Source organism: Lygodium microphyllum, chromosome 10 (assembly GCF_053477565.2).
Source record: "Lygodium microphyllum isolate KBCC chromosome 10, Lygodium_microphyllum_v1.1.10, whole genome shotgun sequence".
In the NCBI taxonomy this organism is placed as follows: domain Eukaryota; kingdom Viridiplantae; phylum Streptophyta; class Polypodiopsida; order Schizaeales; family Lygodiaceae; genus Lygodium; species Lygodium microphyllum.
The window spans coordinates 3,869,104-4,123,432 of NC_141144.1; the positions used below are offsets into that span (position 1 = coordinate 3,869,104).

General features: G+C 40.6%; 2 protein-coding genes and 2 pseudogenes across 2 annotated transcripts; 1 reads left to right on the top strand and 3 right to left on the bottom strand.

Annotated features, from left to right (window-relative positions):
- Positions 1 to 109,241: 109,241 nt before the first annotated feature.
- On the top strand, positions 109,242 to 207,233 carry LOC148029653 (uncharacterized). Its single transcript, XM_087685898.1, has 6 exons — positions 109,242 to 109,630; positions 142,174 to 142,259; positions 186,709 to 186,855; positions 186,933 to 187,056; positions 187,445 to 187,722; positions 206,514 to 207,233. Exons 1-6 carry the CDS (start codon positions 109,402 to 109,404, stop codon positions 206,604 to 206,606), a joined length of 957 nt encoding a protein of 318 aa, XP_087542024.1. The 5' UTR covers positions 109,242 to 109,401; the 3' UTR covers positions 206,607 to 207,233.
- On the bottom strand, positions 188,179 to 188,956 carry LOC148029654 (uncharacterized; annotated as a pseudogene).
- LOC148029655 (uncharacterized) lies at positions 195,741 to 196,891 on the bottom strand (annotated as a pseudogene).
- Positions 207,234 to 229,176: 21,943 nt separating the features above from the next.
- LOC148029656 (uncharacterized) lies at positions 229,177 to 230,603 on the bottom strand. Its single transcript, XM_087687115.1, has 2 exons — positions 230,446 to 230,603; positions 229,177 to 230,198 (listed from the first exon to the last, which is right to left on the bottom strand). Exons 1-2 carry the CDS (start codon positions 230,584 to 230,586, stop codon positions 229,197 to 229,199), a joined length of 1,143 nt encoding a protein of 380 aa, XP_087543241.1. The 5' UTR covers positions 230,587 to 230,603; the 3' UTR covers positions 229,177 to 229,196.
- Between the last annotated feature and the right edge of the window lie 23,726 nt (positions 230,604 to 254,329).

Consider the following 254,329-nt stretch of genomic DNA (forward strand, 5'->3'; position numbering starts at 1 on the left):
ACACCATGAACAAGAAATCTTCATGTAGCTTCATACAAACAACTCTCCCACAGCTTTAACTTGAACCAATTTGATTATGCTCTTCATATTATTCATAGAATTCATCAAGAAACCACAAAGACACAAGAGATTACACCACTTTGAATGGAAAATCATCACATAATATTCTTCTTCAAAGGTTCTATAGCTTCCTCTCACAATCTCTCACTCATCGATACATTATTTTGCATAAATTTGACTATCTCTCACTCACTCACACACACTCTCTCTCATACATGCTCTCTCTCAATTGTACAATGAGATCATCAAGAATAATAATTCATAACCCTTCTTAGGTCGTGGATACCCCTCCCAAGAGGTATGCGTGATATGAAAGGTCACCAGAGCCACTCCAGTATTTCTTCGTAGCTCCACAATGTCACTGTCACTTCAATCTTTACTTCAATTCTTCAGCAACTACTTTTTCCACTTCTTCGAGCTAATTTCAACTTATATTTATCTCTTCCCAATGGAAAACTTCCCCAAGCTACACATTCATCCTTCGACAAAAATCGAGGGGTGGGGATAGGGGGAAATGTGGTGTAAATGGGGTGTGTTTGTTTAAGTTTATTATGGTTTCTTTTTTTTTGTTGGGAAAATAGAAGATGAAGTGCATGTGTGTTTTTTTTTTTGGTTGTGGGTTGTGATTTTTTTTTTAAATTATTGCTTTAGTGCTTGTTCTTCGAAAAAGATGGAGAATGAATGTTTGTATTATTTTTGTATTTTTATTGGTTTTCTTGTGAAATTAAAAAGAGGGAGATGGTACTTTCATGGGCGGGCGGGTAGGGTGGTTCTGGGAAGGAGGGGGTGCTTTTGGGGGGAGAGCACGGGGTGGTAGGAGAGGGAGGAGGGGGAGGAAGACCACCAAAAGGGCGGGGGAAGTGGTAATGGCCATAGGCTCTAGTTGGCGGGGCGACGTCCTCAAGAGGAGCGGGCATCGTTGCGGGAGGTAGTGGGTGACCAAGTGGGCAGGGCGACAGCTTCGAGGCCTTAGGCAGGGTGGTGTCCTCACGAGGAGTGGCGACGGTGGTGGCGCGGAGGTCATGCCAAACGCAGCTGGCAGTGGTGCAGCCCGAGGAGGTGAACGAGGGAGGGGAGAGGAAGGAGAGGGGAGGAGTGAGAGAAGGAGGTGGAGAGAAAGGGACGGTCTGGGGGAGGGTGGGAAGGAGGGGGTCACAAAAGGGGGGAAGGCCAATGGTGGGAGGGGGCCCCATTAGGGGGGGGGGGGGGGGGGGGCATTAAGGGGGAAAGGCCATTTGTGGGGGGTTTGGCTGTGTTGTAGTTTTTTAATAAAAATAAATGAACCCCCCTAGCAGGTGCCCCTGGTTGAATGTGAGTGGGGGGCTAAAAAAAATTTGCGACGGCAGATGTATCACTGCAATCGAAGTGGTTGTGTGGAAAAATGACATTAGCAATGGATGCAGCCATGCATGAAAAATCACAAAACGCGGGCGTTCACACGAAAACATGAAAGACAACAAAACACAAATTACAAAAAAACTAATATCAATTAAAATGAGCACCAAATAGACGAATGGAAAATATGCCGAGGGATAGAGGAAGAGGGCAGAGAAATGGAACGGGATGTCGAGGGACAAATAAGGACGTGTGCATGGGAAAAATGTGAAAATCAAGACGGAAAACTCATACGGGAATTAAGGTCGGTAAATCCATGAGCCAAAACAAAGGACATGCAAAAGCAAAATATTCAGGATGATGTGGCAGAATAGTGTAGAACTTCAAAACACGGTTCTGACAGGGATAAGACCCGTTTGCAAGGGAAAAATGGACAAAACACACCCAAAAATAGGAATAAAAATTAATACAGAAAATTTTGGTAGTCGAAACCAAGAAGAATTTAAAAAAAATATGTCCGCAGGAAAGTGATAGACATGAGGGGTAAGGTAGAATGTAGTTTGGGGGGTGGTAAGGTGCATTTGCATGGAAAAAACAATAAAAATACCAATGAAAAGCAGAGTTAAAAATTAACACGAGAAAATTCGTGTATCAAAACGGAGTGCAACAAAAAGAAAAAATGTCAGGGAAAACTTTTGGGATATGTTTGTTAGGTTGAAATGCATTTTTCAGTAACATTAAGGGGCATTCACATGGAAAAAATAGAAAAAATGAGCACAAAAACACACATAAAAATTAATAAAATGAAATCAATGGGCCAGAACAGGATGGAGGAAAAAGAAAAATTGTGCAGGGAGTAAGCTGGATAGAGCTATCAAATCAGAATTGAATTTGAAGGTGATTAGGATAGGGTTACATGGAAAAAAAGTGAAAAACACACAAAGATACTTGAAAATATGGAAGAAATAATAATGGATAACTCATACATTGGCATGATGGATAGTGAAAAGATAAACCATCAAGGGATATTATAGATCAGGGCTATATCATGAGATCACTGTTCCGAAGCGGAAAAGATGCGTTCGCATGGAAACATATCAAATGGGCAGAAAAGTCGTTTAAAATTAATAACTCAAGATCCATGGCTCAAAATTGGGGGCTGTAAAAAGCAAAAGTGGCCAATTCAAAGGGAAGAATAGGGTTGTAAAGTCATATTGTAATTTTGGTGAACAAGGATGTGTTCACATGATAAAGCAATAAAACAAAGGAGAAAGGCAAACGGTCGCAGAACAACCCCAAGATGGGTTGAAAAGAGGATGGATGGTGGGGAAGGGACCCCATCAGGGCAAGATTAGGAGTTGGTATGCTTAAATTTTCCAATGGGGATGTGTTCATGAGGGTATGCATAGCGAACGTGCAAGGATGTGTCCCCACACTTAAAACCTTAATAGATCGGATTGACTTGATCAACAAGGACTTGACACTTGATCAAAACTCATACACGTATGTCCCCACACTTAAAGCATGACTGAATCTGGTAAAAAAAAGGGATAGGGTTAGAAAAACTTGGCCCAATTTGCTAATGGTCGAGGTGAACCATCATTGTCACATCAAGGACCATAATTGTTGGCATAAGGTACTACAACTCACCACATCACACTCGTCCAGTAGGGTAGGGACCACACAGCAACACCCAGGGAGGTAGCTTTGTTGATGAAGCATTGGGTAGATTGTTGATGGCAAGGTATCCATCACACGGTCTCAACATTTACTCATGTTGAAATGATAGATTAGTCGCTCACCCCATGACTCACACCACTAAAAAAAATAATGATTGAAACCCATAACTCTCATTTGGTTGAGAGATTGACAAGAGGGATGATTCAAAGGAGGGAGTATGCCAATGTGCGCATTTTAGTGCTTTTTGAAATAGTAGAAGAAGACCTTAATCATCTTAGAATTTTTATGCAAGCTGTAGAAGAAATAGGAATGGTTTATTCTCCTACCAAATCCATTCTCTTTATAATAAATGCAAATTTTCTAGGCCTTGAAAGCCACCATGGAATGATAGACCATGTACTTAAGAAAATCCTAAGATTTCTACACACCTTAACCATTATAAATCTCTCCAACAACTTTTAGGATGTCTCAACCATATAAACTCCACTCCTAATTTAGCCTTATATACAAAAGATATCTATCCCTTGCTCCAAAAAGATAAATTTGTTTGAAAGCCTTTACACATAGATGCTCTTTGGCAAATTAAGCTCTTGGTACAATAGCTACCCCTGCTACATTTTCCCATTGGATGTCTTCTCATCATCTACACTAATGCCGTAGACATTGGATAGGGTGCTATGCTCTGTGAAGAAGTACCATCTGCAAATGTGCTCAAAAAATTACAAATATGTAGATATGCATCCGGAATCTTTTCGACCATGCAAAAGAACTATCCATCCTATCAAAGGAAAAAATTGAGCACAATTAAATCTATCAAGGCTTTTATACTTTTGGTGGAGTTTGTATCTTTCACTGTGTGAACTGATCTCCAACATGTGAAAGAGTATCTTACAAAAAGTACACCTACAAAGATTGGAAACAAAAGAGTTATTCGATGGACATTATTTTTTATCAGTTAGATATTACTTTTGAACACATTCTTGGAAAGGACAATGTAGTAGCAAACCTACTTTCACGAAAGCTTGACTCATCACCCAGTTAACAAAGGACTAATATATTATTTATATCTTTATTCATACTCCACTATCATAGTGCACAATGACTCATACCGCACTTTTGTAACATATCTAATCCTTTGTAAACCTATAAAAGGAGACTTCCTCTCTCATTGTAAAGATATACAATACAAGCATGCACTCCTCTAATAAGCTCTCTTGAGATCAAGCAATAATATATACAAGTTGTCACTCATACTCTACATCTCTCAAGAATCATCAAGCACTCTTCTATGTACATTTTAATGTGTTTTCGCTATTTCATTATGCCCCCCCATGCTCCTTTGTGTTTGGTATCAAGATCATGTATCCAAATCACGCACCATGGTAGGGTTTTATGTGCAGTACACATGGATGCCTCGGCAACCCCTCAATAGCACTATTCGAGCCTTTCAATGTGAATGTAGTGCTAAACAATTAGTTCAACAACAACCTTCTACCAATTGCATGCATTGGTCTAAATTTAATCGTCAGCTCAATGTTAGACATCCATGACTACGATCTAGCTGACAACATTAGATAATTTTAGACATTTACGCAATTGAGTAGGACACCATGTTTTGACACAAATAATACAATAAGATAAATGCATTAAGCTATAACTTATTTTTACAATGAGTGGATTCTAAGCAGGGCACCAGCTTATAACTATAAGAAGTACAAGGCAATAAGTTTTGTAATACATTAGTTGCTCCGAAGAGGCAACTTTTTGATGGCTTCAATCACTTATTTGCAGTGTTAGTTAGCTATAGGTAATCGTCCCTCCACCACACCAACCACCATCTCCACTTTTGGAGCCTCAAACACGTTCCCCAATGTGACCTGACCATCCTCCCATGTAAACGTATGGCAAACAAGTTTCTCACCAGCTCTTACTCCATAAGGATAATGTTATTTGCATTTGCAGTGATGCTAGAGACATAGATTACCTTCGAAACCGCTTTGAGGATGGTAAGCTGGGCATGATCAAAAGGGGTGAAGTTAGCATGCACCACAACAATATGACGAGGGGGGATGCACCCTACTAAGCTAGGGTGGTATCTCTTCCAAAAGCCTCATAGACCCCCTTTCTAGTAGCAAAGTCATCGATATTCGACAAAGTCTGAAATCATAAGAAAATTCATTAGACAAATACACTAAACTAAATAAAGACATGCATGAGCTATTAAATTTACCTCCTAGGCTTCATCAACCTCAACCTCGGTCTCCTTCATTAGATCCAAGCTAGACTTTACCTCATTGATTGTTGTCGTCAGGGGGTTAACACCTTGGGTGCAAGTGTTAGGTGTCTCATGGGCATCCACCCTAGCACAGGTGTCCTCGATTTCTTCAATGCTAATAGCATCTTACTTGTCGATGTCAAATGCAGTCACAAGGGCAACAATTGTACCCTCAATCTCTTCAAGCTTAGGAGGTGAGATAGGAGTTGGCAAGTATAGCATGGTGTCCAGAGGGAAGTGACATGTGATCACAAGCATGGAGAGTGCCTCATCCTCTCACAAACCAAACACCTTCTCTGCATTGTGGAGAAAGACCAACTCCATGAGGCCAACAAAAATCTCAATTATGTGAGACACCTTTGCATCCACATCCTTGCTCTCATCCACCTCCTTATGGACTTTGGAGCAACTTGGGGTACTCTTACAAGGGCAGATCCTTGAGAGGCTCCCTGTCCATCACCATCACTACCAATGGCCTTTGCAAATGAGGCCTCAAGGAGGGGGGCAATAACAACGGTAAGCTCTTCAGCTGGCATGAACTTCCTATGCTATGGTGAGCGGCTTGGGCTTAGGATCCTTGGCATTTCTCGACAACCCACCAATTTTACCCACATTGATTGGCATAGCAAGGGGATTGTCTTTCTCATTTATTAGAAGGACAAATGTGGCAATACAAAAGAGGAATTGCCCACCAAATGGCACAATCCCAAGCACCTTGGCATCTTGGCCAGTAATCTTTTTGTAAAAGGTAGGGGTTAGGTTCTTCACAAACCTAGCAAGATGCTTTTCAAAATATTAATGTGAACCTAGCAAGATGCTTTGATACACTTCAAAATATTAATGTGAACCCAATTCTCTTGGAATCCCTCTAATGATACTATGAACTCGTGAAAGTGGGCATTCATGTATTCGATGGGCTCTTTGAGATTGGACCCATTCCAAAGTATTGTGTCATCCTAGTAAGAGATGGGAGGGTTGTCAATTTGAAAAAGATCTTCACGACCTCTAAATTCTATCTTCTCCAAAAGGGCCATGAAATTTCTTAGTTAGGAGTCCATACTTGCGCACAATGGATGGGAAGGGATTCAGGCTATGCATGCCTAGGTGAGAGGGAGGCAAAAAGCAAGCTATGAAAAGTAAGAATGAGAGTCCAATGAACTCATGTGTGTGTGTGTGTGTGTGTGTGTGTGTGTGTGTGTGTGTGTGTGTGTGTGTGTGTGTGTGTGTGTGTGTGTGTGTGTGTGTGTGTGTGTGTGTGTGTGTGTGTGTGTGTGTGTGTGTGTGTGTGTGTGTGTGTGTGTGTGTGTGTGTGTGTGTGTGTGTGTGTGTGTGTGTGTGTGTGTGTGTGTGTGTGTGTGTGTGTGTGTGTGTGTGTGTGTGTGTGTGTGTGTGTGTGTGTGTGTGTGTGTGTGTGTGTGTGTGTGTGTGTGTGTGTGTGTGTGTGTGTGTGTGTGTGTGTGTGTGTGTGTGTGTGTGTGTGTGTGTGTGTGTGTGTGTGGTCAAAGATAAGACCACTAAAATTAAAATAATAATAAAATTTTAAAACACAAGCATTAAAAAACCAAAATCTAGGGAAGAGCAAGATTTACAACCAAAGGAAAACCAATGTAACGAACAAGTATAATATGTTATTCTTCATTTTCATTTCCATCATTAAATTGTACATGGATCTCAACTCCATTCAAAGCTGTAGATAAAATAAAAGATTTTTCTATTCTCTTTCCCACTTACAAAAAATTTAAAACTCTTATGCATGCATCAAGACATAGAAGATTATAGATAAACTCAAACAAAAAACCTTCTTATTTCCAACTCGAAAGCTAAAACGATCAGTATCCACACTCCTAACTATTAGAGTTAAATGTTTACAAACATTAAATAAGCTCCTATACTTGTTCACTGAGGCTTTCTCCACCAACCTATTTGGCATATGAATTTCAATGTGAAAGGTTGGTCCGCAATCTTCATTGGACTCTAAAGGGTTCTAGTTGCCTGTTTTTCACCTACCATTAATAATGGAAGCACATATACAAGGATGAATGTGCAATCAAATATTGAAATGTAATTATATTGCTAGGCATCCAACATGAGTATACATAACCTCAATGCTTACCATCCACCTGATCCCAACCTTCTTTGAAAATAGATGCATGGAATGTCTCACCTATACCTTTGCAAATGCATATAAAAAGACAATGATGCGGATTAGCAGCCTTGAAAATATGTGCAAAAACATGAGTTGCACAAACCAGAACAATCCCACGGATCTTGAAGCTTGAGAGAACTTCATGGAGCTCTGAATATCATTTAAAATTTTTGTTGCTAGTAGTTGGATGGAACTCCAATTAGGGATCAGCCACTCGATTGAGTCAAATGGTGAGCAAGAAATAAGTTTAAGAGTACCATATGGATTCAGAGATATAGGCACCAAATATTTATACTCATAGACATCAACATGCAAAGCTTCATAGGTTTCCATTAGGCTCCTCAAAGATTATATACAAGTTGTACTATTACAACTAAATCTCCCTCTCAAACCTCCTTAAACCTAAGCAATCTACCTTTTTAGTGATTCTTTAATAAATCACTATGTCTTACTCGATGAGGGCATATTGCTCTTGGTTGCATGATATTAATGAGTCTTTCTTGAACATTGCTCCTATCCATTGTCCAGGCTCATCCTTTGTATTATGAACATAGACAGCCTTGATGGAATCTTGAGGGCACCATTGACAAGAAAGAACTTGTAGTTCTTATGAGAAAGGTAAGGAGTTGACTACAACAAAGGGAGAAATGGTGGCTCTTAAGTATCAACTAACAATGTTTCCCTTGTGGCTATGTCTATGGCTGTGGAAGGGAGAAAATAGTGGAAATATTTGATGGATAGATTAGTGGAATAGAGAGAAAGAATGCCAAAAGTGTTAAGATAAAGTTGTGGATAAGGATAAAATTTTGGATAAGATAAGGACAAGTCAGTATGTGGACAAAAGGATCTCATAGATATCCACTTTGTAAATATCTCAGATATTTAGAGATAAAGATCACCTCCTCATTTAATGTACCTTGTATATATACAACCACTAGCAATGAAATGCTTAACTGCAGTTCACTACCTTTTCTATATTGTCTCTATCTCTATCTCTCATTGTGCACATTATCCTCTTATCTTCAAGTTCCCGGTTTTCACTACATGGTATCAGAGCACCAGGTCCTATCTTTCTAGCTTGTCATACTCTCCTCAAATTCACAAACTACTCGTCCTCCTTTACTCTCATTCTTCCAATGGCTCTCGTTAATGCCACCACCTCCTACAACCGACACCTCAAGATTGACAAACTCAATGGCAGCAACTATCAAGTGTGGAAGCTAAGGATGGAACTTTACTTATCTCAAGAAAATCTATGGAATATTATCAATGGCAAGGAAGATTGCCATGAACAAGAAGGAGTAGACAAGGAAGATTGGATGCAAAGAGATGTAGATGCGAGAATGGAAATACTTGTCCATTGTGGAGATCGCCAAGTACAACTAGTAAGAACAATATCCATTGCAAAAGGTATTTGGGAATTCTCCAACAATACATATGAGCACATAGATATTGTTTATCAAATGACCATGTTTAGAAAACTATCTACTGCCACTATGCATGAAGAACAATCTACCACTAAGTTCTTAGAACACTGGCAATCTTTGCTAGATGAAACCGTAATATCTGGTTTAGTCATCTCATAAGAATTACAAGCCATGTTGCTACTCTCTTCTCTACCTCTATCTTGGAGAGCTTTTATTATTACTCAAACTTCCACTGATAACCTCAAGCTTCAGCCACCACTGATTAATAGAATCAAGCAAGAGCAAGTCATGAGAGATACCCTTTCTACTTCTTCAAATCAAGAATCCAAGGCTCTAGCTATAACTGCTTACAACCCAAAATATCTTCACAAAAGAACTCAACAATGTCATCACAAGCCCAAGTTTCCTTCTCGATCTAACTTCAAAGGGATTCTCGGTATTCCTCAACATAAGCCCAACACATACCAGTCTTTTCAATCCCTATCCTCAACAAGAAACCCTCATTATCATCTCATATGTAATTCTTGCAAAAGGCAAGTCATATTGAAAAGGATTGTCATCAAAAAATTAGATTCAACAAATATCAATCAAAAGGTTAGGCTCACTTTGTTAGCATCAACAATTATGACATTGAAGAGCAACCAGAAACAATCATCAACCTCGTCACAAGTGTTTGGGCACCTTCGTCAAACTCCAAAGAAGAATATACATGGTTTCTAGATTCTGGAGCTACTCATCATATGACTTTTCACAAGGAACGGCTAGTCGACTTCAAAGAGATCTCTACTCCACTTCATGTTGCCATGGGGGACAACAGCATTCAACAAGCTCAGGGGTATGGCACAATTCAAGTGGAGCTTCCCTCCAATCACATAATCAAGGTACACAGAGTCTAGTATGTTCCCAATCTCAAGAAAAATCAATTAAGTATCGGTGAGCCCACTCAATCCTCTCTCACTACTCACTTCTATAAAGGCCACTTCATCTTGCGGCTATTCTCACCTTCTCTCAAACTTACCTACCCCAAAGAAGGTGGCTTTATACACTTGGGTATTCACTACTACAACCTTCTTCAAATGCTTCAGCTAACTCCACTTCACTCACAAGTCTACCACAGAACGCACTCCTATGGCACTCTAGGCTTGGTCATGCCTCTCAGAATGTTCTCCAACAACTTATTCACAAGAAGCTTGTTTGTGGCATTCCACCTTCTCTCTCTTAACTTCCATTTTGTCAAGCTTGTGCTCTCAGTAAGGCCACAAATATTCATTATCCCAAATCTTACTCCATTACGACTCAACCACTTTAATTAATACACTCTTACATTTGTGGTCCGTATATTTTCTCAAGAGGAAGTCACAAGTCTTCTCCAAGTTCCAAGAATATAAGGAAGTAGTTGAAAATAAGCACGAGTTACGACTCAAAGCTCTTCGTACCAACAATGGAGGAGAATATACTTCAAATGAATTCGAAGATTATTGCAAGGCCTTTGGCATTCAACATGAGCTTACCATACCACATCATCCACAGCAAAATAGAGTTGCCGAAAGAAAGAATCGTACACTACTCAATGCTGCAAGAGCTATGCTATCACTAGCTCGTCTCGGAAAAGACTACTGGGAGGAAGCAATTGCTGCTGCAACATATCTTCAAAATAGGTTGTATTCCAACTCCCTACAAAATAATACTCCTTACGGATTGTGGTTTAGTCACCCTCTTGACTTATCACATCTTAAAGTCTTTGGATACACTGCATTTCTTATCAATCAAGATCACAAATCCAAGTTTTCTCCTAGAGCCACACAACTAATTTTTACAGGATATGGAGAGCCACATGGTCACAAGGCCTATCGCTTCTATGATCCAACTGACAAGGTCTTTATTTATGGCCAAAGTGTGATCTTTCATGAAGTTAATCTTCTTCCGTCCAACACCACAAAATGTCCATCTCTCACACTTTTTCCCGTCAACGAATCTCCAACATTAGACATGCCTCATACAAATCAAAACATATCTTCGATAGAATCCTCTCCGTCTAGTTCTAGCCACTCCAACTCTTCACCTTTTTCATCATCCTTAGCTTCTTATGGAAGTTCGAAGTCCCTTAAATCATGTGAACAACCCTCATCTCAAAAGGCTTCAAACCATAATGAATATCAAGCCTTATTAAAATTTTCAGAAGCTATTAAAGCTCTAGCCCGTCGACCAATGAAAATTATGCCTATTGTCCATCAAAATGGCGCGATAATTACGAGTGCTGCCCCTTCAAATGGCGCTGACACCGCCGTCAGGCAGCAACCTGCTCATTGAACGCCATGCACCAGCTCCACATCTCACAACACATGGACTCTTCACTCAGTCCAAAATTGCCAGCTGCTCCAATCCATGAAAATCAGCAACAACAGGCATCACATCAGCAACAACTGGTGCACCAAAGCTTGATTGTTGTTGTCTATCCTAAATACTAGCCTGTCACAAATTGTACTCAACAATTTAACACTCAGACAGATACTTCCCTATCTTCACAATTTCGAAGTTCCCAACATACTACATAAAATCTATATAAAGATCAAGTTTCCTATCTTTCAATTCCACAAGCTTCATTTCCTCATGAAGACTCAGCTCCTCTCCACACCATGCCTCTATTCCCAACTTAGCTCCATCCACTGATGAACAAAAACCTTGAAGGTCTGCTCGTATAGTCGCAATGTCTTCAACATACGCAATACTTCTCCTACGGCTCTCATTGTTATGACTCTACGGCCTCCATCTCAAGCTTCTCCATCAATGCCGATTACTCTATTCAGTACATCCGACTCCGACATTGAAGAGGTACAATCACAATCAACTCCATGCTTCAAAAACTTACATGATCTTCATCTTCAAGCCAACATTGCTCTTGGCCAAGCTCGAGATTCACCTCCAATCACTATTCCCGAAGCTCCAATTTTCCCTACTGTTACTCAAGCACTTCAAAGTACTGAAGCCTCTCAATGGCAAGCTACAATGCTTGATGAATACAAAGCTCTACTTCACAATAACACTTGGAAATTGGTACCCCTTCCTCTTGGAGAATCTGCAATAAGTTGCAAATAGGCACTTTGCAAAAAGCTCAAACCAGATGGCTCCATCAACAAGTACAAAGCTCGACTTGTGGCTTGTGGTTTCAAAGAAATTGAAGGCCTCCATTACGGAAGTACATTCTCTCCTGTACTTTCTTTGTCCTCTTTAAGGTTATTACTCTCCATGGCAGCTCATTTTAAATTAATTCTTCACCACATTGATGTCAAGACTGCTTTCTTGCATGGTCACTTAGAAGAAAAAATCTATATGTCTCAACCACCAAACTTTGTTGATCCCAAATTTCCTACACATGTTTGCCTACTGCATAAAGCTCTTTATGGCCTAAAATAGGCACCAAGGAAACGGTACACTCGTATTCATTCTCACTTACTACACCATGACTTCCAGTGGCACATCATGCATTTCGTGCTCACATACACATCTTCACAATAACTCATTCTATTCTAGTCTGTAGAGCTAGCCTGTCATGAAGGAAAATACAACATTAATATTTGCACCTTGGATTAATTCCAGCCTTTGTAAATTCAGCCCCAGCCTATGTGTACATGTGTGAACAACCCTTAAGTTTGGAAAGAGGGTTAGAACAAAAGGGACTAGAGGCCAAAGGTAAGACATCTTTTGATCATTCAATAATCTTGGCTTTACCATCTTCTTGGAGTTAGCTTCTTCTTAGCCTATGAAGCACTCAGCCATGGCCGTCATGTATTCTTGAATCCCCAACCATTAATACATGATGAGGATGTCTTGGTGCAATAGACTTGTTAATTCTTTGTTGTTGCTTAGTTAATTTTCAATTTCAGTTAGATTTCATTCCATGGTTGATTGCTTTCTTACATTGGTATCAGAGCAGTAGCTTAGATCCTTGCAAAAGTCATTTTCAAGTACTAGATTCAGTTTCCTAGGCTAGGGAGAGCAAACCATAGTTAGGAATTTGAGTGACAGGACTTGACAGGACATGAAGGCTTCAAACCGGAGTTACATGTGAAGGTCTGCTACAAACAGGGATGAAGATGGTGATTCTTGGCATTACTAATGGAAGAAATGGCGGGCTCCATCCAAAATAGCAGGTCGTGACCAAGATTTGAGCCAAAAATTGGGGTAATTGGACAAACTAATGGTTACAGGACTTAGAGGAGGGAAAAGTTAGAGTTACTTTTCATGAAACAAGGGTTTCTTCTCTTTTCCTTCAAGCTGTCCACAAGAATCCATGGCCAAGACAAGATCAGATCTTCTCTCTCTCACTCCTATCATGAGAATGGATTACATGACCTTCTTCCCTGCTTCAGGAGCTTCATTTGGAGTAGCTAATATAGCTACTTAGCATTGTCTTGGATTTTTCATACATGAGTATGTCCTCATGCTGTTTGCGCTGCCTGCACACACTCCCCTACTGCATGGAAAATTCAGAAAATATGATGGCCTTTGAGCATTGCTAATGATCCTTCTAACCCTGGGCAAGAGGTCTCTCACAAGCTTCTTCAAGATTCTTACCATTTTGGAGTTTTTCCTCTTCTTCAAAACCCTAGCTATGGCAGTTTGGGACAGCATCAAAGATTCCTGAAATTTTTGAAGCAAATCATGGGGCTTTTGTGGGCAAAGCATCTCTGAAGCTTCCTCAACCATTTCCCCTCAAGAATCCATCAACATTGGACCGACATTGAAGGAGATTGAAGCCAATGGAGGTCTAGGTATTCAATGGACAGCATGAAGCTTTTATGCCATTAAAGTTTGGCATTCCCTCTCAAATTTCGGGATCTCTTGGACACATTGAAGCCCTCTCTATTACCTATTACAACCTACTTCAAGTAGAAAAGGTAATCGGTCTTCATCAACCCTCATTTGGAGCAAATTGGAGCATTCATGGAGTCATGGAGCTTTCATGGGATTAATGAAGCTGAAGCTTATCAAGGAAGGGATTATTCTTGAAGATTGAAGATCTCTTGGACTGATTTTAGAAGGATTATCGAGCTCAACTCACCTATGTCAAGCATTATGGATTGAAGGTCATTCCATCAACAATGCTCTTCTCCAATCAATCAAATGAGGTACTCTAATCACTCTTAATTTCTCTTTACATCCAATTGTTGATCTCATCTCCAATTGTTGAAGAGAAATAAGAGAATTAATGAAGCTTTCATTCATAGCCTAATGCATTACATGAAGCCTATAGGTTATGTCAGTCATTGTCTTTACTAAACCTCTTCAATTTACTGAAATGGTCATCTCTAAATGTCTCAAACTCTTCCATAATGAATGAGCATTACCCATCTACTTTCATTCACTGAAATCAGTAATTTCTTGAGCTTCATTACTCAATCTTTATTGCCTAACCCTGACATGAAATTGATTGCCTATTTTGCCTCTTGATCATAAGAAAATCATTATCCAATTGGTAAGTGAGAAAAGCTTTGTAAGCAGTGAGTCACTGCTGAGGTAAATACCTCTCCATTTCTCATTTACATTTCAGCCTTTTCAATTCCAATCTTGCATATCATGAAAGGGCAAATGAAAGGCAATTGTATTTCCTTCCTATTCCATGCATATCATACTGATTTTTAAAGCTAGAATTCACTTGCCATGTACATGCCCACGAGGAAAAGTGGATGCCGGGCGAGTTGGTAGGACAAAAGAGAGGTGACCCTCCCCTACCGACAAGGACCCTGAAGGGGAGCGCAACCCGGCTCGAGAGGGAACTTTGCAAACCCCTCGGTCTCGGATCCCACGCATTTTCAAGTTTAGGTGCAGGTACAAATCTCAAAGGCACTTGAAATCAGCCTACAACATGAGTTTATGGGCAGTGAGTTCTTGAGATATTGGCAAATGTATGGTACTCATGGATGTATTGGAAAATGTATGGTACTCATGGAAAGTATCAATGTATGAAGGCAAATGCATTCAAGGAAGGTAAATGTATGGCAGTTTTGGAAGGCAAATGTATGACAGTTTTGGAAGGCAAATGCATGACAGTTTTGGAAGGCAAATGTATGTTGAAAGAATGCATGGGAGAATGTATGGCAAATGTATGAAGACATATGGCTGCAGTAAAATATATGCATCCTATGGTAAAGACACTATGGTTCAGCATTAAAGTTTGGGACAGAGTATGTATGCATACCCTCATTAAAGATTGCAGTCTACATTGAGTTAGACAGCCATTTTACTGATTACAGAGGTCATTTTCAGTATGGGCAGATGTATGAGACTCTCCTACAGGTTTATGAAGTTGGTACATGCTTGGTATTGATGGTACAAGTCATTAATTGACTAGAACAGGGTATTCACTGCCTGTAGGAATTTTTAGACAGCAACAGAAAATCCCTTACAGAAATTTATGTACTCATCCATTTTCTGCACTTGATAGCTCGTTGGATAGAGGACTCTTCAAGCTTCGAACAGAGCCAAAGACCTTGTAATTTGGAGCTCTAGAAGTGAAGATAATTAAGTTTTTCTACTGCAGGAAATTCAGGACAGAAATCAACCCATGGCTAGGAATAAGAAGAGAGACCCTGTTCTGGATACTATCAATGAAGAATTGAGGGAATATCAACAGGAAAGGGGTGAACATGACACTTCTCAAGATGCCATTTACCGAATGCACTATGAGAACGAAGAGGTCGATGCAAGTTCCACCCACTCCCCTACTAATCAACCCATAGAGATGTCTCATATCTCAATGAATTCAAACAGTTTTCAACAATTGTCAAATGACATAAAGGATATGAAATCAGGCTTCGAGGGTATGAGGTTGGGTATTGACAAGCTTGTAGCACTTCTTGGTGAGAAAATGTTTCCTACAGTTGGTCTTAATGTCCCACATCCTCATATGGCTGAAGAACCACCTAAACAACCTACTCCTAAGGTGGTAGGTCAATTTGAAGTTGGAGAGTCATCTAAAGCTAAGGATTTTGTTCAGCCCACTTCATTCAGCCACAATTCCATCAACAAAAGGGTCACTTTCAGCCACATGGGCAAGATCCTCAAGAGAGAGTGCAAACAAACTCAAAGCATGATGAAGACATCCATGGGTGCAACTCTTTCTACAAGCAATTTTACCCTCAAGCAAATGTTGGTGGCTATGAGCAAGGGCATGTTAATTCAGCCCCAAACTCTTATGGGCAGCCACATGGACATGTGAATTCAGCCCCAAATGCTTATGGACAGCCACAACATAATTTCTCTACTCAAGTGCAGCCCAATAGGCCAAGTCCCATGTCAAATCATGGTCGGAATCAGCAAAATAATGGGCAGCAACCACCTTTCAACTCATCTATCCATGGACAACCTCCCAATGTGAGCAACACATACTTTCAGCCTCAAGGATATTATTTCCAGCCACAAAGTCATGGTATGCATTATGGACAGCAAACTCCTTATGCACAAGTGCATGGAAATAATGAATATCCTAGGCAAGGATCTTTTGGCAGTTCTTTTGGGCCACAACACCATAGTGGGCAGCAGCACCATAATGGACAACCTCCTCAATACGAGAGAGAGTACAAGGAGAAAATAGTTATCTCAAACTTCAAGGGAGAGAACCCTTCACCCATGGAGTTGGAGGAGTGGTTTGACAAGTTAGAGATGTATTTTTCCCTTTACCCAAGGCCAAAGAATGCCAAAGTAAAATTTGCAGCCCTTCATCTAGAAGGCTATGCTCACACTTGGTGGAGATATATGGCGAGGATGGGACATGACTTCTTGTCTTGGGATGCATTGAAAAATGCTATGATTGAAGTCTTTGTTTCCCCTATTGAAAAAGAGCGGTTAGAGAAGAAGTGGTATGCACTTGAGCAACGTGGTCTCTCGGTTAGAGAGTACTCATATCGGTTTTTGAACCTTTCGATGTATGTTCATGGGGTCTCCGATAGTGCCAAGTTGAATAAATACATATTTGGTTTGGAACCTACTCTTTCTTCCGAAGTTGGAGCCATGAATCCTACATCCCTACAAGCTGGCATTCAATTGGCTGAACATTATGGGCAGAAATACAAGGGTTTTCAGCCAAAAACAGGGCATTCTTTTCATCCTACGCAATTCCCAAGGACATCAGGCCATTATGGGCATGCTAAAACTGATTTTCAGCATATTGGGAAGCCATCAAATACTTTCAGCAATACCTACAGCAAGATACCCACTTTTCCTATTGTTTTTGGGTCAAAACAAAGCAGTAATTTCAGACCTAATGCTGAAAATAGATTTGATGGAAAGAGAACTGATATAAGTGCCAAAACTTCAGCCCCTACTCAAGGCAAACATGTATCGAATGACAAGCTCAAAGATATGTATGCTAAAGGACTATGCTTCAAATGTGGAGAAAAATGGTCACTCGATCATAAGTCCAAATGCAAGGCCAAAAATATGAAGATTAGCATGATCATCGAGGATGATTCCGATGCTGAATCTATTGAAGGAAGCTTGGCTCAGCTTGATGTCACAACAACTCAAGAAGAGGCGCATGAAAATGAAGAGAATGTCCATGATGAGTTCTATGATCCGATGGATGGGTTTCCTTTCGACCCGGGCGGTCATTATTTGAATGATTCATGGACTGATTTACATCCATCGCTATGTGCCATATCAAGTGATGCATGGAGTGGTTCAAGAGGGGATAATACCCTACGTCTTAAAGGTCAAATCAAGGGAAGGACCGCTCATATACTCATTGATATAGGAAGTACACACAGCTTCATTAATGCTAAGTCACTCAATGGGCTGAAATTGAATACGCATGAAATGCCTACATCACTCAAAATCCAAGTGGCAAATGGAAATTTTGAGAAGAGCAATCAATGCTGTCCAAATGTACCTATCACCCTTTCCCCATTGTGCACTACATCGGTGAGCCTAATTGCATTAGAAATGGGTCCCATTGATATAATACTTGGCTGCAATTGGCTGAAATCTTTGGGCAGATTTACCATGGATCTCAACAACATGGAAATAGAGTTTAAATGGTGTGGACAACAAGTAACACTACATGGAGTTGAAAAGAAAAGAATGGAGATGATCAGCTCCAAGAAGGTTAAGAAAGAGATAAATGCAAAGGCATGTATGTTCACCATTCTTCTTTCCAAGATTGAAGAGGATCAGCCCTCTTCTCCTACCAACAATATGGACCCATGTCTTTGTAAATTGCTGAAAGAATATGATGATATTTTTCAGCCACCTACCTCTCTTCCTCCCAAAAGAGAAGTGGATCATCCCATTGACTTACTGCCCAATACAAAGCCCATCAACAAACCACCATATCGCCTCTCCAAAGTGGAAAGAGAAGAGGTAGAACGCCAAGTCAAAGAGCTTTTGGAAATGGGTCTCATTAAGGCAAGCCAATCACCTTTTGCTTCTCCAGTCCTTCTTGTGAAGAAGAAAGATGGCTCCTTTCGTATGTGCATTGATTACCGCGATCTCAACAAGGTCACTATCAAGAATAGGTATCCAATACCTAGAATAGATGATATCTTAGATGAATTGAAGGATGCCAAGGTGTTCTCCAAAATTGACTTGAGATCGGGATATCATCAAATACGCATGAAGGAAGGGGATGAATTTAAAACAGCCTTCAGGACGGAGAGGGGTCTTTACCAGTTTATGGTTATGCCTTTTGGGTTATCAAATGCTCCAGCCACATTCCAGTCTCTCATGAATAAGATACTTCAGCCATTGCTCTTTAAAACAATTTTGGTATTCTTTGATGACATTTTGATCTATAGCAAGAATAAAGAAGACCATTTGCAGCATGTAAAAGAGGTCTTTGACATATTGAGGATACACAAACTGTTCGCCAAGGCCACTAAATGCTCTTTTATGACAAAGGAAGTTGAGTACTTGGGTCATATAGTGGGAGAAGATGGAATCAAAGTGGATCCTAAGAAGGTTCAGTGCGTCAAAGAATGGCCTACGCCAACCAATGCCACTTCATTAAGAGGTTTCCTTGGTTTGTCATCCTTTTACCGACGGTTTATGAAGAACTATGCTCATGTTGCAGCTCCTCTTACCGATCGGCTGAAAAAGGAGGCCTTCTTCTGGGATGAGATCGCTGACAAGAGCTTTAATGAGCTGAAGCAATTGCTCGTTTCAGCACCCATACTAGTTTGCCCTGACTTCTCCAAGAGTTTTACCATTTATGCAGATGCCAGTGGTAGAGGTTTGGGGGCAGTTTTGGTACAGGAGCATGGTATCATTGCATTTGAGAGCAGAAAATTTGATGACAAAGAGAGAGAGATGCATGTTTATGAGCAGGAGATGCTTGCTATCTTACATGCAATCAAGAAATGGCACCACTACCTCTATGGGACACACTTCAAAGTCAAAAGCGATCATAGGGTCTTGAGATATTTTCTCTCGCAGCCCAATCTTTCTCCCAAGAAAAAGAGATGGTTGGCCACTTTGCAATCATATGATTTTGAAATATCATACATGGCTGGCAAGGATAATGTGGTGGTTGATGCGTTATCAAGAATGTGGGCATGCAGTCTATCTACTGTGTCTACTATCTATAAGGATTGGATTGAAGACATTCAAGAGGAATATGTGCTTGATGAGCATGCTGCCCATATTTTACAGAAATTACAGCAAGGGTGTGATGTTGAATTTCCTAATTTTAAAGTGCATAATGGCCTCTTATGGTTTAAGGGTAAAGTGTACTTGATTCCCAGCAGTAAATTCAAGCTGAAGGTGCTACCCGAGGCGAGATTGGTGTGCTCATGTTAGAGAGCTCATCAATCTCATCATCAATAATGGATTTCACATTCTTTGGGTGGGCTTGGGCTTGTCACACCCACTCCTTGACCTTATCAACCACTTCTAATTAGTGCCTCAGATTAGGATATTTTCCAATCTTGCCACTTTCCTTTTCTGTTGTCTTAGGAGCAAATGTCTCTACTTCAGCGTCTGTGACTTCCTTTCCCTTTGCTAATAGCGTGGTGGCACTATATGTCTTAAGTGTAATCTTTATCTTAGTCCTCTTTCTCCCTCTTCTACGGTTTTTCTTCCCTATTGAAGCTACGTCGAGGTTGCTAGGTCCAGTAATGAAATATCGGCTTGCCTTGCCTATGCTCGAGCCATAACATTCAACAACATTGGCATGGATTGATCATCAAGTATCTCAACTCTGAACAACCCCAATGGTACAAATGGCACAATAGTTGAACTAGTGGAAGGTTTTCTCCTAGGGCACTCGGCATACAAGTGTGTGATCCCACACTCAGGGCATCTCAAGTCCACCTTGTCTCGATTGGCTTGCTCGCTTTCAGGACATCGAGATGAGATGTGTCCCCTCGGTGACCGCAAGTCCAGGATGCAATGGGTTCTTGGTTATGTCCTCCTAGACCTCTACCTCTTCCCCTGCCCAATGCCATCATCGGCGCTAGTCTCAAATCCATCAAGATGGGATTACCCTCTTTGTCATATGAGATATAAGGGTTCACGTATGCTCGTCCTCATTCGGCTCCTCTATGTAATGTATCAGAGCGTCGCTTTGGTGCATGGTTCATGATGGGTCTAGGTAGTCTAGGTATCCCTCTGGGGTTGATATCCATCCTAGGGATAGCTGGCTTTGAATCATTGGGAGCTGGGAGAGCTAGTGGAGCTCCGCTTCTGAAATGTAGTGGTATATTCCCTAGGTAGTAAGGCTAATTATAAGGCTATGAGTATGGCAATCTCCTCGGTAATAAAAAATGCATTGGATCATGGCTAAACCTATCCCAAGTGGCACAGGGTCTGGATCTAGGATCCATGCACTCAATCGTAAGGTAGTTTCCTCCACAATGCATGCATTGCACATGAGGTCGTGCAAGCCTTCTTATCATCTCTTGAATCTTAGCCAACTCTAGCTTCCCATCTACCAATGCCTAACTCTGGTCGCTAGCTCTGGTCGACACTCTTTCCCTTGTCTTGGGTGCTCTAGCTAGATCTCTCACTAATGGTCATAGCTCTTTCTAAGGTTCTAGAGGCAATGCTATCTCGGTTTGGGGGTCTTGAGATTCTCTCCTTGAGCAGGTCATCCAGTCGTATGGCTTCTTTAAAGAACCCTAGTTAGCATGTCCCTTTGCAAGTTTGAGTTGCTCACCAAGGCCTTGTAAAGCTCTTCACTTCGAATTTTGCTTATGAACACAATGGAGACTACTTGTTTGCTAGGTCGCTCTATGGATAGGATTCCCTTGAAGAGACGATGCACATGGGTGATGCTGTCTTGGATATCCTCCTTGTCCTTTTGACTGAAATTTATCAACTTGATGATGAGGTTGTCAAAATATCCTACCTCAGAGAATCTCTTCACATGAAGAGACTCTTGAGGTTATTGAAGTTATTGCATTCCATATTGTCTAGACTAGTGTACCATGTCCGCCGCCCTTTGTCTCCTAGGTAAAGTCCAAATGCTTGTGTGAGTTGACCAGGGTTCATGAGACCGTTTGCCTCACATATTTGCTCAAACTGCTCCACAAAGCTATAGGGGTCATTATCGGTCTGATCCTTGTTGAGTTGCTTGGAAATCATAGGTACCTTGATTTGACTCTTAGAATTTAGGGTGATTCCTAGTCTTGCTGGCAATGAAGTTGCCAGGGCTACTCCGCTCTACTCTATAGCCGTGTTGTCTAAGAGTCACTTCATGAGAAGCTCTCTCGGTGTAAGATCGGCCTCTAGTGCTCTCTCCCTCTCAGTGTTTGGTCCTATCCTAGCACTAAGACGTAACTTCATGCATTTCTATGTCTTGCCTCAGCTTTTGAGCTCGCTGCTCTTGGTTGTAGGTAGTTATGCCCTACACCACTTTCCTTGCCAACTTACACTCTTCCTCCAGATAGGCTATGATGTCCTTGGCTAGTCTACCATGATGCTCTAATTTGGTTTGTAGGTCATATCAGGTTATCATTTACTGGATTTTGATGCCTAGAAATTCTCCTAAGTCAAGTTCATCATTTTCAAGATTGGTGGGCTCCTAACATGTTGCCGATTTCTTGAGCAACTAGGGTGTTAATCAGATTGATCAAGTGGAATAGAGTTGCATCCCTAATCGTGCTTCTCATTGTTGCTCCCCAACCGGCTCGACAATTCAAGTCTCTCAGTATTCTATGATTGGTGTCCTTGGCCACTATTTGATATCTAGGGGTCTCCTCCTACTGGTGGGTTCATTTGGCTTATCTTATCTTGCATGAATCCCATGCTATTTAAAGCAATCCTCAATGTTACGAGTATTCAAATGCTAGTGGGATGCTCCTCAATGTATATTCATGCAAAATCAGGCTTTCGGATTTTTTAGTGCATATCAAATGTTTAATTGATGCAGTGTGTGAATTCAATGAAAACAATGCAGTGCAACATACACTTTTCTTGATCCTTTTGTGCGGGTGACAGCCACTCTAGTTGGTTCATTCTGGTCTCTATGGCATTCTAGATGTGTGGTCTGAGGGGTAGTAGGTTCATCAATTAGTTCAAGTCCCTATTGCGACACATGGTTGAGGGTCAATAAAACTACAGTCCTCTTCTGGACCATTGGGTCGCGATTCGTAAGTTTGGTGGCCCTTTGAGCCATTATACATGTTTGGAGGCCTATGGGGGTGTCATCTAGCTTGAGCTTAGGCTTTGCCTGCCTTGGGAGGGTGGGTGGATTCTGCAAATTTTGTCCGAGTCACAGTGTCAGAGTGCGAGTGTTTGAGTGTCTGACTTGGACCATCCGAGTCCGAGTGGTCCGAATGAATGGGCATTCAGCCATCCGAGGTTGAATGTTTGCGCATCTGAGTGGACTATTTTTGGATTCCAAATCTAGCCATCTGACTCAGGCTAGCCACCCGAGGCTGAGTGTTACTGTACTAGTCCGAGTCTAGGACTCGGGTTGGTATGCTTCATCCAAGTGGACTGAGGACTCAGATTGTGTGAGCATTAGTGAGACTCAGACGACTGTGACTCCATCTGAGTGTTGTGCTGAAAGTTTTAGAATGGTAAAAAATTGTGCCAAATCTCACATGCGCCGCCTTGGTCAATCTCTTAACTACAATCTTGGAAGCAGTTATCCAACATAAAGGCACACTTAGAGCTTATTTGTGGGGCTCAAAGGAGCAATGGTGAAGATTGTTAAGTAGGAAATTGTTTCCAGCTCTGTAGCTCTCTCTCTTTGTCTCAAGCTCTCTCCCTCAACTCAAAAATGACAAATGAGCTCTCCCCATGTCCTCTTGGCCTCTTAAACCCCTCTTTTCTTAGTATTTTACCTCTCCCTTCTCTCTCTTTTCCATATTAATTCCTTGAAGCTCTCTTTTCCCTCTTTTTTCCCTATTTTGGACCTGCTATTACAATACAAACCCTACTATGTGTTTCTCTATTTTCCTTGTTTTTTCCTTACCTAAATTCATCCAAATAATAAGCAACCATTATATTAATCCAAACTACTTACCTAAATCCAAAAAACCAAAAAACTTACTTGCAAAGGAGATTGAATAGCTATTTGACTCCCTTGCTTCCTACCTATCTCGAGCACTGGTTTGAGGCAAACCCTACTTCAATGCTCAATTCGGAGTGTGTAAGCACTCAAAGCTTGAATCCATTGGTCTCGGCAAACGAAACCAAAATGTGGAAGCTAACACTCGACCACCAAGTCCCACAGACCACTTGTTGTTTCAAGCATTCCAAGCTGAGTACAATGGTTGCCTCTCACGTAGCTATACACATTCTCACATCTACAAGTGTAGTTGAGCTTACCTTCATTCTCGATCGAGTGGCCTCTTTCCTTAAGCACTTTGGTAGCTCAACGATCCAAGGTGCAAGATCAAGCAAGCTCGATCCTCAAGCTCCAAGCTCCATGCTCCATTGCCACATGCAAGACAAGAGAGGAGAGAAGAAGAAGAAGAAGAGAGGAGAAGATGGAGATATTCTCCACCACCATCCCTGACCCTCACACACTTAGTCCCTCACACTCCCTCTTTTATGCACAAACACAAGCAAGCAAAAATAAGAAGAAGAAGAAGAGAGCTAGTTTTGGCCACATATAAGAATGAGCTTCTTCATTCACTTTTTGCCTTTTATACAAGCCCTAATCCACTTTGGGCACCCATCCCTTTTTTACATGACTTGCCATTTTAGCCTAGGTCCTCTTTTCCTATTCCCTTCCTATTTATATTGTGCATTCACCCATACCCACCTACATTTATAAATTGCACAAGAGGGAGCCTTACACTCTCTTACAAAAATAAACCTTTCCTCTTTTGCACTTGCCTTGAACTTTTAAGATTGCATTTGTGCTTTTGGCCTTTTTTTCCCCTATTTCTTTAGTCGAGCTTGCTTTTTTCACTTTGCCCTACGTCTTTTTAATTTTCTTTGCAGTGGGGTTAACACAAGCTTTCAAACTACCAAGTGGAAAGGTAAGTTGGTGAGTTCACTACACCTTGAAGCTAGTCTTGTATTCTTACTTTATTGGATTGGAGATAAGGATGCATTGTTAGTTAGAGTGGAGTGTTGAGAAGACAAGGTGAGATATTGTCACCAAAGTTGCAATTTCTGAAAAAATAGAAGTCCCTCCAATGTCCCGATCACTATGCATTTAGCCTCACATCTCAAATTTCCTAACCGACTAGATTGGGAAAGAAAAAAATAGCATTATCAAAAAAATATTAAGATTTTAGATGCTACCATGTGTGAAAGGATTGAATGAGCCAAAGAATCCATGAAAAGCTTCATTTTCTCAAGACTAACTTCAACAAAACCTATGATAGATTGGAGTGGTGATTCATCCTCCAGAGCTTGTATGGAGTGTGCCCATTTCTTATTCACTAGATTCAAATCCTTTTGTCCAATAATAATAGAAGGGGTGCATAAACTGAAAATTGTAAAAGATCTTGGCTAGATGAATTACTCATCAATTACAAAAGGTTGCCCTCTAGCCCTACTTCTTTTTTCCATAATAGTTGAGGGGCTAGGGTTGTCTATTGAAGTTGCCATGCATGAAGGCTTGATAGGGATCTCCTTCCTAGTAAATTTCACATGTGCTTTCAATAGTTTGTTGATTATGCAATGGGCTTGTCAAGGATATAGATAGTTCAGTAGAATGTTTTTGGAAATTGTTTCTTTAAAATTAAGCTGCAAAGGTGGGTTGGGTGAAAGAAAATTCCGGGTTTTAAAGCTCCTTTCCTTGTTTTTTACTTTTTTAAGCTTATTAGAGACCACCAACAAAGTGCCAATTTAAAGTGCGACATTAATGATTAATTGAATGCCTTATGGAGGCATTTTTTGTGGAGACCAACAAAGTGCCATATCAATTGAATGGAGGCATTTTTGTGGACTCTTGACATTGAATCAAGGGGGCACTGCTAAGTTCTCATGAGAAATATGACTAGGTTTGTTCTCATGAGAAGTGTGTCTAAGGTTGTCCAAAGAACATGTGGGCCTCATTGAATCAAGGGGCACTTATTACACGCTCTCACCAGAAATGTGTTTGGTCAAAAGAATGAGGGGGCCTTAACATCCCCAACCTAGAAGAAGTGTAGGAGGAGTTGAGAGCCAAATGGATCCTTCAAAGTCTTCTTCACCCAAAAGAGAACTTGGATCATCATTCTTAGTCCCATCCATGTGGTCCAACTAGCATTCAACTCGCATGAAATATAAGGCTAGCATAGAATATGGAACTCAAATTGAGAGGGATTTGAACTTAAAATCCCATTGATGCTAGGTTGGACTTGATCTAGTTCTAGTCTTCGATTTTTCAAAAAATATCCCTCAAAAGAAAGGCTAATGTTGCGTGAAGAAGCTGTTTAGACCACTGAAGAAGCGTCTAGAATAGGTAACTCTTGATGTAGATGGTCACCATAGAGAAGTGTATCCGAACAATGAAAAAGCTTCTAGAATATGCAACTCTTATTGTATACATCACCATAGAGAAGTGGTACCTACAATTGCTAGATTAGAGGGCCTTTGCACATGTCAACATTTGCAAATTGCCAATGTAGCATCAAATTCAAAATCGTAACTTTGTCTTGCTATAATGATGCTAAAAGGGGAGTAGTTTGCAAAGAATGGCATAGTTTAATGTGTGAAGGTGCGAAAAGTAATGCATTAATGGAGGGCACAATTTGTAGGCAAACCTCTAAGGTCCGCTTGAAATTTTACTTGGACTAGTAGATAGTCAGTATGAGTTGTGGCTCTATGATCGCCATTCTGGGGATTATGGTTACTTCTATACATAATGTACTTAAATTGGTGGCTTTTGCTTTTGCAAATTGACGCCCAAGTGTCATGATGAGGGCCCAAGGAGTGTGTTGGTTGGGACCTAGATAATAATGGATGAGCTGGTAATATTGGTGTGCTTATTAACCTGGAAAACCCTTCGTAGTTAGGGGAGTGTCATCCAAAATCCAAGGGGTGGGTGATTAATAGGAACTAATCCTTGGTGGGTGATTAATGTGGAAAGCAAGGAACCAATTGAGGCGCAAGGATAGCAATAAGTATTGTAGATTGGCTGCGATGCGGCAGCAGAACGTATGGCAGCGCTCTCATGCGGCAGCAGAACGCATGACAGCAGCTGGGAGAGCAAGTTTTGGCGCTTCATCACCAAAAGAGGTGCAGGGTAGCAACAGCTTTTAGCTAAGCTCGCTCAGCCTCGCTGGCTCAATAAGTGCAACTCGGTGCGTACTCACACAGCAAGCTGGCGGGCTGCTTGCTTTTCGCCATGGTAGATACTGCAGTACCTACCATCCCCTTGAAATTCATTTACTAGATATGAGTGTACTGCACGTGAGTTTTTACGTGAGGTGGGGTGTGACATCATGGGTAGCAGTACATATGATTTAAGTGTTCGCGTACTCCTCTGGAGTCTGGACCTGTGCTCCCACCCAGGTTTCGCAACCGTGATGGGATCTGGATGTTCACAGATTGCATGTTCCCATGGCTTCCCCCCATTAGGGTTACGAACTACCTTGCTGCTCGGAGATTTGAACTTTTATAAATAGTCACACATTCTTCGTGCTCGCAGAATTTACTCCTCATGATTGATAATATCCAGACGTTTAAAATGTTACTATATACGCAAGCCTAGCCCAACCGTGTGACAAAGTCTTCTTGGATAACCCACCTACCTGGACTAGTTGTGATCTCTTGAACCTAGTGGAGACACGTTTTGCACTGCTTTGTTTTAAACTTACTAGAACCCTCACATGAACTATGGCTATGAGGCGGACAATCTTAATGTTGTAATTTTGAACCAATGCAAACAACACAAGTGACTATGTATGTGGTTCTGTAATGTTTCCATTACTTAGTTTATTTTAATATGCATATACATTTCAAAGAAAATTGATTTATGTTACACATTAATTTTAAAAAAAAACTAGCTTTAATTATGAAATTGACTCTCAGTATGAAGATAATTACTATTATTAATAAGATATTATATGCCAGTTCATGGAAGAAAGACTTAGGAGACCCCCCTAAGACTAGCTTATTAAAACTATGTTTATAGTATAGAACAACAAAAAGAACTAGCCTAATGGATAGTCACTTGGCAGTTAAGTGCACTTGGGTGACGACACTACTGGGATGGGTCAAGGCCAAGATGCCAAGGTCTATTGCCTCTCTTTTACACCCTCCCCTACAAAACTATAAATTGAGGGCTTGGGGATGACCAGGAAGGGGACAAGAGCAATCTTGACGAGGACGAGATGCTGATCGAGGAGGAGGAGACTCTATTCCACAAGACGAAGAGACATCATTCCATTCAACCCAAGAAAGGGGATACGCAGAAGGTCTCTCATCCTCTTCTACTCTAATACGAGAAGAGAAGACACTGAAAAATTTTATCATATTCTATCAATCCGGTTAGAAGTCATACCTCTACTCTCATCCCTATTCCGTCTACTAGAGAGAGAGAAGTATTGCTCTCCACGAGGCACGAAGAACCATCCGCAAGGCCTATATCATTGAATCCCGCAATAGCCATCATTATCATCGAGAGTCTTACACCCTTGCTAACCGGTATTACTGTTGTATTCTTCTTCTTCTACAAATTGTATTTCCATCATGGCCCCAAAGAAAAAGAATTCAAAAGCAGAAATCACGAATGACCCTACTAATGTGGAAGCAACAATTGGAGTTGCGACCATGGGAGTCACTAACAGAGTCACGGGCGTGGATAACAACCCTTTACCAATCGCGATACCACAGGTTTTTTTTAAAAAAAATCTATCCGAATTCAATAGAAATAAGATAAGTCTCTTAAGAAATATTGTGATCTTAGAGTATTTATTCACTTGGTAAATCATTAGAACATCTTATAGGCTAGAAACTGTTAGGAAAACTACGAAATTCTAGAACTCAAGAGAAATCATGAGAATTTTTTCAAGACGGATTTATTAAGAATGAACCCCGAAGAAATTACTCAAGGATATAGTTTAATCTAGAAGCTTTGATAGAAGATTTTAACATCGGAAATATCTCTAAGTTAAAGAAACTGGCTTAAGGCCAAGAAACTTGGTTACAATAATAAACCTTAAACTGGGAAGTTAGAGACCCCAAAATCTAGATACCCTTAGTTAAATTCCAAGGGGAAGAGTTGATTAAAATTCAAGTATCGATTGCTACTAGATTAATCATCACTTGAAAGTTGTATGATTGATTGAAGTCATAATGCTTGAAGACATCAATCTTGTTTGTGATTTTCTACATTTAAAGATCCTGATTGAATTAAGTATTGGAACATATAAAAATTGAGAAGTCCTATACCTCTCCCAAGATAGGTACTGAATCCCCATACCAAGAGGGGATGTTTTTACCGCCGCGAAAGCATGGACCGCTCCGATGGCGAGAGGCCTCCCAACAGGGATCACATTGCGTAGGAGGTGGTTAGGGTGCCAGGGAGGCTCTGGCTAGTAAATCCTTTACGCACCTAGGAACTACTTGGTTCCCTATATGACCCAAGTTCTACTTGGGACACCTAAAAACGCTAGCTATTGGTGGATTTGATCTTGGTGACGTGCAAATGCGCCGGATGAGGCAGCACGTGAAATTGTAATTTTTCTCATGTATGGGCAGGAGAACACACATTATGGAACATAATCAATGAATTTCTTTTATTCTGATTGTATATTCATGAGTAAATTACGCAAATGAACAACTATGCATAAAAGGATTCTTTTTAATTAATGAAGTTGTTTTTATATGTTTCACGTAATGTGGTAGGTAATTAGATAACTAATAACTTCCATAGAGGGAAGCGGGTGGATGGATTCTAGATGAATCCAATCCTATGGCAGGGTGGTCTTGATTAGCCAAGAGGTTTTCCCAAAAACAAACGCCAAGAAGAAACTCTAGGAAGGACCGATTCGCTGACTTACCTAGGATTTGGTCTCAGAACCCGAACTATAAATTATCTTAAGGGAAAGTATGGTGGCTATGCTAGAGCACTATCAGGGATTTCATAAATCTTTAGTCTACTACTGGAAAAAAGCGTTGTACTCCATGAATCGAGGGTGATGGGAGTCGCTCCTTCCGAAAAAGAAGCCTCTCGAAGGACACCTCTGGATGTGAGCTAGTTGTTGATAGGTGACTATTAGGTCAATTAGGAACCTTCAGGTCGGTCCTCTGTGGGTAATGGCAGGACGCTTTCCCTACAGGAGACCTAGGGTTATAGAGTCTGACAAAATCCGATCATTCTGGTTAGAGTACTGATGGAGTGACGGCTGGAAGATAAACTTTGGGTGACTACTAAAACGTTACTCGTCACATAATAAAGGTGGGTACGTTACAAGTTCGAATATTTTGCATCATCTATGGGCTTGTATTTGTAAACGTTCATGGAGGTAGCTTGTAGGTTCAAGTACTTATGCCTACATAGATGATTTGAAGTTACTTCTACTATTGAAGTGGAGCATTATTCTCCAATCTTGAACCTTCACATTATGTTTAAAGCTAAACCAACCTCTCCATGTGTACATAAAGTTTGGATTGATGGAATGGTGCAAAATTATGGGCTTTAAAGCATCACAAGCTAGCCCTACAAAAACATACTAAAGGGCTTGCTCCAATGAGGCACTAATGGGACTCATTAGCACTTGAATAAATAATAAGTGAATGGAAATTTTGGTCTTTAGATAGAGTTACACTATGATCTCCATCAAGGAAATAATTTAGATGACAAGAATTGGCCACAAGTCAAAGCTCAACATTCAATGAGGAAAAATAGTGCCAAAGATCCACCCACAAGTGATAGAGAATGATAATAAGAAGCATAACAGTGGTGTTGATTGGTAGCAATGTCGGCGCTCACATACCCTATCTCCTCACTTCTTGTGGTTATAACAACTAACTATGAAAAAGTCATCTCTCTTTTGGGACCTTTAGACACCTCTCAATCCGCAAATTAAGAAAAAGTGGAGAGAAGAATCATAAACTACTCCTCTCCCTACTTTTAGAATCTTTTTTTGCCTCTTTACAATATTTACCATGAATTTTCTCGTTATTTAAGAGCCAAGTTCTAACAACATTTTATATTCATGTAGTGATTAAACAGGAGTGTGATGCTGCTTTATCACATCAACATTTGTATTCTAGTTGCAATAAATATTTTAAGCTAAATTATGAAAGTAACATTTCATGAGTTCTTTCTCAATTTGATGGGGACATTTTATATATTGCACCTTGGTCGAGAAGTACACTTTTTGCCAAAATCTCAAGTTTTTAGCCATGTTTTAAAAGGTTCATTGAATTTCTTTGAATTGAAAAATTAGCTTTGACTTTCTCTATTAGCCTTATTTCCACTTCCCTCTGAGATCTCTTGCACCCTCCTCTCAACCTATTCTCTCAAGCTCCATTGAGCTCTATCATTCAACCCATTTTCTCTACCTCCCTTGGGCTCTTTTTGATTTGTGATCATCATAAACATTTGAGCTTTGTCTTGCTAGAGGAAAATGAGTTTAGGAAGGACTCTCACATTCAAAAAGATGATGAATGTGCTCCCTTATTCAAGTAGTTCACATAGCTTATCCAAGCCTCTCCTTAGTTCTTACAAAGCTATAAGGATAGGGGTTTGAAGCACAATAAGCCATGGGTGGATGGAGCTATATACCAATTGATCCTCTTACTAATACCCCTCCCACTTTCTCTAGTTTTATAAGATTTCTCAACTATGTATATGATGATACAAGTGGCTTCATTACATTGATTAGGAGATGCATGTTTCTTCCTCTAGCTACCAAAGCACAATCCAAAGTTAGCATGATTGCATCAATGGACATTATGCATGATTCAAGAACAATCAAGTCATGTTGTGTATGTCAATCGACTAGTGAATGAAAGAATCAATGAGATGAACACAAGGGAGAATACTACCCATGATCTCAACATCCAAAATGAGAAGGCAAGGACATAGTTGACAGGGAGTTGAAAGAGCTTCAAAAGATCGTTAATGAGAAATTGACATAAGAGTGAAAGTAAATGAGAAAACCAATCACAAAGTTAAGTGAAAATAGTAAACAATATAAGCGGCACATTAAGACTTGCAAGAATAGCCATGAAGATACTTTAAGCGGAGTGTAGATTGGGACATCCATTTGTAGGTTGATGAAGGGAACATTATTGGAATTAGCTTTCAATAAACTTAAGTTCAAGGCTATAAAAGAGAAGACCATGGAGTCCACAAATGTTTCAAATGAGTTATTTGCCATGAGTGCATATAGTATATCTAACAAGGATGGCATCGGCACACTAACTTACTCCAAATTGTTCAAACTTGTAAAAGATATATTTGGTTGTATACTAAGCAAGAATAGAATTATTCCTCTTTTGATACCATCAAAATAATAGAGGCATGAAAGATTCTCACAACTAAAGTTTTTTATCAACTGATAGGAAATCTCGTGCATGTTACATTTGTGGAAACCTCCAGGGACAAAGGATTATGAGGTCAAATGAGACTACGAACTATGCTATGGGTTTACACAAGGGTATAAGCTAAATCCTAGTAGTAGAAGAATGTGGTCATAAATTGCAAATTTTCATCAAATTTGAGGTGGTAACAAGTTGAGGGTCTCCACTTTTGATGCTTATTAGAGACTTTGGGGTATGTTCTAGGTCAAGTCTAGCACCAAGCCCAAACCTAAGTTTGGGTGCAAGCCTGAAGCAAATGAGAGGGATTCCATCTTCAATGGGTATAGCTCATACATAGATGTCCAAAAGCACCCAAATATTTTTCTATAGATAGAGGATACATGAGACTGTCATTTAAATGAGTTTTACATGACTTATTAATTATTTCTCACATGTCATTGTTTAAATATACTTTTAATTCATTCCTTTTTATAATAGGAGATACCTTTTGGCAAATTTATATCTCAAAATACCAAAAATGAAAGCTAAGAACTTTGGCACATGTTACCAATGGTACAAATGCAAGTTTCCCATATGTATGTTTCTTTATTGAGAGGGTGAAAAGAGTAAGTGAAGAAAAAATAGGAATAGTCATGAAAAGATTAGCACCTTCAGTTTACATCATCATGGAAAATAGTGGAAAGTATTTGCACCTTATAGCCATAGAGTGCTTCAAAAGGCAACATGCCACTGCTCACATGATGAGTATTATTATAACAAAATTCAGCCAAATGTAACCAATTGCCCCAAGAACCTTGAGTATCATGGCAAAATAGTGAAGATAGGCTTCTAGCCACTTATTAATGCACTTTGTTTGTCCATCTGTTTGAGGGTGATAGGCCATGCTAAGAGTCAACTTAGTGCCCATAGAAGAGAATTGACTCAGTCAAAAGTTTTCCATAATTTTAGTATCACGATCGGATATATATTTAATGCTATTCCATGAAGCTTCACACACTCCATAAATTGATCACCACTTGTTTGGCTACAAATTGGGCATAAAATGGGTAGATTTTGGCAACCAATCAATAACCACATAAATGCTATTCTAACCATGCTTCATTCTTGGCAATCCCATGATGAAATCCATGCTTATATCAATCCATTTTCCTTGAGAAACAGGTCATGATTAAAGCAATCCATCAGGTAGAAGCATACAATCTTATTCTGTTAACATAAACAACATTGCATGACATAATCTTTAACATCCCTCCAAATATCATTCCAATAAAAACTTTTTTGGATAGATTCAAATGTCTTAAACAGCCCATGGTAACCCACCAAAGGTGAAGAATGCATTTCTTGCAAGATGTGATTTTTGAAGTATGTTTGAGGTGTCAAATAAACCAGACCTTTGTACTACAATAATCCATTATACTATGTAAAATTGGGATGATTTTATCTCTTCCTTGCTGAAATGCTTTCATCATAGTGGTTGTGTTTTCATCAAGCAAATACTCTTCTTACATATTATGGATCCAATCTTTGTATAAGGTAGAGATAGAACAAATCGATCATGTCCATATTCTTGACAAAGCATCTGCCACAATAGAAATGTCAAAATCACAACCTTGAAGTATAGACAATCATTTCATTGCTTAGGAGATAAAGTGCAATGAGAAAGGAAGTATTTACAGTACAAGATGATCGCTCTTGACCTTAAAATGGCTACCATAGATGTAACGATGCTCTTTTTGATTGCATGAAAAATAGCTAGCATTTCTTGTTCATAAACATGGAGTCCTTATCTTCTAATTTTTTGCTCTCCTAAGAAATTACTTCATGATCCTGATATAAAATTTCCCCCATGCCTCTTCCACTAGCATCTGCATATATAGTGAATTCCTTGGAAAAATCTAGACATACTAGAATGGCTACTAAAACTAATAAAGATTTTAGCTTATTGAAGCGTGTTGTCAGATATATTTATATGCTTTTGGTTATGTATTGAGCTTTGCGCAATGGGTTATGGATTTGGTAGCTCTCCTATGTTTACCCTAAAATCTCCTATGTGCATCATATGATATATATGCCTATTGCATATATGCTTAGTGATACATTGTAGTTATGATAGCCTTCAGTGCCGATTGTTCCTGGTCTTTCTTTCTTAGTTGCTCACACTTGATTGTTGACATATTACTGCAATTTATTATATCAGCCTGTCACTTCAATTTTATGCATTCTATCTAAGGGAAATCACTTGGATTTGATAGCTACTTGATTATAGTTAGTGAATAGCTCATCCTTCTAGTAGTTTCTCTTGCTTATCCCTTGATTTTGTTGTGATTTTGGGCTATTTTTTTGTCATTTATAAAATCCTATTTGACTTAGATTGTGATTTTATCTCTTGGATTATGGTTATTGGGTTGAATGATAGTGCTAACTTAAACATTGAGAAGTTGGATAGCACAAATTATAGCTATTAGAAAGCATAAATCTGGCAAGTTCTAGTACAAAAATTATAAATTAAGCCATTGAGACATGAGGATGTAAAGCCCAAATACTATGATGTGGAGGATTGGGCTAAATTGGATAAGTTATGTAAATCTGCATCATTTTGTCACTCTCTAAGCAAGTATACTATAATGTTGTCTCTAATGGGCAAACCGATGTAACGTGCCTGCTTGTCCGCTTGCGGGACATGTCTTAGCAACCCATCGGGAGGAGGGCCTAGAAGGCTCCGCCTGGCACTCGCAGGGAATGATACAGGGTTTGCGATCTAGGTCTTCCCGAGTCTGCCCCGAGCAAAAGTGTCCAGCCGTTCCCACTTGGGATCGACCTGAGGTCACGGTTCCTTTCCTATCAGCAATGTCTCTAGGAAGGAGTTAGCGTTGAGCTCTAGTTGTACCACCTTTTGTAGGGACAACAGAGACGAAGCGGTTTCAAGCTGCACTTGGTTCATGGAGAATGGGAAACGAGAGGGATGCGAAGCTCAACCTCTCTGCCGTACAGCGTAGCCCCATTCCTTTCCCCTAAAACAGAATAAATCGAAAATTCTACATCTACTGACACTAGGTTTTCATTGTCTTATTATCTCATCATTTGAGAAAAGTTCCCAGCTAACTTTGACCACCCTTCCATAGGACGGACCTAAATCACATCCACCGCAGTTCCCTCAGTTTGCTTTAGTTATCTAATTACCTAACACATTACGTTTTGACATGCAAAATCAGCTTCCTTAATTAAACAAATTAATCACGGATTCCTTCACGTAACTTAGGCACTGACAAAAAAACAATGCCAAGCAAGTTCTTTTTTCTCCAATAACTGCTCTTATTTATCAAAATCCTGGAATACATCCAATGTCACGCCCAAAGGCTAACCCAGTGATCTACAGGATTGTTGCTCCAAGTTTCGCCTGTTGACTAGTACACGGGCCTCGAGATCCCATCTCGAGTCACGTCGGTCCCTTGTGCGGGATCCGGAGGCAAGGGATTTACAGCCAGAGCCTCCCCTAGCACCCAAGCATCCTCCCACTCCAAGTAGCACCCACGGAGAGACCTCTCGCGGTGGGTTAGGTCCATATACCCTGTGCGGTTAACAACCCCCTTGGATAGGGCTAGGCAGATAGTCGAAGGTAACTATTCCTGCCTCTCCCTCTAGGCTTTCAACCTGAAGCATTAAGTGTTTTCCTTGAATTAGTTCCTTGGGCAAAGAGATTAAATAATGTACCTAAGTACAAGCACAAACATTTCAGAGATCATTTGCATGACCGACTGCTAAGGTGTGACTCCCTTTTTTTTTGGGATACTCCCAGCATTCGATCTTGGGTCTTTTCACGTCTTGGCGAGATCCCAATAACTCTAAAACAAGATTTCGTAAGAAAATGGTCTTGGTAAGATAACTTAATTTTGACTTGCCCTTTTTCCTTAGGGTATCTGAATCTCTAACTCAAGCATTAGCCGATCAGTCAAGGTAACGAACATGCCTTATTCGCAATGCAACCAAGGGTCTTTTAATCTCTAATTCCAACCAAGCTCAATTAACACACACGGCAACACATGATTCTTCATTTAGACTTTCAAGATGCAGCCTAGATTCATGTGATCCTTTCAATTCTCTTAGTGCGGTTCTATGCAGGATTTCCCAATCAACCTTAACCATCATGCACATTGTGCGTCTAGTATAGTTATACCTCCTCAACGACTTTTATCTCTCTTTATTATTGGCAACGAGTACTTAGTTCTAATGCACCGGATCACAAGTGATTTGCGTATATGAAAGTTTAGGGTTTTTTCTAACGATGCAAGTATATCTCATGGATAGAAAATAACATTTCATGTGTTTTTTTCAACCATGATTGCGAAACGTGAATTCTAAATGGCTATTCATGCACTGAACTGGTTAAAAAGCTATCATTTTATGTGAGATAAGGTGATAACCTTATCCTTTTATGCATAAAATCTTATGCGAATTCCAACCTCTACGGTTTCGCGCATGCAGCTTAGTTCTTAGAGTAAACAAAACCCTATGCACGACATCAATCCTTTCATCCCTTCCACGAGAAATAATTCCTAAATTAATTTTTAACGCTTAGAACCTGGGCTTGATTTCTCTCCCTCCTTCTTTCTCTTCTCTCACCCTCTCCTTCCTATCCTCCCCTTCTCCTTTTCTCCCCATGGCCCGAAGCAATCGAGGGGGGGGGGGGGGGGTGACTAGGGTCAAAGTCCCCAGATGGCCCCATGTAGTGCTGACGAGGGAGGTGACGTGTGGAAGGCTGGGTGGCAGGGCAGCTGACAGACCAGAGGCTGCCGACTGCAGTAGGTCGCAGGGGGGTGACGTCGATCGAATGACCAGCAGTCGAAAGGTCAAGGGAGGAGTATGCAGCGCCCAGCGAGGGGAGGGGAAAACCTTCAGACCTCCGAGGCCCACGGTGTTGCAGCGGGGCTAACAAGGGAGAAGGGTGGCAACATAACCTCTCTCCCTGGGGTGGAGAGGAGGTAGGTGGCATGGCCACCCCTCCACCTGGAGGTTGCATGCCCCCCCCATCATCCACCACTCCCACTCTCTCTCCCCCTCCCTCGACTGCTATCAACGGCGAGGAGAGAGGGGGAGTAAAAAAATTTGAACTAGTGATAAAAAATTTTCCTTTTCTTTTAAAATTTTAGGGGAGGGTTCCTATGGCCCATTACAACCACCTGGTAATTATGGGATAAGATTTGTAATATCTATGATAAGTAGAACCTTGCCTCTCAAATGTATTGGCTAAAGCAACTCATGGATCTTCGTATGAAGGTAATGACTTCCATGTATGCCCACTTAAATGAGTTTAATTCTATTTTTAACCACTTGTCTTTACACAATATTGAATTTAGGGATAATCTTCCTCTCTTGTTCTTGCTAGTTACATTACTTGAGTCATGGGACACATTTCTGCTACTATGTGTGTAAATATGCCTACTAATGGCTGAAATTATAGGATATAGAGAGTGCGCTCTCTTGAATGAAGAGGTTAAAAGAAAGAATGTAGATATTTCCCTCACCTCTCATACTTTGACAATTAGAGGTAATGATAGTAGGAGTGGTAATGACCGTTGTGGGAGAGATGTTAAGATGGCAAGCTTAACATGTGTGGACATTGATGATGGACCGCCTAGCTAGATGGGTCTGCACATCTACACTTAGCATGTCAGTGATCCTTATGATCCTCACATGGCCATTGGCTTATCACTTATCATATTTAGTTTGTTGCACCTATCTACAACTAGCATAGTTATAGTGCTAACAGTTTATTAGTATAGTCAGTTATGCACTATCTAACTTAGTAGGCCACTTTCCTTTATGTTGTATCTTATTCATACTTTGTGTACATTTGTATTGTGTATGGAGGAAGAAGAAGAAACCAACAAGAAAATGTTTTGGCCTCCATCTCTCTTCCTGTGTTCTTGAGTGAGCTTCCTCTTGTGTGTTTGGTGCAACAGCTCATGCAAGTCCCCCCACCATGCGATTCTTAACATGGTATCAAAGTGGCACCATTAAGAGAGGCTAATTTTGAAGGCTAAAGTAAAAGAGAAGAAGCAAGAATTCGAGCGAGTAAGAAATGGGTAAGAAGCACTCCCATTCTTCCACTCTCTCTCTTGGATAGTACCTATGGAGGTATTGGAAGCAAGGCAAAGTGAAAATCTCAAATTACTGTGAGATTTGGTGTGGAAGGAGAGCACTGTATATTCTACGAGGTTGTGAATAGCAATTTCAAGGTATACTATGATTTTGGTTATATCAACCGAAAGTGGGTGCACAAGTTGCAGATTTTGAATCTGTAATTTTTGAGGTGTTTGCCAGGAAGCAAACATAAATTTTATCTGCAAACAGGTTGCAGATCACATGTATTGTTAAGAAATCAGAAGAAAAGGTTGCTTTGTGTATTGTTGTGCACTTGTTGTGAAAGGTTGTAGAAGACGTGCTTACTTTTTTGTATCATTTTTGTGACAATGGTAGATAACAGTGGAAATCCTATCACTGAGAAGCTAGACAAGAACAATTACCCTTCATGGAAGTTCTGTGTGATAAACTTCCTTATTGGAAAGGGCCTTTATGAGTTCATTTCAGGTGAAGAAAATGAGCTAGAGCTGAGTATCCCTACAACTCCAGATGAATTAAAGGCTTGGAAAGAATGAAATGCAAAAGACAAAAAGGTGATGTATTAGCTATGTGTAGTCATTGATAATACTATGCTAGTTGGGACATATCAGGAATGCAAAACATTCACATGCATCTTTGATAATTTTTTAGAACATGTTTTTAGTAAATACAAAGGCACAAAAGATTCAACTAAAGTAAGAGTTGAATACCTTGAAGAAAGGGAAAATTTCTGTCAATGAGTATGTTTTGAATGTGAGGAGCATTGCAGATGCTGTAGCAATGATTGATGCAATACCTGATGATGATGATTTGGTTTCATCTACTTTGGGTGGCTTTAATAATGAGAAGGCTTGGAAATCATTTGTCACTTTTGTATATATATGGAAGCCATTTTTAGATTTTGATGAGTTGGTCTCTCTCATGATTACCAAAGAGATCAATATGCACGGTGACTCATCTGAAAGAAATGGTGAACAGGTCCAAGCATTTTACTCAAGTTGAGGAAGGGGACATGGCAGATCCTCTTTGAGATGCCGTGGTATGGGACATGCTAGTGATAACTAGCAAAATAGATTAAATCAACAATTTAGTGAAATGCAGGTTTCAGGAGGTCGTGGAAACTTTAGAGACAGGGGGAGCTCTAGAGGAAGAGGTGGATGGCAAAACAGAGGTTTTGGAAATTCTGCTATTGTTTGCCGTTATTGTGGAAAAATAGGTCATATTGTAGCCCATTGTTATCCTAAGAAGGATTATATCCGTAGTGGTAAATTATAGCAAGGAAATTATGTTTGAGATTCAGAGGGAGAGAGAGACAAAGACATGGAGCCATAACGGAGAGTCATGAATTCCCATTGTTCTCTTCTTCTCATTATTCCATAATGCTTACTAAATTCTAATCACACATAACTGGAAACGCACTAGGTCACTAACTGACTGTACCACTAACTGCGGTTGAGTCTAACTGACTCAATTATTGCAACACACATGTAGAGTGACACCTAAGACGATAGCTATCTAGATAAGGCTGGTCATGTCGATGATATTGATCACGATCTTGATTCTCAACACTCCTTCTCAAGCTCAAGCTAACTCCTATACTCTAGGTAGCTCCCTGAAATGCACAAACTTCTCTTTATCGAGTGATTTGATAAAGATATCTGATACCTAGTCTTCTGTCCTTACATGGAGTAGATCAATCTTTCCAGCAAGTATCATCTCCTTGACACAATGATAATGAACTTCTATGTGTTTAGATCTAGCATGATAGAGGGGTTGCTAGCCAGCATCATACTACTAAGATTGTCACAATGTAATGTTACTTTGCTATCCAATTGTATACCCAAGTCATGCAGCAGTTTCACAAGCCCAACTACTTCACATGCCACTGTTGAGAGTGGAAAAAGACTGAATTTTTTATTGATTTTTGTTATTTTTGAGGACTGAATAATTGATTTTTGATGGATTTAGAGTGATGTATAATTTGTAATTGAAGTATTTGAGAGCGTTTTGGATGATATTGATTATGTTTTAGAAGTTCATGATGATTCTCAGTGGAGATATGAGGTTCTGTGATGCTTTGATAGGTTCTAATTGGTTCTGTATAGCTTCTGTTTTGTTCTGATTGTCTTCTGTATGAAGCATGGATTGATGATTGATGAAGATTAAGATCTTTTGAAAGCTTATTGAATAGTTTTTGAGAATATCAAATGGTTTGAGTATGAGTTATGAGGTTATGATAACCTTCTGTAAGTGTTCTGTAGAATGTATGTGTGACTTTGGGAAAGTTTTCTAACCTTTGGAAAGGATGAATCTAAGTTCAAAAGAGCTAAAAAAAGTGGAAGAAACAGCTGTGCTGAAGACTTAAGAGAAGATTAAGTGACAGTGACAGTAGTGAGCTATGAAAAGACACTTTAGTGGCTCTGGTGACTCTTCATATCAGACATATCTCTTGGGAGGTGCATCCACGACCTAAGAATGATTATTTAGGGTTATTATGACAGCATTTTAGTGAGGATATGATGTACTATTGATGGAGAGAGAGAGAGAGAGAGAGTCAGAGATAGTCAATTCTATCAAAACAGTGTAATTGTATATGAGAGATTGAGAGAGAGAACTATGAAGACATTGAAGATGAATAACATGTGATTGATTTCCATTCAAAGATGGTGTATTATTTTGTGTTCTTTGTTCCATTGAAGAATTCTATGAAGATGTTGAAGAATATGGTTGATTTTATCAAATCCGTGGGAGATATCTACTATGATGCTGCGTGAAGAATTGTTGTTTTCTTTGTTTTGATGATCAAAAGAATGAAATAAAAGCTTGTTGATGTTACAAGATAGATTTTCTTGCAAGAGAATTTCCTTTTCCTTGGTTTTCCTCTTGGGGCTCCATGTTTTTGGTGCACAGCCGGGGAAACTTGCCATCAACAAGTACCATAAGAGGCTGAAAATGAAGGAAATAGCATTGCCAAGAAGAGAAGAATTCAATGGATGTTTGCAAAGTTCCTTCTTCCATTGAAGAGTTGGAATTTCTCATAATCAAAGCCACTTTCCACAAGAAGTTCATCCCACAATGGCAGAAACATATCACCATCATGATGCATGCTCTATGTGGTGGACTGTTTCCTCTTCCTGTTGAAGTAGCAGAAACTTGCATCTTGGTAGCAAACTGTTTGGGAACAAACTGAAGAGCAGAAATAGAGAGAATGACCATCCATGGAAGATTTGGCATTCATTGAGAAGTTTCCAGACATCATCAAGTGGGAGATTTTGAAGAAGCTTCAGGAGTCTTAGTCTGTGGAGGTTCACAAAGACAAGAAGGAAAAGAGTTGGAATTTGTTCGTGGATGCTCAACAGCAAGATACATGGGATGCTTGGTGCACTGATAATCTTCTATTTGTTCAATTAGCAACCCACTGGAAGTTGGTTCACAGAGTGTTTTTCACAATATACACTGTTGAAACCCTCAGAAGCTGGCATTATTATAATGACGCAATAATGATCCTAAGAAGAATGAGTTTTGATACTTTCAGAACAAAATATCTTCCCCTCTGTAGTGGTTTGAAAGCTGAATTCAGAGATGTTGAGAAGAAGGAAGTAGAGGAGATGTTGGCCAGAGAATCTATCAGAGACTAAAGCCCCCTCTGACACTATCCTGTTGAGTCCAGATCAACTGGTTGAAGCCAACCCCCTGATGAATGACGCAATAAAGAGACAAGCGTTGGAACGAGTCCAGAGGTACGTGAGAAGAGAGAAGGCAAAAATCAAAGTTGAGAACGAGCTCGCAGCAGAAGCCTCCTTTGACGCCCTAAAAGCACTCTTTACAGAAGTCCCCATGGCGACTCAAGGTCCCCTTCCTAGTTAGATTCGTCCTGGAAATATTGATGACAGGCTAGCAAATGTAGTCCCATTGCCAGTTTTTAAGGGAGAATACAATGAAGACCCTGATCTTCATGTAGCAGAATTCATGGTAGCATGTGTAGGCTAACAATGCCAGAACTCCTGAGTATTGGTTAGCAATATTCCCCACTACTTTCAAGGGCGCGGCGTTTCAGTGGTATGAGAGACAAGCAGCAGGAACTTTTGGCACATGGGACACGACCTAAAGTTGGCCTTCCTCACTAAATTCAGGCGTGAAGGTTTTGAAAAGCAGATGCGAGAGGAATTCATGAATTTAAGTCAGTCCTCTGGAGAAAGAGTAGAAGCTTATGTCTCGCAAATGGAATCCATCCTGAAGAGATGGACCAACCATCATTTGGATGAAGGAATCCAGAAAGGAGTGTTTCTCAGGGGCCTACAACCAGAAGTTCGCAAGTTCGTGGAATTGAGAAGACCAGTCAATCTGCAAGCTGCAGTGGAAGGTGCAAGATTGTATGACGAAGTTGAAGCAAGGCTGTCAATGGCTCCAGGAAGGAGAGTCTTACCTCCTCCTATGCCTGGAATGGTATACCCACCAAATGCAGTCCCAGGGACAGTTCCCTACCCTTATCCCTAGATGCAAACAGTACCGCAGTATAGTGCACCTAATCCAGTGTAGTCACTGCAGACGACTGTGCCTCAGATGATGGTTCAACCACAACGACAGTGGCCTCAAACAGTTCCTCCAATGGCGAATCAACAACAGTGGAATCCTACCAATTGGAATCAACAACCCCAAGTCTCAACAGGAGCTCTGAATCAGAGCCAGAGCAGAGGACCTTCTGGATCAACCCAACCAGTGTATGTAGTAATTACAGAAGCTACCCAAAACCCTATCACAAGCACTTCAGGAGGTGAAAATCTGAAGGATTACTTATCCAACTCAGTTGCAAGTATCAAGAAAGAGCTTCTGGATGTGATTACAGAGCAGTTACAGACGCTGAAGGTGAATACCGCCAATATATCCACTCCTGCGGGAGCTGGAAGAGATGTGATGCGCTCTAATATATGGTCTGGGAAGTGTCATCAAGCAGGACATTTAGCCACTGAATGTACCCGAAAACCAACCATTCCTGGAGCCTTCTGTTCTTACTATTTGTGGACGAACCATACAGAGGATATTTGCTCTTTGAAAGAGATGCATGAACGAAGACAGATGAAAATGCAAGATTCAACTTAATAGAATCCAAAATGACAACACAGGATATTGGACCAAAGCCTAGGGAATTCGGTCCTAATTTCGGTCCAACGAGGTTTCCCTCTCAAAGTTACAAAGGACGACAGTCTGGTGGTGGTCAGAGATCAGAGGTGGAATGTTATAGGTGTGGAGAAAAGGGACATATCTCCCCAAATTGTCCAAACCCTAGACGATTTGTGGATTACAAGCCCTTATGCAGCCGATGCAAAGGAGAAGGCCACACTGCAAAGGACTGTCCCAGTCCAGCCCCTGTAAAGACCAATGCCACTGATAGCCAACAGAAGGTACAAGAACTTGCTTCAATTTGATCGAGTTGGAAGTTGTCGTTGTTACGCGCACCAAGAAGAAGGAACCAGTGGTTCAAAATGAAAATGATTCTCCTGCCAAGTCTGTGAAGTTCAACCTACCTACAAAGGGACAGAGCAGTACAGAATAGAACAGTACAGTACAGAGCACTACAGTGCCACAGAGGGATATAGAGACAGTCCCAAAGACAGGACCAAAGGCCCAAGAGATAGATGATACAGAAGTACTTCCAGAAATAGAAGAAGTGTCGATGCAGCAGTTGTTAGAAGAAAAAGAAAAGATGAAAATGGGTGTAGCCCCATTTCCCAACCGGCTGGAGAAGCCTGTGGATCCTATTAAAGATTATGACTTGGTCAAGGACCTAGACACTTTTAAACCAAATTTAACATTTCGGCAGGTGCTGATGCTGTCTCCCAGCTGTCGAAAGAGATTCAAAAGCATCTTGACAAGAAGACGTGGACTAAGGATCGCTCCTTCAACAGCGACTAAGACCAATAAGGCCCCAGAGCCTGTAAAGGAAGTAGATGTGGCTAATGCCTTCCTAGATCTTGGAACCCCAGAGATTAGTGTATGGATAGAAGGATGCTTCATTTCAGATGCATTGATTGATGGAGGCTCATCAGTAAACATAATGACGAATGTCACAATGAAGGACTTAGGGTTACAATGAATTCAACCTACATAGTGGCTTATTAGATTGGCAGACCAAAGTAGAGTCAAACCGTTGGGCATCCTCCCATACGTAAAAATAACCCTTGTAGGAAGAGACTATTGGCTGACATATCTAGTGGTCAAACCAAATTCTTATGGGACCTCATACCCTCTGTTGTTGGGAAGACCTTGGCTTTTTGAAGCAAGAGCCAGAACGGACTGGTTCAAAGGAACCCTAACCCTAGGCAGAGGACCCAATAAAGCAGTGTTAAAGCTGTATGGATTGCAAAAAGGCAATGGATCCACATCCATTGAAGTCATAACTGACTCCTCTAACGAGGTAACAAATGGTACATCAGGAGATGAAGAAGCAGTTAAGCAAATCTTTCCTAAGAAAACAGAGGCATAGTCCCTAACAGTGGGCACTGTAAGCCAACTTCCAAAGGAAGTAAAATCCTTGTCCATGTTAATATCTCCTATCTCAATTAGAATTAACTTCTGAAACCACCTCTGACAGTGAAATAGAAGAATGGATGTATTGTTCTCCCTGTTACATGACAGTTGCAGAGATAGAGCAGAGTCGGTACAGAGACAGTACAATTACAGAGCAGAAACAATACAGAGACAGAGCAGATACAGAGCGGCTACAGAACAGAGACAGAGCGGATACAGAGACAGTAACAAATACAGAGCCAGAGCTAGAGCCAGAGCCAGAAGCAGAGTCAAAACTGGTGACAGAAGCAAAAGCAGATGCAGAGGCAGAAGATCTATTCTTCTCCTACAGAGCCTCTACAGAAGCACAGTCAGAGCCTCCAGAGGATGAGGATGAAACTGATGAGAAAGAAAATGAAGTAAGCTATGAAAGTGCAAAAGAAGAATTTCCTCTGATGGAGGATGATCTGGTTGGTGTCCCTACAGAGACCTCAGAGGCCGAATATCTCAGGGTACTGGATGGAATGACCATGGTTCCGTTTGGGTTGGTCAGTGGACCACAAAGTATGCAAAATTTGTATAAGCAATGGATTAAAAGCATAAAAATTAAGTTCACCAGTGGCTCCTATCGCCCTGACTATTCAGTCCAAAGAAAAGATGATGATGATGCCCCCTGCCAATAGAAGCCCAAGCCCTCAAAGCCACGGCCTCTAGCAGGTCCGTGCTATGTGACATTTGTGAACGCATCCTCTAAAGATGAAGCCTTGAGTCCTGAAGAGGTCACCACTCAAACAAAAGCAAACAAAGCTCTGATACCCTTCCAGCAACTTAAACAGACAAATGAGTCATCTATTCAAAAGGAGGACACTGGTTCTAGTGGGACATCGGACGAGGATACAACTCTCTTGAAAGAGTCAAAACCTCTACCTAGAAGCAATCCATGGAACATTTATCCGCGAAGTGAAAGGTGAAAGACAAGTAACGTTCCTGGATGCTGAAGGAACCGAACGTCACCTGAAAGTGGGTCTCAATCTTCCAAAAGAAGAACTAGTGGTCCTGCGAGACCTACTCAAGGAGAACTTAGATGTGTTTGCTTGGTCATATAAAGACCTAAAGGGGATTGACCCCACAGTATGTCAACATCACATTGACCTAGAGCCCGATGCTAGACCTGTAAGGCAAAGACAAAGACGGATGAATCCTAATTATTCCACTCTGGTGAAGGCAGAATTATTGAAACTGCTTGAAGATGAGTTCATTTATCCCGTGGCTAACAGTGAATGGGTTTCGCCCATTGTGGTAGTACCCAAGAAGAACGGGAAACTTTGAATATGTGTCGACTTTCAAAAGCTCAATTCGAAGACGAAGAATGATCATTTTCCTATCCCTTTTACAGACCAATTGTTAGACACAGTGGCAGGCCATGAGCTGCATTCCCTCTTGGATGGATTCAGCAGATATAACCAGGTCCAAATAGCAGAAGAGGACCAATCTAAAACAACCTTCACCACAGAATGGAGGACCTATGCCTACAGAGTGATGCCATTCAGACTATGTAATGCTCCTGCCACCTTCCAACGAGTAATCACAGCTGCCTTCCAGAATCATCTGCATGATTTCATTGAGGTGTATCTTGATGACTTCTGCGTCTATAGTTTGATCCGTGAGCACTGGGGACACCTAGAGCAATGTTTTGACAGATGCCAAGAGTATGGGATTTCTCTCAACCCCGACAAATGTGTCTTTGGCGTCTCCTCAGGAGTTCTTTTAGGTCATATTGTCTCTGCACAAGGAATTGCAACAGACCCGGCAAAGATTGAAAAGATTGCCGCCTTAACAGTACCAACAAATCTCAAGCAATTGAGAGGATTTCTTGGCCATGTGGGCTATTAAAGAAGATTTATTGCACATTTTGCAACTAAGGCAGCCCCTCTTCACAAGCTCCTAAGGAAAGAACATGATTTCCTTTGGACTAATGACTGTGAAGAGGCCTTTAATACCCTAAAACAGAGCCTAATCCAAGCACCTATTTTACAGCCTCCTAACTAGACAAAGGAGTTTCATCTGCACATAGATGCATCAGTTGAAGGGCTAGGCGATGTCCTATGTCAAAAGGGCCCTTCTAAATTAGATCAACCGATATATTATGCAAGCCGAAAGGTCACTGATAGGGAACGGAACTATACAGTGATGACAGAGCTTGAGTGCTTAGCATTGGTGTTCGCACTGGAGAAGTTTCGCCACTATCTATTGTCCACACATTTCAAGTTCTATGTGGATCATGAAGCCCTGTCTTTCTTGATGAACAAAGCAGATGTTAAAGGACGACTGGTGAGATGGTTGCTCCTATTCCAAGAGTTTGATTTTGAAGTAGTCACTAAGCTTGGCCGTTCCCATGTCCTAGCTGATCATCTATCACGGATCCCTCAAACGGAAGAAGAGGAACAGGATGATCCAGACCTTCCTGATGCTTCCTTATTTCTAGTTGAAACAGTTACTCCCTGGTATGCAAACATAGCCAACCTCTTGGCAACTCAACAATATCCTCCTAGCATTTCAAGCCATGAGAGGAAGAAGCTTTTGTTAGAATCAGCCCCCTACACTTTGTTAGGCAGTGCACTGTACCAGAAAGGCAAAGATGAAGTGCTGCGAAGATGTGTTGCAGGGGATGAAATTGGCATAGTATTGAAAGCATTCCATGACAAACCATGTGGTGGACATTTTGCAGGAGAAGTGACAGCCAGGAAGGCTCTATTAGCAGGATACTAGTGGCCGACCCTCCACAAGGATGCATATGATTACTGTAAAAGATGTGATGCTTGTCAGCGAATGGGGAAACCCACCAAAACAAGTGCCATGCCACTTCAACCCATTCTCCCCCTAAAGCCGTTTGAGAAGTGGGGGATTGATTTTGTGGGTCCCATTGATCCACCTACCAGACAAAAGGAGAACAAATACATCCTAGTATGTACGGATTATGTCACAAAGTGGTGTGAAGCTAAAGCCCTAAAGCGGGACAATGGTAATAGTGTAGCCCTATTCATGTACGAGAATATTATCACCCATTTTGGCAGTCCCCTCGAGCTAGTAAGTGACAGAGGTACTCATTTCCTTAACAAAATCATGGAGGAGCTGACTGAACTGTATAAGATCCGCCATCATAAGTCCACTCCCTATTACCCTAGAGCCAATGGCCAAGTTGAAGTCACCAATCACATCCTTTGCTCGATTCTGACAAGAACGATTGCCGCACATCATCACGACTGGGATGATCGACTTACAGAAGCCCTCTGGGCGTACAAAACCTCCCATAAGGCAGCTACAGGACAGACCCCTTTCCAGCTAGTGTATGGTACAGAAGCTGTCTTTCCTGTTGAGCTAGAATTGCCCTCCTTGCGAGTGGCAGTTAAAGAATGCTTGGGAGATAGTGAGTCACTGCAACATCGTCTCCTGCACTTGGAATGCTTGGATGAGATCTGGCGGATGGCCCCACAGTGCGTGGAAACCACTCAAGCGCGACGCAAGGCCTATCATGACAGTTTCATCAAGCACAAGGAGTTCAAAGAAGGTAATCTTGTTCTCGCCTATGATTCGAGATTTGGCAAGTTTCCTAGCAAGCTTCAACAACGGTGGATGGGCCGGTACAAGGTACTGGTCGTCAATCCTAACGGCTCTGTTCAGGTGCAGACCGTTGATACCTTTGATGATCCTTTCCTCATCAATGGATATCGCCTGAAGAAGTACTTCCCTCCCTGGGGATCTTGACAATCACACTCAACCTACCCTCTGCCTTTTGGGCGTTGTATTGTCCTTCTGGTAGTGCTTCTGATAGCCCTTATGATTCTCCTCATGAGGCGGTCTCATTTTGCTACCCCCTCGCAAAAACATTCCAATCTGACATTGTTCTCTTCATGTCTGATCCAACAACGATGGCGAGGTTGGTCCTGACATATGGTATTTCTACCATTCTCTTTCTTAATGAAAAAAAAAGGAAAAAAAAAGAAAAAAAAGAAAAAAACAAACAAGACAAACAAAATAAACAAACTGTTATGGGAGAAAAGGAAGAAATTCCCTGTCATAACAGGCCTCATTCCAAGAAAAGGTGGAAACACCCTTGGACGAGAAGCTAACTGTGGAAAAGGTGGTAACACCCTGCAGTTCAAGATAGCTGACTCACCAGCAGAACCTCTTCAACAAGTAATGTGAAGCCACCTCCCTTGGTGCGCTGTCTCTACAATATCAATCCGTCTGCCCTTCTTAACAGAAAACTCTTCCTACCAATCATTGAAGTACGAGATTTGTAGGCTACCTCCCTGGGTATGCCTCCTCCTCAAGTTCCTGATGACACCAACAATCGACATGATCTTCATCACCAACCCCTTGAGTGATGTGAGCTTTCATCCTAACAGGATGGGGATGTGAGTATGGGCTGCCCTCTGTATCTATCAGAGCGCGAGACAGAGGGTGGGGGGAGTGACCAGTCTTTCCTTTCAAATCAAATGAGAGGTGAGAAGTGTGAACAGAATGTTGCACGTACGGGAAGGGCCTCTCAATGCACAAAGCATGATCTATTTCTGTGCACTACACTATAAGGCTCCCTGGCCTTCCTTCTTGCATTGTATGCCGGCACTGCGCGGGATGCACAGTTGCACCATCAAATGCACACAAGGCATGCAACCTTTGCACAAGTGACCATGAGGATTACATCAATGGGTTTCAGGACATGGCTGCCCTCTGTATCTTTCAACGGAGCGTGAGACAGAGGGTGGGCAGAGTGTGACTGGAGTTTCTTCAATCAATTATCGAGAGGTGAGGATTGAGGGACGTTACGACCTTTGGAGTCAGCTATCTCCCTGGGTGATGCCGCGTTATCCCTGCCACAAAGTACAAAGGACGTGTGCTGTGAAGACACTTTGTTACCTCCTGCAGTCGACAACGCCTCCAGACGCAACCTCGATAGTCGACATTCCTCCTCGGCAATATGGACCAAGTTTTTCTAACCCTACTCTTTCTATTTCTTAGTACTGGTTATGTGTTAAGTGTAGGGACGTCGTGGTTGGTTTGATGTGATGTGTAATGAAAGCAATCAACCATGGAATGAAATCTAACTGAAATTGAAAATTAACTAAGCTACAATAAAGAATTAACAAATCTATTGCACCAAGACATTCTCATCATGTATTAATGGTTGGAGATTCAAAAATACATGACGGCCATGGCTGAGTGCTTCATAGACTAGAAAGAAGCTAACTCCAAGAAAATGGTAAAGCCAAGATTATTGAATGAAAAAAAGATATCTTGCCTTTGGCCTCTAGTCCCCTTTTATTCTAACCCTCTTTCCAAACTTAAGGGCTATTCACACATGTACACATAGGCTAGGGCTGAATTTACAAAGGCTGGAATTAATCCAAGGTGCAAATATTAATGTTGTATTTTCCTTCATGACAAACCATCCCGTCCTGAAGATGGTTTTGTCCTCAAAACCAAGAAGTAATGGACTAAATCCAAGTCAAGGATGATAGTAATCATGCCCATTCAACTTTCAAGTGATAAGAAAGCACTGTCCATGAAAAGAAGACCTTTTTGCATGCCAAACTGTGAGAAAACTGGCTGCTGTCCAAACAGGGCTGATTCACTAAAACTGCCATAACTTTTGATATATTGGTCCAAATGAGGCGTATGAGGTGTATAAACGAAGTATACACTCCCAAGCATCACCCCATAACATCAGAATCAAATTTTGATGAAGTCAGGACAGTTTTATTGTCTGCAGAGATTTCATACAGCAAGCTGTCTCTGCACAGTCCTGCATACTACATCATATATCATCCTGTAATAACCAAGGAAAGTTACTGACATAAGTGGATGGTTGCCAAGAAGACTCTTCAATGGGCAAATTCTTCCACTTAATGAGATACTCAATGAGAGTACGATTTTTGAGAACTTTCTCTCTCTTTCCAATAATGCTTTCAGGTTCATATATGATCAGTCCTGCCTCATCCAATGGTGGTAACTCTTCCAATACTTGTACATCGGGCCCAACATACTTCTTCAGCTAATACTCAATAGTAGTACTAATCTATACAGGAGATCAAAATCAGCCTGTAGCCTCCCGGATCAAAAGGAAAAGTTGTATCTTTGCCATGCATTGGTTCAACTTTCATAAGATCGAAATCAAATACTGCTGGAAATATGATCATCATGATGGTACTCACTAACAAAGTCTCCATTGCATGATGGTCCTCCAAATCCACATGTTGTCCATAATTTGCCTTCTTGAACTGAACTTCTTGTTGTTGAACTTCTTGTTGTGGACTCATACCAAAATGGTCTTCAACAAGATGTTCTCCATCATTTACATCATAATATTCAAATAGCAAGATTATTTTGGCCGACTTTGCCCTACATGTGGCTTGGTGATTACAAGATAGTGGCTTAGCACAACGATAGCATAAGCCCGCAACATGCAGTTCCCGTATTGTATCACTAGTAAGGTGTCTAACACGTTTAGCCTTAGATAGCAATTTGCACACCTGTTTATCACCATTGGTCAGCTCTATGACAGCTTTGACATGCTGCTCATAGTCATCTTGCTGCTCATGCATAACAGATGGCTGTCCATGCTCATCATGTACAACAGATGGCTGTCCATACTCATAACCATATTGCTCATGCTGTCCATACTGCATATGGTGATAATAGCCCTGCTGCACATCAGAGGGACAGTTAGGTTGAGCATATGCAGTTGCTTCCACTGATGTTTGCTGCTCACATTCATAAGCATGCTGCCTTTGATCATTAGTCCCACAGCATTGGTCATAATCACTTGCTTGCTGTTGATCAAAACTAGAAGTGTACTGATAAGCATAACCATTTCTGTTACATCCATAAGAACTATTTTGCTGAATAGATGGATGCTCATAAGCATAAGCATGCTGACCATAATAACCATTCTGCTGCCAAGGTTCAATGGAATAATACTCTGCACTATGATATGGTACATCATATTTATAAGCCTTAACATGCTGTCCAGGTGTACTAGCATACTGCTCATATTCATTTGCATATTGTTGTTGTTCATATTCATAAGATGCATGTAAATCATAATGTGTACCACCAGCATATACATGTTGTCCATAAGCACAAGCATTTGATTCAAGTGTACCATCAGCATATAGATGCAGGCCATGAGCATAAACATTTGATCCAAGTCTTGCTATTCTTTCCATAAATGCCTTTGTAAAAGCAATACTCTGTTCAATCGAAACTACAAGTTTGTCAATATTAGCTTTTGTTTAAAGCCAACGTTGTTCACTAGAGATGGAGCTATTGTTCTCAGCTACCATTGTAGTCAAGTTGCTTTCAAAATCTTCTTGTTTGATGAGCATCAACAAGGCTGCATTACTTGTCTATTTCTATTCTTGTCTTCCACAAGGTGAATTGCGTCAATAAACTATATCAACTGCTAAGATCAGCATTGATGCCTCTAGTAGCAGCTGGTTCGTCTCTTCCTTGGAATCACTTCCAGGAGACAGCTGTCTCAAGTAACTTGGCATTCAGGTTTACATCCTTCATCACTGAAGTCATTGCCAGGCTCATCGATGTTTGGATAGGTATGGCCAGAGCTTCTGCAGAGACTGAGCTGCCAACTTGTCTGCTCCCTTTCATACATCTTGGACCCTTCTAAATATGGACTTACTTTTGAGGTTCAAAGAAGTTGAGACCTTGCAAGGTCAATGAGGTCAAGGTGGATTCTGTCTCACGGGAGCTCCACTATGGCACAAGATACTTATGGGGATCTGTTTCCAAAGGCTCCTTCCTGTCAAAACTCTTCCACAATGATGACTTACCAAGATTTTGATTATGAATTGGCCAAACATAACATGGCTGTGTCAATTGTGGAGGTGCTTGGAAACTCTTTCACCAAGCTAGTTCATGGAAATGCACTGTACAAGCTTGGGAAGTATGCCAAGGCTTCCAAGAAATATGAGAAGGCAGTGAAGTATATTGAATATGGTAGTTTTTTTCTCAGATGAACAAAAGAAGCAGGCCAAAACTGTTAAAGTGAGCTGCTATCTTAACAATGCTACCTGTAAGTTAAAGTTGAAAGACTACAAGGAAGCTGCAAAAGCATGCAGTGAAGTGCTTGAGATGGACTAACAGAATGTTAAAGCTTTATAGAGAAGAGCACAAGCATACATTGAAACTGCTGATCTGGATCTTGCAGAACTGGACATTTAAAAAAAACATTAGAGATAGACCCTCAGAACAGAGATGTGAAGCTGGTGGATTAAGTTTTTCATTTCATTTGAAGCCCAAAGAACAAGTTCTGATGCATATGCTGCTTGATCTCCAAAAACCGACTGGAAATCCTTCATAGTCTGAGACACTGCAGAGAATACAAGTTGTGAAAGGTCCACAGTGTATGCACCACCATATGATGTGCCGGAGATGAACGTGGTCCTTGACTTCCCTTATGTCACCTCTGTATGAAAGCACTTGATGTTGCTGATCACGCTGATCCCATCATTCTAATTAACTTTGACTGTAAATTCTCCATTCTTTCCTCAATTGCTACTTCAGTTTGTGGATCCCAATCGTTGGAGAGATGCCAGTGCAGCTTACCTTGTGATGATACGATGGCAAGCTCAGCAGTTCCCCTTCGATTATCACTCTAGGGAGAAAGACCTTCTGACAACATCTCTTCTCATCGTACATCGTTGCACAACCATCTTCGCAGCTTCATGTCTGTACATCTTAAGCCAAGTGTGCTGCTTGAACACCCTACTCTCTGAAACAACTTGCGATTCCCTCCTTCTCAGGGAGTTGTAGCACATTTGGGATGAAGTTAAAGAAAAGGGGCTGAGAAGCCTACTACTGTTGTTGCTGATGCAGATGATGATGAAGACAATTAGGAGGATGAAGGAATGAGTGATAAGCTTGTTTATGCTAGATGATTGATATTGCCACACATTTTCATAGCCCCATTTTGTACAGGTGACATTTGCAATCGATGTTCAACAGAAAGCTCATAAGGACTAAAACATGATCTACTGGATGCCACATGTTGGTAACCATAGATGTTAACTTTGATGGAAGCTTGGCCAGAACACTATAATCATCATAAGTGACCAACAATCTGCAGTGCTGGCTTGAGTTGAAAAGAAGCTTCTTGTTCCCTACAGTCTCACTTGCATCATGGAAAGATCATCATTCTGTTGTCCCAACCGTGTCTTCTTTGCCACTAATTCCTCCTGCTATCATATCTGAAGGACAATCTTTTTTTTTACAGTCTTTAGCTCAGATTCGTGGTAGCATGCATTGCGACTAAGAAAACCCAAAAAGTAGCAGGGTCCATGATGAAATTATATTGTTGAGTCAAGCTTTGCGAAGGCCAAGGAAGATGTTGTAATCTGTCGATCTCTGCCTGGGCTGGATCTGCAAGCTGGCAGACAACTGCATAAGGCCTCAGTGACATGATTCATTCTCATGAGAGAGGGTCATCGGTCACATTTGAAAGATTTAATGCTACTGTTTCTGCTCATTCCTCTGCATTAGAGGAGCTTCTTTCAACAGTTGTATCAGAGGGAGAGATAGTACTTAGAGACCCTCAAACAACTCTTCACAACCAAGAGAGGGAAATCTTAGGCTTCACACAGCAACTGCAAAAGGGAGCTTTACAAAGCATTGAAGCCGTAAGGGCCATATCTAATGTGACTGTGGAGTTCTTCATAAATCTCCCTGAATTCCATCAAGAGCAACACGATCATTATCAAATGATCTTGTCAAAAGGTAGATCTATAAAGTTGCTAAAACAGTCCTGCGGAAGACCTCTGACATCAGGGACTGTAGCAAAGACTGAAATAAAGGAGCACTAGCACGTTGAATACCCGGGGCAGCCATATCCGTCATCCAGGGGAAGAACGGCCCTTTGAATCCACTAAATTGCGATTGATGGCATAATACAGTTCCAGGGCAGGCAGTGTGCTTTTCAGGTTGCAGCTTTCATCATAGCTAAATCCAAAGCCTAAGTCAATCGAGCCACGAAGCTCTTCCATGTCTTCATCTGTCAAGCTTCTGGTCCAAGTTCTAGGGAGGTGCTTTGCATGAGGGCGCTGCCACGCCTTCTTCCTGAACCCAGGCACCCGCTTGCTTGCTTCTCCGAGGTCACTAGCGGCATCATCATTGACGTATCCTGAAAGGTCCTCCGAATCTGCTTCATAAGCACCGTCGTCCCCATCATCATCCTCTCCAACATCAATCTCATCATCCTCAGGTAAATACAGCTCTCTCTTGCGTTCCCAGGCTTCCTCACGGTCGAGATCCGTAGAGAAAGACCTTGCTTTAAGCTGCTGAAGGCTCCGGTGATGCAACTTTGACTCGATGAGGGCTGCCTTGCCGTCGTTACAATGAATCAAAGCAGAGAATCCTGCTTCAAGTTGGGACAAGGCAAGCAACTTCGGCCGAAACCCGCCAAGAAGCCCAAAGCCCCGAAGGTCTCAAAGCCGGAGCCTGCTCATCCTTCATACTTGCAGATGAGCTCTGAAGCCATTGTGGCACTGAAGGAGCATAGGGGGTCGAGCCAGTACGCCATAGCCAAGTACATTGAAGACAAGTACAAGGGGTTTCTTCCGGGCAACTTCAAAAAGATCCTGTCAGTGCAACTCAGGAACCTGGTGAAGCAGAACAAACTTCTGAAGGTGAAGGCCTCGTACAGGCTGTCTGAGGAGCTGAAGAAGACGGTGACCAAGTGGCCATGAACCCGATAAACACCGTTTTCGATGAGAAACGGCTTATTGGCAGGAGATTCTGTGAGCTAAAGAAGACGGTGACCAAGTGGCCATGAACCGACCAAGCCCCCAAAGGTGCCAAGCACAGATTGTAGCGGAAGGAGCTACAACCATCACATCCCCTATTCTCAAGTTTCTTTTCTTTCACAAAGCCATCTGATCAGAGCTTAGCCATCTTCACAAGGATGTTGGTGCTTCCTTATGACTTCAATGGCCTGTCGTTTCCTTCTCTCTCTCTACACACGGAGAGGATTTCCTTTGCTTAAAGAGAGGAAACAGTAATAATGCAGGTTACAAAGTCATCAAGTTCGAAAGCTCCATGGCTGCTCCCTTCAGCAAGATGAAGATCAGTTAGCAAGGAAGATAAAGCTATGAATACTGCTATATGTGGTGCTTGATCTGAAGCTTAGCAAGCAAGGAACTGTCCCATGCTATCCATTATAGCAGAGAGATGAAGCTCGTGACAAGAAATGAAGTAGAGATCTTGGTTGCACCATGAAAGCTTGAAGAGAAGCTTGAAAGTTGAAGAAGAAGAGGACTCACTTTTGGAGAGTAACCCCATTTAAACCTCTGTCAAGTTTTTAGTGACCTCCTTCACCTAAAACCCCTAAAATTTTACCTCAAAGTTGAAAAACGAGCTGCCATTTTGTCTCCATGCCTTCAAATTTGATCAAACCTCCTGGCATAGCTTGTGTGGAGTCCAAGAAAGCTGTCATGTCTAGTACTTCTTGACTGTTGTGGTTCTTCAATACTGTACCTGTGCACAGTAAGGTTTCCTAAAACTGACAAGAAACTAAATGTAAAGAAGGAGAGAGAAAGGAAGGATCTGAAAACTAAGCTCTGATACCAATGTAATGAAAGCAATCAACCATGGAATGAAATCTAACTGAAATTGAAAATTAACTAAGCTACAACAAAGAATTAACAAATCTATTGCACCAAGACATCCTCATCATGTATTAATGGTTGGAGATTCAAAAATACATGACGGGCATGGCTGAGTGCTTCATAGACTAGAAAGAAGCTAACTCCAAGAAAATGGTAAAGCCAAGATTATTGAATGAAAAAAAGATATCTTGCCTTTGGCCTCTAGTCCCCTTTTATTCTAACCCTCTTTCCAAACTTAAGGGCTATTCACACATGTACACATAGGCTAGGGCTGAATTTACAAAGGCTGGAATTAATCCAAGGTGCAAATATTAATGTTGTATTTTCCTTCATGACATGATGTACCATGTCCTTGAAGTTTGGTTTATCCTTCCTATTACGGTCTTAAGTGTGGGAACGCGTGTTGCATACCCCCATGCATACATCCTGTTCTAATCATGCATCTATGCCGTGATTTCATTTTACCCTGATGGAGCCCCTTCCCCACCCTTATGTTTTATTTCACCCTGTCCTAGGGGTTGTTCCGTGACCGTTTGCCCTTATTTGCGCTTATTTCCTGTGAACGGACCTTACGCTTATCGGAAACTCCATCCAATTGTACAACCCTGTTCGTCCCTTCGAACTGCCTATTTTTCCTTTTCACCAAACCCTGTTCCGCCAAACGGTTTTCAAGTTATTACTTTTTGAAGCAATTCCCGTAAATTGGACAATGTTCCATGTGAACGTGTTTTGATTGCTTTGGAACCCTGATTTGATGAGTCAACCCTATTCTACTCCTTTCCCTTGACATTTTTCCTTTTTCTTCCATGTCATTTCGATGCACGGTTCATCTGTTATTAATTTTTGCGGGTTTTCGGACCTTTTTCATGCCTATTTTTCACATTTTTCCATGTGAACCTGCCCGATTTTCACCAGAATTCCAATTTGATTTGACAATCGTGTCCTGCCAGCCTTTCCCCCACTTTTTCCTTTTTCCTCCCCCTCTTCCAACTGCCGGATTTTTCGTTATTAATTTTTTCGAGTGTTTTCAAATGCATTTTTTATGTTTTTTCCATATGAGCCCTTTCTCATATCCCCCAAACTGAGTTTTGATGTGCCAATCCTCTGAATTTCCTTTTTTCAGACATTTTTTCTTTTTACCGCCTGCTATTCCGAGGCACAGTTCTTCTCGTATTAATTTTCGAGTCCATTTTTCGGCTCATTTTTGGGGTTTTTTTCCATGTGAACGCATCCTATCTCGATCAAAACTATGTTTTGACATGATAGGGTCGTTGGACACTTTGTTATGCACACTTTTCCTTCTTTCCACACTTCATTCCAATGTGCATATTTTTCGATATTAATACCCGTATGCGTTTTCAGGTTTATTTTTGTGTTTTTCCCATGTGAACACCCTGATTTTGCCCCGAAACCGGTGTTGCATGTTTCCAAAATTTTTCCCTCATCTCCCGGCCCATTTTTCCTTTTTACTGATTTTTGATCCGACACACGGTTTGGATTTTATTAATCTTTCTTTATTTTTCCCGTTAACCGCGTTTCTCGCTTCGCGCATGAACGCGCCTGTTTTTGGTTTTACGTGCCCCGTGGCGCTCGTGGCTCGCACGTCCCCGTCCTTGTCCGTTTGAATCCATCATTGCAAATTTTTTTACCCCTGCCCGCGCATGCGCACAGGCCGGGGATGTGTTCTTTTATTATCTTTCATTATGTAATATCACCAGAAAAAGAAATTTAACAAAAAACAAAACAAAACACTATCCACACCATTTCCAACAAAAACAAATACAATAAAAACTCCAAATTAGAAAAATAATAAGAATTTAATCCAAAAAATAAATAAATAAACATTTAAAAAATCTAACTTTAATTTCAACAAGAAAAAAAAACAAACAAACAAAAAGGGAAAACAAAGACAGAGAAAAGAAAAAAAAATGAGAAAAAAAAGGAAAAAAAAGAGGAGAAAAAACACAACAACCACCCAAACACCAAACAAAACAAAAAACAAAAAACAAAATTTAATTTAATTAGAATACCCAAATATTGAAAACACAAACACAAACATATTTAAAAAAATGAAATTAATTTTTTTTAAAAAAATTAACGTACCTGTTGCTGACCGTTCATGCCTCCTGCTCCTCCTTCTCCTTCTTCTTCTTCTTCTTCTTCTTCCTCTTCTTCTCCCTCCACCTCTCTTTCCCTCTCCCTCTTCTCTCTCTCCTGCTTCCACCCCTCCTTCTTCCTCAACCTCCTCCTTACTTCTGCCCTCCTCTCCCCCGGCGGCTCTCCCCTTCTCCTCGGCTCGTCGCCTCGCGCCTCCCCCGACGGCTTTCCCCTCCATGCTCGACCTCCGTCTCCCTCATTCCCCTCCCTCCCCTCAACGCCGTCTCCTCCCGGCCTTCCTCCTCTTCACGCCCCTCGACTTTCTCTTCACGGCCTCGCCTCCAACGGGCATCTCCCCCTCTGCCACCGCGCCTCAAGCGACGGCCTCGCCTCCATCGGCCTTCTCTGCCTCCAGCGCGCCGCCTGCAGCAGCGCTGCCAGTCGCTCCTCCCCGCGCCGCCCGCGCTTCCTCCTCCTCCCTTCCTCCTCCTCCTCCTCCTCCTCCTCCTCCTAACTGTTACCACCTAGTTAGTTACACTAACCTTGCCTGAGTTAACCTTAACCTAGGTTACACTAACCTTCACTAAGTTAGTTAACCTTAACCTAAGTTAGCTAACCTTAATTAGGTTAAACTAACCTTCCTTAGTTAATCTAACTTTCATTAGGTTAATCTAACCTTAATTAGGTTAGTTAACCTTAAGTTAGCTAACCCTACATTAGTTAACCTAACCCTAGTTTAGTTAACTAACCCTAGACTAGTTAACCTAACCTTAGATTAGTTAGTTCATTCTAGTCTAGTTACCTAACCTTTGTTTAGTCAATTAACCCTAGTCCCCTTAACCTAACCTTAATCTAACTAACCCACCTTAGGTTAGTCCCCACCCTACTAACTAACCCTAGGTTAGTTAGCCTAATCTAGGTTAGTGAGACTTGACTTAGCCTACCTAACTAACCCAGACTAACCTAACCTGACTTGACTTAGTCTGACTTACCTGATTTACCCAGACCAACAGGACTTAGCTGACTTGATTTGACCCTACTTACCAAACTAGCCTGATTTCCCTGATTTCATTGATTTAGTTAATTTATAAATTCATTTAAACTTAGAAAAATTTCAAAATTTTTTAAAAAATTTCCCTTAGATTTTTGCAAATTTTTGGAAATTTGTCAGGTGGAAATTTCCACCACTAAAATTACAAAAAATTAAATATTTGACAATTTATTCACACTTACCTTAAAAAATGCAAAAAATTCATTTAAAGTTAGTAAAAAATGCAGAAAAAAATCAAAAAAATTCTAGAAAATTCCACCCACCCCCCCTCAACCTTTTTCCATTCATTTTTCACTTTAAAATATTTTCATACAAGGCACCCATATTTTAAAAAAAAAACAAAACAAAAACAAAACAAATACACAAAACCGATTAAACGTACAAATCCACATATTATTTTCATAACATAAATTGTGGATATTTTCTAAATGGCTGAAATTTTATTTTTCCTTCATCACATAACCATATTTAATTATTATTTCTTTTGAAAAAAAACCAACCACATACAATTTATTAACAAACACAAATCGAAAAACACACATAAACCAAACAAACACACATCATACAATAAATTAACCAAACCACATTATAAAACCCAAACAACCACACCTCAAATATAACCCCCCACAATCCAAACTAACCTTTAAAAAAATTTTAAAAAATTCTTAAAATTTTTAAAAATAAAAATAAAAATACATTCCAAATTCTCAAATCCACTAAGGTGTTGTATTTGTTGTTAAGTCAGTGGTCATTGATTTTGTTTGACTAGATTTATTGCTTTTGGGGGACTCTTCCGTGCACCTTCTAGCCATTGCATACACACCCCTACCAGGTATTTATTTTGTGAGCTTTATTTATTTTCATCCCCCCTTAATCACAATTAATTGCTAAAATGAACTATTTATTCACCCACATTTTCCACGCACATTCGCGCTAAACACACCATTTCATAATAATAAAAATCAACCAGTCGTTCACTTTGCACGCACTACGTGCACTTAAGAGGCACCTTAATTTGTAATAAAAATGAACCAGCCGTCACAAGAGCACGCGGCGCTGGCAAAAAAGCGCTGCACATCACTCTTAATTTTTAATTAAGGAATTTGCATTTAGAGACCCAGTCTGGGCATCGTAGTCCGGGTTGCATTAACGCACCGTTTCAACTTAATAATTTGTAATTAAAATTTTAAGAAGGAACCGTCATTTTCTTATTAAGGTTTATAACCTAATAAAATGTCACCCCTTGTTAATAATTTATTAAAATGCACCCTTCATTAAAGTAATTCTCCCTCACTGCACTTTTTTTTCCCTTTTTAATAAACTCGCTTCGTGAGATGGGTGCGTAAAAGTCTATTAGTTGACACTGATGGTCAAGTTATGGTCCAGTTTTGATGTACATTTTTATGGTAGTCTGATTTGTCTATGTGTTCCGATTACGGGTACGGTGTGTAGTTTTTTCTGTCTTGCTTGATACGGGGATTTGAGTGCTTGCATGTTGCATCGCATGAAGCTTTTGGTCGCATATGTGTAGAGGTCATGCCGAAATTTTTCTAGGCTGTGTATTGTCTGGGGTGGTACTTGGGTTAGTTCCGTCTATGTTTGTATGAGTGTCCTTATTTTTGGATTGATTCCTTTTTTATAGCCCTTTGGTTGTTTTGCAGGCATTCTTTGTGACTGTCTGTGTTGTGGTGTGTGTGTTTACCATCTGAATGGCACCTCACGCTCCTCCCCCTATCCAATATGTCCCACTAGTCAGTAGGGATTACTCTTCCCTACTCACTTTTGAGCCTCTCACAAAGGCGGGACTCGCGACTTTCGTGGCCCTTCCCCTTGTTTCCAGAAGATCCATCCATGTGTGATGAGTTCCTGGCTTCACACAGCAAGAAGTCGAGATTGGTCCATTGTACTTCCATGACTTTGACACCTAGAGGGTTAGGGAAGGCTCTATCTCTTCCCTACAAAGGTGAACCCTTTGACTTGTCTGCTTTCTTGACCTATTCAGGTTTACAAACGAGTGTGCCTCCACCTCCTCCATCTGATCCAGTACCTCCCCCTCCACCTTCAGATGAGTCCGAACCAATTGATATAGAGGATCTGGATTCTCCTCCTCCTTTGGTCATACAGCGCAAACGCTTGAAGCGGGTAGCAGATAAGGCTCCTTCAGTTCTTCCTTCCGTTACAATTCCTGCTACATCTGGCAGTGATCTTCCTACTTGTCTCACATGTAACAACCTGTTCAAAGCACATAGAGAGGGTTCCTTGGACATATCAGTCCCTTCACTGAGAACAGTCTAGTGTCGGGAGATGCCATTCCCTTCCTATGTAAAGGCATCCATAGTTCAATTGAACTGTCAGTGAGACAGCCTGTGTTCAATAGCTGTATGCTTCCTTTTATGAAGAACTGATGTAGTCTAAAGACCAGTTGCATAAGGCAACATCTGAATTAGCCTCTGCTAAGGACACCCTGGCAGATCTATTTAAGCAGATGGAGCAATAAACCCAACTAATTGAAACCCAAAGAGATGAGATATCTTCTTTGAAGATTCAGTTAACAGAGGCTCAATCAGAGGTCACTAGAATCTCAGAGGAGGAGAGGATGTCCAAAGAAGCGCAAGAGTTTCAAACTCTCTTAGATGTAAAACTTTCAGCCTTACAGACTGCTAATAACACAGTGGAATCACAAGCTTCCCAAATCAAGCAGTTGCAAGACCAACTGGCACAGTCACGGTCTGTTCCTGCAAGCCCTAATGTTCCCCTGATTCCTTCTCTCTCATAGCAGGACTTGACAGTTCTCCAGAGACAGGCTACCTTGTGTCCTCTCTTCCAAGATAAAGTGAAAAGATTGCAGTCCAGGATGGATCTACTATGGTCTACCTTTGAACATTTCCAGGAATATGTTCCTCCGGACCATTCCTTCTTTGTCCACTATCAATTACAGAAGTTGGCCTTTTACATGAAGCTTTCAACGATGGATCTTCCTCTTCCAGAGGATGGTTGGAGTGGGGCTTGGTCTCCTGAGTTGCTGACAGAAGTGGTCCGTATGGTGTTTGAAGATTCTGTCACGACGGATACCATGTTGCTGTCATATGTGTATCTACGGGGAAATTTGTTGATTCCAGATGAAGTGTATATAGCCTGGTATGTGGGAGATGTGGTTTTACAAGATGTTTTGTATGTCAACTATTTGGAGTTGCGAATAGATGACATGTTCTAGAGTTACTTCTCAAAAGTGGCTACTTGCCCTGATATTTCCTGGCACTCCATGATTAATTTTGTGGTCCTGAATCAACGACAGAACACAACTTCTACCTATGTACAGAGCACTAACCAACTGAGGGTGGATCTCTTAGCTCATCTTTCCAAAAATAATCCATTTGATTCCACTTTTTTTAATGCCTATTAGAGACGATCTATCTTAGGTCCCTCTGTTCCTAGCCTACTGTATTACCAAAAAATGGCTCACCGCTATGATACATATCTATCCCTCTATCAAACCAATTCCACAGTCATCTTACCCCTTCTTTTCCAGTCTATTTGATTAAGCTTAACAAGCTAGATCAGAATCAGGAGTCTAGTGAAGAACCTTCATGGCTAAAGGAGTATGCAGACATATTTCCTGAAGAGCTGACAGAACTTCCGCCTCAAAGGGAATTTGATCATGAAATCAAGCTAGTGCCAAGAGCTGCACCAGTTGCAAAGAGGCCATATAGGATGTCCATTCTGGAAGCGATTGAGCTAAAGAAGCAACTCAAGCAGTTGTTAGATCAGGGCTATATCTGTCCTAGCAGTTCACCATGGGGAGCTCTAGTGTTGTTCCAGAAGAAGAAAGATGGAACACTTCGGCTATGTATTGATTACAGAGGGTTGAATCAATCAACCATTAAGAACAAGTACCCTATTCCAAGAGTAGATGAACTTCTTGACCGTCTTCAAGGTGCAAAGATCTTCTCCAAGATTGATCTCAGGTCTGGATACTAGCAAATACTATCAGACCTAAGATCAATCTTCTCCAAGATTGATCTCAGGTCTGGATACTATCAGATAAGGATTAAGGAAGAAGATATCCCAAAGACGGCATTCAGCACAAGATATGGACATTTTGAGTTTCTGGTCATGTCATTCGGGCTGACGAATGCACCTGCCACCTTCAATAGGTTAATGCAGGATATCTTTAGACCATATCTTGATGACTTCGTACTCGTCTTCTTCGACGATACCTTAGTCTACTCCAAACAGGAGGAAGATCATGAACCCCAGCTTCGCATTGTTCTTGAGACAATGAGGGCACACAAACTTTATGCCAAGAAGAAGAAGTGTGCATTTTTCAAACGACAAATTGAATATCTGGGATTCATCGTATCAGCGGCAGGAATCACAGTGGATCCAGCTAAGGTCAAAGACGTTCTGGAGTGGCCAATACCAACAACTATCAAAGAAATACACAATTTTCTTGGATTGACAGGATGATACAGGATCTTTATCAAAAAACTAGCTTTGATAGACTAAAGCAAAGTTTGGTATCAGCACCTATCCTGAAACTTCCAGATTTGGCAAGGAGTTCGAAGTAGTAACTGATGCTAACACACTTGCCTTAGGATGTGTGCTTATGCAAGAGGGTCATCCTATAGCATACTCTTCAAGGAAGCTGAAGAGCCATGAGAAGAATTATGCTACCCATGATCTGCAGTTGTTAGCTGTCATCCATGCTTTCAAGCTATGGAGACACTACTTGTTGGGTAACAAGTTTACCCTAGTGACGGATCATAAAAGTCTCAAGTGGATCTTTACCCAAAATGACCTCAACATGAGGCAACGTCGATGGATTGAAGTGCTGGAGGAATATGATTTTGAAATCAAATACTGGCCTGGAAATGAGAATGTAGTTGCCGATGCACTTAGTCGCAAGGCATTTCTAAATTCTCTAATCTTGCAAGATCCATCAACAGCTAGATCTCTAGCCACAAAGGTATCCATGCCAAACAACCCAATACTTGAGCTAGCTAGAGAAGAGGCATGCCATGATCCAACCTACCAGAAGATGCTAAGGGAGATCCCTATCAAGGATCGAGGCTGGAAGCTACAGGCTAAGTATCAAGAATTCTCTATCGATAATGGACTTGTCTACTATAGAATGAGATTATGTATGCCAGCAAGCCAGTCACTCAAGCAAAAGATACTTTGGGAAGCTCATGATTCTCCTTTTTCAGGACATCCTGGCTATGCCAAGACCCTCAATGCAATTAGAAAGAGCTACTATTGGGAGAGTCTTAAAGGTGACGTTCTCAAATATGTCACTGAGTGTTTGTCTTGTCAATGCATTAAGGCCGAACATGTCAAAATGCCAGGAAAGTTGCAACCACTTGACATTCCCCAAATGAAATGGGAATTCATTAGTATGGATTTTGTTGTTGGCCTACCCCAAGTTCAAGGAGGATACAACTCCATTATGGTTGTGGTGGATATTCTCACCAAGGTTGTACACCTTATCCCTGTTAAGACAAACTATAAAGCCTCAGACATTGCAAGGTTATTTATCAAGGAGATATTCAAACTGCATGGGTTACCTAGAAGAATCATTAGTGATCGTGATTCTCTCTTCACATCACACTTCTGGAAAGCTATCTTCGAAGCCATTGAGACTCAACTCTATTTTAGTACAAGTTACCATCCCCAAACTGATGGTCAAACAGAACGAGTCAACCAAGTCATCGAGGATATGCTAAGGGCACACTGCATCCGTGAACCAAAAAAGTGGATTCAATACTTGCCAGTGGTTGAGTTTTCCTACAATGCTTCTTATCAACAAAGCATTCAAATGACCCCTTTTCAAGCATTGTATGGGCACGACTTTCGTAGTCCTTTAAACTTCTCATATCCAACCCTAAGAGTTGAAGCTTCAAAGAAAATGCTGCAGGATATGGATGACCAAATGAAGTCAATAAGACAGGACATCCAAGCCGCCAAGGATAGACAGAAGGCATACGCGGATTTGAAACGTTAAGATAGAACCTTCGCTAGATATGGTCTTCATTCGCGTACACCCAAAGAAGAGTTCCTTATCCTTAGGTGAATGCAAGAAGCTAAGTCCAAGGTATTGTGGACCCTACAAGATCCTCAAGTTCTTAGGACCTAATGCTTACAGACTGCAACTCCCTGAGAACCTAAGGGTTCATAATGTATTCCACATCAGTCTACTATACCTAATCCTAGTCACGTACTTGATGATCAACAAGTTGTAATGCCTAGCCAAGGAGCCCTTGAGCTACGGCCTGACAGGATCTTAGATGTTAGGGAGAGACAATTGAGATCCAGAACCTTGAGAGAATTTCTCGTCCAGTGGAAAGATTATCCCAAGGAGGATGATACTTGGATGGATGAAAGTACTCTCAACCAACAATACCCCCATTTCTTCTCGAGATGAGGACATCTCGATTCTTCTAAGGGGGAGAGAATGTAATATTTCCGCTCAAAATATTAAAGAGCTTTGATCATCGTACGCCCGCATAAAAACCTGTGCAAAGTTATCTCCCACATCGTAAATATTGGTAGCTAAATCCTTACCCCGCACGCGCAATAATGAGCCCATCTGCATTATGCAATTGAGGCTGGGGTTTAAGATCGCAAAGCCGCGTGAGAACATCCTTTTTGAAGGGGCAATTGGATAATTGGTGAAAATTAGGCAAATTTTTTATTAATTACCCCTCCCCTCAGCCGATGCATGGCAGGGGGAGAGGGAGTGTGTGGGGAGTGTGAGAAGGAGTGAGTGTGGTGTAAGGAATGCATGAGGGAGGGAAGGCACGAAATCCTTCACTTGGTGAATCTTCCCCCCTCCCTTACACTATATAACCTCCCCCTTAGCCTTGGGGGGAGGCACAAAAAAAAATGATCAGAGGAGAGAACGATTGCTATCGTGCTGAGAAGAAGGACTGCCACCTGCCATGAGAGCACCGTCGAAATCGCCGTCAGGCTGCCGTTGCAGTCGCACTGCTACCGCCATGATCATCCTCATCGTCATCATAATTTCTCCCCCCTCTTTTCGTCGTCATCTACTCTCCACCAATCATTGCCCCTTCCCTCCATGCTTTCTGTAAAAGGCAGAAGCTTCTAAGGTTGGGCTCCCATAAGCCCCATTTCCATGAGTTTTCTCGGGGTCTTAAAACCCACACCGTGTAAAGGGGTATTCCTGCGTAAGGGAGAAGTAAACAGATTTTAAGGCCGTTTGCCAAAGCTCGAAGGGAATTTGGCAATTGCGTAAAGGGCAAGGACAAACCCTGGAGTCCAAATCCTCTACGTCTACGATGGCTCCAAAGCCAAAGTCGCAAGGCGCACACGCAGAGGTCTCTTCCCCGAGCATACGCGTGGACATTCCCACGAGCCCACAAGCCCAGGTTCTATGAGTTTAATTCCACATAAAAGAAATGCTTTAAGCACGCTTAACTCCATAGGAAGAATGCATTTACGCTTGTCATTAATTTATGTAGTAAAGATAAAAGTACATTTGAGAAATTATCTCCTTGAATGATGGACAAGGGTTGGTGCATGTCATGCAAATTGGGTTGCTTGCATTTCCATAGTTGTGAACGTAAATTACTTATCCATCTTACGAGCTTAGTTCCACGTTGCCTTTTTCGTGCATCTCTAAAGTGACAAGCCTAAACACATATTGCTTAGGGTTAAAAGGTGAAATTGTTAAGTGCATCTTTGATTGGCCGTGGAAAGAATAAGCGTATATTTCATTTAGGCAATAACTTCCTTGTTATGATTCGCATGAAAAAAAAAATTGTTAACATTCGTTGCACTGTATGAAAATGAATCCATGGACATTGCATGTTGCATGCGAAGACGCTTGTAGAATGGATTAAGGTTGCATGTTACATATTTGTCATGCGTAAATTTCATTCATCGAAGTTGCATTTAGAAAAGGTTGCATGTCATATCGAAGCTTGAAATTCGATTGCATTAAACGAAAGGTTGTAGGCAAAACTCTTGATGTAAATCTATGTAGGTTTTGTGCAAGTTATTTCCCGAATTGACAGTTATCATGATTTTTGCAAGGAAAAGAAATAGTTATTACAAACTTTGTAGTTGCATCGAAGTAATGAATCACATATTTACACGTAATGTGATATTTTGCAACTAGTTACACCTTTAGAACAAGCTTAGCATCTCTAAGAAAGGATCGTTCCTTGTCGCAAGACAAGTAGACCAATTTAGCTAGACCACTTGTAATGTTATAACCCTCTAGGGATTCGTAAAAGCATGACTAGATGGTACGATGAACACCTCACTGTGCTAGCTAGGGTTTAGCACATTAGAAATTCTACCTAGTATCGCACTTGGTCGCCAAGTCGAGACCCTCAAACCTAAAGGATCCTACCCACACTCACGGAATGGTTGGGTTAAGTGAACGCCCATGTAATAACGATCTAGGGTTTTGCCCTAAGGATCGAATGACATCCAATTGAGTTTTGAAACCCTAGGCCCAAACATTATTGGCCTAGCAAGGTTAGCGTTGGGTTGGGTAAGAAGACACCCTAAACCCTACATCTTGACTAAACATATTTCCTGACCAAGAAATGCCATTGATGGGGGAAATGATTCCATGAGTTAGATGCGACACTTGCGCAACAAGTTGCAACGTTGCATGGCCTTGTGGTTTTATCAAAGGATAGATTTGCCACTCCTTGGAATAAGGTTGGCAGGTTCTAGCGCAAGTCCAACTTGCAAGAGCATGGGTAGACATCCTGCTACATCACCCTTCTTGGGCTGATTTGCCAAGTTAAGGAAAGTTATGTGTTGCTTAGTAAGCAAAGGATCAATCAAGTTAGAGCGACATGGTCACCAGGATTTACTGTCTTAACTTAAGAAACCTAAGGTGTTGGTTAAATTGAGTTGACATGGTATGACCCTAACCCAAGGACAAAAAGGGTAAACAAACAAACCCTTGAGGATCTTGCCAAGTCGCAATTTGATCCCGGATTGAATGTTGGATGCATTCGAAGAAAAGGATTCACTCCTTAGCAGTTGGCCAAATAAACGACCACTGGAATGATTATGTTTGTACAGTTTAGGAGCACTGTTTGTATTGTTTACTCAATGAACTAAGGATGCAAAGACAATTAGTGCTTCAGGTTGAAGGCCTGGAGGGAGAGGCAGCATCAGTTACCCCCGACTGTTTGCCTGACCCTAACCAAGGGGGTTGTTAGCCGCGCCAGGAACGTGGACCGAACCCGCCGCAAGAGGTCTCTCTGTTGGGCGCTACTTGGAGCAGGAGGATGCTTGGGTGCCAGGGGGCTCTGGCTGTAAATCCCTTGCCTTTCGGGCCCTGCACAAGAGGTCGACGTGACTCGGGATTGGATCTCGAGGCCCGCATACTAGTCTACGGATGAAATCTTGGATTAGTAATCCCTGTGGATTGCTGGATTGCCTTCGGGCGGATTATGGATTGCCTTCGGGAGGTTTATGGATTAGCCTATGGGCTGGATTATATGATGTATTCCAAAGATAAATAAGATCAAATGTTGTAAAAGAACTTGTTTGACATTGTTTTTCTATATCAGTGCTAAGATTACGTGAAGGAACCAGTGACTAAAAGGCTAATTAAGGAAGCTGTTTTATCCTTGTCCAACTAAATGTGGTAGGTAATTAGACAACTAAAGCAACCCTGAGGAAAGTGCGGTGGATGTGGCCATGGGTCCGTCCTATGGATGGGTGGTCCAGGTTGGCTGGGAACTTTTCTCAAATGAAATCGACAGCAGGAAACTTTTCTCGAATGAAATGAATAGCAAGGAACGATGGCCTAGAATCTAGGTTACTAGAATCCGGATTTATGTTGTTTAAGGGGAACGAAATGTGGCTATGCCTTATGGGCAGAGAGGTCGAGCTTTGCATCCCTCTCATTTCCCATTCTCCTTGAACCAAGTGCAGCATGAATCCGCTTCGACCCTGACATTTTTGCGTAAAGTAGTCTGCATGGGGTTCAACGCTAGTTACTCTCTAGGAACTTGACCATTAGGGAAACCCTGATTCAAGTCGGTCCTAAGTGAGAATGGCCAGAATGCTTCCGCTTCATGGCAGACTCGGGAGGACCTAGATCGCAAATCCTGTGACATTCCGTGGGAGTGCCGGGCGGTGCTTTCTAGACTCTCTTCCTGATGGGATGCTAAGACGTGTCCTGTGCGAGCGAACAGGTGGACATGTTACAGTTGACCTCCTGTCATAGACATAACTAGCCCAATCAACATCCATATAACCTGTCAAGTTAAATGATTTTCCATGCTCATAAAACAACCGATAATCAGTAGTACCCTCCACTTACAACATAATCCTCCTAACTGCATCTAAGTGTGGCTTACAAGGTTTCTACATAAACTGGCTAATCAGCCCCACTACATAACTCAAGTCAGGATAGGTAATAATAAGGTAAATCTCAGGCTACCCACCATCTGTGTGTAGATAGTGACATTCTCAATCTCAGTCGCAACATCAATTACAAGTTTGACTTTTTGATCCAATGGTGTTTCCATGGCTTTACACTCCATCATGCCATATTTCAGCAACATATCATGAGCATACTGGTTTTGCAACAGCCATATACCTTGAGGTGTAGACACAACCTCAATCCCGAGAAAGTACTTCAGCTCACCAAGATCCTTGACTTTGAATTCAACCTGTAACATTGCTTTAATTTCAACAACCCCATGTTCATCATCTCCAGTGATATCAAATCATTGATATAAACCACCAGAAAAACATAACCATGCTCTGTCTTCTTTATAAATAGGCAATGATTTGCATGACCTATCTAAAAACCAGGCTACTACAAATAAGTGCTTATGTGAGCATTCCATGCTCTCGGTGTCTGTTTTAGCCCATACAATGCCTTTTTCAACTTACACACATATGTTGGATAGTCATGGTGTACATAACCCTCAGGCTGCTCCATATACACCTCTTCAAGCAAGTCACCATTCAAGAATGCATTTTTGGCATCTATCTACCATAATTTCTAGCCCTTAGAAGCCGCTAATGCAATGACTATTCTCACCATTTCCATCTTGGCAACTGGGCTGAAAGTCTCCTCATAGTCTAGGCCATACTGCTATGCATATCCATTTGCAACCAGTCGGGCTTTATACCTTTCCAATGAACCATCTGACTTGCATTTCACTTTATAAACCCATTTGCAACCAATGGGTACTTTGCCTTCAGGCAGACAGACCAATTCCCATATCTCATTTTCAACCAATGTTGTGTGTTCCTCATCCATGGCAACACACCAATTCTCATCTGTAACTGCCTCACTGAACTTCATAGGCTCTAGGTAGCCTGACACTTTAGTCATATATGCATAATTTTTGGCTGAATGCCCACTATACGTCAACTTATCAACTGGTTTTCTGATCCTTTCAGACCTCCTCAACTGTAGCGCACTCTGGGCTTGCCTCTCATGAGGCGGCACATACCTGCTTTGCCTTGCACCTTGCCATGCACCAGGCGTCATAACTGATGGTATGTCCAATTCACTATCAAGATTTTCACTGCCAAGTGACTCATATCCAATTGTAAGTGGGCTAGTCACATCTCAAACATCTTTTCTTTGCCTTTTACCTAATTTCCCCCTCACACTGACATATCTATGTCAGTGGATGCAATAGCATGACTACGGGGTCGTCCTGTCTAAGGACTAACAGTAGATGAACCATCACCTATCGGTCCACTCATAGACGTACTAGTTGAATAATAATTTTCAACATAAGTAGGGCTCGCTAGTCCATCAGTGACTACTACATTTGGATTACAATACTGTGAGGCCAACTCATCAAAAATTGCATCCCTGCTGATCAGGGTTTCCCAAGTGGACGAATCATAGCATTTGTAAGCCTTTCTCTCCTGTGCATAGCCAAGAAAAACACTTTTGGTAGCTTTCGAGTCTAACTTCTTCCTCTTTTCACTAAGCACATGTATGTAGGCAATGCAGCCGAATACTTTTAAGTGACTAATGTTGGGCTTGTGCCCATACAATTTCTCATACAGAGTCAAATCATGAATCCCAGCTGTAGATATTTGGTTCAGCGCATAAACTACAGTAACCACTGCTTCAACCCAATAAGCATTTGGCAAACTCTTTTCATTAAGCATTACCCTGGCATCTTCCATAAGCACCCAATTTTTTCTCTCTACCACGCCATTCTGTTGAGGTGTGTAACTGCATGTGAGTTGCCTTTTGATGCCATATTTAGCAAGGTAGCTGTCAAACTCTCTGGATACATATTCTCCACCTCCATCAGATCATCTCAGCCATGAGATATAATAGCCAAGTTCACTTTCAACATGCTTCTTAAAGTCCTTAAAGACATCAAGCACCTCATCCTTGTGCTTACAGCCATGTGTATTGACTGAAAACATCAATGAAGGATACATAATACCTGGCACCACCAAAAGACACATTATGGGCAGGTCCCCATACATCCAAATGTATCAACTACAAGGGCCGAGAACTATTTCTAACATGTCTCGTGAATGGGAATCTCATTTGTTTCCCAAACTAACAAGCAGAGCATACATGTCCAAGATCAGTGTACTTGAACTTCGGCAAGTCAAGTACAACCTCTTTTTGCTGCATATTTTTCAGCTTCTGTACATTAATAGATTGATACATTTGTGCCAGATTTCTACATCCCGAATTGCTTCATTTTCATGGGCAAACATGGCTACCTTTAATTCCAGGATAGATGCATCTACTATCTCTCTTGCCTTTGGCAATCAATTTACAGCCATTACATATTCTTCAATAAAACAACCATCCCTATTGAATGTAACTTGCACATTCTGTTTTGTTGCCATCTGTCCAACCGATAGTAAATTCTTGGTAATAGAAGGTGCATGCAGTACATCATGTAGGCTCTTATTTTTGCCATTAGGCATGAGCAACAGAACCACACCTGTATGCTGAATATCATGTTGTGTATCATCACCAGTACATACAAATCCATGAGACCCTGCTACTAACTCATCAAACCATTTGCCATGAGTCATATGATTGGATGCTCGTGAGTCTATGTACCATTTTTCATCTTTGCCTTGCCTAGGCGTATTCTTTGATACATGTTGCATAGCAAACAATCTATCTCCCTGGTCATCTTGAGTACCACTGGAAGATGCATAATGTCCATGTCGCTTGCTTTTTGCCTTCATACCAGCTTGTTTTTTATGTAAATCCTTTGCAATATGCCCATATCTTCTGAAATAATGATAGTATTTATCCCTATTAGACTCCTCATGTGACTACCAGGTGCCACCTCTTCCTCTAGATGATCTCCCCCTACCTCTAAGGCCCCAAATCCTCATTGTCCTTGTGTATTTGAGCTATGCCAAGCATTTTGCTGCTACTTCCATGTGTGTTTCGAGTGTCTCCTCAACCCCAAAAGGGTCCACGAGCTCTACCACCTCTAGCTCACTAACTAGAGTAAAAGACAATGTCTCTGCCCCCTGAGATGTGCTTGAACCTATATTCAAGCCAAGCTTTACTTCTTCATGTAGCAGTAGTGCAAGTAGCTCATCCCAATCAAGGGGTTCTGCTCTCATAGAAATGGACGTATCAAATGCCTTATACTCCTTGCCTAACCCATTCAATGTCACTGCAATCATATCATTCTCTAAAACACTAGATCCAATAGTAGCTAGCTGGTTAGCTATGGTCTTTATTTCAATCGTGTATGCTTGAATGCTCCTGCCATTCCTAGACATGTTGTTGAATTATTGCTTTAGTTGTATCTTCCCTGTATGTGTGACATTACCATAATTCTTCACATGAGTGCATCCCAAGCATCCTTCGAGGAATGGCAATTGGTAATCTGCATGACCATCGCATTAGAAATGCACAAAGAAAACCAATGCAGTACTTTACTAGCTCTTTTCGACCATTGTCGATGAGCTCTCCACTATTCTTGTGTCGGATTCCATTCAGGCAATTTTGATTCAACTTCAGCCCCCATACATAAATCCCAGTAGCCTGTGCCAATAAAGAAATTTTGCATCCTAAACTTCCATAGAGCAAAGTTTTTGTTGTCGAGCTTCTCACCGAAAATTTGAGTGATGTTATCAGTGCCTTGAGCATTTTCCATATTTGCAACTTAGGTATTCAATGCTATATGCAATCTGTAAGTGCTTGACTCCTTGCAGTTCAAGAATCGACTTTCTGCAATTCACGAATAGTCTTCCTGCAGTTCAAAAATAATTTCCTGCAATTTAGGAATAGTCTTCCTGCAGTTTAGGAATAGTTTCCTGCAATTCTTCAGATACAGTTTCTTGACAACTTGCTTGCTGTAAACTGTATTCTAGCAATGAAAAAACACAGTCAACTGAACATAAACCAAGCTCAAATTGGTTCAAAACATTCTATGGTAGTGGCAAAACATCTAGATGCAATGGTGTTCCAAATAGACAGTATGTGTCTCCATAGTAGACATGAACAATAGTTTGTGTATAACCAGAAATGTTTTCTCTACTAAAACAAGAGTATTCATATCTCAAAGTAGCCCCAAAACATCTCATACAGTTGCCACTCTATGCACAAGTTGATACATGTCCAACCGGTCAAAATAGATTGCATGTATGTCAAGTGAAGATTATAGGTATCCTTCCTGCAGACAATAACTAGTCAATACCCTAGCCACAACAAATCAATCCAAACTTTGGGCTTTCAGCACCCATAGTATGCCAAAAAGCATCTACCACTCAAGTGGTATGATCCAAGCATTTGTCATCAGTAGCAAATAAGCATCACAAATACTTCAACCCTGTAGGTATACTATTTCCAAATTTAGGACAACAACCAATTCACTATTTCTAGATTGCAAATAAGCTCTAAAATTGAGAATTTAACACTCTAATATCATGCCCATGTATACATAAGTGTTGCTATAACACTTGCCAAGAATCCAGGATGATTGTCTCCATCATTCTCAAGCCTTTCTTGATCAAACAATGCCCTATTTTAGTGCTTGAAATTCTAGATCACTAACTAACCGTACCAATAACTGTGGTTGAGTCTGATCGAGTCAGTTATTAAAACACACATGTAGAGTGACAGCTAAGACGACAACTGTCTAGATAAGGTCGGTCATGTCAGTGATACTGATCACGAGCTTGATTCTCAACAAACTATGCATCTTCTTCACGACGTAATGAAGACAAAAATGAGTGCTTGTTTGCTATGCAATATATGATGAATGCTATTACAGGGAAATGGGCACACGATTATGTATGGTATGTTGATGCAGGTGCATCTAATCATATGATCAATCATGTTCAATGGTTTAGAGAGATATAAGACTTGCAAAATCCAAGGTCTGTGCAAACGAGTGATGATTTAGGCCACCCAATTTCACACATTGGAGAGGTTCCCTTGTCCTTGCATGATGGCCAGGCAAAGATTCTGTCAAATGTATTACATGTCCATCATTCACAAAGAATCTAGTGTATGTTGGCCAAATGGTAGGGTAAGGGTTACAAGTTTAATTTAATGCAAAAGTTTGTTTTGTAGAAGACTTTAATGATAAGTGTAAGTTGGTCGCATAAGGAAGTAGAGTTTGTCGTATGTTCTCTTTGGATGCTAGAATTCTTGAAATGAATGGTGCTATGTATGCTAAAGGAAAATGAGTGGTTGCAAACATTAAGATGTAGCATAAATGTATTGGACATGCAAATGTGCAAAGACTAAAATTCATGCAATCCAAAGGATTGGTTATAGGGTTGCCTACTTTTAGAGTTAAAGAATTTCATAAAGTATGTGAAGTATACCAGTTTGGTAAACTGTCAAAACAACTCTTTTCGCATGACAGAGATGTGAGTAGAAATATACTTAATGTTGTGCATACAGATGTTTGGGGGCCCACATAGAATCTATCTATTGGTGGTAGCAAATACTTTGTCATGTTTAAATAAATGATTATTCAAGGAAGCTATGGGTATAAGGAAAAGAACAATGTATTTGAGCACTTCAAATCTTTCAAGGTAGCTATTGAAACATAAACAAGCTTGAAAGTTAAGTGCTTGAAATCAGATGGAGGGGGAGAGTACCTCTCTAATGATTTTAGTGGCTTCTTGAGGTCTCATGGGATAAAGAGACAATTTATTTGCAAGTATACCCCATAGCAAAATGGGGTTGCAGAAAGAAAAAATAGGCATATTGCAGAAGTTGCACGAGCATTAATGTGGCTGAAAAGAATATGCCAAAACATTTTCGGTCTAAAATTGTTCATGCTACTGTCTATATTATGAACAGATTTCCCATAGCTAGAGTTCATGGGATGATCCCCAAAGAATACTTTACAGGCAAGAAGCCCGATGTTTCACAATTAAAGGTGTTTGATTTATTGCATATGTTCATGTGCCAGATGAGCTATGAAAGAAGCTTAATCTAAAGGCAAAAAAATGTATTTTTATTGGATACTCTTTAGAGAACTAAGGGTATCATTGTTATAACCCTATCACAGATGAGTTCAAAGTGAGCAAGGACGTTACTTTTTATGAGATGAGTAGTTGCTATGCATCTACTATTGATGTGTTAGATGATGATAATGATCATGATAGCTATGTATAGAAAGCAAAGGAAGAATCACGGAGCATCTGGTATACTACACCTAGAGTTAACCTTAGATTGGGAGACTAAGGAGTAGCAACACATCTTCAAGCGGATCTACAAGTATTGTAGGTAAAGACAAAGGAAAGAACAAAGTGTTGTATGGTAATGATGCATCTACTAGTCATTTGGAATTTGATGGAGATTCTAGTGGTTCAAAGAGTTTGGATGATGAGCTTGGTACTCCTTTAGTCATGACACTAGGTGTACAGAGAGCACATAGTAATGTAAAGGCTCCACTGAGTGATCCAGTGGTACGCAACTCTAGCACGGTCAGAAACCTATTAAAATATTTGGTTTTGAAGGTTATGCAACTCACCATTATGCTTATATGGTGAAGGTATTTGAGGATGTTGAGCCCACTTGTTTTGAGGATGTTGTTGGCCATACTCATTGGAATGCAACACAAATGGATGAGGAGATGGTTGTATTAGAAGCCAATAAGATTTGGGATCTGGTACCCTTGTCTAAGGGTAAGAAATCTATTGAAAGTAAGTGGGTTTACAAAGTCAAGCATAATGCAGATGGTTCAATTAGCAAGTATAAGGCTAGGCTGGTTGCAAAAGGCTATGCTCAAACATATGGCATAGATTGTGAAGAGACATTCAGTCCAGTTGCTAGGATGGCAACTGTTAGATGTGTGATTGCCTTGGCAATACCCAAAGGTTGGATTTTGCAACAAATGAATGTTAAGAATACCTTCTTGCATGGCGAATTGCAAGAAGAGGTGTATATGGAGCAGCCGGTGGGTTATAAGGATTTAGAGTATCCCACATATATGTGCAGGTTAAAGAATGCACTCTATGGGTTGAAGCAAGCACCTAGAGCATGGTCTGACAAGATCGTAGAGTATCTTGTTAATATTGGCTTTTATATTTCTAATGTTGATCGCTCACTTTATGTGAGAAGGAGAGATGCAAGTTTGGTCATCATAGTCATCTATGTGGATGACTTGATTATTACATGTGATAGTGACAATGAGATTGCTGAAGTCAGGGACTTCTTGAAGAAGAAGTTTAAGATGAAGGATTTGGAAGAGATGAGATACTTTCTTGGTACTAAGGTGATCAAATGTGATGATGGTATATGGCTATCCCAAAGGCAGTATGGCTTGGATATGTTATCCAAGTATATGGTATAACAGTGTGTAAGCCTCTTTCAATACCATTAGAGCAAAATGTGAAGTTGAGTGCTAACATTGGGGATGAGATAGAAGACCCTACTATGTTCAGGAGAATAATAGGGAGTTCGATTTACATGGCTATCTCACAAGGCCAGACTTGAGCTATGATATTGGCCTTGTAAGTCAATTTATGCAGATGCCTAAAAAGCCTCATTTGGATACAGTTAAATGCATATTGAGGTATGTGAAGTCCACTTTATATTATGGAATTTTTTATGAGGTAGGTAAGAATGTATAGGTTTTTGGATACATAGATGCAGATTGGGCTAGTAGCATGTCAGATAAAAGATCTACTAGCAGATTCATGTTTTCCCTTGGTAGTACAGCAGTTACATGGAGCAGCAAAAAGTAACCTACATTTTCTTTATCAAGTAGAGAGGAGGCTGAGTATAGAGGTATTGCTATGGCAGCATGTGAAGTGGTATGGCTATAAAAGTTATTGGGTGATTTGGATGTGCAAGAAGATGGTCCAGTTGTCATTCACTATGACAACATGAGTAGCATATAGCTAGCTAGGAACCTTGTGTTCCATGCTAGGACAAAACACATTGAGGTGCACTACCACTTTGTGAGAGAGAAGATACTTGTGGGAGAGATTAACTTGGTATATGTCAGCACACAGGATCAGATAGCTTATATTTTCACAAAGGCATTGGGTGCAGTGAAGCTTCGAAAGTTTCCAAGCTTACTTGGAGTTGTAGAGATAGAGTTGAGCTTGAGGGGGAATGTTGAGATGGCAAGCTCAACACGTGCAAACATTAATGATCAACTGCCTCGCTAGATGGGTCTGCACATCTACACTTAGCACATTGGTGGTCATTATGATCCTCACATGGCCACTGACTTATCACTTATTATAATTAGTTTGTTGCACCTACCTACAGCTGTGGCATAGTTATAGTGCCAGCCGTAGTATAGTTAGTTATGCACTGTCTAACTTACTAGGCCACTTTCTTTTATGTTGTATCTTATCTATACTTTGTATACATTGTATTGTGTATGGTAGAAGAAAAAGAAACCAATAAGAAAACGTTTTGTCCTCCATCTCTCTTCTTATATTCTTGAGTGAGCTTCCTCTTGTGTATACAATATGTGTTTGGCGCAACAGCTCAAGCAAGTCCCCCCACCACACGTGATTCTTAATAAGAGACTCTCAAAAGTCTTGTTCTTAATCATATGGACAATCTCCTAGTAATTCATGTGGCCATTGATGATCAATTGCCTAGCTAGATGGGTCCGCACATCTACACTTAGCACATTGGTGGTCATTATGATCCTCACATGGCCACTGACTTATCACTTATTATAATTAGTTTGTTGCACCTACCTACAGCTGTGGCATAGTTATAGTTCCAGTCATAGTATAGTCAGTTATGTATTGTCTAACTTACTAGGCCACTTTCCTTTACGTTGTATCTTATCTATACTTTGTGTACATTGTATTGTGTGTGGTAGAAGAAGAAGAAACCAACAAGAAAACATTTTAGCCTCCATCTCTCTTCTTATATTCTTGAGTGAGCTTCCTCTTGTGTGTACAATGTGTGTTTGGCACAACAGCTCAAGCAAGTCCCCCCACCACACGTGATTCTTGATAAGAGACTCTCAAAATTCTTGTTATTAATCACATGGACAATCTCGCAGTAAGTCCTGTGGCCATAAGTTTGCATTAACTTGTCACTGTTGTGGGAAATAGGGTCATAGTTGGCCAAAATGCCATAAAATGCATAATGACAAGCACAAGGAAAAGAAAAATGATAAAGTACAGGAAAAGAATGATAATCATAGCATTGTCCCTTGCAATTCTAGTATCAAGATTGAAGAGATTAATATCGTACTACAAACTGATTCTGATGATAGCTATATACTTGTAGCTTCTTCTCTTGATGTTTCACAATTGATTGATACCTTGTCTACCTACGTTCAATGTTGGCTGCTTGACTCAAGGGCTTCATTTCAAGTCACTGCTCATGGAGAGTGGTTCCACTTCCATCACAACATGATAGGATTTTTTAGATTCATCAATAACGACATGGCATTGGATATTGTTGGTATTACTAATACCTAGGTGTAGTTTCCTTCAAGTGGTATGTTTACTTTGCATGATATATGCCATGTCTCGACTTTGACTAAAATCCTACTTTCAATTGGATAGTTGGATGATGCAAGTTATGATGCCATCTTTTAGTGATTCCTCATGGAAGCTTACCCATGAGAATCTTATCCTTACATGAGGTGCCAAGTTTGGCACTCTTTATCCCCTACTTGTATCTGGGTCTATTGACCATGTTTTGGTAGTGGCTACAGTACCATATATATCGTTATGGCATCGTCGCCTTGGACACATGTCCTTAAAGAGAATGAAAATGCTTATCAGTATGCAATATCTTTCACCCCTTGACTATTAGTGTTTTGATTCTTGTGATTATTGTCTTTATGGTAGGCAGATCCATAGTTCATATAAGGAGTCTAACATTACACACATGGATGAGCCTCTAGCTCTCGTTCATTCGGATGTTTGTGGACCTATGCCCTTCAAGTATTTAGGTAGTGTAAGCTATTTCATTACTTTCATTGATGATTACTCACATAAGATATGGGCATACCCCATAAAATAAAAATCAAATGTATTGGCTATATTTTAGTGTTGGCTTGCTTTTATTGAGAACTACTCTGGGTATAGGCTAAAATGCCTATGATCTAATAATGGGGGAGAGTACGTATCTAATGTCTTTGAGAAATTTTGTGATGAGAGAGGCATTAAGCGTCAATTGACTACCCTGTACATCCCACCCCAAAATGGTATAATAACTGAACAGATGAATATGATGATTCAAGAGCAAGTCCATAGTATGCTTAGCCAAGCACGCTTACCACAACACTTTTGGACAGAGGTAGTTAGTATTGTGATACATTTGATTAATCAATCTCCATGCACTACTCTTGACTATCAAGTTGTAGAGGAGCTATGGTCTAGAAAGCCTCCATTATATGCTCATTTTCATGTCTTTGGTTGTGAGGCTTTTTGCCATGTTCCCAAGGACAAGCACAATAAGCTAGATCCTAAGTTTGTGAAATGCATCTTTCTTGGTTATGGGGATGAAAGTGCAATGGGCTATTACCTATGGGATCCATAGGCTCAAAAGGTCATCCATAGCCATGATGTTGTTTTCCATGAATAGAAAATGCATAGGCAACCTGAGCAGGTCGTTAAGGTACAGAGGATAATATTTCAAAAGGAGTCTCTTATTACTGTATAGCCCACTAGACAACCTGCAACAATTGATACTCTAATGGCCAAGACCGTGATGTTAGATAGGAGGTACATGCTCCACAACCTATTTTGCAATAGTCTAACAGAGATAGACATCAGCCTAGTTAGTTTGTGCCCTCTATGGATTATGTTATGGTGATAGATCCTAGTGAGAGTCTCTCACCTATTATGAGGCCATGCTTAAGAGGTGATAGTTACTCTTAGGAGAGGGCCTTAAGTCAGAGTATGTCTCATTGCAAAAAAAACATATGGAATTTGATTTCTTTGCCTAGTGAAAAATGTGATTTGCCATGCAAGTAGGTGTATAAGTTGAAGAGTACCCCTAGATGCCCCAAGCCAACCTATAAGGCTAGATTGGTTGCTAAGGATTTTAAGTAGGACCATGGTGTTGACCTCGATGAAGTCTTCTCTCTTGTCATCAAGATCTGTCAAGAATCGCGTGGTGGGGGGACTTGCTCAAGATGATGCGCCGAACACACACAGAATGCACAAGGAGAAGCTCATTCAAGAGACAAGAAGAGAGATGGAGGCCAAAAAGTTTTCTTGCTCGTTTCTTCTTCTTCTTCCACACACTTTACAATGTACACAAAGTATAGATAAGATACAATATAAAGGAAAGTGGTCTACTAAGTCAAACAACGCATAACCGACTACACTAGTCAGTCGACTGGCGCTATAACTATCTCAGCGGTAAATAGGTGTAACAACCTGAATATAATAAGTAATGAGTCAGTGGCCATGTGAGAGTCATAATGACCACCGACATGCTAAGTGTAGATGTGTGGACCCATCTAACCAGGTGGTCCATCATCAATGTCCGCATGTGTTGAGCTTGTCATCTCAACACTCCCCCTCAAGCTCAACTGTATCTCTACAACTCCAAGTAAGCTTCGAAACTTTTGAAGCTTCTCTGTATCCAATGCCTTCATAAAGATGTCAGCTATCTGATCCTGTGTGCTGACATACACTAAGTCAATCTCACTTGCTAGTACCTTCTCTCTCACAAAGTGGTAGTGTACCTCAATATGTTTTGTCCTGGCATGGAACACAGGGTTTCTAGCCAACTGTATACTACTCATGTTGTCACAATAAATGATAACTGAACCTTCCACCTGCACATCTAAATTAGCCAATAACTTTTGTAGCCATACTACCTCACATACTACAACAACAGCACCTCTATACTCAGCCTCTGTACTTGACAAAGCAACTGTAGATTGCTTTTTGCTGCTCCAAGCAACTGCTGCACTACCAAGAGAGAACATGTATCCACTGGTAGATCTTCTATCAGACATACTACCAGCCCAATCTACATCTGTGTATCCAAACACCTGTACATCTGTACCTGCCTCATAGAAAAGTCCATAATGTAATGTGGACTTCACATATCTCAATATGTGTCTGACTACATCCAAATGTGGCTTTCTAGGTACTTGCATAAACTGACTCACAAGACCAACAGTGTAGCTCAAGTCTGGCCTTGTAATGGTCATGTAGATCAAACTCCCCACTATCCTCTTGAACATAGTAGGGTCTTCTATCTCATCCCCGACATCAGCACTCAACTTTACATTCTGCTCCAACGGGACTGAAAGTGGTTTGCATGCTGTCATACCATACTTGAATAACATATCCAAGGCATACTGTCTTTGGGACAGCCATATACCATCATCACATCTGATCACCTCAATGCCAAGGAAGTACCTTAGCTCACCTAAATCCTTCATCTCAAACTTCTTCTTTAAAAAGTCCTTGACTTCAGCAATCCCACTATCACTATCACCTGTAATAATCAAGTCATCCACATAGATGACTATGATGACCAAATCTGCATCTCTCTTTCTCACATAAAGTGAGTGATCAGCATCAGAAACATAAAAGTCAATATTGACAAGATACTCTCTGATCTTGTCAGACCATGCTCTAGGTACTTGCTTGAGCCCATAGAGTGCCTTCTTCAACCTGCACACATACGTGGGATGCTCTAAATCTTCATAACCTACTGGCTGATCCATATACACTTCTTCCTACAAATCACCATGCAAGAAGGCATTCTTCACATCCATTTTCTGCAACCTCCAACCTTTGGCTGCTGCCAAAGCAATCACACATCTGACAGTTGCCATCCTAGCAACTGGATTGAAGGTTTCATCATAATCTATGCCATATGTCTGGGCATAGCCTTTTGCAACCAACCTAGCTTTGTACCTACTAATAGAACCAACTGCATTGTGCTTAATCTTATAAACCCACTCACATCCAATAGCTTTCTTGCCCTTCAGCAATGATACTAGATCCCAAGTCTTATTGGCCTCTAATGCAGCCATCTCCTCATCCATTGCTACATCCCAATGCGTATGACCAACAACATCCTCAAAACAAGTGGGCTCAACATCCTCAACTAGTTTCACCATATAAGCATAAGTTGCATAACCTTCAAAACCAAATCTTTTAACAGGGTATCTGACCCTGCTAGATCTGCATACCATCGGATCACTCAATGGAGCCTTTACATTATTACAAGCTCTATGTACACCTGGTGTCCTGACAGAAGGAATACCAAGCTCATCATCTAAGCTTTCTGAGCCACTGGAGTCTCCATCAAGAACTGCATCAATGCCATCTGACACTTTATTCTTTCCTTTGTCTTTACTTGTAGTGCTACTAGATGCACCTGAAGATGTAGAGCTACTCCTTAGTCTCCCAAACCATGGACTACCAGATGATACCTCCGATCCACTAAGAGTCTGTGATTCTTGCTTTATTGGGTGGCATGAATCATCACCCGTCTGCACATAACCTGCATTTTGCAAATCCTACATCTCTCCAAACCATTCTGCATGTCTGGTCATATGATTGGATGCACCTAAATCAATATACCAAACATCATCATGTGTTCCCTTTCCTGTAATAGCATTCAGCATATGCTGCATAACAAACAGACGTTCATTTTTGTCTTCATTCTATCGTGAAGACGATGCATAGTTTCCTTGCTGCAACTTACCACTATGAATATCATCTTTCTTAGCATAACATTGGGCTGCAATATGACCTGTTTTGCCATAGTAGTGACACACAATACCAGAGTTGTTAGAACCTCTGTTCTGCCATCCACCTCTTCCTCTAAAGCTCCCCCTGCCTCTAAAGTTACCACGACCTCTTGAAACCTACATATTGCCAAATTGCTGATTCAATCTGTTTTGCTGGTTGTCACTACCACGGCCTCTTGAAGAGAACCTGCCATGTCCCCTTCCTGAACTGGAGTAGAAAGCTTGGACTTGTTCACCACTTCTTTTAGATGTCTCACTCTGCATGTTGATCTCTTCAGTGATCATAAGGGAGACCAACTCATCGAAATCTAGAAATGGCTTTCTGACATATACGGAAGCTACAAAAGACTTCCAAGCCTTTTCATTGTTAAGTCCACCCAAGGTAGACGACAAAAAATCATCATTATCAGGCATTGCATCAATTGCTACCAAGGCATCTGCAATGCTCCTTACCTTCAATGCATACTCATTGATAGACATCTTTCCTTTCTTCAATGTATTCAACTCTTGCTTCAGTTGAATCTTTCGTGCCTTTGTATTTATGGAAAACATACTTTCAAGTATGGTCCAAGCTGCATATGAATTCTCTGCATTTCTAATATGTCCCAGCATATTATTGTCAATTATTGTAGACAGCCAATACATGACCTTTTTGTCTTTTGCATTCCATTCCTTCCGTGCCTTTGTCTCTTCTGCAGTTGGAGAATCACTCACCTCCGGCTCCTTTTCTTCACCTGACACAAACTCATAGAGGCATTTTCCAATAAGAAAGTTTGTGACACAAAACTTCCATGAAGGGTAGTTGTTCTTGTCAAGCTTCTCAATGATGGGGTTTCCACTATTCTCTGCCATTATTACAAAACTAATACCAAACAGCAAGCAAATCTTCTGCAACCCTCGACCTGTAGTGCACAGCAATACACCAGACAACCTTTTTCACTGTCTGCTCAACAATACATGCAATTTGCAACCAGTTTGCAGATAAACCTTGTGTTTATTCTCTAGTAAACACCTTTGAACTTATAGATCTGAAATCTGTAACCTGTGTACCTGTATACGGTAGACACAACTGAAATTGCAGGGTATCTCGAACTGATGTCGGCAACCTTGCGGCTCTACAACGGGGCCTGAAACGGCCTCGGATGCCCAAAATAACTGCAGGAAAGCCCTAAAGGGCCAATCTGCAGAATACACAATGCTCTTCGTGCATACCAAATCTCACTGCAATCTGAGATTTTTGCTCTGCCCTGCTTCTGGTGTCTCCACAGGCACTATCCAAGAGAAAGAGTGGAAGGATGGGAGAGCTTCTTACCCGTGGTATGCTTGCTCGAACTTTGCTTCTTCTCCTTCACTTTAGCCTTTGAAATCAGCCTCTCTCAGTGGTGCGGCTCTGATACCATGTCAAGAATCGCGTGGTGGGGGGACTTGCTCAAGATGCTGCGCCGAACACACATAGAATGCACACGTACGAGAACATCATCACCCATTTTGGCAATCCCCTAGAGATCGTCAATGACCAAGGTACCCACTTCCTTAACAAGATTATGGAAGAGTTGACAGAACTACACAAGATTTGTCATCGTAAGTCCACACCCTATTAACCTAGAGCCAATGGCCAAGTCGAAGTTACCAATCACATCCTTTGCTCGATTTTGACAAGAACGATAGCCACACATCGTCGTGATTGGGATGATCGACTTATAGAGGCCCTTTGGGCATACACAACCTCCCATAAGGCGGCTACAAGTCACACTCCTTTCCAATTGGTGTATGGAACAAAAGCCATCTTTCCTACTGAACTCGAGCTACCCTCTCTGCATGTGCCTATCAAGGAAGGTTTGGGAGATGACAAGTCCCTGTAATGCCGTCTCTTGCACTTGGATTGTCTCGATGAGATCCACAGGATGGCCCTACATGCATGGAAGCCACGCAAGCTCGTAGAAACGCCTATCATGATAGATTCATCAAACAGAAGGAGTTCAAGAAAGGCAACTTAGTCCTCGCTTATGATTCCAGATTTGGCAAGCTTCAACAATGCTGGATGGGCCCTTATAAAGTACTTGTTGTCAATCTGAATGGCTCAATCCAAGTCCAGACAGTCAATGCTTCAGATGATCCCTTCCTTATTGTTGGTTATCACTCAAGAAGTATTACCCCCCTAGGGATCCTAACAATCACCGTCAGTAGCTTCCTCATTCCTTGCACAATGGTCGAGATGGCTTTACCTAATACTCTTAATAACCCTCTAGTTGATCCTAATGATATGGTTTCGTCCTGATAGCCCCTCGCAGTCACCTTTCCCTCCCCCTTGGCTTCCTTTCCATCTAATGCAACAGAGGTGGCGCAGATGGTTTCGATACATGGCATTCCTTCCATTCTACTCTTCAACAACAATCTAAAAGGGAAAAAAACAAAACAAAACAAAATAAAAATATATCGATCATTGGAGAAAAGGACTTCGGTCCCTATCATGCTGACCTATTCTCCGGAAACACCCTCAAGAGTAGGGTAAAAGAAAATAAAAAAAGAAAAGAAAGACAAAAAAAAATAATATAATATAAAACTGTTATGGGAGAAAATGAACCAATTCCCTGTCATAACAGGTCTCATTCCAAGAAAAGGTGGTATACACCCTTGGACAGAAAGCTGACTGTGGAAGAGGTGGTAACACCCCACAGTCCAGGATTACCAAATCTCTAGTCGAACTCTTACAGAAGCAGTTTTTGAGCCACCTCCCTTGGTGCACTACAACCCGTAGCCTCATCTGTTATAAAATCTGAGATGCACGCTCGACTTTCTTATATACTTAAAATATATATGGTGAATATTATGTTGCCACAGAGGGAGAATAGATGAGAGAAAAGAAAAATGTAGAGAGAGAGGTAGAGAAATTGGCAACACACTAGGGACTGGAAGATGGGCCAATCCCCCCCCTTGTGGAGTTATATTATTGACAAGGAGCAAGCTCCTCCATTACACATAAGCCAGTTATTACTTGTAGATCTTGGAAACAAGATCACGGTTTCTTGCACGGTATACAACCGGCTAACACTTGCACAACTTGGAAGTTGGCACCTTTTCATCCTTCTTAAGTCTCCTTCTCTCCTACACAATATGTGTAGGGCTCTCCTCTTGGCGCTTGATTTCAGCAGAGCTTCCGCAGCACTTGCACCTTCTCTTCTCCTCTTGGAACTTGCTTTTAGTAGAGCTTTCACAGCATTTGCACCTTTTCTTCTCCTCTTGGAGCTTGATTTCAGCAGGGCTTCCACAGCACTTGATTTCAGCAGGGCTTCCGCAGCACTTGTACCTTCTCTTCTCCTCTTGGAACTTGCAAAGTGATGCTTCCTTCACCCCTCCCTTACACCCAAAGAGAGCTTCCTCTTTTATAGGCTTTCAAGAGATTCTCTTCTTGGAGAGAGAGTTGAGTTGTTCTTCATGCAAGATGTGGTTGTTCCATTCTGCAGCACTAATTTTGAGATATCTCTTTGTGCGTTGTTTAGATGAAAAAATGTCCAACACGAAAGTTGTAGATCTCGCTGTTTTCGATAATCCTCGCAACCCGTTTTTAGAGATCGTTTTCCTATTGCGAGATATTTTAAAAATGGATTTTCCAAAAAACAGCTTTTTAAACTATACTCTTAACTTGTGGTCCATGCAACCACTTTGAGTCATAGATAAGGAGAGTGCTTTAGGCCTCAACCTTAAGATTGAATTCCACACAAAAGCTTGTGTCATTTTAGACCTTAGAAAAAGAAAATCACTTCTCTCCTCACTTCTAGAGGATCACATCTCTCGTCGTTCTTAGTGAGAGAATTCCCTCTCGTCTTTCTTAATGAAAAAAAAGACCTTAAACCTTGACTTGTAGGGGAGAGGATGACCCCAAATGAATGCAATGCTCATTACACACAAGTAAAACATTCCCAAGCGTCCCTGGATGCACACATAAATACATAACACAATACTAATGCACCTCTTCTTAGAACTCAATCCATCTTCATTTATATGTAACTCCTTGGTTCTTGTGTACACTCTTACACTTAGCAGATACTTCTTTCCCCCTTCATAACTTGTATTGCCTATACCGGATATCCCCGTCACAGTGCTTTGATCACCCCATTAAGTGATACACTAGGAATACTGGTCTCTAAATGGTCTCATGGCTATGCTAGATCATCATCAACACTTAAAGAAAAGTGAGTCATTAATTTATCGACATGAATTTATTAAATAGAGAATGCGTAATAAGCAATCAATTTAGTGACATCATCAACACTTCTGGTTCCTACAATAGACTAAGTTTCCAGCATGCAATCCCAGCACTGAACTTGTAGGCTACCTTCCTGGGTAGGCCTCTTCATCAACCAATCCACATTGACACCATCAATGAGATGAAGTTGATCCTTCATGACAAACCTAGAGCATTGTGAGCTTTCATCCTAATTGGATGGGAATGTGTGCATGGGCTACCCTCTGTATTTATCAATAGAGTGTGAGACAGAGGGTGGGGTGAGTGACTAGTCCTTGCCCTTGATATTCAACAGAGAGGTGAGATGTGTGAATGGAGAGTTGCATGCACGGGATGGGCCTCTCAATGCACAAAGCACAAAATTGTTCATGTACACAGCACTATAAGGCTCCCTAGCCTTTCTTCTTGCACCTATGCCGGCACATGGCAGGATGCACAGTGCACCATCAATTGCGCACAAGGCATACACCCTTGGCCTTTCTTCTTGCACCTATGCCGACACATGGTAGGATGCACAGTGCACCATCAATTGCGCACAAGGCATATACCCTCGGCACAAGTGAAAGTGAGGATAACTTCAATGGGTTTCTGGAACGGACTGCCCTTCTGTATCTATCAACAGAGCGTGAGATAGAGGGGGGGCTGAGTGTGACTGGTGTTTCCTCAATCAATTGTAGAGAGGTGAGAATTGAGGGATGTTATGACACTTGAAGTCAAGTACATTCTCATTTTCCTATGCACACACGGGATGGGTTTCTTCCATCACCACAAGACACATCACCCTGCTCTATACACTACACAACAAGGCTCCCTGGCCTTTTTGCTTGCACCTATGCCAAACGGGGTTGGATACACTAATGCACCATCAATTGTGCACACTGACATACTCCCTTTGAACCATCTTCCTTTTGATTTCTAAACTAGGTATGAGACTAGGTTTCCATCTTATTCAAATCATGTGATGTTCATAATGGGGCCAGTGATTGTTCTTTCATTTCATTTGAGTGACCTGCGTTGAGTGCAATATCCTTTGCTATCGATGATTTTTCGTGATTCCCTTAACCGATTTGCCTTTTTGGGTGGTTTTGTGTGGTCCCTACCACAATGGACGTATGCTATGAAGACAACTTGGTACCTCCTTCAGCGCCGACAACAACACAAGACGCGATATTGACAATTGACTTCACTTTTTGACAATATGAGCTAAGTTTTTCTAACCCTGCACTTCTTGTTTATTAATGACAATCATGTTTTAAGTGTGGGAAAATTTGCAATTGGTCTAATGTGGGGTCCTAGGTCCTTGTTGCTCGGTTCACCCTCCCCATTAAGGTCTTAAGTGTAGGGACATGTCCTTGCATGTCTACGATGCATATCCCGATTTTAATCATGTATCTATGCCATGACCTGATTTTACCCTGATAGGGTCCCTTCCCCACCCACCAATCCTCTCTCACCCCACTCCCGAGTATGTTCCTTCTCCGTTTCTCCTTCTCCCTTGATTTGATGTTTTTCCAAGTGAATGCACCCTACGTTCACCAGAACCCACATCCAACTTATAGCCCTAATCATCCCTTCAAATGGTACACTTTTTCTTTTTACAGTCCCCTATTCCAATCAACGGTTCAAAAGTTATTAATTTTTGAAGAATGTTACGCTACCTTGACGTTTTTCCATGTGAACGCACCTTTTCTGCTTTGCAACCACCAATGGATGTACAACCCTGCCCTATATCTTCCACTTGCCATTTTTCATTTTTATCTCTAGTCATTCCAAAGTACGGTTTTGTCTGTTATTAATTTTTGTGGATTTTCATGTCTTTTTCGTGCATCTTTTTGTCATTTTTTCATGCGAACTTGCCCTATTCTCCTTAAGACTTTATTCTAATTTGATATCCTTATCCGAACCCCCTTCCTGCCCATTATTCCTTTTTACTCCGCCCTGTTCTGACCTTCTAATTTTTCGTTATTAAATTTTATATGTGTTTTTTGGCTTTATTTTTTTTTCCATGTGAATTTCTCCTCATGTCCTCGGAAATACATTATGACCTAATTGCCTTGTCACCCACATTTGTCCTGACATTTTTTCTTTTTATTGCCTTCTATTCTGATGTCCGGATCTTCCACAATTAAATTTTGTGTCCAATAGCGAGTGCATTTGTATTGTTTTTCCCATACGAATGCGCTTTCCCTCCCCCAGGATTGTGTTTTCCCCTACCCATCCAGTCCGACAACTCACTGTGGCCCCTTTTCTTTTGCATCTCGCCAGGTTTTGATCTACATATCCCTTCGTATTAAATTTATGTCCTGTTTTGGGTACATTTTTGTGGGTATTTCCATGTCAACGGGTCCTATCCCTGTTGGAACCATGCTTTGATATGATAGGCCGGTCCAACATGTTGTTATGCACACTTTTTCTTTTTCTTGCACTTCGTTTTGATGGATGGACTTTCTGCAATTAATTTTTTTCTATTTTTGCATCCCGAAGTTGTGCAGGTTTGCGCACAAATGCCCTCGTTTCCGTCTTTCAATGTGCATGTCGTGTTCATCTTGTTATCTGCCATCCCTTGGCATGCTCGCATCTGCTCCATGTTCCCGACACCGCAATTTTTTTTTAACCCCACACTCGCGCACAGGACAAGGGGAGGGTTTCTCCTCTCTACTTCTTTTGATTGATTTATATTATTATTATTATTATTATTATTATAAAAACTTATTTTCCCCCCCTCTAAGTGCGCTCCCACGTCCCCTCACACCCTCCCTATCCCTCTTCCCTCTTCTCTCTCATTTTCTTTCTCTCTCTCTCTTTCTTCTTCTCTCTCCCCGACCCCTCTCTCCCTCCTCCTCCTCCTACTGCTGCTACTGCTTCTTCTTCTTCTTCTTCTTCTTCTTCTTCTTCTTCTTCTTCTTCTTCTTCTTCTCCTCCTCTTTCTTCTTCTTCTTCTTCTTCTTCTTCTTCTTCTTCTTCTTCTTCTTCTTCTTCCTCCTCCTTCCTCTTCTCCTTCTTCTTCTTCTTTTTCCTCCTCCTCTTCCATCTCCTTCTCCGCCATTGCCGCCTATGGCTGCCGTCCTCCTCCCTGGCCGCCGCTACCTACGGGTTCGCCTCCCTCCACGGTCGCCTCCCCCTATGTAGTTCGCCGCCCCGCCCCACCTGCCATTAGGGAGCTGCTGCCCTATGCCGCCTCATGCCGCCCTGCAAATCATTGCCCTACGCCCGCCCTACAAAATTGCCGCCTCTTGCCCGCTCGAGCCACACGCTGCCGCCCTACACTCCATACACCGCCACAATCCACCGCTCACCACCATTTTCGCTGCCCTATGCCATCAACCATCGCCTGCAACCACCACCCCCTCCCCCCCCCAAGCCCGCTTTCCCCCACCCCACCCCGCAAACTCCACTTAAGCTCCCCTTCCCCCTTAACCCCACGAAAACCCCCCCCTCTTCCCTAGCCCCCTTTCCCACCATCCCCCCAACCCGCAACAACCCCATAGTCAGCCACCCCTTTAACCATACCAATTAAAATTCAAAAAAAAAAATGAGATTGCGGGTGTTTGCATGTTTGTGCGTGTTAGTGGGGTCTTCGTGCCGCGTCCGGGAGCTATTCGCAAGTTTTCACACATGAGGACACATGTCCCTGGCCTTGTGCGTGCGATGGTGCATGCTCAGCCGTTTCCACGCAACTATTCACACACAGACCCAAGTACCTCTTTTTTATTTCAAAACTCGATAAAACCCAAGGAAACACTTTTAAAATCATTTAAAATTCATCTTAAAAATGGATGAAAATTTCTTTGACAAATCAAAAAGCTTTTTTTATTATTTTTCTAATTGCAATGCAAAAAATTAATTGCAAAAATTTAAACATATTCAAAATCCATTGAAATTTGAATAAAATTCATTTAAAAATTATAAATAATTTCAAAAAAAATCAAAAAATACCACCAGCTCATTTGAATATTTTTGGAATGTTCCATAAGCTGAAAATGTTTTGCCAAATTGTCAAACTATTATTTTTGAGGTAGAAATGCTAATTAAATATCTAAATTCATGAAAGTTTCATTTTAAATTCCAAAAATGAGCTTAAAAATGATGGATAAATTCTAACACATTGTTGAAACTTGATGGTTCAATTTTCACTCAAGGTTGATTGTTGAAAGCTCACCATTAAAATGCAAAAAAAAAAACAAAAAAAACAACACACAAATACTAACAACAACCAAACAAACCAAATACGACCACACAAGCCTTGACTTGATATTTCTTTTTTTTTAATGAGGTGTCACATCCTTTCCAATTAGTGGCTTTTGTCTTTTTGGATTCATTGCATCTTGGGACTGATACGTATGCATTCAGTTTTCTTACATACACACCGCTACCAAGTATTACTTTTTATCTTTTCTGCTTTATTTGCCTTTGGTTACCCCAAAACCATGATTAATTATCAAAATTAATTTTAATCACCCACTTTTTCCCGCACGTTCATGCCAAACACACATTTTTCTAATAAATTAAAATCAATCCATCGTTTACTTATTAGCACACACTTCATGTGCTATAGATACATGTGATTTTAATTATAAATGAACCAATCGTCACAAAAAGCACACGCTGGCAAAAAAGTGCTCCACATACCATTAATTTCTAGTGAATCAATCTGCATTTAGAGACCTCAGTCTAGGTAACGAAGTCCGGGCTTCGTTTAAAGCATCGCTTTATCATAATAATTTGTAATTAATATTTTAAGAATGAACCATCATTTTCTTTTTAAGGTTTAACACCTAATAAAATTTCATCCATTTTTAAATAATTTCTTAAAATGAACCATTCATTAAACTAATTCCCCTCACTGCACTTTTTCTCCTTTTCAATAAATGTGCTTCATGGGCTGGGCATGTGCAGTCCTTCGAGTTGTTTCTCTTGTCAAACCTGGTTGTAGAAGTTCTAGTCATGTCATGTGTGGGTTGTTATTGTATTATGGTTTGATTGTTATGACACGATTAAGGGGACGGTCTGTAGTTTTCTTTTCTGCCTGATACGGGGATTCAGGGTGTCTGATTGTATTGCATCGCATGAAGCTTTTGGTCACATATGTGTAGAGGTCATGCTGAATTTTTTAAGATGTGAGATGCTTGGGATGGTTAGATGGTTATCCTATTGTTTTGCAGTCATTTGTTGTGATTGTCTCTGTGTGTGTGGTGTGTGGTGTGTGTGTGTGTAATCCATCTGAATGGCATCTCGTACTCCTCCTCCAGTCCAGTACATCCCATTGGTGCCTCATGACTATTCTTTATTACTGGAGTCAGATCTTATCAGCAAAGTGGGCTTAGCCAAGTTTGTCGCACTCTCATTGCCACTCATCCCGGACAATATTGATACTTGTGATCAATTTCTAGCCTCTTATAGTAAGAGGTCTGACCCTGTCATAGGAACAGTTGTCCAATTGACCCCTAAAAGTTTAGGCAAGGCTCTGTCTTTACCCTATCGGGAGACTCTTTCCCTGTCAAGGGTTTGGCTATGAGCTTTGTGTGCTCTAGTATTGGCCTTCCAATGTCCACATGGACGTACGCATGTGTATTGGCCTTCCAATGTCCACATGGACGTACGCATGTGTGATGGATGTCAGCTTGTGATCAAGCTTCATCAAGCACTTCATCTTTGGCTCATCGGTCAGATGCACCTTCTCCTTGGCCAACTCTTTGAGAGATTTCTCCTCAAGCCTAGGCTTTAGATGCTTCGGAAGTGTTGGAGGTGTCAATGATGTTGGTTGCGACACTTCTTCCACAAGTGAATTGCTAAGAACATGTTCCACAAGGGGCATCGTCACGGCCAAAGACTGTGACTGCTGTGATTCCTAATTGGAAGTATTAGCAACTAGTTCAATGGACTGGTAACCATTGGTAGACTATGGTGTCAAGTCCTTAGGGAAATCAGAAGTGGTCGTGTCTTTTGTTGCCCTTTGCACATTCACTTGTGCAAATCGTGCATCAATTGTGAGCTGGTCACGGTGGATTGCACAATCATGTCCTTAGGCCGAGAATTAGGGGCGGTGTCATGTCCCGCATCTTGGACATTTGGAAGCTCAGATGGAGATAGAGATTGGGATTGAGCAGTTGCACTTGACGGCTGTTGTTGTGCTTCCTGTGTCTGATTAGGGAAAGAGGATGTAGGAGATTTGGGACTCCTAGGTGGACTTGGTAGTGGCTGGAAGATTTGCTCATGGCTATTAAACGATTTTGCTATTTGCTTTGTCGAGCAATCATCCTTATCATGAGCAACATTGCACTTGTGGTGCTCATTATCCTCTTGGGAAGCCAAAGGCTCCTCGGGCACTAGTGGCTTTTGTGCACACTCGACGATTGCATCTGATATCGGCTTGTTAAGCATGCTAGGCTGAGGATCTACCTTTTGAATAGTCCTATTTGGTTTCTTGATTTCAATTGTAAGGGGCTCAGTCACTCCGATGTTGTTGACTCGACACTTAGATTTTCATTTAGATTTTCTCCTACGCTTCTTTGCTTTTGATATGATCTGGCCTTCAGCTGATAGAGGTGGTTTAGCAGGGGGCTTTGGAACCCAAATTCATCGGTTACCTACATAATACCCTTGAGCACGTAGCAACACTTTGGATATCCATTGTGGCATTGTATTGGCTCTCCATCGATACCTTTATCTATAAGGCTTGGGCTTCTTTTGTGGTCTTCTATGATATTTGTAGTCCAAAGCATATCCTTAGCATTATCTCCTGACCTTCTTGTTTCAAGCATGGCCTCACTTACTAGTTCTCTTTGTTCACCATGCGCTTGTATCAACTCTTTCAATAAGTCCTTGCTCTCGTTACTAGGCTTGCCTAGTATGTCGAATTCCTTGTCTTTCCCTCAAGATTCGATGAGGTCACCCTTGCTAAAGATTGTGATTATCCTCACACTTGGTAGTGTCAAGTGTATCCTCTATGCTATATAATCAGCCTCACACTTCATGGCCCTTTTGAAGGGTCTTCCTAGGAGGGTTTCCTTTCCATAATTAGCACTATTTGGAGGAACATGGAATAGGATAGGCAAGCTTTCCATTTCAATAGTTACAAGGATTTTACACTTCCCTATAAGTGCTTGTGGGCATCCCCCGTAAGGAGTAAGAGTTGCATTAGTCGGTGTGAGCTGTGGTTGGCCTAGTGGGGTCCATCCTTCATAGGTCAAGTTATCAAAATCAACTCCTTCATCGATGAGAGCATCGACACTATGCTCTCTTTTTGCAGTGAGTTTGACCCTAAGGTAAGCTAGCGGTACTATGTCTTCATCTTCCGAGTCTTGGCTTATAAATTCAAGCCTTCTAATATATGCCCTTGAGTCCCCAACTGCACAACCAGATGTGGATTCTCTACTAATGTGTTGGGTCATTTGTGTAGTGCCGTTTAAGGTGCATCTATCATCAAGATTGTCATGTCTAGTCATCCTCGCAATTGTGACTTGATGTTGTTCCATTCCGCTTTAACTAGATGGAGTTCGAATGCAACATATACATGTTTTTGTGGCGTGGCCTTTTTGCCCTTGTTGGCTAGATTGGCCCATTGAGGTTCTAGGGTCTCTGTGTTTGGGTATGGGCTTTTGGTTGTTGTTTTGCAAGTGAGAATCCAAGCTTATGTAGAGCCATTATTACACCAGGATCTAATTTGGAGGACATGTCACGGCGCACGTTTTCTCTCTAACCTACTTGGGGGAGGTGTGGAGAAAGCCCCCTTTGCGGGGATCTAGGGGGGTAGTCCCCCCCCCCCCCCCCCCCCGGGACTCCCAAGGCTATTACACTAAATACCATGTGTAATTCGAAGGACCATTCGTAACCAAGTTTTGAACTACTTGCTCTAGATTTCAGCTTGATGATAGATCTACGATGTGCTTTCGGCTCTATATGGTCTCTAGGTCAGTTAAAGGGGTTAGATGTGTCAAATTTGTATTTTGTTCACTTTTCTGATTTTGATAGTTTTTTGTCTGATTCTCAGAGGTCTGATTATCAGGAGTCTAGTTCTCAGGATCGGACGTTCGATTCTGGGTTGGTCCTATCGGCTGATCGGACGAGTGGTCTGAGTCCAAGTGGTCCGATTCAGATGGTCCTATTATGGGATGGTCCGATTTTCGTGCGTCCAATTCTAGGAATCGGACGTCTGATTTGACAGCATGTATCTGATTTTCATGTGTCCGATTCTTGGAGTCCAATTTGGAAATCTGACGTTCGATTATGGGGTGTCCGATTTTCGAAATCGGACAAGTTATATCCAATCGAATAGGATGGGTTGATACGAGTCTAAAAATCGGACCATTCGATTCTGGGAATCGGACTGTCCAAGTTCGATTATGGGAATCATACTGTAGTAATAGTGTCCAATTCCTATGAACGAGTTTCCAGGGATGACGAAAATCACTCGATTCTAACGATTTTAGTTATGAGGGATTGCACAAACTTCCAAAATATAAGAATAGACCCTAATGAAGGATTGTGTATACCTAGAATAGCAAATAAACTCCCAAATACAAATTGACAAACAAATCAAACCCTCTTGCCCTATTATGACCATTGAAACCCTAATGCTTGTTTCCCTTTTTTTTCCTTGTTTTTTCCTATCCTGATACATCCAAATCACAAAGCAAATACCTACACTACTCCAACTTACCTTTCCAAATCCAAAAAACCAAAAATTTACTTGCTAAGGAGATCGAATACCTCTTCAAACTCCCTCACTTTCTACCTATCTATCTCAAGCACCAGTTCAGGGAGAACCCTACTTCAATGCTCGATTCGAAGTGCACAAACACTCAAGGCTTGAATCTGTTGGTCCCGGCAGTGGAACTAAAATGTAGAGGCGAGCTCAAGCTCAACTGCCAATACCCACAGACTGCTTATTGTTTCAAATGTGTTTCAAGATCAGTACTAATGGCTACCTCTCACATAGTCGACGTGCTATCTCTCTCTACGAGTGTAGTGAGCTTACCTCCATGCCCCATTGAGTTGCCTGCTCTCCTAAGCACTCCGGTAGCTCCATGATCCAAGTGCAAGCTTCAATCAAGCTCGATCCTCAAGCTCCACACTCCAAGCTCCATTGCCGAGAGCAAGAGAAGAGAAGAGAAGAGAAGAGAAGAGGAGAAGAGAGGAGAAGATGGAGAGCTTCTCCACCACAGTCCCTCACCCACACACTCACTCCCTCACACACTCCATCTCTCAAGCACAAGCTCAAGCAAGCAAGAATAAGAAGAAGAGAGCCACTTTTGGCCACACACAAGAATGAGCTTCTCATTCACTTTTCAACTTTATTTACAAAACCCTAAATCCCTTTTGGGCGGTCATCCCCTTATCCCCTTTTTTACATGGGCGGCCGTGGCCTAGGCCCTTTTCCCCATTGTTCTCCTATCTTCCTAGCTTTCTTCTGACCACCCATCTACCTTTACAATTTGCACAACCGACGCTCTTTAAATAAATCATGATGCGCCTTGCGCTCTTTTACAAAAGTATTAACTTGCGCTTTTTCTTGTGTGCATTTCTCCTTGATTTAGGACTTTTCTTCACTTCTTGTATTTCCATTTTTTTCTTGGTGTGTCTTTATCTTCCATTTCACTTTTGCCTTTGCCTTATCTTCTGCTTTAGATTTTTTGGATTTTCCACCTTGTTCGTTTGAGGGTTAACATGCCAACAGAGATAAGGCTCTTCATGAGAGCTGGTACATGACATACGTCATGAAGAGTAAACATGAAACTTGAACCAAACTACAATTTGACATCACCAATACCAACTATCTGAAATGCCAGGTCATTACCCAAACAAATAGACCCACTCATACTGCAATAGGAGTGAAACCACTCTCTATCAGGGATCACATGAAAGAAAGCCCTTGAATCTATCAGCCAACATTGAATATACCCTAACAAAGCATTAGTCAGTTGTGAAGTATCAAGAGAAGAAGCTGCAAGTATGAAATCATCATTAGAATCAATTTGCACAACATTAATCTCTTCAATCTTAACTCCTGATTTGCTAGGAACATTACTGCGATGATCATTTGTGTCATGTACTTTACCCTTGCCCTTTTCCTTGCGCTTGTCTTCGTGCATTTTATGGAATTGTGGCTGAATATGTCTTCCATTCTCACAATAATGATAAGTCAGCGAGGACTGATGGCCACAGGACTTACTATGAGACTATCCACGTGACTGAGAACAAGACTATTGAGAGTCTCTTCCACTGTGGGCATTACCACTCCTACAATTATTGCCTCTAATTGTCAAAGCATAGGAGGTGCAAGAAGCATCAACATTCTTTTTGTTAACCTCTTTAGTCAAGAGTGTATCCTCTACACCCTGTAATTGTACCCCATTAGTAGGCATGTTGGCACACATAATAGTACAAAATGTATCCCATGATTTAAGTAGTGTAACTAAGAGGAACAAGGGGAGTAGAGTACCCTTGAATTCAATCTCCTGTGAAGACAAATAACTGATAATGGAATGAAACTCATTTAAGTGAGCTGACATAGAAGTGCCCTCCTTCATGCAAAGGTCCATGAGTTGCTTCAACTAAATGCATCTAAGAAGCGGGGTTGTGATGGTCATAGACATTGCAAATCTTTTCCCATAAGTCCCATGCGGATTGCCTATCAAAGAAAACATTATAGAACACATGTTTAGAGAGGGACAATATGATAGTGGACTTACATAGCTCATCTAATTCAGCCCAATTCTCTGCATCAATAAGTTTGGGCTTGACACCCTTATGTTTCAAAGGCCTAACTTGCATTTTCTGCACTAAAATTTGCCAGATTTGGACCTTCTAGTAGCTGTAATTGATGCCATCCATCTTGTTAATATTAAAGATAACACTATCACTTGAGCCACCAACCATAATGAAGGCAAACAAGTGCATAAACTATCAAAGCAGGCTACTGTAATTACTACAAACAACCTTAAAATCACTGTTGAATCAAGTTGAAAAACAAGGGATACTGACTGAGTAATGAACTATCCACAAACTCAATGCAAAGAATTGTCAAATGGAGGTGAGTGCTCACATAAACAGTGCAGTAAACTCTCAGTAAACTGCAATTATAGCATGTTGAAAATGAAGTATAACGGTAAGAAATCAATGCCAAAGATGGGCAATCACTGATATAAGACAAACTGCAACTGCTAAGGAATAGTTCTAACTAGTTGTGAGTGAATATGCGATTGGCACCGAGAACTATCAAAGAATCAGTGTGTCAAACTAAGATACATCCTATATACATAACCATCATGCATAGAGTGAGTCTCATGGGTAACATAAGAGACCAACTAAAGGCACAACGGACTAAGCAATGTAACAGAAGCTAACACATAACCAACTAAGATGCATACATCATTGACAACATCATTGACAACATCATGACAGGGATAGGTGCTGGCCCAAGAGAAGTGTCAGATCAAACCACTAAGTATCAATTGCATACATAAAGCATGATAAGAGCATGTACATGTCATTGAGTTCCACAGTCTCACTGGAAGACCCTCAAACTCAACTATGTAACCAAATGCTCAATGTAATATCCAAGTGTTAAGTAGTAGCTCCCATTGGAACAAAAGTCAAATGCCAAATGAGCAAGCAAAGCTCCAACATCATGTAGAAGGCATCCAAATATCCAAGATCCAAGTAGTATATATCTAGGAGCATTTGACCCAAGTAACTTGCAAAGCTCTTATAGAGCATCAAATAGCCATACTTAACAGTGAATGACAGCCAATGTCAATATTCAAAGCTCCAATCTCAGCTCAAAAGCAATCCAAAATCATAACCAAGTATGTAAGTTCAATGGTATAACCCAATGTAGCATGCAACATGCTCGAGAAGCATCCAAGAGCAATAGGCATACAAGATCTCTGATAAAATAATATGATATGCTATTATTCCAACAATGAAACAACCTTTGTAAACTAACCAACATGTATCTCAAGCACCAAGCTAACATAGGGACATCCATATCAAGCCCCGAGAGCATCAAATAGGTAGAGATAAGCTCAATACTTACTATCCATAGGCAGTATACAATAGACTACTATGAGTACACAGTCGAGAATTGAAATAGGAAGGCTCTAAATCCAACTTGAGGAGCTAGTAACCAATGCCGAGGTGCAGAAGGGTGAATGCCCAGGAGTTAGCTAAGTAGTGGAGGCCAAATGGGAGGCGGGAGAAGTGCCACATATCATATTACTCTAAAACTTCATCTGGCACTTATCCCTCTTATTGTAGCTATTGCTGCCCATAATGGAGCCCAAGATAATGATTATTGGGGCCAAGGGAAGGCTTGGAGCAAGCCTCAATAAGTCTTCTATTGCTAGGAAGAATAAGAGCACTAAACCATACCCCTCTAAAAGGAGCCATGGTTGCCATTAAAATTGTGAAAACTGAAGCTTTTCTCCACAAGCTGAAGTAATGTTGGTTGAGCTCCTCAATGTTAGTGCAATGGCTCTGATACAGGAGGTGAGCCCTAAAGTGGAAGCACACAGAGAAGAAGCAAGAGCTATTGTGAAAGGAGTAGGAGCAAGAGAGAGAAACACACAATGTGGGAACTCCGATAATCACAATGTGTGACCGGTTTTCCCTTTATTCAAATGCCACTAAAAGAATAAATATTGAAGTGATAGTGATAGATGCCCACCACACCTACATTGTACATGTGTGTTGGTATGTGGGTATTGACAATCTAACTAATACACGAGTAGTTAAGCACATGCACCTCTACCACCAATAGAATGATGCACTTTACAAAATTTCCTTGCGTTAGTTGAGTAGGATAGGCTCTGTCACCTGTATGCCAAAAGAAGATGGACATTTGAGATATGTATGCCAAGTTATTTGGAGCATTTGCAGGCCTTTACTTGGTAGAGCATAAAGCCAAGCTATCTTCAGTTTCAAGTATGGAAGATGTAAGTGTGTTCCCTATTTTTACGTGCTTGCTTTTGCTATATACTCACAAGTTGTATTTATGGTTTTTCTCCACTTTCTAGGAGAACCTCAAATGGGTTCCAAGTTGAAAGCTAAAGAGTTCCAATATTTCTTGTGTCTCTATTGTAGAATACATTCTGTCTTTCATAGATTTCTTATCTCTCTTCTCTATGACTCTTCTTATTGAATCCTGTGATTAAGGCCTTTCACTTAAACCCTCTCCATTCATGTAGTTTTTTTGTTCTTTGCATCAGCATTGCATCAAAGTCCACTTCCTCGCCCGTTTCCAAGGGAGACTTCTTTTGATTTTGCCATTCATGCTCAAGCATGCATATATTTGCATAGGCATCCTTTGTGGCCTAGATTTGTGGTCATTTGCACTTTAGCATCCAAGTTAGGGAATTCCTTGTGATAGAAGGAACACAAATCTAGTTTTGCTATCAAATGTGAATCTTTAAGATAATTTGAGAATGGAGCTAATAGTTTAATAGAACTTTGGAGCTATTAGAGGAGCTAGCATCAAGCATATATGAGCTAGGCAATTCAAGGGTAGACAAAGTTGGCCACATGTTGAAGACAAAGGATTAATATAAAGAGATCATGTGCTCTCCATGTGACATCAACAACATGTGTGTTTAACAACTCACACACACACACACACACACACACACACTGCGTGTCATAAATGGGTCTCCCTTAGGGCATGTGACCACAAAGATGGGGTGGTGAGCTCTCTTTCACCCTATGGCTCATGTCAATTTAGTTGCTCTTAGGTCACATCAACTCAAAAACATACAATGCCCCCACCTCTCTCTCTCTCTCTCTCTCTCTCTCTCTCTCTCTCTCTCTCTATGTGCGTGTGTGTGTGTGTGTGATTGTGTGATAAATGGGTCTCCCTTAGGGCATGTGACAACAAAGATGGGGTGAGCTCTCTTTTACCCTATGGCTCATATCAATTTAGTTGCTCTTAGGGCACATCAACTCAAAAACACACAATGCCCCCACCTCTCTCTCTCTCTCTCTCTCTCTCTCTCTCTCTCTCTCTCTCTCTCTCCAACATCTACCATTGATACCATGACCGCTTGTTGCAAACACTTTGTTGGTGCCATGGATCTATTTTGATCCCATCATTTTTCTCAAGCCCTACCCAATCTCCCTCTTACCTACTATGACCCTTTCACATAACACAACCATGGTTATCTTGATGACTTTGGGCAAATCTTTGGAATCAACCTAATTTAGTGATGACTTGAAGTGTATCACAATATAGTAAACATGTATTATTGTTGTTGCGAGCAATGGATGCGTGGTTTGCGTATAGCGAATGGAAGAAGCTCCCTCTTTCTCTCTTTTACTCATAAAATTGCATACAACTCATGAGAAATTAAAAATAGACTAAAAGAGAGGGTAAAGTAAGATGAAGCAACACAAGATTGGGTAAAATCTCCCCCCGACATGAAGTGGTCAGCTCCCTTCATGCCGTATTCATAGTAATATTATGAAATCTTATTTGCCCAAGATTTAGGCCCTTTACAATCACTCTTTGCATAAAGAGTTTGAGTGTACTAGAAAAGAAAGAGAGTAATCTGAATTAATGGATGCTAGCAGCTCTTTAGAACCATTAATATTTTATTGGACATATCTTTTAAAAATCTATTTTGCTAATAAATATTTACATAGAGACTATGCGCACGCTTTATAAGAAATAGCGGTGTGTCTAATACAATAATCCAATAATTGTCAAATAAATTCTTGAGGAAATAATCTTTGAAATGCTTGCATGTGGCGCACCTTTCCAATTCACCTTGCTCTATACATCAACTGCCAAAAATTCAAAAAATCATGTTAGAATAATAACCAACTGAATAATTGCAGCTATCCACATAAATCAATTAATTTGGAATTTCATACAATAATTAATTCATGAAGACATTAATACTCATGTGGATAAAATGGTATCACCCATGTTCACACTTGCATCGACACCCGTAAAGGATAGGCGTCCCCATAGACCTTCCGTCTAAGACAATTCTTAGGAATGTGCCCCGCATTGATGGAGAACCATTTAAGGCGCTCATCCCTTTGGGTAAGTGCCACCTAGCAACATATCCCTGGGATGGGATAGCAATTGTCCTCAATTGCTATTGGACATAGCTCCCTCTTTCTCTGTTTTACTCATAGAATTGCATATGATTCATGAGAAAGTAAAAATAGACTAAAAGAGAGGGTAAAGTAAGATGAAGCGACATAAGATTGGGTACAATCTCCCCCCGACATGAAGTGGGCAGCTCCCTTCTTCATGCTGTATTTATAGTAATATTATGAAATCTTCTTTGCCCAAGATTTAGGCCCTTTACAATCACTCTTTGCATAAAGAGTTTAAGTGTACTGGAAAAGAGATAGAGTAATCTGAATTAATGGATGCTAGCAGCTGTGCATCCCACAACTCTTTAGAATCATTAATATTTTATTGGACATATCTTCTAAAAATCTATTTTGTTAATAAATATTTACATAGAGGCTATACGCACGCTTTATAAGAAATAGCGGTGCGTCTAATACAATAATCCAATAATTGTCAAATAAATTCTTGAGGAAATAATCTTTAAAATGCTTGCACGTGGCACACCTTTCCAATTCACCTTGCTCTACACATCACCTGCCAAAAATTCAGAAAATCATGTTAGAATAATAACCAACTGAATAATTGCAGCTAGCCACATAAATCAATTAATTTAGAATTTCATACGATAATTAATTCACGAAGATGTTAATACTTGTGTAGATAAAATGGTATCACCCACGTTCACACTTGCATCGATGCCCAGAAAGGATAGGTGTCCCCATCGACCTTCCGCCTAAGACAATTCTTAGGAACGTGCCCCGCATTGACGGAGAACCATTTAAGGCGCTCATCCCGCCAATGTACACGCAAAGGAGAACCATTTAAGGCGCTCATCCCTTTGCGTAAGTGCCACCTGGTAACATACCCCCGGGATGGGATAGCAATTGTCCTCAAATGCTATTGGACATAGCTCCCTCTTTCTTTGTTTTACTCATAAAATTGCATACGACTCATGAGAAATTAAAAATAGACTAAAAGAGAGGGTAAAGTAAGATGAAGCGACACAAGATTGGGAACAATCTCCCCCTGACATAAAGTGGGCAAATAAATATTTACATAGAGGCTATGCGCACGCTTTATAAGAAAGAGTAGTGCGTCTAATACAATAATCCAATAATTGTCAAATAAATTCTTGAGGAAATAATCTTTAAAATGCTTGCACGTGGCGCGCCTTTCCAATTCACCTTGCTCTACACATTAGCTGCCAAAAATTCAAAAAATCATGTTAGAATAATAACCAAGTGAATAAATCAATTAATTTGGAATTTCATACAATAATTAATTCACGAAGACATTAATACTCATGTGGATAAAATGGTATCACCCACGTTCACACTTGCATAGACGCCCGAAAAGGATAGGCGTCCCCATCGACCTTCCACCTAAGACAATTCTTAGGAAGGTGCCCCGCATTGATGGAGAACCATTTAAGGCACTCATCCCTTTGAGTAAGTGCCACCTGGCAATAATTGTATGCCTTATGAAATCCTTAAAAGTGGTTTTACGAGGATATTTGGAGCTACTTGTGGCATGCTCTTGCTAGGAATTTTGCCACTGTAGGATACTAAATTTACACCACACCCACCTATCCATGAAAGAAAGAGTAGCTCCATGCTAGGTAGATGTTCCAATCGTAAGGATAGATAGTAGTAGAGTTCATGCTATCTACAAATTGATTGGCAGAATGAAGTTGACATTATTGCAAATCTGCATAACAAGTGTTGCTCTCTTCGTGCTTATTTTTTCACAATGCATCTAATGTGCACGTTTGGGAGGATGTTTATCCTCATATGGATGCTTGACATAGGCATTGATAAATATATCAAGGTTATTGAGTGTAAGATTGTATTAAAAAACATGGAAGGGCTAGAGTGTAAGATTGTATCAAGGTTATTGAGTGTAAGATTGTATCAAAAACATGGAAGGGCTAGAGAAGAATTTTTATCTCTTTTTTTGTGTTTTTTAAAGGAAGGTTATTCCTTGGGTTTGTCTTGCTATGTAGGAAATAGGTGGAGTTTGTGGAGTTTCTTGAGGAGTTGACAAATATTGTGGATACACACTAGTTGGTTTGAGAAATGAGGACAATTGTGGATTCAACTCGAAATAGAACATGTATCATCATCAAATGCAACTGATAATAATACCGAAGTCTCATGAAGAAGACAATGGCAAGAAAGGAGGAAACAAAAGTGAAGATTTTGTCATCAAGTTGAATGAGGAATTGGATCTCTAAACTCTTGGTAGAAATCATTGTACTAACTTTGATTCTAATTTTTTGAAGTATCATTGTAAGCTCTACTTTATCTGAGTGTCCTTCTATATTGTTATGACTTTGCAATCTTAATAGACACTCAAAATATTTTCCTTCCATTCAACATTTCTTTTTTGTTGTAGGGATGGAATAAAATGTCATGATTAGGAAAATAGTTTTTGAATTATTCTTGAACCATCATGAGGATCTCACAATGAGAAGAGACAAACAAAGGAGCATGTGCGTACAAAAGTAGTGAGAATATTTTCTCCAGACATACATATAAGTGCAAGCACCACAAAGAAACCTAATGTAAAGAAAGGTCTTGCATCAAATGTTGAGCCAATCAAAATTAGAGAGTTGCCTTTACTATTTGCAGCTTGCAATCACAAGGTTGAGGCAGGATAGCTAGCTTTGGTAGAAAGCAGCTGTGCTACACCAATATAACCTCACTCACCTCGTCATTTATACATATAAAAACCCCTTTTTGAGAAATAATTGTTTAATTATAGGCATTAGCCAACTCTTGTAGTTGCTCTTACTTTCAATATTAGAGTGACATTGATTTCTTTGCATCCTTTGAAGCACCACTTACTATTATGTGAATATATTTATCTATATGTGAAAATATGTTTTGCTTAGGGGTTTGGTCTATATCTATATACCTATAATGATATTGTATAATAAGTGAAGAAAACACCTAATCTACACCCTATTCTACATGTCAACTCTACAATGCTCTCTATTCTCTCTCGTAAATATATTTTTCTCCCTTTAGCTATCACACACACACACACACACACACACACACACACACACACACACACACACACACACACACACACACACACACACACACACACACACACACACACACACACACACACACACACACACACACACACACACACACACACACACACACACACACACACACACACACACACACACACACACACACACACACACACACACACACACACACACACACACACACACACACACACACACACACACACACACACACACACACACACACACACACACACACACACACACACACACACACACACACACACACACACACACACACACACACACACACACACACACACACACACACACCCCTTAGGACTTAGGAGTCATCACAAAGCTCTGGCTTGGTTGTGGATAAGCAAGGGATAATTACACCACAATCAATGGCAACAATGGAGGAATGGCTTGCCTTAACTCTGCTCTCAAGGATGGTAACAAGATTTGAGCCCACTTCATGTGGTGTGTTGAATCTACCCTAGAAACACAATGTTGTTGTGCCATTGAAAATTAAATAGAGAAATCTTAGTTGAAGACAAGGCAAGCAAATTACATAATTTGCTTAGGTGTTGTTGATCTTGACTATAATAGTCTTTTGTGCTTAGCACTTTCTAGCTACAAATGAGTATTGTCTATGTTGCAAAACAATAGGTGGATTCGGATTTGACAAAATTCAAGATGCGCTCCATGCAGATATGACAAGACTACCTTTATGACAAAACTACCTTTATTCATGGTCCATTTGTAATGGGTAATGTCATTCCCATGTGGCAATCTTGCCAATGTCACTTATTAGCCATTGTTGAGGGTATACTATTGAGGAGGAATGCATGCGAATACGACATCTAATAGTCCAAGAAGCTATGATGTGTGTGTACCAATATGTATCTTTAAATTGTATCACATGCAAAGTGGCATGCACTCTCATATGTCTCTAGTAAATTTTGATTTGTGCAGCTCCAAAGGTGATAATCGTGTAGAAAATGTCATCAACATAATTATAATATGCATATACATATGCAAAAATGTACGTACGTATGCATAACAATCAAGAGTGAGGGAGAGAGGGGTATGAAGCACATAAGGTAGGTGTCATGTGTGATGCAATCTTTGCAAATAAATTATTAGCAAAGAAAATATAACCTATTGCCATATTTGGACTTCATGTCACATTAGAGGCTTTATTGAGGTGAGCAATTGTGAATAGAAGGCAACATCTCAACATGTGTGTGTGTGTGTGTGTGTGTGTGCGTGTGTGTGTGTGTGTGTGTGTATTTTGATTGCACAAAAACACAATATCACGGTCTACAAAGGGTGCCACCTATATCCAATATCTGCACATTATTGTGCATGAAGTGAGACTTCATGTTGCATGAAGTGCACCATATTCCATTCACTCATGAAAGATGTAGAACTTGCAAGGCTATGCAATAATGCGAGCCTCACAAGATGATGCCAATTGCATGAAGCATTGATAATAGGCTAGTCATCGTTGTTTGCACATCAGTGTGCATGAGGTGTGACTTCATGTTGTATGAAGCATACTTTCCAATTCTACACCATTGACTACTTCCCTTTGCTCACAAAAAATGAATGCAACCTCATGAGCTTTGCAAGGATGCCAACCACGCATTGTGCTAGTAGTGGACCTGGATCGGTAAAGTTGACCGTGCTAGCTAGTATTTGTGAAGCACAATTACCCTCATAAAGGCTTGCTCAAAATCTACTCTATTTAAAAGAAGTTTACCAAACCTTCTTTTGAAGCACCAAAAGGCCTTTCAAGCCCAAAAGCCTCTCACATTTGTGGGGCTCTCTCTCTCTCTCCCCTTCTCTGAGAGAGAGAAGAGAGAGAAAAGATTCTTCTGAAGAACGAGAGAGAGAGAAGGAGAGAGAGGAGATTCTTTTGAAGGAGAGAGAGAGAAGATTCTTCTTCTTTTTCTTCTCTCTCTCTCTCTCTCTCGGTGGCCTTGCAAATCTTGTACCTCCTATTAGTGTGATAGGTTAACTGTGTACACCTTGCCATGATTGCCCCAATGCCTTACAAATCTTGTACCTCTTGTTAGTGTGATAGGTGCGTGCACACACACACACACACACACACACACACAATCTCTCTCTCTCTCTCTCTCTTTGCTACTCCTCTACACCTTGATGTTATAGTAGGCAAAGACTCTCTCTCTGCCCCCCTGACACCCCCCCAAAACACCTTATGTGACCCTATAGATCCCATTTGTCTTCCACTTATTCATGTGCTACAAATGTAATCAGACACCACCATGTGCTAATAATAATTATGGAGAGGTTTGGGGGGTTCCATGTGTCACATGGCCACACCACCCACAAACATCACACACACACACACACACACACACTCTCTCTCTCTCTCTCTCTCTCTCTCTCTCTCTCTCTCTCTCTCTTAATGTGTCAATTTGGTGGAGATGGATGCCATTAAGATATTTGGTTGAGAGGTAAAAAATAGAGCTTTTGGAGAATACCGCATTGCATGAGTTTAAGACCCCCTCGCATCCCTTCCCCTTGCACCCCTTTGTGAAGCTTTGAGGATGGCCACATGATCACAATTACAAAATTTGATGTTTGTGTGGAGTTTTTATAGCCAACAACACTCTTGCCATGTGAAACATAGCTTAGGATGGAAAGCACACTCCATTTTTGTGATAAGTGATTTGTGTAGCTTAGGCACAAAGCATCTAGTGGTATATTAAACAACTTATGTAAAATTATGAGGGATAGATTTAGAATTTTGGCCAATTTGGAGGGGCATTTAGCAAAAGCAAGGCCTAATTTTGATGATCATCATGCTTGGTTTTGACTATTCTGCTTGGTTTTCATATTGCGGGCAGCAAGGGTAGCCATAGCCACTTAGCCCAAGCTTGCATTCCCTTCAAGAAACTTATGAATCTCAGCCCTAGGGTCCGCTTGTAGCCATTCTTGATTGAGTTTTGCCCGAGATTAAAGACATGGAGCTCTAAGTGGAAGGATTCTTCATGGGCAGCTATGAAAGCTTCACCTAAGTTTTCAATTTCTTGATGAGGAAGCTGGACAAAGCATGAGAGTCCCATACATCGATGCATGCCTCAAATCCCTGAAGGGTACAACCTATTGAAGACATCTTGCTTCCACAAGCTGATTTTGTGAAGGATTGGGGTCATCTTTGTATCTTTCTCATTCGCAACCTTGTGTCCTCGTAGTTGCTCTTTTCTTCTCATTCTTCTTTTCACGATGACTAGTTTTAAAAAACTACACGTCTTCTACAAAGGTTGTGTGTCATGTGTCTTTATTGCCACATGAAATACTGGGCATCGCGTCACATTTAGGCCTTGTAAGTAAGTTGTTGGCAATTGGAGGCGTAGGTATATTGGAATTCGGGAAACGTTAGGGAATCGGGATATTTTGGTAATTTCCCCAAATATAAATATAGACATGAGGATCTTCTTATACGAGATAAAACTTGGGTACGGGGGTGTACTCTCGGACGATCGGGCGTCCTCTCCTGTGCGGTCCATCGATTGAATCAAACAAACGAACAAAAGGCGGTAGCCATAACGACAACAAGTTACAACAACAACAGCAGCAGCAGCAGCAACAGGGATGAAGGCGGATTCGGAAGAAACTGGAATAGTGGAGGCCGAGACATCCCCCCTTCTTCAGGCCCCGGGGATTCCTTGCGTGGACGCAGATCTCCACAATCACGACCATCACGATGATAGCCACACTCATGATCATAATGATGATAATGATGATAATGGTGGTGATGATGAAGAGAAAGGGTCCGTTGCCTGCTGCCGAATCTGCCTTGAATCAGAATCTTCCACACCAGGTGACTCTTTAAGTTCTCTAATACAATTCTACTATGTCTTAGCCAGTTTACAATGCTCTTATGTATCATCGAAAGAGCTCAAACAAATTGTGCCGGCATCAGTGTTTGCGTATGCTTACATGCAAGACCAACCAGGAGAGGGTGAGGTTCAATTTGGTTCATGCATTGTGATCTTACATGACAATCTGAGTCTCTCTTCCTTACCCTTCTTTATCTCTATGTTGCTCAAAATCTTTTTTCTGGGGATTGGGGGACACCTATGACCTAGTCTCGACACATCCATTTATGACAGTTCTGTTAGCTTGCTTTTTTTTAGCACACTTCATTGTTTGGACTGAACTACCCAACCATTATGCACCACTTTTTCTTGACAAGGTGAAGCATGTTTTTGAGGAAGTTGGAAAAAACCATAAAGTGGTAGGTATGGATAAAAGATGAGGTGACGCTCATTACTTATGGATGGATCGACACAAAAAAGTGGTCCATCCATGATCAGTTGCATAATCACGTGGTGAACTGTACTTCATATCATTGCATTATGCTCTAAGAACATGAAAAAGTCTAGTCGTGCTTGCAGTAAAGTGGATGAATGCTATTGAGGTGATTGGCCTAGGGCTTGTAGTGAAGGTTGCTGCAATATTGAGCACGCAAGCTAGTCAAATGGTGTGATTTTTGAGGTCTACTAGCTGACCATGGGACCTCAAATTTGGAACTTTGGCTTGGTCTTGGTATGGAACTCAACCACCCCTTGAATCTGAAGTACCTCATGTGGTAAGATGAAACGGTGACTATATTATGTGGAGTGTCAATCTCAGCTATTTTCAAAATTTGCAAAAAGGACAATCACAAAATAATCTACCATAATTGTGGTAACCCGAAGTGGACTTGGATGATCCTCAATGACTTAGACAAAAATGCAAAAACACAAAAATAGGGTGGAATAGAATATGATGAAACTGAATGAACGCTGAATGTAAATGAAATATTGTACACAATGATCAAAGGTAGAGGTGTCCAAGAGCTCTGGACCAGGCAGAGGGAGGTGTTAGAATGTGATGTCCACTGAAGACGAATCTTGTGTGCTGAAACCACTAGTTCGAGCTGCGGGATGAAAAAGATGTAGGCAAGCAGGAAAAATGTGGCCCATAGAAGAGTGTCAGAGTAGTGTGTGTCCACTAGGAGGTGTGCAGCAGCAGGGCGACTGATCAGGTCTGAAAACATAGCTCTCCACCATGGGGATGAACAGGGTGGCACCTGGGAACAGCCTGTCAGGAGCTAGGGCAATCAAGATGGCTGTCCAATAGGCAGAGAATAGAGACCAGCAGGCAGGTGATGGCTGAATCTGTGAGAACGCAGCAGCGTGATACTTTATCCACTACAAAAGAAGCCAATGTCAGCAGCTGGGCTGAAAATGCAGCAGGTAGCAGCTTCCAAAAGGGCAGGTGGCAGTTGTATATCACAATGCCAAGGGCTGAAGAAGGTGGCAGCAGCAAGCGATGAAGCTGGCAGCCACCTGATGATGTAGATTGGGTGGGATAGAATGGATTGGGATGCCAAATGACTATGCATATCATTTATTTATAGTCGAGAGACAGAGGAAACAACGAAAGTTTAGGGGATGGCTATGTCAGAGTGCAGCGAATGCGGAAGCGCACCACTGGACTAAAAAAAGTGAACATGGAGAGAAGAGAGAAAAAAACAGTAGAACATTGAAGACCGAAGAGTATGAATGCTGAATACTGAAGGCAGAGATATATACAACAGGCTGTTGGAGTATCACCAGCCGGAGAGCTCACCTGCAGAAATTGAAGTGAGCGTGACCCCCAGGCAGGCCAGTCATAAATAGAGGCAGCCTGCTAATGAAACCATCTTAGGTTCACTCATAAAGCCTGCAAGCAAACCAACTGGAAAGCACAAATCAATCCAAGTATTCAGAAGCCAAATCTGTGGCCCAACCAACTATTTATAGTGGGAAGCATTTGCCAACGGTGGATCTATATGAGCCATAGCCTTCCAATTCGGCTCCATGGCAGTAGAAATGGTTCAACAATCCTGCATCTCAAAAGTGGTCAAGAGCTCTTGCACATATGGCCACTGAGAGAGAAAAATCCCTCTCTCAATCTACCATATCTCATGACCTAGAAAGAAATGAAGAAGCCCCATATATGTCATCTGAGGCTTCTCATGGAGTGTTGCCTTAGTGTGCTTGATCATCTGGGCATGGTCACCTATCAAGATAAGATTGTCCATTCCAAGCTCAATATAGGTCTCCTCCTTTAAGCCGCCGCTCAAGAACCCAGACTTGACATCCAATTGGTAAACCGGCCATTTTTCTATGGTTGGAAAGAGTAAGTGCTATTCGAATGGTGGCCATATGAGATGTGGGTGCAAAAGTATCATTGAGGTCAACCCCTGGTCTTTGTGCAAAACCCTTGGCAATCAATTGTGCCTTGTGCTTGAAAAGCGTGCCATCACTGAGATACTTAGTCTGAAAGACCCACTTGACTCCAATCACCTTGTGATGAGCGGGCTGAGGCACAAGATACCAAGTTTCATTTTGCTCAATAGACTTCAATTCTTGCTCCATGACCTTTCCGCCAATGCTCAAATTGTAGTGTCTCCTTTACCAATGTCGGTTCCCTATCTTATATGGCATGGGTCATGTCATGAGGACATGTATTTTTGAAGCCTCACTTAAACATGTGGATTAATTTTTAATCACATGATTAAGTAAATAATGCGCATGTGAGGTGCAACTGGGGTTAAAGTAAATTTACGAGCCCAGGACCTGAAGAAATCACGGGATGTTAAAGGCAAAAGTTGCTATAAGTTATGTCGCACGGGTACTTGGTGGTATCTAGTGCTAGTTGTTGGCCTAGGTCATCCATTTGGCCATAAGTGTCAGTTGGTGACACTAGAAAAGTGGCGTTTAATAATACCTAACGTCCATCCGATAGTCAAAGATGGCGTAGAGACACTCGGGAATGGAAGTTGCCTAGCCAATTTAATTATTGGCCAGTCAGATTATTTTTCAGGGAATCGAAATAATTATTAGATTAATTTTTAGTATTTTAAGGCTGAAAATTAATTTTTAATTATGTAAAATGCTGGAAAAACCATTTGGGAAGGTTGCCACTTGTGAAAAATGCCCATGCAAGATTGAAAAACGTCTTTAGGGGCTGGAGAGGCATTTCTATAAATTCAGCGTGCAAGAGAGAGGGAGGAGAGGTTGCTGGTCTGATTTGCAGCCATTGGAGGACCTTTTGAGGCAACCAGGGGCAAAAGAAGACCAATCAACAGTAGGAGACAACATCTACAGGCTGTTGAGGTAGGGCAGCAGCAGTAAATAACTGATTTTCTTTAGTTCTTTGCATCTACATGTTGTTGTGGCAGGGCAGCAGCTGCAGTTGACTGATTTTCAGTCATTCTTCGCGACAAAACTCTGAATTTTCTCTCTCTAAAGCTTTCTCTCTCATCTCCTAGCCATTTCACAGCCTTGCTCCGAAGATCTCAGCATTTGGACCCTTGGTGGAGGCTAAGAAATTGTAAATTTCTGTGCTGTAAACCCTAATTTACAGCAGAAATTAGGATTTGCCGGCAGCCTTGGGAAGCATGCCAGATATTGGAAGCTCCAAGACTAGGATTTAAAAGGGCTGAAGGTGAATTTCAGCTAAATTTAGGTGGAGGACTAGCCAGCATTGAATTTGGGGCATTTCCATCGTCCTTGAAGTGGATGAAGGCCAATTAACTGCCCGAATCAAGGGGCAAAATAGATTGAAGACTTGCTGGTCACTTTGGATAGCAAGGGGAGTTTGGATTGCGAAGGGGATTGGGAGAATCCCATTGTAAGTCAAATTTTTCTTCAATAAAGCTAAAGAAATACTGAAAGGGGCGCCAATTTTGGGACCAATCGGGTGTGCATTGTCCAAGATTAGTAGGTAAATTTGTATTTTCAGATTTGCATTTATTGTTTGCTGTTGTAATTAAGTTGTAATTAGGGATTTACCGCCCTATCCGAGGAGGAAGGCTGGTTTCATGGTTCCATTGCCGGGATACCACTCAATCCCTTGATTTGGTGGGCTCGAGGCGCCTGATTGCAAGCCAAAGCTCTGTGCTAGTGCTGATTTTTACTCTCAACTGAGAAATTATAGCAATATGTCTTCATACAGTGAGATGGACTCAAGCAGTGATGATGCCTCTCAGTATGAATGTTCACATGGGAATGAAGGTAATGTAATGCTTGACCTTGGGTAAGATGCACGGCCTTGCATAAGGAGGCTAATGACCAGCAAAGTGAAGAGGAATTTGACGACCAGTTCAAGAATCGGATGAGGACAACAGCAAATCTCTTTGCTGAATTGGTAAAGGATCCTCAATTTACCTGATTTTTGAATGCTCCAAAGAAGGACAGCAAAGGCAAGAAGAAGAAGACATCCGCTACACCTTCAGGACATCAAGATGCACCGAAGAGAATGCCAAACCCTTCATTTGAAGCTCCCAAAGATGCTAATGAAATAATACAGTTCGTACCTACGAGGCAAGGAATGCAAATGCAAGGCCATTACGGAAGTGCCAATCCAATGGATCTTGGACAGCTAGGCATGCATGTTGTGATGGGGCAGCCAGGATATTTTCGTGGAAGCACGATTTTTCATGCTATGGTTGGACAAGGATCACATACGGGAATGTATGGCACAAATCCCTATGGTATGCAGCAACCAATGCATGGAGTGCAAGGCCCAATGTATTCGGGTATGGCTGGAAATATGCAAAACCCTATGTATGGCAGCATTGGCTTGATGCCTGGGGCACAAAGTAGCATGTTTGGTACTGCATCTGCACCCCCGAATGCTTATGGGGCTCAAGGAATGAATGTTGGTCATGCAAATGCTCCGTTTCACATTGGTTTTGATGTGAATTCAGCAAATGCACCCTTTTTGCAGCAGCCAGTGTATGACAACTTGACACCCAAAGGGGCAGCAAAAGACTATGATGAGGGTGGAAAAGGAGTGAAATTTGAGTCCTTCAGCGGTGTACAAGATAGGCTGAAAGCTTTGACTTTCATTCCGCAGTTTGATGCAGCCTATTTAGGGGGAAACTTCACGGAGTCCTTAAAGATTCGAAAGGCAGCCACTTTCTTGAAAGGGAATGCATTACAGTGGTGGTCCACTCTTTTGATGCAATGTAGAGCACCGTCAATGTGGGTACAATTCAAGCATTGACAAGTACCTTTGAGGTGGACATCATGACAACTTGGAATAAGCTGGATGCTAAGGAATGTAAGAATTTGAAGCAATACAATAAGAAGTTTTGGGATGCATTGCTGCCTATTACTTCTGATCGCCCCGTACCCTTTCATAAGCAAATGGAAAAATATGTTTCTGGGCTGCCCAAAGAAATCAAGAGCACGGGGCAAAATTAGGGATCAACATGCATTGATTTTCTTTGATAATGGTGCACGAGCCAAGTTTATCTTTGTTGACATGGCCGCCCGTCTAGGCATCAGAGAAGATGAGATGGGATCCATGGCGGAAGTTGGAATGGCATGTAAAGGCCATGGAGAGCCTGTCACACCGCTCATTGAAAAGCTTCGGTTGCACATACAAGGATATGTGGACAATGAAGAGTTCTTCATTGCTTTACTTGAGGGTTGTGATGTATTGTTTGGTATGTCGTGGTGTCATCGTATGCATGCAGTGATTGATTCTCGTGTAAAAAAGATCACTATTAAGCATAAGGGAAAGGTACTCATAGTTGATGTAAAGTTGAAAGGTGAATTTGTCCCTGTTGTATTTGTAGCTGTCATTTCTAAAGTAATGAAAAATCATCTTTCAGCATACTTGGTTTTTACTAAGGGTAAAGATGATAGTGAGAATGTTGGAAACATGTCTAAGTTAGAGAAGGATCGTATGCCATTTTTGAAAATGTATGTTGATTGCTTCTCTCAGTCACTTTCAGGGCAGCTACTGCCTGAAAGGCCAGATCATGGTATAGATCTTATCCTTGGAAGTAGGCCACCTAATAAGCCACCCTACAGAGTCAGTGCAGCCCAACAGGAGGAGATTATGACTCAAGTAAATGAGCTGTTAGAAAAAGGGTTGATTCAGCCGAGCTCATCTCCTTTTTGTTCTCTAGTGCTTTTGGTGAAGAAAAAGAATGGTTCATGGCATATGTGTATTGATTATCTTGCATTGAACAAGATCACAATAAAGAATTGCTTTCCGATTTCTTGGATTGATGATGTTATGGGTAGATTGCAAGGGGCAACCATATTTAGCCGTATAGATTTGAAAAGTGGGTATCATCAGATACGCATTAGACTAGAAGATGCGCCTAAGACAGCTTTTAGGACATCTTTTGGATTGTATGAGTTTCTTATTATGCCTTTTGGACGTACGAATGCTCCTGCCACTTTTAATTGGATGATGGATCGTATCTTCAGGCTACATAGAGGATTTGTGGGTACTTTCTTTGATGACATGATTGTCTACTCAAAGAACGAGGCAGAGCATAGAAAACACTTGGATATGGTGTTCAATGAACTGCGTGACAGTAGGCTGGTTATCAATGACAAGAAAAGTGAATTCTTTTTGCATGAAATTCACTTTTTGGGGCATATTGTATCGGCTGATGGTATTCGCATGGACCGTGCAAAGGTTGAAGCAATACGATCATGGCCATCTTTGAGGAATGTGCATGAGATCTGTAGCTTCTTGGGTTTATGTTCTTACTACAGGAAGTATGTACGCGGGTTTGCTGAAATTGCATCTCCATTGCATGCCTTGTAGAAGAAGGATGTGCTATTTAGATAGACAACAATGGAAATTTCAGCATTTGAAAAGTTGAAGGAAAAAATGACTTTAGATCCTGTGCTTGTGTTGCACGATCTAAGGAAGTCATTCATAGTTCAATGTGATACATGTGGTAACAGTATTGGGGCTGCTCCTATGTAGGACGGCCGAGTTGTGGCTTATGAGAGCTGAATTCTCCAAGGTGCAGAAAATAATTTGCAAGTCTATGAGAAAGAGCTCTTGGTTGTAATTCATGCACTGTCTACGTGGAAACATTATTTGTTGGGAGACTGATTTTACAGTGCAGACAAACCATCAAACTTTGAGGTACTTTTTGACGCCGACAAAGTTGTCAGAGAAACATATGAGATGGGAAAATTTTCTCTCTATGTTTCATTTTCAGATTGTACATATTGATGGTAAAAAGAATGTTGTGGTTGATGCATTGTCACGTACGCCACAAATTTCAGCTGTCAGCATGGTTTATCACACTGAATTGGATGCCATGAAAGAGCAATATGTTGTTGATTCGGACTTGCTTATGTTTATGATCAACTTTGCAATGGCCAAAGGCATGAACACTTTGTGCTAAGAGATGGATTTCTGATGATGCATGGATGACTATGTGTCACAAAGCAGTTAAGGCCTAGAGTTATCATTGAAAGTCATGTTGATTCCTATGTAGGACACAGAGGTATTGATGCCACGGTCAAGGCAGTGGAGCATTTCTTTTATTGGCTAGCTTTGAGATATGATGTAGAACAATTTGTTAAGACATGCATCGTATGCCAGAAGGTAAAGCGCGATAGGCAAAAGTTGCCAGGTTTATTGCAACCCTTGCCTATTCTAGATCGTCCTTGGCAGAGCATTGCAATGGACTTTATTTTTGAGCTTCCTAAGATACCTACAGGGAATACTGGGATATGGACTATCATTTGCAGGTTTAGCAAACAAGCCCATTTCATTCCGGTGAGGAAGAAAATAAAGACTGATCATATGGCACGATTGTTTTTGCAGCACATCTTTAAATATCATGGTATGCCAGAGTCAATCATTAATGATCAAGACCCCCGGATGACCAGTTTATTTTAGAAGGGCTTGTTTGAGAATATGGGTACCATGCTGAAATTCTCATCATCTTTCCATCTGCAAATAGATGGTCAGTCTGAGGAAGCAAATTTCACAGTGTTAGATCTTTTAAGGCGCTATGTTTCAGACCACAAGACACAGTGGGATGCCCTTGGTTGAGTTTGCTTACAACAACACAGTACATAGTTCTATGGGCAAAGCTCCATTTGAGGTGGTTGAGGGTGGCAAGAAGGTACCACCTATTTTGCAAACTAAGGATAAGATCTTTGAGGCTGATCGTTATGTGGAAAACTTGGATGTAGCCTATGCAAAGATAAAATATGCACTTCAGAGATCGTAAGAAAAGCAAAAGAGGGGAACTGATCGATATAGACGTGCTTTGCAGTTTGCAGAGGGTGATTATATATTGTTGCGTTTTGAAAAGGCAAGGTTGAAAAAGATGAAAGGAAGAGAAAGATTGTATCCAAAGTTAAGCACGAGATACTATGGGCCCTTCTAGGTGTTGGAGAAGATCAACAATGTGGCATATCAGCTTAAATTACCTCCATGTTGACGGATACATAATGCCTTTCTCGTCAATTTGTTGAGGCCTTTTCATGGTGATGTGCTAGAGGATATGTCTACTGAAATTCAGCCTGAGGTTGAGGAGCTAGATGAGATTTTGGTACCTGAGCAGATTTTGGCACATAAGGAAAGAAAAGTCAAAGGTAAAGTTTCCAGGAGATACTTGGTGAAATTTCAGAATTATTCACCAATGGATGCCAAATGGATGGAAGAGGATGACTTAGTAGACCATTCTCAGTTGTTGCAGCTTTACCTAGATGCGTTTCAATTAGAGCTGACTTTAGTTCGGGCTTTGTCAGGTTCAGTAGAGCAAGGGTTCGGAGTATTGTCTGATGCTCAAGGAGGAGCTAGCATTTTCCCTCCTCCAGTTATGGATAGCTCTCGTATGTAGTGGATCTCGGATGTATATAGCATGCATCCAAGGTACTGTGCTGACAGTATGTTTGCCATGAGATCACTAAGTGTACTAGACACTGTGAGATGTATGCAGATGAGTATGAGTTTCACTCGTGCACTGGAACTATACTTTTGCATCGGCTTATGAACAATTTAGCATGAACTTTGCCTCAATTTTGAGACAAAAATTCTAATTAGTTTCAGCTCAGTTTTTGATCAGCTTGAGAACCGTTTATGATCACTTTTTGGATCAATTGTGCATCAAATTTTGCACAAATTGATGGTCAGTTTTTGCAATGAGTTTGTGATCAGTTTGGGGTCACATTTGCAATAGTTTGTGATCAGTTCTCAAATCAGCAAGCGATCAGATTATGCTCAGTTTTCAATGGTTTACATCTAGTTCCATGGACAACAGCATATGTTATGATGCCATTGATGTTTTAGCCATGGTTTATGCTTGGTCATGCTATGCTATGGTTTGGTTCTGCCAGATGAGTTGAGCTCATGAGAAATAGACATGTCACATGATAATCTGGCAATGTTTTTGAGATTCTTTGTGAGTCTCATGTTATGTTATGTTGGCTGGTAATTTTCAGCATATATTGGGCATATGGTATGGTTGAACAGCAGTGTGCAATGTTGTGTTGACTATGATGCCCTATGGAAATTCCAATGTAGTACTTTGCTTTTGATGCATTTGGCAGTGCAATCGATGACAATTGCAAGGATTTCAAGGAGGAGGGCTGTCATGAGGACATGTATTTTTGAAACCTCACTTAACATGTGGATTAATTTTTAATCACATGATTAAGTAAATGATGCACATGTGAGGTGCAACTGAGGTTAAAGTAAATTTACGAGCCTGGGAACCGAAGAAATCACGGGATGTCAAAGGCAAAAGTTGCTATAAGTTATGCCGCACGGGTACTTGGTGGTATCTGGTGCCAGTTGTTGGCCTAGGTTATCCATTTGGCCATAAGTGTCAATTTGTGACACTAGAGAAGTGTCGTGTAATGGTACCTAACGCCCATCTGATGGTCAAAGATGGCACAGAGACACTCAGGAATGAAAGTTGCCTAGCCAATTTAATTATTGGCCGGTTAGATTATTTTTTAGGGCATTGAAATAATTATTAGATTAATTTTCAGTATTTTAAGGCTGAAAATTAATATTTAATTATGAAAAATGCTGAAAAAACCATTTGGGAAGGCTCCACTTGTAAAAAATGCCTATGCAAGCTTGACCAACGTCTTTAGAGGTTGGAGAGAGGCATTTCTATAAATTCAGCCTACAAGAGAGAAGGAGGAGAGGCTGCTAGTGTGATTTGCAGCCATTGGAAGACCTTTTGAGGCAGCCAGGGGCAAAAGAAGATCAATCAACAGCAGGAGATAGCATCTATAGGCTGTTGAGGCAAGGCTGCTGCAGTAAATGATTGATTTTCTTTAGTTCTTTGCATCTACATGTTGCTATGGCAGGGCAGTAGCTGCACTTGACTGATTTTTCTCTGCTGTAAACCCTAATTTACAGCAGAAATTAGGGTTTAGCAGCAGCCTTTGGGAAGTGTGCCGGATATTGGAAGCTCCAAGGCTAGGATTTAAGAGGGCTGAAGGTGAATTTCAGCTAAATTTAGGTAGAGGACTAGCCAACCATTGAATTTGGGACATTTCCATTGTCCATGAAGTGGGTGAAGGCCAATTAACTGCCCGAATCAAGGGGCAAAATAGATTGAAGACTTGCTGGACTCTTTGGACAACAAGGGGAGTTGAAATACCATAAGGGATTGGGAGAATCCCATTGTAAGTCAACTTTTTCTTCAATAAAGCTAAAGAAATACTGAAAGGGGCGCCAATCTTGGACAATGGACACCCGGTTGGCCCCAAAATTGGCGCCCCTTTCGGTATTTCTTTAACTTAATTGAAGAAGAAGTTGATGTACAATGGGATTTTTCCAATCCCTTTTAGTATTCCAACTCTCCTTGCTGTCCAAAATGACTGGCAAGTCTTCGATCTGGTTTGCCCCTTGATTCAGATAGTCAATTGGCCTTCACCCGCTTTGATGGATATGTAAAATGCCCCAAATTCATTGATTTGCTGGTCCCTCTCCTTGAATTTGACTGAAAACAATTTCATTCCTATTAAATCCAAGTCTTGGAGCTTCCAATTTCTGGCTCGCTTCTCAAGACTGCTGCTAAACTCTAATTTTTGTGTAGATTAGGGTTAACAACAGAGAAGTCTAAATTTTGTCAACCTCTAGCGATCTCAATGTTGTAATTTTTAGAGCAAGGCTGTAGAAAGGCTGGGAGATGAGAAAGAATGCTGAGAAGAGAGAAAATTCAGATTTTTTTCACAAAGAATTGAAGAGAATCAGTCATTTATTGTTGTTGCCCTGTCAAACAGCCATGGGAGTTGTCACCTACGGCTTAGGACTACCAGACAGACTGTTGTGTTAGCAAATTAGTCAGTTCATGGTTGAGTCTATACATGTGGTACAACAGGCTAGGCACAGAGATATTTTAGGCATTTTATTTGCTAGCATTTATTGTGTTTTGACATTATTTGTGGCAAGCCGGCCAGCATTTAATTCTGGCCAACCAGTCATATTTTTGGCATTTATTTGGCCTATATATTCTCAGGCTCCCTTCTCCGCATTCATTCATCACCCGATAGTTCTTGGAGAGAGGGAGCATGTGCCAGTGCCTCCACAGTCGGTGACTCACATTGCTTCTGTACTGCCTCATGTCTTGGTATATGGATTCCATTTCTCAAGCATACATCTGAGCTCTCATCTGTATTGTGTTCTTTCTTTCCCTTTCTCTTTTGTCTTGTATTTCAGCAGTTTATTACAGCTTATGTTTACGCTTCCATTGCTGCACCACTTGTGACATGGTATCAGATTTGAGGATTTGTGTTCCTGTTGTGTTTTCTTGCTGATTTCAGGACTGTTTTTACCCTTGAGCTGATCAGGCGTCTGTTGCTCCAACTAGGTGATTTGTTTTGCTTGCGTTTTTTATTGACGTCAGCATCTATACAGCCTGTGCATCCGTTTCAGCTTGTGTTTTGGTGCCTCAACATCTCCTCCTGGCTGGGTGCTTGCATTATCAGGCCGTTTTTGCTGGTTTTGGTAGTTTTTGATTGATTTCTTGACTTTTACAGCAGATTTTGTCTTATTTTGGTCAGATTTTGGGTTATATCGTATGAACTCTTGCTTTTTGCAGTCTGTGCTCGTGTTTTGGTTGTGTTCCCTCTCCAAATACCTTCTTTTCTCTACTTCTTTTCTAAATCCTCTACAGATGACTCCTCCATGCACATTGTCATGGGGACGTGAAATTTTGAGATGCTTTAATCTTCCTAGTAACATTTGATTAAGTTACTAATCAAATGTGCAAGGTTGTTTAGCACATGTGATGCACATGGCAGTTATTTCATGGGAACGGGCCAAGGACCCTGAGAATGCAGTGGGTGTTAAAGGCAAAAGTTGTGTTAAGTTATGCCAACTGGGTTTTGGTGGTCAGTTGGTGCCAGATTGGACCCTAGGACAATTGTTTGGCCATTAAGTGTCAGTGGTGACACTAGGGACTAGTATTAATTAATTAATTAATACTAGTCTAAGGGTCAACAGAGGTTGGGAACCACTCCAAGTTGCAAATGGCCTAGCCAAATTCATTACAGATGGGCATGTTTAATTTTGGGCAGGGTCAAAAGGGCCGAAATTAATTTTCAGAATTAATTAATACTGAAAAATTACTTTAATGGCTGAAAATGCATTAGGAAGGCTGCCACTTGGAAAAACTTTCCTATGCAACTAGGGAGAAGGTTGTTGCAGGGTGGTGGAAGCTGAATGGCAGCCATTCGGAGCTTGGTGGAGAGAGAGGAGGTGATTAGATTTGGCTCTGAGAGGCGACGACTACTGATTGCGCGCCGCGACAGGATAGGGGGCAGCAGGTTTTCTCTTCTGCCTCAAGAGAGGCGGCGGTAGGAGAGGAGGGCTCGCCAGCTGAGCTAATGTTTTACCCCCCTTTTGAAGCTGTTGGTGCCATCAGATTTGTCATCAGAGCTACGAATCGGAAGATACATTTTAGCTGATTTTCTCTCTTTCTACAGCATTCTCTCATCTTCTCCAGTCTATGCTCAAGTATTCTCAGCAATTCTCAGCCATGGGTAGCAGAGTACAGCCAAATTTGGTGGACAGCAGAGAGTTTACTGCTGTAACCCCTAAATTACAGCAGTAATTAGGGTTTAGCAGCCACCTTGGGACCCATGCCATCAGTCAAAGGCATTGTACACTGAAATCAGCACCGGAAATTCGTGGAATTGTGAGGATTTTAGATGCCAGCCAATCTATTGTGAATTTGGGGCAGCATTTGACCAGTTGGGGTTCCATTAGAGCAAGTCCTGGGTGAAAATCAAGGGGCAATTTGCCCGAATGCTTTGCTAATTATTGGAACAGCAAGGGGCTTTTGAATCAGCCAGGGAGATTGTGAAATCTCGGCTTGTAATTTATTCATCAGCAATTGAAATTAAAGAAATATCGAAAGGGGCGCCAGTTTTGGGGTCAACAGGGTGTCCACTGTCCAAGTTTATGAAGGTAAAGTGAGCATTTCAGTTTTGTTAGAAGTGGAGCAGCGGTGGAAGCATAAACATGTGCTGAAATAAACTGCTGAAACACAAGACAAAAAGAGAAAAGAAAAGAACACGATACAGATGAGACTCAGATGTATGCACGGGAAATGGAATCCATATATTTGAATACGAGACAGTCGCATACAACAGTGAGTCATTGGCTGCGTGGGCACTGGCACTGGGACTGGCTCTGGCTCCTCTCTCCACAGAGTCTGCAGATGGTGAAGATGATGATGATACTGACTGAGGAGGAGCACTGAGTATAAATAGGCTGAAAAAGTGGGGAGCAATAATGCTGGTCGGACAGCATTTAATGCTGGCCGACTGGTGCATAAAAATGCTCCACTGGCATAAAATGCCACACTAGAAAATACCTAAAATACCTAATAAAAATGCCCAGCCCAGATCAAACTCAGACTCACACATGAGCTGACAAATACTCTGCTAACACCCTCTCTCAGATCATGGGTGATCTGATACAATACAATAGTACAAGGAAAAGGGATCAGAAACTATACAACATAGAACCACCAAGTAGAACCATGGATACCCAAGCAGTGGGTGATCAAGCCACCACCAAGGTGCCTCGGAGAGAACCTGATGTCGATGTCGATCGTACCAAACACCTGAAAATAGAGAAGATCATAGCATGTCTCTGTGTCCATCATCAATGGCTTGCAGTAGCATACAAGACCATCTTGTCAAAAATGCCCCTGAACATAGGTGACCATGGATTCCCTGCCTTTGGCCAGACCGCCAAAGTGTCCCCTCATGTGAGCTCCAGACGAAAGCCTCCCGCTCTCTGTCAGATAACTAGCTCATCATGAACCTGGATGTCAATCACAGCTCCAGGATTTGATTCCGCCAGACTGAAGTTGATGCGTCAGGGACGTCCCTCTCTGGAACCTGTGCACCTATATAAAAGTATAGATGAGGCGCGGCTGCCCCATCTGAACACCCGCTCACACTCCCTCTCTGGCACAAGAGAGTCGTGAGGGATGACCTCATCACCACCACTAGAAAGCAGCTGAGGAAGGGGCCACCAAGCCCTTCACGCGATCCGAAGAAGAGGATCCATTCCGCGCCTTGGACTTCACCTTGGTCGGAGGATCGGAGTCGGAGTCTGTTGAAGGAGAGGACGCATCAGTAGAGTCAACATCCCGCTTCGTCTTCTGCTCCTTCCTGGAAGCCGCTAACGTCTTGCAGTCCTTCCGCAAATGTCCCTTCTTGCCACAGTGGTAACACTGGGCCTTCGACTTCTTCTTCCCGTCACCCCTCTCTAAAGCTACATAAGCCTCGCCTCCATAATGTGCCGGAAGCCACCACTGTAATCTCAAGGATGTCTCATGCTCAAGAAGCATCGAGGTCATATGTGTAAAACTGACAGGAGTCGATGATGTCTGCGCCCGCAAAGCATTGGCCACTCCATCAAACTCCGGGGGGAGCTTGTAGAGGACCGTCCTGACGAGATGCACCTCGGGAAGAGCAGATTGCATGTGTCGAAGTTGGTCCTGTACTTGCGTAACACGAAGAAGAAAAGACTGAATAGTATCTTTCGGCTCAAACTTCATCTGCTGGAGCTGGCCATAAAGTGTGACGGCCCGCATGGTGGAAGGTGCCTCGTACATCTGCTGCAACTTTTGCCATACTTCAGGAGATGTCCTACAGGAGGTAACCGCCGGTAAGACCGCTTTAGAAATACACCGAAGCAACGCCGAGTAAGCATGGGCATCGTCCGAGTCCCATGCGAGCACCGCTTCCTCATGGTTGTCCTCATCAAAGTCTTCAAGAAGAGGAAAAGGACGGAGAGGGCAAGGAAGAGCTCCACAGACGATGTACCATAACCGCTTCTGCACAAACCAAGCTTTCATGACAGCACTCCATGTGAGATAATCAGGGCCATGTAACTTATCATCAGTGGAAGTGCACGGAGGAGCCATATGGAGAGGATAAGAAGAGAAGTAGAGGAGAGATGGAATTTAGAGAGGAAACACAGCCAAAACACAAGCACAGACTGCAAAAAATGAGAGTTCACATGCAATATAACCCAAAATTTGATCAATAGAAGACAAAATCTGCGGCAATAAGTCAAAAAATCAGTCGAAAATTGCCAAAAACAGCAAAAACGGCCTGAATTAACAGTCACCCAGCCACGAAAGATGCTGAAGCAGCAAAACGCAGGCTATAAACTGCAAAAAAACAGGGAGAAAACTGTCGCCAGCAGCTGCAAATGAAAAACGCAGGCAGTAGAGGGTGCGTAGGCAGAAGGCGATGGTAAAACTGCAGAAAACGCAGGCTGAAAACACCCCCAAAACAGGTCGCCTGGCTGCGACAGCAGTCGTCTGATCAGCAGGGGTAGAAGACAGTCCTGAAATCAGCAATAAAACACAGCAGAAACACACATCCTGAAAACTGATACCATGTCAGAAGTGGAGCAGCGGTGGAAGCATAGACATGTGCTGAAATAAACTGCTGAAACACAAGACAAAAAGAGAAAAGAAAAGAATACGATACAGATGAGAACTCAGATGTATGCACGAGAAATGGAATCCATATATCTGAATACGAGACAGTCGCATACAACAGTGAGTCACTGGCTGCGTGGGCACTGGCACTGGGACTGGCTCTAGCTCCTCTCTCCACAGAGTCTGCAGATGGTGAAGATGATGATGATACTGACTGAGGAGGAGCACTGAGTATAAATAGGCTGAAAAAGTGGGGAGCAATAATGCTGGTCGGACAGCATTTAATGCTGGCCGACTGGTGCATAAAAATGCTCCACTGGCATAAAATGCCACACCAGAAAATACCTAAAATACCTAATAAAAATGCCCAGCCAGACTCACACATGAGCTGACAAATACTCTGCTAACAAGTTTATGTTCATTTGCTAATTGCTGTAATTAAGTGCTTAATCAGGTTAAACTACCCGATCCGAGAAGGAAGGCTGGTTTCATACATCCAATGATGACAAGCTCCATGGACCTGATTATTACATGTGGAGTGCGGTGATGAAGGTCTGGTTTATTGAGAAGTGGTTATGGTATGTGGTTGCACGTCCTCAAGAGCCTTCTCCTATTCCATCTGATTTTGATGAAGACAACCATGAGGAGGCAATGCTTACATGGGATTTAGATGATGCCCGTGCTTATTCAGCATTACTTCAGTGTATTTCCAAAGAAGTCCTACTGGCGGTCACCTCCTGCAGGACAGCTTCAGACATATGGTCGAAGTTGGAGTTGATGTACGAGGCTCCTTCCACCATGAGGGTTGTTATTCTCTATGGCCAGCTCCAACAATTGAATCCAAAGATACGATCCAATCATTCCTACTTTGAGTTACCCAACTCCAGGACCAGCTTCTCACTATGCAGTCTGCCCTATCAGAGGCACATCTTGTTGGTATGGTACTCTACAAGCTTCCTCGGGAGTTTGATGGAGTGGCGAATGCTTTACAGGCGCAGACATCTAGGACTCCTGTCAATTTTCTTCATATGTCCTTAATGCTACTTAAGCATGAGGCGACTTTGTGACTACATAGGAGGCTTTCATCACCTTATGGAGGTTGAGGTGAGGCTCTTGCAGCTTTAGAGAGGGGTTTGAAGACAAAGAAGTCGAAGGCCCAAGGTTACCACTGTGGCAAGAAGGGTCATTTAAGGAAGGATTGCAATGAGTTAGCGGCTTCTAGGAAGAAAAAGGAGCAGAAGACAAAGCAGGATGCGGACTCCTTCGACAAGTCATCATCTGCCTCAAATTCCGATTCCGATCCTCTAGCCAAGGCGAAGTCCAAAGCGCGGAAAGAATCCTCTTATTTGGATCGTGGGAAGGGCTTGGTGGCCCCTTCCTCAGTTGCTTTCTAGTGGTGGTGATGAGGTCATCCCTCATGACTCTCCAGTGCTAGAGAGAGTGTGAGAGGGTGGTGAGATGGGGCAGTTGTGCCTCATCTATATTTCTATATAGATGTACAGGATCCAGAGAGGGACATCCTTGATGCATCGACCAAAGTTTGGTAGGTACAACCCCTGGAGCTGGGATTGACATTTAGGTTCATGATGGGCTAGTTACGTGACAGAGAGCGGGTGGCTTTCATATGGAGCTTACTTGAGGGGACACTTTGGTGGTCTGGCCAAAGAAGGAAAATTCATTGTCATTTATGTGCTACAGCATTGGTGACAGGATGGCCACGTATACTACATCAGAGGCATTGTTGACAGACATTGAGAGTTGCTATGATCTTCTCTATCTTCACGAGCTAGTATGATCGACATTGACATCAGGTTCTCTCCGAGGCACCTTGGTGACGGCTTGTGCACCCACTACTTGAGTATCCATGGTTCTACTATGATGGACATTGTTGTATGTATTATGATGCGACATTATCATTGTATATTGTATTGTATCAGATCGCCCATGATCAGAGAGAGGGTGTTAGCAGATTAGTTAGTTCATGGTTGAGTCTGTACATGTGGTACAATAGGCTGGGCATAGAGATATTTTAGGCGTTTTATTTGCCAACATTTATTGTGTTTTGACATCATTTGTGACCAGTCGGCCATAAATGCTGGCCGACTAGTCATATTTTTGGCATTTATTTGGCCTATATATTCTCAGCCTCCCTCCTCCACATTCACTCATCACTTGACAGTTCTTGGAGAGAGGAAGCATGTGCGAGTGTCTCCACAGCCGATGACTCACATTACTTTTGTACAGTCTCATGTCTTGGTATATGGATTCCATTTCCCGAGCATACATCTGAGTTCTCATCTGTATTGTGTTCTTTCGTTCCCTTTCTCTTTTGTCTTGTATTTCAACAGTTTATTACAGCTTATGTTTACGCTTCCATTGCTGCACCACTTCTGACATGCTGCCCCATCCTATATGCTATCATATGCACTAGAAGGACCTTGGGTTGCTGTCATGTACTCCTGGAGGTTTATAAACTACTGTCACATGTTGTAGGACCGATCCTTGGTGGCTGCAAATCATATCAACAACCTCTCCTTGCTCTCTAGCAACCTTTTTCTCTCTCACAATGGTTGGAATAGACTCCACCCGTCCCTAAAAACGTTTTTCCTACTTGCATGGGCGAGTTGTGCCAAGTGGCAGCCTTTTAATTCCATTTTCAGTATTATCCAGCCTATTAAATATTAATTTTCAGTCTTTAAATACTAAAAATTAATCTAATAATAATTTTGGTACCCAAAAAATTAATTTGACTGGCCAATAATTAAATTGGCCAAGCAACTTCCATTCCTGAGTGTCTTTACGTCATCTTTGACCATCAGATTGGTGTTAGGTACCATTAAATGTCACTTCTTTAGTGTCACCAACTGACACTTATGTCCAAATAAATGACTTAGGCCAACAATTGGCACTAGATACTACCAAGTACCTATGTAGCATAACTTGTAGCAACTTTTGCCTTTGATATATTGTGATTTCCTCGGGTCCCAGACTACCAAATTTACTCTAATCCTAGTTACATCTTACATGTGCAACATTTACTAACCATGTGATTAAAAATTAATCCACACGTGAAGTGAGGTTTCAAAAATACATGTCCTCATGACATCTCACCCCCCTCTACAGTTGAAAACTCCACGAATTGCACATCTCGGCTCGTATAGACATCTCGTGAGATGGGACCATAAATCTGGTATCCCTATGATTGAGAGTTGTAGCCAACAAACACCCATCTCTTGGAAGCCGATTGAACTTATCTATCTACTTTTTTGGAATGTGGACCTAAGCATAACACCCAAATATCTTGAAACAGGAAACATTCAACCTTAGTTTAAAATATTCTTCAAAAACATACTAGCAACAACATATGTGGGTGAGTGATTTGGGATATAAATTGGGGTGGCTATTGCTTTGGCCTAGAGACATTGAGTTGTCTGCTGGAGCCATCTCAATCACAATCTTGTTCTCTTGCTCCAAAATGCGGTTCTCTTGAATGAAGAGTGTTAGTGTTAGCAAACTCTTGTTAAATCTCTTGATTTGCACAGACCCGAGCTAATTCATTGGAGTCAAATGCTTTATCTTTGTTAGATCTCACTGTCTTAAGTCTCTCCCTTGAACGGTTTTGCTTGAAGATGAGCCAGTCTTTAGAATTTGAGAAAGCTTTAGATTTTAAAGTCAAAAAGTATGTCCAAGTTATCTTGCTATTGTTGTCATTCACAATCAACATAAAGTAAAGACTCCCCTTAAGGGACTCCGTCCGCATTGGTCCATACAAATCTATAGAAATAAGCTCCAAGGGCTCTTTAGCTTGTCTTGTAGCCTTGCTAGGAATCACATCTCTATGTTGTTTACCCCACGGATGCAAGATACACATGGTAGATGGCTCACCCCATCATCTGGCAATCCACGCACAAGTTGGTCACAAGCTCTCATGAGGACATGTATTTTTGAAACCTCACTTAATAGGTGGATTCATTTTTGATCACATGGTTAAGTAAAGGTTGCACATGTGAGGTGTAACTAGGGTTATAGTAAATTTACGAACTTGGGACCTGAGGAAATCATGGGATGACAAAGGCAAAAGTTGTTATAAGTTATGCCGCACAGGCATCGTTGGGTTTAGCAAAGTAGGGGTCTAGAGTATTGCTTGATGCTCAAGGGGGAGGCAACACCTTCACTTCTCCAGTTATGGACAGTTCTTGTAAGTAGTGGATCTCAGATGTATTTAGCATGCATCCAAGGTATTGTGCTGATAGTATGTTTGCCATGAGGTCATTACTTAGTGTATTAGTCACTGTGAGATGTATGCAAATGAGTATAAGTTTTACTCGAGCATTGAAACTATACTTTTGCATCAGCTTATGATCAATTTGGCATGAATTTTGCCTCAATTTTGAGACAAAAATTCTGATTAGTTTCAGCTTAGTTTTTGATCATAGCTTGAGAATCATTTATGGACTTTTGGGACCAGTTTTGCATTAGTTTTTGCAATGAGTTTGTGATTAGTTTGGGGTCACATTTGCAGCAGTTTGTGATCAGCTCTTAGATCAGCAAGTGATCAGTTTATAATCAGATTATGCTCAGTTTTCAATGGTTTACATTTGGTTCCATGGACAATAGCGTATGTTATGATGCCATTGATGTTTTAGCCATGGTTTATGCTTGGTTATACTATGCTATGGTTTGGTTTTGCCAGATGAGTTTCCATTAAGAACCCAAAAGGAATCCTTGTCAAACTCAACCGTGAGGCTAACTCCACAAATCTTGCTCATCCAAAGGAGACAATTGCCCAAGCTTGGAACATAAAGAACCTTCAAAGTACAAGCATCCCATGCCCATTTAGAATTAGTTGCATATCACCCTTACCTTGTATAGGAACTAAAGAACTATCACAACAAAATGCATCGGATACATATGGGCAATGCTATCTGGAGGAGTCATGTGGTGAATCACAATCCATTCTTGAGTCTGTGGAGCCATCAACATTGCATTAGATGGATCATGTGAAGAGGGCTCATTAACCTCCAAATGTAGAAAGGCTTGATGGAGCAACCGCCACTCGAGTCCTTTGTGTTAGTAGATTAGTCAGTTCATGGTTGAGTCTGTACTTGTGGTACAACAGGTTGGGCTTAGAGTTTATTTAGACATTTTATTTGCCATTATTTGCAGCTAGGCGGCCAGCATTTAATGCTAGCCGACTAGTCATATTTTTGACATTTATTTGCTCTATTTATTGTAAGGCTCCCTCCTCCTCATTCATTCATCACATGACAGTTCTTGGGGAGAGGGAGCAGGTACCAGTACCTCCACAGCCGGTGACTCACATTGCTTTTGTACTGTCTCACGTCTTGGTATATGGATTTCATTTCTTGAGCATACTTTTGAGTTCTCATCTGTATTGTTTCCCTTTCTCTTTTGTCTTGTGTTTCAGCAGTTTATTACAGCTTATGTTTACGCTTCCATTGCTGCACCACTTCTGACATGGTATCAGATTTTAGGATTTGTGTTTTTGCTGTGTTTTCTTGCTGATTGCAGGCCTGTTTTCACCCTTGCTGATCAGGCCGATTGCTGCTCCAACGAGGCGCCTTGTTTTGCTTGCGTTTTTTATTGACGTTAGCATCTGTACAACCTGTGCATTCGTTTCAGCCTGCGTTTTGGTGTCTCAGCATCTCCTCCTAGCTGGGCGCTTGCATTAGTAGGCCGTTTTTGCTGTTTTTGATAGTTTTTGACAGATTTTTTGACTTTTTACAGCAGCTTTTATCTTATTTTGGTTAGATTTTGGGTTATACTGTATGTGAACTCTTGCTTTTTGCAGTCTGTGCTTGTGTTTTGGCTGCGTTCCCTCTCCAAATACCTTCTTTTCTCTACTTCTCTTCTACATCCTCTACAGATGGCTTCTCCGTGCACATCCATTGATGATACGCTACATGGAGATTCCCGTGAGGCTCTTGCCTCTTCAGAGAGGGGTTTGAAGACAAAGAAGTCGAAGGCCCAGTGTTACCATTGTGGCAAGAAAGGTCATTTAAGGAAGGACTACAACGAGTTAGCAACTTCTAGGAAGAAAAAGGAGCAGAAGACAAAGTGGGATGTGGACTCCTCCGACGAGTCATCATCTGCCTTAGATTTTGACTTTGATCCTTCGGCCAAGGTGAAGTCCAAGGCGTGGGAGGGATCCTCTTCTTCGGATCGTGGGAAGGCCTTGGTAGCCCCTTTCTTAGCTGCTTTCTAGTGGTGGTGATAAGGTCATCCCTCACGACTCTAGTGCCAGAGAGGGAGTGTGAGAGGGTGGTGAGATGGGGCAGCCACGCCTCATATATATTTCTATACAGATGCACAGGATCCAAGGAGGGACATCCTGGACGCATCTCGACCGAAGTCTGGTAGGTACAAATCTTGGAGTTGGGTTTAACATCCAGGTTCATGATGGGCTAGTTCTTTGACAGAGAACGGGTGGCTTTCGTTTGGAGCTCACATGAGGGGACCCTTTGGTGGTTTGGCCAAAGAAGGGGAATTCATGGTCATTTATGCGTTGCGGCATTGGTGACAGGATGGTCATGTGTGCTACTTCAGAGGCATTGTTGACAGACATTGAGTGCTGCTATGATCTTCTCTATCTTCAGGAGTTGGTATGATTGATATCGACATCAGGTTCTCTCCGAGGCACCTTCGTGGTGGCTTGCGCACCCACTACTTGGGTATCCATGGTTCTACTCTGGTGGACATTGTTGTATGTACTATGATGTGACGTTATCATTGTATATTGTCTTGTATTAGATCACCCATGATCTGAGAGAGGGTGTTAGTAAATTAGTCAGTTCATGGTTGAGTCTGTACTTGTGGTACAATAGGTTAGGCTTAGAGTTTATTTAGGGATTTTATTTGCCATCATTTATTGTGGTTTGGCATTATTTGCAGCTAGTCGGCCCGACAGTCATATTTTTGGCATTTATTTGCCCTATTTATCGTCAGGCTCCCTCCTCCTCATTCATACATCACCTGACAGTTCTTGGGGAGAGGAAGCAGGTGCCAATATCTCCACAACCGGTGACCCACATTGCTTCTCTATTGTCTCATGTCTTGGTATATGGATTCCATTTCCCGAGCATACTTTTGAGTTCTCATCTGTATTGTATTCTTTCTTTCCCTTTCTCTTTTGTCTTGTGTTTTAGCAGTTTATTACAACTTATGTTTACGCTTCAATCGCTGCACCACTACTGACACTTTCTAGGTCTTCTCCTCCTCCTTGGTATCCTTCTTATCCTTATTGAAACAATCTTTTTCTAGTGACTTGTCTTACCACAGATGTGGCAAGTGGACTTCATGTCCTTCTTTGCTTTTACTTCCCCTTCTTTTGAGAAGTTCGATCTGTAAGAGCCTCAGATATTTGAAAATTCATATCCTTCAATTGTTTCTCTTGGTCCAAGACCATAGGAACCAACTCCTCCCATTTAAGGATCTTTGGCCGCCCTGAACCAATGAAGGCGGAGTAGAATGCACTGAATCTAGGGGGTAATTGCGACAAGAAGTAATCACCATGTCCTCGGAGGTGATCACCTTGCTTGCATTTTGAACATGCATCTATAGCTGTCAAAGCTTATTCACATGCTCCTGCATGGAAGCAAACTTGCTTGGATTCGAAGTCCGCACTCACACCTCTAAAGAAACCCTCTTCATGATAGTCATCTTGTTATAGAGTTGATCAAGTTCGAACCATATCTCCTGAGCATTGGTAAGATGCTCACTATGGGTTATCACGACTGGAATACAAGAAAGAATAAGAAACAACAAATGCAGGCATTAAGTTTGTCCGAGTGTGCTTGTACCTTCACCAACTCCGCTTTCTATGAAGAAGAAAGTCTGGAAAGATCTTGGGCCGATGGATTGTCCATGGCCTCCATCACGAGCTCCACCAAATCATAAGACTCCAAGATGGCAAGCATCCTCATGTGCCAAACGTAGTAGTCCTCCCTTGTTAGAGATTAGTCATCCCTTGGATTGGCATTCTCAAGCTACAATTGGTACACAATTAGTTCTCTCGGGCATAGTTATGCATTTCTTGTCAGTTTTGGGCATTTTCAATAGTCGCTGTTTACTGGGCAGGTTGGATAGGTTACAGGTAGGTGGTAGTGCCACTTGGCAATATGGATGTAGGTCACTGATTATTTATTATTTTATTCAGCAGTTGGCAGCTTTTTGCTGCAGGTTGGCCAGTTTGCTGGCCACGCTGATTATTTTATTGCTTTATTTCATCCTGTTTATGGCCACGCTGATTATTTTATTGTCATTTAGGTGGTGGAGAGAGAGATCGGCTCGAGGAGAAACTTCGACAACCCGTTTGTGTATCTGCCTTTTTCAGCATTAATTAGCTGCAGATTTCTGTGTTCTCTCTCTTTTCTCTCTCCCTCTTCTCTCATGTTCATTGTCTTTCAGTCTTGTCCATATACTTCCACATTCGGTGCACTCTAACATCCCCATCTAGCTTCTAATCCTATGGAAGAGCCGATAACATCAGGACCTTTTGGTCCATAATTGCGTGGAATTCAACATCAATTTCTGAAGACATGCTTCCTGAATAACCTGCACAAAACAAAGCATACCCTCCTTTGACTCTGAAAAGGCAGCGTGCTAGGGTTTCCTCCGCTCCTTAACATATCTTAACTTTTGGAGGCAATTAAAAACCAAAACCTGCTGTAAAAGGCTGAAAATGCAGCTTGCTAGGGTTTCTTCCACTCCTCCTTAACATGCATTAACTATCGGAGGCATTTAAAAATTAAAACCTGCTGTAAAAGACTGAAAATGCAGCCTTTTCTCCTCCTTTGACAGCAAAACTTGCACAAAAACAGCAAACTCCCTTGAACCTTCTTTTCCCGCACGGCTCCGCTTGCTTCAGCCTTGTGTCGATGGGCAGCCCTCCTCCTCGCCCTCGAATGCTAAAAATTCAGTCGTGGTGTTGCATTGAAACCTGCTTTTCAGATCTGCCCATGATTAATCAGCCCTTCAATTCTTGCTCTAATGCCATGTTAGTGTGTAGCGAATGCGGAAGCGTGTGACTGGATGGAAAGAAAGAAGTGAGCACGAAGAGAAGAGAGAGAAAAAGAGAGTCAAACGTTGAAGATTGCAAAGTATGAACGTTCAATGTGTAGAAGCTGAAGTGAGTGTGACCCCCAGGCAGGCCAGCCATAAATAGGATGTGGAAATGCATAAAATACAATAAGTTGGTCAGTAGTAAAATAATAATAAAAATGCAGTGATCAACTGTGTGCCACATGGCAGAGCTTGTTGGCCTAGTCCAATGTGCGTGTCTTGCTCAGAATCATGCCCAAACTGTTGGCGACTACATGAATTGCTGCACAACCTACTCCAAAACATAATGGGAGTGCCTAACTTGCCATGTGCAAGAATAAAGAAGCAAAGCCTACCAAACCAAAACCTTATTCATTAAACTGAATATGATAAATAAGAACTAGTGCTTCATAAAACCGTATCTTAAGTAGGAGATTTATTGTAAAATTGTTGGAGTAAGAAACTTTTTTTGAACTTTTTTTGTACTTAGAAAAGAACCGCAATAGAGACAGAACCTTGGCTTTATTTCTAGAATAGGTATCTTGTTTGATAATGTTGTTTAATTGTTAGTTTCTTGAATCATCTTCAAATAAATAAAAGTATTGTTTAAGGCTTATTGCCAAGAAAATTACTTGGAAATGTGATTGGAAATTTCATGTTTGTTTTGAAACACCTCATATTGCACGATTATTGAGAACCTTGTCTTGAAAGGATTGTTTTCTTGTAAGGTTAAGTTAGGGTATTTGCTTTGTTATCCATTTATGGACATACATTTATTAAATGTCCATACAACTAGACACGATTGAGTTCAACATCTGTAACTTAGGGCATAGAAACATGAGATAGGGAACAGGAACAAGAAATGGGGATTGGAATGGCAAGATAAGCACGCAAAACCTAGGCAATTGGGTGAGGGGATGGGAATGATATTAAAAAAACAAGATAAAAATAAAAAAAATTCAATATTTTTCTCAGAATATGCAGTATTAAAGCAAGATATAATATACAAGGACAATGATTTTAACTTAAAAGACATGACTATAAACTGAATTACAAGCCAGCTAACTATAAGATATAATACACAAGGGCAAGAATTTTAACTTTAAAGACATGACTATAGATTGAATTACAAGCTAGTTAATTGTAAAACACATATCCCATAATAGTGAACAATGGAGTAAGCTAAAATAACATGCCAAAAAAGCTACGAGAATGAAGGCTACTAAACTAGTTGCTCCTAAAGTGCTAGCCTCATGATCATCTGAACTGCGAGGTGGTGCATTCACTTGAGCATCAATGTGTTTCCTCTTCTTGCTACTTCTCCCACTTTGTGAATGGATCAAGCCTTGCCGTCAAACTATTACATGACATCCATAAATTTGCACTAACAAACACTAGACCATTTACCTTCTCCACAACAAGATGATTTCTCTTTCAATGGCTTTATATGGACTAGCTTTTTTTGACCAATTCGATCCCGCCAAATCAAAGAAAGAAAATTTGAATGAAGTGAATGAACTTTACAATTTAATTACTATGAAAGGCATTTTAAAAATACCGATTCACACATGCAAAAGCAGCTTTTTAAACACTAGCTATAATAACCACACTGTAACTGTGAACAGGGTAAAGAAATGTGAGAGTATGTACTCCACAATTGCTCCAAACAAGAGGAGTTGATTGTTTGACTCAAAATGTAGATGGCCTATTATTACAACTCAAGGCCATCAGAACCATAGTCCTAACGCTAGAAAGCTGCCCCAATCTTATAGTGATCCTCTTGTGCATCTTGCAATAGAACCACAAAAGGCCTTGTTTGAAAGTTGGTCCATGATCTTCTATCGAGTACCCTAAGCTGAAATTCCCATTTTGCTTCCCCAAGTTTTCGTTCAGCTCTTAGGTCTTTCCCAATGGCATACTCCAAGCTGTGATGCGATGAAACATCTATGTTAGTAAGAGGAACCAACCTTCTAGGACAAATTTCTACTCTTTTCAAGGACAAGAAGAGCAACTCGGCTAGGTACTTTACCTCCCCATATGTAATATTGCTCAGCAAGCCAAGAAAGATCTATGCACAAAGGAATTGGATGAGTAATTTAAAAGGCAAATCTCTTGCTATGTGGAGCGTTCTAGATTTATATGACGTGTTTATCATCATCTTATGAAATGTCTTTCTTTGTCTCCTATGAAAACCTTTTAGATTGGTAGTAAATGCATTATTGAGTTGTTTCATAACTAATAGTGCAAAATGATCTAGGTTTCTTACTCTCAATATTATTTATACAGATACATTGTTGACAATGGCAATAGGATCTTCTCCCTCTGAGCACATTGGGTTTCTTTCTTGTAGCATTATTTATACGGATGCAAAAATTGACAGTCACAAAACTTATTTGTCCTTGTTGAGATCTATCACTCATTGTACCAGCATGATAATTTATCAAGGCATATTTTGGCATGCCCAAAGAGCATTGCTAATGTTGCTTACCACCTATATCTAAGATTTCCATTGGAGTGGTTGATACATAAGGCATCCCAAACTCTTTTTTCTGATAGAACCGTTGGCATTAAGCTCACTTCATGGTAATGATACGTCCATCTAGGATCCAACTTGCACATGAGACATGACACAAGCTATATCCATGAATATAAAGGGATTGGCCATCAAACTCATCTCCCAACCATGGAGCAAATGGACTCACCCCCCATCTTGGTAGCTAGCAACACTCCGGGTTATAACCATGTCCCAATAATTAGCGCCCCATACAACTAGTCTACATCATTCCAATGTACAAACACGTTGGCTAACGGGCCAAGAGTCCAAGAGTGGTGATCACATAATAATGCACACAATAGGGCCCTGAGTCTTATAAATAGGACTCGGTTTCCTTGATCCCAAAGTGTCGTCTCACGGATGATCATATCTCTAACCAGCTATGGGGCACAAAAGTACTTTTAGCATTAAGGTTTGAGTTTTGAGAACGGCTAAATGAGCTTATTTAGGTTTAATATTTAATGCATCTTTTTTGGCTTAGCATCCCCGCTTAGGCCTAAACTGGAACAGTGATGAACTACCGAGTATAGCTCACCTCATGTTAACCTGAGAGGTCCCACCCCAAAGTAGCTAGGGCATTGATCAATGAGTGCACATCGGCTATCCAAGAACCTACCAAGATTATAGAGACGATTGTAATCTTTCCTTGGGAGTCCAAAGGGCCACCCAAAAGAGGCCAAGGCATCGAACAAAGGGTACTCATTTCATTGGCTACTAGTGGCCCACCAAGATCTACAAAGGCTATATAAAACCACTTTGAACTTGTTTTTTGTGGATAAAACTATGTCCATTGGCAGAAAAGGGATGGTTGGCTCAATTGGATGTGATATTTTATGTTGGTTAAGTTGGAATTGTACCAATGTGAAAGCATAAAGCATCTCCTAGCTCTAGAAGAAAAAAGGCCTAGAATCTAGTGTAGGTTTTGGGGCATGAAGAGTTAGAGGTAAAGTCTCCATGTGCTTCTTGGTGAAGTTTTAGTATTATTCACCCATTGATAGATGCAAATGGATGGAGGGTGACTTGGTAGATCGTTCTTAGTGTTGCACTTTACCTTGATGAGTTTTGGTTTTAGCTAATAGTGGATCAAGCTCTTTCAGGTTTAGTAGAGCATAGAAGGTCTAGAGTATTGCTTGATGCTCAAGGGGAAGATTGCACCTTCACTCTCCTAGTGATGGACAACTCAATTATGTAGTGGATCTCGAATGTACTTGGTTTGCATCCAAGATACTATATCCTAACAATATTTTTGCCATTGGGATCACTGTTCAAAATACTAGTTACTGTGAGTTGGCATACATATGTGTAGGGTTTGCACCTAGGCTCTGAAACTATACATTTGCAAGGTCGCTAACATGTATCGACTACATGGAATGTACATTTGGATGTGATGTACGTTCACAAGACATGTATGAGACACATGCACGGTATGCAATGTACATTTGCAAGTGATGCAAGAGAAGTACAGTTGCATGAGTTACATGTGGTTTGTAGTTGATGTATGCTTTGTATGACTTATCATGTGGTACATCTTTGCTATGAGGTGGTGTTTATGTAGGGGCAGGGGACTGCATGTGGGGTTTACTATTGGTGGTGGGTTGCAGTCATTCAGCCATTTCCAGTAGAGTAGCAGCAAATTTGAGCACTTTCTCACGATTGAAATCAAAGATTTCTTTCTTCTCATCTTTCTCTCTCATCTACAATATTTTTCTTATCCTTTTGCAGCCATTTACAGCAGATCTCAGCTATGAAAGGTGGACAAGAGAGCATTTACTTGTGTAAACTCTAATTTACAGCAGAAATTAGGGTTTAACGGCCACCTTGGGTCGTGTCGAAAATTGAAGGCTTAGTACTTGAAATCAGTATCTAGAATTTGAGAAATTGCTAGAGATTTCAAGAGGCCAACCATCCAGATTGGATTCAGGTTTCATTTTGACTAGGCAAGGATCAATTGGAGGTCAATTCCTTGTTAGATCAAGGGGCAAATTGATAAAAAGACTTGCTGGTCATTGTTGACAACAAGAGGTATTGGGAATTGAAGAGATTATAGCCTAATCTTAGTGTACTTCATCCAATATAAATAGAAGCTAAAGAAATACTGCAAGGGGTGTCAGTTTTGGGGCCAGCTGGGAGTCTACTATCCAAGATTAAGTGGCAACATTTGCGATTTCAGTTATGTGAATTTTTTGCTTGTTGTAATTAGTTCTTAGTGAGGTTATTTAGCACCCTATCCGAGAAGGAAGGCTGGTTTCACTTGCCATAATAGGTAATAGAAAGCTCAACATTATAGTGCATACAGTAATGCCTACATATAGAACCATGGATACTCAAGCCTTGGGTGACTTTAGGCCGATGTTAAGGTGCCTTGTAGAAGATACTAATGTTGATGTTGATCATATGTGAACCTAGATCATAGAGAGTAGAAATATCAAAATTCTCTTTGCTTGATACAAACAACCTTGTACATATGACCATGGACTTCCACCTTCAGCTAACCTCCCAAAGATGTTCCCAATGTGAGAATCAACTAGAAGCAAAGACAAGGTTAGTCTTATTTCTCCTATCACAAACTTAAATGCACACAAGCTTTAGGGTTTCAAAACGGCTATGCTCAAGGAATCATTGCATCAAAGATGCGAGGGAGGTTGGGATGCTACACTACTATCACCCTCTCGGTCCCTCCTTGGCCCAAGAACTTGTGAGAAGTAACCATATCGTTAGGGCTAGAAAATGGACTCCGGGTCATAGAGTCATATCCTTAGGTCCAAGAACTCATGAGGAGTGACCATATCCTTAGGGCTAGAAAATGGATTCTGTGGTCATAGAGTCATAGTCCTGAAGGCTAGAAAGCAGACTTCGTGGTCATAGAGTCACTCTTGCCCTTGGACTCCCCTTCTTTGAAGCCACTAGCTTCTTGTAGTCCTTTAATAGATGCCCCTTGTTACCATAGAAGTAGCACTTCCCCTTCTTCTTCTCACCCCTCTTTCCAGCTACAAGCATTATAGAATAGCTGCTTCTAGCTCAAGAAGGAAACCTCTCTTCTAACTTGAGAGCTAAGTCATGGACCATGGTGACCTTGAAGCTTGTCCTCCTTGTTACTACATAGGGGTGTCATTATGGATAGAGAGAAGCAAAGATAGAAACGAGGAAGATGAGAGAGATACCTAGGGCAATCAAGTGGTCAAAAAGCCTAAATGAAAGCAAGAATTCAAGAGTTCAAAAAGTCATAGTTTAATATCACACAACCAAAACACAAAGTACCACAGAGATGTGGATCAACAATGAACAGAGTTGAGTGTTAGCACTAAATCAAACATGGAAGACTTGTCAAGCATACGTCAACTCTAGATTATGGAAAATGTAGCAGTTCAGCACCTGCAATCAGCCAAACACTAAACGAATGCATCAGCATAGGAAACATAATGAGCAAGGAACAAGAAAAGAGGAACAAAGGCAGAGAGAGAACTCATGAACAAGCAATGGAATCCATAGTCGAAAGCATGAGAGCAATACACTACCAACAAGGTAGCCAGAATTCTGATGAGCAGCCATAGTGCCTCCAATCTCCCTCTTTCCAAGGATGCTAGGCAAGGCAATGATGATGGTGTAGGAGTGGAGTGCAATACATATAGCCTATAGTGGAGCCAAGACCTAAGAGGATTAGGCCGATCGTATAAGTAAAGCCGCTTAATGGCCTAAATGTGGTGCCCATTAGAAACCATGAAATGCACATAAAGATAGTGCCTAATACCCATCATATTTATAAAACAAAAGTTATATCGCCCCATCATGCATTTTTCTCTTGTTCCCTAGATTTCCTTGAGAAGCTATGTACATATTTGATTTGTTTGGCATCTAGCACCAGATAAACTGTTGAGCACTTGTACTTTGTTGTATTTTTCTTTTGAGTAATATAGCTAGCCACTTCTCATTTTCCCAAAAAAAGAAAAAAGAAGAGAAAAGATGCTAGTTAGAAGTAGTAGTAGGGCAAGCACTAGAGGTGTTTTACTATTCTCAAACATTATCTTTAAGCTAGTGCTAAATAACTTGCTATATACTCTTTTGTCTTTCCCTTCAAACCTGGATGTTTTTGCAACTTGATGTAATTGTATTGTTAAGAGTCAACATGATGAATGTGATTGGGGACTATACTTTAAAGATGTATGCTGTTATCTGAATTTTCAAATAACCAATGTCATGTTGTAGGCTATTGCAATGCTTAGATGCAGGGAGAGTGTTATAGACATTCTATAAAAGCATTTCTACAGAGGGTGTACAAAGATCATAAAAGAGAAAGTATACATACAAAAACCTAGGTGAATATGACATTATGTATAGTAAGAAGTGTTAGACTTATTCAAAAAATATGTACAAGGGCCTTGGAATTTGGAAAATATGTTTACAAAGACGAAGGGATAAGATGACATTTTATCATAGTAATATGGGACAGGTTTTGGGAACAGTGATGGAAATGGGAATGGGGACAACAATCGCCATCCCTTGTCAACATGAGAAGGGGCTTTAACATGGGGATGGGATTGAGATAGTATGGGGATGGGATGGGACTAGGATGGGAAGCTAGCGAATGGTCCTCCCATGTTACCATGCATTTTATATAGTAAGGGACTTCAGATTGTTGGAGAAAAGGGCATTTCATAGTTCAACATAACGAAATACACAATACTCTAGCATGTTAAGCATCTTCTAATTTGTGTTACGTGAACAAAATGACATGATGAAGCGAACTATCATCTCAATTGGATTACCATGGGTTTACAAACATGAAATGGCTAATACATACATAGATATATGTACTGAAAAAAAAAGAAAAAGAAAAAGAAAAAAGAAGAAACAAATAAAAAAGGAAAAAGAAAACAAAGTAACACACACGTGCATACAAGAAAACAATACAATACTCGTGCACACACAAATCACATGTCTGTGCATGCACATATAAAGGGAAGGAGAGGGATATGCGAACTAAGCAATAGGTTTATGATGTTTGCAGTTGACCAGTTGATATCTCCATGCATGTGTAAAGGTACACAACAATTTGTTCATCGTGAATGCCTTGATCATTGGCGTTCTGTGAAGGTACGTTTTTCCCCCTTTATCTTTAAGAATTTTAGCCCTTGAAAATTTGCGAGCATGTTAGTTTTAGAGCTCCACTATGTTTAAGTAGTTTAAGAGTTGTTACTTTGTAAGATTTTGATAGCTACGAAGATAGCCAAGGTTGCTAGGTCTTTAAGGATCATGATGATTGGTATGCTTTAGGTGGGTATAAGTAGAGAGTGTTCTTCATGTATTTGCTAAAACCGATAGAGGAAGGGTTTGGCCTTTTAAAAGAAAGTACATAACACTTTGTATCCTTTATTGATTAGAATTTTAAAGGAAAACATTATGGATGAGCATTGGAAGGAAAAAATTGAGTGTTTCTTAGCTAGACATGCCCTTTTGTCTAGTTTGTCCTAAAGGCAATGGCCGGGTTGACTTTAGGCTCATAATCATGAGGTTTTTGATTCAAGTCTTGCTAGGTTCATTGGTCCATTAGGCACCTATGTTCACACGGTGTGTCCATGAAAGTTTGGACTATTGCCTACTCACTTGATTGATTCTCCTCCTTGGTAGGGTCACGATGAGGGTCCAATGTGATCAATCTCAATTGTTCATTCAGCTTGTGAGCTATCCTATTTGTGCATACAAGCAATGCCAATGTGGATCTTATTTGTTCTCTTAGCTAATGTTTGGATAGGAATCCATCCCCCTTGGTGGGCATTGGGTGTGTGTATCTTAAGTATTATTAAAAGTTATTACTCTGTAAGATTTTGATATCTATGAAGATACTCAAGTTTGCTAGCTTCAAGTATCGAGATGATTAGTATACCTTAGATGAGTGTAAGCATGCATTCCCCATATATTTGTTAAAATCAATAGAGTAAGGATTTGGCCTTTTGCAGAAAAGCATATCACACTCGTATCCTTTATGAATGGAGTCTGAACATGTAAAGGAAAAAGTAATCGATGCGTGTTTCTTAGCTAGATTGACCTAAATTTTGTCTAGTTAATGCATCATAGATTAAAGCTCCCTAAGTAAGTCTAGTAATAGGTCTAGTATAACCCCTAGTTGATTAGATAACTCATGTTCAATATCATAAAATACAATTGAGCAAATCTTGGTATTTCTTTACGTTGCATATTGGGTAGGAGAGAACCTATACGATGATAAACCAAGCCATGTAGTTTGAAAGTATAAGCATTACCACCACCACATAAGAGCTTATCAACATTTGCACCAAGTGATACAAATGCAAGAGGTGATGGTCTAGTGGTTGAAATTGAGTGATTCATAATCGTGAAGTTCTAGGTTCTAGTCTTGTGAGGTTGATCACTTTTTTGGACACCTATGTTTGCATGGTATGAAGTCTAGGTATTGACTACTCAAATCCTTGGTTGGTCTTTCTTCTTCGTTGGGTCATAATAAGGAGGGTCCAATGTGATTAAGCTTTGGTGTTCACTTGGCTTGCGAGCTATTTACGTATAGGTACAATGTCAATGTGGCTCTTGCCTCCTCTCTTAGCTAAAATTTTGACGAGAGGCACCCTTGGGGCCCCCCTTGTGGGCATTGGAGTGAGTGTATCTTATTTCAAATTTTTCTTTGTCTAGTTTAGTGACACTTGAAGCTTTCTTTTGTCTTTATTACTTTTTTACTTTGTTTAATGGCTTTTTTTTAAGGAACAATGTAGACTCCTTATAAAAAGAATCTATATGTATATGTTGGCTTAGGACTAGGGTGTGAGGCCAATAGGTAAAGTGGCAACTTTGACACTTTCGAAGGTTGTTTTTTGACTTTCGTGTGCAGCGTGGTCTCTCCAAGTGTTTATCCTATTTAGTAGCAAAGATGATCACATAGAGGACATCAAAGCTGCACTATCACTTCCATTGGTAACCATTGACTTGCATTACTTTAATCTAAAATGTCAAGATATTGTCTTTCAAGAAGGGAGGAAGGTTGGGTGGCAAGGGTAAGGCCGAGTGCAAATGCAAGTGTAATGTATGATTTTGATAAAGTGATGTGAAACATGTTGAGAAACCCTTCACCCTTCACTTGTAGTTTGCGTTTTTGCGTTTCTACATTTTGCGTTTAGGGTTTGTAACCCCAAAAAGGGGCGCCATCCTAGACTCAACTGTCCCTTGTTGTTATCTACAGTCTGGCGCCTATTTCTAGCCTTCCATCCGCAGTTTGCAGCTGTTTACAGCAGAACAACTGTTGCTGATCACTCTCCATTCAGAAAACAATCTCGTTTTTGCAGATTTTAGGTGTTGCAGCTTGCTGCCCACACCCCAAACGTGGAGGACATCGCGGTCCAAGCTGGCCATTGCTGTCTACAACAGTCTGGCGCCTGTTTCCAGCCTATCACACACAGTTTGGAGCTGATTTCAACATATTGTCTGTTGCTGTTTTTTCTTGCGTTTTTAGTCATTCTCTCTCTTGCTGCCAGCGTTTTTAGTCTTTCTCTCTCCTCAACTGCGTTTTTCTACTGGTTGCAATCTCTTACTGCTGGTCACATCCTCCTCCCACTGGCAGCTCACTTCGAGCCCTTCCCTTGCCCTCCCACCCCTTGAGCGGTGGACATTGTGGCTGACCCCTCCCTTCTCCAGTTTGCCACACCGGTACCATGGTGTCTTCCCTGACAGATTGCCCTTCTACTAAGTGTTCCTACTGCGGCACGAACGGTTATCCCACCGAAGACTGTTGACATCGACCTTTGCTTCTCACCCCCCGGAGTATATGGATCTTTCACCAGGCACTCCTTGTGCCACCTCTCCTTTTTGGGCCACAGAGATTGTTCTGCATCGGCTATCAGAGTACTATGCTCAAGGCAATAAGACACATCCGATGTGCACTAAGTTATTTCAAGTATATGGAGGATCGATTGGCGCTACGACCTCCTGGAGATTGTCGCAATGCTAGCGGCAGTCTTCTCCCACCTATTTTCGGGTATAGTGGCTACCACGGCCCGCGGATTTGCAGTCCGCTCCATTGAGAGACAGTGATTGTTTGATACTGTCTCCTCTTCAGTCTGCTCCTTCGAGAGATAGTGGTTGCTCAACTCCTTCCTCTACTTAAGCTACCCAATACGCTCCACTGAGAGACAACGACTATTACCCACCTCTTGCTCATTCTGAGCCCCACCCTTCCCCACCCTTGACTACTTAGGTTCGAGAGGCTACCTCTGGGAGCTTTTCAGCATCCCAGATACCTATTTCGGCATGACCGGTGGCACTTCCTTCGTTATCAGACATTTCAGAGTCCGTGATCCATGAGTTTTTGGATTCCCTATCTACTTTAGAGGGAGATTCAGAGGGGGATGTTATTTCTTTGTCCTCAGAGGGGGCATCTACTTCTTATTTGACTTCAGCGGGGGCCCCTCCACCTCCCACCTCAGAGGGGGACCCTACTCCACATGAAGTTCTTTACCCATCCTCTACTTTCTTGGGGTGGCTGTCTTCGACCAGTCATCTCTTCTACTGATACCCAGGATCTTCAAGTACCACCTAGATCGGGACCTCAAAGGTTCAGCTGTGACTTGGTGACGAGGCCTTCGTATTCCTTCCATCATGGATGCACGGAGCTAGTGGCTTCTCTCCCGAGGTTGAGTTTCAGGTTCTCCAGTTCACTCTGTCTACTGTTCTTTACTGCAGGTTCCCTTTCCGGCGGAAATCTTGGATCTTTGGGATCCTCTACATCTTCTTCCTTCTCTTCTTCTTGCCTTCGTCCCTTGGTCAGCATGGAGCCACCTCTCGAGATCGAGTATGGGTATATCCTTATGGTTCTCGGCACCACGCAAAGTTCGACATTCCTCCTATGCATTGCATGGTTTCATCATCTTTGTACTAGGGTGCTTGGGCAAGTGAACAATTAACAAACCCTACTGTCTTGCTGGTACGTCATCTTTTGACAAAACCAGCCTTTAAAGAACCCAAAGGGCAGTAATCATAAACTTAACCAGCAAATGCCCTTAACCTTAATCATGAGGAGATTCTATAGCTACAATGTGATATAGCCTAAGGGTAGATTAGCCTATGGGCCTCACTCGTTAGCCTAAGGAACTAAGAGTGCTAAGTAAAAACTAGCCTAGAGTACCCTAATGATACTAGCCTAAGTGTGTGGCCACCATTCCACATGACCCTTAGTAGGTCTCTGGCACAATGAAACTCATGTTGAGGTGGGAAAATGGTCCTAGGTGGGGGTGTTGGAGGAGACCTTGAAATGGATGCAGAGAGTACGAATGGAGTGATGTTAGCAGACTAGTCACCTAAACCTTTAGGAGTACTATAAAAGGCAAATGAGGCTGTTTGTGTGCCTAATGTCCAGTGACGTGTGCAGGAAGAGCAGATGGGGCAACAATGGGAGGTGTAGCCCCACTTGATTACCGAGGGGGAATGGAGGTAGTCGTAGCTTGGTGTGGTTTCTTAGATGGAAGACCACGGGACTTAACACGACACTCCTTGTCTATATGGCTTGGATGCTGGCAATGTAACCAACCTTTTGATTATCAATTGTTGCCAAGACATATTGGCTCAATGATTTAAATTAATTTGATGCTCATATACTTTGAAAGGTAATTTGTATTATTGAATATTTCAAATATTAATCTTTCTATTCAAGGGTTGCCAATGGTAAGAATGTCCTATAATTATACTTGGATCGTCATTGACGAGATGCTAAAGAGAAATTAAAAGTTTAGTCAGTTGGTTCGTAATCAAAGAAACAACCATGAACTAGTGAACCTATACAATTAAGCTCTCTAGAATCTAAATTTGCCATTTGGCAACTTCTAATATTTAGGAGGTTACTATTTTTGAAAGTTATCCAAATGGAAATTCTATTCATGTCAAAGGATCCAAATTTTGTAGGAACAATATCGTCTTCCGTGGCTTTGTCAAATCCTTAACCGTTTTGAGAGATATTTAGAGTAGAAGGGTTAGAAGCTTCTTTCTCTAGAAAAGTGACATGTGACATCTAGAATAGAACATGTGTCACTTTGAAGGATAAGTATCCCTATGCTTGTCATTTTCAATAAATACTTATAATTTGTAGCCTTTACTTTTCACTTTTGAACACCCAAGCCCCATATGTATATATTGAAGGTCTCTCTCTTCATTTCAAATAAGCTTTCATTTGAAATTTCAACCACATGCTTTGTACTCTCTTATCTATCACTTATCCAAGAAGCACTTTCTACTTAGCTTGATTTAGTCTAAGGACTAAATAAGAAAATTGGCTTGCTTCTTGGGATAAACAAAAATTAGGGTTTCAAAACCCCAATTTTTAGAATTGCAGCAAATCAGTTCTTTGTATATGGTTCAGGTAGTTAGTGACCATGGCTTATTTCAATAAATTCCTGTGAAGGGGGAGGGGTCCGTTTCCCTCTTAACATAGTGTTGATTCTCTTCTTTCTCTCTCTCCCCGTTTGTTTATTGATTTTCATGGTGATAGTTAATCAAGTCGGTTAAGTTCAAAGTATTGTTATTCTCACTTTCTTTCCTATGCTTACAAGCAATTTGTGCAAAAACTCTTTTTTTAGGGAGTTGCTACCAAATGGGTATAGCTTCTTTGGTATCTTGGTTTCGTCTAAGGAAGGGGTTTCACCCTTGTTGTGAGTTGCCTTTCAAGTTCTTGGCATGAGAGTTCTTGCTACCTTTGGTGTTCCCCTTAGTAGAAGTGGATACCAAAGCCCCTCCAAATATGAAAATGGGAAATATAATTTCTTATGGACTTGGACTTGGTCATGTAATCTTACATAATGTAAGAACTAACGTTTGAACTCATAAATGGTTGGCAATCGCGGCAGTTGTGCTGCATAAAGTGGAAGTATTTAGAAGGCAGTAAAATTGTTATTTGACTTCGGTTAGCTAGTAGTAACGAACTCCACGAGTAATTGTCTATATTTAGCCAACTTGATTTTGGGATTGTCCCCTTCCTTAATTGAAAACTCTTGCAGCTCATAATCGAGGTTAATGCGTTGGGTTTGATCTCTCGCTGCATAGTGATCAAGGAGTTGACTCCAATGATTGGATGCTAGGGGGAAGTGTTGTAAGTGAAAGTGAAACTTAGGAAGCAACCCTTGCATTAACTTGACATTGGCCGTAGCATTGCAAGCTCTCCTTTGATGAATGTGGTTAGGGTGGACCGGTTGAGGTTGTGGCATAGGCTTTAAACCAACTACTAGGTCCCAAAGACCTGAGACTTGAGCACTTGTTGCATAAGGTTGAACCTAGTGGTGACATTCGACCCATTAAAATGAGTATCTGTAAATGCATTTTTGGTTGTAGCAATAGGAGTGCTAGTATTGAGGAAGGAATAGTATGGGTAGGGTGGGTAGGGAGAGGAGGTGGAGTACACTTGGGAATTTTTCGGAGTACCCACTGCATGTGTGATGTGTGCTCAGTGGATCCAAAGTAGGTATGGGTTTATTAGATTCATTTATCCTTGTGTGTAAACACCCAATATTGTGTGTAAAATTGCATGTTTAGGTATGAACACCTTTTATACCACTTAGCATTTAATAAGGGTCAAAGGCGTAGGTGGATATCTCAGCCTATATTTTCAGGCCCTATCACTTGTACTTTCATATTAAAAACCCTATCACATCAATCTATTCAGCTTGTTGTGTACTTGCAAGGGAGCTTTCTCTCTCTCTCTCTCTCTCTCTTTCATGGAGCTTCATCCTCCATAGCTTGCTAGGCACACATTGACTCCATACCCAACAGTGGTATCAAAGCAATTGATCAGATCTGTCTCCGTGTAGTGAATAAGCAGTCTGCATACACATCCTATGAACTACAGTTCATAATACAACAGCAGCAACATTTGAGGAAGAATTTGAAGCCTGAAGAAGAAGAAGAAGAAGAAGAAAAAAGAGAAGGTGTCCATCCTGGCCTTACGTTGTTGACCTGTCCGTCAAGCGGCAACAACATAGTCTCATCTCCAGACATGCGTGCAGCCTACCTCTTTGAGGCACCTCCTTGACTGACAATAGACCTGCCAGCTGTCACATGTTCTATCGCCCTAACAGTCTGCCGTATCTTCAGCTGTGTCTATGTCACAACTCTATAGAAACAGAATTTGTATCCTTTTTTATTAATTTGTCTATATAATGATTTATTAAATTTGTTTCCTTTGCACTAATTAGATATAAAGAAAAGTGCATTGGAGCTGGCCACCGATGAGTGGTCACAGGTTATGGTGGACCCACGCGGTGGGTTAGAGAAAAGATAGTTCACACTTCCACCTATATGGCCCGATTGGGCGCTTGTGACCAGAACTCATGCATATTAGGGTTAGACTCGCATACAGAAAGGATTGATGCCTTGAAGTGTGGGCTAGATCCGTCAGAATAGACAGTTACAATCAACAAGATGGCATGATCATGAAATGCTTGTACAATATGCATGTGTGGGCTGAAAGCTTGAAATGCACATTTCTTTGCATAGGAAAGTCACATGAAGATTCTGATACCGTTTTGGCGATGTATACGGAAAAAGCTTTCATATGACACCTATATTGGGGGGTCCCTAAATTCTAGGAGGTCCCTAAATTTTAGGAGCCTCGAATTAGCCTAAAAATGCTAGTCCTAAAAAATAGGGATGTCATTCTAAAAATAGTAAATTCTGTACTCTGATTGTGCTTACTAAATTTGATTGTTTCTATTCTTGACAGTATTCAGCCCAAAAAGGAAGGCCATAGAGAAGAGACAAGTGTCAAGACACTTGTCACACAAATTTCCAAGAGTCCCACCACTTGTCACATCTCATGACATGTGGCTGGACACTTGTCTTGGGCTACTCCACTTTCCCCTTTTGTACTAGCTCTTCCCTCTGCTATAAATAAGAGCTTGTTTTTCTTCATTCAACATCATTTTTCTTTGCTGTAAACTCATGTACAACACCCACAGATAGCCAGAAACTAGCCCCATCCATCCCCATCATCATCCCCCACTTCTCCATTATCAAATTCCTCCATATTCCCTCTTCTATCACTGCTGTTTTATAGGACAGCAAGCCTGTAAATTCATTACAGCATCTCCTTCTCGAGCTCTTTCTTCCATTTTAGCAACAAGAAGCAAGCCCTATCTATGTATTGCTGATCAACGATGAAGAAAGGCTGATTTCCCCTCTTTATTCTCTCATACTGTAAAGAAATCAGTTCTTATCATTGCATAATAGATAATGCATGTGTGTTTGTACATCTTTGCATGATCTTGTGAGAGTGAGAATTACTTCTCCTCACTCTCAGGTTGAATGTAACTGAGCTCTTCCCTAAGGGACTTGGGTTGAGCAGAAATACATTCCTTCGAGGGGATTGCCCATCTTCAACCCTCAATCTTGTCTTCATTACTTTTACATTTTCATGGCTGTAATTTTGTGAGTAATTTTCATTTTCAGCTTTAAGTGTTCATTCTCTTTTATATTAAATCTCGAAAACAAGCGAATATCATAATTGTTAAGTATACTACGTTGTTCGGGGCGTTTACAATGGTATCAGAGCTTTGGCTCGGTTCTCACCCCAACACTGGTAGTGCTTACAATTATAAGTTTGTTTGTTTTCAGCCCTTGCATTGAGTTCTTGAGCATATTTTTCTTAGAGTCTCAATGGATCAGTCGAGTGCTATCCTTCAAGCCATTCAAAGTCTTAGAGAGGAGAATCAGTAAATTCGTGAGCAACTTCTCAAACTAGAAAAAGTTGAAAATCCCAAAGAATTCAAGGAAAGAAGCCCATCTGCTTCAAGGAGACAAAGCTATACCAATGAAAGGAGCGGATCAAGAAGTCCAACTACTTCTAAGAGGCAGTCCCATTCTACTTTAAGACAAAGAAAGAGATTGCGTCGAAGCTCATCCTCTTCTTCAAAGTCATCTGGCGCCTACTCTGATGGATCCTCTTCTAGTGACGAAGAGTCACACCCTTCTCGTAGAAGACCTCATCATCGTCAAAGGCGTCGACATTCTTCACCCTCGTCTCCATCTTCATCCCCATCAAGCACTTCATTATCTTCAACCTTAAGATCCGGGCATGGACGAAGGCATAAGAAGAAGAAGAAGACTAAGTCACAACTTGAAAAGAAGATCAAGTTCAATATGTATGATGGTTCCCGAAATCCTGATCTTCTTCTGAAGTTTATTCGTCAATTTCAAATTTTGTATGGTCGTGACAAGTATAAAGAAAAAGAAAAGATTAAGTTTGCAGCTTTACATTTGACCGACTTAGCCCATACTTGGTGGACGGGGTTGAAATATGATCATGTTGCCCCAAAATCATGGCGGTCCTTTGTTCGCATGATACAAAGCCAATTTCTTCCTGTTCATTTCAAAAGAGATGTAAAAATGGAATGGGATCGGCTTTGGCAAAGGAAAAATGAGTCACTTGGTGACTATACCAAGAGATTTTGGGAGCTACTTTTGAAGGTCCAACATTTCAAGAAGATCAGCAGTTTGGAAAAGCTTAGGAAGTTTCAAGGAGGTTTGCATTTTAAACTTCGTACTGCTCTTAATCATTATCATTGTTCTAGTCTCAGGGAACTCATTGACCATGCTGAGACATGGAAAATGGAGCACAATGGCAATAAATCATTCCAAAAGAATGATAAGAAGAGAGTAGCTGATAATGAGGAGTATTCAGCCCCACCCTAAATGAAGGATAAAAACAGCGGCAAAAGCAGCCATCAAATCAAAAGAAGATGAAGCCCTATGCACCTCCTAATGCTCCTCAATTTCGCTCCAATCTATACCCACAAGCAAAGCAACTTTCCGAAGAAGAAAAGCAACGCTTCATGAAAGAAGGGAAGTGCTTTAAATGTGGACAAACAGGCCACATAGCGAAGCAATGTCCAAACAAAGGACAAAGCAAGGTTTCTGACAACAGCAAACACAACTCACACTCCAGAGATGGGCAAATTATTAAAAGCTTGGGGACAGTTGCAAGGTAAGCAAGCATTATTCTTGATAGATCTTGGGGCGAATGAAAATGTCATTTCCTTGCAATTAGCTAAATAGCTTGGATTAAAGAATGAAGAGATGGACACTCCGGTAGAAGTTCGCCAAGCTTTAAATGCCGATGAAGGTGACACAGTGAAGACTGTGACACCCTACATTGGCAAGCTGAAGTTTCAAATTCAAGGCTACAGTGACGAAGATACCTTCTGTATCGGAGACCTTGATGGTTGCAATGTGATTCTTGGCATGCCCTGGAATCATAGAGTAGATTCAACCATCTTCTCTCAGAAAAAGAAGGTAGAACTCACCAACAAAGGCAAGAAGTACGAGATCCAAGCTGGAGTTTCTGGAGACACCATACCTATGGTAAGCCATATGCAAGTCTCTAGAGCAATTAAGGATTGTGTTCAATGTTGTTTGCTTTATGTCATTGATGTAAAAGATAATATGAATGCTGAAAACCAAGAGCGACTTTAGCTCTTGGAAAAGTATAAAGATTGTTTTTCGGAAGATCTTCCTTATCAGCTTTCCCCAGAAAGGCCAGAAGACCATCATATTGATATTATTCCGGGCAGTTCTTCTCCTAATATAGCACCATACCATGTGAGCCGTCCTTAACAAGAAGAAATCAGAAAGCAAGTCGAAGACCTACTCAACTGTGGGCTAATTAGGCCAAGTAGCTCACCATTTTGTTCACCGGTTCTTCTTGTTCAAAAGAAAGATGGCACATTCAGGATGTGCATTGATTATTGAGCCCTCAACAAAATCACTGTGAAGAATCGGTTTCCTATTCCCAGAATTGACGACATTTTGGATCGTCTAGGAGGCTCAAAGGTTTTCAGCCTCATTAATCTAAAGAGTGGTTATTATCAAATTAGGGTAATACCACAAGATGTACACAAAACTGCTTTCCGCACTTCATACGGTCTTTATGAATTCTTGGTGGTTCCTTTCGGATTAACCAATGCACCAGCCACCTTTAATCGAATGATGGAGCGCATCTTTAGAGAGCATCAACAATATGTCGGTACTTTCTTTGATGATATTCTTGCCTTTAGCAAGAATGAAGAGGAGCATCATCAGTACTTGGAGATTGTTCTATAATTATTTCAACAAAATCAACTCTTGGTAAATGGTAAAAAGAGTGAATTTTTCATGCATAAAATAAATTACCTTGGGCATGTCATCTCTTCTGAAGGGATTCAAATGGATCTTGAAAAGATCAAGATAATCCAAGAATGGCCTCATCTTTATGATGTACATGAGGTGCGATCGTTTCTTGGCTTATGCTCTTATTACTGCCGCTTCATCAAGCATTTTGCACATATGGCTTCTCCACTTTATGACCTTACAAAGAGAAGATCTCTTTCCAATGGAAGGAAAAAGAGAAGGCAGCCTTCGCAAGGCTGAAAACAGCTCTTACTTCTGGACATGTTCTTATCATTCCAGATTTGGTAAAACCATTTGTGGTGGAAGCAGATGCTTGCGGTGATTGTATTGGTGCAGTGCTAAATTAAGAAGGCCATGCCGTAGCCTTTGAAAGCCGCCGTCTAAATGATGTGGAGAAAATGTATGACATTTATGAAAAGGAGCTCTTAGCAGTGGTTCATGCTTTGAAGATATCGAAACATTATCTTTTAGGCAATGAATTTGTTATTAAAACTGATCATCAGAGCTTGAAGTATTTCAAGACTCAAAAGCATTTGCAGGAGAAACATGCAAGATGGGAAAATTTCTTGTCTGTTTCATTTTCAAATTATGTATACTCCAGGGAAACAAAATGTAGTTGCTGATGCACTTTCTAGAGTGCCTCGCATTGCAAGTATTACAGTGGCTCATCATGAAGATTTTCAAACGATGAAGAATACTTATGATGAAGATATTGATTTTGCAGCAATTTGGTCAAATTTACAGTAAGGAGGTTCTTATCCAGATTATTCCATCAAAGACGGTTACCTTCTCATGAACAATCGCCTTTGTGTCACTCTTCCTATTCGATAAAGGGTGCTTAAAGAAATTCATGAACCCCCTTATGCAGGGCATAGAGGGAGGGCAGCCACTCTAAGTGCAATTAAGCGCTACTTTTATTGGCCAACATTACGAAGAGATACACATAACTTCATTGAGGCTTGTCTAGTATGCCAAAAATCCAAGTATGATAGGCAGAAGACTCCAGGATTGTTGCAACCTCTTCCAGTGCCCAAAGATCCATGGAAATCTATCACAATGGATTTCATCTTAGGTATTCCAAGAACACCTCAAGGTCATGATATGATTTGGGTCATAATTGATCGATTGAGCAAGCAATCACATTTTATTCCATGTCATAAAACATTGAAATCCGCACAAGTTGTAAGACTTTTCATTCAACATATCTTCAGATTACATGGTATGCCTTCTGAGATCATTTCAGATAAAGACTCCAAATTCACAAGTAACTTTTGGCGTGCTTGGAGGGTCCCTAAATTTTAGGAGGTCCCTAAATTTTAGGAGCCTCGAATTAGCCTAAAAATGCTAGTCCTAAAAAATAGGGATGCCATTCTAAAAATAGTAAATTCTGTACTCTGATTGTGCTTACTAAATTTGGTTGTTTCTATTCTTGACAGTATTCAGTCCAAAAAGAAAGGCCATAGAGAAGAGACAAGTGTCAAGACACTTGTCACACAAATTTCCAAGAGTCCCACCACTTGTCACATCTCATGCCATGTGGCTGGACACTTGTCTTGGGCTACTCCACTTTCCCCTTTTGTACTAGCTCTTCCCTCTTCTATAAATAAGAGCTTGTTTTTCTTTATTCAGCATCATTTTTCCACTTCTCCATTATCAAATTCCTCCATATTCCCTCTTCTATCACTGCTGTTTTACAGGACAGCAAGCTTGTAAATTCATTATAGCACCTCCTTCTCGAGCTCTTTCTTCCATTTTAGCAACAAGAAGCAAGCCCTATCCATGTACTGCTGATAAACGATGAAGAAAGGCTGATTTTCCCTCTTTCTTCTCTCATAATGTAAAGAAATCAGTTCTTATCATTGCATAATAGATAATGCATGTGTGTTTGTACATCTTTGCATGATCTTGTGAGAGTGAGAATTACTTCTCCTCACTCTCAGGTTGATTGTAACTGAGCTCTTCCCTAAGGGACTTGGGTTGAGCAGAAATACATTCCTTCGGGGGGTTTGCCCATCTTCAACCCTCAATCTTGTCTCCATTACTTTTACATTTTCATGGCTGTAATTTTGTGAGTAATTTTCATTTTCAGCTTTAAGTGTTCATTCTCTTTTATATTAAATCTCGAAAACAAGCGAATATTATAATTGTTAAGCATACTACGTTGTTTGGGGCGTTTACAGTCTATCATGACAGTATACCCACGTGCCTGGCTCTCCACTGTGTGTCTTTCAGCTTGTCTCCCATCACGTCCGCTTCCACGTGCCGTGCCCAGGTGTCGCCTCCCGTCAGGCAGTCGAGATGTGACTTTGTTCGCGATCTGACTTGTTGACCTGCAGGTTGCCACGTCAACAACAGCTCCTATCCCATCAATGATGTGGCCCGTTATCTAAAGTTAAGCTTGAAATTAAAAGCTTCAATTTTAATCAATTAAATTGAAACATTGGCTTTTTAGAGGCATTCACATGAAATTGGGGATTTTTGATTTTTATCAAAATTCTCCGTCATTTACCCATTAAAAATTGGGGGTTTTCAAATCCAAGATTGCTTTCTTCATAAATTTTTTATCCTTTCTCAATTTGAGCTCTCCCCATGGCATCTACCATTGGGATGTTGACATGTGGCATCACAATTGAAAAATTCTTGGGTGTTGGCTTTTCCATCTAGAAGACAAAGATCTAGCTCATACTCATGCGAGAAGGCGCATAGAAAGTCGTTTCCATTGATGAGCCAAAGCATGTTCGGGGCAACGGACAACTTCATCAAGAATGACTCGAGAAGAATGAAAGGGTACTTGCCATCATTGGGCTTGGTCTCTTTGACAACCTTCTTTATCACCTTGATCTTACAAAACCAACAAAAGAGGTACGGGATAGCCTTCAAACCACATTTGGGGGAGATATTAATAATTCCAATTTATTTGTAAAGATGCAATTATTTAGTATCTCCTATAATCCTTCAAAGACTCTTAACTAGCATCTTGATCATTTAAGTCTTCTTTACCAACAATTGACCACTCTCAAAAGCAGTTTGGAGGATGATGATAAAAAGGCTTTACTTCTTAATATCTTGATGAAAGAAGCAAAATTCCATGAAACTGTGAAAGCTGTTAAGGTGGCTCGAGAGATGAAATATGAAGAAATGATCGCCATCCTTTTGGATGATGAAAGGTGCAACAAAGATGTTAATATCGCACGGGCAGCCTTCTACACCAAGAAACAACCGCCCAAGTGCCGATGTTGCAAGCGTGTTGGCCACACTATTAATCAATGCTACAAGAAGAAAGATAAGCAGTAAGACAAGCAACATGCCCAATATGCCATTGCTAATAGCTTATCTGCTCATAGTGACTCTGACGAGCCACATACCACTTTCAAATAAGGCCCTTAATGTATTTGTTCAATCATTGTCTCTTGACAATGTTGAACCTTATTCGTATGCTTTTTAAATCAAATTCTAATAAATAAATAATGTGTTTTGGAATTAGACACCAACCATGTCCATGCATGCGTTAAGACCTTTCCAAACACCTATTGTGTGGGGTACTTTGCCCGGATTTTTATCTAAAACGATTTGTATTTTTCTTTTATGATTCAATTAGGAGCTATATTTCAGGGGGGATTGTAACCACTTACTGTATGACCTTTGAGTTGATCCTGAAATCTATACCCATGTATTTGGCCTCTGGTTATGTGCCTAGTGCCTTTGAGCCACCCTAGTTTTTGATCAGCCTCTTAGTCATGCACACATACCTCTTAACCATGCCTTACTCGAGCTTTTCGATAGATAATGTCACAAACCTCCTCATGGTACATCTTTCTCACTTATGTATCTCCTTTCCAGAATCATTGTATTGGATTAAACACTACCTCTTCGAGGTGAGACCTTTTCTTTTTTCTTTCTCATATGTTTCGTGTCATGGGTTCAGCCACTCGTGACGCGAAGGGGGAATTGTTAGATTTATTTATCCCCGTACGTGAACACACATTATTGTGTGTAAAAGTGCGTGTTTAGGTGTGAACACCTTTTACACCAATTAGCATTTAATAAGGGTCAAAGATGTAGGTGGATACCTCAGCCTATATATTCAAGCCCTATCACTTGTACTTTCATTAAAAAAAACTATCACTTCAATCTATTCAGCTTGTTGTGTACTTGCAAGAGCTCTCTCTCTCTCTCTCTCTCTCTCTCTTTCTCTTATGGAGCTTCATCCTCCATATCCTGCTTTTCCATACCCAACAGGGTTGACTAGACATGGTCATGATAGCTGCATGAGTAGTCCAAGGAGGGATAGGGACTCTATAGGTGGAGGATGGTAATCCCTATGTGGGAGTGACCCATGGAGTGTGTGATGGCACACCATAAGTAGAGGATGGATATTCCTATGTCTGAGAGGTTGATGAGAAGTGTAGTGAATGTCCAAGGGAAGTGAGGGGGATGCCCATCATAGATGTCCCAAGGTAGGTAGGTGTGCTGACTTGTAGATATGTGTAAGGGACATTGCTAAAGGATGTCATTGCCGCTAAAGATGTAGCAAGGTGCAGAGTGGCATTCACTTGTGGGTATCTAACATGTGGTGCTGATAAAGAAAGTGCTAGGAAGAGAAACATATATTCCTAATCCTAGCATACTTGATGCAGTGGTGAAATTTAATCCTAAGCTATTGAAAGCAAATGAAAGAGGATTGGTAGACCATCAGATTGCTGTCAACTAGCTCTCTGCTCAAGGAAGAGAAGGACGAGCTGCTGCTATTTTCAACCCTACGTGCAGTCCTATGTGTAATCTTGTATGCAGCCCGAGGAGCTACTATTTTGGAGGAGCTACTGTTGTTTTCAGCTTTGCCCCTTATTTTCTTACCTCTGTGCGCCATATTCTTAGGTCTACTTGTGATTTTCTGCAAGCCCTAAGAAGTGCAGAAACCCTAATTTTCAGATTTGGGGTTTTTTTCAAAATTTTTGCAATTTCCCATCCGTTTTGGCCATTTCTTTTTGAATCTCAGCTCGTGCCGCCCTTTGGGGCTTTTGTCAATTTTCGCTCCCGGAGTTCAAATTGACAACCAGTTTGAAGAAATTTCACAATTTCTTTGACATTCCTGCAAAAAATTTTGGGGCTTTTGCCCAATTTGCAGTCCCACATGCGAATCTTCATTGGCAATGCCGACATTGCACAATTTCATCGACGTTTGTGCAAGAAATTTGGGGCTTTTTGTCCTAGAGGCTCTGGCATGCATCACGAGGTAGAGTCTAGCTTCTGTTCGTTGTTGGCATACACCCCGAGGTGATATTACTGTAGAAATTCAAGCTGTAAGGGACAATTTTTTTCAATTTCTTTGAAAATTTAGGAAGAAATTTAGGGCTTTTTTGCGACACGCATCCCAAGGCAGCAAACAAGTGGCACATCAGCATTTAATTGCTGTTATAGTCAGATTGAGCAGAAAATTTTGGAAAAATTCAGTAAATTTTGGTAAGAATCGGCATTAAGTTACTGTAATCTATACTTTTGAGATCATGCATTATGAGGCAAGTGTGGTACAGTAGTGCATTGCTGTTATTTCTTGGCTGAGTGTTGATTTGGATCAAATTGGGCATACTTTGGCATTCGTGTGACAATTTGGTATGCTTGTTGCATAATCCTGAGGGGATTTTTGGTGCTCTGAGGAGTACAATCTATACTTCAGTAGATAAGTATTTGGTTGCATATTTTTGTCCATTATTGACAGCATGGCACGTCAGGGGACTAATGATCAGAGCAATATCCTTGGTGTCCTCGCTCAAGAGGACAAACTTGATGGATCAAACTACTTATTGTGGAGTTTTATGGTTCGTAACCTTCTTGTAGCGAAGGACTTGTGGGACTATGTTATAGGTGATTTGCAGTGATCAGGAGGACTTGCACCTTAAATACCTCAGCGTAACACTAGAGGACAGGCTGTTGGTGTTGTTGCCTCTTTTCCCCATCCCATCGAGCATTAGAGAAGATGGGACTCAAAAGATACACATGCACTTTCTTTGATTGCCTTGTTAGTGAAAAGATCAATCATTCCACACATCCGGTCTTGTAATACCTCAAAATCAACATGGGATGTACTAGAGCGTATGCTTGCAATACGTAACGAGGCTAAAATATCTTATCTCCCTAGAGAGTTGGCCAATGATAACATGGATGAGGGTGATAGCATGACAGATCACCTCACTCACATACAAGATTTGTACGAGCAGTTGCTCAATGTGGATGAAATCATTCAGGATGCTGAATTGGTAAACATCACATTGAACTCTCTTCCAGAGTCGTATCTTGGTTTCCATACCTCTTCGATGTTGTTTTTGAGGAGGGAGTAGCAGCCCCTTATATTTGTGGAGTTGGAAGGAGTCTTGTTGCAAGAGGAACAGACTTGGAAGAATGTTGCATTGCATTTAGGAGATGTGGCTATGCTTTCCAAGTTCAAAAGGAAAGGAAAAGTCAAGAAAAATGCAAAAAATCAGCAAAAGGGTGATTTTGGACAGCCATCAAATAAGGCCGTCCAAGACATAGAAACGTCTAAAAAGAAGGGAAAATGTCATTATTACAAGAAGCGAGGTCACTATATTGATGAATGTTGTAAGAGATTAGCCAAAGAGAAGAAAAAGGACTCCGGTTTGGCTGTCCAAGAGACATCAGCCAGGAAATCTACTAATGGTGATGCTTTAGCCAAATTTGTGGAGGAGAACTATGCATTTCTGACTTGTAGTTATGATTCTTCAATGGTTGATTTAGTATTTAATGTCGTTGAAACACAGCAAACATGGTTATTTGACAGTGGAGCTTCAAAACACATCACTTCTAGGAAGTGTTTGTTTTCCTCTTTGCATTTAGCCCCTGCTGGGAAGCGTGTTACATGTGTGAACAATAGCAATTATGATGTTTGTGGCATTGGAACAGTCACTATTACTATTGTAGATGGTTTTGACTTCACGCTTTTAGATGTCTTGTTTGTGCTTGGTATTACAAAGAACTTGTTGTCAATAGGGGTGTTATATTTGCTGAAAATGCTGCATTTTCACATGATCAATTTCAAATGCCAGCCACCCATGACATTGGTGATGTGTTTGAGGGTCTCTTGCCACTTTCTTTGGAGTCTGTGCCTGCTGTAAATGGCTAGGCAGACATAATACAAGTTGTTGCTGCACCATATGTGCCTGAACAGTAGGGTATTGATGATGGTTTGCCACATGCAGTGGAAGATGCAGTACAACATGAAAGGGTTGCTATAAATGCAGCAAAAACAGTCCCAAGATGACTGTTACAAACTCTCCAGGAGAGTAAAATGGATGCTCCTTTAGCTCAATACACTAGAAGGGTGCTAGACATGCGGGGAGCCCATTTGGCTGATTTTATGGAAGTAGATGATTGTGATGAGTATATATTTATGAGCTCACTATTGGATGATGATGAGCCTACTTCCTTGGACGAAGCTCAACAAGATGTACATTGGATGTAGGCCATATAGGATGAGTTAGACTCTATTGCCACTAACTCTACATGGGATCTTGTGGATTTACCACTTGGCAAGAAGGCCATTGACACAATGGATTTTTAAACTCAAATGCAAGGTTGATGGTACCATTGACATGTACAAAGCACGGTTGGTAGCAAAACGCTATGTACATAAGAAGGGCATAGATTATGAAGATACTTTTGCTCCTACATCTCGTATGAGTACGCTGAGATGCGTAATTGCTATGGCTGCAAAATATGGTTGGAAGGTACATTAGTTGGAAATAAAGACAACATTCTTGAATGGGAATTCTTTGAGGATGTTTATGTATCACAACATCCAGGGTTTGTGGTGAAGGGGAAAGAGCACATGGTATGCAAGCTAAACAAAGCTCTTTATGGTCTCAAACAAGCTCCTCGTGCATGATACTTTGAAATTGATGCATATTTGGCCAGCAAAGGGTTCAAAAAGATATGGGCTGTCTACACTATTATTTGGGGATTCAGTTCACCCAAAATCAGCATGATATCATCATGTCATAGTCATTGTATATGGATAAGCTATTACATAGGTTTAATATGCAAGATTGCAAACCTATGTGCACTCCTATGAAGCTAGGCTTAAAGCTGTCTATGCATGATGGTGAAGAGATGTTTGATGTTGCAATTTATAGCTAGGCTGTTGGTTGTCTTATTTATCTTTGTAATACACGCCCTGGTATTCGGTATGCAATATCTCAGGTGACTAGGTATGTGCATAGCCCATAGACTATACATTGGCAAGTTGTTAAGCGGATCTTTAGATACTTGCAAGGTACTCAGTCACATGCATTATTATTTCCCAAGGGGGAGACTTGCAATTACAGGCTTATAGTGATTCGGATTGGGTTGGTGATGTAGACACTAGGCAATTTACTAGTGGACATTGTTTCTTTTTGGGCCGTTCATGCATTTCGTGGCTAAGCAAGAAACAACATACAGTGGTATGACGTGGTTGAGTCTGGGATGGATAATGAGTATCAAGTGTGGATGAATGACGAGATGACGAGGAGTAGCAAAACTCCTCGCGACGGTTCTCTCTAGCGTGTATCCATAGCACGAGTGATTCTTTTCTTTCACCTCCCAACCTCGCCTAGATAAGTGCTGGCTCCTCTCTCCCCGTTTCCTCTGCCAGCCGTCTGCTTCAGGTGAGTCCTACTATTCTTGGACTCTCTTACTCTCTAGGCTCCCCTTGATTCCGTTCGGGTGCCCAAGGCCCTCGGACGGTTATCCCTCGCTCCTGTCTCTCATAAATTACCTTATTAATATAACATTTCCTTCCCCTTAAGAATCGGTTTCGTCCTCGAAAACGATACTTGGAAGGTCCAACTGTAAATTGGGAAACCTTTTCCTTAGGGTACTTACTCGCTCCCATGTTGAGCTTTCTTTTGAACAATCTTTCCATTTGACGAAACATTCTTGATAAATAGTATTCCTTGTTCGTCTGTTACGAACATTTAATATGCTTTCTGGTTAATGTGGATTAGATTGGTCATCTAATAGCTCCTCAATGTTATCATTTAAGATTAGATTATCCAAATCACCCAGCTTCTTCCTTAACTTACTTACATGAAAAACTGGATGTGTTTTACTACCAGCAGGTAGTTGGAGCTTATAAGCCTGTTCTCCCACCCTTTTAAGTATTGTGAAAGGACCACAATACCTGGGTGAAAGCTTTGGACATCGTCCCGTTTTCATGGTTTTAGTTTGTTCAGGCACCTTAAGATAGACCAATTCTCCTTCAAAGGAGATGTCTCTTCGGTGAGGATCTGCATAAGCTCTAGCTCGATTTTGAGCTTTCTTAATATTTTCTTGAGCAAATTTTAACATACTATTCATATCCTCCAAAAAGTCCTTGGCTGCCTGAACCTTTTCCTTATGCAGTCCTACTGCATGAGGAGCTTTGGGCTGAAACCCATACATAAACATAAATGGACTATATCCAATGGAAGAGTGCTTGGCACTATTATATGCAAACTCTGCTATCGGTAGATACTCTTCCCAATTAGTTTGCCTTTTACTTACATATGCCCTGAGCATATCTTCAAGGATTTGGTTAACCCTTTTAGTTTGCCCATCAGTTTGCGGATGGTCCGCCGTACTCATGCTAAGTTTAGTATCCAACTTCCTAAATGCAGCACGCCAAAATTGACTATTAAATTTTCTATCTCGATCAAAAACTATATTTGCCGGAAGGCCATACAATCGGTATATGTTTTCTATGAACAATCTAGCCAATTCTGGTGTTTTAACATAGGTTGAAGTTGGAATAAACCTAGCCATTTTGGTTAACCTATCCACAATCACCCACACAGAGTCGTGCCTCCTCTGTGTTCTGGGTAACGCAACAATAAAGTCCATGGAGATACTCTCCCATTTTCCGGAAGGAATCTCTAATTGGTGGAGAAGTCCTCCCATTTTCAATCTTTCAGCTTTATCAACTTGGCATTTATTACATTTAACCACATAGTCAAGGACCTTCTCATTCATTCCAGGCCAATAGAATTGCCTTTTAATAAGACTATAAGTCTTATTAACTCCTAGATGTCCCGCACTAGGGGTATCATGACACTCAAAGAGTATCTGGCGCCTTATTTCTTCATCTTTCAGGACACATACCCTACCCTTGTAGAGTAAATAACCATTATCAATGGTAAAATTCTTTCACTTGAATCCCATTTGAGCAACCCCTGATGCTCCATTTCCTTGTTGAACATCCTCAGATTTTCCTTCCTCAGTGGAGGCCCTTCCATTTGGATCCCCATTTTCTATTGCTTTCTATATGTTGGAATATCAACCTGGCATTTCCCTTTTAAGGATTCAAGTAAATCGGAAGTGAATTGAGTAAAACTCAATTCATTTATGATGGGCATTCTGCTGAGTGCATCAGCCACTATATTATACTTCCCTTTTCTATACCTTATCTCCTAGTCGAATTCTTAAAGGAGTTCGACCCATCTGGCTTTACGCCCTTGTAGATCCGGTTGGTCATTAAGCCACTTAATGCTTTCATGATCCGACAAGATCAAAAGTTTGGCACCGTATAGATAGTGCCTCCATTTCTTCATTGCATGTATTATTGCATACAACTCCCTCTCATAAACAGAATAATTTCGTTTTGCACGGTCTAATTTCTTGCTTTCAAAAGCAACTGGTCGACCTTCTTGTAATAAGACCGCGCCTATCGCCTTATCACTGGCATCGGCTTCAATCACAAATGGTTTATTGGGATCCACAATTAATAGTACTGGAGCTGTAGCAATAGCTACCTTAATTTTTTGAAAACTTTCATTTTGGTCTGTTTCCCAATTAAAGCTCTTCCCTTTCCCTTTAAGTTGGTCTGTCATTGGAACAGCTATTTTGGCATAATCTCGAATGAATCTACGATAAAATCCAGATAAACCTAGGAAGATTTGCAGCTCTTCCAGGTTCCTTAGAGATGGCTATTCAATAATTGCCCTTACTTTTTCTGGATCCATCTTGATTCCCTCTTTTTGAGATAATATGCCCCAAATATTTGACCTCTTGTGCAAAGAATTCACATTTAGTTTTCTTCGCATAAAGGGATGTGTTCTTAACAATTAGAATTCTAATCGTAAGTGTTCCAAATGTTCTTCTCTTGATTTACTAAAGATCAAGATATCATCTAAGAAGACTACTACAAAGTGTCCTAGATAGGGCCGTAACACACTATTCATCAGCTTCATAAAAGTAGTTGGTGCATGAGTGAGGCCAAAAGGCATTACCAAAAAATCATAATGCCCATATCTAGTACGAAATGCTGTCTTAGGAACATCCTATGTCTTAATTCTTACTTGGTGATAGCCTGATCTTAAGTCTATTTTTGTGAAGAATTTTGCCCCTTGTAATTGATCGAAAAGATCTTCCATTCTGGGCATAGGAAATTTATTCTTCACTGTTATCTTATTAAGTGCTCTATAATCAACACAAAGTCGCATAGAACCATATTTTTTCTTTACTAATAAAATTGGCGAAGCCAAAGGTGAATTACTGGGTTGTATAAACCCTTTATCAAGGTAATCCTTAATTTGTCTTTCAACTTCTTGGTGCTGTGTTTCACTTAACTTATAAGGTGGTTTAGAAATAGGGTGTGTATCCCTATCTATGTCAATTGGGTGATTTATATCACCCCTATCTGGCGGAAGGCCACTTGGTAAATTAGAAGGAAACACATCTTTAAATTCATCTAACAAACCACTTAATTCATTACTTACATTCAACTCACAAATATAAGAAAATTGTTGCTTTATATTACAAAAAGTAAAAGTGTTTTGTACAGGAAGAGACCATAACATATATACCTCACAAGCTTCCTTCTTTATCAGCTTCTGAACTTCAGTGGAACACAACAAAGGATTATCAGATACTTCATGTTCACCTTGAATCACAAAAGTCTTACCATCCCTTTCAAATTCTAGTGTATTATGATGATAACTACGTTTTAAGGATGGTTCCAATCCCCATAGTCACTCCCTCCCTAAAGCAATATCGGCTCTTTCCATATTCATAATTTGGAAATCAAGTTTATCTTTATATCCTTGGATCTTAATTTTCAAATTAGATACCATTGTATCCCATATTTTATTATCTTGACCTTGCATCATACGAACAACATATTGATGCCCGCTCTTTTGTTGGGGAAGTTTCAAGTTTTTGATAAGTGCATAATTTATGAAATTGTGGGTAGCAGAGTCATCAATCATGACTCTAACCCTCTTTCCAGCTATCAATCCATACACTCTAACTAAATCATGTGGCCCAAAGGTAGGCTGCCACATAGAAGTTGACATACAACACCTGTGTTATACATCCTTGTGCAAGACCTCTAAAGATTTATACTTTTCATGCCCCTTTAATTCCAGGGTCTGCACTACATGGATTTGTTTTTCTTTTCCCTTGCCCTTGCCCTTATCCTTTCCTTTATCTTCCCTCTTTTTCCTTTGAGGGCAATTCCAGGCAACATGATTAGGGGATAGGCAATTGAAACACAGCCTTTCTTTTTTGGCCTTATCAAAGTCATCTTGACTTAACTTTGGTCTTACATATTGTTTCTTTTCAAAGGGTTGTTTCTTGCCCTTAATAAATGGCATTTTCCTTTTAAATTTGCCTACAAATTTTGAGGTTTCCAATTCCTTAGTCTTGGGCTTCGTATCAGTGAGACTAGTGAGTATACCTGGACGCGTACTATCTTCATTGATTAATGCAAATTTAATTGCCTCTTCAAGGGTCTTAGGTGAACTCCTTTTCACTTCCTTTTTACAGGCCTTATCTAGTCTCCTAATGAATCCTCTTGTCTTTTGAAATTCATCTATTCCTTCCAATTTGAGGATTATCTCACGATATTCCTCCAGATATGTCAGCAGGGATCTTCCCTTTTGTCTGACATAATCCCAATCTTCCCAATTTCTTTCCATTTCATTTTCAGGAAGGAATTCTTTTAAAAAGACCGATTCAAATTGAGCCCAAGTGTCAGGTATTTTATTTGTCTCCTTTAAAGTTCGCCACCATTTATATGCCTTTGGCCCCAAAGTTAAACTGGCCTACAGCGCTTGGAGATGTGGTGGAGTATTTTTAAGTTTGTGCAAGTCCTCCCATTTTTGGAGAAAATTAAAGATAGTGTCTTTATTTCTGTCTTTTTCCTCCTCGTGAAACTGAGGGGGTTTCATATCTTTTAACACTGGGCTATCCCTCAGCTTTTGGTGGGGTTCCTTAGGATCTTGCATAGTCAAATCTAAATCTTTTGATGAAGATGGAGATTTCTAGCTTATTTTTATCCCTTTCTAATAATAAGGTTAATTGAGATTTTATTTCGGTGAGTGTTTGAGTTAGAAATTTTATTTGAACCCCCTGTGCTTACACACGAGCAGTTAGATCATCAAATTGTTCTCGTATGGTGAAAAATTCTTTCCATTGTTCTTCTTGTATCTCTGTTTCATGGGGATCTACCATAGGGTGGTCCCCTGAACTAGAGCCCTCGATTATCCCCTCTCTCCCTTTCCCCTCCATTAATACACTAGAATTGGAAAGCAAATATAAGAAATTTGCGTACAAAGTTGGGGTACTTCCCTGATTACAATAAAACAGAAGTCAATGATCTCCGTAAAGTAGAGATGGTGGGAAGAACGAGGCAGCTAGGAACATAGGCTGTTGGCAGGAGCGCTAGGTATGGGGTAATTAATCACCCCCTGTCAGGTCACGTGGGAATACAAGCTGTGAACCAAAAAGATTAAAGACTCAAGCGGGACTTAGCCCCATTGTAATCGTCCGCAGAAATGTTGACGATAGGTCTAATCCGTCTTGCCCCATCCGTCGTGGTCGCCACCAATAGTACAAAAAATGACGACTGACGTGTCCCGATGAAGACAGGACCTGGCGACTCTTCGCAAGGACAGGATCCGTAGCTCTTCGCAAGGACAAGAGCCGTCGGCTCTTCAGAAGGATAGGACCCGTCAGCTCTTTGCAAGAACAGGGCCTGCATCTCTGATACCAGTATGACGTGGTTGAGTCTGGGATGGATAATGAGTATCAAGTGTGGATGAATGACGAGATGACGAGGAGTAGTAAAACTTCTCGCGACGGTTCTCTCTGGCGTGTATCCATGGCACGAGTGATTCTTTTCTTTCATCTCCCAACCTTGCCTAGATAAGTGCTGGCTTCTCTCTCCCCGTTTCCTCTGCCAGCCGTCCGCTTCAGGTGAGTCCTACTATTCTTGGACTCTCTTACTCTCTAGGCTCCCCTTGATCCTGTTCGGGTGCCCAGGGCCCTCGGACGGTCATCACTCGCGCTTGTCTCCCATAAATTACCTTATTAATGTAACAAGTGGCTACCTTGTCGTGCGAGGCTGAATATAGGGTAGCCTTCACGGCAACAATGGAATGTGTATGGTTGCGCAGATTGTTGGCTGATCTACATTTACCATTGGAGGGTCCTACACCCATTCTTTCTAACAATTAGAGTGCTATTGCAGTGTCACGAAATCCTGTGTTTCATGCTTGCATGAAACATAGAGGTGCATTACCATTATGTCAAAGAGAGATGCTATGCAGGAGAGAGATTAGCTTGATGTATGTTCCTATACATGAAAATGTTGCAGACATTTTCACCAAGGCACTACCTCGTGAGAAGTTTGAGGCTTTTCACAAGTCCTTAAACTTGCTACCCTTTGTTGATTGAACATTCCTGTACTTTACCACATTGGCATTGTAGGGGGGTGTTAGAATTTGCCAATTCTATGGGCAGTGCTCGATGTTTTAGTCTTTAGTTCTTTTTCAGTTCTTAGTGTGAACACAACTAAAGTTATAAGTTGTGTCACCACTCTTAGAGTTAGAGTTAGAGTCAGATGACTAAAAGACATCATAATGGCTTGTCGATAGTCTAGGATCCCATCGGCTCTTGTTCTTGATCAACTTTTTTTTTTCTATATCTTTTTCTGATCTACAAATCATGCCATATACTAATTTCTACGGTTAACTAACTCTAGTTGAGTTAGTGCTAGGCCTATCTTAGACCTATCTTATACCTTTCATTCTCATTCTTTTAGTTCAGTAAGCACACTCTACTCTTTTGCTTCAGCACACTCTCATTGTCTCTCTTTTCTCTCCTCCGTAGCTAGCTGCCATTTTCCAATAGAAGAGGGGAGGATGGAATCGTGAATCAGAAATGCCAACTGCATACTCAAAATTAACAGAGGATATAGTGTCAGGTGTGACTGTAGATGTATGTCTGTCCGAAGCCTTCTCTGTTGAAGCTAACATAATCAGATCGTTCATGATTTGGAACGTGTAGACAAGAAGAAGAAACAAGGAAGAGTTTTATTTCATAGAACTCAAAAGGGTTATATGAACTCGACACCAAGCCTAGCTATGATGAAGAAGATGGGTCACTAGTCGTCCTAAATGCAACATGTCCTTTGAGTGGAAAGGTAGCTAGTCTCACCACTTGATCCTAATTGATACGCAAGGGCCCTAGGAGTGTAAATAAATATTTGATGGGCAAGAATGCACTGAAATCCTTTGTCCTGAGCCCTACATCTGGCCAAGAAGTAAAAAGTGGTGATGTGTTGTCCTCCTTGTTGAGTCCATAATGCCTCCAAGGCCTTTTGTGGTGGAGATGCTTGAAAAGACATTGTGGGATCCCAAGAGGAAGGAGTCTAAGACATTGTGAATTGGTTACATGTTGCTCGTGTATCTTAGACAAACCAAGCTCTCCATGATAACTGTAGAATAGTTTTTAGAAGAGCATTGGCTTTAATACGATGTGAAGTGATGCTAGGGTTTGCATTGAGAAAACACCGAATGTACAAACATGACTAAAACACAAGGACAGACAAGAATGCAATAAATGCAAAAACGAAAAACACAAACAAAGAAGAAAGAGAACTTTGAAGTGAATGAATCAATGCTGTAAATGAATATAAGAATGTATAGAATGCTCAAAGGCAAAGCAATGGGAGTAGTTGGAGAGTGATGTCTATCGGAGATGGATCTTAAGGTCTATAAACACCAATCAGAGCTGACTTTGGAAGTGTAGCAAGCCGAAAACCAAAATGCAGCAGTCTGCAGCACTGTAACCACTTGGAGACGGAGCCAACTGATCATCGGTAGTAGTAGGAAGTTGGATGATAGTCGGAGAGGTTGTGGATGATGCTGATGTGCATAACACAGGCTGCAGCAACCTCTGGAAGTGTTGGACAGCAAGGCAGCGTGCTTAAAGTGAAATGCTACTGTTTGGAGTGGTTGCCATTGTTGAGCTAAAAAATGCATTACTAGTTGAGTAGCTCCTAATTATAGTCCCAAAACTCAAATTTACCAAACTTTCATAAAAAAGAAAACACGATCCTAGACAGTGTTTGTGTTCCATAAGCCAAACCCTAATTTGGGAGGACCCATCCATCTATAAATAGATAGGCTTTTCACCACTCAGCCTTAATCTCATTTTTGCAGATTGCTAGTGTCATAATTTTGCTGTCCATTGTTGTTTGGTATTGGTGCTTGCTCTCGAATAGTGGAAGGGAAAGGTGTAGGGGATCCCCTCTTTCCGTTAGATTGAAGAAGGAGAAGAGGGAGCACCCATGCCAATCCATGGAACGAAGTACTGTACTTGACTAGCTTAGTCAATATGTCTGCAAAGTTATTTGATGAAGGCACAAACTCTAGGAAAATGGTGCTTAGCTCAACCTACTCTCTAGTGAAGTGGAAGTGCACTCCAACATGCTTTGACTTCGGACTAATGATGAAATTACTAGCCAGAGCAATGGCACTTTGGTTGTTGTAGAATATCATAGTTGGAATGTCACATGAAACTTAGAGCTCTGTCTACAAGTTCCTCAAGAAGATAGCTTTTGTGGTGCCATCATAGAGAGCTCGATACCTTGGCAATGGTGGCAACCATTGTTTCTTGCTTACAACAGGACCAAACAATGGAAGTTGTACCTAGAGAGAAAATGTAACTACTATGGGAACAATGGGTCTCCTACCCAGTCAGAAATATCCACCAAAAACTTGATGAAGGGCCTTATGTGCCCAAGGTGAGAGAAGTATATGTTCAACACGACCGGTAGGGGTGGTGCGAGCGGAAAGAGTTGGGAAGGGAGAGGCTATTATGAAGATATGTATTTTTGAAACCTTACTTAACATGTGGATTAATTTTTAATCACATGATTAAGTAAATGTTGCACATGTGAGGTGCAACTCAGGTTAAGGTAAATTTACGAGCCTGAGACCCAAAGAAATCACGGGATGTCAAAGGCAAAAGTTGCTATAAGTTATGCTGCATAGGTACTTAGTGGTATCTGGTGCTAGTTGTTGACCTAGGTCATTCATTTGGCTATAAGTGTCAGTTGGTAACACTAGAGAAGTGACGTTTAATGATACCTAACGCCAATCTAATGGTCAAAGATGGCGCAGAGACACTCAGGAATGGAAGTTGCGTGGCCAATTTAATTATTGGCTAGTTATTATTTTTCAGGGCACTAAAATAATTATTAGATTAATTTTCAGTATTTAAAGACTTAAAATTAATATTTAATTATGATAATGCTGAAAAAACCATTTGGGAAGGTTGCCACTTGTCAAAAATGCCCATGTAAGACTGAAAAATGTCTTTAGAGATTGGAGAGAGGCATTTTTAGTGTATTCAACTTGCACAAGAGAGAGGGAGGAGATGTTGGTCTGATTTGTAGCCATTGGAGGATCTTCTAAGGCAGCCAGGGGCAAGAGAAGACCAATCAACAGCAGGTGACAACATCTCCAGGGTGTTGAGACAAGGCAGTAGCAGTAAATGATTGATTTTCTTCAGGTCTTTGCATCTACAAGCTGTTGTGGCAGGGCAGCATTTGACTGATTTTCAGTCATTCTTCACGACAAAACTCTGAATTTTCTCTCTCTACAGCTTTCTCTCTCATCTCCCAGCCATTTCACAGCCTTGCTTCGAAGATCTCAGCATTTGGACCCTTGGAGACTGAGAGATTACAAATTTCTCCACTGTAAACCCTAATTTACAGTAGAAATTAGGGTTTACAGAATCCTTGGGAAGTGTGCCAAAGATTGGAAGTTTCAAGACTTGGATTCAACAAGGCTGAAGGTGAATTTCAGCTAAATTCAGGTGGAGGACTAGCCAGCCATTGAATTTGGGGCATTTCTATCGTCTATGAAGTGGGTGAAGGCCGATTAAGTGCCCGAATCAAGGGGCAAAATAGATTGAAGACTTTCTGGTCACTTTGGACAGCAAGGGGAGTTTGGATTGCGAAGGGGATCGGGAGAATCCCATTGTAAATCAACTTTTTCTTCAATAAAGCTAAAGAAATACCGAAAGGGGCCCCAATTTTGGGGCCAATCGGGTGTGCATTGTCCAAGATCAGTAGGTAAATTTGTATTTTCAGATTTGCATTAATTGTTTTTTGCTGTAATTAAGTTGTAATCAGGGATTTACTACCCATCCACAGAAGGAAGGCTAGTTACAGAGGCGGTCGGAGCAAATGTGGCATGAGGCTATCACTTTAAAAAAAGATGACGATCCCTCAACGTGTGACGGCTGTTAGTTTTAGCCATTTTGGTCAAAATGGCATTATTTGGACTTCTCCACGTGGGAGCTGTGAGGGGGGGAGAATAATAAAGGTCCATTTTTTTTAGTCCACATAGTATTTTCCAAATCACATCTATACGTGTTTGAACATATTAGAATCCAACCCTCCCTCTTATTAATTTGACTCTTTCTAGATTTTAGAGTGCTCTTTGTTAAAGGCAAAACCAAGGCCTTTAATGTGTCCCCTTGTCCACAAAAAAGAAAAGGGCTCCGGTTTTGCATTTAATGTAGACCGTTTATGCTTCTTTAGCTATTCTTTCTTGTACTCCTTGAACTCTAAATCAACTCTTCTTCCAATCTCTCTCAAAACGTCTCTTCTTGTCTATACCATGTCTTCTCATGGTGTGTCTCCCTTTGATGCACCCATTCCCACTGGTCTTGACACATGGAGGATGCTCGTCTGGCTTCTCTCGAACTTAAATACACGGAGGATGCCCATCCGAACCCGAACACATGCATGGAAAGTATCGTGAGAGGCTTCTTCTTCTTTTAAGTTCGAAGGAGATTAGTCCATTGTGGTGATTCTCCAAGCTCAAGTGAAGGAGATGCAGCAATAGGCAGCCAAATTGTGCACTCCCCATCTTCCATTTGTGCCCGTAGCTATGGCGACGTCACCTCTTCAATTCCAACTTGACCCCTTTAAAGGGGAGAAGAAGGAATGTGATGAGATGAACATCGACTCATGGCTGACCAAATCGGCGGCGTATTTGATTTGTGTTGGTTCAATGACACTTAGCGCATTGAGCAAATACAAATCATGTTACAAGGAAAGGCGTACGTTAGGTGGGCTAACTTATGTCCTAAGCTGGCAATTGGGGTTGATTTTTAATCCGTTTTTCAGAAACGTTTCGTAATAGATGATTGGATTGAAAATTTTCAGAATTATTTGAGTTTTATATGGAAAAGAAGAGCTTGGATATGTACTCTTAAGAATTCAAAGATTTATTTCATAAGACGAAGGCCTTGGATGATCCTCAAGCGTTGCTCTACATACCATACCTTTTTGGAGTGCTGCTGGACTACTAGAATGAGGTGCTCCATAATTCTCTTTACTCGCTCGAGGACGTCTACAGGCATGCAAAGAATTTTCATAATACTTTGGTTGTCCTTGGACAAAGGTACAAGCTCCAAGTGTTATTTGCATACAGAGACTTCATCTCTTCCTGCATAGCAAGCTTCCACTTTCTCTTGTTTTCACATGACTGTGCCTCTCTAAATGTCAGAGGCTCACCCTCATTAGTCAACAAAATGCAATCCAAAGATGGCTGAAACTTTGTGGCTGCCTTTTGACACATGTAGACCTTCTTACCCAATGTTCTGTATTGTTGGGCAATGGACCTACATCCTGGGGTACGTGCACATCATCACCAGGTTGCTAATATTCAGCATTTTTGTGCTGCTGTAACTTATTTTCAGCATATTCTTCTTGCTGTCCTATTTCATTATGTGCATTTATTTGCTGTCTATTATCTTCTGGCTGTAGCACAATGGGTTGCTTCTGCTTTTCAGCATTAAAAGGGATAGAATTTTCAGCTAAGGGTTGTCGCATGGCTGGCTGTTCATGCTGAAATTTGACCTTCTTTTTGTGAAGGTCACCTTGCGTAGCATGTTTCAGAAACTTTGCCTCATTAAATACTAAGTTTGGGTTGCGTACTATCTTCCTGCCTTGAGGAAGCCAAACTCTATAACCCCTCTCTCCCTCATCTCCATATCCCATGAAGATGTCCTTGATAGATTTCACTTCTAGTTTGGTTCTTTGATCTACAGGTACATGCACAAAGGCATCACAAATGCTCATATAAAGCAAGTTTACTAGACCAAACCTCTTCAAGGATGCCATTTTCCAATGCACGATTTGGAGAGCGATTGCATACATGAACCACAGTTTTAAGAGCCTCTCCCTAGAACTGCTGCGGGAGATTAGCTGTGGACAACATGCATCTGACTCTCTCACAAAGTGTGCGATTACATCTTTCAGCCACGCCATTCGATGTAGGATTATAAGGGGCTATCAACTCCCTCTTAATCTCACAAAACTTTTTGAACTCATCAGAAACATACTTATCTCCATTATCTGTTCCTATAGCTTTTAACTTAAGTTCTTTTTGTGTGGTAACAAAAGCATGAAACCTTTTTGAAGTATCCAACACTTCCTTTTTGCTCTTGAACACATACACCCATGACTTTCTATTGAAATCATCAACGAAGGTGACAAAGTAATGTGCATCCCCATATGAAATAACAGATATAGTGCACACATCAAAGTATACTAAATCAAGAGCATTGGACTTCTTAATGACACTAGAGTAATGAGGAGACTTCACATGTAATAAGGAGACTTCACATGTTTTCCATATATGCAATCATTACAAAATTCGAGGCCACAGCCTTTTACATCAAATCTCCCTAAAGAGGAGAGAAATTGAAGGCCCTTTTGGCTCATATGGCCAAGTCTTTTGTGCCAAAGTTCCATTTGTGAATGAATTTCAGCACAACCAAGAACAAGTAATGCTTTACAATGCAAATAATACAAAGTCCCCTTTTTGCTACCTTTAATAATCAGCATAGAGCCCTTGTGGACCTTCCAAGATCTACTGCCAAAGGTAGTAAAATACCCTTTTGCATCAAGCTGCCCAATTGACAGTAGAATTTTCTTTATGCTAGGTACATATTTGACATCCTGTAAAATCAGCTCTTGACTGTTTTCAAGAACCAAATGAATGGTACCTACACCCTCTATCTCATATGCATAGTTGTTGCCCAAGTAAACCTTGCCTAGGCAACTTATAGTGTATTCAGAAAATGACTTCAAGGAGGGGGTAACATGAAAAGAGGCACCGCTGTCCACTATTCACGATTGGGACAGCCTATCATGAGCAGAAAGTAAGGCATCAATTACTTCCTTTTTGGTGATGTGCATATCACCTACTGCTGCCATAATGTCTACATTACATGAGGCTACAACAAGTATCTCTTCAGTGTTAGAGAGCTCTTCAATGACCACACTAGATGCAACATTTGCCTTTGCAACTTCTTTTGAAGGAGAGCTGTCATCATCTTTCTTGTCATCCTTCTTTTTCTTTCCTTACTGTTTCTTTCTTGTAATACTGGCACTCGGGCTTTTTACGCCCTTTACGTCCACACTGATAGCAAGTAACATCTTGCTGTTTGCCCTTGCTTTTACTTCTACTTTTGCCTTTATTTGTTGCATTACCTCTCTTCTCTGACCTACCTCTAAGATGATAGGCTGAACCAATGCTTCCTCCATTGGACTTTCTTTTGATCTCCTCATTGAGGATAGAGCCCCTAACACCATCATAGGTTAAAGCAGTGTTGTTGCTAAGTGAAATAACCAAAGCTTCCCAGCTATCAGGTAAAGTCATCAGCAAGAAAATAGCTTTCAATTTATCATTGAAGGGTTGCAAACCAAAGTCCTGCACAACTGACTCAAAATCCCTGTGAAAGCACTCAAATGCTCAAATGCTGGCTTAGACTCATCCAACTCCATGTTCACAAGGTTGCGCATGAGATGCACTTGATTTACTGGAGTTGTATTTTCATAAGTATCCATTAACTTTTTCCATACAGCATAAGCTGTATCAGGACACTTAATGTCTGTAAGTACATCATCAGATACAACCATTTTAATGTATGCATGTCCTTCTTGTTGAGTCTAGCCCAATCCTCATCTGCCATAGTTGTAGGCTTAGTTTCCAAGAGAGCATCATCACAGTCTTTGAGAAACAAAATGCCTTGCATCCTGTCCTTCCATAGATCAAAGCCTATGCCATCAAACCTCTTGATTTTAAGGAGGGATTTAGTGTCACTCTTGCTAGAAGCATTAGTGGCCATTTGTCAGCAAAGTACGAAGTACCAATGCTGTAATTTATGACAGCAAACAATAGGCTGAATATTCAGCTAATTTCACCCCAAAATTTCAGGAAATAAAGGCAAGATTTAGTGTCACTGTATTATAGACAGTGCCCAAATACAAGTCAACTAGTAGAGGAAATGACTTTCAGCAATATAACTGAAATTTTAGCATACATTACATGCATACATCACTGCCAGGTGACTCCCACTTCAGCAATGTCACCAAAAATTACATCTGCAACAATCCCATATCTGCAAATGATCTCTAAGACTGCTGCACCATGAATATTCAGCAATACATCAACTCAATAGGAGCTGCTTGACATGTATACTGCATACATATGTGTCCAAATCAACTTGTAATACACAAAAAGTACCCTGAAATTCTTTGCAATTTCTCCAAAATCTCACAAGTGGGAGATAAAAGACTTAAATTACACTGCTTACATCACCAAGATTGCTTCAACAATGTCCCTAAAATGCATTCACACATCAATTTTGCCAAAAATCCACAATTTCAGCAAAAAGCCCCAAGATACCACTGACCAATCTGCCCCAATTGCATTAATACATGTCCCTGAGAGCACAAACCGAGCAAACTTAGCAAAATTTCACAAAATTTTGCAAAAGCCCCAATTTCTCAGATCCAAATGTGCACCAATGTCAATAAATTCAGCTCAGCTGAACAAAATTTTATTGATATATAAAAAGCCCCAAATTTTCAGAGCCAATGTGCACTATTTTGCAATTTCTAGGCCAAATGTCATTGTTATGCACCGCATCAAATCTAGGAAAAGCCCCAAATTTTGGGCATAAAATTGCTGAAAAATCTTAATTGTGCTTCCGTGTGTGAACCGAGGCTTGTATACATGTGCCAAGTCACACAAGAATGTGAAACGAACTGTGGATTGACAGCCATGACCTATCATGATCTATTGTGAGCTGTTGCCTAGTCAGAGAGTTGTTGCCTGCACTTATGCTGACCTGGGAACTGTCACCTGGACTCGCCTGGTCCAAGCAAATTGAAAAGACAGAAGTTGCATGCATAGATTTAGGGTTTTTGACCTGTTGCCTGTCTATCAAATACACACATGTGCGTGAAGCTGTTGTCTATACTCAACATGACTTGAACTAATGTTTCTTCCTGTGGACAAGTTGAAGCTGATAGGCACAGACATCTGGAAGTGCGCACACCTTAGTCGCAGCTCTGATACTAGTTTGAAGGGAAGAAGAACAAGCTATGGAAGTGTGAGTTAGAAGTGGAGTAGTAGTGTTGAGAGTGAGAGAGAGTGAATGCCAAGATGAGTGTACTAGATTGTATCGGTACACAAAGAATAAAGAGTGTATTTATATGTTAGGGGACAAATAAGGGTGTGTTCACACCTGTATAACTTTACACGGAGATGAAGGGACTTTACACCCAACAATGTTTTCAAACATTGAAATGGCTTGTTACCATTGTACCAATATTGCAGATTATCAATCCAAATAAACCTTTTGAGGTTCATATGGATGTGAGCGATTATGCTTTATGTGTTGTCCTTTATCAGGATGGTTGACTGATTGCATTGGAGAGCCGTTAGCTCGCCGATGCCCAAACACATTATACCACCCAAGAGAAGGAATTATTGGCGGTCATCCATGTGCTTAAGTATAGTGTCATTAATTGTATGACACTCGATTTATTGTTTAGACGGACCACCGCTCATTGAAATACCTATGTGATTAGCCTGATCTCTGTGGCCGCAAGGCGAGATGGGTAGAGCTTTTGAAAGAGTTTGACTTCGAAATTCGCTATAGAAAGGGTGCAACTAATATGATTGCTGATGCTCTTAGTCAAATTTTTGAAGTCAATGTCTTGTTCTTCTTTGACAATTAGACTAATTTCTATCTTTCTCTCAAACGGTATTACCGAAACGATCTTCACTTTGGTAAGATTTGGCACCTAGTTTAAGAGGGACCTAGTAGCCTAAGAAGCTTAGGTGGTTCGAAAGCCCAAAGACTGGACACCTTGGCGTACACCTTTGGCCTTGGTTACTCATTATTTCTATTGGCCACATATTAAGACTGTGGTTGAGTCTTATGTGCATGAGTGCTTGCTGTGTCAGCTTGACAAGCTGAACGACATAGATAGGCGGAGATGTTGGAGTTTAGATTCTTTACAAATCCTTGATAGAAAATGGAGTAGCATTTCTATGGATTTTGTAGTAGGATTGCCCTGTACGAATTGAGGTGATGACTCAATCTGGGTTGTGATTGACCAATTGACGAAAATGACTTGATTCATTCCTACAAAGACGACTGTGAAAAGCCATGAGTTGGCTGATATCTTTGTTGAATAACTTTATAGACTTTATGGTTTACTCGATGAAATAGTTAGTGATCGGGATCCTAAATTCACCGGCCATTTTTTGCGAATGGTCTTTTAAAAATTGAAAACTCAATTGTCCTTGTTGTCCTTCTTAAAACATCTTGAAATTAATGGGCAGATCAAACGGACGAATCAAACCATGGTGGATATGCTTCATGCATATGTCTCTTGTAGACAATCTGATTGGGAGCATTATCTTCCTCATATTGAGTTCACTTAAATTAGTGCTAAGCATTTGGCTATTGGTTATAGCCCGTTTATACTTATGTACACTTATGAGCCAAAATCACCAATTGCCATAGAGCTCAAGGGGGTGAAAATGCAGTCCGTAGTTGATTTTTTGCATGATATGCAGGATACATTGATAATTGCGAGGGAAAGCATTGAAACGGCTCAAGATAGTGCCATGTTTTATGCTAACCAACAATTACCCCTAGAGAGCTCCTAGGAAGGCATGTGAGTTTACCCTAAAGTCTTAAAGGACTCAATTCAATGGCTACTAGCAAGTGCTGTGAATTGTCTTTGAGGTATTGCAGTCCTTTCTAAAGTACCAAGAATAAGAAGCATATCCTGTGAGTTAGACTTACCTTTGGAAGTCCGAGTTCACCTTGTGTTCCACATGAGTCATTTGAAAGAACGACAAGGACAAGGTGAACAGATTGTTCCAATTGAGGAAGTTTGGCAGCTGGAGGATAATGCTTGTTGTGTTCCACTTGAATCGAATCGGTTCTTGACCTTAGGACTAAAAGATCTCATTGGATTGTTCATCTCAAGTATTGAGTCGCTACATTCATTGAAGAGTCACTTTTCTAACTTTATTCTTGAGGATATTGTTGAGGATAGCAATCTTTCATAAGGGGGGAAGTGTTATGTCCCTAGATATCTAGATGGGTGCTAGTAGCATTGGTGATGATTTTTATGAAGTGACTTAGTGCGAATGCGCTAAGAATACTTCGGGGTTAGGGTAACTGAGCTTATAAATAGGACTCAAGGCCCTATTGTGCACATTCATTGTGTGATCACCACTCTGGGACTCTTGGCCCGTTGGCCGATGCATTTGTACAATAGGATGGTGTGGCTTGGTGGTATGGGATGCCAACCCTTGGGATGATGTTGTGATTCAGAGCGCTGCTAGCTCCTAGGATCGGGGGTGAGCCTGTTTGGCTCTACGGTTGGGAGGTAAGTTTGATGTCTAGTCCTTTTATGGTGAGTTTGGCTTGTGTCACGTCTCGTGTGCAGATTGGATCTTAGGGGGACATTTAACTGAGAAACATGTGCCTCTTCAGTGAGATACCCATGGAGAAATGCCATCTTGATGTCCAGCTGATGCACCTCCCAATGAAAGCTGGGTAGCAAGGGCAATAATACTCCGAATGGTAGTAATGTGAGAGGCAAGGCCAAAAGTCTCCTCAAAGTTAATTCCTTGTTGTTAGGCATCGCGCTTGGCAACAAGACAGGTTTTTTACTTGTCAATAGAACTATCTGACAAACTTTTAATTTTATAAACCCGTTTGGTACCTGTTGCATGGTTGCCGTGAGGCAAGTCGCATAGCTCTCGAGTGTCATTCTGATGGATGGAATCAATCCTTGCCTTCATTGCTTCCACCCAACGATCATTTGAAAAAGCATCTTTATGACAGAGGTTCTTCAGTGCATGTTGTAGCTACCAATGCACATGGAAGAAGATTACCTTTTTCCTTATGAGTGAAGGCTCATGTGCGGGCAGCCAAAGGAAGAGGCTGCTTGCTATCTCGAAGAGTGTCTAGGGGGTTGCTCTCAGGTAAGGTATCATGATGCTATTCAAGCTGTAAATTTTACTAAATAGACTGCTGTAATATATCTGTAGGTGGTGGAAATGAAGGTTGAGAAGAAGGATCAGCCATGGAACCATTATGGAAAAGTGGTAGTAGGCTGTCAAAGATGTTTGAAGCATCAATAATAGGCTATTTTTGACAATCCAACAAGAGGTGAGAAGCATTTTTAGCAAAGACAACATCTCGGTTGACAATAACCTTGCTTGTAGAGGGTTGATAAAGATGATACCCTTTACTTTCAGCACTGTATCCAATAAATATGCAACGAACAACCTTATCATTCCAGTCTATGCCTTTTCTAAGAAGGCACATGAGCATACGCCAATGATCCGAAAATCCTCATATGAGAGAGAGAAGGCTTGGAACAAGTCCATGCCTCATAAGGAGTGGTGTGTAGAGCTCTTGTGGGACACCTATTCAAAACATACGTGGCACATAGAATAGCATTGAACTGAAAAGAATTAGGTAAATTCTTACTCTTCAGCATGCACATTTCCATCTCCATGAGTGACCTATTCTTCCTTTCCACTACTCCATTTTGTTGTGGGGAGTAAGGAACAATGCATTGATGATGAATACCTTGAGATGTAAGATATTTTGAAACTGTTTGGAAAGATATTCACTGTCTTTGTTCGTGTTAAGGGTTCGAATGCAAAATCCACTTTGGTTTTCCACCATGGCAATAAAAGTCTTGAAGCAAGAGAAGACTTTATACTTAGATTTCAGCCCATATATCCAAGTGAACCGAGATTTGTCATCAATGAATGTGACAAAATATAGAAATCCACCAATGGATTTGGTCCGCATAAGACCATAAACATCATTGTGAAGGAGATGCAAAATAGATGGCGAATGAACATGAGAATCCTTAGGAAAGGAGAATCGATGCATCTTTCCAAGTAAGCAACCTTCACAAACATGATTTGATGGAAGTGAATTTGTGGAAGATCTCTGACCATATCCTTTGATTGGAGCTTCATCAATGCTTGATAGTTAATGTGGCCAAGCCTTTGATTCCATAAATGTGTATCATGAAAAGATTCCTTTATTAATAAGGCATTGGCAACAAGATTTTTAGCAAGTTGCTGATCATAAGTATCAAGACAACAGAGACCTTTAGTGAGGGTGCTTGTCAAGAAGATGAAAGAAGATAGAAATTAATGGCTGAAAGTGCTCCAATAATGCAAACAACAGTAGAATATAATGAAAATTCACCCAATAAATGTGTTGAAATAATAAAATTTGTCTTCAATGTCGGGAAAAAACAGGGCCAGCAGCCAAATAATATGATTTTTGAGCACTCGAGGCCCAGTAAAATGAATTGAGGGAAAAACCCCCCAAATTTCAGGTGCTTCGGAGGTGGAATTGGGGAAAGCTCCAAATTTGACACAAAAACTGAACAGAGATTGAAGAAATTGAATTAAATTTTGAACCAATTAATGTTGAATGCTGTGCCTCAAGGTGATTTGAGCCTCAATTTTGAGGAAATTTGATGAATTTAGAAAAGTGCAACTTTTTAGAAGAAATTGGGGTGAATTTGAGCTCAAATGTCTTATTAGGAAATCGAAGAAGAATTCAAAGATATTTTGTGAAAATTTTACTTGAATGGTGCTAAATGTCATGCTTGGTGATGAATTGAGGCTCAGCAAATGTGACAAGGGCGACAGATTGGCACAACAAGGTGGTTGTCTTTTTGTGGGTGTCAACATGGGGCAGGTTGGCTGGAAAAGGCAACAGGAAGTATGTGACGTGGTGCCGTATGGAGTGACTGCAGGTCACATTAGCGGTTTAAGAGGGGGCGACAAGTGGCATGTTTGAAGGTGAATGGGTGAAGTGTGTTGGTTGGGCAAACTGGCGATAGGTCCATGGGGGCAGTAAATGCTAGGCAGTAAGCCGTGGCTGGTGACAAGAATGTTGAGCCAATGCACCAAGGGCAACGATAGGGATAGGCACGTTGGTTGGTGATCACAACAGCAGTTGATGGGGCGCGAAGAGACCAAGTGGGGGCAACGATGACTGGAATGGTGGCATCCGATTGTTGATCACCACTCGTTGAAGTTGATTGAAGCTGGTTCGATGACAATGGCTTTGGGTGGTAGCCGACTGATGAAGCGTGCTCTGATACCATTGTTGGCCTAGGTGTGAAGTAATTGTGCAATTAAATGAAAGAGAATGAAAGATAATTATTTAATTAATTGATGCACAATAACTCAATCACTAAAAGAGAGGTGATGTATTAATGAGCGAGAGAGAATACAATGCTAAAGGTGACCACAATGAATAGTGCCATACTTGTGTGCTAATGAGGCACAGAGTGTCTTTTTATAATAAAAAATGAAACCCTAACGGCTTAACCGTCATAGAAAACCCTAAAATAAACCCTACACCTAGTATCGCTCAGTGCCTAGGACATAAGGGCCAACAATTTCATTTAATGACAGTTTAAATGTGTAGGGAACTTGGATCATGAATCAAAGGGCATCAACATGTAGCCCACGAGATGGCCTATAGAATTTTGGGAAATGCTGTTAGGTGGAGATAGCCAACTATAAGACCTATCAAAGTCCTAAGGTACTAGGGATCTTTGCGCTATGATGAGAGAATTAGTAGTAGGATTTTAGAGGTCCGAAAACTGTACCTAATTTAAGTAAAGCTATAATGCTGAAGCCTATTGGCATTGATGTTGGGATTTGGCATAGAATGACAAGGCACCTTGATGTGAGAAAGGCGACTACAAGAGGATATTCAAAATGGTGAAGCAAAAAACAAAAGTTTTAGTCCTCTAAGGTAGGTATGTTATAGGTGGCTGTAGCTATTCTAGGCTTGTCGAACAAAATGGAACAATTCTAAGATAAAGAGGTATAATCACGATATTCTATATTAAACATGGATGTAGTGAACTAGACTTATTCTGAAATCATATTAGAAAAGCTAGTGAACCCTAGTGTAGATCAAGGTGGATTATAAAGAACTAAATGGAAAAAACGAACTATATAGGAAAGTCAAGATTGAAAGAAATATTCTATATTATACTTGCTCCTAGCGTTCTCTCTCTCTTACAAATAAGTAGTACTGGTGCCTCTTATATAGGTAGATATAACATGTTAGCTTACATCATAAGTGACCTTAAATGTCACTCTGTTTCAACTATATAAGCAGTGACATTATAGTAATAGTAGTCTAGATTCATCCCTCTTATCTATAAGATAGATGAGGATTCATTTGAACTAGTTAGTGAGGATTCTAATCAATCTTGGGCTTACGGAAGATTGTTTTGGAAGCAACTGAGATCTATTTTTGAATATCTACCACTTTCCTTTCAACCATTGAAGATAATATGCCAGCTTCACAAGAGTCATCCCACCAAACTTATCATGACAAGAAGGAAACAAAGATTATAGTAAAGAAGTGTACCATCCAATTCACTAAGAGATGAGAAAAGATGAAGACAATGAAGAAATGGAGCAATGGAGGAAAGAAATCTAGAAAAGACTTGATTATCACGATTTTATATCGGGCAACTAGATGCTATATGGTACTAGAGCAATGGAGGAAGATTTTCCATATGGAACAATTTCAAAACCCATTGCCATTGATTGATTAACTTTGTACATGATTAGTTTTGGATACATCTCTATTTGTAACCTTGGAGAAAACTATGAAGCTCCAATTGACTAGATTTGTTTTGTTGTGATTTCCAGATGTGAAGATACCGATGAAACTCATGCATACCAGATGTTTTGTTTTGTAATCTTGGAGAAAACTATGAAACTTTAGATGATTAGATTTGTTTTGTTGGATTCCTATATGCAGAGACAACAAACAAATTCCATGCATACCATAAATTGCGTTTCTATGTATTCTTGGTAACTAGATTTAGATGAATCTCTTGATAAGCTAGATGTTAGATAGAGAGTACAAACCTATCATCATTATTATTTAAACATTTGATTTGTTAGTGAGTTGTGAGCCAGGGAGGGTGTCGGGAGAATTCCCTCAGGAACTCGCTCATATGAATCCTCCTTTATCTTATGGGTAAGAGTGAATGGATCTGGACTTTTTCTTCTATGACATCACTGCTTTTACAGTTAGAAAAGTGTGACATGTGATGTCATTAATAACTATGATGTAAGCTACAAAGTTGTATTTGCCAATAAAAAAGGCACTGCTACTACTCATTTGAAATTGTGAGAATGTTAGAAGGATGTATAGTGTAGGCTCTTTGTTCTTTCAATCTTGAACCTCTTGTATACTTTGTTCTTTCCATTTAGTCATTTGCATTGCATTAATATCATGACTATCTTTGTGTATAATCCACCTTGATCTTAGGTGCAACCATGTGCTAACTAGGGTCCACTAACTTTTCTAATATAGTATCAAAACAGGTCTAGGATAGGATAACATATATAGAATAGGTGCATTTAATTCCTACTAATTGGCTACACTTAGCTTTTGTATAGATTATTGTAAAGACATCTCATTTTCTCACAACTATTTGATTTTTCTCAAGAAACTAAGAATAGTTGCAGCTACCTACCTACGTTGGAGGATTGAAATGCTTGGCCATTTCAAATATCCTCTTGGATCATCTTTCCCACCATAGTCGTTTTCAGAGACATCTAAAATTTTTTAAAGACATTGACAGACATCTGAAAAACAGATGTCTGAAAAACCCATTTCAGACTTGAGCTTTTTAAAAATTTGACATATTTGGGGAAATTTTGAAAAAGCATTTATCACACTTTATCTTGGACAAATCAGATGCTATATGGTACTCGAACAATTGAGGAAGAGTTTCCATTTGAACCATTTTGAACCCCATTCCCATTGATTGATTATCTTTGTATGAGATAGGTTTTACCATTACATCTCTATTTGTAATCCTGCAAAAATTCTATGGAACTCCAAATCAGAAGCTATATGGTGCTGGAGCAATTGAGGAACAGTTTCCATTTGAACCATTTCAAACCCATTGCTATTGATTGATTATCTTTGTATAAGATAGGTTTTATGGCTACATCTCTATTTGTAATCCTGGAAAAAACTATGAAACTCCAAATTGCCTTGTCCTACCCACAAATTAGCCGTTACCCATCCACAATTTAATGTGCCAAGTCCTTTGAAAGACTTGAAAGTCTTTCTAAGTCTTTCTAAGTTTCTCTAACCTTAGTCTAAGCATTAAATGTCATTTCCAAGGGCTCCTTTAATGTGTAAAGCCAAGATTGACACCAGGCCATATCTGCATTTTGCTGCTTCTGCCCATGGAATTGACTTCTTTTGTGTGCATCTCCTCTTTTGTTGTGCCAAGCGAAAGTTAATCAAGATACTTGGAGCTCCTTAGGCTGCACTTGTCTGCATCTTGGGTGGAAAATTGGAAGAGATTTCCATCTGCCCTAGATTCGGTCTCACGTGCTGCTGCTGCCCATGGAGTTTGACTTCTTTTGTGTGCTTCTCCTCCATTATTCCAAGTGAAAGTTTATCAAAAAGTTGTAAGAGATTTATCACAGCCTACAAAGTAACTGATACTACAACTAGAACAATATATGAGTATTACATAAATGAAAAGTGGACTAGAACCATCGAGCATGGACCATCCCAGTCCCATGAGCTTTCAATGGTTTTGTGCATGTTGCCATCCCATACAATCGAGAACATGTTGCCACTCTGATACTAATGAAACACCCCCATAGATCTCCAACCTGCACAGAACGTGGCACAAGCCATACAAGCATAAAGGAAACATGATTGAGATGGACATTAAACTTCCAACTGCAGAGTCAAACAGGCTTACCTAGGAGCCTGAGGCCAATAGCATATTGGAAAAGTTCCTATCACAAGGATTCATGTCTGATACCATCAGCCCACACCATCCTGGTGTGTGGATGGAGCTATCCAGGGCCTAGAGTCCAAGAGTGGATTGTGTGAAAGATGTCACACCTAGTGATCAAATGGTCAGTGGTAAATGGTTAATGCTCACATGCATTCATAAGATGTCCAAGGATGTACCCAACAACCTTGCACCTTGCCCAGCCACATAGAACATTTAAGTTGTGATCATTTTGTGGAAACTTGCAATTGAGTTAGTACTTATATGGGGACCATACAATCACACCAATGTACATAGAAAAAGTCTGTATTGAATTGCAGGTTTTATTACAATACATATGAATACCATATTTGCAGCAAATATGGTTTGAAGAGGGTGACATACAGTGCATTCTTATACCTAAAAGGTTCCAGGAAAATGTATGCTCAGTGTGTTGTGGCATTGCTGGCAAGTCTATCATTGCATACCTGTGCCTTATACAGGTTTTTAAGGATGGGTTCTGTGTTGAAATCTCTCTACTTAAGAGTAAAAATTCATGAGAAAGAACCTAAACAATGTATATGTGATTGCACATGCTGGTGCATCTCTATTGTGTGATCATTATAAAGGTCAAGGAAATGAGAAATTTGTCAGATATCAGTCTCTCAGTGAGTCCAATGTTGTAAGTCAATCATGGATCTGACATATTACAATAATGAGAAATTGTGCATTACAATGCTGTCAACGTCTACCTGTAAAGCTTTTCCAAGAACTAGATTCACCACATTCACCTACAAAGAGGCTGAAAAGATGCTGAAGTTTACAAAGACAGTCTGCTTTTCTTTTCCCTCCATCAGGAGTACTATTACAAAATTAAGCTGTTCACGCTTTGTGTTTTGTCAGGAGGGTTTTGCTTTTTCTCACTGCACAACCTGTAAAGCTCAGTTTCATCTAAGACCACATATTCCGGAAGATTACTCTTGGCGAAAACTGAAATTTAGGTTCTTTGTTGCACGGGACATCATACTAGTTTTCTTGGCAGTGCAAGCAGTAAGTATGCAGTCAATTCGTCTGTTTCAGACTTCACCTTAAAATGTGGAATTAACTATTTGCTCCGCTGAGAACAGATGATAGCCGCTTTGGGTGCACTAGCATATCTATTGGATTCAGATGGGCAGTTCCGTAAATCTTTCAGTGATGGTTGGGACAGAGTGTTGTCAAAACATCCCATCCCTTTCTACTATTGTGTCGGTAAGACAATCTTTTGGCTCTTTGTAGTGGCTTTCTTGAACTGGTATTGCTTTATGAATTTTTATTGCCTCCACCCAATGAACTCACAGCTTTTTGAGTTATAAAGCCTCAGATTATCAACAGTTGTAATGTTTCAATCACTCAATGTTCAAAAGATCTTCTAAAACCAAGGAACATATGAAACAAAGGACCAGGAAACCTTTTGATTTGGATAAGATATATTGTTCCCATCCATGCTAGAAATGGCTTGGCTTTACATTTTAGCATGATCCTACTTAGTTCTGGACTTACTCATTCTCTCCTTGCTTTCTTATTGTTATTTGAATTTCAGCTACACAGCATCAATTTGTTGTATTGGCATCTAGTCTGATAATGTTGTGCTTTACAGGTGTGTTTATGCTCTTTGTCATCATTGGCATTGGTGGATTGGTGGTACATCTGAACCGCAGTGCCCCTTGCATTGCTGGTTGCCGGCCATGTTGTTATGGATGGGGAGTGTTGGATTGTTTTCCAGCATCAATGGAAGCATGTGGTGCCTTGCTTGTGATATTTGTGGTGATCTTTGCTATCTTGGGGATTGCATATGGTTTACTGGCTGCAACAATGGCACTTCAAAGAATATGGCAGAGGCATTATCACATTCTTACAAAAAGAGAGCTGACAAAGGTTCCCTCTGTGTGTGTGCATGCGTGTTTGAGAGAGAGAGAGAGAGAGAGAGAGAGAGAGAGAGAGAGAGAGAGAGAGAGAATATATATATATTAACGTCTTTTGAGGCCAAAATCGGCCTATGAGACAAAATCACGTACAATGTTGATCGTCACTGGGCATCAAAGTGTGACATGCTGGAGTATGGTCAGTGATATATTGTAAAAGAAGCTAAGGTGGTGTACAAGACAAAAAAGTGCTCATGTAGAGGGATACAAAGAGAGGATGAGATAGTATATATCTCGCTGTGTGTAGTTGAATGATACTCCTGTATCTAGTTCCACCCAATCAGGATTGGTGGGTAGAGTATGTCATACATCCTAGATGAAATAGTATGAGGGTAGCATTTGGCTTGGGCCCTCAACTCTGTCAACTGTTGCTCATGTCGTTGGCGGATCTCCCATATCTCTCTTTGTGTCATTTGTGTCTGGTACTCTTGTATTCGCAGGCGGCATGCTCTGATTTCCTTTGCTCTTTGGAATGCCATCCCCTCTCTGTGTAGGTGCTGTGTGTGGTCACTGTTTGGAAGAAATCAGTAAGTTGTGATTGGCGCCTCTCTCTCTGTGTAGTGCCAGCTTGGTGTTGGGACTCCATAACTAGTCTAAGTGAGGTGTCTCCCCCAAACAGTGTGGGGTATCTAGCTTGGACTTTGGTGTAGGCTCTGCATCTGGAGGTGTAGTGCTCCTCACTTTCTACCTCCTCCTGGCATAATTTGCAAATCTGCTCAGCTCTAGGGATGTGGATTGCTCTCTCGGCCTCAATCTCGAGTTGGTGAGAGAATACCCTAAGCTGGCCAATGGCTACCTACCTCTCATGTGGCATGTATACATCTAGGTATCCAGGCCTCTCAAAATGAAGCCATCCATGGTAGTCTTTATGAAGTGGTCGCTGTAGTAAGACATCTTTGAGGGAAGGTGCTGCCTGGGTGATAGCCATGTGTGCTATATGTACAACTCCTAGAGATCTTGTTGCATGACCAAGTTAGTCTTTGTGTGGGAGAGGTGTATGAAGGGGGAGTCAAGATCATACTGAAAGGGAGGGAAATGGTCCATGTGGATCCCATATCCTGTAAGCCATTGCTCGACTTGTGCATACCATGAAGTCTCTCATCCTGCCTGAGCTAGAGGCCTCCAAGGCCTTCCTAGGTAGTCTGTCTAGATGTACGTAACGTACTATGTATGGAGCTGAAGGTTTGAAAGAGGGCCTCAATCATCATGGGGGATGCAGCAAACTCGGCTCTAATAATCTCATGTGGTACTGATAGTTTGTTGCAGATCATCTGCGAGAGCATAATGATGTGTGATCTTTCGATCAATGTCCATAGGTATATAGCTAGGCCAAGGGTCCAAATAGGTGCACCATATATCATGGCTGGTGCGATCAGTGCATCAAATAGCCATCTCTGCGTGCGAGGCTCCTGGAAGTGTGCCTGGTCGCATTGTCTCTCCATCATGGCCAATGTTGCATATCCTCATGTGAATTGTGTCTTTGGCTGCCTGTGCCATGGTGAATCTCCCAGCGTATGTAGTGAAAGTGATCCCTAAGTAGGCATATGAGTCCACAACCTCCACTTGTCCGACTCCCAGAGTGAAAACTGATCTCCTCACTAGGGCTGATGTGTGGAAGATCAAGATCTTGGTTTTCCCAAGATTAATTTTTCAATCCATGTTGTTTACAAAGGTCATGAAGAGAGAGAAAGAAAGAAAGAAAGAAAGTTATATTAATGTCTACAAGAGGCCAAGTTGGCCTATGAGACCAAAGGTTACATACAAAATGTTTGGGAAGTTTTCCAAAAAGTCCTAGTAAAGCTACTATCTGGTGAGAGAGAGATGAAATGATTTATGAACATTTGCAAAAGGACAACGTGACCTTTGAGACCATAAGTTATGACCATCTATGTGATGATACAACTGTCTGAAAAATGACACAATTTCTAATTGAAGTGAGGTATGCATCTTGATGGTTTTCTGGTGATTTCTACGAAGATATGCATAGAACTTACCATGATTGCATCAATCCATGGAGCAGCAGAGAGTCCGGGAGCCAAAGTTTCCGATCCACGTTGACAACATGACAACATGATGCCAAGGAGTCTGAATACATTTGTCCCCATGCTGAATACCTTGGAATTCAATGAAACAAATGGCAATATCCACCCAAGGTTCCACTTCCCTACATATTCTAGGAACAAGGCCCATTTTCTAGAGAGCATATGTATTATGAATGTGTATGTCATGAGTGGCAGCACCTTCAGACCAATTCTTTTTGGGGCACATACATGATTCAAAGCTATCTAGGTCAAACCATTTTTTAAGGTATCAATCTTGCAAAGCAAAGCTTTTCATATAGAGGACAATTGTGGGAGGTTTGCCAATTGGAGATGCACTTCAATGAGGAAGAGTTATCGGATGTAACATATTTCTTTTGTACTACATGCTGAGAGTCTCTTGCATGTTAGGTTGAGATGATGTGATAGGCTGAGTGATGTCAAAGAGCAAGGCTAATTTGATGGACTGAGGCTGTGTGCACGTGTGGGCGTGCGCATGCGCATGTGCGAGAGAGAGAGAGAGAGAGAGAGAGAGAGAGAGAGAGAGAGAGAGAGAGAAACTTTTATTTACGAAAAAAAAAGAGAGAGTAACTTTTTCATGGCTTAGTACTGGGATTTTACACACGTTGGCCTAGGGCCCTTGTGTATTTTGTAATCATGTAATCATGTAAACTTGTCCCTTTTTTTCGTAATTAATACAATTACCTTTTACGGAGAGAGAGAGAGAGAGAGAGAGAGAGAGAGAGAGAGAGAGAGAGAGAGAGAGAGAAACTTTTATTTACGAAAAAAAAAGAGAGAGTAACTTTTTCATGGCTTAGTACTGGGATTTTACACACGTTGGCCTAGGGCCCTTGTGTATTTTGTAATCATGTAATCATGTAAACTTGTCCCTTTTTTTCGTAATTAATACAATTACCTTTTACGGAGAGAGAGAGAGAGAGAGAGAGAGAGAGAGAGAGAGAGAGAGAGTTGTATTAGCATCTTATATTTATAAAGTACTAAACGACAAAAGAGTTACAAAAGTCATGGTAAACGACAAGAGTATTAACATCTACTACAAAAGGCCAAATCGACCTATGAGACAAAAATAGATATATCTGAAGTTCAAGGGATTCTCCCGTTTCCCAAGTAGAATAAAGAAATTGTAGTCTAGAAAGGAAATATCATGTGGAATAATGGAAAATACTAAAAAGGGAACTAGGGGCTTAATACCGTGTGGAATTGATCTAGGAAATACATAAAGCTCTAGTATAGATCTATAAAGCTTAGCTAGCATGTGGCCAACCATGATGGTTTTATAGTTAGTGGGAACCATAGGATCTCTAGCTTTTAGAATTGATACTAAAGTATTAGCTAACCAGTTGGCAAGGAAGCCTTGTGTATGCTTGGCCATGAGTATAGATCCCTTGTGCTTCCTCCTACTAGAGGCAAGCACAAGTATCTCAACATTTCTCATCGTACCAACTATTTTGTGGGATAATCTTTCTTGAAGGGTGTCGCATCCCCCTAGTATCCAACTTGCACATGAGACACGATGCAAGCCAAACTCACAATAAAAGAGACTAGACATTAGACTCACCTTATAGGGATAGAGCGAAATAGGCTCACCCCCGAGCCAGGGAGCTAGTAGCACTCCAGATTATGATCACATCCCAAGGGTTGGCATCCCATATCACCAGCCCATACTATCCCGGTGTACAGATGCGTGAGTTAATAGGCCAAGAGTCCAAGAGTGGTGATCACACAATGAATGAGCACAATCGGGCCTGAGTCTTATAAATAGAACTCGGTTGCCCTAAATCCGATGTGTCCTTAGTACATTCGCACTAAGTCATTTCGTAACCATCTTGACCAAGGCTACTAGCGCCAATCTGGATGTCTAGGGACATAACACTACCCCCCTTATGAATGATTGTTGTCCTTAGCAATATCCTTAGGGACAAAGTTAGAAAAATGACTCTTCAATGAATGTATTGACTTCCAAGTAGCCTCTGCTTGGGCGGTTTTTCCACTTGACCAAATACTTGGAATAAACGGTCCGATGGGATTGTTTATTGCTAAGGTCAAGGACCAATTCGCTTTGAGTGGAATATAATGAGTAATTCCTCAATTACAATAATCTGCTCACCTTGTCCTAGTCATTCTTTCGAACAACTCACGTGGAACACAGGGTGAACTTGGATTTTTAAAGGCAAATCGAGCTCATAGGACATGCTACTTATCTTCTTGGAAATCAAGAAAGGACTACAATATCTTGAAGATAATTTATAGCACTTGTCGGTAGTCATTGAATCGAAGTCCTTTGAGACTTTAAGGTAAACTTATGTGCCAGCTTGGAGCTCTCTAGATACAATATGGGTTAGCATAAAACGTGGTATGACCACCCTTGTTGAGCTAAAAACACGTTAGCTTGACTTAAATAGCCACAAAACACACTTAATTAATGAAGAAACCTTCTTATTTTAAAAAGAAATGAGATCCCACATGCAAAACCCTAATTTGGGTGCCCCAAACATTCTATAAATAGGCATGCAGTTCATCACTCTCCCTTAATCTCGTTTTTGTAGGTTTTAGGAGCCGTATCTCTACTGCCCACACCTCATTCATAGAGGACATCGCGGTTAGAGCCTTCTATCAGAGTTTGCTATCACCTGGCACTTGTTTCTAGCCTTTGTACCTGTTGCCTATCTCCTGGAGCTATTGCCATCATCAGGAAACTTGCATTTGCATGCTACCAACACTAGTCGCCATTATTTGCATCGAGTCACCATCAATAAGAGTTGTCCTTATCATCATCATGCTTGTATTTGTAGTCAATCTCTCTTCTCTAGTTGTTGCCATTAGCATCTGCATTGCCGCCATCAATTTCTACTTGTCGTCTAACAGAGTCAGCTTTCGTTTGCCAGTTCTGCACAGTCCCCAATTTTCTCTCCTTAGGTACGTGCGTTTTTGGACTTTTTCTCTCCTCAACTGCTTGTTTGCATCAGATCCAACCTCTCCGACTGTTTTTGCTGGTGTTTGACACATAGAGACTATCTTGTTGCATTTCGGGATCCATTGGGAGTAGGACACACTCTTCATCTCATAACCTTTGCCTTGATCCTAGAGATAGTAGAGTTTGAGGTTTAGTATTCACTGCATAGTGTGTTTGTTGCATGAGCATTATATATTCGGTAGTCATTCACTTCATTATTCACGTGTTCACTATCTCTGAGTTACTCTAACCCTAATTGTGTTCTGTGTTTATCAATCTGTGCTTTGTCATACGATTGGTTTTGTGTTTTCTACGTTTAGAGCATTTCTTCACATGGTATTAGAGCTAGGTGCTCTTTGAGAAACCTTTGTTAGGTATAAAGTCCCTTAATTTCTATGTGTATACACTTATATGGGTGTGAACCTACGCTTATTTGTACCCTAACATATAAATATATTTTATTTCTTTTGTGTACTGTTACTAGCTGGTACACTTATCTTGGGATTCTCTCACTCTTACTCTCAACATTTCTCTTGCTCCATTTTTTGTCTCACACCTCATTGTGCACTCGGCCCAACAAACTGGTATCAGAGTTGCGGCAAGAGTGTGCGTGTTTCTCAAGGACAGTGTGAGTCAATTCAGCGTGCGCGTGCGAAGGAGTCAAATAGTTCACTTTTCAGCCAGTCGACGGGCAGTAGACGCTGGTCTTGACCAGGCGACTGGTTAGGTTGGTTAGTTACATCTTTTTAGTCCAGCATGGATAGTGGTATTAGACATTTTTACGAAAATCAAATCTACCTCAAACAATGTTGAAAATGTCATTTTGTGAGATGAAGCAAGCACATATGAGCTACCAAGTTGTTCACAAGAACTTCGGTTTTAAGAAATTGAGTAGATGGAGAATCCTTGTGGTTTTCGAGTTTAAGCAAGCTTAAGATTGTTTTGGACAAAGATTGATTAGGAGAAGGGTTGTTATGTCCGATGGCGTTCAATTAGTGTAGTCCGATGCTAGTATAGTACTAATTGGACTAATAAATCTTGGACCTACATTCGATGTTACGTCTGATGAAAGAAAAATTACGTATAATTTTAAGTCTATGCTTAATGTTTGTACTTAAAAGTTAAAACATAAACTTAGAGATTCAAGTCAAAAATGCAAAAGAGAGTTGAAACAAGACTCAAGAGTGTAGCATGAATAATGAAACCAACAACTTTATTATGAGCCAGATGTGCAATCTCATACAAAAAGTATACAAAAATGGTTTGGGATAAAAGCCATCATCCATGGCTCAATCCGAATCAAGATACATGATTACTCTAGGTGCTCATATCACTCTTGGCATCGAAGGTGGAAGCATCCTCGTCACTGCTTGAGGAGCCATCACCCTCCTCAACAAAATCACCCTCACTAATGACATTGCCCTTGTCATCATACTGGGGCTCTTTAAGCTCTAGGTGAGAGACAATGCTAGGTATGTCCTCTTGGGTAGAACTAGGAGTATTTCTTGAGCCACTTCCACACCTCGTGTAGCATCTAAGGGCCCCCACAAGCATCATGCTTCATTGCTAACGGCGCGAGGGCGAATAACAACATGGGCACAACGTACACGAGTGCAAGATACCTGCAGGTCTATCTCCTCGAGCTCCAAGTAAAGCTGTCATGAGGATATGTATTTTTGAAACCTCACTTAACATGTGGATTAATTTTTAATCACATGGTTAAGTAAATGTTGCACATGTGAGGTATAACTGGGATTAGAGTAAATTTACGAGCTCGAGACGACCCGAAGAAATCATGGGATGCCAAAGGAAAAAGTTGCTATAAGTTATGCCGCATAGATACTTGGTGGTATCTGGCGCCAGTTGTTGGCTTAGGTAATTCATTTGGCCATGAATGTTAGTTGGTGACACTAGAGAAGTGACGTTTAATGGTACCTAACTCCAACTTGATGGTCAAAGTGACGTAGAGACACTCGAGAATGGAAGTTATCTAGCCAATTTAATTATTGGCCGGTCATATTATTTTTCAGGGCACCGAAATAACTGTTAGACTAATTTTTAGTATTTAAAGATTAAAAATTAATATTTAATTATGAATAATGCTAGAAAAACCATTTAGAAAAGCTGCCACTTGTAAAAAAATACCATGCAAGACTGAAAAACGTCTTTAGAGGTTGGAGAGAGGCATTTTTAAGTATATGCAACCTGCAAGAGAGAGGAGGAGATGTTGCTAGTCTGATTTGCAGCCATTGGAGGACCTTTTGAGGCAGCCAGGGGTAGGAGAAGACCAATCAACAGTAGGTGATAGCATCTACAAGCTGTTGAGATAGGGCAGTAGGAGTAAATGACTGATTTTCTTCAGTTCTTTGCATCTACAAGCTATTGAGATAGAGCACCAGTAGTAAATGACAGATTTTCCTCAGTTCTTCGCGAAGAAAGTTTGAATTTTCTCTCTCCTCAGCATTCTCTCTCATCTCCCAGCCTCTCTACAGTCTTGCTCCAAAGATTGCAGCATTGAGATCACCAGAGGCTGAGAAATTTCGGGTGTAGTAGAAATTAGGGTTTAGCAGCAGCCTCGAGAAGCGTGCCAGAAATTAGAAGCTCCAAGGCTTGGATTCAACAAGGTTGAAGCTGTTTTTAGCCTCTTCAAGTGGAGGGACCAACAAATAATTGAAGTTGGGGCATTTTTCATCTCCATCAAAGCGGGTGAAGGCCAATTGATTGCCCGAATCAAGGGGCAAATCAGATTAAAGACTTGCTGGTCATTTTGAACAGCAAGGCGAGTTGGAATACTGAAAGGGATTGGGAGAATCCCATTGTACATCAATTTCTTCTTCGATTAAGTTAAATAAATACCGAAATAAATTAGTTGCTCCAATTGTCATGTGCTAAGCTTATTACGAATTTTGGTATGCACGAGGGAATATGTGGACCATTTCCTCTCACATGCACTCGACAAACAATCCTAAACCATGCGAAGAAAAAGTAAGTTTAAACTTTAAATTTGCAAGTTGTAAGTTGTAACTAAAATTAAATGAAAAAAGAGAAGAGATTTTCAAACCTGTGCAAGAATGCGTAAGGTCACTCTTTGGAGGTGAGACAATTGGTAACTAAATGACTCCCACAAAAAAAGGAGCTTCACCAACGATTCCTGCTTCCAACAACTAGTAGATGCGAAAGCGGTACCCTTTGATCGCTAGAATTGATGAGCTCTTGGAGGAAGGTACCATGGTGCTCTTCCACCAAAGCCTTTGGAAGAAAGGCATTACGATCGGCAAGGACATTGGCATCCATGAAGAGGAAGGGTTTTTTGAAGGCGGGATGTAAGAGTGCCGCAAACCCATGTATGGGTCGCTTCATCCACTCCCATCTTTTCTTTGTCAAAAAGAGAATATCATCTCTTTTAGGAGTGGTATTTAAGATATCACTACAATAGGTGTAAGATGATAGAGATTTAGAGGTAAAATTTGAAAAGAAAGATTGTGAGACAATATGAATTATAGATTCTAAAACTAAAAAGAAGAATGAATCATTTAAAAAAAAAAGAAATAAAAACAATACCATGAAGAAGAGGCCTCCCCATCCAAGATGGTCGATGATTGTATCTCCTTCATTGCATCCGCCAGAAGATGATAGAGGAGACTGATAGTAGCCCCCTCCATGTCCGTCATGCGAAACACCTTGTAGATGGGAGTGACGGCAGTGATAATGCCTCTCACATCCTTCCAAAATTTCTCCTTTAAGCAAAGCCTTTGAACAACCTTTGCTTCCACTTGGCTTGATGTGGACTCCCCTTCAAGCCACTCCTTAAACTTATCTGACACGATCGTTTTTTGTAGCTTATTGCGAACGCCATAGAGACGCTTCAGGAGAAGCCACATGACCACAAACCGAGTTTTCAAGGGCTTCTTCAACTCCAAGTGCGAGTATGAGCAATAAATCGTAAGAACTTGGACCTTGGAGTTGACAAAGCCAACGATTGTGTAAGCATTGTTGACAATCCTTGCCACCCACTCTAACAACTTGTCTATATTTTCCATAAGAAGATCTAGACAATGTGTAGCGCATGGTGTCATGGATGGAAACTCGGCCTCAAGTTTCCGTCCCATAGATGCACAATTCAAGGCGTTGTCCGTGACAACTTGTACCACATTTTGCAGACCAATCTACAAGATTATACATGATGAAATTAGAATAAATTTGGGAGGTTAAAAGAAAAGAGAGATTACAAAATAATAGATTTAGAAGTATTACCTCAATGATGGCTTGCCATATGTACCGATACATGAACGAGCTCATGGTTCTTCTTCCCCTTGTGCCCGCATCCATCACTCATAGGAAGTATGTGCCAAGTGGGCAAGAGACGAGGATGTTGGTGATCCCCCTTTTTTTGCGGTCACTCCATCCATCGGATAGAATAGAGCATCCATACTTTGCCCAACCAACACGCACGGGCTCAAGGGACTTATCTATTCTCTCTCTCCTCATCGAGTTTCTTGGTATGCATGTCATTTTATGTGACACCGTACCATCCCTCACATGGACCAACGATGGCAATGGCTTTCACCATCCGCTTTCATCGATCCACTTTGAAAATATGGAAAGAGAGATTACACTCAATTATGGTGCATGCAATCTCTATTTCTGCTTGCCTTTGCCTCTCCTTGAGAAAGCAGAGAGGACCGGAAACTTGCCCCATTGCTTAGGCAAGAGTGGCTTGTCTCTTGGGCATAGGTGCACCGCTTGAATGGCTTTTTCTAGATGGGATAGAAGAGGCCCTTCCAATGGAGGAAATTGAGACAGTTGAAGAGGGATCGTCTTCTGCATTCGAGACCTCATGATCGGGAGAGATCACCTCCTCACTTGCCATTGAAAGGTCCAAAAAACGCAAAAAAGAATGAAAAAATGGAAGTAACACCAACAATTGGATCCTTATTTATAAGTAGGTGGCCATATTGAATGGAGGGGTGTGGATTAGAAATTTTTTGGATCACGGATGAGATTGAAGGGAGTGTTGAAGGGTGATAATGATCTGAATATCATATCATATTTAGCAAGGCGGACGGAAGATGAGAGTTAGATTTTATCAGAGCCATTCTTCTATTTATGTCGATATATTGCAGGGTTTGCTGGTCGGAAAGGTGAGGGTGCCATCATGTCAAACTTTGAAGACTTAGACCCAAGGGGAGCGATTCGACTTATTTGACGAGAGGATTTATCATACCTATGGTGGTTTAGTGCTCTGCCAGCAATCAAAAAAAAGTGACGGAGCACGTTATCAAATTTGGAAGGCTTGAAAGTCTGAAGGGTTGATGGGTAAACAATGAAGAATGAAGCCATTGATATTTGAAATTATTTTCTGCTTATAAAGTGGCTGGTCGACAAGTTTGGCAAGGACTTCGAGAGAGATTTTGACGAACACAATAGTAAGGTTGATATTGTCAATTTTTGAGACCTTTGTTTTCGACAGTTGTACTTTTCTGCTTGCAAATTTATCGTGGAGCTTAGGGTCATTTTTTTAACTCTATGAATGAAACGTTTTAATCTTTCTAAGGTTGCTATTTCTAAAGTTCTACTTGGGAAGGCCAATATCAAAGAATGTTTTATCTTCTTAAGTCGCACACGTCGAAGAAAGTATGGGATTGATTGTGTCGAGAAGGAGAAAACAGAGAGTAGAAGTGAGTTATGGCTTATTCTATCAACCATAATGAGAGTGTTTTATATGCTCGCCTATTGAGATAGTGGAGACTTTGAATTAAACTCAAAGGCTTTATTGTGATTTGAAGTTTTTGCTTGTGTAAGAAAACTATCTTTTCTTCCCTTGGTTTTGTTGGGCTACAAGAGGTACAATTTCGAAGTTTTATTTGTGTCTTGGTGTAGAGGAAAGATATATATATTGTTGTGCTCTTTTGTGTTGTGGAGTTTGTTTTTTAGATCAATTTGATCAGATTGGGAGTTTTAGAGGCTAGCACTGGGCCATTGCCTTAACCGACACTCCTTTTCCTTGCGTGTCTTGGGTTGTGTGAAGGATTTATTCCTGATCACCACTCATGATACATTATTTTCGGTGCCTCCACTGAGGAGTGCTGATAAGTGGTTTGGTGTCATTCTTTGGTAGCTATTGATTACAGGCATGGCGACTTTTCACGTGAGATTGGACAAAGATGTTTATGCTTGGGTGGATTATGTGGAGGAGTGTATACACATGTTTGATATTGTGGATGATGAAGATGTGGTGAATTTTGCCTCGCAAGGATTCAGGGATTATGCCTTGGAAGTTGTCAGTTGTGTTCCAAATGATATTCTCAGCAGTTGGGAAAGTCTCTCTTGGTTTATACAGAGTTTCTTCTTTGCTCGTCCTGCAGGTTTTGGCATGAGTGACCGGTCATATAGAAAGTTTCAAGGATTGTACTAGCTTCGACTCAATAACATTAGAGAGATGGGATGTTATTATGAGGATTATATGGATGTTTTGGATCCGCTTTGGCAAAAGGTATGAGATTTGGCATTTGGAGTATATTCACAAAGCAGTGATGAGTATGTTGAGGAGAAGGCATGTATGTATATTGAAGAGAGGGATAGATGTACATTAGTGGATTATTCTTTAGCTTTGGAGAAAGCTCAATTTTTTGCTAGAGTAACAGTTTATGAGAGTGACAGAGAAGAGGGGAAGGTCTTTCATGAGTCCTCGACATCTTGTGGTGGTACAAGAGGTGTCATGTCGTCTGCTAAAATTGGTTTGGACTCCTTGGGTTGCAAGGAGGATCTTGGTGTTTCTTTGGGATTTGGTGATGTGTTGAGTAATGTTGAGAGTCATCACGTTGAGGTGTTCCATGATGATTGTGGTGATGTTTTTGGTGTTGATGGTGATGAGTTGGTTGATGAATTGGTTGTGGAAGGAAGTAGACAAGAGCACCTGTCCTGTATGGTAGAGGATGAGGGAATTCTTGAAGAGTACTCCTTGGAGTTGGATAATGTTTTTAGTATTGAGAAGATGTTTTTGGATAGTTTGGGAAGTGATGATGATGAGTAGTTTGTTGTATGTTGAGAGCTGATGCTAAGTGTTGTGCATGGGGCAGAATTTCCACTTGTTATCTTTTCCTCTACTTTGGATGCAAATATGTTTTATGACTTGTACTTGCAAGGTATGTTTTCAGCTGATGATAGTTTTGGAAAGGAACTTGCTATGGATATTACTTGTGGAGACTTTCATCTATTAGAGTTTGTTTATGAGTATGAGGATGTTGGTACTTTGTTTTTGTTGGAAAAGGAAGTGCAGGATGTGTCTATAGAAGAGAATCAAGGTATGCTGATAGAGAAGATTATTTTGTCTTTGGCAAGGTATTTGTTGGATGTATGTAGCAAAGTGTGGTTTACAGGGTATCAAGGAAGACTAATCGGTGAAGCTGTTGGAATTGCTTTTTGATGAGGAAGTAATATCAAAGTTGAAGTGTGGTCTTGCCTATAGCATTGAGAAGATCGGGTCAAAGGAAGCAATTGTGCTTGTTGGTGTATATATGCCTGGAAGGATGCAAAAGGTTATTTAGAAATTCTTGGACTTCTTATTTGGATGCATATGAATGTTGACAAAGCTTGCAAGTTTTGAGAAAGTGGATGTGATGTTTGGAGGCAAGGATTAGAGTCTTCGAATTTATGAGGCTAGTTTTGTGGACATGTGTTGCATGAAGTATATTGCTTGGGATGTCTGATTGGAGTATTTATAAACATATAACTTATATGGATTTTCTATTTTATCTTCAAGCCTAGAGGCATACACGAGCTACCAAGTTGGTCACAAGAACTTTGGTTTTAAGAAATTGAGCAGGTGGAGAATCCTTGTGGTTTTCGAGTTCAAGCAAGCTTGAGATTGTTTTGGACAAAGATTGATTAGGAGGTCACAAAACTTCTCGAACACGAAGAAGAATTTTACATGATGAAGAAAGTATGCAAGGTTGTTAAAATGTGTGTTAGGAAGTAGGCTTAAAGCCTTTGAGAATTTTAAAGGTCGTTGGGCCAAAGGAAAAGCTCAAGAAAGCTTAGAAAGTGTTCGTCTTGAAAAAAACGCAAAAAATAAGGGGAAAAACGGAATTAACGCCGACGATCGGATCCTTATTTATAAGGAGGTGGCCATATCGAACGGAGGGGGGCGGATTAGAAATTTTTTTGATCGTTGATGAGATTGAAGAGAGTGTCGAAGGGTGGTAATGATCTGAATATCATATCATATTTAGCAAGGCGGATGGAAGACGAGAGTCAAATTTTATTAGATCCATTCTTCTCTTTATGTCAATGTCGGAAAGGTGAGGGTACCATCATGTCAAACTTTGAAGACTTAGACCCAAGGGAAGCAATTTGACTTATTTGATGAGAGGATTTATCATATCTATTGTGGTTTAGTGCTCTATCGGCGGCTAGAAAAAAGTGACGGAGCTCGTCATCAACTTTGGAAGGCTTGGGAGTCTGGAGGGTCGATGGGTAAACAATGACGAATGAAGCCATTGATGTTTGAAATTATTTTCTGATTATAAAGTGGTTTGTGACCTTAATGTCACATTAAATATCACTTTAATGTCACAAACATTGAATGTGACATTAAAGTGACATTTAATGTGACATTAAGGTAAATCAAGGGGAACATGCACGAGGATGACCGTCCGGGCTCTTGGGCGCCTGAACGGGGTTAAGGGGAGCCTAGAACTAAAGAGAGTCCAAGAATAGTAGGACTCACCAAGGTTTGACGGCTGGCAATCGGATCACGATGGTCTGGCCAGCAATATGCTAGGCAAGGCTGGGAGGTGAAAGAAATCACTCGTGCTCATTCATCCGGACTGCTTCCTCTGGCTTTAATGGTCTTCTTCAGAGTCATTTGTCATTGGTATCAATGTGACATTAAGGTCACACTTGGCCTTCAATCAAAAAGCTCATTTGCAAAAGTAGGAACAATAGAAGGGTCAAATGACTTCGAACACATTCACACCATCGCTTCAGTCTCCCTAACCAAACATGGACATAAACAATCAGGAGTGGGCCTCCTAGCTTGTTTTTCTCGATCTGACATGGGTGGAGAACCATTAAACTACCATGGAGTCCAGAGACCATATCAGATTTCTGCCATTGAGTATGATCTCATCCTTATGCATAGGGCTCAGTAGGAGGTTGAAGGTGAGCTTGAGTTAATGCCATTTTTGAAACTTCAAAACTCTAAAGCGCATTTTAGGATCAAACTTTCTTTTGTTTGGATGGTTTTTTGAAAAAAAGTTTCTGTTTAGGGGGCAGAGGCCTTGAGCTTTACCCACTTGTGTTTTGATTTTTTGGCCAATGTGCAATGTGTTTTAGCTCTCAACTTTCAATTCCAGCCTTCAAAAAACGTTTTTATTGCATGTGTTTGGATCCCTATTTCTCTTCATTAAGGCCATCTATAGTGAGAGGATGGAAGCAGACACACAAAGATTTGCGTAACTAAGAAGGTTGCATACTAAGAAGGTAGTACTAACTCTCAACTCTTGCCAACAACTTGTAGCTGCTAGATAGTGACAAAAGACTTGAAACCCTCAACTTGTCACAATTCTTTCAATATTACGAGATGGAGAAATGATGCTTTTCGATACTATGTTGCCACCCCTCTTGACCCTCTCATGCCACCCTATGATTGTGCTGAAGGACAGTAGGTTGTCTCCCATCTGTAACCTCTCACCTTTGGTAGACAGGCACCTGGGCTCTAGTGAGTCTGTGTGTACAAGATGATATCTATGTCTGTCAAGATATCCTGAAATAGGACTACATTGGTCCTCATGGCTCCATTGTAGCTCCACTGCGAATCTCAAGTGTCTCTCATAGGCCGTGCCCCATCACGGTCAGCTCTAAATCAATTCCTTTTTTTCTGCATGATCAGTTTTTGGAGTATATGCCACAGTTGATTGCTAGGTTTAGCAGACAGGTTCTCTTTGGGGTTATGTATGCATGGTTGATATTTTAGGAGAATGCAGGTATATTGTTCTGAGAATATGGTATGCAGCATGCATTTGGTGTTACAGCTGAATTCCAGCACTTGCCGTCTTTGTTGGAGCAGTCTTTGACCTTGCATCAATTTGGGGACAATTCTATCGACTTGGTCACTTAAAGCGGTTGAAATGCAGAGTTTAGAATCTTGAGATTGAGCAATATGCAAAATAGAATCAGCTGCTCTGTTTAGGTGCATTGCATGAACAACAATTGCCAGACTCATACTATTTTTGCTCTTCTCCATCAGAAATATGCATGTGAAATATTGTTCACGTGCTATATACTTGGGTGGACTATTGTTACTGAGCCTCAAACTATCATTCAGATGTGCCTGGATTACTACAAAACTTTGTTGGGTTCACAGGAAACTCTTAGTGATGTTGTTCATGCTGCTCGCCATTATGTTATGGATGTGGTATGGGGCCAAGTAAAGTTTGGAATGGGCAGATTTAATGGATGTTGATATTACTAAGGTAGTAGTGGAGTACTTGTCCCATCTTCCACACAGAAAAAGCCTGGGATATTACTAAAGAGAGTGCTCTTACACAGTCCCTTCATCAGGGATTCCCCCTTCGTCCTCTGCTGTTTGTGTTTGTGACTCATCTAATGCTCTACCTATTGGATAAGGTGGCGAATGATGGGGAAATCATTGGTCTGGCTCTTCCCATTCGGCCTAAGCTTCTGGAACATTCTCGTGTAGATGGTTCATTTATGTTTCTCAAGACTGAGAAGTCTAATTTGGTTAGAACAATGGCTATTTGAAGAGTGGTTGGTTCAGCCTTGTGTCTCAACATTTCTCAAGGCTGAGAGGTCTAACCTGGTTAGAGCAACATCCATTTGGAGATTATTTGGTCTAGCCTCGTGCCTCAACATCAATGTGTAGAAATCCATTCTCATTGGTTGTACGAAGAGAGACCTGCATGCTTTAGGTAAACAGGGTACGATTGTTTCCTGAGGAGAGATCACTAGACACTTGGGATATCCCATTGATGTGGCTATGGCCTCTCGAGCATTGCTTGATTAGATGACTTCACTTATTGCTGACAATTTTATGTAATGGAAATCTCAAGGCTTCTACATATCCGCCTCAAAATTGCACAAATGGTGATGATCCATATGATCTTCCATTTTTCGTCTTTGCTTCCTTGGAGACAAAAGTCATTGCAAGAACTGGTGCAGCCCATCTGTTTACTCCTTGGAAAAAGCATGTAGAATCTAGATGCCCTGGGTGATTTTACCATGCTAAAGTGTTTGTGGTGCTGCCTTCAAGAGACTAATCCAGTACTAGCCAAAGCTCCCCAGGATTGGATTGATTGGTTAAAGGGATTAAAAGGGAATGTTATTCTTGGTGATGTTGTTCCCATTGGAACTAGTCAAGAGATTCTTGGTCGAATGAATGTAAATAAACAAAGAGTATTAAATTGCAATAGAAAATTTTTAAATACTTTTGAAAAGAAGTTGACAAACAAGCTATCCCTGATTTTCTGGAGGAACTGGGTTTTTGGCTTAAGATCAGGATTCATGAAGAATTAAAGCATTCTCTTTCCCATTTTGAGATCGCTATGCATTAATTTCATCTATTCTTTTTGTCAACGAAATCGAGAATAGATTTCTTGATTGTTTTAATCAACAATATTGATTGGTAGATTGCAACTGTTTTAGAACTCTTGTTAGAATGAAACAAATCCGAAGTTCTTCATACCCTAGGATTGGATGTCAAAATTCACATGGCAGGCATGCTCTTTCCTGTTCTGAGATCGGTATGCATTAATTTCATCTATTCTTATTGTCAACTAAATCGAGAATAGATTTCTTGATTTTTTTAACCAACAATATTGATTGGTAGATTGCAACTCTTGTAGAACTCTCATTAGAATGAAACCAATCCGAAGTTCTTCATACATGAGGATTGGATGTCAAGATTCATATGGCAGCTTTGCAAATGGCCCTGTTACAATCCTTATGTAAGCAGCATCATCCTTGGGCAGCTATTGCTATGGCTTTCATTGAGGAAATTTGCATCTCACATGGTCACATTGGAAATCAAGCATTCTAATGGCATGCCATGAATTTGACTCAAGAAGTCAAAATGCCAAAGTCTTTTCTTCTTTACTATACAAGATGTTGTCATTCCTGGTCAATCTTGGGTTTATTCTTTTCACTGTTACCACCAATACTTTTGGGTTCCTCAAGGATAGGCTGATTTGGACCAACTTTGTGGAACGACTTTTGTAGCATTCATTTTGCTGGCACTCCAACCTTCATCTCCATGGTTGGATTAGTCTTTTGTGTGCTTGGATGATTCTTGAAACAATTGGCCAATTAGATCTATCATAAGATGGTTTAGGATAAGAGATGGGTGAGTTCGAAAGCAAGTAAAGTTTGAACATCGGGGCATAATGAAGCTAAGTGGCACAATCGGTTACTTCAATAGTGGAGGTCTAAGCTTTGTCTACCAAAGGAAAGTTTTCATATGGAGGCTTCTTATGAGGGGTCTTCCCACAAGGGATATGTTGCATCGTCACAAGATTGCCAGTCGGAGGTGTCTCTTTTGTACTACATGTGCTGAGACTCCAGCTCATCTCTTTATTTCTTGCCAAGTTGCTAGAGATGTATCGGGTTTCATTTCCAGAGAATGGACTTCAGTGACACATCAGTGTGTACAGTTGTCCATGCTTGTGCTTTGGGCTAGTTGCCAACCATGGCCACTTTATAGACGTAGCAATACCCGTTGTTTTCATTTTCTGTGTTGTTGGCACCTCTGGCAGACACACAAAAGTATTTATCTTTTATTTGGCCTTTGGTATCTGTGGTCACATGGGCTGTGTTCAAGGCTTGTTTTTGTGGCGAGTTAGTTCTTTCTGCTGGTGTGACTCAGAGAGATGGCTACTCTATGGATGGATATCATCCGCTTCACCCCAGTTATGCCCGCTTTGTGACTCCCTTCTTATGTTTTTGTATCCTTGTGTTTTTTTGTAGCCTTTTGCCTCCATGTGTTGTTTATGCCTGTCTTTGAGTCCACCTGATTGGCCAAAAGGTCTTTTGAATATTTCAATTCATTAATTCAAACTTCCTCATTGGGTTTTTTTGCATGGCGGGGGGCACTTACTATATAGCGATTCTTCTGGACAACACTAGGTGGTCTTTTTTTCCTGTTGATTTGTGTGCTGATATTTATATCTTGCATATATCTTTAGGTTAGCAAAAAGTGATCTTGAAAGGCAGTGAGCTGTTCCCAACATAGTGCTGTGACATAGGCACATTCATTTGTTGAGGTATCTTCTGTGGCTAGACCATAAACTCATGAAAACCAAGAAGCATTATTCATCAAAGTGTGATGTTTCATTAAGGCTAAGTCTTTGCTTTTCCAAGGTGATGATTACACTGGTTTATAACTCCGTTCCATTTTATTCATTGAACCTAGTCATATCATTTAAGTTTGCTGATAGTTGTTTGTGAGTCTTGTTTAATTACTGGTGGTTACTTAATCTTGTTAAGGCTTATCAATTCAAGTTTGCTAATGGTTGTTTGTGAGTCTCGTTTTATTACTGGTTCTCATTTAATCTCATTAAGCTTATCTATTCAGTTAAAAATAAGTTATAGCATTGCGAATATAAACTGTTTCTGAAACACTTAAAAGTAATAATGTCTGCATGCTCATGCAAATTTGCAAGCTTGGATGTCTCATGTAAGCTTATTTTTGACACATCTCCCTTTTTACTTTCACAGGAATACATAGTGGAAGATCTACATGGGAGCTACACTGTTCCATCATTGAACCCAGAGCATGAGGGTCGATTGAGGGCTCTAAAGTTGCTCTGAATATCTGCACTTCTCACAGAATCACTTCAGCAAGACTTCAGAATTGGGTTCATGGTAGGGTGAGTTTACAATCTGGCATTGTCATGATCCTACTTTCATGCATTGGATAGCAATGGAGTTCTAATATGATGCACAGAAGTTGGTACTTCATTCTAGAAGCCAGATAGTATGTTGTACCGAGCAATGTTCATTCCAGATCTGATGGACATTTTCCTACCTTATTGGATTTGTATCAGTGTTGTACAAGTAAATAAAGCAAGATGGTATGCTTAGATCAAATGCCCAAATCTTACAAGTTACAGAATGCGTTTTTTCTTCCATATTTGTACAGATACTCAGACCAACAACTGTGAAGTCTGACATGTTGTTCAACAGGTGGTTATTGAAACAATAAGATGGTGATTGATTGAATATATGGGGAGACACGTGATTGACTTCTTAAAGGGATCCACTTGTTAGGAGGCATTCATAACTGTGCTCAAATAGAGATTCAAATTTAACATACTACACCATCCCACAAAACTGTAAGAAATGCGTCAATATGTGGAGTCACTACTAGGAGGAATAGCTGGAGTGAAAACTTCACTTTTTCATAAAGCCTAACAAGGATTCCAAAATTTTGGGTGGAGGGAAAAAAGGGGGAACGATAATTGCAAGACTTAAAAAAGAGTGTAACAAGAGATGACGGTAGTTGTGGTAAACTACTCTTTTAGCCATTTTGTCTCCCACCCTTTCAATCTTCTTGCTATGGTAGTACTATGAACATGGGAGCTTTCTATTTTAATTGCATTCCTCTTTTAACTGGTTTTTATCCTAAAGATACAATTTCAGAGCTTCACCAAAAGTGTCCATACATGTGGGTTTGGAGTGCATGGACCTCAAAGGTCTTAATATATATGACAAATTTTAAGAGAGATCTTTTGCCTTCAAGTGGATGGTGTAACAAAACTAAAAAAGAAAGCAAAAGTAGTAGTAGTAAGAGGTTGGAGGGGTTTGAAGGAGCAAGAAGAGATGTGAAATAAAGTTTTAAGGGAGAGGAAGAAGAGAAGAACTAAGAGATTGGACATATTTGAAGAAGAAAAGAAGAGGTGCTCGTCATGGTGACTAGTAAGAGAGAGCTCTAAAGCGATAAGACTCAAAATTAGTGGACTCCACTACTATCTTCGGAGTAAGTTTTGTTATTGTCACTTGATTATTGTTATCATTACTTTTTATATTTAAATTTCCTTTTATTGATTGTTATCACAAGGTTGAAGGTGCTTCTTCCCAAATGCTCTAGTAAACCACCATGGCTATCAATGCAATGTAATCTAGACCATTATGTTTGGCCCAGAATAAACGTAGCCTCAACAATAGGTTCTTAAGCTTAGCCCGATAAGTAAAACCCAAATAGCTAAAAAAGCAGAAGTTGAGATTTCTATAAATGAGATGGGGCCCACCCAAGGGTTGTATTTATGAAGGGTGCACATGAATATGTTGAAAAGGATACGTGTGTTTCTTTCATAGCATGAATTATATGAATAAGTGTTCAAAGAGGAAGCAAAAGAGTCCAGAGAGCAACCAATTGGTTCATTGTTGAAGGATGCTCGTGATTGCTCAATCTTCTAGTCCATTATTTGTTGTTACGATGGAGCATCGAAATGAGCAATATGAGTGGCGAAATTGATGCAGATATGATAATCAAATCAATCATAAGATTGAGCAAAACAAAAGAGTAAATAAGTAGAACTCGTAGGGATACAAGTAAAATAGATCGAGAAAATGTTAGCTAAGCAAAGTTAGTCTCTCTTGGAATATAGAAATAGAAAACACAAAGCTTTATTCTCAATATTAGCTCCTTATGCTTGTTCAAAGTAAACACAATCTTTACTCCACATTCAAGCTTTGAACATCTAGGTTTTTCCAAACCTATGAAATTTAGTGATTGTTCAAACCTCAAAATTGGCTTTTGCATTAAGGTATATAGATGGAGATCCTTTGTCCCCCTCTGGTGTTCCAGATACATTATTTTCTCATTGTGACACTTTGTGATCCTCATCTTGATAAAACCCAATTGTACTATTGAGAGTGATATTGATATTGGCAACCTCTTGGATGATGCAATAACTATTGAAATAGAGTTCCATATGATCAAGAGCTACATGCTAATTGTTGGGATTGCATGCAATGGGCGAGACTTCAAATTACTATTATTCTTTCATGATAGTCCTCCTCAAAATGGTTTATGGCTACCTCTCACATAGTTGGCTTGTACTCTTAGCTCCAAATTGTATTTGCCTCTTTTAATCCCTTGAATGTAAGAAAGCCTAAAGGGTCCAAAGTTTGTAGTAAAGTCACCAAACTCTTGCCAAGGGACTTATAGTTAATGTCATAGTACTACCTTGTTGGTATTTGGGTGTATTGAAAAAGTGGAATAATATTTTATCTTAGAGTGATCTTGCAATTTTAACTACATAAGCTTGCTAACCAATATTTTAATCAAGTACAAGGTTGACCCTATTCAAAGTTTGGAGTCAATAGTTATGCCAACTTTGATCTCCAAAAATTTCTCATTGTCATATCACAGTAGTAATCAATTATCTCATTGCAATGTCATGGTGACTAGTTTGTTAGAATATTGGAGCAGTCTATTTAATATTGTGAGTCTAGATTTTAGGATTGGGGACTAGGTCAATAAAAATGAGTCTATGCCACCCCCTATGCAAGCTTGGAAGTCATTCGATAGGATCCTCTCTTGACCACCTAAAGTGATAAAAAATATTCTTATCTTTCCTCACAATGGATGGATGATTGCAATGTCATTGTGATCTAATCACCACCATGTTTCTACGGTTAAGTGTCCATTGAGGGCTAAATATGAAGGGCCAAGGCACACCTAGATGAGCCTAGCAACACAATAATCTTTAGAACCCCCAAGGACAATGGTTCCTTTAGATGAACACAAGCTAAACATGAGTCAAGGACAACATATGAAGCCACCAATCATGTTTAAGAAACTTATTGTTTGATAACAAAGTGCAAAGGATGCTCAAGAATGATGCTTAAGGACCTTTGCTATCAGGCTTGTAGTGTAATCAGTGGTAAGGATGTGAAGCTAACCAAAGCAAGTGTAGAATCTAGTGGTGTCCCAACAACATAATGAAAATCTTGAGGCAAAACCAAGACAACACAATTTAGGCATGAACAAAACTCTTTTTTCTTCAAGAGCTCCATAATCTTGCATTTTTCTACCTCTCAGCTAGGATTCTTCTCATCCATTCTCTTTCTCAAGCTCAAGCAAGGATGTTCTCCTTATCCCAAGAAGCACAAGAAAGCTTAACCTCAAGTGAGTACTAGAAACTTACCAAATCCATTGCTTCTTATATCTAGTAGATTTAATGCTCCTATGTTCGTATAGAGTTTCTGATGGCTTCTTGCTTCGAGTTCTAACTCCTCCAACTCTAAGCTCCAATCTCTTCTAAGCAAGAAGAGAAGAGGAGAAAAGATTTGAGGATAAAATTTCCCCTTCACACACACACACACACACACAGTGTGTGTGTGTGTGTGTGTGTGTGTGTGTGTGTGTGTGTGTGTGTGTGTGAAGTTATCGTGGATGAAGAAGATAGAGTAGAATTCAATAGTTTTTACACACAAGAATGAGTTGTGTACTCATTTCCACACATTAAATACATGAGGTTTCCTCTTTGGACTTCCATCCTTCAATTTAGCCTTTTGATGTATCTATTTTGCCTTTCCATCATTCTAGCTAATTATATATATACAGATCTATTCTAGACCTTCATTGCTTACACGTGGGACTTTACAACTTGCACCTACATGAGCTTGGCACTTATATTTTACAATAAAAAATTCCTATGACTTGTGGAATTTCAAGATAATCAATTTATGTTTAAATATGTGGCACAAGTAATACACTTTATATTTTCACTTCTTTATTTAAACTCATGGCATCATCCTTTTGGGTTATGAAACATTTGTATATTGTTGTTACATGCACATGTGTGTCCATGTTGTCAAGCTTTGTAAAACCAATAATATACTCTCATTATTATACCCAAATGCATTTCACAACCTTGTTATCTAGCTTTGCATGTCGTTTTTTTGGAACAAGAGCATAAGCCAAGAATCCAAAAACACAAAGTTGTATAAAAGACATCATTTAGGTTATTTCTATCTCATGTGGAGTTGTTGGCCCAGGTCTTGTAAAATTTTTTGAGACGTATTCATTTCCAAAAGGCATTAGCAATGGCATTGGGGTTGGGTCATTTTTCTATCAAGATTTGCTTGGACAAGCTACAAGCCTTAAAGACATAGTCTCTCATGATCTCATCTTCTTGCTATGCTAGGTTTATGAGCCATGTTATGAGGTTGTCTCTATGCCTAGCTTTCACAAATCACATGATAAATTGGTCCTTGAATAATGTGCCTTCTTGGTGTATAAAGTGAGCTTGTTAGTCTCGGAGACTTATTTGAATTACTCTATGAAGCTATAAGGGCCATCCCCTACTCTATACTTATCTATTTACTTGGTGACTAGTAGAATTTTAGCTTGGTCATTGGATCTAGGTGTGGCCCTACAAGTAGCATGTTTGTGCCCTTTGTCTTGACCTAGATGGCATTGGTGTTGTCTAGCAATCTCCTTTGCACCAGATCCACAAGATTGAGTCACTTGATAATCCAGCATGGCCTACATTATGTAGCAATTTGCAAATATCATTCAGCTCTTGCTATGCACTCTCTTTTTCTCATTGGACTACTATGGTCAAGTCCATTAGCTTTTCTAGTAGTTTCTTTCTTTGTCCTATGAGCATGAGGCATTGCTCCTCTACATTTGTTATCTCATAGTAATTGAGGCTTTTACAAGTGGGTCAAAAGTAAGAAGTAGACTAGACTCATGATGTACAATTTTAGGTAAGTTAGGCTAAGGAAGTGGTTTGGAAGTCCATGCAAGGGCTATAGGATATCCCTCTCATCAAAGAGATCATCTCTTCAAGTAATAACATATGTTTTTTTAGGGTCAAACAATTGATACACTTTAACCTTAAAAGAGTAGCCCATAAAAATCAAAAGCTCTTCTTAAGGCACGAGCTTTTAATTTTATCATCATGAATATGCATATATACATTGATTCCCAAAGGATCTAAAGTGAGAAAACATAAAAAATGCCTCATTGAGGGACTTATAAGGGACTACTATTATTAGCACTAGTTGAGGATTTATATTAAAGGGTTAACAACCTCAGTTCAAAGGCACTCAAGGAGCTTTGGTGCAAATATTGTAGAATGTACCATGTTCATTATTATGCTCTGTAAGTCCACTCTCTAAAGGAGAGTTGATAATGTTAGTTGGCACTAAATGCCCTGCTCATGTAAAAACTTGGAAAAATGGTGGAAGAAAAATTCACCATTGCTATCACTCCTCATTGTCCCTATACAGACATCATTTAGTTTTGCATTAGGTGCATCAATGTGGAGAAAATTGCGAATGTGTTTGTTTTATTATGTAAGAAATAGATCCACATATATCTCGATAAGTCATCCATAGTAACATGAAGTAAGGCGTGCCATTAATGGCTACCATGGCTGTTAGCCCACAAAGGTCAACATGAACCAAAACATGAACCAATCTAAGAGGCACCTTAGCTCTATATGTGGCTTGTTGAAAAAATGGTGCGGTGTGCTATTTACCTAGTTGACGACTCACAAAGATGCACGGATGGTTTTAGGCATGGAAGGCCCTCAACCATCTGACCACATAACTCACAGAGAGAGAGAGAGAGAGAGAGAGAGAGAGAGAGAGAGAGAGAGAGAGAGAGAGAGAGAGAGAGAGAGAGAGAGAGAGAGAGAGAGAGAGAGAGAGAGAGAGAGAGAGAGAGAGAGAGAGAGAGAGAGAGAGAGAGAGAGAGAGAGAGAGAGAGAGAGAGAGTCATATCCAATGTGCTTGAAGTGGGAATGCTAGAGATGCTCAGGCTCCCTATTGTTGGCTAGGGAATGGAATCAATGGAACTCACAGTTGTCAGATATCGATTGGGATAGAAAGTGTATCATCATATGGAGTCCATTAGCCTATACTTAATTGCATGCACCAGACTTGGCATCAAGTACCTTGACTAAAGTAGATGTAAAGAAGTCTACTTGCCCCAAAAAACAAGGTTATTAACCATATAAGATATTTAGAGGCCTTTTGAGTATCAAAATTGATGCAATCAAGACCCAAAATCTTGGCTAAGGAGTTTTTCTCACATTTGACATTCATGATTGTAGGGAATTGGGAGATGGATAGTTGTTGAAGTGGGGTCATGTGGTATGTGGCTCTAGTATCCACAATCCAAGCAGATGGAGAGCCACAAGTTTGTGTAGCATGGGCCTGCATGGTCACAATATCAGATGGGAACTTGGAAATATGAATCACGCTCTCAACCATGGGTGTCCTTATGGAGAGACACCTGAGGTGGGCATGAGGATGGGCCTCTATGGTCACACCATCAAATGGAAACTGGAAAATTTAGACCAAGCTCTCAACCTTAGGTATCTCTATGGAAACTCAAAAATATGAAACTTTGGGTGGGTGACTCTATAGAGAGACAAGGTGGGCAATGAGGATAGAATTCCATCCTCAATTCTCTAGACTTTCTTTTGGTCAAGATAACATTTGATGGGGTGAGGGGAATTTTTGGACATATGCATAGAAAATCAAAACACACCCTCTAAGAAAGAATCATTCTACTTAAAGGACATGCCATTGCTTCAAGATTTGCAAGAATTTTAAGATTCAACCCTCAAACTCTACAATTTTTACACAACATTGAAAGCAGAGTTACAAGTCTTCATGTGCAAGATCACTAAAGTATTATAACCCAAATTCCATCAAAGAAATACTATAGGACTACAAAACTATTGCAAGCAAACTACATACCCGCATGAGGAATTACAACAAACTATTGAGATTATCTTTAAGAGACTGCATCAAACTTAGATCATAACTACATAAAATAAGGAAAGACACAAAAATCAAGGGACATCCATAATAATATGTTCTATCACAGTTTTCATCATATTTATATTCAAGAACAACAATCGTCTATGTATATCAACCACAAATTGCCTATCACATGATATTTTAAGACATTTGTATATAATGGATATATAAGGCTAAAGGTATTAAGGGTAATTCCAAGGCCTACAACTCCATTAGGATTGGTTTACTGTAGATATACTTGAATATATGAGCATCCATTAGGGAAAATTTGGACTTAAGTTTGGGCTTTGTAAGAAATTTCATCTCAGCATAGAGATAAGTAATTAAAAAATAATTAAAAATGATATAGAGAGAGTCCATGCCTAAACCTTTGTCCTGTTTGCTAGTAGCACAACCAATTAATCCATCCTCCTATACAATAAGCTAAAAAATAACAAGTATCTAGTGAGCTATAGTAAATTCTTATGAAAATCAATATGCTATCTAAATGAACATAGCTTGAAACAAACCTTTTAATTTTCATTTGAAACTAGCAACTCGTCACTCCATATCTGAATGCTTGATTGGTTGATCTAGAAAAACTTAGGAGTGTTTGATCTCCCTAAGTGAGATACTTTTTTTTTGTATTGCTTCAAATGGTTCCTTCAAGAAGTAAGTGTTGACTCATATTGGAGCATATCCTTATAAATCATGGTCAAGGTCTTTGTTGTAGAGTAGTATTCCATTTCTTGATGTTTGAATCCACAAATAGATACTTATCCCTGTTTGGAGGAACGACTCCCTAATGCCAAAATTAATAGTCCTCCTTAGAACAACTCCCTCATGTCAAAATCAATAGCCCTCCGCAATGTCAAAAAGAGCTTGGATTTTAGTTAGGAGAACATATTTCCTTTCACCTATAGGGAAGATGGGGAGCAGAGCTATATGAACTTTATCATAATCCACCTTAGTGCTTGCCCATGAATCGAATCCACCTTTGTGTTCTCCCTTCTCAAAGCATCAACATTTGGTTGAGCATTTTGCTCACTCTCACTACATCTAGGGGAAGGGCAAGAGGCAAGTTTTTTGTGTGAGCTTTTGAGCGAGTTTTTTTTAGCAACCTCTCTATTCTTATTCTACATAGTTCACTTATTCCAACCTTAGATGTACCCACCTCCACTTCCACTTCTACCACGATCATCGCCACCACTGCTGCCACACCGCTACTGCCGCTGGCTCTACCACCACCACCACTGCCATCATTATACCACCACCACCATCTTCACTCACTCACTCACTCACTCACTCACGCACTCACTCTCTCTACATATAAGTAGCTTATTCTCTCTGTCTCTGTCTCTGTCTCTGTCTCTTTGTCTCTGTCTCTTTCTCTCCTCTCACACAATACACATTCTTAGTCTCTCTCTCATGTTTGCCATATGAAAACATTTGTACAAGCACTCCAAATCGATAGAACTTGTATTACATTGGATTGTGATATGTGTTGCAATGAATAATTCTCTCTTTATTGATATATAGAGCTCTCTCTCTCTCTCTCTCTCTCTCTCTCTCTCTCTCTCTCTCTCTCTCTCTCTCTCTCTCTCTCTCTCTCTCTCTCTCTCTCTCTCTCTCTATGTGTGTGTGTGTGTGTGTGTGTGTGTGTCTCTCTCTTACAAGACAAAAGTATTTGTGTGAGTACTCTAGCTTTGATAAAACTTATTTTACATTGGATTATAACATGTGTCACCAACAAATAGTTCACTCTTTACTTGTAAATAGTTCTCTCTCTTTCTCTATCACACACACACACACATTTACAATACAAAATAATTTCTACAAGCAATCCCATTCTAGATTTATATTACATTGATATCTGGAAAGTGTACTATTATTTCACAAACTAATAAATAATGATAGTAAAATATTATCATAAATTTGATCATAGCTAACCAAGCGATGTATGTCTGTATTTTCTCAATAAAATAAAATGCATTTGCTATAAGAATTATGAGAGTCTATGCTTTGCTAGTCACACTTTAGGCGACATTGAAAAAGCTTTTCTCTTTCCAAATATAAGATGTAAGTTCTCTTCGGTAAGCATGGATTGGTGAATAAACATGTCTATATTTGTATCCATTCCAAATAATCACTAAACATTTTTCTTTATATATGGCTCTAGCAACCTCATTAAACATTGTTTAAAAAATAAAAACTTATTATTAAAGCTTGCACATTTGTGAATTATTTGTTGTGGTAGCAAGAAGGGATATTGATTGGTGAAAAGAAGTATAAATTTGATGCTCAATCGATATGTTTGAGAGAGAGAGAGAGAGAGAGAGAGAGAGAGAGAGAGAGAGAGAGAGAGAGAGAGAGAGCGCGAGCATCATCTTGATCTCTCATTGTGCATGTCTTTGCCAACTTGACATTATGTTGTTGTAATATTAATATTCACATGCTATAAAATATAGTTATACTTCTTTGAACTAATCATATGTGTGTACATGTGTGTGTGCATGTATTAGGACTTCCAATATACATACATAAATTCATGCACACATATATATGCATATATATTAATGAGAGAGAGGGAGAGAAAGAGAGATTTTTAATGATAATAGTTTTTGAATAAGAGAGAGATATAGAAACAAGTTCTTAATGAGACACACATTTCTATATCTCTCGCTTATTCAAATACCTTGATTTGTCTATATGTATGTGAATGTGCATGCATGCTTAATGAGACACGCACTTGCATGCATGCATGCATGCATGTACACACACATACACAAAGAGAGACAAATCAAGGTAGGTTTGTCTAGTATATATTACAGAACTAAAGACATATCTTTAAAGATTATTGCTCACACAAAATCTAATCCACCTTGACTAAGTAATTCATCAATGTTTTGCCTAGTCTTTCAAATAAAAAATACATTCTAGATACTTTGAGTGTAAGGAATTTCAATTGGAAGGGTATTAGAACTCAATGGAGAAGAGAGGGAGCAGAGAGATAAAAAAAACTTTTGGATGAGAGAGAGAGAGAGAGAGGAGATTAAAATTTTTATTAATGAGAGACAAGAAAGAGGTGTCTCTTAAAAAATCATTAATAAGAGAAAAGAAAGAAATGTGAAAAGTAGTTTGGATAGAGAGGTACATTTTTCAAATTAATATGGGAAAGGCCCAAAAGTAGTATTATAGTATTATAGGAGAGAGTGTTAGAAAAATTTTAAGCACCCTTCTTTGGCTATTAAAAGAAAGTTAAAAGATCCAAAGCTATTAATGTGTGTGTGTGTGTGTGTGTGTGTGTGTGTGTGTGTGTGGCTTAAAACAATTATAGCAACTCTCTCCTATAATACTACAGTACTACCTTTGGGCTTCTCTTACATTAATAACTTTGGACCTTTATAAAAAAAAAAACACACACACACACACACACACACTCTCTCTCTCTCTCTCTCTCTCTCTCTCTCTCTCTCTCTCAAACTTCAGATGAACTTCCTCTATTTAAAAGTTTTTAGCCCAAGTACAATTAGATGAAAAGTCACATTTTGATTATAATTCAATAATTAAATATTTGATAAGATTTTTATTTTTCCAAATACACAATGCAAAAGACAGTAGCCATTATATATTATGTTAATTATTAGTTTTCTATGTTATGAGAAAAAATGTTCCAAAAGAGAGGACCACTTTTTGTTCATAAGGTTCAAATATTTCAATACAAGTCTCAATCTACTATGTCTCATATTAAAATATATCATAAATATATACATAATTTGACCTTCCTAGCTAGTAATTATTTTTTCTACTTTCTCTCATTAAAAATTATTTTAAAAATTCTCTCTCCTCTTCTCTTACATCAATATGTGTGTGTGTGTGTGTGTGTGTGTGTGTGTGTGTGTGTTCTCTTTCTCTATTGACTCTATTAGTAGAGTCCAATGACGAGAGAGAGAGAGTGAGTGAGAGTTGCAAGAGATACACATAGTGAGAAGTGAAGATAAGGGCCATGTACAAACACATACACATACACATAGAGAGAGAGAGAGAGACGCATACACATATGCACTACTTAATTTATTACTTAGTTAATAATTTAATCATTAATTATTTTTAAGTTAATTAATAAATAAAAATATAAAGAGAGGGGAGAGAGAGCGATATAGACAAATGAGAGAAGAAGAAAGCAAGATAAATGAGAGAGAGAGAGAGAGAGACACATACACACACACACACATTGACTTTTTTTTGGGTCGAGAAGGGGGTTGCTAGCAACTCATCGAGAAGAGGGTTGCTTGCAACCCCTTCTCGAGATGAATTTTTTAAATAATAAGTCTCCTCCATCATTTCTTGAAGGGGACCTGTGAAATTTTTTTCGTCAAACAAGGGGTTGCTGGCAATCCCTTCTCGACGAAAGAAATTTCATGTCCTCTCTATAACTTCTTTTTCCTGAACATAGAGTTGTTAGCAACCCCTTCCCAACCAAAAAATTTTCCATAAGTCCCCTCAAAGAGATGGAGGTAACTTGTGATTTTTTTTCACTAAGAAGGGATTGCCAACAACCCCTTATATGGTGACAAAAAATTTCATGTCCCCTTAGAGAGATAATGGAGAAACGTTGTGATTTAAAGCTCTCTCTCTCTCTCTCTCTCTCTCTCTCTCTCTCTCTCTCTATATATATATATATATATATATATATATATATATATAGCCGCGAAGGAGTTGTTGGTAACCCCTCTTTGGCAAAAAAAAATTTACGTTCCCTTAGAGAGATGATTATAAAGTTACATAATCTATCTATCTCTTTCTCTCTTAATGAAAAAATTACTACAACATTCAAGTGGACAAAGATTTATTCTTCTTGTTCACATAGGACATAAAGAGAATTTCAAACCACATGATGATATTGAGTCTCAAAAGTCATGCAAGTTGGCAGCATGCAGACTTCTCTACATGCATAAAGCAAACAATTGTATAAAAATACTCCATGGCATGGTACCTTTGATTGTGTTTAGGGTACTTGAAGTTTGTCTTCTTCATGGTTTCTAGAACTATTAACATTGGCCAATTGGACTTCTTGCTTATGAGCTTTTTGGCAAAGACATTGTTAATATGCACATATCAAACATCCTTTATATGGACCCCTTCGACAGATGGTAATCGAAGAAAGTAGCCTCTTGATCCTCAAGGTAGCTTCATGAAGTTATCACCCATTCCTTCATAGAGGTAGTGACAAATGTGATGAGTTGAAAATGTGTGCAAAAATGTGCTAAACATGGAAACATCTTTTGTAAAATGGCATTTTGCTTTTGTACTTTGTTGAAAATCATGTATGAAGCTATGTGTAATTGTGGTCCAAAAGCTCACATTTAAAAATGTTGAAGGAAAAAGGGAAGGTGAACATTTTTATCCTATTCTATAAATTGAGAGGTCTTTAGACCTTATTTCCTATATTCAATTTGAATATTATAATTCAAGAAAGGGAAATGAGAAAGTTTGTGTCATGAGATTTGAGGAGATGGATTGTTGAGTTGGTTATTGGTTACAACCTCTCTCTTCCTTGAAAAGGTGGGGGGAGAGAGAAGGAACGTAGTGTTGCATGGTGGCAAGAGTTTTGGGGCCTCCCAGCTACCTATGAACTGGCCGAAAGGTTGGGGGTGTTTGGTCACGTGGCCTCCCCCTTGATTTTGTAAGCATCATCCTCATCTCCATCATCTCCCTCGTCATCATCGCCTTCAGTCTTCGTCTGCTTCCTTGATGTCATCATCGTTGTCTCCTTCCTCCCCTTGCCATGTGTTTGGCGATGGCAGGGTTTATGGAAAAAAAAATTAGATTAATTGTATTAAAATTGTAGAGAGGGAGTTTGTATGCAGGAGCGGACGAGATGTTACATCCTCTCCCCCCTTAGAGAACTCGAGATGTCCTCATCTCGGAAGAACTTGGGAAGACAAGCATTAATGGGGCTTAAAGCCTGCGGGTTAGGACCCACCATGCATCCACTGCGCGACTCATGATGACTCGAGTAATGCAACTCATATTATTGCAATTAACCGTAGGTAAAAGAGTAGGATTTATTCTTGATATATGTTGTATTACATGTTGATAAAATTTCTAGGATTTCTAATCATCCTAAAGGGGTGTAATAGGTTCTAGGTCTTCATCCTCATCTGATTCCTCTATGTATCCATAGACTACGCCTTTGTAGCTTCATTTTTTTGGAGGCTCAATATCTTCTAGACTTAAGTTAAGGTAGTCTCCTTGGACATGCCCTAGCTCATTGCAATGGAATCATTGATAGTAGGGACATCGCCTACAAATGTGCCCTATCTCTCCGCACATGTGGCATCTCTTGTCTTGATCTCGAGAATCATCTTTGTCACAATTGCTCAAATTAAGTTCTTGGACAATTGGATTTGCTCAAAGTAATGCATCTTCTAAGTCTGTTGGACATATTGCTTCAAGATGGTGGTTTAGAGGAGTGTTCAAGCCATTGCGCAATATCCATAGGTGGCGGCGCATATTTTAGTAGGGTTACAAACTTTGAGTAGTAAGCTTCCAAGGTTAATTCCAGTTGCTTGAGCTTGAAGAATTGATTAATCCTCAAAGTTTGGTAGGTTGGCAGAAGGTATCATTTGCATAAAATATCTTTTAGCTGAGTCCAAGTGACAGCGGCTTCAGAAATACTTTGATCTTTGCACCATTGATTCCACCATATTCGAGCCTGTGGCTATCATTATCTAATTGGTAGAGGCAGTTCCCCGAAGTAGAGAAATAATCATCCATCGACTCAATCCATATCTCTGCCTTTGCTACGATGTCTATCCCTTCTCCATTAAACTCAGGTGCCTTAATTTGCTTGAGAAGGAATTTCTTCCCTTGTATGTTAGCATTCGTGGGAGCAAAATGTGCCTAACAATCAAGCCGTACCACTTAGATTATTCTGTTTAGCATATGTCTACGAACCCTACATTAATCAATCATATATCATTACAAAGTTTCACTATGATACCAATTGTAACGTGACCGTCTATTGGCTGTCTATGCACGTTTTTAGCGGTCCATCAAGAGGTGAGTCTAAGCGATGCTGCCCCGCACTCCCATGGAACGTCACAAGGTTTGTCGCCTGAGGTTTCTCGAGTCCACCTCGCAATGGAACGTTCGTGGTCGACCCACTGGGATCGACCTGAAATCTGGGTTCCTAGTGGTCAAGGTCTCATGTCAGCACTGTAGCATCAAGTCCTGGACATCCTACTTTATGTAGAGATACCCAAACCAAAGTAGACCCATGCCGCACTTGGTTCAAAGAGAATGGGAAATGAGAGGGATGAGCCACTCAACCTCCCTACACGTAGGGCATAGTCCCATTCCAGTTCCCTAAAACAGCATGAATTGGGTTCTAACTTAACAATACCTAAAGGTCAAATGACAATGAAACCTTGTGAGAAGCCTCCCAGTTCTCTGGAACCACCTTGTCGTAGGACAGACCCGTCAGGGATTCTGCCCACTCGCTTTCCTTAGTAGCGTTTTCTTTAGTTGTCTAATCAACTCTATCTCTACAACTCCAAGTAAGCTTCGAAACTTTTGAAGCGTCTCTGCACCCAATGCCTTTGTGAAAACGTCACCTATCTGATCCTGTGTGCTGACATATACCAAGTCAATCTCTCCTGCAAGTACCTTCTCTCTCACAAAGTGGTAGTGCACCTCAATGTGTTTTGTCCTAGCATGGAACACTGGATTCCCAGCTAGCTGTATACTGCTCATGCTGTCACAATGAATGATAACTGGACCATCTCCCTGCACATTCAAATCACCTAATAAATTTTACAACCATACCACCTCACATGCTACCATAGCAGCACCTCTATAATCAGTCTCTGTACTAAGGTTGCTTTTTGCTGCTCCATGTAACTGATGCACTACCAAGGGAAAACATGAATCCACTTGTAGATCTTCTGTCTGCTCAATCTGCATTTGTGTATCCAAAGACATGTGCATCCTTACCTGCCTCATAAAAAAGTCCATAATGTAAAGTGGACTTCACGTACCTCAATATACGTCTAACTGCATCCAAATGAGGCTTTCTAAGCATCTGCATAAACTGACTGACAAGGCCAACAGCATAGCTCAAGTCTGGCCTCGTGATAGTCATGTAAATCAAACTCCCTACTATCCTCTTGAACATAGTAGGGTCTTCTATCTCATCTCCAACATCAGCACTCAACTTCACATTTTTCTCCAATGGTATTGAAAGAGGCTTACATGCTGTCATATCATACTTGGATAACATATCCAAGCCATACTGCCTTTGGGATAGCCATATACCATCATCACATCTGATCACCTCAATACCAAGAAAGTATCTCAGCTCACCCAAATCTTTCATCTCAAACTTCTTCTTCAAGAAGTCCTTAACTTCAGCAATCCCATTGTCATCATCACCTGTGATAATCAAGTCATCCACATAGATGACTATGATGACCAAACTTGCATCTCCCTTTCTCACATAAAGTGAGTGATCAGTATCAGAAATACAAAATCTAATATTGACAAGATACTCTCCAATCTTGTCAAACCATGCTCTAGGTGCTTGCTTCAGCCCATAGAGCACCTTCTTTAACCTGCACACATATGTGGGATGCTCTAACTCCTCATAACATGTTGGCTGCTCCATATACACTTATTCTTGCAATTCACCATGCAAGAAGGCATTCTTAACATCCATTTGCTGCAAACTCCAACCTTTGGCTGCTGCCAAGGCAATCACACACCTAACAGTTTCCATCCTAGCAACTGAACTAAATGGCTCTTCATAATCTATGCCATATGTTTGAGCATAGCCTTTTGCAACTAGCCTAGCCTTATACATGCTAACTGAATCATTTGCATTATGCTTGACTTTTTAAACCCACTTATAGCCAATAGCTTTCTTACCCTTAGGTAAGGGTACCAAATCCCAAGTCTTATTGGCTTCTAATGCAGCCATCTCCTCATCCATTGTTGCATCCCAATGAGCATGACCAACAGCATCCTCAAAACAAGTAAGCTCAACATCCTCAACTAGTTTCACCATATAAGCATAATGGTGAGCTGCATAACCTTCAAAACCAAATCTTTTAACAGGGTATCTGACCCTGCTAGATCTGCGTACCACCGGATCGCTCAATGGAGCCTTTACATTACTATGAGCTCCCTGTACACCTGGCGTCCTGACTGAAGGAATGCCAAGCTCATCATCCAAACTCTTCGAATCACTAGAATCTCCATCAAATCCCAAATGACTGGTAGATCCATCATTACCATCCAGCACTTTCTTCATTCCTTTGTCATTCCTTGCAACACTTATAGATCCACCTGAAGATGTGGGGCTACTCCTTAGTCTCCTAGACCAAGGGCTCACTGTAGGTGTAGTACCAGATGATATTTCTGGTCCACTAAGACTCCGTGATTCTTGTTTATATTTCTACACATAGCTGTCCTGATCATTATCATCATCCAAAACATCACCAAGCAGGTGTATACCAACTTTCCATCTCATCAAAGATAACATCCTTGCTCACTCTGAACTCACCTATGACAAGGTTATAACAGCGATACCCTTTCTGCTCTAAAGAATATCCAATAAAAACACATTTTTCTGCCTTTGGATCAAGCTTCTTCCGTAGCTCATCTGGCACATGAACGTATGCAACACATCCAAATACTTTCAAGTGCGATGCATCAGGCTTCTTGCCAGTAAAGCATTCTTCAAGAGTCATCCCATGAACTACAGTTGTGAAAATTATGTTCATAATGTAGACAGCAGTATGGACAGCCTCAGACCAAAAATATTTGGGCATATTCTTTTCAGCCATTAATGCCCGTGCAACTTCTGCAATATGTCTGTTTTTTCTTTCTGCAACACCATTTTGTTGTGGGATATACCTGCAAGTAAATTGCCTCTTTATCCCATGAGTCCTCAAGAAGCCACTGAACTCATTAGAGAGGTACTCTCTCCCTCCATCTGATCTCAAGTACTTCACTTTTAAGCCTGTTTCTGTTTCAACAGCTGCCTTAAAAGATTTGAAGTGCTCAAACACATCACTCTTTTTCTTCATGAAGTATACCCATAGCTTCCTTGAACAGTCATCAATAAACGTGACAAAGTATTTGCTGCCACCAAGAGATACATTCTGTGTAGGCCCCCAAACATCTGTATGTACTACATCAAGTATATTTTTGCTCACTTCTCTATCATGCGAGAAGGGTTGCCTTGCCTGCTCACCAAACTAGCATGCTTCACAAACTTTATGCAATTTTGCAACTCTAAAAGAAGGCAACCCTGTAACCAATCCTTTGGACTGCATTAATTTCAACCTTTGCACATTTGCATGTCTAATACGTTTATGCCATATTTCAATATCTGCAACTACTCCTTTTCCTTTAACATACATAGTAGCATCCATTGTAGGAATTCCAGCATCTAAAGTGAGCATTCGGCCAACTCTACTTCCTTTTGCGACCAACCTACACTTATCATTAAAGTCTTCTACAAAACAACCTTTTGCATTGAATCGGACCTAAACCCTTGCTCTACCATTTGGCCAACAGACACTAGATTCTTTATAATTGAAGGCACATGTAATACATCTGTCAAACTCTTTGTTTGGCCATCATACAAGGACAAGGGAACCTTTCCAATGTGTGAAATTTGGTGGCATGAATCATCACCCATCTGCACATAACCTGGGTTTTGAAAGTCCTGCATCTCTCCAAACCATTCAACATGACTGGTCATATGATTAGATGCACCTAAATCAACATACCATACATCATCATGTGTCCCCTTTCCTGTAACTGCATTCATCATATGCTGCATAACAAATAGACGCTCATTTTTGTCTTCATTCTATCGTGTGAAGTTTCATCGCATTCTGATAAAAGATTATGGATTTATGATCACATGTGGTAGAAAAGTGCCTCCAGATGCCAGACTTTGGACCAGGGGTCTGTAGGTATTTTTTTTCAAAAAAAAAAAATTGGGCTCTTGGCCACCTAATGAGTGCGTGTGTGAAGTTTCATCGCATTTCAATAAAAGATTATGGATTTATGATCACACGATGGACAATGCGTATGAAGCTGCATTAACCCGATTTTGGGGTTTAAATGGGTTAAAAGTTCATTCTTCTTCTCATTTTCACATCTTGCTTTCTTTGCTTCCTCCGGAGGAACACACCCCCAATCTCTGTCTCTTCTCCATCTTGCCCTCCTCAAGCTTGCATGGCATGCACCAAGCAAGCATATCGTCGTTTCGGCCCCAGGAAGGAAGACCTCACGCCAAGGCCCACCACCGGGTGCAACAACAAGTACTCCCCATAGAGCACAAGGACCACCACAAAAGAAGAGGAGATGGAAACTGGGCACTTTGTGAGTTAATTTTTTTCCTAATGATTGGAATCTTGTTCAAAGATCTGTAGTCTATGCAAATACAGAAAGAATCATCTTTCTTTTGAACAAGACTAGAGAGCAGTATGAAGAAGAGCTAGGTTGAACTAACCCTTTTTCCAATGGTTCGTTTACTTGTTTTAGGATCTCCTCTTACTAACTTGCACTTACTCAGTAAGGTGGTTGGTTAGGTGGTAAACTACCTGGGATAAGATCAATTTTGTGATCTTCCAGGCGCTTAGGAGGTAACTCTCTTGGGAGTGAATCACAACAATCTTTATATTGTTTAACAAAATCATGTCTGGTTTGATCAATTAAAGAGAGGGATTCTTTTAAAGTCTGAGACTTAGAAACATTAGTTGGTATTGTGTGTTCATTAGAGGCATCAAGTGCCCTTGAGTCATTAGTTTTTTTTACTCTCTCACAAAAATCATGTACGCAGAAATAGCTTCCTTCATTTCTTTAGAAATGCTAACATGACTAACCATTGGCGCATGCCAATCTCCAGCATCAACAATGCATATTATGTTCCGACCCTTGAATTGAAATGCAAGGGTCTTCTTAACAGAATCGGGAAGAGGTCTAATCTTGTAATGCCAAGGTATACCTAAGATAACATCATAGTTACCAATGGGTGCAAGTAGAAAAGATTCTTAGTCACCATAATCCCCAATTCTAATATTCAACTTCCCCTGGATAGGAGTAGAATTGGTTGTAAGTCCTTCAAATGCCGAACCGATTCCGATTGGTGTTCCCAATCGATCCAGTGGAATTTGTAGCCTTTCAACAGTATCTACTGACACAAAATTATCTGTGAACCATCAAAGAGTATCAAAACTCATTGATTGTTGAGTGTCCCCCAACCCTTTAAGAGTTGTCTTTTCTTCTCATTTGATATAGTATTAGCTTGCACATCCATAATAGAATTTGAGGATATCGGAGGAGGATCTTTAACCACATTTTCTTCCTTCCTTTTGTGAGGACAATCACGCTTCATATGCCCTAACTCGTCACAAAGAAAGCACCTTTCTTCCTCTTTATACTTTTGTATCTCAAAGGGTGAGAAATACTTGCGCTTCTTCTTGTTACCCTTTGGCTTTGAATATTGGTCATGGGTAAAGGTAGGTCTTTTTTTATTAGTCCTGTCTCTTGGTTGATTATAGAGCTGCTCTTGTCTAGCTCTATAAGAACTCACTTTCGAGATGTACCAAGTGTATGCAAACTTTTAGCTATGATGGCAGACTCCATCATGCGAGATAAGGTTTCATGTGGATACACCTTCATGGCTATGTGTAAATGAGGGAGTAGGCCAGCTTCAAACTTGCTTTTCTTCTCTTCATCATTGATCTCCATGAAAGGAGTAACCTTGAGAAGAGTAGACCAAAACTTGTCCACATAACTAGTGACCTTCTCATGCTCTTTTTGGCCTAGCCAATCCCACTCCTTCTTGACATCATTCTCAAAATCAGGAGGCAAGAATTGAGCATAAAACTTCTTCTTGAACTTTTTCCAAGTTGTAGGTTTCCTTCCCTCCAAAATGAGAGTCAACCACCAATTGCTAGCAGTGTCTTTCAAGTGCATGCCTACATGCCTGAGCTTGGAATTTTCTGAGAAATTACCATCATAAAAAGCAACTTCAAATTGCCTGACAAAGGCTAACGTCTTAACAGGATCTCTCTTACCGGAGAAAGAGTCAAAATTTATTTCCTTATCCCCAGACTTGAAAGTCTTAGTCTTCTTAAGCTTGCTCCTCTTATGGTCACTCTTTGTCCGCTTGAGGATTACACGAGACTTAGAACTAAGAGAGTAGGAACTAGAAGTTAATGAGGAGGAGGAGGAGGAACTTGAGTAATCAAGGGAGTAGATGGTTGCTGAGGGAGATGACTCCCTCCTTATCCGCCTCACGCAAGGTGAGGTCTTTTTACTCTTCTTGACCCAAGAGTCCGTCTTCCTTCTAGGAAGCTTCTCAGCAATTGGATGCTTTGCACCTTCACCATCAATTGGTGCAATGGGGTTTCCTCCACAGTATCACCGTCTTTTGGAGGATTCGGTCCTTCATAAGTAGTTTCTTCCCTTTGCCTTAAGTTGTCAATCAATTGATATACTTTAGGTATTACCAATAAGCTATGATACTCTGTCAATTGAGCATGTAATTGCTCACTTGTAGATGCTTCATCAGTTGCTATCTTTACCTTCTTCTTGCAAGGATCACATTTACTTTGAGAAAAGTAAAGAAACCTACTCTGATACCACTGTTATAAGATCCGAGATACACCCTTGACTTTCTTATATACTTAAAATATATATGTTGAATATTATGCTGGTGCAGAGAGAGAACACATGAGAGAAAAGAAAGATGTAGAGAGAGAGAGAGAGAGAGAGAGAGAGAGAGAGAGAGAGAGAGAGAGATTGACAATACATTAGGGACTAGAAGATGGGCCAGTCCCCCCCCCTTATGGAGTTATATTATTGACAGTGAGCAAGCTCCTCCGTTACACATAAACCAATTATTACTTGTAGATGGGCCAATCCCCCCCTCCCCTTGTGGAGTTATATTATTGACAATGAGCAAGCTCCTCCGTTACACATAAACCAATTATTACTTGTAGATCTTGGAAATAAGATCATGGTTCCTTGCACGATATACAACCGACTAACACTTGCACAACTTGGAAGTGGGTACCTTTTGATCCTTCTTGAGTCTCCTTCTCTCCTACACAATATGTATAGGGCTCTCCTCTTAGAGCTTGATTTTAGTAGAGCTTCCATAGTACTTGCACCTTCTCTTCTCCTCTTGGAACTTGATTTTAGCAAAGCTTCCGCAACTCTTGCAACTTCTCTTCTCCTCTTGGATCTTGATTTTAGTAGAGCTGTCGCAATACTTGCACCTTGTCTTCTCGTCTTAGATACATGCAAAGTGATGCTTCCTTCACCTCTCTCACACCCAAGGAGAGCCTCTCTTTTATAGGCTTTCAAGAGCTTCTCTTCTTGGAGAGATCAGACTTGAGTGCCAAGATTGAAAAGATTGATCTTTATGCAAGAAGTGGATGTTCCAGGACCTACTCTGCAGCACCAATTTCAAGATATCTCTATGTGTGTTGCTTGGATGAAAAAACGTCCAACATGAAAGTTATAGATCTCGTTGTTTCCGATAACCCACATTAGCCATTTTTAGAGATCATCTTCCTATCGTGAGATATTTTAAAAATGAATTTACCATGTTTTTTTTTTTAAATAGCTTTTTAAATTGTACTCTTAACTTGTGGTCCATGCAACTATCTTAAGGAGAGTTCATTGAATTGCCTTAGGCCTCAATCTTAAGATTGACTTTCACACAAAAGCTTGTGTCATTTTAGACCTTAGAAAGAGAAAATCACTTCTCTTCTCACCTCTAGAGGATCACGTCTCTCTTCTTTCTTACTGAGAGAATTCCCTCTCTCGTCTTTCTTAATAAAAGAAAAGACCTTAAACCTTGACTTGTAAGGAAGAGGATGACCCCAAATGAATGGAATGCTCATTACACACAAGTAAACATTCCCAGGCATCCTCGAATGCACACATAAATACATATACACAATGCTAATGCATTTCCTCTTCTTAGAACTCAATCCATCTTTATTTATGTGTAACTCCTTGGTTCTTATGTACACTCTTACACTTGGCAGACACTTCCTTCCCCCTTCATAACTTGTATTGCATGTACCGGATATCCCCATCACAGTGCTCTGATCACCACATTAAGTGATGCACTAGGAATACTGGTCTCTAAATGGTCTCATGGCCATGCTAGATCATCATCAACACTTAAAGAAAAGTGAGTCATTAATTTATTGACATAAATTTATTAAATAGAGAATGCATAATAAGCAATCAATTTAGTGACATCAAGATTTCAAAATGTATCTATTAACCTTATAAGGACTGAACATTTCAGACTTAATTCACATCCAAAAGTGCTATGCTTCACAATATTGTGCCAACAAAGTGCCATGTGGTAGCTTTACTTCATCCTAGATTGTTGTGATGCATATACAAAGAGATAGTGTAGCAACATAGTAGATAGTCAGTCAACTATTTACAAAACAGTGGGATCCAATTGGTTTCATTCATTAATTAATAGAAAGCTTGATTAAAAAAATGAGAAGCACTTATGGAATTCTCCAAAAGAAAACAATGGGAATCAAATGTAGTGAGATGCATGAAAGATACAGCAAATCAATGTTCAAGCTTTTGTCTAAGCCAAAGATTTTCCTCTCTCAAGATAATTAATTCTCGAGCTAGTGTTTTGAGCAAGTCTTGTAGGTCCACATTGGTTAAGAGAGCATTAAGCTGTGTAGTTTTTGGATCGTTAGGAGCTGAATTATGATCCAACACGAGGGAGTGCTGCCGGTACTGGCCATCATCATGGTCATCGCGATTATGTTCGCAATGGTCTTGATGATCATCGTCATTATTTATATGATCATTATTGCCAAGGCCGGCCTGCAGGTCAGAGATGGCGGCCCGGTTCTTAAAGAGCTTCCCCTCGAGCTCCCTGCACGAGTCGAGGAATTGGACAGGGTTCCTGCAGGACACCACTGCATCCTCGGGGAGCGGAATACTCCCCCCTGAATATTCCCGGAGCAGCTCCTGGAGCTTAGCCTTGAGGCTCTGCGCCTCGGCCCTCCTCATGCCCAGTAGCGCCCTCCTCAGTCTGTCGTTCTCGGCCTCTAACGGAACATCCTGCCTCCCCGCCCGCATATTCTTTATTGGCCTGGGCGGGGCTGCCACGTCATTGCGCGCGGCGGCGCCTATCGTCATCGGGGGGGTCAGCAATGCGGCTTTGACGTAGTACCCCCGCGTGGCAATCCCTTGGGCAGCCACGTCAGCCGCCAGGCTGGCTGTAGGGACGGCGCCGAGGCCGCTGCAACCGTCAACGAGGCTGCTGCTGCATATGGCGCAGACCGGATGACGTGCCGCCGGCTGACCGATGCCGCGCGTCGACCTGCCACGTGGCCTTGCTGGTCCGCGCCCACGCCCTTTCACCACCAAAGCGGCAGCCGCCGGGAGGATGCTGCAGATACCGGCTGCGTTGGCCAGCTCGCCGCTGACGTGGAGGCCCGCCGCTGACTTCTTATCGGCCGTTGCCGTTGACCTGGAACGACAGCTGGACAGCGCGGCAGAGAGGCGATGGCATCTATCACGTTCTTCCTTGAGTTGGACTTGAAGCAGTTGGACCTGCATGGGTCGATCAAGCAATCACGGACTTATCAGATTAAGGATTATGTATTAAGAGGCCTGCAGCCAATCGTGCAATCATGGATTCATTGAATTGATTATGGATTAAGAGACCTGCAGCCAGATGTGCATTAATCATGATTTAGATCGATAACTATGGATTAAGACGGGGAATTATCAATAAGTGCTGCAGTAAGAAGGCTGATCGTATGTGCACGCGAGCGATGAGGACGAATAGGAGGATCACCTTCTTTGAGGCCTCTAACTCCGCTCTCTGCAGCTTGATGTTCTCTTCCTTGAGGCCTGGCAGTTGGTTGGAGAGAAGCGCCACCTGCTCTTGCAACTGCCTGGTTCGGACCTGCAGGCGCTCGTTGAAGAGGCTTTCCATTTGAGCGGCTCTTCTGCTGTTGCTGCTCCGGACTGTTGTAATAACAATATTAAGGATGGATGGCGATGTCAACGACAAATGATCGGTTCCGGTTCGTTGATCGCGGATTTCGAAGACGGATTTACACGAGAAGTTTTTTAAAATCAGAATCGTTGTTGTAAGTACCCGCGTTATCGAAAAGAACACCCAACAAAACAAACCCCCACCCAAACAAAACAAAACAAAACAAAAGACCATCCACGCCATCTTGGGCTTTTTTAAAAAAGGAAACGTTAAGAGGAATGCACTAAATTAAAAAAATAGAGGATATGACAGAATAAATTTTTACCAGGAAGTTACATTCAGATAACATAGTTGATCCTATGTCTTCTTTCAAAGCTTATGCTTTTTGGAGTTTGGAGACACCAAGTTGAGAGCTAACAAGTTGTTTGGCACTTTTGTAGGTGTGCATGGCCAATTTCCACACTTTTTAGACTTTCACAGCTTTAATAGCTCTTTCAAGTGTAAATCTATAAAATGACAAAGAAGTGGTATAGTGAAAAGGGACACAAAATGTGTTAATAAAAAATCTATGTATTATAATATCTATAAAAAAAAAACTTATTATTGAAATAGAAAGATACAAGACATAAAACTTACCTGTACACCAACTTCATGATGCCGCACATGTGAGGGGTCATCACAAAGTATGGGGCATCACTTGTAGGATGTCCCTCTTTTGAGCTTACCACTACTCCCAATATAGGTACATCTGGCTCTAACACTAATACATATCTACAAAGTCCTAAATGGAAAGAAGGGGTTCCCATATTCACCCTGAATAATGGATTGCTATTCTTAGCAACTTAAGACATATTGCCTTTGACTCCTTCCAAGGTCTTAATGCAACTCCTTCTATCAAGTCGGTCAGTATCTTTCGGTCTAGGACTTGACTCATTTGTAGGATCTTAGCATATCTTCCTATCGGGCTAGACAGTGTGTGCCCATCTAGACTATTGTCTTTTATTCATTCTCATTCCAGTCTATCCTCGACTCAATTACATTTGAGGAGTAAATGCTTCTAATCCCAACTTTGCTTCGCTTTGCTCTTATGGCTTTCCATACCAAGCTTTGTAGGTGCAGTCCCACGTGGTCATGTTGTTGGGTCAAGGTGCGGCGGAGTTATCACCATATTGTGTCACATGTTAAGGAACATTTTCCATTGGGTTCTCCTTGTGTAGTTCCTCCCTTCTTGTCTTCACTTGGGGCTGGCACTTGGGTCTCATGGTGCATTTGCCATGATACATTACCCTCATCACCAAGTCAAGTATTGTAACGTGTCCGCTCATCCACTTGTGAGACACATCTTAGCAGCCCATCGGGAAGAGAGTCTAGAAAGCGCCACCTAGCACTTGCAAGGAATGTCACATGGTTTGCGATCTAGGTTCCCGAGTCTGCCCGGAGCGAAAGTATCCGGCCGTTCCCACTTAGGACCGACTTGAGTCAAGGTTTCTTTCCTATCAACAAAGTCTCTAAGAAGTAGCTAGCGATGAGCTCCAGATGACCCACTTTGAGTAGGAACAACAAAGTCAAAGCGGATTTATGTTGCACTTGGTTCATGGAGAATGGGAAACGAGAGGGATGTGAAGCTCAACCTCTCTGCCCATAAGGCATAGTCGCATTCCGCTCCCCTAACCCTACTGACACTAGGTCTTCACAGTCTCATTATCACGTCTTTTGAGAAAAGTTTCCAGCTAACTGGGACCACCCTTTCGTAGGACGGACCCAAGTCACGTCCACTGCACTTTCCTCGGGTTGCTTAGTTATCTAATTACCTACCACATTATGTTTGACATGCAAAAGCAACTTTCTTAATTAATCAATTTAAACACAGGTTCCTTCACGCAACTTAGGCACTGACATAAAAAAACAATGTCAAGCAAGTTCCTTTTCTAAATATTTGACCTCTATTTATCATAGTCTTGAAAATACATCAAGTATCTTGCCCAAAGGCTATCCCAGCAATCAACAAGATTGTTGCTCCAAGTTCCGCCCCGTAGACTAGTACACTGGCCTTGAGATCCCATCTCGAGTCACAGGCCTCTTGTGCGGGATCCGGAGGCAAGGAATTTATGGCCAGAGCCTCCCCTAGCACCCAAGCGTCCTCCCGCTCCAAGCAACACCCACGGAGAGACCTCTCGCGGCGGGTTCGGTCTATGAGCCAAGTGGGCAGTCGGAGATAATTGAACCTGCCTCTACCTCCAGGCTTTTAACCTGAAGCATTAAGTGTTTTGCCTTGAATTAGTTCCTTGAGCAAAGAAGTTCAAACAATGTACCTACGTGTACAATCACGATTATTTCTATGGTCGTTCGTACAACCAACTGCTAAGGTGTGATTCCTTCTTCCCAAATACTCCCAGCATTCAGTCCTAGATCGTTCACGACTTGGCGAGATTCCAAGGGCTTGGCAAGCTAGGTTGCTTGTTTTCCCTTTTTCTTCGGGTTAGGGTTTGTACCCTACCGACCCTAATTATCCTTACCTTAGGTCTCCTTGTAAGATAGATCATGGACAACCCCGTCGTCCTCGGTTGGTCAACTTGCTGGTTATTTCCTAGATCCCTTGAAGTACCTATGTACATTTATCTTTGATCTTAATTCATCAAGATTGTCTATCCCCTTGACCATGGTTGGTCAAGATGGTTCTGTTTAGAACAGTTCCTACTCCATCTTAAGTATAATATTCTCAAGCCCTCTTGATAATGCTCACATGCACTAAACCTTTATCTATCCCTCTTGAAGTCACCAAGGGCTTTGACATGGGACTCATGGATCGCAGTCCCATTTGGTAAATTACAAACAACATTGAATTTTCCCAACAACTTTAATGCATGCAATGTATTGCCATGCATTCATTTCAATGCTTACAACTTTGATATAATCCATATTATATTTTTATGCCACACATGAGAAGGTACTTTCTATGCATGCAATCTTAACATTATCCTCTATGTAATTATTTACACGATCTATAACCTTCTTGAATGATCTAATCTTTATAACTTTATGTGATTATTGTATGTGTCTAGCTGCACTTTAATCTTTTCTGTAGTTTATTACATGTGCCTTAGAATCCATCTTGCAATATGGAGATGCACTTTGTTTCTTTCAATGTCCTCTGAAATGCATTTTAAGCAAGAACTTGTGCAAGGAGCAATGCACTTTATGCAAGAATTCTTGCAATACATTTTTGGTAATTTATGATGCAATTATCTAATCGATTTTACCTATTATGATGTCATCTTACAACGAAAATTATCTTGTTTGTTACATACATCACAACTAAGTTCATACCTAGGAAATTATCAAACACGGAATTAATGTGATGCATGTGAACATGACTTTTCACCGTGATAATTATAATCTATGATTTAATAATAGAGCAACCTGGGTTTGGAGTGATGTCTTGATTCCAATGGTATTCACGCCTGATAAACCATTCGTGGTTGCGGTGCTGTCGAACCTCCATCCACACTTGCAGGGTTTCCGGGCATCCTTGTGGAACTACGCTTCGAGGCCATATTCGAATACGCGTGTATAAATAATAGAGGGGTGTGTGACCTCTCTTTAAGGAGGGGGAAGAAGAATCTTCCAGAAACTTCCTTCTCTCTCTCTCTCTCTCTCTCTCTCTCTCTCTCTCTCTCTCTCTCTCTCTCTCTCTCTCTCTCTCTCTCTCTCTCGTGATGATGATGAGGAGGGGGGGCTGTCTGATCACGGGGTGGGGGGGAGGGCGGGGGGCATTTTCCTGTGACGACAAGGGGGGGAGGGGTTGTTGCGGTCAAAGACCACCAGGGGAGGAGGGCATTGTCCAGCCCACGAGGGAGGGGTTCGCTACCTTATATGGTGGAGAAGGGAGGGCTTCACGAGGGGGGATGGTCGTTAACAGCTCCCACCCTCCACCTGGGGGGCTACATGCCCCCTTTTCTCTTCCTTTACTCCCTCTCTCTCTCTCTCTCTCTCCCCGCCATGCAGTCGACAGGGGGAGAGAGTAAAAATTTTGGGCTTAAATTTAAAAAAAATTAAAGAGAAAAGGGGGGGGTTCTCATGGGGGGAGGCAGGGGGGGTGGGGGGGCGCAGTTGAACTTGGACAAATCTTTGTATGGAAGGTGTATTCCTAATATGTGACACCTCTCTTTGGGCTCTCCTTAATCTGATCATGCCTTAGTCCCTTTGCTTTAGATAATTTGTTTAGAGTATCTTACTTCTTTCCCAGGGGGTCCACCTATAATAAATCATCTATATAACATGTGTTCAAAGGATATTAAAAAATACCCTTTCTTTACCAACATTGAGTACGGTCCTGATAGATTCCATAGCCCAAAGATATTCATCTTAAGAGTGAGACGAAGGATTCTCCAAGGCTCTAGTAAGGTTTTGTTCCATGAGGCTAAGTTACCTTTTTCAATCCATTTTTAAAGCATTCCTACATGCTCTCCCTTCGTGAAGGCTTCATCCTTTGACTCCAACAATTCAAGCATACAAGGGTTTATGTGATATTTCGACTTTTAATTTCGATCTTCTCAACTTCCCGTGATTAGGATTGAGAAGTTTAGACCATTAGATAGAAGGGAGTCTCAAATAAAATAATCCAAAATTTCATAACCCGACACCTTCTAAACTGGAAAAATCAGCAAACATCCTTCGTGTAAATTGCCATGACCATAGGCACAATGGTCATGACCCATACATCAGAAATTGACTAAGCACATTTAAAACTTAGATGACTAAGAGAGAAAGTAAGAGAAAAATTAAAGCTTTAAAGCTTAAACTTTAAAAAGAAATCTTATGGGAAGGAGAAGTCGATGAACACGCTGACGTCCCCCCTCCTTTTTTTCATTAAAAAAATGGTGCCAATTTCTCTCTCTTCCCAAAATTAGGAGATGCTGAAATCAAGAAGAAAAGCGTGAATTTTCCTCCTCAATCTTAGCTGAAGACTCCAACAATCTCCCCCTTTTCTCAGTTCAACAAGAGGCCTAGATTGGAGCAAGATCATTATAGAGCCAAGAAAATCAGCCATGACATCTCTAGCAGTCTCTTTGGACCTCAAAGATCAGATCACTAGCATCAAATTGCATCTTGAAAGCTTCCATATTGTTGGATTGCCAAGATACCCTCCACAAAGAGATCCTCTTCTTGGCCACAACCCATAAACCCCTTCTTCTTCAATTTAACTATAAAGATGGGGCATGAGGAGCTGTTGAAGGGGCAACGTGATTGAAAAGAAGAGACTCTTCTCAAACCAAGAGTATAGAGCAAGAGGGAGTGGCGCAAGAGGAGTGCGAGGATGGAAATTCTTGCCACGAAGACAAGGAGGATACTCTGCCGGCTCTTGGAATCGAATCCCCCATCCCTTCTATCTTGACTTCCCTGTAGTATCAAGACTCTACTCAAATTTTCTCAATTCCTAGTGATCATCATCCCCCATCAATCTGATTGTGACAACCCCAAGCTCTATTGCCAAAACCTCCTCTACAGTCTTGTGATCAAAGACCGTGGCCTCAAAGAAGAAAATTATGAAGGTTGCAAATGTAAGAGCTGCCAATAACACTGCAAGTGTGACCACTACAAACGGAATGGCGAGTACTGGGATTACAAATTACAAAGCTGCGAATACCATCAACCAAGCACTCGTCATAGATCCCCAAGTACCATATTTTGATATTAAAGGCTTTATAACTAGTAGATCATCATCCTATGAGTTGGTAACAAAAAGTTGCATTCGTAAAAGTTGCATTCCAAGGGATAATTTGGGTTTGTACGGGATGTACCAAGGAGACATACAAGGAAAATGCTGCATTTTCTAAAAAGACTTTAAAATTTTTATTTTCGTATTGAACTAACGCAACCTTTGATGGATAAACACGAACACTAATTGTCCGTATAAAAAAAGTCTTGAAGTGTAATTGTTAAAAGAATACTTTTCAACCAATATTTTTTTAAAATTATCGCACGCAAAGATTCACAAAATTCGTTGAGAAAAGAAAAATACCATCACTGGAGTAAAAAGTTATTTTTCTTAAAGGAACTATTGAGAAGGAATTTCTTTACTCTATCTTTGTGTCATGAAATAAAGGCATGTAACTAATTTATATCAGGAGATGATCAAAAAAGTTATTTTTATATGTTGAATCTAAGGTGGTAGGTAATAAAAAATACTCTTTCGAGGGAAGCGGGAGGATGGATCCCTGAGGTCCACGATTGGCTGGACTTGGTAAGCTGAGAGCTTTCCTAAAAAGAAAAAAAATTACATTTTAAAAGGTAGATCTTTCTTAAAAATGAAAAAATTTACATTTTAAATAGATAAATGTATGACCATTAGAGATCAAGAAGTCTAACTTGCATCGTTTTAGAAGTCGAAATGGAATTTTGCACCATGGGCAGAAGGAATCAAAGTGTCACACTCCCCTTCGTCTCCCATCCTCTTTGAACCAAGCGCAATGCAAGTCCGTTTCAGTCAAAAAATTCTATAAGAAGTGGAAACTTGAATAATTTCTAACACTAAAATAAATCATTAGTAGTTGATTTGACTCATAACATGAACCAAAAACTCAGGTCAATCCTCATGAGGACGGTCAGAACTTCCACTGCAGGATAGACTCGAGAGAGCCTAGATAGCAAACTCCAAGTTATTTCATCAACATCGCAGATGGCGTTTTCTAGGATATCTCTTAATGGGCTACTAAGAACGTACCAATAAGGAAGCAACTCGGGAGGGCACATTACAGTTGGTATCAGATCTGCACGTTGATATAGGATACGATGCAAGTAAATAAAACTATCTATAACTACATCATAAGATATATTTTCCTTAAGTTGTGAAAATCTTCTCTTACTAATATATATTCTTGATTTCTAGAGGGAAAAACCTTGGGAATGACTCTTGATTTTCCAAGTTATGTTTATGTCAATAATGCACTCCTCTAGTTTCAGCTAGAGAAACCAGATGATGCGAATATTAGATCGAATATACAACCCTTCACCCTTGTATTATGAAAGACGATGGATGTCAAGCGGAGGGTATTGCTACATTGATGCAAACTATCTTGCTTACCTCCAGAATAATATAAAGAGGCTAAGATGGATGGAAAACCTTAAGGTTACTAAGATTTATCTCTTCTATGAGGCAAGAGTAACCTCGAACATGTTCATTGGGGGATGACAAGTCAAATTAAATTGTTACATCTATGAGGAGGTTACAAAGGTTGCGCTGACTGACCAAGTCCTGGTTATAGGATGCTCGAATTGCCGCAACTACAAGGAAGAAGGATTACTTGAAACCCCTAAAATATAAAATTTTGGATATCCATTCCCAGATTCCTAATTACTATATAATGGATGTATCACAATGCCATGCCTAGGTTGTGGTATAAATCCTTTTCCAAGAATAATATGAGCTTCCAAACTACTCAAATAATATATTCCCTTCCTATTGACGTAAAGAATTATTTTCACCCACCCATTATAATCAAAACTGGTTGTCTCCTTGGTAATCGGGAATAGTGGAAAAATATTATCCGTTTGATGAAATTTTTAAGCCCTAGTAGAATTGGAGTTAACTAATGGAGGTGATGAAGTCAAAAGAAATTCCCTACATTTCAAGCCATGTATATATCCACCAAGCATTCAAATGGAAAAATAATTTTTGACTATTTTATATTGAATATACAATTATTATCTCCCCTACCTAGAATGGCAATATGGGATGGATTGATTCATTCAAGCTAACGACCCCAACTATACTAAAGATCCAAGTTAATCTTCAATATATTTGATCTTCAGTATAGTTGGGGTGGTTAGCTTCAATGAATCAATCCATCCCATATTGCCATTCTAGATAGGGGAGATAATAACCGTATATTCATTATAAAATAGTCAAAAATTATTTTGCCATTTGAATGCTTGGTGGATATGTACATGAAGCTTAGTGGATCTTCAGTATAGTTGATTCAATGGATGGAGGACTCAAAGGCTCGTTAAACTATCCTTCCTTAATAACCCTAGACAGAACCCCCTTTTTCATACTAACAATCAACTATATCATAAAATCATCATGTAAGTAGAAAAACCAACTAAGTTCATCTCGATCAATGGAATTGGTATTTTAGGAAGTAACCCATATCATAAGGATATATAGACCTTTCCACAAAAATATCAAAATATGGATATACATGCCATAACTCCAACTGGCTGGGGTCTGCTAAGCTACCAGAGATTCACGGGTAAGTCAGAATAATTCTGACTAAGATTAAAACTCTCTTTTAAGGTGTAAACCTTGATCATTATAAGAAAGACTAAGTAGTGCATAATTCCCTTCCTAAATCAATGAGGTAGATTAAGTAAGTTAACATCTTTTTGAATATTATTGGAGAGAAAATTGATCATGAAAATTGCATAACTTCTCAGGGTGTCACCTCAAACCTCAATATTACAGAAGCTCAAGAGAAGAAATTTCTTCTCAAGCAGTAAAAGCCACCGGAGTTTGATGGTTAAGGGATAGATATTCCAACTGAAGCAGAAACATGGATAGAATCTATGGAAGACTATAATATTCATTGATGTAGGCACGGATTGCACCGTCAAATCAAGCAATGATCACAAAATTAAACCTCACAGGAGATGCTCGTCTTTGGTGGAAACAATGGTGCAAGGACCAAAGAACGTCCGAAAACGCTATCACTTGGGATAAGATTAAGGGCGATGTGCGTGGGAGATACCTTTCACCCACATACCAAGCCAAAAGATGAATGAATTATTCAACTTAAAGCAGTTAAGCCTAAGCCTAGAAGCTTACTACTCCAAATTTGTAATACTTCTAAAACATATACCTATGATGGATGTTTCACAACAAGTATCCAAATTTTGCAATGGTCTAAATCTACCCTTGAATATGCACCTTGAGTCAATGAGACCATTAGATTTACAGGATGCATTGATTTGAGCAACCCCAATAGTTCAAGAGATGGAACAAATGCCAAGAAATGCAAAAATTTGGAATAAAAACCATCAAAATAAGGGCAACTTCCAAGGATATGCAAAAAGACCCTAAGGGTAGTATCAACCAAACAGGACAAAGAGAGCCAAGTCAAATGCTATGGGAACCTTTATACCCAGAGGAAAGAGCAATGAGGCTCCAAGGTGCTTCTATTTCAAGGAACCAAGACACTTCAAGAGGTAGTGCCCAAAGCTTGGCCCAAACAACCACCAGGGTCACTTTCAGGGGCAAAACTAAGATACCAAGGGCAAAGTTGTTGGAATAAACCTGAAAGATGTCAGTATGATCCTACAATGGAATCCCATATGGAAAGAGCGAGAGTACATGCCACTCTCAATAAGAAGGGTCCAAATTGCCGATTCTCAGTAATTCAAACACCATCAAATTATCAAGGTAAACCCTTTCAAATTTTAATCGATTGCGGAAGTACCCACTTTTTCATATCACCAAAATGTGTAAAAAGGCTAGGCATAAACACTACTCTTGCACCTAGTTTGCTTGTGGAGTTAGCAAATGGCAAAGAAGTTCTATCAACACAATAAACTAGCAAGGTAGAATTTAGCTTGGATGGCAAGTCTTCCAAAATGAGCTTTCGGATTATGAACCTCAAGGCTTATGAATGCCTATTAGATATGGATTGGTTAATTCTAAATAATGCCCATATCCATTACAAAAAGGATCAATTTACATTTAAAACTCAAAGGGAGAACAAGTAACCACTCAGGGAGAAGCAAGAAACCCTAAGGTTTCCTGGCTAAAGCTTCCCAAATAGTAAAAGGACTGAAGAAAGAATTACATGTCTATCTAAATAAGCTCAACAAGGCCGAGCAAGATAGTGAAGCCAAGGACCAACCATCTTGGCTAAAAGATTATGCATATGTTTTTCTAGAAAACCTGACAGAGCTTCCACCAACAAGAGAAGTAGATCATGAAATCCAACTCATTCTAGGTACTACCCCCATCACCAAACGGCCCTACCGAATGTCAATTCCTGAAGCCATTGAGCTAAAAGAACAAGTGAACCAGCTATTAGACCAAGGATACATTCAGCCAAGTAATTCACCATGGGGAGCCCCGGTACTATTTCAAAAAAGAAAGGTGAAACACTCTACCTTTGTAATGATTAGCATGGATTAAACCAAGTTATAATGAAAATCAAATATCCAACCCCTAGGATAGATGAATTGCTTGATCGTCTCTAGGGAGCAAAGGTATTTTCAAAGATCAATGGCTATTATCAAATAAGAATCAAGGAGGAAGATATCTCTAAAATTGCTTTTAACCTCATGTAAGTTACTCATGAATATATGTGTGCATCACATGGGTTCAAAATAAGGTATTTTTAAAATACCATTTTTATATTTTTTTTACATACAAAAGGGTGTAATATAAAGGGTTTATTTATAGATTGAATAGAAAAGTGTTATGATTTATTTAGGAAAAATTCACAAATAAGGATATTTACAAATAGGACTTGAACACACGTGATGTAGAGGACATACATATAGTAACTTTCCCGATCTTTTAACATAAGGTATGGTCATTATGAGTTTATCATGATGTCATTTGGATTAACAAATGCTCCTGCCACCTTCAACAAGTTGATGCAAGAAATGTTTCAACCCTACCTTGATGACTTTGCCCTCATCTTCTTTGATGATATCTTAACATACTCCCAGAATGAAGAAGACCATGGACCACAATTGCAAATAGTTCTTTAAACAATGAAAACCCACAAACTGTATGTTAAAAAGAAGAAATATGCATTCTTCAAAAATAAGATTGAATATCTAGGATTCTTAGTATCAGCAAATGGCATTTTAATGGATCCTACCAAGATCCAAGATGTACAAGATTGGCCATCCCCAACAACGGTTAAGGAAGTGCAAAGCTTTCTAGGACTAACAAGTTGGTATAGAGTCTTGATTAAAGGTTGTGCCTTGATTCGTGCCTCTCACTGACCTTCTCAAAAAGCATGTCTCCATTATATGGACATCTACCAAACAATCTAGCTTTGAGAAGCTTAAGCAAAGTTTGGTAACCGCCCCTATTTTAAAGCTATGCTGCCTAAGCTAAGCAAAGAATTCGAAGTCATAACTGATGCAAGCTCTCTTGCCTTAGGTTGCATGCTTATGCAAGAATACTAGCCAATAGCCTATGCTTCAAGAAAATTAAAGATCCACGAAATAAGCTATGCCACACATGATCTAGAATTACTTGCTGTAATTCATGCCTTTAAACTATGGAGACATTACTTGCTTGGTAATAGGTTTTCTCTAGTCACTGATCATAAAAGTCAGAAGTGGATTTTTACTCAACCAGGCCTCAATATGACACAACGCCAATGGATTGAGACATTGCAAGAATTTAACTTTGAAATCAAATATAGACCAAGTAAGGAGAGTGTGATTGCAGATGCCCTAAGTTGTAAATTATTTTTTAATACTCTATTCCTAAAGGAACCCTCTAGGGCAAGAACTCTCACTACAATGATTTCAATGCCCAGTAACCCCTTCCCCCCAATAGAAATGCCTAAAGAAGAATCAATGAAGTATCCAAGCTATCAGCAGAGAATGTTAAGAGATATTTCCGTTAAGGATTCAAGTCCAAAACTCAAGACTAAGTATCAAGATTTTTCCATAAATGAGGAGCTTGCCTACTTTAAGACAAGACTATGTATTCCTACAAGCCAGGAACTCAAGAAGAAAATACTTTGGGAAGCTCATGATTCTCCATTTTTGGGTCATCCTAGATATGCTAAGTGTTAATACAGTCAGAAGAAGCTTCTATTGGAAAAGACTCAAGGGTGATGTACTCAAGTATGTCACCGAATGCCTAAACTGCCAACAACGAATGGGAGTATATCAGGAAAACTCCAACCACTTCACATCCCTCAAATGAAATGGGAGTATATCAACATGGACTTCATAGTTGGATTACCCCTAGTACAAGGAGGATATAACTCCATGATGGTAGTCATTGAAATGCTAACAAAACTTACATGCCTTATTCCTATAAAAACCAATTACAAGGCTTGCAATATCGCTAGGCTTTTCATTAAGAAAATTTTTAGATTACATGGATTACCCTAGAGAATCATTAGCAACTGCGGTTCTCTCTTCACATCAAACTTTTGAAAGAGTTTGTTCGAAGCTCTAGGAACCCAGCTTGCTTTAGTACTGCTTACCATCCCCAAATTGATAGTCAAATAGAGCAGATCAACCAAGTTATTGAAGACCTACTGAGAGCTTATTGTAATAGGGAGCCCAAACGGTGGATCCAATATCTACCCTTAGTTGAATTTTCCTACAATGCATCATACTATCAAAGTATTCAAATGACTCCTTTTCAAGCACTATATGGGCAAGGTTGTCTTACACCACTAAATTTTTCCGATCCTATCTTATGGGTAGAAGCATCTAGGCAAATGATGGAAGAAATGGACCAGCAAAAGTGAAGACTATAAGGCAAGATATTCAAGCCGCCAAGGATTGACTCAAGGCATATGCCAATCGATGAAGACAAGAATGCATTTTTAAATAAGGTGACATGATTTTCATTCAAGTTCGTCCAAAGAGAAGTTCCTTATCTTTGGGAGAATTCATGAAGCTAAGTCCCAGGTATTGTGGACCATATAAGGTGCTAAAGTGTCTAGGACCAAATTCTTACAAGCTGCAACTCCCTAATAACCTGAAAGTACAAAATGTATTTCATATTAGTCTATTGAAAGCCCATGTTCCTAACCCTGACCATGTACTTAACGACCAACAAATTGTGATACCAAGTCAAGAAGTCCTCGAACTTCAACCAAAAAAGATACTTGACATACGGGAGAAGACTCTACGAAGAAAAACCCTTAGAGAGTATCTCGTCTAGTGGAAAGACTACCCTGAAGAGGATGCCACTTGGGTTGACAAAAAATCACTATGTAACCAATACCCCTAATTCCATTTGACATCTCGATCCCTCTAAGGGGAAGAGGATGTGATATTTCAACTTTCAATTTTGATCTTCTCAACTTCATGTAATTACGATTGGAGACGTTTAAACCATTAGATAGAAGGGAGTCTCGAATAAAATAATCCAATTTTTTGTAACCCGACACCTTCCAGGACCGAAAAAATCAGAAAACATCCTTCATGTAAATTGCCATACACACAGTGGTCATGACCCGTAAGTCGAAAACTGACTAAGCACATTTGAAACTTAGATGACTAAGAGAGAAAGTAAGAGAAAACTTAAAGCTTTAAAGATTAAGCTTTAAAAAGAAATCTTATGGGAAGGAGAAGTCAACGAAAAGACCACCAACCCCCCTTTTTTTCATTTAAAAAAACAGCACCAATTTCTCTCTCTTCCCAAAATCAGGAGATACTGAAAGCACAAAGAAAAGCCTAAATTCTTCTTCTCAATCTCAATAGAAGACTCTAGCAATATCCCCATTTTCTCAGTTTGACAAGAGGCCTAGATTGGAGTAAGATCATCCAAAAGCCAAGAGAATCAATCATGGCATCTCTAGCAGCCTCTTTAGACCTCAAAGGTCAAATCGCCAACATCAAATTGCATCTTGAAGGCTTCCAAACTGTTGGATTGCCAAGATACCATCCACAAAGAGCTCCTCTTCTTGGCCACAACCCATAAACCCCTTCTTCTTCAATTTAACTGTAAATATGGAGCATGAGGAGCCGTTGGAGGGGCCGCGTGATCAAAGAGAAGAGACTCTTCTCAAACCAAGAGTATAGAGCAAGAGGGAGTGGGGCAATAAAAGTGTGAGGATAAAAATTCTTGTCACAAAGACAAGGAGGATAGTCTGTTGGCTCTTGGAATCGAATTCCCCATCCCTTCTACCTTCACTTCCCTGTAGAATCAAGACTCTACTCGATTTTTCTCAATTCCTAGTGATCGCCATCCCCCATCAATCTAATTGTGACAACCCCAAGCTCTATTTCCAAAATCTCCTTTACAATCTCATGATTAAAGACCATGGCCCCGAATAAGAAAATTATGAAGGTCATAGAGATAGGAGCTACCAATAACATTGCGAGCGTGACCATTACAAACAGAATGGCAAGTATTGGGATTACAAACAAAGCTACGAATACCATCAACCAAGCACTCATCGTAGATCGCTAGGAACCACATTTTGATATTAAAGGCATCTAGTAGATCATCATCCTATGAGTTGGTAACAAAAATTTTCATTTGTAAAATATGACCTTTTTTTATCTCCTGCATAAAATCTTTTAAAAATTTTCTTAACCGCAAATTCCAAGGGATAATTTGGGTTTGTATGAGATGTACCAAGGAGAAGTACAAGGAAGATGTTGCATTTCCTAAAAATAATTTTTAAAAATTTTGCATTAAACTAATGGAACCTTTGATGGATAAACAGGGACACTAATTCTCCGTATAAAAAGAGATCTTGAAGTGTAATTGTTAAAAGAATATTTTTCAACCAAGATTTTTTTTAATTATTGCGGAAAAGACCCATGAACTCCATTGAGAAAAGAAGAAGACCATCATAGGAGTTTTTGTTGAGAGAGGAAAAAGATTGAATTTTTGACTAATTTTTGTTGTTTTTAAGGTCTGAATGATTAATACTGATGGATTTAGAGTGATGTATGGTTGTTAATGGAAGTGTTTGAGAGTTTTTTGGATGATATTGATTATTTTTTAGAAGTTCATGATGATTCTTAGTAGAAATATGAGGCTCTGTGATGTTATGATAGGTTTTGTGAGGTCCTAATTGGTTCTGATACCTTCTGTATAGCTTCTATTTTGTTCTGATTTTCTTCTATATGAAGCATGGATTGATTATTGATGAAGGTTGAAATCTTTTGAAAGCTTATTGAATAGTTTTTGATAGTTTGGAATGGTTTTAGTATGAGTTGTGAGGTTCTAATGACCTTCTGTAGAGCCTCTGTCTCTGTTCTGTTTCTGTTCTATTCTATTCTGTAGATCTTTTATAAGTATTCTATAGAATGTATGTGTGACTTTGGAAAAGTTTTCTAAATTTTGGAAAGGATGAATCTAAGTTCAAAAGAGCTAAAACAAATGGAAGAAGCAGTTGCTGCTGAAGAGAAGACTAAAGTAAAGTGACAGTAGTGAGCTATGAAGAGACACTGTAGTGGCTCTGGTGCCCTTTCATACCTCCCATACCTCTTGGGAGGTGTATCCACGACCTAAGAGGGATTATTAAGTGCCATTATAGAGTATTGTAGTGAGGAGATGGTGTATTATCAATAGATAGAGAGAGAGAGAGAGAGCCAGATATAGTCAATTCTATCAAAACAATGTATCTATATATGAGAGATTGAGAGAGAAAACTATGAAGACATTGAATATGAATACTATGTGATTTATTTTCACTAAAAAATGGTGTATTTTTTTATGTTGCTTGTTCTATTGATGGATTCTATGAAGATGTAGAAGATTATGATTGATTCTATCAAATCCGTGGGAGATATCTACTATGATGCTGCGTGAAGATTTGTTGTTTTCTTTGTTTTGGTCATCAAATGAATGAAATAAAAAGCTTCTTCATGTTACAAGATAGATTTTCTTGCAGTAGAATTCCCTTTTCCTTGGTGTTCCTCTTGGGGCTCCATGTTTTTTGTGCACAGCCGGGGAAACTTGCCATCAACAAGAATCAGAAGAGGCTAAAAATGAAGGAAATGGCATTGCCAAGAAGAGGAGAATTCAATGGATGCTTGCAAAGTTCCTTCTTCCATTGAAGAGTTGGAGATTCTTATTGTCAAAGCCACTTTCTACAAGAAGTTTATCCCATAATGGCGGAAGCATATTACCATCACGATGCAAGCTCTATGCGGTGGACTATTTCCTCTTTCTATTGAGGCAACAGAGACGTGCATCTTGGTGGCAAATTGTTTGGGAACAAACTGAAGAGCAGAAACAGAGAGAATGACTATCCATGGAAGATTTGGTATTCATTGAGAAGTTTTCAGACCTCATCAAGTGGGAGATTGTGAAGAAGCTTCAGGAGTCGTGGTCAGTGGAGGTTCACAAAAACAAGAAGGGAAAGAGTTGGAATTTGTTCGTGGATACTCAACAGCAAGATACGTGGGATGTTTGGTGTTCTTACAACCTTCTATTTGTCCAATTAGCAACCTACTGAAAGTTGGTAGATAGAGTGTTCTTTACAACATACACTATTGAAACCATCAGAAGCTGGTATTGTTATAATGATGGCACAACAAGGATCCTAAGATGAATGAGTTTTGATACTTTCAGAACGGAATATCTCCCCCGCTGTAGTGGTTTGAAAGCCAAATTTAGAGATGTTGAAAAGAAGGAAGTAGAAGAGATGTTGGCCAGAGAATCCTCTAGAGAATGAAGCCCCTCTCTGATTCTATTTTGTTGAGTACTGAACAACTAGCTGGAGCCAAGCCCCTGATGAATGACGCAATCAAGAGGCAAGTGTTAGAACGAGTCCAGAGGTACGTAAGAAGAGAGAATGCAAGAATCAAAGCTGAAATGAGCTCGCAGTAGAAGCCTCCTTTGACGCCCTAAAAGCACTCTTACAAAAGTCCCCATGGCGACTCAAGGTCCCCTTCCTAGTCAGATTCATCCTGAAAATATTGATGACATGCCAACAAATGTAGTCCCATTGCCAATTTTTAAGGAAGAGTACAATGAAGACCCTGATCTTTATGTAGCAAAATTTATGGTAGCACATGTGGCTAACAATGCCAGAACCCCTGAGCATTGGTTAGCGATATTCCCCGCCACTTTCAAAGGCACGGCATTTCAATGGTATGCGAGACAAGCAGTAGGACCTTTTGGCACATGGGACGACTTAAAATTGGCCTTCCTCACTAAATTCAGGAGTAAAGGTTTTGAAGAGCGTATGCAAGAGGAGTTCATGAACCTAAGTCAATCCTCTGGAGAAAGAGTAAAAGCTTATGTCTCGCAAATGGAATCCATCCTGAAGAGATGGACTAACCATCATTTGGAGGAAGGCATCCAAAAAGGAGTGTTCCTTAGAGGCCTACAACCAAAAGTTTGCAAGTTGAAGCAAGGTTGTCAATGACTCAAGGAAGAGGAGTCTTACCTCCTCCCATACCAGGAATGGTATACCCACCAAATGCAGTCCCAGGGACAGTTCCCTATCCCTATCCCCAGATGCAAACAGTGCCACAGTATAATGCACCTAATCCACTGTGGTCGCCATAGATAACAGTGCCTCAAGTGATGATTCAAGCACAACAACAATGGCCTCAAAAAGTTCCTCCAATGGTGACTCAACAACAGTAAAACCTACCAACTGGAATCAACAATCCCAAGTCTCAACAGGAGCTCTGAATCAGAACTAGAACAAAGGACCCTCTCGATCAATCCAACCAGTGTATGCAGTAATTACAGAAGCTTCCCAAAACCCTACTACAAGTACTTCAGGAGGTGAAAATCTGAAGGACTTCTTATCCAACTCAGTTGAAAGTATCAAGAAAGAGCTTATGGATGTGATTATAGAGCAGCTACAGACGATGAAGGTGAATACCGCCAATATATCCACTCCTGCGGGAGCGGGAAGAGATGTAATGTGTTCTAATACATGGTGCGGAAAGTGTCATCAAGAGAGACATTTAGCCACTGAATGTACTCGAAAACCAACCATTCCTGGAGGCTTTTGTCCTACTGTTTGTGAAAGAACCATACAGAGGATATTTGCTCTCTGAAAAAGATGCATGAATGAAGATAGAAAGATGAAAATGCAAGATTCAACTTGCTAGAATCCAAAATGACAACACAGGACATTGGACCAAAGCCTAGGGAGTTTGGTCCTAATTTCAGTCTAAGGAGGTTTCTCTCTCAAAGTTACAGAGGACGACAATCTGGCGATGGTCAGAGATCAGAGATGGAATGTTACAGATATGGAGAAAATGGTCATATCTCACCAAATTGCCCAAATCCTAGAAGATCTGTGGATTACAAGCCCTTATGCAGCCGATGCAAAGGAGAAGGCCACACTGGAAAGGACTGTTCAAGTCCAGCCCCTATCAAGGCCAATACCATTGATAGCCAATAGAAGGCACAAGATCCTGCCTCCAATTTGGTAAAGTTGGAGGTTTTCGCTATCATGCACGCCAAGAAGAAGGAACCAGTTGTCCAGGGAGAATAAATCCCCTACCAAGACTGTGAAGTTCAACCTGCCAACAGAGGGACAAAGCAGTACAGGACAAAACAGTGCAGTACAGAGCACTGTAGTGCCATAGAGAGTCACAGGGACAGTCCCAAAAACAGGACCAGAGGTCCAAGAGATAGACGATACAGAAGCACCTCCAGAAACAGAGGAAGTGCCGATGTTGCCATTGCTAGAAGAAAAAGGAAAGATGAAAATGGGTGTAGCCCCATTCCCCAACAGGCTGGAGAAGCCTGTGGATCCTATAAAAGATTATGACTTGGTCAAAGACCTAGACACCTTTAAACCAAATCTAACCTTCTGACAGTTACTAATGCTATCTCCCAACTGCCAAAAGAAATTCAAAAGCATCTTGACTTGAAGACGTGGATTAAGGATTGCTTCTTCAACAGCGACCAAGACCAATAAGGCCCCACATCCTGTAAAGGAAGTAGATGTGGCTAACGCCTTCCTAGATCCTGGAACCCCAGAGATTAGTGTATGTATCAAAGGATGCTTTATTTCAAATTCATTGATTAATGGAGGCTCATCAGTAAACATAATGACAGATGTGACAATGAAGGACTTAGGATTGCAAGGAATTCAACCTACACAGTGGCTTATTAGATTGGCAGACCAAAGCAAAATTAAACCGTTGGGCATCCTCCCATATGTAAAAACCACCCTTGCAGGAAAAGATTACTAGCTGACCTATCTGGTAGTTAAACCAAATTCTTATGGGACCTCATATCCTTTATTGTTGGCAAGACCTTGGCTTTTTGAAGCAAGAGCCAGGATGGACTGATTCAAATGAACCCTAACCCTAGGTAGAGGATCCAACAAAGTGGTGTTGAAATTGTATGGATCGCAAAAAGGCAATGAATCCACATCCATCGAAGTCATAACTGACTGAGAATTGATTCCTCCAATGAAGTAACAGATGGTACATCAAGAGACGAAGAGGCTGTTAAACAGATCTTTCCCAAGAAAACAGAGGCACAGTCCCTAACAGTGGGCACTGTAAGCCAACTACCAAAGGAAGCAAAGTCTTTCTCCATGGGAGCATACCTCCTGCCTCAACTAGAATTAACTTCTGAAATCACCTCTGACAGAGCGAGATAGAAGCATGGATGTACTATTCTCCCTGTTACATGGCACTCGCAAAGACAGTAATAACAGAGACAAAGCCCGAGATAGAAGTAGATGCAGAAACAGACACAGATGTGGAGGATCTGTTCTTCTCCTACATAGCCTCTACAGAAGCAGAGACAAAGCCTCCAAAGGAAGAGGATAAAAATGATGAGGAAGAAAACGAAGCAGGAGCAAATGAAGAATTTCCTGTGACGGTGGACAATCTTATTGATATCCCTACAGAGACCTTAGAGGCCGAAGATCTCAGGGTGTTGGATGGAATGACCATGATTCCATTTGGGTTGACCAATGGACCACAAAGTATGTAGAATCTGCATAAGCAATGGATCAAAGGCATAAAAATTAAGTTCACCAATGGCTCCTGTCACCCTAACCATTCATCTTGGAGAAAAGATGATGATGATGTCCCCCTGTCACAACAGAAGCCAGAGCCATTAGAGCCATAGCTTCTAGAAGGTCCGTGCTATGTGACATTCCTAGACGCATCCTCTGAAGATGAATCCCTAAGTCCAGAAAAAATCACCACTCACACAGAAGAAAACAAAGCTCTGATACCCTTCCAGCAATCTCAACAGACAAATGAGTCATCTGTTCAGAAGGAGGATACTGGTTCTAGTGGAACATCAGACGATGACACTATTCCCTTGAAAGAGTCAGATCTCTATCCAGAAGCAATCCGTAGGACATTTATCCGTGAAGTGAAAGGTGAAAGGAAAGTGACGTTCTTGGATACTAACGGTACTGAACGTCACCTGAAAGTGGGTCTCAATCTTCCAAAAGAAGAACTAGTGGTCCTACGAGATCTACTAAAGGAGAACTTAGACGTGTTTGCTTGGTCATGCAAAGACTTAAAGGGGATTGATCCCACAGTATGCCAGCATCACATTGACCTAGAGCCTAATGCCAAACCTGTAAGGCAAAGACAAAGGCGTATGAATCCTAATTATTCAACTCTAGTGAAGGCTGAATTATTGAAGCTTCTCGAAGCCGAGTTCATTTATCCCATGGCTAACAATGAATGGGTTTCGTCCATTGTGGTTGTACCTAAGAAGAACATGAAACTTTTAATATGTGTGGACTTTTGGAAGCTGAACTCAAAGACGAAGAAGGATCATTTCCCTATCCCTTTTACATACCAATTATTGGACACAGTGGCAGGCCATGAGCTGTATTCCCTCTTGGATGGATTCAGCGGATATAACCAAGTCCAAATTGCAGAGGAGGAGCAATCCAAAACAACCTTCACCACAGAATGGGAAACCTATGCCTATAGAGTGATGCCATTTGGGCTCTGTAATGCTCCTGCCACCTTCCAACGAGTAATGATGGCTACCTTCCAGAATCATTTGCATGATTTCATTGAGGTGTATCTTGATGGCTTCTGTGTTTATAGCTTAATACGAGAACATTGGGGACACCTAGAGTAGTGTTTTGATAGATGCCGAGAGTATGGATTTCTCTCGACCCCGACAAATGTGTATTTGGTGTCTCATCAAGAGTTCTTCTGGGCCATATTGTCTCTGTACAAGGGATTGCAACAGAACCGACAAAGATTGAGAAGATTTTCGCCTTGGTAGCACCAACAAACCTCAAGCAATTGAGAGGATTTCTTGGCCATGTGGGCTACTATAGAAGATTTATTGCACATTTTGCAACCAAGGCAGCCTCTTTGCACAAGCTCGTAAGGAAAGATGCGGATTTCCTTTAGACTGTTGACTACAAAGAAGCCTTTAATACCTTAAAACAGTGCCTTATCCAAGCACCTACCTTGCAGCTTCCTGACTGGATGAAGGAGTTTCATGTGAACACAGCTGCATCAGTTGAAGGGCTAGGTGATATCCTATGTCTAAAGGGCCCCTCTAAATTAGATCAACCAATATATTATGCAAGCCGAAAGGTCACTGATAGGGAATGAAACTACACAATGACAGAGCTTAAGTGCTTAGCAATGGTATTTGCACTGGAGAAGTTTCGACACTATCTATTGTCAATGCATTTCAAGTTCTACGTGGATCATGAAGCCCTGACCTTCCTAATTAATAAAGCCGATGTCAAAGGACGACTGATGAGATGGTTGCTCCTATTCAAGGAGCTCGATTTTCAAGTGGCCACTAAGCCTAGTCGTTCCCATATCCTAGCCGATCATCTATCACGGATCCCTCAAACTGCATGATGATCCAGACCTTCCTTATGCTTCCTTGTTTCTAGTTGAAACAGCTACTCCCTGGTATGCAAACATAGCCAAACTCCTGAACAGTATCCTCCTAGCATCTCAAGATGTGAGAAAAAGAAGCTTCTATTGGAATCAACCACCTACACTTTGCTAGGCAGTGCATTGTACAAGAGAGGCAAAGGTGAAGTATTGCAAAGATGTGTTGTAGGAGATGAAATTAGCATAATATTGAAAGCATGCCATGACGAACCATGTGGTGGACACTTCGTAAAAGAAGTGACAGCTAGGAAGGCTCTGTTGGTGCAGGATACTAGTGGGCCGACCCTACACAAGGATGCACATGACTACTGCAAGACATGTGATGCTTGTCAACAAATGGGGAAACCCACCAAAACAAGTGCCATGCCACTACAACCCATTCTTTCCCTAAAGCCGTTCGAGAAGTGGGGGATTGATTTTGTGGGTCCCATTGATCCACCCACCAGATGAAAGCAAAACAGATACATCTTAGTATGTACGGATTATGTCGCAAAGTGGTGTGAAGCTAAAGCTCTGAAGCGGGATGATGGTAATAGCATAGCTCTATTCATGTACGAGAATATTATCATACGTTTTGGCAATCCCCTCGAGCTGGTAAGTGACAGAGGTACTCATTTCCTTAACAAAATCATGGAGGATCTGATGGAGCTGTATAAGATCCGCCATCACAAGTCCACTCCTTACTACCCCAGAGCCAACGGCCAAGTTGAAGTCACCAATCGCATCCTTTGCTCGATCTTGATAAGAACAATTGCCGCACATCGTCGCAACTGGGACGATCGACTTACAGAGGCCCTCTAGGCATACAAAACCTACAATAAGGCAACTACATGACACACCTCTTTCTAGCTAGTGTATGGTACAGAAGCCATCTTCCCTGTTGAACTGAAATTGCCCTCTTTGCGAGTGACAATTAAAGAACGCTTGGGAGATGATGAGTCACTGCAATGCTGCCTCCTACACTTTGAATGTTTGGATGAGATTTGGCGGATGGCCCTACAGTGTATGGAAACCACTCAAGCGCGACGCAAGGCCTATCATGACAGTTTCATCAAGCACAAGGAGTTCAAAGAAGGTGATCTTGTCCTGGCCTATAATTCGAGATTTAGCAAGTATCCTGGCATGCTTCAATAACAGTGGATGGGCCCATACAAGGTACTTGCTGTCAATCCTAATGGCTCTGTTCAGGTGCAAACCGTTGATGCATCTAATGATCCTTTTTCTGATCAATGGCTATCGTCTAAAGTACTTCCCTCCTTAGGGATCTTGACAATCACAGTCGACCTACCCTCTCCCTTTTAGCCATCGCATTGTCATTCTCTCCGTGCTTCTAATAGCCCTTATGATCTTCCTCATGAGATAGTCTTGTCCTGCTAGCCCCTCACAGATACCTCTTAGCCCTACCTTGTTCTCTTCTCGTCTGATCCAACAACGGTAGCAAGGTTGGTCCTGACACATGGTATTTCTACCATTCTCTTTATTAATTAAAAAAAAGAAAGAAAAGAATCCAAAAAAAAGACAAAACTGTTATGGGAGAAAAGGAAGAAATTCGCTGTCATAACATGCCTCGTTCCAAAAAAAGGTGGAAACACCCTTGGGCCAAAAGCTGACTGTGGAAAAGGTGGTAACACCCCGCAGTTCAGGATAGCTAACTCACTAGCAGAACCTTTCCAATGAGTAATTTGAAGCCACCTCCCTTGGTGCATTGTCTCTGTAATATCAATCCGTCTGCCCTTATTAACAGACGACCTTTCTTACAAATCATTGAAGTACGAGACTTGTTGGCTACCTCCCTGGGTACATCTCGTCTTCAATATCCTAATGACAACAACAATAGTCGACACAATATTCATTACCAACCCCTTGAGTGATGTAAGCTTTCATCCTAACAGGATAGGGGACGTGAGTATGGACTGCCCTCTATATCTATTAGTGAGAGTGAGACAAAGGGTGGGCTGAGTGACCAATCTTTCCCTTCAAATCAAATGAGAGGTGAGATGTGTGACTTGACTGTTGCACACACGGGATGGGCCTCTCAATGCACAATGCATGATTTGTTCATGTGCACTGCATCATAAGGCTCCCTGGCCTTCCTTCTTGCACTGTATGCTGGCACAAGGCGGGATGCATAGTTGCACCATCAAATGCGTACAAGGCATACAACCTCTGTACAAGTGACAGTGAAGATTACATCAATGGGTTTCATGAACGAGTT

What these genes read in the sequence shown, in the direction of transcription:
- LOC148029656 (XM_087687115.1), bottom strand. Translation starts at nt 230,586, where the DNA reads ATGGAAAGCCTCTTCAACGAGCGCCTGCAGGTCCGAACCAGGCAGTTG. An exon ending in AGTTAGAGGCCTCAAAGAAG is followed by an intron (nt 230,199 to 230,445) that starts GTGATCCTCCTA and finishes CGACCCATGCAG; the next exon opens with GTCCAACTGCTTCAAGTCCA.
- LOC148029653 (XM_087685898.1), top strand. Translation starts at nt 109,402, where the DNA reads ATGAAGGCGGATTCGGAAGAAACTGGAATAGTGGAGGCCGAGACATCC. An exon ending in ATCAGAATCTTCCACACCAG is followed by an intron (nt 109,631 to 142,173) that starts GTGACTCTTTAA and finishes TGATGTTTGCAG; the next exon opens with TTGACCAGTTGATATCTCCA. An exon ending in CAAAAAGAGAGCTGACAAAG is followed by an intron (nt 187,723 to 206,513) that starts GTTCCCTCTGTG and finishes TTACTTTCACAG; the next exon opens with GAATACATAGTGGAAGATCT.